The sequence below is a fragment of the Gorilla gorilla genome, chromosome X (assembly GCF_029281585.2).
Source record: "Gorilla gorilla gorilla isolate KB3781 chromosome X, NHGRI_mGorGor1-v2.1_pri, whole genome shotgun sequence".
Classification (NCBI taxonomy): domain Eukaryota; kingdom Metazoa; phylum Chordata; class Mammalia; order Primates; family Hominidae; genus Gorilla; species Gorilla gorilla.
Genome location: NC_073247.2, coordinates 146289300 through 146531225, shown reverse-complemented (window position 1 = coordinate 146531225; position 241926 = coordinate 146289300). Strand labels below are relative to the sequence as shown.

At 43.0% G+C, this 241926-nt stretch overlaps 1 protein-coding gene, 1 long non-coding RNA gene, 5 other non-coding genes and 1 pseudogene across 7 annotated transcripts; 6 read left to right on the top strand and 2 right to left on the bottom strand.

Annotated features, from left to right (window-relative positions):
• Nucleotides 1-36564: 36564 nt before the first annotated feature.
• PLAC1 (placenta enriched 1) lies at nt 36565-184830 on the top strand. The gene is made up of 3 exons (XM_055376027.1): nt 36565-36705; nt 148531-148602; nt 183931-184830. The coding sequence occupies exon 3, from the start codon at nt 183989-183991 to the stop codon at nt 184625-184627; it is 639 nt and encodes a 212-aa protein (XP_055232002.1). The 5' UTR covers nt 36565-36705; nt 148531-148602; nt 183931-183988; the 3' UTR covers nt 184628-184830.
• Nucleotides 97191-173944, bottom strand: LOC109024679 (small ribosomal subunit protein eS7-like; annotated as a pseudogene).
• Nucleotides 184831-190267: 5437 nt separating the features above from the next.
• LOC101131505 (uncharacterized) lies at nt 190268-200859 on the bottom strand. The gene is made up of 3 exons (XR_002004207.3): nt 200700-200859; nt 192168-192286; nt 190268-191275 (listed from the first exon to the last, which is right to left on the bottom strand). It is a non-coding gene; the product is annotated as an uncharacterized lncRNA (long non-coding RNA).
• Nucleotides 200860-203935: 3076 nt separating this feature from the next.
• On the top strand, nt 203936-204046 carry MIR424 (microRNA mir-424). Its single transcript, NR_106364.1, has one exon. It is a non-coding gene; the product is annotated as a microRNA mir-424 (primary transcript).
• A 197-nt stretch (nt 204047-204243) lies between these two features.
• MIR503 (microRNA mir-503) lies at nt 204244-204356 on the top strand. Its single transcript, NR_106416.1, has one exon. It is a non-coding gene; the product is annotated as a microRNA mir-503 (primary transcript).
• A 4838-nt stretch (nt 204357-209194) lies between these two features.
• On the top strand, nt 209195-209306 carry MIR542 (microRNA mir-542). The gene has a single exon (NR_106444.1). It is a non-coding gene; the product is annotated as a microRNA mir-542 (primary transcript).
• Nucleotides 209307-210040: 734 nt separating this feature from the next.
• On the top strand, nt 210041-210151 carry MIR450A (microRNA mir-450a). Its single transcript, NR_106450.1, has one exon. It is a non-coding gene; the product is annotated as a microRNA mir-450a (primary transcript).
• A 222-nt stretch (nt 210152-210373) lies between these two features.
• MIR450B (microRNA mir-450b) lies at nt 210374-210485 on the top strand. Its single transcript, NR_106509.1, has one exon. It is a non-coding gene; the product is annotated as a microRNA mir-450b (primary transcript).
• Nucleotides 210486-241926: the final 31441 nt, after the last annotated feature.

Here is a 241926-nt window from a genome sequence, read left to right as displayed (position 1 = left end):
CCAAATTTGTACTGAGCCAAATGTGTGCAATTCCATATAAGGTTCTTTCTGGAATAAGAAACAAACTAAAAGGATCTGGAAAAAGGATATTATGCAATTTAGGCTTAGAAAGTTATGTTTGAGTATATCCCAGCAGCTCTGTTACTCTCTCTTAAACATTTTCTGATAAATTCCATTGGTTTTTTTTTTCTGATGAATTTAAGCCTTGATAGTATAAAATGTATTTAGAGGAATCTCACTAGACAGGTTAGGGCCCTTCTGCCTGGGTGGTGTTTGGTTAGGGTTATCTGCAAGATTCCATTGCTTGTTCTCCAAGCAAAAGAGCTTTCGGGTAGCTCATCCACGCCTCTCTGGTGATAGAAGTGGAGATGGTGGGGGCTTCCTTATAGCTAGAAAAATTATAGCACTGTGTAAGCCCATTGCTATTTAACTAACACTCTTTCCAGATGTTCTTGGAATGGAGGCCAGGGGCAAGATATGCTTATTGCAATACAGCTTCTATTTGTAGGAAAGGAGAAAAATTAAAGGAATGAGCAGATAGAAATGGAAACTGATCAGCTAGTATTTTTCTATATGTTAATAAGACAAAAAGAATTAATTATGAACTGAACAGAGTTTTCTTTAAAATCCAGGTATTAGGCAGCAATTTAAAATCTTGATTTTTTGATAGAAATATCTCAACAAGCTCAAATTTTTAACTTCAGAAACAAGTGCACTCTTTGGCTACCTCGTCCGTCCTGTGGAGGCATTTGGTTCTTGTTTCCTTCTGTCGCTCAGGTTGGAGTGCGGTGGCCTGAACATGTCTCACTGCAGCCTCAACCTCCCAGGTTCAAGGGATCCTCCCACTTCAGCCTCCCGAGTAGCTGGGACTACAGGCAAACGTCACCGTGCCTGTTTGTTGTTGTTGTTTGTTTGTTTTGTTTTGTTTTGAGTCAGAGTCTCACACTGTTGCCCAGGCTGGAGTGCAGTGGCACGATCTTGGCTCACTGCAACCTCTATCTCCCATGCTCAACAATGCTCATGCTTCAGCCTCCCAAGTAGCTAGGACTACAGGCAGGCACCACCAAGCCCGCCTAATTTTTGTATTTTTTGTAGAGACAGGGTTTCATCATGTTGCCTAGGCTGGTCTCGAACTCCTGGGCTCAAGTGAGCCTCCTTCCTTGGCCTCCCAAAGCACTGGGATTACAGGTGCGAGCCACCATGCCCAGCCTGATTCTTGTTTTCATTGCAGCCTAACACTCTTAGAAAAGGCTGATTCGTGTCAAAAACCCATGACAGTGAGTAACCCTGATTAGAACTCTTCTTCTAACATTAAAATTTAAAGTAAGCAAAATGTGTCTTGTTCAATATGTTCCAGTGGCCAGTAAGGGACAATACGACTTCTCCAGTCTCTATAGTTCCAGCTAGGGATTTAAAGAGAAATAAAACAGATGTTAGAGCCTCAACCTGCCAATATCAGACCTAGGTAATTGCCTTGCCAGTCATTTCATCCATCTGCTGTAAAATATCAAGACGTTCCCCCCATTTAAATCCTGATACCAGAGTAATTCAAGCTGCCTGAGTAACCCCAGTAGCTACGACCAAATTAAGTTTTCAAAGATGAGGATAAAACTGCTGAAAGTAGAATTTGGCATGCCTCTAACAAATAAGGAGTCACTCAGAAATTTTAGAATTTCAATTTGTTCATCCAGGCATTTTTAAAATATCTTCCAAGATCCCTTACCATTGGTGATGTGGGGAGAAGACAGGAGATTCAGTAGCAGTATCAGATGTGAATCTGGCCCTCAAAGATTTGTACTCTAGTTGGGTTTACAGATCTGAAGCTTCTAAAGCAATTCGAGAACAATTAGATGTAAACTTACATGGTAAGGCCCAGAAGGTGACTAGAACCAGTACTTTTTTTTTTTTTTTTTTTTTTTTTTTTTGAGATGGAGTCTTTCTCTTGTCGCCCAGGCTGGAGTACAGTGGCGTGATCTTGACCCACTGCAACCTCCGCCTCCCGGGTTCAAGTGATTCTCCTGTCTCAGCCTCCTGAGTAGCCGAGATTACAGGCGCCTGCCACCATGCCTGGCTAATTTTTGTATTTTTAGTAGAGACAGGGTTTCACCATGTTGGCCGGGCTGGTCTCCAACTCCTGACCTCAAGTGATCCGCCCACCTTGGCCTCCCAAAATGCTGGGATTACAGGCATGAGCCACTGCATGCAGCTGAACCTGTATCTTTAAAAACAAAAGAGACATGTGATAGCACAGAGAGAACCTGGCATTAGCGTATCTAAGGCCAATTTTGTCACTAACTGACTGGATCACCTTGGCCTTAAACTCTAAATCCTGTTTGTTTTTCTATAAAATGGAGATTGTGCTACTTGCTAAACTGGCTTTCTCACAGGGCTTCTTGTCTAGGGTGGATAATTTCAAAGTCCTTTCCTGGCTCTTAATATTCTATGATTTTATGGTAGTGAATGCAAAAGTGCTTTGAAAAGTGTTAAGTGGTGTACATTGTAATGTTTGTGGCATTATCATCATTATGAATGCCTCTTTGGGGTTCCCAGAGGCTGATGTTCTCCCTGCATCTGCTCACAGGCCCACCACACAGCAAGTTTCCTGACTCTCAGGCCAGGGTTCTCTTTCTGATCCCATAATGTCTCTTTTAAAAATGAATAAGCTGAGTGACTAGCAGAGAATTTCCCAAGGAGGTCCCTACAATTTCCCCACTCCCACACACATTTATTTTCTCTTCCTTGGCAGAGTGCAAACTTCACTACAGGCCACTGAACAAAATAATGTCTTCTTTTAAAATCATTAAGCTGAGTGACCAGGCAACTCGAAATATAGCAGGGTGTTTCCCAGGGAGGTCAGGTCACCACTTTCCCCACCCCCTCCTCATTTATCTTCTCTTCTCCATCAGAATGCAAGCTGCCACACAAACTTTTGGGCATATGCTCTTTTGGCCTCCTGGATAGGCAGGTGTTAGCCACAGGAAACAAGCAACTAAACAGGCTGCTCTTGGTGCCGATTGGCCATGGGTTAATGAGAGGTTTCATTTAACTCTAGGTGGTCGGTGGTGTTCCACCCCACCTCTCCCAGAGTATGTCATTGTCCTGAATGAGAAGGCCTAAGGGCAATGCTTAGAAATGAGTTTAAGCTGTTACACATCAACTAAGGATAAAGTCCTCTGTGCTTCTGTCACCCTTATAGCCTGCTCTATACCATTCCTCTTAGCATATACTGCCTTGGGCTGTTTTTATTTTTTCTGAAGCATGTGGCCTGTATCCCTTACTGAAACCCTTGTAGCCCCTTGAATATTGAGCACAATGTTCTGTAAACAATATTCACATGATTTGAAAAACAAAATCCAAGCAATGTAGAAAATACGATCTTTTGAAGTATTTACAGTCCAAAAGAAATTATACTGATACTAATCCAAGAGACTTGGAAGTCTATTCACTTCCACCCTTTCACCTCAAATTGTGCAGATTGGTTTAACAGCCCACCATGTCTCACTAATGTTAATGTATGGTTACCTCTGGCAGTCTCGACGCTGAGATCTGTGACTGGAGCCTGGGCATCAGTTAACTTTGCCAATGACTGTGATATATCATCTATAATATATGATATGTGATATGGCCAGTGGAGCCAAACAAGTCATTGGAGAGTGAGTTATGGGCTTTCTGGACTGAAGAGGTATTGGGTCAAGTCCAAAAACAGCATTCAATTTTCCTACTCTGTAAGCAGCAAGAAAAATGAGGGCCAAGGTGACCACAATCCTATCTAGCCTCTACATCTGCCTTTACCAAGATGTTTCTAAAGTCCTTGATGTTAACTCCAGAAAGGCAGTAAAAATGGACCAAAAGCAGAGAGATGTAAAGGGTGCCTTCCTGTCTCTTGGGACAATGAGGCAGCCAGCCAGCCTGGCCAGCTGAAGGAGAACAAGGCAACCTGCCCAGCGAGACAAAGCAGAGGTCAGGCAAGGAAGTGAAACTATTCTGCAAGAGGGGTGGGAGTTTTGAAAAATTAAAAACAGGTCAAGGAGGAAGCTGATGATGGGAACTGAACCTCAGGCCACAGGCCTTTGATTGTATACCCTCCAGAACAGAGTGTCACACTGAGCACTGCAAGTAATCTGGCTTTGCCTATGTCAATGTGTGTTATCCTCAACCTTGGCTTGGGTGAATCTTCAATTCTCAAGCCGATTCATTTTAAATTCAACAAAAACAAGGGAGAGGTGGGGAGGGGAACAGATTTTAGGGGTTACTTACCACCCTCTGAAACTAACGCTGGTGTTTTCTAACCCAGCACCTTGCAACAAAGGGAGAGCATGTTAGCTTCCTTCTGGGAAAGGAAGGAACTGGACTCACTGTGGTTTGGGTAGTGCTTGCTACTGAGGCATTAATCAGGGTCCTGACATAGCTGGAAAGGGCTGGTTTCCTTTTCATGTATAGAATCATAAAGGGGGCACAATATTCAAACAAAAGGCCAAGGAAACCTCTCCCAAAGATCCTATCAACTGCAGTTCTAGACCAAGGAGTCTGGCCAGAAGGGAAAGCCCATTTTAGAAAAGGACCCTGTTTTTCCAGGCAGTGACATTCCTGTTACTGCGGATATGACTATAGTTCCAAAGAGGTCACTGAGATAGACCTTAACTTCAACTGGCTTTCAGGGACTGGCCAATTATTTATGGTAGGGTTATTTTTCATTATCTGTAACATTAAGAAGTACAGATCTCCTACGCTTAAGATGGTAGCCATTGTGGTTTGATATCCCACCATCCATTTTACCTCTTACATTGTTTAACGTAAGTATAGTTTTGGGGATTGCTTCCAGCTCCAGTGGGTGGAGCCTGATTAGTCTGAGCCAATCTTGGTAATGCCATGTCTCTGGATTTTTCAGCTATACCTCGCTACAAGGATTGGCTTGGGAATGGGCATATGACTAAATTCATATCAATGACAGATGAAGGAAAGTTTGCAGTGGGTTTCTGAGGAAAGTTTCCTCATTGTTAAGAAAGAGATCTCTCTCACTACATATGTTGTAATACATGGGTGTGAGGTCTGCAACTGCTGCAGACATCTCACTCAAGCTTGAGGGTAAAGTCAACTGGGGGAGGAGGCCAGGACAAACAGAAGAGTGGGGAAAAGGAACCAGGGCTACAGAATTATGTTGGCCCTGAAGCCATGTGCCTCTGGATTTCTAGTTTTATGAGCCAAAAGCTTTCTCATTTTGGAAGGTAGATGGTGACAAGAGAGTCTGGCTTGTCCTTGAGACGGGAACTCCCGGATCACCCAGTGGAGACTCTGGGAGACTGATACACACACACTGGACTCAGAAGAGACTGTAATCTGGAACACCGATTTATTCAATGACAAGGAGTATGTGTCTTTCCAGGACCTGAAATGCTTGTGTCCTCTAACTTCCAATCCCAGTATCAAGGTACCTAGGAACCCAGGCTGGTAGTACAAAAATAACAAACCGCAAAAATAATAATAACCAACAGCCTGGTTTGCCCAAAGTCACGTAGCTTGTAAATAGCAGAGCACAGAGAGTCAACAGGTAGACTCTGATCTGAGTCCAAAGCCAAAACTCATAAGTAGTTTATCTAGCCTTTAGTGACAATCAGGAGGTTATTCCGATGGACAAAAACAATATACTGAGCCCTTGCTATGTGGCTGGCCCTGTGCTAAGCACTCAACATTTATTACTTGATTGACTCCTCACTATAACCCAGCGGGGACAGGTATTATGATAATTCCCATTTTACAGCAGTGGCAACAGAGGCTTGGAGAAATGAAGTCAGTCCCCAAGGCTGTGTGGGTAATAAGTGGCGGGGTCACCTGATATGATTCTAGGGTATCCACTATTCTTTAAGGAATCATAACGAAGGGAGCGGGGAGAAGAGTAGCATCTAGGTTGTTTCCTCTGGTCCCATCCAAAATATGCCTTTCTTTTTCTTTTTCTTTTTTTTTTTGAGATGGAGTCTCTCTATGTTGCTCAGGCTGGAGTGCAGTGGCATGATCTCAGTTCAGTGAAACCTCTGCCCCCTTGGTTCAAGCAATTCTCCTGCCTCAGCCTCCTTAGTAGCTGGGATTACAGGCATGTGCCACACCCAGCTAATTTTTGTATTTTTAGTAGAGATGGGGCTTTCACCATGTTGGCCAGGCTGGTCTCGAACTCCTGTCCTTAGGTGATCCACCCGCCTCGGCCTCCCAAAGTGCTGGGATTACAGGCGTGAGCCACCGCGCCCGGCCCAAAATGTATCTTTCTGATGGCCTAAAGAACTTACGTCCTCTTCCTTAAACAATGCCACACACTTGCTGAGAACGTCTTACAATCCAGATGTCCTTATTCAGTATTCACGTTCGGTTACCAAAAACTTTCGTCACAACCACATCAAGATAACTTATTTTGTATTGGTTAGCCCTTTAAATTGATCCCTTATGGTTGAGATTTTAGAAACCACTCTCAGTCTCTTGCTGATTTTGAGATAGTACCCTAGTCTTAATAGCATCAATGGCTAGAGTTTTTCTTGTTTCAGAGAGTGACATTGGCTGGCCTTGTCCCTACATCCCAGGAGGCTACCTTATTTGTATCCTGCAGACCTCTTCTTACTGTTTTCAGAATTTTTATGGTGTTTAATTATTCATTCTTGCCTGAACCATACATCTTTGCTGTAACTTATGTTTCTTTTGGTTCTTTACTACGTCTTTATCTTCTAATTAAATTATTTTAATTGTTTTATGTTTGGAAGTCTTCTCTCCCCCACCCCCCAACAAAACGACAAGCTTCTTTCAGGCATTGACTGTATTTTCTGCTTTCTACACATTCCCCACAGCACCAAACAGAAAGTGGAGCACATAGTAAGCATTCAGTGAATGCTGATGGAATTGAATTATGAACTATTGTCTCATGTTCAGTTTTTCCCCAAGGGCTTTTGGTTAGAACATTTGGCCGGAATGTCATACAGACAAAACTGAATTAGGAAAAAAACATGCAATATATGTTAGAGTCAAGGTTTCAGGCTTAGAATTTTGCATTACCTAATGTTTTGACTTCTTTTCAAGTCAGTTAGTTATTATCTGGCCTCACAAACATTGCCTTTCTTGTTACATCTTCTAGGTGGGATTTTTTTTCTCTTTGTCCTGTAATTTCACATTTATCCCTCTCAAACAAATCCTTGAGCATGGTTTTTCTTCTTGCTGAAGAAGTCACTGTTGTGGCCATCCTAGAGTGGCCTGCTGTGAAACATGTGCTGTTTCACTTCTGTCTTCATTTTTATTTTCTTGTCTTCTGTTTCTGTTTTCTTTCCTTTCTCTCTTTCTTTCCTTCTTTCTTTTTACATTAACAACTTCCTGTAGATGACAACAGCTAGAAGGTGACAACAGAAACAGGAGGACCAGCCCTTGCTGTAGCTTACACCCTAAAAGGGGAAAGACAGGACATCCAAATGGAACAAAACACACACATTTGAGGATTCCAATGCAGGAGGGGACAGAGGAGTCATCAATTTGAACCTAATTTAGCCCCTTAAGGAAGTCAGCACCGAGACCATTGCCAAAACTTTATTGATTCCTACTTTGGACTTAAAAAAACCCTCTCAGAGTTGAAAGGAGAAGACCACTGTTGTCTTTTTTTCTTTTCTTTCTTTCTTTCTTTCTTTTTTTTTTTTTTGAAACAGAGTCTCGCTCTGTCGCCCAGGCTGGAGTGCAGTGGCGTGATCTCTGCTCACTGCAACCTCCGCCTCCTGGGTTCAAATGATTCGCCTGCCTCAGTTTCCCAGGTAGCTGGGACTACAGGCATGCGCCACCATGCCCAGCTCATTTTTGTATTTCTAGTAGAGACGGGGTTTCACCATGTTGGCCAGGCTGGTCTCAAACACCTGACCTCAGGTGATCCGCCCACCTCAGCCTCCCAAAGTGCTGGGATTACAGGCTTGAGCCACTGCGCCCGGCCCACTGTTGTCTTCGTTACTTCGCACTCCATGCTCCAGGCTGTGCAGCCACAGTCCTGTGCTCTCAGTGCCTGGGCAGGGATAATCAGGAAGTGTCAACTCTGTTATGGAGGGAACAGTAAGCCTGTCTGCCCATCTTCAGTGATGAGGTCTCTTTGAACTTACATATTCAATACCTGGATTTAGACAGCAGTGGCCTGCTTTAGACAGCCATACATGAGAACTGACTGCATGAGGGTGGAAAAAGGCTCTTCCCCACTGCCCATCCCCCACCCAGCCCCTGCACCTGTGACTGTTTGAAATCCCCACTCTGCCAGCTTTGTTCCTCAGTAATCCCTGCTGAGGGAATTTAGGCCTGCTCTCCACAGCCACTTCCATCTGCACTTGGCTTTCTTCTTGAGTCCACAGTTCTGGCAAGGGCTGACTTCTTCCAAGTCAGTGAGAGGAGAGTGCACGTTCAAAATCATCTGCCTGGGATTGGAGAGAGTGGAAAATGGGAAACATGCTCGGTTTGGAGGCATCTCATTCTTTTGGAAAAATCTGAAACCTCCGCTGGTTTACTGTTTATAGGCTGCCAAGTGTGTTCTTTTTTTTTTTTTTCCAAGACAGAGGACACCATCTCTGCATCTCATTCTAAATAACAGACAAACTATATACAGTGCTTCTCCCACCCATTACAAAATTGCCAAATAAGGTGGGGTTAGGATTTGGCTTATTATCATTGTTGTTTACCACAAAGGGGTCACAGTTGAACTGCTTTTAGCAAAAATAGGGTGTTGTTACTCTCTCCCTCCTCGGTGATTGGGTATGTCTATTCCTTATACAAAATTTCCAGACAGTTCCTGTCTCAGAGACTTGTTACCCCTAAACTACCTTGCTACTTAATTTAACAAAAAGGAAAGTATGAAAATTAGATGTTTGCTCATTGCTTCTGACATTTTTTCTTCCAAAGTTCTCCTCACCGTACTACAGTGGAGGGAAAGAGTATGAACATACATTCGTTACGGGTATACTTTTTTGATTTGGTAAAAAGGCTCTGCTATTGTGAAGCATGTCTTAAACATAAACAATAAAACCTCATAAAGCTAGCTTCTGTTTACCCAAAGTGGTGGGTAATTGGAAACCGGATTATAGAATCATAGATTTTTTAAAATAAAATTGTTATCAAAGCATAATATCCATGTCAAAAAGTACACAAATCATTAGTGTACAACTTGATGGATTTTTACAAAATGAACATACCCGTGTAACCAATACCCAGATCAAGAAACAGAACACTTTCCTTATATTAGTTTCTGTGGTTGCCATAACACATTACTACAAATTTCATGGCTTAAAACAACAGAAATGTATTCCTTCGCAGTTCTAGAGGCCAGAAGTCTGAAAGCAAGATGTCAGCAGGGCTGTGCTTCCTCCAGGGGCTGTAGGGGAGAATCCTTCCTTACCTCTTCCTTCCTGGAGCTAGTGGCTCCAGGCATTCCTTGGCTTGTGGCTGCATCACTTCAGAATTCTCTGCCTCTGTCTTCACATGGCCTTCTGCTTCTCCCTCTTCTGTGCCTTCTCCTTTGCCATCTCTTATAATGATACTTGTCATTGGCTTTAGGGCCCACTCAGATAATCCAGGATGAACTCATCTTGAGAGCCTTAACTTAGTTATATCTACAAAGGCCCTTTTCCCAAAGAAGGCCACATTCACAACTTCTAGGACATGGTCATATCTTTTCTGGGGCCGCCATTCAACCTAATACCCCTCTCAGCAACTTCCATGTCAAAGGTAACCACTGTCCTGACCTCTAAAAGCATAGATTAGCTTTGCATGCAATTCAGTTTTCTATAAATAGAATCATAGAGGACATACTCTTTTGTGTGTGGCTTCTTTTGCGTAACATCATGCTCATGAGATCTCCATGGTTGCTTACAGCTGTTGATCATTCACTCTCATTGCAGTATAGTATTCTATTGAATTAGTTTTTTTTTTTTTTTTTTTTTTTTTGAGACAGAATTTCGCTGTTGTTGCCCAGGCTGGAGTGCAATGGCGCGATCTTGGCTCACTGCAACCTCCGCCTCCCGGGTTCAAGCGATACACCTGCCTCAGCCTCCCGAGTAGCTGGGATTACAGACATGCGCCACCATGCCCGGCTAATTTTGTATTTTTAGTAGAGACGGGGTTTCTCCATGTTGGTCAGGCTGGTCTTGAATTTCCCACCTCAGGTGATCTGCCCGCCTCAGCCTCACAAAGTGCTGGGATTACAGGCATGAGCCACCACGCACAGCCTGAATGACTTTATCACAATGATCCATTCGACTTTTGAAGGGCCTTTGAATTACTTTCAGTGTTACCATTATGATAATGTGGTTATGAATATTCCTGTATTTGTGTCTTGGGGCAAATGTGCATATATTTCCATTGGGTATACCCAGGGGTGGAATTTTTAGGTCCTAGGATATGTGTATGTTCAGCTTCAGTAGACAGTGCCAAAGAATTATAGATTTTTTAAGTTACAATTAATCTTTGAAATCAAGACCAGATTTAAGTAATGCCTCACTTAAATAAAATGCACATAATAATCCCAAATCCACTAATCCAAAAAACAGTATTTCTCCTGGTGCCCAGACCTTTCGAATGGGGCAGATCTTATTGTACATTGCCATTCTGGCTCGGGCACCCCAAAAACATGCTGCATTGTCTTTGTCAGATCACACAAGTAAAAGAGAACTCGGTAGCATTGGCCATGGAGAGAGGCAAGAGGCAAGCCATGTGGCCAAGAGCATTAGCTGGAATTAACCAGCTTCCTCCCTGCACTGAGGCTTCCTGTTTGCTCTAGCAGTCAGCTGGCTTGGGATAGCGTTGAAGGCAGGCTCTCTTATCCTCACTAGTGTAGGCATAGGAGCGATGTTGCCTAGGAAAGGGCATTACACATGAAGCTTGCATTTCAAGAAGTGTCTGTTTCAAAAAAAAGTTCCCACTTTTGGACCCTGAGCTATGAAAAGCCAAAGTCACCTCGAAGTCGAATAAAAAAATCAATTTAACAAAACAGTCCCTTTCACACACACTCCCACCCTGCTGTGTTATTTTTTTAAAACCATTTAGTGTCATTAAGCCATTGCCTCATAAAGTTGTTTCACCAGGAACTTCAGTTTCCCCAGGAAGAGATGAAAATAAACTGAACATTTCATGTCACTGTTCCCACGAGTCTTAAAAAATCATGTTTGTCTTTAACAGCACGATATGAAACATCTCTTGTCGATAAGGAGTTATACTTCAGGATAACAAGGCAACAGAATCTACAATGATAAATTTTACCCACATTTTAAACCAGAATTCCTCATATAGATTACCAGGCATACTTGACTCCAACCATATTTTCCCACATAATTATTTCTTTTAAATCTCCTTTTAAATTATTCCATTCTGTTGAATACCATATGTCCTGCTGAGGGACAATTGTGTCTAAACAAATCAACAGGTTTTGCATCATTGTCTAAATATGAGGGAGAAACAACAGCCCCACAACTCTACTCTGGCATTCTGGTGGAAATGAAGAGTTCTAAATCCCACACTGGGAATGCCTCATCTCTGGCTCCCCTGGAAGATAACTTGTGGAGCCCAAAAACAAAGCCAAATGAATTTTGGAAAGGTCAGTGGGAAAGACATTGGGGTGGGACTTTCCCAGAAAATGTTTGAGCCTTTGCTCCATGAGCTGTCTGGTCACCCGGACAGTTTGTACTTCCCAGAGAGGGTGGGGAAGACAGCAGAAGCAATTCTTCTCTCTGGGTACCTGGGTCCAGGGGGGCTGGAAACCTGGGATTTGCTCAGTTGGCTTGGGTGCAGTTGTCTCACCCTGGGAACGAGCCCGTTTGAACCCTATGAACAGTGTAGTTATGTCAGGAACCTTGGAGATAGAACAGAACATCTGTGGGAATAAAATAGCTGAGGATTGTCTGCCTTGTGTCTTGTTTTCGAGAGAACTGCTGATGTGTTTCAAATAATTGAATACTGTGCGCTGGGAAAGTGCTTCTCCCTGAAGCCAGTTCCAGGCACCCCAGAGCTCCAGTGCTTCTGCTAAGGGCTTGCAGACATCGCTGTTAACACGCCACCTTCCAACAATAATTGACCTTTCTCCTTTTTATTTTCTTTTTTCTCACCCTCTCTGTCTTGCTCTCACTACTCTCCCCCTTTCTCTAGTCTTAGTTTTCTCTTTATATGTTTATGTCTTCCCTCAAAGATGTGGCCAAGAAGCCCCGATGGCTCTCAGAGTCACAAAGAAGGTTAAGTGCACTGGTGTGAGGATAACTGGCAGTTCTGAGAAATCCGCAAGTCGCTGAAGATTCTTTTCCTCCCTCTGTGATTGCATCAGCCTCGCCCTCCCCTACTTGTCTGTGTTATCCATTCTCCTTTTATCCATGCTCACTTCTAAATCAGTTCATTCAAACACCATAAGCATTTGCCTTCAGCGAATTAACTCTGATTTGGTTCAAAGTTCAATCAAAAGGAACCAGAATAAAGGAATAGAGTGGACTTTCCTTTCGGCGCCCCCACCTGACTTCCCATAAGCCAAACTAGCTTTTTCGTCGACCTCAGCATGGTTAGAGCTTCCACATCTCCTTTCCAACTGCCCATGCAATGTCAGAAGGAAGGGGAATGGAGCACACCTCTAGAATGTTGGGGATCAGTGGTGCTCCCAATCAGGGGCAGGTGCATTAGCACACACACACTTCCTGGCCTCTTCCCTGGCCCCTGTCCAGAACTCCAGCAAGCTAATCACAAGGAAAATGTGTGTGCCTGAATGTTAGGAGTGAACAGGCAGGTGACTTGCTTCAGAATTAGCCTGCAGCGTCTCTTTTTCTAGCTGCCATCCAGTGTTAGATGTGGTAACCACACCAGTTAACACCCCGGATTGGCTTGGGATTATGAATGGAAGGAAGGGAGATCCCCATGCAAGCAAGCAGCTGTCCCTTTGCTTAATTATTGGGATCCACAAGCCCATCCCTATTGCCAGGGCTTCAGTGTCGAGATGATGAAATAGGTGATTAAGGGACTTGGAGGCCAGTCCACATTGCAGCTTTGTCTGAGTGTTCCAACGACAAGTGTTATTAGTCCACTAATCATAACATTGCCTGCAGTGGAATTTCCTTGGGAAGGAATGGGGCAGCGCCTCCATGCCAGAGGGCTGCGCAGCATGAAAATACTAACACATCACAATTGGCTGTTCTGTGGGAAGACGATTCCAACATCCAATTCAGGAAATAGGTCACCGGGCTGCTAGATGCACTGCTATTTTGATTTACTTCCTTAGACTCTTGCAGTCTTCATAGACTTCTCTGGGTAGAATCAAACTCCTCCAACTTACTGGCTTCTGGAGTGCCACATAAGGAAAGATGCAAGCAAGTTCTGAAAACAGAGGCATGGATTTCTCGTGATCAATCTTGTGGTGTCCTGGTGTCCACTTGCTTCTAGAATCAAACACAATGCCCTTCGGGATACTCCTCACCTTGACCTCTTTCAGGGGAGCTTCGCAGAGGTCTGGGGCCATGGCTTTTAGGAGCCTGCAGCTGTGCCTGCCAGACAACAAATGTTTAGTGAGAGGTTGAAGAGATACAAATGGGTTGAAGGGCGCCAGAGCCTTCTCAGTAATGAGCATAGCAAAGCTTCGATTTCCAAGGATCTTGGGAGGACAAGATGTACTCATTTGGAGTATTGCACTGCCAGGGCTGTTTGTACCAGCTGTCGGGTTCAGAGACCACCCTGTTGGTGGGGTCAGGGGCCCAGGCAACCCTTTCTTTTATTCTGTACCTCTGGTCACTTGGGCCTTAAGAAGCAGGAGTCGGGGCCGGGGCGGGGGGAGCGGCAGTTTGGGGCTCTGTCACTAAGCAGCTGCCTCTTTCCTGGATCAGTCTAGAGTTCCCTCTGATTTTTCCTAAACCCAAGCAGTTGTCTACTGCCTTGGAGTGTCAGCAAAGGGTATTTGTGGGTCTTTGGTATTTGCAGATTTCATATCAGGCAAAAGCTTACATTCCCCTTTTCTTCTTCTTCTTTTTTTTTTTTTGAAATGGAGTCTCACTTTGTCACCAGGCTGGAGTGCAGTGGCACAATCATCTCAGCTCACTGCAACCTCTGCCTCCAAGGTTCAAGCGATTCTCCTGCCTCAGCCTCCTGAGTAGCTGGGACTACAGGCTCATGCCACCACACCCAGCTAAATTTTGTATTTTTAGTAGAGACAGGGTTTCACCATGTTGGCCAGGATGGTCTCGATCTCTCAATCTTATGATCCGCCTGCCTCGGCCTCCCAAAGTGCTGGAATTACAGGCGTGAGCCACCGCGCCCAGCCCCTTTACTTCTTCTTCTTCTTCTTCTTCTTCTTTTTTTTTTTTTTTTTTTTTTTAAGGTAGACAGATTATATGACATTGGGGGCTCTGAACTTACCCACTGCCCACTTTTTGTTTTTAGCCTTTCAACTACTGGGTAATTCTGGATTTATAACCTCTTTCTTGGTGCCCAGAGACATACTATATTATGTTGGGGCATAAATTTTGGGCTTCAGCTCACCTGTCCAGAGATGCCATCCCAAGGCAGTCTTTTAGGAGATGAGGAGTTGTACCAGTTGAGATACCATGGGAGGGTTTGAAGAGGTGTCTTGCTGAGTAAGACCAAAGGGTGTTTTCTCTCTCTCTCTCTCTCTCTCTTCCTCTCTCTTTCTTGCTTTCTCTCTCTCTTCCCTACTAGCTATGACCTATATCAGCAAATAGAAAAGGGGAATATTTGTGATAAACTCCTCCTGGCAAATCCGTTTCTTTGGGCTCTGGACTTGAGAAGAGCTTTACTGCCTTTTAAAATTCTAAGTAGTCTGTTAAACACTATTTCGACCCTCTAATTCTTTCTCCAGTTCTTTTTTCTTTTCTTTCTTTTTTTTTTTAACAAATCTTTAGAGCAGAGGTTGTCACACTTAAGTAAGTGGAGTAGAATTTATAGTCACTGCAGAACAACCACATGGTTATTGCATATACTGCAGAGACAAGCAAAAGATATGAGACAAAAATTGCAAGAGCAAGCACCTCCAAGTTATCAAGCAGCCAGTAAGGTTACAGAGGTTGCTACTGGTTACAGAGGCTGTGATGTGAGCTGGGCCTGAATTTGATCCCCAGCTGTGCTCCTTATAGCCGTGGCACTAGGCAGGTTCCTGAGCCCCTGCTTCCTACCCTCCAGATGAAAACAAAAGTTCTTAGTGCAAAAGGGTTGGGAAGGTTAAGCGAGAAAATATAGGTGATATGCTTTCTCAGCCCAGTCCTGGAAATTAGTAAAATGGTCACAAAATGGTGACTTTTCTCATTATGAAAATCACCTCCTTGGCTTTGTAGTCCCATTTCCTGTTTAATAGCAACTGAAATAGCCACAGGAGCCACCACCCCCCATCTGAGTCTGGCTATTTTCGAGGCTCCATTTGGAAGGGGATGGCCCCAGCAGTCCAGGGGGTGGGAGGTGGTGGGGAGGGAGGCATTATTCTCTGGGTTGCAGCTGTGGCAGTAAGTACAGTATCCCCCACATGCCAGATGAATCAAGCTGAGGGCCAGATCTGGGCTGTGGGCCAGAGGTTCCCCACCCTGATTTATAGCATGGACAGAGATGTGGGTGTTTTGTGAATATATTTTGATGATGATAAAAAAAAAGAGAGAGGGGAGGGAACACCATTCCTTAAAAATGTGCTGAGGGAGGGAGGTTCAGACCTATCTTCAAGATTAGAGCAGCCTGGCTGTTCGCGGTAGCAAGTCATTAGAAAGAGGCCCATGGAAGAGCAGCCTGTGAGAGGCCTTGAAACACAGTGAATTGTGAATAAGGCCCCTGTATGCCAGCCATTGGGGGCAGATTAGGCTTGCTGTCCTCTCTGCAGGTGTGGAGTGGGGGACTAAGCCTGCATTTTAACTCCTGCAGGTCCCAAGAGCAGAGAAAGGGAGCACTGAGTCTGCTGAGCTGTGGGGAGCCCTCCGGCCCCATGCGTTCCCAGTGCTAATAGTTCTCCCGAAACCAGCCAGGCTTTGCCTCTGAGATCAGGCCTAGGTCATTGCCAATGGACTGAGGACAACAGGCTAAGTGTGGAAGTTTGCTCTGGATGGAGTTTGGAGAAAACTCATGTGGAGGATTTATTCTGAACCTTCAACCTAACACATTTGAGAGGGCTGGCTGAGCAGCAGATGGGAGTTGTGGCTCCCTCCAGAATGTTCCCCTCCCAAACAAGGCACAGCTAGGCACAGACCTCCTTGTTTTACTCGTGGGATGTCAGGCACAGTTGTCCTGGTTTACTGTGTTTCATCCAGGAAAGAACTTCAATCAAGTTTCCTAGGACCCATACAGATCTTTGAAGACAAGAGATTTATTCCCCAGAGGTGAGGCCACTAAACAGACAGGGTCCTAAAGCTTGCAGTTCATAAAATCACATCGGTCTGCAAACATTTTTTTTTTTCCTAAGGGAAGGGCAGTGAACGCTCTCATGCCAACAGCCTGCAGTATCTGACAAGTACAATCTGGTTTTTTTCCCTCTCACCTCTCCCTGCTCCCAGCCTTGAGCCTTCTGTTCAAACCAGGCCTCATCCTCATCCCTAGCACCACTGCCAACCCACCCTGCTCAGATTTGCCTTTAAGCTTTTGCTCCATCTGGAATCCTCTTGCCCTTTGAGGATCCAAAGCCTTTGTCCTTTCACATGACCAGTTCTCTGAGGAAACAGCCCTAGCTATTCCTGAGGCCCCCATTACTGCCTGGTCAAGGGCTTTGGGGCACATACTGCCTGTGTGTCCATCCTCATGAACTCCAAATCTCCCCGCTACTCCACAGGACAAAGAAAACGAGACTGACAACGAAGTCTGAAGGAGAAAGGCAAGTATCTTTCTGCTGGACTGGCCCTCAAGACTTAGCACAAGTGAGTTTTTGGAGTTTTTTCCTGTGATTTCTGTGTGTACATATATACTCACCTCTTTTCTGTGTTCACTTCACTGAAACACAAATCCACCACACCCATAAGGGCAACCCTGGGTTACTTTTTGAGCCTGCAGAGATTTCCCCCAACAGACAAAACTTCTAAGCCCCGGAAGTTCTCTGTTTTATATCTAGGATGTGAACTAAGACTCTGTGAGAGGGGTTCTGGTCTATATCACTTGGGGCTGCCTCCTTCAAGGGATGGTGAGAAGCCCCCTGAAATGAAATAAAATGGTTTCTCAGGCTCTTCCTTTTGAATTTCCCATTTCCTGCCTCAGGGCTCAACAAAGGACTTGTGTATGAGGGGGTGTGTGAGTGTGTGTACCATGGCAGGAGAAGGCACACAGGATCCTTGTTGTTCATTCACTTTTCCTGGGAGGAAACAGCAGTGGGTGTCTATTCCCAGCAGTATTAGGAAGCAGTGGTGTGGGCCCCTCGCCGTCTCTCTTCCCAGCTTGCTGGGAACGTCTTTTACTCCAAGCTGGTTAAGTAACCACAAAGTTGCATCTCTGGCTTCTCTGACTACCTCCCACTCTCCACTTGATGCCCACAAAAACAATGTGTTCAGCTGATGTTTGGGTTACGTTGTACATATTCCTAGCAAGGACATTGGACATATTCCTTGCAGATAACGAAGGTAGGATCCGTTCCTGACTCAGGAGGCTGATGTTTCATTCTAATAAAGCTCAAGGTTTCTCCTTGCCCACAGTCGTGCTTTTTGATAATCTGGCAACAGCCAAACCTCAGTCATTGCTTTGAATGGCCCTGTCTCAGCATTTAAGAGCATTTTCCAGGGGCTGGGCTTCATAAAGATTGGGGTTTTTTTGAGATCCTGTTAAAAAATGGGGTAAGCATTGTGGGCACATGCTCATCACAACCCAGGGAACAAACTGTTGGCGAGGAGTGTAGTAGAGCCCACATACAGACCAAATGCATTAATTATGAATGGTTCTTATCTTGTGATTAAAACAGATCTGGCAGGCCTGGAACTTGGCAGCCCTTGGTTAGCTATTAGTTCTATGCTACTGTACCGGCTGGGCAGTCATAAAACTGTATCTCTTTGAAAAATGGTCCATCATGTAGAACAGCCTCCTCTGCACCCATTAGCTCAAATTGATATGACTTGATGGCCTAATCTTGGGCTTCTCAGATGCTGGATTTAATTTCTGTCTGGAGCTTTAGGAAATCTGGAGGAAGGGACACAAGGGCTGCATGCAGTGAGGTAGGGTCAGAGGATGTATACACCAGCCCCCACCTCCATCTGCACCACTCCCCTTACTGATGGAAGGCATCCCTCTAGTTCATGTTGCCATTGTGTGCCCCCATTCTGTCAAGCCCTGTTAAGGAATTAACTACAAGTTGGGAGTTCATTGGTAAGATCCTGGGGCATGACTTGCAGGTGCAATCACAGCTTACTGCAGCCTCGACGTCCTGGGCTGAAGTGATCCTCCCACCTCAGCCCTCCGTGTAGCTGGAACTACAGGTGTTTGCCATCAATCCCGGGTAATTTTTTATACTTGTATATTGACAGGCGTCTCAAGGAGGCAAAAGCTCCCAAGGATGGAGGCCATAGTGCTGGGATAAGAACTCATAGGGTAGATATTTTTGGACTGAGTCTTATCAGAAGACACTTCAGGAATTTCAGGAATCAGAAGGGTGTGATTGGGAAAACAGGGGCAGAGCTTCCCAATGCCCCAGAAATCCCACCAAATAGACCACACTGAGTCTCCAGTCAGATGGTGCCAATCTCTCTGCTCTACCCCGGCAGTAGTAGGCCTACGATATTGCTAGATAGCATTCATGAAGTTCCAGCTAGGCCAAGTACTTTTGCAAGTTCATGAGCAGGCCCCTAGGGTAGTCTAGCTTGTAGTCTAGATGAGAAGGCTGTTGCTAATGCTTGAATGGACTTTTATTTGATTATTTGATTTAAATGTCTCAAAAATGGAGCAAAGACCTAATCTATTGACAAAAACATGAATTTGGGAATCAAATCCAACCATTGCTCATTTATTCACCTTCAAAAGTTGAGCATTTTATATTGAGCATTAAATATGTGCCAGGCACAGTGAAAAGCATTCATGTGACAGGTAGGTACAATTATATCCCCATATTATAGAGATACAAACTGATGCTCGGGCATATTCATCTCGGTTGCACAGCTCTAAAGTAGTGGTGCTGGAATTAAAAACAATGTAGCACAGAGCATAGGTTGTGAAGTCAGGCTGCAGGAATATTCATATTCTTATAGATAGATGTGTAAAACTAAGGGATGTTTCTTTTCATAAGTGTTCTCTGGAGGAGCTCTCAGCCTCACGTGGGAAAATAGCTCTGTCACTCAGAGGAGAGTTTTAGGAGGATGATACAGGTATGGGCACCATCAGCATATAGAAGGCAAGTGAAGCTGAGGGAGATGAGAGGAAGGGCCAGAAAGACTTGCTCTAGGTCACACAGCCATCAAGGACAGAGCCAGGCCCAGGCAAGAGCACTTCCCCCATTGCCGTTTCCTTCAGCTGCAACTTCCATACCAAGAGGCGGCTCCATCCTTTCCTCGCCCCCTTTCTGTTACTTTACAGTCAGACAGGAGTTATTTCCCAGGAAGCAATAACAGTATTGACAATCAGAGGAGTTTTGGACAGGCACCGTGGCTTATGCTTATAATCCCAGCACTTTGGGAGGCTGAGACAGGAGGATTGCCTGAGCCCGGGAATTTGAGACCAGCCTGGGCAACATAATAAGACCCCATCTTTACAAAAAAATTTTTAAAAAATTAGCTGGGCATGGTGGCGCACAACTATAGTCCTAGCTACTTGGGAGGCTTAGGCGGGAGGATCACTTGAGCCCAGGATTTTGAGGCTGCTGTAAGCTATGATGGCATCACTGTGCTCCAGCCTGGGTGACAGAGCAAGACCCCTATCTCTTAAAAAAAAGAATTCATCTTGAATAATTATTCATAGCTATTGAATATGAATGAATTCTGTGGTAAATAGACAACTCTAGGGGTTTCAGCACCCACTCCCATTGGGAAACCTTGCTCTAAACTCTCACATAAAACACTTTCCTTCTCAGAAACTCAATGCTGGCTGTGAAGAAGAGCTTCCAGAGCAATGACTTTCTTCTGACAAAGGCTGGCCCTCTCAAAAATGGTAACATTTGTCTGTTGCAGTGTGCAAGCTCACACCTTTCTCTCATATGGAGCCTTCAGGTCCTCATGTGCTTGTGCTTTCACCCCTGGATCAGAGTGCATCTTCATGTGCTGTCCACATGTGTATGACAAAACGGTCTCTCTGGGGCCAGGCGTGATGGCTCACACCTGTAATCCCAGCACTTTGGGAGACTGAGGCAAGTGGATCACTTGAGGTCAGGAGTTCGAGACCAGCCTGGCCAACATGGTGAAACCCCGTCTCTACTAAAAATACAAAGTTAGCCAGGTGTGGTGGTGCACACCTGTAATCCCAGCTACTTGGGAGGCTAAGGCAGGAGAATCACTTGAACCTGGGAGGTGGAGGTTGCAGTGAGCCAAGATCAAGCCATTGCACACCAGCCTGGGGAACAAGAGCGAAACTCCGTCTCAAAAAACAAAACAAAACAAAAGATAGAAAGAAAGAAAAAGAAACAGAAAACACATTTCTCTATGGAAAGAATATCATAATGGCTCATATGCTCTTTTCTGGGCCTTTGTTTCAGGGGACAAGAACCCCAACAGTAGAATTTCAGGCATCAGCCAGCAGGTGGGTAGATTAATAAAGAGACATTGAGAGAAGGCACCTTTCTGCCACTCCTGAAATCATACTCCTGGCTCTGAGTGTCAGTCCCCTGTTTGGAAACTATAGCTGGAAAAGTCTCAGCTGCCCCTGACACGGTCAAATGGAAAGTGCATGGGCTCTGGAGTCAGACTGTCTGGGGTCGTGTTCTAGCTCTGCTACTTACTAGCTGTGGGACTTTTCATAAGTTACTCAATGCGTGGTGCCTCAGTTTTCTCGTTCTATAAAACAAGATAAGTATAGTACATAATTCACAGGGTTCTTAGGTGGGTAAATCTAGATAACTTGAATACATATAAACACTTAGCAGAGTGCCTGTGTGCCAGGTACAATGGGAAGCACTTAATGAATGGTATCTAGTCTTATCATTTCCTTGCTAAAGCTACCTCTTCTTTTAAGTCCCTTAACTAAGTAGGTCACTTTAGAGAAACTCAATTCAACTGGAATTATTGAGTGTCTGTTGTGTGCCTAGCATTGTGCTGGGGACACTGTGAGGAATACAGGAGAAATCTATGAAGGAAGAACTGTTCTCAAGGAGCTTTTTAGGCAGGATGTTTTGAGCTTCCTCCAACAGCCCAACTAGCAGCCACGTGGAGAGGCCCACGGCTCTTCCTTACATAGTAGCATAGCAAGGGGTTTAAACTTATGGGCTCTGCAATCAGACAGGCATATCACCTCTGCCTCCTGACTGAGGTGTGATGTTGGGAAAGGTACACTACCTCCCCATTTCTCGGTTTCCTCATCTATAAAAATGTGCATCATAATTACATCTTTATACATTGTGTGCCCATCAACGTAGATTTATAATTATTGATTTATGCAATTGTCTTTTCAATCAGATAGGAAAAAAGGGAGTTACAAAATACCTTAAAATCTTTAACATTTACCTTTAAATATTAAATCTACTGGTGTTCTTTTCTTTCTTCCTGTGGATTCAAACTACTATCTGGTGTCCCGTCATTTCAGCCTGAGAGATTCCCTTTATCATTTCTTGTAGTGAAGATATCCTAGCAACAAACTCTCACTTTTTGTCTAGCTGGGAATGCCTTCATTTCTCCTTTATTTTAAACAACAGTTTGGTTGGGGATAGAATTTTTGGTTGACAGTTGTTTGCCTTTCAGCACTTTGAATATGTCATCACACTGGCTTCTGGTCTTCATGGTTTCTGATGAGAAATCAACTGTTAATTTTACTGGGGGTCTTTTGTATGTGATGAGTCACTTCTCTCTTGCTGCTTATAAGATTCTCTTTGCCTTTGGCTTGTCACAGTTTGATTACGATGTATCTAGATATGGACATTTTTGAGTTTATCCTACTTGGAGTTGGTGGTGCTTTTTGGATGTGTAGCTTAATGTTTTTCATCAAATTTGGGGAGATTCTGCCTATTATTTCTTCAAACATTCTTTATACTCCTTTCTTCCTCTCCTCTCCTTCTGAAACTCCCATTAAGTGTACGTTGTTATGCTGGATGGTGTCCCACAGGTGTCTGAGGCTCTGACATTTTTCTTCATTCTTTTTTCTTTCTGTTTCTCACACTGGATAATATAAGTATCTTCAAATTTGCTGATTCTTTCTTCTGCCCATTCAAATCCGCCATTGAACATCTTTAGTGAATTTTTCATTTTAGTTATTATATTTTTAATTCAAAAATTTCTATTTGGTTGTTTTCAAATAATTTCTATTTATATTTTCTATTTATTGAGATATCACTCTCATATTTTAGTTCTTTAGACATGGTTTCCTTTCGCTCTTTGAACCTATTTGAAATAGCTGATTTAAATCTTTGTGTAAAAAGTCCAACGTCAGGCCTTCCTCAGGGACAGTTTCTATTGATTGCTTTCTTTTCCTTTGTATGGGCTATTTCTTTGCAGATCCCGTACATTTTTTGTTGAAAACTGGGCATTTTGAATATTATAAGGTGGCATCCTGGAAATCAGATTCTCTGTCCTCCTGAGGGTTTGTTGTTGTTGCTGCTTGTTGTAGTAGTAATTTGTTTAGTGACATATTCTGTTTGAACTTCTACCAGAGTTGGCCGGTCCTATCTCATAGCTGCAGTTTGCAAAGTATAACTCCCCCTACTGTTTGCTTTGGCTGCCCCACAACTCTTTTGATGAAACCTAAAGCCAGTCATTAAGAGAAGCAGGATATAAATATGAAGCTTGTCTTGATGCCTCTTAGATCTTCACGGAGCAACCTTTATTCAAATAACTCATAAATTACAAGGCAAATCAGCATTCATTATCTGCCTTTATGTCAGAATGAGAAAAAAATGAGAGATTTACATGGCATGAGAGAAGATCCCATTCCACTCTTCTAAGAGGAGTTAAAGGCTCCCTTTTAAGTGAAATAAGCCACAATCCAGAAGGAGAATGGAAATCCATGTCACTTGAGAGAGATGCCCCTAGCCCTTTCCTTCTATTTGCAAGCCTCCCTACTTTTGAGGGAGGGGGAGCACACCCCTGCTAACCGGAGTTGTCTAGGTCCTGTGGTGTTACCAGAGACAGGGGTGCCTATGTGAGGCTCTCTCTCCGCAGCAAAGGAGGAAGCCTTAGGAAATTGGGAGGTAATCAGAGACTGGGCCAGAAGGACTGGTAAGATAGCCTGAGGAGCATGGGCGGAGTGTCTCCAGCACTGGATGGGGGTAAAGAGGAGGGAGAGAAAGGGGGAAAGGGAGGTAGGTAATGGGATAAAATATGGTCAATAAATTCTGTGACACTGGGGCAGGCTTAGAGCAACGGGTAGTTTGCCTTTCCTGACTCCATATTTTCACCAGGAAGTTGTTTTTTTTTTTTTTTTTTTGAGACAGAGTCTTGCTCCGTCACAAGGCTGGAGTGCAGTGGTGTGATCTCGGCTCACTGCAACCTCCACCTTCTGGGTTCAAGTGATTCCCCTGCCTCAGCCTCCTGAGTAGCTGGGACTACAGGCGCATGCCACCACGCCCGGATAATTTTTTGTATTTTAGTAGAGACGGGATTTCACCATGTTGGCCAGGATGGTCTCGATCTCCTGACCTCATGATCCGGCCGCCTCGGCCTCCCAAAGTGCTGGGATTACAGGCGTGAGCCACAGCGCCCGGCCAGGAAGTTTTTAATATTGTTATTTTGTTCTTGAAATATTCCTTAAGCATCAACCTTATACATTCATTCAACAGTTATGTACCAAGTGTCAGGCATTAGAAATACTGAGATGAATAAAACAGGTCCCGATTATAAGGGAAAGTAATGTATAGAAAATTACAGTAGTGTGAGAGCAGAAGTGTGACTGAGGGAAGGCCAGGGAGCTGGATCTGCAAGGAGACCCCTCACTCCAGCTTCGAGTAGGGGTAGGAAATAGAATTTATAAGGCTTCTAGCAGGAGGTAATGCTTGAGATGAATCTCTAACCTTAAAGCACAATAAATTTGTCAAGCATCATTGGCCAAAGGAGTGTGTGAGGGTGCAAACATCCTAGTGAGAAGGAACAGAAGCCAGAAGGAGCTTCTAGTATATTCTGATACATTCTAAGATGGAAAAGTAGCTTTGGAGGATGGACATAGGGTGTATGGAGGGTTCCAAAGGAGATTAGATTAGAAATTTAAATAAAGCCAGATCATGAAATGCCCTGCATGTTTTTGTTTGCTTGTTTTTTGAGACAGTCTCACTCTGTCACCCAGGCTGGAGTGCAGTGGTATGATTTCAGCTCACTGCAACCTCTGCCTCCTGGGTTCAAGCTATTCTCCTGCCTCAACCTCCCAAGTAGTGGGGATTACAGGCACCCGCCACCACACCCGGCTAATTTTTGTATTTTTAGTAGAGATAGGGTTTCACCATGTTGGCCAGGATGGTCTCGAACTCCTGACCTCAGGTGATCGATCCGCCCACCTGAGCCTCCCAAAGTGTTGGGATTACAGGCGTAAGCCACTGTGCCTGGCATGCCCTGCATGTTTTAAGGAGGCATCTGTGCTTTATCTTGAAGGTTATGAGGGAGTCAACAAAGGATTTCACAGGGGAATGACCTAGATAGTATAGTAAGGCAGTTAAGAGTGCAGAATCTATATATCAGTGATGTTCAAAGTGTAGTTCAGGTACCAGCAGTCTCAGTGTCACTGGGAACTTGTTAAAAATGCAAATTCTTGGGCCCCATTCTAGACCTACTGAATCAGAAACTAGAGATAGGCCCCAGTCATCTGTGTTTTAACAAGCTCTCCAGGTGACTCCAATGCGTGCTCAAGCTGGAGAACTACTTCCCTACACAGACCACCTAGGTTGGAAGCCTAGCTCTCCCACTATATAACCTTGGGCAAGTTCTAAACTCCAGTGAAGAGAGGGGGTAAGGGGAGGGGACGGGAAGTGAGGGAACAGCCATGACACTAAACTAAGACCCACAGGCCATATAAAAATGGTTGGTCATCCAGAAGGAATCTGGGTGACAGTGACATTCATGATAATAGCTTACATTTATTAAGAGCTTACTGCGGACCAGGTATTATTCTAAGAACTTCACAAATATTAATCTACTTAATCCTCACAACAACTTTATAATCCTATTTTTCAGCTGAGGAAACTGGGGCTCAGAAAGGTAAAAATATGGTGTGATGTGGAGATATGTTTACAATTAAAGTGGGAATTTTTTTTTTTTTTTGAGACAGGGTCTCGCTCTGTCGCCCAGGCTGGAATGCAGTGGCACGATCACAGCTCACTGCAGCCTCGGCCTTCCAGGCTCCAGCGATCCTCCCACCTGTCTCCCAAGTAGCTGGGACTACAGGCACACTCCACCATGCCCAGCTAATTTTTGTATTTTTTTGTAGAGATGGGGTTTCGTCATCTTGCCCAGGCTGGTCTCAAATTCCTGGGCTCAAATGATCCCCCCACCTTGGCCTCCCAAAGTGCTGGGATTACAGGCATGAGCCACTGCACCCAGCTGAGTTTTGTTTTTATTAAAAGAAAAAACCCATAAATCATGTATATATGCATGGAAAAAGACTGGGAGGAAATAGCCTAACATACTCATTGTGGTGGTGCAATTGCAGGCATTTTTAATTTCTTTTTTGTAGTTATCTTTGTTTTCCAGAATTTCTATAAGAAGTTTATATTGCTTTTGTAATCAGGGAAAACACCCTTTTGAAAAAGAAAAGAAATTGAACATGTGCACTTGAGGAAGATGTGAGCATCCTCTCAGTGCACAATGCAGACCCACAGAAAGAAAAATGCACCTGGCTTGTCGCTATTTCATGCAAGAGGATTCTGAGGGCCTTATCATGTTGGCACGCAGTGAGGGAACTGGTGGAGGAGTTTCTCTCAGGTCTCAGAACTGGGAAGAGCTGTACCGATTTGCTTTTTATCTTATAGTCACTGTGACTCATGTAACTCAATGATCTTTCAGCTTTTTTTTTTTTTTTTGCCTGAGACTCCCTTGAGATTTTTTAACTTTTTGTTTCAAAGTAATTTTAGATTTAATGAAAGTTGGAAAAAAAATCAGTGCAGATAGATAGTTCCTAAACATCCTTCATCCAGCTTTCTCTAATGTTAACTGAGTTAACCATAGCACAGTTTCCAGATCAAAACTAGGAAATTAACAATGGCACAATAATATTGACTAAACCATAGTTTATTCACATTTTCCCAGTCTTTCCACTAATGTATTTTTTCTGTTCCAGAAGCCAGTCTAGGATCCTACCTGGCATTGCGTTGTCATGTCTCATTAGCCTCCTTCAATTTGACAGTTCTTCAGTCTTTGTCTTTTGTGGCTTTGACACTTTCTAAGATCCTGGTCAGCTACTTTGTAAAATGTCCCTCAATTTAGATTTGTCTTATGTTTTTTTTTTTCATGATTAGATTGAGGTTACACGTTTTTTGAGAGGAATATCAGAGAAGTGATATTATGCCATTCTTAGCACTCCCTGGTCTTTTAATAACTGTGTCCCCTTAAACGCTTTTATCATGCAATTTTAAAATTATAAGCATAAATGGTTGCAAAGATGTTTATTTCCAATCTGTTGTAAATATCAGCATTTGAAATGCAATTACTTCACTCTTTTAAAGGTATTCAATGGAATCTAAATACCAAAGTCATTTTTACCCACCATTATTTTATTTTAAAATACATGAAGATCTTTTTTAAACGTTTAACATTTTACTCCTTGAATCTGTATTTCTAGTCCACTTTCCTCAGATAATTTTATCTTAAGGTAATACATTCTTGGCTGGGAGCTGGGGCTCATGTCTGTAATCTCAGCACTTTGAAAGGCTAAGGCAGGAGGAGTGCTTGAGGCCAGGAGTCAAGACCACTCTGGGCAACCTAGAGAGAGCCCCGTATCTACAAAAGAAAAATTTTACAAAGTCAGCCAGGTGTGGTGGTGCGTGCCTACTGTCCCAGATACTCAGAGGCTGAGTTGGGAGGATCGCTTGAGCTTGGGAGGTTGAGGCTGCACTGAGCCATGATCCTGCCACTGCACTCCAGCCTGGGTGACAGAGTGAGACCTTGTCTCAAAAAAAAAAAAAAAAGTAATACATTTTTATACCTAAAAGGTAAGGCTTAAAATTCTCACCCTATGTGACTTCTATGTAACAAAAATATGCTTTATAAATTGAAATTGATTTATACTTGATTTTTACCATAAAGCACTATTAGAATTATTATGATTATTATACACAGTGATCAAAACAAGTATATTTAAAGTTTTTTAAAAATAATTATTACTTGTGAAAAGGAAATTTTTATTTAAATATATCTCTTAATGAAATGAATGGGACTTTCTTTTCAGGTATCCAGGATAAATAATACTTATTGCTAGAAAGAGACAGTATTCAGAATCACGTCTTTTTTTTTTTTTTTGAGACAAAGTCTCATTATGTTGCCCAGGCTGGACTCAAACTCCTGGACTCAAACAGTCCTCCTGCCTTAGCCTCCTGAGTAGCTTGGACTGTATGCTCTCACCTTTCAGCATCAATTCTATTTCTAATTTTTTAATATATTTAAGGGCTGAATAAACTTGCTTACATAAGTAAGAAGAAGAAAATTTAAAAGTTTTATAATAGCACTGTCATGTAATTCCATAAACATCTGGGCTATAAACCAAAAATCAGTTATCTCCCTAAAAAAATAACTTTTTCATTTTTTATTGAGATATAATTCACATACCATAGAATGCACACCTTTAAACTATATGATTAAGTGGTTTTAGTATATTTAGAAAGTTGTACAACCATCACTACTATTCAATTCCAGAATATTTTCATCGTCCCCAAAAAGAAACTCATTACATGTTAGCAGTCACTCCCCATTTCCCCCTCGCCCCAACTCCTGGCAAACATTAATCTTTCGGCCTCTGGATTTGCCCATTCTGGTCATTTCATGTAAGTGGAATCATGTAATATGTGGCCTTTTGTGTCTGGCTTATTTCACTTTGCTGAATGTTTTCAAGGTTTATCCACATTGTAGCATGAATCAGTGCTTCATTCCTTTTTATACCTGAATAATATTCCATTCTATGGATATACCAAATTTTCTTTATCCATTTGTCAGCTGATGGACATCTGAGTTGTTTCCATCTTTTGGCTATCTGTGAATAGCAATGCTATAGACATTCATTTATGCCGAGTGCAATAACATGTGCCTGTAGTCCCAGCTACTCAGGAGACTGAGGCAGGAGGGTCACTTGAGCCCAGGAGTTCAAGCCCAGCCTGGGTAACACAGAGAGATCTCATCTCTAAAATAATAAAAAGAACACATTGATTTACAAGGTTTTCGGTGGGCACATGTTTTCGTTTCTCTTACTGGGTCATATGGGAATTTTATGTTTATAAATTTTTGAGGAAATGCCAGACATTCTCAAAGTAGCTGCACCACTTTACATTCTCACCAGCAATGTATGAGCGTTCCAATTCTTCCACACCCTTGCCAACACTTCCTGTTATTATCTGCCTTTTTTTATTTTTATTTTTATTTTTTTTGAGACAGAGTCTTGCTGTGTCACCCAGGCTGGAGTGCAGTGGCATGATCTCGGCTCACTGCAACCTCTGCCTCCCAGGTTCAAGCAATTCTCCTGCCTCAGCCTCCCGAGTAGCTGGGATTACAGGCACATGCCACCATGCCTGGCTAATTTTTGTATTTTTAGTAGAGACGGGGTTTCATCATCTTGGCCAAGCTCATCTTGAACTTCTGACCTTGTGATCCAACTGCCTTGGCCTCCCAAAGTGCTGGGATTACAGGTGTGATCCACCATGCCCGGCCTGTCTTTTTTTTAAGAGACAAGTTCTCACTCTATTTCCAAGGCTGGAGTGCAGTGGCAGTGATCATAGCTCACTGTAGCCTCAAAATCCTAGGCTCAAGCAATCCTCAGCCTCCCGAGTAGCTGGGACTGCAAGGTGTGTGCCACCATACCTGGCTAATTTTTTAATTTTTTTTCAGAGATGGGGTCATGCTATGTTGCCCAAGCTGGCCTCAAACTCCTGGCCTCAAGTGATCCTCCTGCTGTAGCCTCCCAAAGTGCTGGGATTATAGGCGTGAGCCACCATGCCCGGCCTGTCTTTTTGATTATAGCCATCCTAATAGATGTCTTCACTAGGTATCTCTTTGTGGTTTTGATATGCCTTTCCTTAATGGCTAATGATGTTGAGCATCTTTTCGTGTACTTATTGGCCATTTGTATATCTTCTTTGGAGAAATGACTCTTCAGATTCTTTGCCCATTTTTAATTAGGTTATTTCTCTTTTTATCGTTTAGTTGTGAGAATTCTAGATACTCTAGATACAAGTTCATTATCAGATATATGACTTGCAAATATTTTCTCCCATTCTGCATGTTGCCTTTTCACTTTCTGGATGGTTTAATTTGCAGTACAAAAGTGTTTCATGCTAGGAAGGCACAGTGGCCTATGCCTGTAATCCTAACAGTTCGGGATGCTGAGGCAGGAGGATCACTTGAGCCCAGGAGTTTGAGAACAGCTTGGGCAACATAGTGAGAGCCCATCTCTACAAAAAATAAAAAAAAATTTAGCTGGGTGTGGTGGCATACTCCTGTGGTCCCAGCTACTAAAGTGGCTGAAGTGGAAGGATGGCTTGAGCCCGGGAGGTCAAGGCTGCATTAAGCTATGATTATGACACTGTGCTCTAGAAATAAAAGTGTTTCATTTTCATATAGTCCAATTTATCTCTCTTTTTTTTCCTTTGTCACTTGCGTGTTTGTTGTCCTATCATCTTAAGAATTTCTTACCTAATCCAAGGTCAGGGAAATTTACACTTATGTTTTCTTCTGAGTTTTAGTTTTAGTTGTTACACTTTTAGCTCTGGGTCTGTTGCATTACTGTGTACATTTTAAGATCAACATGTCAATTTCTGCCAAAAAAAAAAAAGCCAGCTGAGATTTTATTAGAGATTACACTGAATCCGTAGAACAATTGGGGGAGTACTGCCATCTTAGCAATATTAAGTCTTCTAATCCATGAACAAGAAATGTCATTCCATTTACTAAGGCCTTCTTTATTCTCTGTCAATGGTGTTTTATAGTTTTCAGTGTACAAGTTTTGCACTTCATTTGTTAAATTTATTTCTAATTAGTTTATTATTTTATTGCAAATAGAATTGTTTTCTTAATTTGATTTTCAAGTTGTCCATTGTTAGTGCTTAGTCATAGAATTGATTGTTGTGTTTTCTGGCATCCTGCAACCTTGCTGAACTTGATTATTAGCTCTAATAGTTTTTTGTGGATTCTTTAGGATTTTCTAACTAAGGTTGTGCCACCTGCAAATAGAGATATTTTTTACTTCTTCCTTTCCAATCTGGATGTCTTTAATTTTTTTCTCTTGCCTATTTAGCCCAGCTAGAACTTCCAGTATAATATTGAATAGAAGTGGTAAGAGTGGACATTCTTGTATTGTTTTTGATCTTAGGGGGAAATCTTACAGTTTTATACCATTAAATTTGATGTTAGTTGTGGGTTTTTCATAGATGTTCTTTACAAGATTAAAAGTTACTTTCTATTTCTTGTTTATTGAGTGTTTTTTGTTTGTTTGTTTGTTTTTCATTGAGACGGAGTCTTGCTCTGTCATGCAGGCTGGAGTGCAGTGGCATGATCTCAGCTCACCGCAACCTCCACCTCCCAGGTTCAAGCAATTCTCCCACCTCAGCCTCCCGAGTAGCTGGGATTACAGGCTCCCATCACCACGCCCAGCTAATTTTTTTATTTTTAGTAGAGATGGGGTTTCGCCATGTTGGCCAGGCTGGTCTCAAACTCCTGACCTCAAGTGATCCACCCGCCTCGGCCTCCCAAAGTGCTGGGATTACAGGCCTCCCAAAGTGCTGGGATTACACCTCGCCTGGCCTATTGAGTGCTTTTATCATGAAGGAATATTGAATTTTGTCAAACACTTGTTCTGCATCTATGGAGATTAACAGGTAGTTTTTGTTCCATTAATGCAGCATACTACATTGACTGATTTTCTTATGTTGAACCAACCTTGCATCCCTAGGAAAAATCTTATTTGGTCATTGTGCATAATTCATTTTATTTGTTGTTGGATTCAGTTTAGTAGTATTTTGTTGAGGATTTTTGTGTTTGTGTGATAAAATACAGATAACATAAAATTCGCCATTTCAACAATTTCAGAGTGTACAACTCAGTGACATTTGTTATGTTCACAATGTTGTGCAATACTTACCACTATGTAGTTTCAAGACATTTTCAGCATGACAAAAGGAAACCCCACACACACTAAGCCGTCATTCTCCCCTCCCCCTGGCAACCACTAATCTGCTTCCTGTCTCTATGTATTTGCCTATTCTGAATATTTTTTGCCCAGGTGTGAGGTGAAAAGGGTTTGGGTGAAATTTCCTCTATTTAGAAAATTACTATCACAAATTCTTTATCAGTCAGCAGCCAGTCAGCAGCCTGTCCAACACAATTATTCACAGGCCCCTTTTGAACCTCCTGCATTTGGCAAGAAAGGGAGGTGAGCATGGAAAAGGAAGAGGGCAATCTTTCAACTGTCTCCCCTCCTTCTGCTAGAGAAGGGAGACTATGAGAAGAGGACTGCCCAGGATGGCTCCAGGCAAAATATAAACATTTGTCTCCTTTGCCCTCAAATCTCCCCTTTCTGCTGCTATATCCAGGCCCTGGTGGCCTCAAGTAGCCGGGCCCTAGGATATCTCTCAGATCTCTTCCCTCCAGGCGGGGCTGCAGGCCCTGAGACTACTTTCATAATTGGTTTCCTGTTGGGTGTCCCTTGCCTGCAAGCCTCACTAACTGGCCAGATGGCATCCACTTGCTTGAGCCACGTGTTCTTGTTTGCTAGGGCCTCCCTAAGTTATCCTGTCCAAATTCCCTGAACGTGAAGAATGTCAAGCCCCAAAGCTGTAAAAACGGTGACTCACTGAAGTCCAAGAAGGAGGTACTTCTGGAGAGCAGGGTGATCTTTACGTACTTTTCAAGTAATGCCCATGGGCAAATTTGTTATTTAGTGAAGCAGGATCAGGCAGTGGGAAAAAAAAGGTGACACCCCACCCTCACAGTACGCCTTACAGCCCACTCCACAGCTTTATTAGGAGCTAAGTCTCTGGAGAGATTCTGGGGAATTTTTTTTTCTCCAGGGAGGCTTTCTGGCTTACACTTCTCCAGACCCCAAGGACACTCTCAGATGCAAGGTGATGTCATTGGAGTGTTTTCAGATAGAGAATTTGAGACTTGCTCTGACCTCATATGCTTTGTGTTTCCAGTTAAACTCAAACTTTCCAAGACTTGAGTTCATTTACCTTTAATCAAAATTCCCTTTCTGGGCTCCACTTCTAATTACACATGGGCCTCTAAGTCTTCTTGGCCATCAGGTACCAGTTGATCAAAAGTGTCACACATTTAGGTAGGGCCAGTGTGGCTGACATGCCCTTTGAAGTTCAAATAGGGTTGGAAATGAGTGCAATATTGCTCACATGATGTCAAATCTCACATGTTTGAAATAGAGTGTGTGACATTTGACAAATTCAAGCACATGGTGAGGCAGCTATTCTGCTTACAGAGCAAAGACTCCACTAAGGACTAGGTGAGTGACTGCTCATTGGGGCCTGCCTCTTTGTTGACAACAGACTCAGACTGGGGGCTCTTTGATGAAAAATCAGAATGCTATTTCCAACCCTTAGGCAAGTAATGGGCTAATGAATGGCTCTAGAATTTTAGGAGACAGGCCTCACTCTGGGGGACAGTCCCCACTGAAGGCAAAGTTCTTTCCTCACCCCCACATGTGTGGCTGATAAAAGCTACTTGTCTGGCTGGGTGCGGTGTCTCAAGCCTGTAATCCCAGCACTTTGGGAGGCTGAGGCAGGCGGATCGCTTGAGGTCAGGAGGTTGTCAACCACCCTGGCCAACATGGTGAAAACCTGTCTCTACTGAAGAGACAAAAATTAGCAGGGGTAATTTTTGGCACGCACCTATAATTCCAGCTACTCTGGAAGCAGAGGCAGGAGAATTCCTTGAACCCAGGCAGACATTGCAGTGAGCCGAGATTGCACCACTGCACTCCAGCCTGGGTGACAGAGCAAGACTCTGTCTTAAGAAAAAAGCTACTTGTCATATGTGTGCAATGTACTTCTCCTTGAAGACTACTCCAAATGGTTTCGGTTTGGCCATCTACCCAGAACGCACACGTACCCAGCACGCACATGTACCCAGCAAATGCCTTCCTATTTCTACCATCTTTACCCATAGCAGGCCTTAGAGTAAGTACTCTTTTTCACTGAGTCAGGTTTAGACCACAGAATCCTCAGATCAGCACTCCCAGCAGCCTGGGCCAGTTGCTTGGAGTTGGTATACAAGATAATGAAAATTGCTATCATTTTACTGAGGATTTATTATGGGTGAGGCACTGGGTAAGTGCATTACGTGCATTATCTCTTTTAATTCCCACAATAGTCTTGTTATGTACTGTTATTCTCATTTTACAGACACGGAACCAAGGCCAAGGGAAGGTAAGTAAGCTTTCTCAAGGTCAGATTGGCAGAACTGGGCTGGAATTCCCGTCTGTTTGACTCCAGAGACTAACCTCTTAACCGTTACGCTATGCCAGTTCATTCATTCACTCAACAAGTATTTAATCAGCACAAATTCTGTGTTAGCATGGTTCTAGGCCCTGGGGATACAGCAGTCAGAAGATCTTCGCCCAGTGGAACATGACACTGTGTGGGCCTCTGGAAGAAGGCCCTCTGGGAATCAGTGACTTGACACTGGATAATACATCCATTTGCTAGCAGGATGAGGGATCTCAAAAATGTGGGAGCTCCACGCCTAAACACAGGGAGTATATGGAAAACTCAAGCCACAAGGCAAACGGGCAATGGCAAAGTTTCAGCTCAACCCTGACAGGGCTCTGTATGCTTAGCATAGGCTATAGCCCATGCTCCAGTGCTTGAGAAGGATAACATGCCCTACTGATCTCTATAACCCTTGAAGGTCAACCACCCCAGGCCCTCCTACCATAAGCCAACATTAACTTTTTCAAGCATTCCAGGTCTGCCTGTCTTTTTTGCCATTAGCAGCTGAATGTGTGAAGCTCATGGCTCCCCGCAAGGAACCCTAGGGGTGGGTCACAGGTGGGGCTGAGCTCACTCTTCCTATAGATACATTTCCCCCTTGTAAAGAGCAAAGGAGACAGATCAAAGGCCACCTGGGCCCACTTGCTTGCTAGAGAGACCCGGGGGAGCTGGAAAGGAAAGGGGAGGAGGGGACTGGGGTAGGCTGGAGCTGTGCTGTGATTGATTGGCTTGTTTTGCTCCTGCACTTCTGTTTACCCAGCTGGGCCTGCTGCTGCCCAGAGGACCAGCATGTGCATGGCCACTCTGGCCGGCCTTTGGGGCAGTGTCAGAGTGAGCTGTGCACTCAGCCATCTCCTGGCAAAACTGAGGCAGGGAAGTTTGTGTTTTATGTCTGCAACTTTCCTGCCCCACTGGGCCTTCTCCCACCTCCAGGGACACCCCTCCGTAACACACACACCCCAGTCTCAGCCACAAAGTTCTTCAGGTCTTCTTCCTCTTAGTGGAACCTAGTGTCACTCAGGTATCTAAGACACTAACAGGTAAACATCTGCCAACAGCCTCTAGCTTAATTCTTCTAGCATTTCAAAATGCCGGGCTTCTCTGTAATTAATTAGTCCATTCAAGGCAGACAAGAGCAGAGGGCCCCAGGAGAGGGAAACAAATAGCTTATGAAAGAGCTACAGATCCAAGGACACAAATGAAGTCCCTGGTCTTCTAGGTCAGTCTTTCTGTTAATTGACAAACAAGGTTAAAACAAATCTCAGCATCTCAGTAATGCTCTCTGCTCGGTTTGAATAGCAGTAGCCCAAGGTAGAACGGTTTCAGAACTCAGTGTGTTGGGGGGGGTGGGGGGCTGTGGGCAGGATTTAAAGATTTGAAGGACCCTTCCAAGTGCACGTGTCCACTGGTTTGTCAGTGTTTAACGCCAGCTCTACTTTTCTTAAAAACCAACCCAACCCCAAACCAGAAGCAAGTAGATACTGGTGGCAAAGGGCCCCTGGGCTTTGGGTAGGCACTAGAGTGGTGGTTTAGAGTGGGCTTTGGAGTCAGACAAGCCTGAGTGGGAGTTTCAAATCTCAGCTCTGCTACTTATAACTGTTTGACTTTGGGCAAGTTGCTTAGCTTTTCTGAGTCTCAGTATAACCTTCTGTCAAATGAGGATAACACCTACGTCACTGCATTGTTGTGAGGATTAAATGCCATAAAGTGTGCCAAGTGCTTAGCAACTGATCTGTGTTATCAATATATACAGAGGGGTGTGATGATCAAAGATGAGGATTGTGGAGAGAGGAGGATGGGATACCTCATTCTCTTCCTGAAATGTTCAGCACTTTGGGTGTGCATTCCTAATGTTTACACAGTTCAAAGGCGAGTTCAAAATGTGGAAACAACCCAAATGTCTATCAACGGATGATTGGATAAACAAAATATGGTACACACATGCAATGGAATACTATTCAGCCTTTAAAAGGAAGGAAATTCTGATGCATACTACAATACAGATGAACTTTGAGGACATTATGCTAAGTGAAATAAGCCAGTCACACAAAGACAAACACTGCATGATTCCACTTACATGAAGTTTCTAGGATGGTTAAATTCATAGAAACAGACAGTAGAATGGGGGTTGCCAGGGGCTGGGAAAGAGGGGAATGGGGAGCTAATGTTTGATGGGTACAGAGTTTCTATCCGAGAAGATGAAAAAGTTCTGGAGATGGAGGGTGGCGCTGGTGGCACAACATTGTGAATGTACTGAATGCCACTGAATCGTACGCTTAAAATGGTTAAAATGGTAAACGTTAAATTTTATGTTGCGTGTGTTTACTGCAATTTTGGATGGATTGGGGGTATATGTGTGAGAAAAGCCATGACAGGTTAGTGCCCTGGTGAAACCAGGGATTCTATTTTCTACTCCGCTATGAGAAGGCAGCCAGTTTCCATACAGGTGAAGGGGAGAGAGAGAGGGAGAGGGATGGGGGGATAGAGAGAGAGAGAGAGAGAAGCAGGAGAGGAGGGAAAGGAGAATGGCCTGGGCTGTCAGTGTAAAACAAAAAATACAAAAGTTGGAGGTTTTTCAGCTCTGAAAATGCAACAAGCAAGGAGAGTAGGCTCCATCCCTAGGTGAGCCCCAAAGCCCACTTGGGCCACAGCTATAGCCTGGCTGGGAGACCACAAAAGGGAAGGAGGAGGTAATTTGGACTGGCCTGAGGTAAAAATTGCAGAGATTTGCAAGTGCAATCAGCTCTTCAACTCCCCACCACTTCCAAGGCAGAGTGGGTGGGACCAGACTCTTCTCTTCCTCCAATCCCACTCCTTCCAGGCTACAAGGGGCCCCTCAAGGCTGCCCTTCTCATTCGGTTCCAGCTGCCTGATTTCCCTGGAGAGAAGGTTGTGGAGGTGGGGCTGCCAGTCCCTACATCCCTAGCAGACCAACCTCTTCACGGGACCATCCGGACCCTGTACACGTGGACCCTGGCCGTGTAGACACACCTGAGTCCAGGAACGACACAAGCCGCAGGGATCCCAGCCTAGGCACGGAGGTAATTAGGCACGTCTTCTCTGCTCCTGAAGTAATGTTTATTTGTCTTTCAAATTCTGCCAACCAAAATGGCTTAGGCTGTGATTTACCATCACACCATTATGTCATACTTCCTTACTGCTTTTATGACCAAGAAAGACTCCAGGCACAGTAGCCATATTATGTCCCAGCGAACTCCTGCCCAAATTAAGTCACTGTTTCTGGTCCCTATCGCTGGTCAAATATGACTTCTAAGGGTAATTGCTGTTTTAGGGGCACATTTTAAAGCAAATGCAAAAAATAATGAATGTACCTATTTTGTGACTGAAATTTGCATCTGTCTTTTTACCCTCTCCCGGCAAATATGTTTTATGTTTATTTAAACAGCCTTTAATAAAAATCTACAGCTGCAAAGCATCTTACTACTCAATGCTTTCTGGTTAAGAAAATTGCCCATAATCACAGTGGACTTTACTATTCGTAACAGAATATTATTTTTCATCGGTGCATGGCTGCATCCCAATGTATGAGTGTTGCAAATGCAATGTGAGGCTTATCTGAGGTCGGAAGCTCTTCATTCATTCATTTATTCAATCCATCAACAAACTTTTTTGCGGACTTACCATATGGGGTTTGGGACCTTTGGGGAACAGGGGGAAAGCATGGGCAGAGGCGTGAGAGAGCAGGTCACTGACAGGACAAAGGTAGCCATTGTCAACCACAGTTGATGTATTGTGATTGGTTGGAAAGTGTGACACAAGTAATTTGTTACTGATAATAATTAATGTACCAGAGTTGCTGAATAATTTACTTTAGTTGTAAGTTAGAGTGGATTCAAGGTTATCTTTACAATAATAGCATCACTCTCACCTGCTTGCATTTCAGTTTGTTTTGATGAGAGTTAGAGAAAAGGGTCCAATTAATAGCTGCGGATTCCCCAAGGACACTCATGGGAGTGTGTCATGCATGTGCACATCATCTGTCAGTTATATCATAGTTGAGGATTATCAGAGTGGCCTACAAGGCGTGTGTTATGTGGGAGAGTGGAGAGAGATGAACCGGGAGAGGCAGGATGGGTAGATACGGCTTTTCAGAGCTTGTATAAACACAGTTTCAGCTGGATTGGCCCCCAAATTTTGCAGATCTAATTGTCAGTAATGTAGAGCTACTGCTTGTTTATCAGGTTCCAGTATTTCCCCAAGTACAGAGATGTGATCTTAGGTAAAGTAGTGACTGTCAACCCATACTTGTGAATTTGACCTGTCTTGGAGAACCTGTAATTATACTTCTCAGAATCAAGTACTTCTAGCACTGGCTGTGTTGCATGTTGAGCTTCTTAGAAATGAGAATGTGACCCAAGAGGTAGCTTCCAGGTTAGGTTTCGTGGAGTGATTGTGCCAGGACCACATATATCTGTCTTGAAAAACAGATAGAAATGCTCGGTCATGAGTCAAACTAGAAAAAGGAACTTACTAATAATGGATTTGATATGCTATTTCTACTGGGAAGTCAGATGGGGTATGGGGAGCTGTTGGGGTACAGAGAAGGAGTGTCTACTTTTCCTTACCTTTCCAATATAAAATGGATTTCTAGAATATTGGAAATGACACCTTTCATGAAAATAGAATAAATGATGAGCTTGGTGTTCTGATTTGAAGGGTACTAGAACTGTTTCCCTGCCCCTAAAAATACTCTCCCACTGCTGCTTGATTTTCTAATATTAGAAATTGTGGTAGAATCTCTTTTTATATGTTTACAAACTATGCTTTGCTCTGTTCAACTAGTTTTCATTTTCTTTTTCAAATGTATGCTGGAGGAAAAGAGGATAGTTCTTTTAAAAATAAGAAGCACATTCAAGAATTAGCTGGAAGCCTGCTGGAATTGTTAAGGAAACCAATTGTGTGTAGATGCGACCTCAGTAATTAATCAGCGAACATCTAGCAGCCAAATATCTGATGGGAGGGAGGAGGCCCTCTCCTTAGAGAGAGGGAAAATGACTACTCCCTTCTGATTGAAAAAGCACCATCCCAGACCTTCTTGCTGCTGACATGCAGATGTACATCTGGCTGTAATCTCTCACTCCCTGCTAGCCTTTGCCAAACTGTGTGGAACAGAAATCCAGTTTCTCCTCCATGTAAAGCGACAGAGAGAAATTGAATAGTTAGATAGTTAAAATTCTGAGCACTGGCTAGGAAAAGGAACATGCCCAAAGCAATAAAAAGACTCTCACTTAAAAAACTGTGGCTGAAGAAAGATTTGAGCAGTTTAAGCAACTGGTGGAGTTGATTGGGGTGAAGGGAGTAGAAGTCTCAAAGTCACAGACAAGCCTTGATACTCTGCAGACCAGCTAAGAAATATTTAAATTGTGTGAAATCTACTCAAGGCTGATGAATAAGATAGAATAAGAGCTTGATAACATTTGAAAGAATTTATTTGCACTTAAGTGTCTGTGTTTCTATAAATCTTGCTCTAAATTTTATTTTATGTGGTGTTGTTTTAAAAACAGAGTTATTTATAAAGAATGAAAGCATAATTGAGTGGGGAAGTGTGCTCTGTTCCCTCTCTCCGAGCTGTACAACCTAAGGGAAGACTATCATTCTGTCAAAGTGGTGGTAACTTAATCAAATTGCAGGACTAGTACATAGGAGGAAAATGATGCCCTTTGAAGCTTTGCCTTGGAAACCCACACTTCATAAGTGACAACAAATACAACAGTACCTCAACTTTTGGATTAAATATTGCAGCCTTCTTTAAAAATAAAAAATGCCTCTGGATAGGTTAACATATAGAGTTATTAGTATCTTAGTACAGTGGTTTCCCAAACTGGGTATTTAACACACGTTTCATTTATATTGAGAACTTTTAAAATTCAGAAAAGTGCAGAGAAGAATGTAGCAAACACTTGTGTTCTCACCATGCAGAGGAGAAATACACTACTGTATTTACTTTGTCTTCCATTCTTTTTAAATTAAAAAAAAAAGTGCTACATGAAAAGTTGAGGCCCCCTTTATCTCCTGCCTCCAGTCAACTCATTTTTATTAATTTGGTATGTTTTCTTCCAAACTATGATATACTTTTGTATTTTTTTAAACTTAGCATTACGTTCTTGAGATCACTCCATGTGGGTGCCTATTGGTCTAGTTCATTCTTACTGCTGAACAGTAACCTATAGTACAACCACAGCACATTTAATTTATTCATTCCTCCTTTGGTGGGTATTTATTTCCAAATTTTTAGTATTAGAAACAAACAACTTGCAATAAACACTGAGATATGTGTGTCTTTGCACACTGGATTGGAATTTCTCTAGAGTATGTACCTTCTAGAAAGTAAGATTTCTGGGTTAAAGAGTACATACACTTTTAGTTTTTCTGGGCACTGGCAGGTTGCTCTCCAATGTGGCTCTACCGAGTAACAGTCCCATCAGTCGTTTATGAGCTCCCATGACACCATACCATTGATAACTTTTGAGTTTTAATTTTTGCCTGTCTGATGAGTAAAGACAGTATCTTGTTTTGTTGTTGTTTTTATTTCCTTGAGTACTAGTGAGGTTAAGTATCTTTGCATATATTTCTAGACCATTCCAGTATCTTCTGCCAGTTGTCTGTTGGTATTCTTTGCTCCTTTTTCCATTGTGTTGATTGCCTTTTAAAATTGACTTATAGCATTTATTTTATGTCTTTTTTGACTCCGATTCTTTTTCAATTATATGTGTGGCAAGTGTCTTCTCCCACTATATGGCTTATCTTTAACTTTATACTGTCATTTTTTCTTATAGACATTATAATGTTTAATGTGGTCACATTTACCAGTCTTTTCTACTAAAATTTGTAAGTTTTGTGTGTGTGATTAATTAATTCTTCTATTCTGAGGTCATAAAGGTATTCTATATTTGCATCAAAGTGTTGTAAAATTTTGCTTTTAACAGTTAGATCTTTAATTCATTTTGAATTGATTTTTATGTAGGATTTGAATAAGTTATCTAATTGTATCTTTTATCATATGAATAATTTTAATGCCATTTATTAAATAATCTATATCTTATCCTCCATGATTTATAATCAATCTCTGTCCTTTACCTAGTTCTCATAGACTTACCTGAGTTGTTTGTAGGCCCTTTTTATATTCCACTGGTCTATTTGTTTATCCATCTGCCAATACTATATTGTTTTATTTTTTATTTTTTGAGATAGAGTCTCGCTCTGTCTCCCAGGCTGGAGTGCAGTGGCGCGATCCCGGGTTCAAGCGATTCTCCTGCCTCAGGCTCCCAAGTAGCTGGGACTACAGGTGCATGCCACCACACTCACCTAATTTTAGTATTTTTAGTAGAAACCGGGTTTCGCCATTTTGGCCAGGCTGGTCTCAAACTCTTGACCTCAAGTGATCCGCCCGCCTTGGCCTCCCACAGTTCTCAGATTATAGGCGTGAGCCACTGTGCCTGGCCTATGTTGTTTTAATGCCATGACATTATAATAAGCCTTAACAATGTGCCTTTCACTACTCTTCTTCACAATTGTCTTGTATATTCTTGATGCCTTACTATTCTGTTAACAATCTTACTCTCTGTGTAAATCTTCTATGTAAATTACCTTGTCAAAAATCCAGAAAAATCCTGTTGTGATTTTGGTTGAACTTGCATAGAATTTACAGACCAATTTAAAGAAAATTGCCATATTTGTGTTGAGCCTTCCCATACATGAACATGGCATATATCTCCTTTTTGAGGTTACTTTATTCTAAACTTTTTATTTCAATATAATTATAGATTCACGGGAAGATGCAAATATGGTACAGAGAGGCCCCCTGTACCATTCACTGACTTTCTCCCATGATTATATTTTACATAACTAGAGTACAGTATCAAAACTAAGAATTCGACATTGATACAATATGTGTGTATATAATTCTATGCCATTTTTATCACAGGTGTAGATTTGTGTAAGATACAGAAGGCCGGACGCAGTGGCTCACACCTGTAATCCCAGCACTTTGGGAGGCCAACGTGGGCAGATCACCTGAGGTTGGGAGTTCGAGACCAGCCTGACCAACATGGGGAAACCCTTTCTTTACTAAAAATGCAAAATTAGTCAGGCGTGGTGGCACATGCCTGTAATCCAAGCTACTTGGGAGGCTGAGGCAGGATAATTGCTTGAACCTGGGAGGCGGGGTTGCGGTGAGCCGAGATTGCACCATATTGCACTCCAGCCTGGGCAACAAGAGCAAAACTCCGTCTCAAAAAAAAAAAAAAAAAAAAAAAAAGATACAGAATGATTCCATCACCACAAAGATGTCCCTCATGCTACCTTTATGGTTACACCCACCCCACCCTATCTCTAACCCCCAGAAATCACTAATCTAGTCTTCATCTTTACAATTTTGTCATTTCAAGAATGTTATATAAGTGAAATAATACAGTATGTGACTTTTTGAGATTACCTTTCTTCATTCCAGTTCTTGCATGAACTGGAGATTCATGCAAGTTGCTGTGTGTGTCAATAGTTACTCCTTTTTATTGCCGAGTCTGCTAGTGACGAATTCTGTTAGTTTTCCTTCATCTGAGGATGTCTTGATTTCCCCTTCATTTTGAAGAATATTTTTGCTGGGTGTAGAATTCTGTGCTGGCAGTTCTCTTCTTTCCTGGTATGGATGTACCATAGTTGGTCGAACCCGTTCACTTGTTGAGGGACGTTTTGGTTGTTTCTGGTTTGAGTGTTTTCTGTTTGTTATCTCTGTTTTTTATTTCTCTGTTTTCATTTTCTTGCCTTCCTGTGTGTTACTTGAATATTTTTTAGAATTCTATTTTGATTCACCTACAGGATTTTTAGAGTAATCTCTTTGTGTAGCTTTTTTTGTGGTTGCTCTAGGTCTAACGTGACATACACATAACTTATTACAATCTACTGGTGTCATCATTTTACCAGTTAAAGTATAGCAACTTTATTCCTTTACTTTCTCCAGTTTATAATTATCTTAAGTATTTTGTTTACATACATTGAGAAAACTATCAAACAATGTTTTACTTTTTGCTTTAACCATCAAACATAATTTTAAAAAAATCAATAGAAGAGGACAGCCTATTGTGTTTATCCATATTTTTTGTTCTTTCTTTGTTCTTTCTCATTCCTGATGCTCAAAGATTCCTTCTATCACTTATTTCTGTTTGGAGAACTTCCTTCAGCCATTCTTTAAATGTTAGTTTGCTATCACAAGGACAGAAAACCAAACACCCCATGTTCTCACTCATAGGTGGGTATTGAACAATGAGAACACTTCGACACAGGGCGGGGAACATCACACCCCGTGAGCCACCGCGCCTGGCCTATTCTCTTGGCCTGTCAGAGGATGGAGGGCTGGGGGAGCAATAGCATTAGGAGAAATACCTAATGTAAATGACAGGTTGATGGGTGCAGCAAACCAACATGGCACATGTATACATATGTAACAAATCTGCACGTTGTGCACGTGTACCCTAGAACTTAAAGTATAATTTTAAAAAATGTTAGTTTGCAAGTGATAAATTCTGTTAGTGTTCCTGCATCTAAGGATGTCTTGATTTTCCCTTCATTAAGAAGGATATTTTTGTTGGTTGTGGAATTCTGTGCTGGCAGTTCTTTTCTTTCAGTACTTAAAAAATACCATGTCATTTCCTTGTAACCTCCACAGATTTTGATGAGAAATCTACAGTCACTGGGTTTTGGCCTGGATTTCTTTGGGTTTAACGTATTTGGGATTTACTCAGCTTTTTGAACCTGTAGGTTTGTCTTTTGCCAAATTTGAGTAAATTTCAGCCACTGTTTGTTTGAATACATCTTCAGCCTCACCTTTTATTCCCTCTCCTTCTGTGACTTTGATGACATAAATGCTTTGTTATAGTCCCACGGATCCCTGAGGCTCTGTTCATACATATTTTTCAGTCTACTTTCTCTTTGTTGTTTGTCCTTGGTAATTTCTATTTTTGTATCTTCGAGCTTACTGCTTCTTTTCTCTATCTCCTCCATTTTGCTATTGGGCCCATCCATTGAAGTTTTAAAATTTTGGTTGTTTTCTCATTCTAAAATTTCCATTTGGTTCTTCTTTATATCTCCTATTTTCTTTGTTGAGATTTTTTGCCCTTCGTTTCAAGTGCATTTATAATTACTTGTTCAAAGGTTCTTATGATGGCTGCTTTAAAATCGTTGGCAGGTAATTGTAATATCTGTGTCATTTCAGTCTTGGCATCTGTTGAATGTCTTTTCTCATTCAAATTGAGATTTTCCTGGCTTTTGGTATTATAAGTGATTTTTTATTCAACTTTGACATTTTGGGTATTACATTATGAGACTGGTTCTTATTGAAATCTTCTGTTTCAGCAGGCCTCCTCTGACACTGCTCCAGTGGTGGAAGAAGAGGCACCACCTCATTACTGCCAGCTGGAGATGGACGTACAGCTCCCTATGTGGTCGCTACTGTCACTGTGGAGAAAGGGGATTTATCACAGTCACAGCTTCCCACTTGGCCCTCTCCAACACCACACTGGCTAGGTGATTGGGATACTTCCTTACAGCTTAGGGAGGGGAAAAGTCAGCCTCCCTACTCAGCCTTTGCTGGCATGAATAGGAGTGTTTTTTTCTGTAGATATTTGCCGGGAGTAGAGAGCAGTTATTGTTAAAGGTGTTCTGTTCTACACGGTTGTTCTTTTTCTGATACACTGGCTAGCGAAAGCAGGCTTATGTTGGGGTTTTTTTTTTGTCTGTGCTTGTTGGTGTTACTGGGTTGCTAGCTTCTCTAGTACCCAGTCTGGGATATATGAGGCAAAAAGGGGACACAAGAAACTCACCAATACGTTGCCTCAGTTCCCAAGGTCCCTAGCCAGTCTGCCCTTTTTTCTCTACCTGTCAGAGTCATCTTATATCTGCCTTATACATAATGTTCAGGGTTTTTAGCCGTACTTGGCAGAAAGAGTAGGAAAAAGTACTTTTATTTCATCTTGTCTTGAAACTGAAGTATATGATCATCTTTTATGACGTTCAAAAATTTTAATAATTTTCTCCATAAAGGTCTTATACAACTGTTGTGTGTGTATATATACTATGTTGTTAACAGTGTTAATTCAGTGAATGGAAATGGTTACCACTCTGTAATGCATGTAATAAAGCACTTACATATACTTGTTTAAAAGCTGTTTCTTGGAATGCTACTCACACACTGCTCATGCTCCTAGCTCTTTGCTAATAATATGTATTTTGGATAATATCACTCCTCTTTAAGAATTACATATTCTAATTTATTGTTTCTGGTATATTTAAATGATACTGATTTTTTTCATATTAATATATCCAGCACTTTTGTTGAATGCTCTTATTAGTTCTAACAGTTTCTAGATACTCTTGCTTTTTTTTTTTTTTTTTTTTTGAGACGGAGTCTCACTCTGTCATCAGGCTGGAGTCCAGTGGTGCGATCTTGGCTCACTGCAACCTCCACCTCCTGGGTTCAAGCAATTCTCTGCCTCAGCCTCCCGAGTAGCTGGGATTATAGGCGCCTGCCACCACACCCGACTAACTTTTTGTATTTTTAGTAGAGACAGGGTTTCACCATCTTGGCCAGGCTGGTCTTGAACTCCTGACCTCATGATCCACCTGCCTCGGCCTCCCAAAGTGCTGGAATTACAGGCATGAGCCACCGTGCCTGGCTGATTCTCTTGCATTTTCTGTATAGGCAATCATATCATCTGCAATTATGATTTTTTCCTTTTTCTAATATATATATATAATATATTTATATATTTTATATATTTGTGTGTGTGTGTATGTATGTGTATGTATATGTATGTGTGTGTATATATATATGTGTGTGTGTGTGTATATATATATATATATATACATATATATAGATATATATATATAATTTTTTTGAGTTGGAGTCTTGCTTTGTTGCCCAGGCTGGAGTGCAGTGGCATGATCTCAGCTCACTGCAACCTCCGCCTCCTGGGTTCAAGCAATTCTCCTGCCTCAGCCTCCTGAGTAGCTGGGATTACGGACACGCGCCACCACGTCTGGCTAATTTTTGTATTTTTTTGGTAGAGATGGGGTTTCACCATGTTGGTCAGGCTGGTCTCTAACTCCTGACCTCGTGATCTGCCCACCTTGGCCTCCCAAAGTGCTGGGATTACAGGTGTGAGCCACTGCGCCCAGCCATATATATATATATTTTAATATGTTTAATACTTTATATTATATTTCATATAATATATAAATATTATATAATATATAAATATATATTAAAGTATAATACTTTAATATGTTTGTAATTATTGTGATTTCTGTTATGCTTAGATTTATTTTTTCATTTTATTTTATATTTCTATTACTATGTTTTATTTTTTGTTGTTGTTATTTTGTTTTTTTTTTTGAGATGGAGTCTTGCTCTGTTGCCCAGGCTGGAGTGCAATGTTGCAATCTCAGCTCACTGTAACCTCTGCCTCCCGGGTTCAAGTGATTCTCCTTCCTCAGCCTCCTGTGTAGCTGGGATTACAGGCAATCAACACCACGCCCAGCTAATTTTTGTATTTTTATAGAGACAGGGTTTCACCATGTTGGCCAGTCTGGTCTCGAATTCCTGACCTCAAGTGATCCGCCGACCTCAGCCTCCTGAAGTGCTGGGATTACAGGTGTGAGCCACCACACCCAGCCTATATTTATATTACTATGTTTTACGTTGCTTCTTTTTTATTTTTTTCTGCCTTGATTGAGTTGATTAATGTTTTTATTTCCCCTGCCTTCTTCTGAAATTTTGGAAGTTGTATTTCTGTTAATTTAGTGGTCACCTTTAAAATTTTACATACACCCACGGACTGCACACACACAAAAATTCAAGTTAATGTGTATATTAACTTGAATTTTTGTGCAGTCCGTGGGTGTATGTAAAAATTTTAAAGGTATTAACCAGAGAGAGAAAACAGATTGCATAGAGATATATCTCCATTTAGAGATAGAGATATATTTCGATTTATCCTTTGAGTAATAAAATAAGCTAAATATGTTTTAACTCTAATCTTCTACTCTCTATCTTAAGTGGGACTGTTGGGCCACATTTTGGTGGCATTTTCCTCTTCAATACCCCCCGGAATTGGTCATTGTAACCTTATTATTATTGGGATTCTTTTTTTAAGAAAAAACAGCTTTATTGAGATATCAATTATCACCATTTTAGAACATCATCATCTCAAAATAAACCCTATTTTTTACAGTTGAGGTTTATTTAAATTTATCTATATGTTTACCAAGTTTTTTGCTCCATTGTTTCTTGAACTCCAGTCCTTTATTTTAGGTTCAATTTTCTTCTTGATGTACATCATTTAATATTTTTTTAGTGAAGGCTTATCACTGACAAACTCTCATAGTCTTTGTTTAAAAGATCTCATTTTAATGACCCTCAGTTGTGAATGATAACTTCTGTATGTAAAATTTTAAGTTAATGGGTATTTTCCCTGAACTTTGTAAATATTATTCCATTGTTTTTTGAGTTCTATTGTTGCTGATGGGAAGTGTATTATTTATTATCTATTGTCAGTCTATTTTTTAATGTTAGTTTTTGAATGCCATCTGTCTTTTCTCTCTGGTTAAAAATTTTCTATTTGTTTTCACTATGATTTGTCTAGGTTTGTATTTATTTTTATTCATCTTAAGATCTGGGCTTCTTCAATCTGAGTTCCTATTGTTTTACATTAGACTACATTCATAATACATTGCTTTCAATTTACAGTTTCTGTTTTTAAATAGTGGATCAAGATCTAAAGACACTAACCATAGCAGCCTTCCCATCGTTGTTATTCCCTCAGTCTTTTATGGCCATCTTGCCTATACACAATTTAACACCTTTTTTGGTTGTGTTCTTTTCTATTATGCCTCTCTAAAGTATTCAACTTTCTTAGAAATAACTCTTCATTTTCATACCCATATATCATCTGTTTACAGAATATTTATTTAAATTACATAGCAAAGCTATCATAAACAAGATTAGGAACAAATAAAATTGGCTCTTAGTAAATATCCAACTTAACTGGTGTGAGCAAAAGTGCATGGATGTACTAGAGAATGGCCTACTAGCTTCGAGCATTCACAATGTTTTCTAAATAATTTCAGCTCTTGTTTTAGATTCAGGGGGTACATATGCAGGTCTGTTGCATGGGTATATTGCATGATGCTGAGGTTTGGGATACAAATGATCCCATCACCCAGGTAGTAAGCATAGTACCCAACAATTTTTCAACCCTTGCCCCCCTCTCTCACTGCCCCCTCTAGTAGTCTGCAGTGTCCATTGTTGCCATCTTTATGTCCATATGTACCCAATGTTTTAGCTCCTACTTATAAGTGAGAACATGCGGTTTTTGGTTTTCTGTCCCTGCATTCATTCACTTAGGATAATGGCCTTGAGCTGCATCCATGTTGCTGCAAAGGACATGATTTCTTTACTTTCTTATGGCTGCATAGTATTCCATGGTGTATATGCACCACATTTTCTTTATCCAGTCCACCACTGATGGGCACCTAGGTTGATTGCATGTATTTGCTATTGTGAATAGTGCTGCAATGAACATGCAAGTGTGTGTGTCATTTTGGTAGAACATTTAGTTTTCTTTTGGATATGTACTCATTAATGGGATTGCTGTACAAATAAATGGTAGTTCTGTTTTAAGTTCTCTGAGAAATCTCCAAACTGCTTTCCGCAGTGGCTGAACTAATTTGCATTCCCACCAACAGTGTATAAATGTTCCCTTTTCTCCACAGTCTCACCAGCATCTGTTACTTTTTTAGTTTTTAATTAATAGCTATTCTGACTGGTGTGAGATGGTATTTCATTGTGTTCGTTCGTTTTTGAGATAGAGTCTCACTCCATCACCCAGGCTGGAGTGCAGTGGCACAATCTTGGCTCAATGCAACCTCTGCCTCCCGGGCTCAAGCAATTCTCGTGACTTAGCCCCCCAAGTAGCTGGAATTACAGTTGTGTACTACCACGCCCAGCTAATTTTTGTATTTTCAGTAGAGACTGTGTTTCACTGTGTTGGCCAGGCTGGTCTCGAACTCCTGCCCTCAAGAGATCTGCCTTTCTTGGGCTCCCAAAGTTCTGGGATTACAGGCGTGAGCCACTGCGCCTGGTCTCATTGTGGTTTTGATTTGCATCTCTCCAGTGATTACTGACGTGGAGCATTTTTTCAAATATTTGTTGGCTGCTTGTATGTCTTCTTTTGAGATGTGCCTGCTCATGTTTTTGCCCACTTTTTAATGGCGTTATTTGTTTTTTGCTTGTTGAATTGTTTAAATTCCTTACAGATTTTGGATATTAGACCTTTGTTGGATGCATAGTGTGTGAATATTTTCTCCCATTCTCTATGTTGTCTGTTTACTCTGTTGATAGTTTCTTTTGCTGTGTAGAAGCTCTTTTGTTTAATTGGGTCCCACTTGTCAATTTCTGTTTTTGTTGCAATTGCTTTTGAGGACTTAGTCATAAATTCTTTCCCAAGGCAGATGTCCAGAATGATGTTTCCTAGATTTTCTTCTAGAATTTTTATAGTATGTGGTCTTGCATTTAAATTTTTGATCCATCTTGAGTTAATTTTTGTATATGGTAAAAGATAGGGGTCCAGTTTCATTCTTCTGCATATGGTTAGACAGTTATCCCAGCACCATTTATTGAATAGGGATTCCTTTCCCCATTGCTTATTTTTGTTAACTTTGTCGAAGATTAGATGGCTGTACCTGTGCGACTTTATTTCTAGGTTCTCTATTCTGTTCCATTGATCTATGTGTCTGTTTTTGTACCAGTACCATGCTGTTTTGATTACTGTAGCCTTATAGTATAGTTTGAAGTCATGTAATGTGATGCCTCTGGCTTTATCCTTTTTGTGTAGGATTGCTTTGGCTATTCGGGCTCTTTTTTGGTTCCATGTGAACTTTAGAAATTTTTTTCTAATTATGTGAAATATGACATTGCTAATTTGACAGGAATAGTACTCAATCTGTAGATTCCTTTGGGCAATATGGAAATTTTAAAGATATTGATTCTTCCAGTCCTGAGTATTATATGTTTTTCTATTAGTTTGAGTCATCTATAATTTCTTTTAGCAGTGGTTTGTAGTTCTCATTGTAGAGATCTTTCATGTCTTTGGTTAGATGTATTCCTAGGTATTTTATTTTTTGTGGCTATTGTAAATGAAATTGCATTATTGAATTGGCTCTTAGCTTGGACATTATTGGTGTATAGAAATGCTACTGATTTTTGTACACTGATTTTGGATCCTGAAACTTTACTGAAGTCTTTTGTCAGTTCCAGGAGACTTTTAGTGGAGTCTTTAGGGTTTTCTAGGTATAGACTCATATTGTCAGTGAAGAGAGATAGTTTGACTTCTTTTCCTATTTGGATGCCATTTATTTCTTTCTCTTGCCTGATTGCTCTGGCCAAGACTTCCTCAAGCATTCATAGTGTCATACAATGTATTTTACAGGAGGAATGGAAAGAGTTGATTAATCAGGAGAGTAATGAATGAAGAAGTTAGATAAAAGAACTTCTACTGTATTGAGCATCTTCTATGGGCCAATTACTGAAATGGTATATTTAAGTTATAATAGTAAATAAGATAGACAAGTCTTTTGCTCTCATGGAGTTAGGGGAGAAGAAACAAGTAAATATATAAATAAACCAGATAGTTAATTTCAGATAATCATAAGTATGATGAAGGCAATCAGACAGAGCTATAAAATAGAGGGTAACTGAGGGGTGGAGGCTAGTCTATATGAGGTAATCACTAAAGACCTTTCTAAGCAGTGATATATGAGGTACAATCTGAAAAATTAGGAGGCAGGAACCTGGAAATTCAGAAGGAGAGTGTTCTAGACAGAGGAAACATTTCTGGTCTGAGGTAGGAATGAGCTTACTGTGCTGAAGAAATAGAAAGGACTCTGTGACTGGTGTTTCATTAGCAGAAGAGAGTGTACATGAGATGGGGTAGATTAGTTATACCAGGGCTAGAAGAAACAGGGGTTTGTAGACTTGTAATGATTTTTTATTTGATCTTGAGTGTGATTTGAAATCAAGGGATTTCAGGATGGGGATAACAAGAACTGATTTATACTTTTTAAAAGATAACGTTGGCTAATGTGTAGGGTCAGGACTCTAGAAGGGCAACAGATGAAGCCAAAAGACCAGTTAAGAAGCTGTCTTAGTTAGTTTGCACTGCTATAACAATGTACTGCAGACTGGGTAATTAACCAACAACAGAAATTTTAAAAAATAAATTTTATTGTGTACATCTGAGGTTTACAGCATGATGTATGGGACACATATAGATAGTAAAATGGTTATTGTGATGAAGCAGATTAACATATCCATCATCTCACGTAGTTACTTTTTAACAATAGGCATTTATTCTCACAGTTCTGGAGACTGGGAAGTCCAAGATCAAGGCACTGGCAGGCTTGGTGTCTGTGAAGGCCTTTTTTCCACTTCCAAGATGGTGCCTTATTGCTGCATCCTCTTGAGGGGAGGAATGCTGTGTCCTCATTAGGCAGAAGGGCAGAGGAGGCAATAAGGGACAAATTCCCTCTATCAAGCCCTTTTTTGAAAGTATTTAATCCCATTCATGAAGGAAGACTCCTCATGACTCAATCACCTCCTAAAGGCCACACCTCTTAATACTGTTGGATTGGGGATTAAGTTCCTGCACGAATTTTGGAGGGGACAAAAACCATTCAAACCATATCAGAGGCCAATGTTGTAGCCTGGATGAGAGATTGAAGTGGCTTGGATTAAGATGACAGTAAGTGAATATCATAGTAAATGTAGACAGAAAGGTCAAGATTTGAAGTATATTTTGGAGGTAGACTTGAAAAGACTTGATAGATTCAATATATGGAGGCTGAGGGTAAGGAAAAGAGGAGAAACCGGGTTGGTGCCTTATTTTGGGCCTAAGTGGGTGGATGGTGATGCCATTTTCTGAATTATGGAAGACCAGCATGGGAATATATTTTAGGGGCAGAATTAAGGGTTCTCTTCTGGTCACATTATATTTGAAATTCCGTAGCAGCTATCCAAGCAGATATTTTAAGAAGACAGTTGGATATGTGAGTCCAGAGCTCAAGGGGATATGTCAAGATTGTAAATATCAATTTAGTAGTCATCAGCATATAGATAATGACTCAAGTCATAGAATTGTATGAGATCATCTAGGGTGTAATGACACTAGAAAAGAAGGCTAAGGACTTAGCCTTGGAATACTTTAACATAGAGAGATCAAGCACAGAAGGGGAAGATAGCAAAAGAGACTGAGAAGAAACAGCAAGCAAGATAGGATAGAACCAGCAATTTATCCTAATAAGATGACTGGACAAGCATGTAAAGATATAAATGCAGAAGTATATTCATCACAGTATTTTTTTTTTTGAGACGGAGTTTTTGGTCTTGTTGCCCATGCTGGAGTGCGGTGGCACTATCTCGGCTCACTGCAACCTCCCCATCCCAGGTTCAAGAGATTCTCCTGCCTCAGCCTCCTGAGTAGCTAGGATTACAGGTGTGTGCCACCACACCCGGCTAAGTTTTGGTATTTTTAGTAGAGACAAGGTTTCATCATTTTGGCTAAGCTGGTCTCAAACTCCTGACCTCAGGTGATCCACCCACCTCAGCTTCCCAAAGTGCAGGGATTACAGGTGTGAGCCACTGCACCTGGCCCACAGTATTTTTATAATAGTAAAAATTGGAAATAAATGTCTATAGAGAGTTAAATCATGGCATGCATATATATATATATATATATATATATATATATTACAGAATATGCTAGGCAAACATTAAAACGATGATACCAATCAATATTTATTGACATATAAATAAGTCCATAATACATTCTTACATGCAAGAGCAGATTACAAAGTAGCCTATATAGTATGAAGACATCAGTGTAAAATTATATGTGTGTATGTGTCAGAGCATGTATGTAAATAGGGTCATGATGGTAGTTTTTGTTTGTTTTTTTTTTCTTTTTTTAGATAGGGTCTCACTCTGTCACCCAGGCTGGAGTGCAGTGGTGCAATCTCTGCTCACTGCAACCTCTGCTGCCCCGGTTCAAGCAATTCTCCTGTCTCAGCCTCCCAAGTAGCTGGGACTACAGGCACGCGCCACTATGCCCAGCTAATTTTTGTATTTTTAGTGGAGATGGGGTTTCACCATGTTGGCCAGGCTGGTCTCGAACTCCTGACCTCAAGTCATCCTCCCTCCTTGGCCTCCTAAACTGCTGGGATTATAGGTGTGAGCCACTGTGCCCAGCTAGTGTTTTGTTTTTCCACTTTGTTTATAGATGTATCCCTTGAGCCTAAAACAGTGTTTAGTATCCAGTAGACACAGATGAATATTTGTTGAAGGAATGAATAAATGAATGAATGAACGAATGAATGAATATAAAACTTTAACCAAAATATTAAGAGTGGTTATCTCTAGGTCCTGTGATAAAATGTCTTTTATTTTCCTTTCTTTTGTATTGTGTTAGATTTTTTTTTTACAATGACCATACATTCTTTTTATCAGGAAGAACATTCTTTTAATTTTTGAAACCATCCTCACCTTTATCAGTTACCTATGACTTCCAAGTACCCCTATTTGGCTGAATTCAGAGCAAAGCAATTGCTTTGCTACTGAAAATCCATATTTAGGCAGGTATATCAGAATGATAACAGGGAGATATGTTGTCTCTTGGAGAGCTGGAGGCAGAAAAGGTGAACTAGGAGTGAAGGTCAACAGTAACTGTGAGAAAGAAAGACTTGTGCCTTGGAAGAAAGTTGAGCTGAGATTTTCTTTCTTTCTTTCTTTCTTTCTTTCTTTCTTTCTTTCTTTCTTTCTTTCTTTCTTTCTTTCCTTTTTTTTTTTTTTTTTTTTTTTTTTGAGATGGAGTCTCGCTCTGTCGCCCAGGCTGGAGTGCAGTGGCGCGATTTTGGCTCACTGCAAGCTCTGCCTCCCGGGTTCACGCCATTCTTCCTGAGTCAGCCTCCCGAGTGGTTGGGACTACAGGCACCCGCCACTCCGCCCGGCTAATTTTTTTTTTCTATTTTTAGTAGAGATGGGTTTTCACAGAGTTAGCCAGGATGGTCTCGATCTCCTGACCTCGTGATCCTCCCGCCTCGGCCTCCCAAAGTGCTGGGATTACAGGCGTGAGCCACCGCGCCCGGCCAAACAGAGATTTTCAAAGCAGAACAACATAGAACAAGAAACTGAGGGCCCCTTGCAAGCCCGACCTTGGGGAGAAGAGCCTGTGGAACACTTAGAGCACAGTAAATTTTGCAATCTAAATTCTTGATTCTCAGTTGTGTATTGATACAGGAGTTAATAAAGGAGCCAAGCTACGACTCCCAGATTGTGCTGTTTGGTATAGAAATGCCTCATTCCCTTTGGTGGTTGCAGTGGAAAATGAAGGCAGTCTTCTGTATGAAGAAGTCCCTGGTTCTCTATTTTTCTCTGAGGCTGTAAGAAAAACAAGTTGGATTATGTTTTTTGAATAACTGATTGGATATTCTTTGGGATTCCATGTATGTGTTTGCCTAATCTCTCTCTATCCTCCCCTCCATTCCCCCTCATTACCCACCCACTCCCCATCAACAGAAAAGACTTAGATTTCTCCAGTATGGGAGGTTAGTCTCCTGCTAGCATTTCTCCTGTACTGTACCATGCAAAATGAGTGCTCATTTCCTTCCTGGCCTTGAGTTACAAAAGTCCCTCTGCTATTGCCCAAGTCTTGGAAAGTGCAGGCTCCAGGAAAAGGGTGGTGGTAGATAGAGTTGCCAGATAAAATACAGGAAAGTCAGTTAAATCTGAATTTTGGATAACCAATGGATTTTTTTTGTATAAGTATATCCCAAATATTGCATGGGACATACTTATACCAAAAAAAGTCATTGTTTATCTGAAATTAAAATTTAACTGGATGTCTTTTTTTTTTCTAAATCTGGCAATCCTAGAGAAAAAAAAATCCCTCTTGTGATACAAGGGTTTTCTCAGTGCTTTTCATCTAAAACTTACCAGATGTTTCTTAGATGGCCTTTCAATTTACAAAAGGGGAAAATAACTAACTGATTAAGTCAAGGTTAGACTGCGAATCAGTGCTAGGGCTGAAAATTTAAGTTTTCAAGTTTTCCAGCACATGATCTAATTCAGCAAACTTTTATCAATAATTTATTGGCTGTAAGGAAACAGGATTAGAATGATCACAAAGGTACATATTCCCATGAAAAGTAAATTTTTAAAAGATTCTAAAGGTGACAAGCATTAAGGTTTTACTTTCCTCCATGGTCATGACTGGGCTTAGCCTCTAAAGAAGTGTTTTTCACAGTGTAGTCTTTATTCTACCTGCATCAGTATCATCTGGGAAGCAGTCTGTAGATACAGATAGAAAGTGAAGGTAATGGGTCCTTTGAAAGTTTGAGTTCCTGGTCTTTGTCTTGTAGGCACCGCAATCACTTCCTCGATTTCCACAGCCTTTAGTTCCACTAACAGCTTGTATCTGGAGGGTCTCAATGCTAGAGAGCTTTCTGGTTATTTTAGTTTTTGTTTCTGCCATTACATATTATAAAAGGTAATTTATTAAAAGGCAAAATTGAAGAGGGATTTGATATCCCCCCCAGCACAGCCAAATAAAGGCATCCAAAATAAGCATTAGATGTAAAAGAAAAAATGATTGACCTGGCCTCTATTAAATCACCAAATTTAACTGGATCTTGGAATCTGAAGAATTCTCTATCACCTATATCTCTTGCATTGGGGCCTTGCCATTCCATAAAATTTATTCTCTACTTTTCCTGGGCCTGACTCCAAGAGAACTAATCATATCTTAATAATTTGGTACAGAGTCACAGTGTAATTGCTCCAGGTCAGTATTGTATCCTATCAGACTGGAGTACAGAAATGATTATCAAACATTAAAAAGAATGAGGTCAAGAGGTACAACCTGACTTTCAAAACTTCCTTAGGATGTATGTATAGCCAGAATGACTTTTTTAGTTGAGGAATTATGATGATCTCTAATAGAACAAAGCAAATGTATTCAGTCAGTCTGTCATTTCAGATTTATAGCAAACAATCTCACATTTGGTCAATTCCTCAAACGTATGCTAATAAAAATGATATAAATAGTCTGGTAACTCACCCTGTGGTACTAAAATGCAAGTAACCCAAGATGGGTTGGCTATGTTGTTCTCATCTCCCTTTATCACCAGAGACTTGATTCTTCTTAGCTGGCATTATATGCTGCCAGTTGATACTTGCCTAAATATTTCCTTCGTACTCAGAACATTATAGTTACTTTTTCAAGCTTCAAATATTTCCAACTAATTCTAGAAATACGTGAGGTACGCCTGAAACGCTGACAGCTGTAGCTTACACCCAAAATAGTCAGGCCTGCTCAAGGAGATGCATTGAGCAAACAGAACCAGGAGTTTGAAGGTGACAGCTGAACAGGCATCAATAGGAAATTGCCAGGTGCTCAGCTGATCCAGCTAGGGATGGGAACAGACAGATTCCATTTCTAGAAATAGCACAGAGGATGCCAACAGGTCATAGGATATAAGCTATTGCACAAATCTTCCCTTCCATCTTCTAGGGAGCTTGGAGGGTATCTTAGGAACCTTAAACTTGCTGAAAAAAATTAACATGTCTAATAAATAATTTTTGATATTGATTTGTTGAGCCCCTATTAGTTTCAAGTTACTTTCCTAGGCACTGTTAGGGGCGGGGATATAAAGAAGTTTAGACACAGGCTCTACTCACACAGAGTTTTCACACCAGTTGAGGAAACAAGACCCATATGGCAAAGTCCTGTCTTATAAGGGGTTAGATTCTTGATGAGAAAAAAAATCATTTATAGACAAAACGCACCTCGAAAATTCCTTTGAGAGGTTCAATATTAGAGACAGACATACCATTTTTCAATAAGTCAAACACAGTTGTTTTTTTTCCCCTACAACCTTGTACCAGATCACTTTTTCTTTAATTGAGAACCAAGCCAATTGGCTTGCACTTAGAGGCTGTGTTGAATTTTTTAAAGCGCACATATTTAAGCATGAGAATCTCACCATGAGAAACCCACAGGAACTGACACCATCTGAAGGAACATCAGATTCACATCTCTCAACTCAATTTAACTCCAGGGCAAAACTTGTTGAGTAGCATAATAGTTAGGATTGCCCACATAATTTTCAATTGCTTACATGATCTTGCTCTCTGTCTCTGTCTCTCTCTCTCTCTCTCAATTTCTTCTGTATGTATATCAGCCAACTCATATAAGAATGGTGTACTTGTGATGTGCCTCTCCATACCCACGTAACAAGACAGGAGAGGCTATGCGAAGGCGAGCTTCACCACTTACTGACTGTATGACGTTGGCCCAGTGAACCCTCTGAGCCTTCATTTCCTCACTAATAAAATAAGGATAATAATTGCATCTTCCTTGCAGGATTGTTCTGTGGATTAAATGCAATGATATTCGCAAAATGCTTAGTCTAATGCCTGGTAGCATAAAAGCCTCAATATTAACTATTACAGCAAGTGGTTTATATGTGATGTGTCAAATGAAAGAGACATGCCTTATGTGTTATAACGTACATAACTGAGTAGTGTATTGGCAGGGAGGGGTTCATGGGTGAGATCACTTTTGAACTTGGTGAGATATGGGTAATACTGGAGAGCTGGAGGCAGGAAGGGAGTGATGGTGGAAGCAGGGAGAAAGCCAAGACATGGATGAGTCAGGATGTCTAGAGACCTGAAGTACATGGGGGTGGGCAGTAAAGCCTGTGGAAGGGAATAATAAAATATGCTGTTGGAGGAGGAAGGCAGGGCCATGTGATTGAAGGCCTTGAATGCCAGGATGTGGTGCTGGAAGCAGTGAAGAATTGTTTGAGATTTTTTACTCAAGGGTGATGGGATGATAAAACATTTAGTATACTTTCAAATTCAGCTCATCTGTCAAATCCAGCTTACAGCCACTTCCCCCTACTGCATCTCACTCTTCCTTTTCCAAACATTGTTGACACTGATTGCTCCCCTTCCCCCTAATAATTTTGCCCTTAATCTACCACCTTATCTCAAGGCTAAATGTTTTCTCTGAGTTGTGTGTGTTGGGGGAGAGAGAGAGAAATATTTTTCTCCAAAGATAGGGTCCTGCCTTTCACTTCCTCTGTCTGCCACACAGAGTTTAGCACATTGTGGACTCTGAAGGAATAATTTATGAGTTAACTCAATGATTGATTATGGGCATGCCTAATTGGAGCACCAAAAGCAACGTGTCCCTTAGACAGGATGAGTACTGGCTCTGTGAGGAATGTAGTAAAACGAAAGGTGGACAGGGTTATAGGTCATAGGCTCATTCCTGAAGCCCCAGAATCAAGTTTTTTGAACATTTTCCTAAATGTCTTTGCCTAAAGACATTTGTTAACCAGGAATCTGCCAAGCCAAACAAAGGCTGGCTGGCTGGCTGGCTGGGCTAACTAGTGTCCTTACCAGGAAATGCAGGAAATGGAGGACTGTCCAGAAAGAGATGCCCCAAATGCAGCCCTGTGGGGGAGACCAGCTTCCTCAGAGCCCAGAGAAGGAAGAGAAACAGCCTCTATCTTTAATCACAGCTATTCAAGAAACAGGCTCTGCTGAGAGCAGCAGTCTCTAGGGGGGAAAAGGACAGTCTTTGCAAGGGAAACTTTTTTCTAACCTGAGGTCAAGACCAAGGAGTCAAACTTTGAAGGGACTGGGAAGGATAGCCTGAGTATGTAATGAATGGAAAGAGCCTATTACACCCTGGTTCAGAAGAACCACAACTCCATGCCTGTCACCATCCGTCTTCCCAAACGCTCATCAAATGAAATAACCCATCTGTGACAAATCTTCATTTGTCCAATGTGGAAGTGCAAAGCTTTTCTAATATACATCTGCACGTTATCCTGGTTTGCAAAAGCCTCCAAGCACATCAACAAAAGAAGCTGCTTGAAATGGGTTCTGGTTAGGACTTGTCCCTTGCTCATGTTCAAAGTGATGTCATTGCTGACAATTCAGAACTCTCCCACTTGCCACCTTCTCCAGGCTCCCAGGCTGTTTTCTGAATTCCCAGAAGAAACTGTTTCCATGGCTCCAAAATGACCGCTTCTTAGGCCTCTACCAATCAGAGTGTCATCCCTCAGCGCCCCCCATCTCATCTAGCTGCTAGAGAGAACGCATTCTTATTTAACTAATGCACACTAAGGTGTAAGTGAGGTCATACACGAACTAGCCAGGTGTGTTTGCATTTCCAGAAGGGCCGTCCTAAGGAACAGAATTCTAAACAGTCAAATTTCCAGAGTTATTTCAGCGCGTTGTGTGATGAGACAAGTCTTATTGGGCCAACTCAAATATACCACGTGGGTAACCGCCTCAGCCACGTCTGATGCCGTTCCTTTCTCTTGGAATGTTCTGGCCTCTCCTGCTTCTCTCTCCAAATCTTATTTTTCCTTCAAGGCTCAGCTCAAGTCTTACCCATGAAGCTTGCCCAGAGCACACCTGGCTTGAATTCCTGCCCTGCTCGGAAGTCATTGCTCCTCATTTGTTCCATCTGGGTTAGTTTGGTTTCCTCGAACAGATCCTGAGCTCTGTGAGAGCAGGAATCATGTTTTAAACTTCTTGCCGCTCTTCCACAACTCCTGGCATGATGCTGGCCTCAGAGGATATGTACAAGAAATTTTTATAGTAACAGCCATAGCTTCTCCACATGTATCAGATTTGAGTCACAGCAGCCCTGTAAGGTAGGTGGTATTACCCCCATTTTACAGAGGAACTTGTGAAAAAAAAAAGAAAAAAGAAACACTGCTCAAAAGGAAGAAGTTAAAGTCTTGTCTCCTTTCTATTTCTGGAGATTCTCAATATATCAGTCAATATGATATATACATATATATATATATATATGGTTTTTTTTTTGTTTTTTTTTTTTTTGAGACGGAGTCTTGCTCTGTCGCCCAGGCTGGAGTGCAGTGGCACGATTTCGGCTCACTGCAACCTCCGCCTCCCGGATTCAAGCAAGTCTCCTCCCTCAGCCTCCTGAATAGCTGGGACTAAAGGCACGTGCCACCATTGCCACCACGCCCAGCTAATTTTTTTGTATTTTTAGTAGACACGGGGTTTCACCATGTTAGCCAGGATGGTTTCGATCTCCTGACCTTGTGATCCACCCGCCTCAGCCTCCCAAAGTGCTGGGATTACAGGTATGAGCCATCAATATGATATTCTTGAGTGTGACCTCTGTGCCCTGCACTATTGGAAATATAAAAAAGGTGTAGACCTGGAGCCCTGTCTTCAAGTCAGCCATGGAACAGTGACTTCCAAACCTGGTTGATCACCAAAAATACCTCAGGAGCTTGTTAACCCAGAGACTTCCAGGTCATCCCCAGAGATTCTGACTCAGCAGGTCTGGGATATTGTCTTGGTATTTTCTCAAAGCCACCTGAGGAATTCTAATAATCAGCCATGTTTGAAAACCACTGCCCCAGTGATCCATATCTTCTCATATATGTGAACAAGTCAGGTGTTTCTGGAAGAGTGGGAGGCACAGTACTCTTGGGACTGGGAACACACAAACTTCATATTTTAATTATATGTTTATTTTAGTGTGTATTAGAAAGACCATAACCATTCCACAAAACTATGATTTCCCAGATATGATGCTTTTCTTTCATTAAAAGTGTATTTAATTCTGACACATGCTACAACATGGATGAACCTTGAGGACATTATGCTAAGTGAAATATACCAGACATAAAATACTGAAGGATCTCACTCATAAGAGATACCTAGAGTAGTCAAATTTATAGAGACAGTAGAGTGATGGTTGTCAGGGGCTGCAGGGAGGGAGAAATGGGGAGTTAGTGTTTATGAAGACAGAGTTTCAGTTGGGGAAAATAAAAAGAGTTCTGGAGATAGATGGTGGTGATGGTTGCACAACATTGTGATGTACCAAATGCCACTGAATTGTACACTCAAAATGTTTAAAATGGTAAATTTTATGTTATGTATATTTTACCACAATAAAATGTACTTTAAAAAGCAAGATAGAGAAGTTTAAAGTTGGTAAAAGTAGAGACGGACTGCAGATATGGCAATCAGGAAAGTGCTGTGCAAGTGACTGGTGTTTGAGAAACGATTGTAGTTTGACTCCCTCATTTTACTTAGGAGGGCACCAAGGCTCAGAGAAGGGCAGGGACTTGCCCAACATCACACATTGAATCAGTGGCAGGGCCAGTACTGATATCCAGGTCTCCCAACTCTGTCAGTATTTTCAAATTTATATCATCTGATTCATTGCTCAAATATCACGGTGTCGGCAACAGACACAGGAGGCACCCGTGGGTGCTAGAGAAGTTGGGGAGGGCTTGATGGAGGAAGTAGGACTTGATGAAGGCCCTTAAAGATGGAAGGATTTGTAAGTCAGAGGAGATGAAAACGGGCATGAACACAAAACTCTTATCAGCAAAAATGAATTTGGTTTCTGGTTTGTGTGGAGATAGTGAAAATGGAACCCTAGCTGGAGCAGTTATGTTTTGAAGTAATAGAAGCCTCTCGAACAATACATTAATTTGGACTTGATATAGTAAACAATAGGCAGCCCTTGTAGAATTTTGAGCACAGGCATGAGATGGTGAAAGCAGGCTTGTAGAAAGGTTAATCTAGCAGCGACCAACAGGATGCATATAATGAAACCAGACCAGTGAGTGGGCTCTTCTAGGAATCCAGCCATGGTATGACAGGGACCAGAACTGGGATGGTGGGAATAAGAACAAAGAGGCAAAGGTAAATCAGTGACTCATTCAAAGGCAAGTCAAAGGCAGAACAGCCAGAACTTAGTCATTCATGAAAGGACAGATTCAAGATTCTTAAGCCTGGACGATAGAGTCGTAGTAGTGCCCTTAACTGAAATGAAAAACAAAGGAAGAAGAAATAATGTGGGGCAAAGGTGAAACATTTGGTTTTGCACATAAGGAGTTGGAGGTGGTAAAGAAACATCCAAGTAAAGGTAGTTTCCAAGCAGCTTGAAATATGAGATTGGCCCTTGGGTTACAGGAAAGAGGCTGTTAAACTCTCATTTTAAATATGGATACTTTACACAAGGATGGTGTTCTAGTGACATATTCATTTTTGTTTAGCATTAATTTGAAAGACATATTGTTTTCATAAAGAAATTGTGGTGTAAGACTTTGAACGCAAGAGAACAAGCATTTAAGTGCCTTCAAAGCCAGAAAACATCAAGGAAAGGGTGGGATTGGCCCAAGTGAGTAATTATAAATTTTCTCTTCTGGAAAGAAAAAAGAGAAAAACCATGGTGTAATTTCCAGTTGTCTTTTCTTGGAGCTTTAATGCATAGAAGGATTTAGTGTCCTTGTCACCCAATACAACCTTTCAAAGAACTGCTGGATGAGTATTTAGTAATGAACCTTTGGGAACACCTTGTATGGAATCCAGCTCTTCTGCAATTAATGCAGGATGGCAGCTGCCTGAATGATTCATATCAGGACATCATGTAATACCACATAATTTGACAAAGTGAGAACGGGAGAGTGGACAATATTTGCTCTGTTGTCTGTTACATACTTGCTTAGTGAATGAAAGGCTATACCTCCTTAAGCATAACTGACAAAACTCTTGGACTTGCTAACCCAAAAAATTCATCTCTGATTTCTACGAGTCAAACTACAATAAACTGTCCGAGTTGGCGAAAACAGCAGGTTTCACAGAGGTTCTGGACATTTTTACAGAGAGAAGGACTGTGGGAGCCTTTTCTTTTAATTCTCTTTCTTGGAGTCTGAGCCGGTCATCAGGAAAACTTGTGAAGTTTCTCTTTTAGCCCTTCCACCATTCTTCCTGTCTTCTCTCTTCTCACAGCACTTTTGATAGTCTACAGGCTCTAAGTTCCCAGAGCTAGCACAGCTCCAGGTCCCCACTGTGAGGCGTCACTAAGACTCATAATAACGATTGTGTATTGAGAATTGACAATGTGTCAGACGTTGTGCTAGGTGCTTTATATATATATATATATATATATATATATATATATATATATATATATATATATATATATATGTTATCTCAGTCCTAAAACAAACTTATGAGGTAAGTACTATTATTCCCTTCATTGTACAGATTAGAAAAGTGACGTTTAAAGAGGTTAAGTAGATTCCACTAAGGCACAAACCCGAGTCTGGCACTCTTTCCACCACATCAACCTTCATCATAAAGTGATAGGAAAGACAGGGGTATAACCTAGCTAGCCAAAAGCACCCAGATCAACCCTAGCAACCAGCAGACTCTCACATCATTTTTTTGAGCAGTGAAGTTCCTAGAGGCCCTTACATCTGCCCCCTAAGGCAGACTCTACTGATGGCCTAAAGCAGGGGTGTCCAGTCTTTTGGCTTCCCTGGGCCACATTGGAAGAGGAAGAATTGTCTTGAGCCACACATAAAATACACTAACACTAATGATAGCTGATGAGCTTAAAAAAATCACACACACAAAAACTCGTAAGGTTTTAAAAAAGTTTACGAATTGTGTTGGGCCCCATTCAAAGCCATCCTGGGCCACATGTGGCCCACGAACTGTGACTTGGACAAGCTTGGCCTAAAGGAAACTAGAAAGATGTTTTCTACCCTTAACATGGGCAAGGGGAGAGTTTTGTTTTGGCAGGAAATTTACAGTTACTCTTTAGATGCTTTTGAATTAAGAAATTGTAACACACATTTTTTTCTTGGGCATTTCCAATGATTTTGAATTTGCACTTTGATTCTATCTAGCCCTGCCATGACTGATCTGTGACAGAGCCATGATGCTAATATCCCTTTCATAATATCTTTCTACTAAAACATTGATCTTAAGAGTGGCACAGGATTTGAGGGGCAATGAGAAGCTTTATGATTTGCATTTACCCCTTGTTAGATTGCAAGTCTCTTGAAAGAGTAGACTATCATCTCTTCTTGCATTACCACCCAATTCTGTGTTGGGATTAATTCATCCCATTGGTTTCCAAGATGAAGGCTAAGAACCATGATTCTTTGTCATATTGGAAGAAGAAACAGGACAAGAGACAAGCAGAAATTGGGGCTCTAGAAGGGAGCAACCAAGAGAAGCCTGGGCTTCTTCCCAAATTTATCAAGCCTCAGCGCTGGCCCTGAGCACATGGCAGTCTGTACAGGTGGCCAATGCAGAGGCTTAAACTAAGACCCATTGCCTTCTGCTATGATTCACAAGAGGTTGAAGGAGGATCTTTAAAAAGTTACAATAACATAAGTGCTGTCCTGCCTTAACAAAGCTAATTACCGCTGACCTACCCTAAGCAGGACTGGGTTTCAAGGGGTTTTTCCATTAGTGGACAAGACTCAGACTGAGCACGTCACACTCTCTTACCTAGTATTGCCCGTACCAAACAAGATGGCTAGCTGAGATGAAGGAGGGTTTCTAGCCAGGGAAACATATTTTCTTTGTTTATTTACTTTTCATGAAACTATCCCACAGAAGAGTCAAACCAGCAATTCTGCCCTCTTTAGTATACCCTGGGTTTGTCATTATACCCTGCAAGAGATACTCTTGATCACCAACTTTCCCATCTTCAAACCATAGAATGACAGAACTGAAAGAGAATTCCAAACGCATCTCTTCTCACACTTAGTTGCATGGATGGGGAACAGAGAGGCCTAGAGAAGGAGATGGATTTTCTTAAAGTCATGCAGTGACTTAGTTATGGGCTAGAACCCAGATTTCCTGATTCCTGGATGAGTACTCTTCCACCCCACCACAAGGTGACTCCATCAATAGCCGACATCCGATTAAGGACTTCTTGGCTTACGTGTGTGTCAGGTTCTAAAGTATTCCTTCATTGGCTTTTCGGACTCACTTGATAATCCAAGGCTGTGTGGATAGTGCCTAAGTGTCATCCTGGATTGTTCTCCCCAGATCAGTTGCAATCCAGGCCAGGATGGAACAGTGCCACAAAATCAATCCTCCCTGGCCTCTGCACTGTGAGTAAACGAAAATGAATGTCTCTGTCTTCTGTCTGGGGCTTTCGGATTGCTGAGCAGATGTCTGTCTCAAAATGACTCCTTAGATACTGGACAAGAAAAAATATCAGTTACACAAGCCCCAATAAGGGAACATAAGCTTTTAGGGTGTGAAAAAGCTATTGTTGCCTAGTTCCCGCTCCCCGACAAGAGCAAATGCACAAAATATTGAATTTTCCTTTTTAAAGAAGATGTACATAGAGTCCCCTGACTTGAATAGCCTTTTAAGCCTTGTGTTTCTTAGAAAATTGGCTTTTAAACCCAAGCTTGAGCTTCTCTGAGGAGCTCTTAACCTGTTCTTCCATGAGGCATTAGATTCTGGATACCATTTTTTCCATTCACATGAAGTGAGCACTATTTCCTAAGTACTAACCAAAAAAAAAAAAAAAAAAAAAAAGGGACGCCATTTTGTCCAGCCTGCTGTATTCCATATATTTCCATGTTTTACCTCCCCTTATTCAACAGACTGTGACCCAGTGTGGGCACTATTTTTGGAGCTAACCTAAGCAGTAGAACTGCGGCATTGGGATGAGGAATTTGAGAAGGGATTCCTATGTATCTGGTGCTAGGCTCAGCTCTTGTTTCACTGCAAGCCTCAGCCCAGTAAAAGTTATGATCTTGTGTTGCTACCTAATGCTGCAGATGTCTAGTTCCTGTTTGATCCACTTTCAACAACTCAAATATAGCAGGGGACACAAGTTGGAGCATGTTCCTCAGGAAGGGAACATGACACACAGCCACTCACTCAGCAGGGCTAAAGCTACTCCTCTGTAGAGACTGACAGCTGCTCTGCTGAGGCCCTCTGGAGCAGCTAGTCAGTCTCCCAAGACGGGGAAAAGCCATTTATTCTCCTTCACCACCTTTTGCCATGAATAGAGAAAATCGGGATAAGACTGTCTTTCTTCTGCATAGTCCAAGTCAGGGATAACCTTGTGTACACTTTATGGGATTTGAGGGATATGCCTAGGGCCAGCTTTAGGCGTAGCTGAAATAGATGACCACGTCCACATTTTAATGCAAGGGCTGTCCAATAAGGCTCTAATTATCTCCCCCCTCCAGCCATTATGCTGGCAGAAATCCTAGACCAGTCATGTCAATCATGGAGACTACCATTTCTACCATTTCCTTCTAAGGGAAACTGCACAGTCCCTTGCTGAAGAAAATAGCCCTAAATTATTACTTGAGAATGAAGTGGTAACTTCTTAGATTATGGATGAATACCTGACCCAAGCTGATGGATGACCTTTGTATGAAGTGGCCTAGCAAGAAAAAAAACTGTACTTAGTAGGACAATGGGAAGTAGCTAGGACAGATGACCTGTCTTTCGAGGATGTAAGTATGAAAATACTGAGATTTTCAGTTTGTGGGCAGCAGAAATGTAAATGAAAAGACACTAAATAAAAACCTAGAGTGTTTTTTTAATTGTTGTTGTTGTTGGTTTTTTTTTTTTTTTTTTTTTTTAGTGGCAGAGCACTCAGTAACATTCAGGATATTGAGGAGATGGTAAGACTCAATCCCTAGAACTCTCTTCCTTCCTGAATGATGCCAATTCCTGAGTTTCTACTAGGAGTTTTAGAAGGACATTCATTTGCCTTCATATAGTTGGGGGAGAGGCTGAACTATGCAAAAGGTAGTTTTTCTATTGAGGGTTATATGGAGAAATTTTTAGCACCAGGTGGGCTCCCTTCCTTTGGAACTTGATTGAGACTTTGGTAAGCCTACCAATCTCTTACACATCCTGTAGAAGAGTCCCATTCTCAGTCTCCTTCTCCCATTTCACCCCTCCTCCCAAAATGTAGTCCCAGATTGATCATCACTTGATGTGGCCAGCTTCCCATTAGGACCACAAAAGATCACCCCCTCTCTTTCTGACTGGGCATTCCAAGCCAGACTAGTCTAGCTAGAGAGTGTGCAAGGGACTTCTGATACCTTGCCTGTAGTGGGCATGCCAACTTAACTTTTTCTTTTAGACCTAGTCTAACATGATTGCAGATGCCCAGCTCAATTTTCAGGCCTTATGCATGGTACCCACACAGACTGATGTTGGCACAAAGTGAGGTTGGGCACAGAGCCAGTATTGACTTTGTGGCAGCTCCGGAAGCAGACAGCCTTTCATGGAAGTGTACATCATTCCAAGTCTCTTGTCACAATAGCTAGTGTGGATAGTTTCACAGTATTTTTCAAGCCACATAGACGCTCCATGTTTGGGCTCAGTGTCAGGGACAACACTCTGGAAGAACCACATCCCTGACTTTACCAAAAGCCATCCCCATCATCTGTTTTCAATCTGGGCCGAATTAGCCTGTGATGGGAAGCAGAGAAAGATAAATGGTTCAAGGCCACTGTTTGCAAACCCCTGGCAATCTGTGATGGAAAAGATCTGTGACACTCAAATCTTTGTGCCATCACACAGTGAGAGCAGACCAGAGTCTCTTCTAGTCTTCACTGAGTAGGGCCATCTGAACCAGTTTGTGGAATTCACCTCTCTATTTTTGTTGTTTATGTTGGAGATGAGTAGGCCCACAATAACAGAGAAAAGATACCCTAACTGACATCTCTAGGATCTCTGTAGATGGAGGCAGAAATGGCCGTGGAAAGCCTGAGATGATTCCAAGGCCCACTAGATTAAGCCAAATCTCATTTTATTGCTCAACCCACACACCCCAAATCAATCAATTGCAGCTTCAATCACAGGAGAAAATGAAAACTTTAAAGCTATCTACTTCTTGATTTTTCTTTGTGTACTGAGACTTCACAGAAAATTCTGGAGATGGAGGGAAGGATGAAGAAAGTATTGAAATTGAACAAATAAATCACACACAAAATAATATTGCACATATTTCCTGGGCTTGTCTCTACCACTTATAAAATGAACAGGGATGAAATGACATCTTGGTTTCACAATTGAAGAGCCCATGTGCTCTTTTACTTTATCTCCACTTACTGAGTTTGGCTTTTAAGGGGCACCTCTCCTAGGCTATCTGATTAGCTGACATCCTCTAGTCAAGAGCAGATAGAGGCCGGGCATGGTGGCTCATGCCTGTAATCTCAGCACTTTGGGAGGCCGAGGGGGGCAGATCACCTGAAGTCAGGAGTTTGAGACCACTCTGGCCAAAATGGTGAAACCTCATCTCCACTAAAAATACAAAAATTAGCTGGGCATGGTGGTGGGCGCCTTTAATTACATCTACTAAGGAGGCTGAGACAGGAGAATCACTTGAACTCAGGAGGCGGAGGGAGGTTGCAGTGAGCCGAGATCGTGCCACTGCACTCCAGCCAGGGTGACAGAGCGAGACTCCATGTCAAAAAAGAAAAAAAAAAAAAAGCAGATAGAGAGGTACTTGAGTCACCCATGGCAAGACCAGGATCCAATAACTGTGAAGAAAAGAGGAGGAGTCATTTGGCCAAAGGGACCTTCCTTTCCCCTTGAGCCCCTCAGAACACACCTAAGCTTGCTTGTCTCCCTGGCTGGAGCAGAAGCCAGGGCTCCTTGCCCCATCCAGCTGCCCTGTGAAGAGCATAATTTGTCAAAGTTCCTATTCTTCAAAGTTCCTGCTACCAGACAAACTAAATCTGGTTTAATTATAGAAGCACAGAACATCTGAGTCAGAAAGGGCCTTAAAAATTACTTTTCCCAGAAGAATGCCAATGCATAAATACAGAAGGAATCATAGAATTAAAATATCACCATTTCGCAACCATCATCTTAATAATGGATTTAGACAATGATCATCAACGTATGCTGAAACTATAGGGTGCAAGTCTACATTAGTTTGATTTATTGGTTATGGTGGTATGGGCTCAATTTTTCCACTATAAAACTATCTTTTCCCCTTTGAAATTACAACCCTAACAACAATAATAAATAAGCCTACAATGGAGCAAAATTACATAATGTGTCTTCTGATGTGACTCAATATGAGGACACAACATCATTTTAAAACAAAAAGCTGGAGAAAAAGCATCTTGTCACACAAATTGGGAAACTGATACACAACAAGGAGAAGGAACTGAGTCTGAAACTGGGATTAGAATATTTTTCCCATGGTGTCTTGGTGCACCATCTAGTTCCAACCATAATGATGTTGGTGATGATGATACCTTCATGTTTTTTCAATCAATTTTTTTTTTCAGTTTCTACTACGTGCCAGATAGTGTGCTTGGCACTCAAGAGTCATCAGTGAATTAAGCAAAAGATCTCTGCCTTCATGGGGCTTATATTTATTTTCATGCTTTTTCATCTTTACCTTCTTCATCCTCATCCTCATCATTACCATTTCACCTTTTTTAAAAATTTGTGCTCCTTTGCACAAAGACTCCTAAATAGCTATATCTCTAGGACCTGGCACAGCATAGCTTTTTAATAAATAGTTGTTATCTTCAATTAAGGAATGTGTGTATGCACATGTATGTATCTGTGTGTGTGTGCATGTCGTGACTGTGTGTATAATGCCATTTCACTTCTACACCGTAGCTCAGTCTATCCCCCACTGCTTGAAATAGCATCTCCACTTCTCTCACATTATCCTTCAAGGCAGCCTCATTTCCTTAGTGATGACTTCCCAGGAGGACCCCCTCCTCTTAACGACCAAAGTGTTTACCACTCATTTAAATCTCATCATACACAGTATGTGACAGCTTGGGGACTGTAGTTTATTCATTTAACTCTGTTAAGGGCCACTAATGAATATGGGTAGGTAAAATGATTTCCAGTTTCCCAGGGGCCCTGTGAAAACCACGATGCCCTAACAAAAGAGCAGCTATTCCAATTTTAGGCCCTGAGAACACAGATGAGGCCCCTTCTCTGATGAGCACCTTGGGCATGCAGAATCTTCCTGGCCTGGTCACATGAGCCTGATTGCAATTCTGCCCCCAATCTGCCGGTATGATTCTGGTCAAGTCTTAGCCCCTTGAAATTCGTTGGACTCACCTGTACAATGAAGCAGTTGTTCTCTGGGCACTTGGGTCCTTTGCAATTTTCTATCTATTAGGCTTCATTCTTCCTGACTTCAGGAAGGGAGGATATGGCCAGGATGCTTGAGAAAGTACAGTGCCTTCTCAAATGGCCCCAGCACTACCATGTCTGCCCTGCTCTAATTAAAAGTGCAGTGCACAGACACTTGAATATTGGCCTTAATTAAGGCACCCAAATGAAAAGCCTAGAATTGCAGCGAATGCACCACATATAGAACTGATTTTCCAAACCCTTAGCTGGGTAATGTTCTCAAGAGGCTACACACAAGTGACGCAGGGATCAGGGAAGGAAGGTGTTTAGTTTAGTTTAGTTTAGTTTAGTTTAGTTTAGTTTAGTTTAGGAATACTTGCTCATACAGAAGCCCTTTCAAAGGCAAAGAAATGGCCAGTATTTCAGGCAGGACCCTCTTCTTTTCCCTCTATTCACTGCTTAACAGCTCCAGGGCACGCTGGCATGTGATGTGACAGCCAGTGTGATAGAGTAACTATGATGGTGTGCTCTGGCATCAGGGATACCTGGGTCTTAGTCTTAGCTCTGTCATGCGCTGGCTGCCTGACTTTAGCCAGGTCACTTAACCTCTGATCCTTAGTTTCCTCATCTGTAAAAGGGAATAATAATGGTACTACTTCTTAGGGTCGTTGTGACAATTAAACAAAGGGATGCTTAGAACAGTGCCTGGCTCTTAGTTGGTGCTCTGTCAGTGTTAGGAGAAAAATGTCCAAATTGCAATATTGGGACACAAGAGTACCCATGTCCTTCTGAAGATTCAGGGTGGTAGCATGTTTGAAACTGGAGCTGTCCTACAAAATTCAGTCTCTGCCTAGGAAGCAGTTTGCACTCTGCTCTTTGCCTGAAAACTCTGCTCAGTGGCTTGATCAAGTGGGAATATACCACTCCATGGCGGAAAGAACAGAGACATAAACTCTAAGCTCAGAGAGCAGCTAATTCAATCACCCTCTTGCTCACCTTCACCCGCCAACACCAAACGGACCCAGAAACTCCAAAAAAGGAAGTGAATCTCTGAAGGTCACACAATAAACTAGTGGTGGACAGTTCTACCTCTTGATCTTTTTACTGCCTCTTTTATGAATAAGAGTTGAGAAACAAAATGTGTGCAGTATAGAACAGATTCAAAAACAAACTCCACGAATCTAGGAGACTTAAGCTAGTCTCTGTACACCAGGGTTTCTCAACTTTAGCACTATTGACATTTTGAGCCAGATCATTACAAATTATTACCACACATTGCACTGTAGAATGTTTAGCAGCATCCCTGGCCTGCTTGCTCAGTTGTGTGACAACCAAAAATGTCTTCAGACATTGCCAAATGTCTGCTCTAGGGGTAAGGTGGGGTGGCAGAACTTCACGTTGAGAGCACAGCTGAATAGGAGCAGCACTGTAAACGTAGCTTGCTCCTCAGAGTTCTTTTCAGCACTCTTCTCCACTATATTGTCTCCAATGGTGATATCATCCAACCCCGTGGCTGATGGCTTCCAGATGTGGAGCTCTAGACTTGACCTCTCCAGCCCACTCCTGTCTTACATATCCACGGCCTACTCGACATCCCTCTTGCACATGTTATAGGCATCTCAGACAATACCGAACTCCTGATTCTTGAGCCTACCCTTTCTCCAACTCATTCTTGCCTTCATTCATTCATTCATTCTTGCATTAGACAATATTGCACACCTAGTGTATTCATTTCCTGTGGCTGCTGTTACAAACTACCACAAACTTGGTGTGGTCTAAACTACAGAAAATGTTTTCTTTCATAGTTCTGGAAGCCAGAAGTCCCAAATCAAGGTGTCAGCAAGGCCTTGCCTCCTCCAAAGATTCTAGGGGAGAATCTTTCCTTGCCTCTTCCAACTTCTGCTGGCTTCAGGTACTCCTTGGCTTGTGGCTGCATCACTCTGATCTCTGCGTTGGTCATCACATGGTCTTTTCCTCTTCTCTCCCTGTGGTTCTCCTCTATGTCTCTTATAAGGACACTTATCATTTGACTTAGAGGCCACCTATATAATCCACAATGACTTCATCTTGAGATCCTTAATTACATCTGCAAAGATCCTTCTTCCAAAAAAGTCATGTTCACAGGTTCCTGCGGTTAGGACACAGATGTATCTTTTTAGGGGCCATCATTCAACCCACCACTCCTACTATGCACCAGGAATGTTATAGATGCTGGGGATACAGTGGGGGAACAAAGCAAAGTCCTTGATCTCGTGGAAATTACATTATACTGTTAGAAGATAGATAGACAATAAATGGATAACTATATAATATAGAATGTCAGGTAGTGATAAGTGCTAGAGAGAAAAAGAAAACAGGGTAAGAAGATAGGAAATGATGGGGTATGCTACTTTTGATAGGGCGCTCAGGGAAATCCTCTTGGAAGAGGTGATGTTCAGGTAGAGAACCAAAGCACTGGAACCAGACATGGGAAGGTCAGGGAAAGGTGTTAGAGGCAGAGGGAACAGAAAGTGCAAAGGTCTTTAGAAAGGATCATTCTTGACATGTTTGAGAGAGAGCAAGGAGGCCAGAGTGGGTGTTGCACAGAGAGTGACCAGAAGAGTGGCAGGAAATGAGTTTGGAGAGGTTGGTAGGAACCAGAGCACGCAGGGTGTTGTGGGCCATGGAAAGAACTTTGGTTTTATTCCAAGTGTGATAAGAAACCATTAGACCGAGGCTACAGATGAGGGGAGTGACATGACCTGATTTGCATTTTCAAAATATCAGCCTGGCTGTGATGTGGAGAAGGAGGCATAGCAGCAGGGCAAGTGTATAGGCAGTGAGACAAGCTTGTGGAAAGGGAGAGGCACTGTCTCCATCCATCCCCTTGCTCAAGGAGTCATTCCCGATTTCTCTCTTTCCCTTATCCCCCACATCTAATCCACTGGAAAAATCCTCTCAGCTTCATATTCAAAATATATCCAGAATTTGACCATTTCTCATCACCTCCATCACTACCCCTCAGTCTTAGCCACTGTTATCTCTTGCCTGGTCCACTATGATAGCCTCCCAACTGGTCTCCCTGCTTCAACCCTTGCCTCCTCAGTCTATTTGCGACACAAGAGCCAAATCGAACTTTTTAAAGCATAAGTCAGAACATGTCACCCCCCGGGCTTAAAACCTGCGATGGTTTTCCAGTGCACTTAAAATAAAATCCAAACACTCTGCCATGGCCCCCATTATGTGACTCTCACCTATCCTGCAGCCCCATTCCCTACCACTCTCCTTACTCACTACGTTCCAGCCACTCTGGCCTTCTTTCCTTAAACCCTTCCAGTTTGTTCCTACCTCAAGGACTTTGCACTAGCTGTTCCTCTAGGTGGTAATATGGTTTTTTCCAGCGGCTGTCACCTCCTCCAGGAGGCCTCCCTGATTACCCTCATGAAAGTAGGATCCTGATTGTCACCCTGTTTTCTTTTATTTTCTTCAGAGCATGTATTACTCTCTGAAATTATATCAGGTATTTGTTTGATTTATTATGTGTTTATATGGTGGCTTATTTACTACTTGTCTTTTCTTACTAGAAGGTAAGCTTCCTGAATCAGGGCTCATGTCTGACTTGTTTGCTGCTATGACCTCAGCAGCTAGTACAGTGCCTGGCACACAGTAGCCCCTCAGTTAATATCTGTTGAGTGAATGAACCTCTCTCCCAGTGCACAACTGGACAGGAGCTTAAGGACTATCCAGCGAGTGGACGTCGGAATCACCCAGAGGGCTTTTAAAACAATCCATATTTCCAGGGCCCCTTCCAAGCCTACTGCATCAAAATCTCCTGGGGCGGGCCCACAAATCTACATTTTGAACAAGTTCAGTTTGTAACAAACACTTATGTAGCACTTACTGCTACTATTCTAAGTATTTTGCATATATTAATTCATTTTATCCTTTTAATAGTAATTTTAGTATTACAATTTTGCTGCCAAGGAAACGAAGGCACAGGGACATTTAGTAACTTTGCCCAAGGCCACCCAGGCAGGAAGTAGTAGAGTCAGAATTCGAACCCAGTCAGTCTGTCCTCTTAACCACTACTCTGTGCTGACTCTGCACAAGAAGTTCTGTGATCAGTGCTGTTTGGGACCCATACATAAAATTGGCTCCAATAAGGACACTGAGACCCAGACTAGACAATGGACCTGATTAAAGCCACAATCAGAAATGAGATAGGTTTTGCGTCTTTCCATCTGATGAGCATTCCATTCTGTCCAGTCATTCTGTGCTCTGTAAAGGGCAGGGCCGGGGAGCGTGCTGCCTACATAAAAGTTAAGTCACAAGAAGTTGTCTAGAAATGTTTTTGCTGTCAGCACTGCTTGTCAGGGAATGCAGGAACACATCCTGGTATTGGGATCTCTTATCATCTCTGGGACAATACAAGCTTGAAGTGGGAGACCCTCTTCCCTCAGGAGACAGTTAGCAAAGCCACGGGCGACGAAGCCTGCTGCTGCTGGCCTAGTTGAGGATGGAGGTGTAAGAGAAGCCCCCATAACGTCAGCGGAGGGAGCAATATGTGCGGCGGAGCTTATCTGCTCCGGTCACAAAAAGTGCACCAGGCCTCAGCAGGCAGCCTCCACTCCCCTATTCCCGCCAGCCCCCACTGAGAGAACCAGGGGATGGCCCAGCCAGATGACATGCCTCAGTTACTCTCCAATGAGGCCCCGGGCCAAACAGGCTTTTCAATTTCCAGATGCTTTTTAATTAAAATAAAGGCCACTCTGTAACCTAACTTTGAATAGACAAAGTTTCCTTAGTAGAATGACTGTACGAGTTCACCCTTTTTCCATTACTTTTCATTGAGCAACTGAACGTTTCTAACCAATAAATTATGACTTGAGTCACGTGACAGCAAGGGGCATGGAAGGGTTAAGTGACTTATGGAAGGTCACTCTGCTAAAGAAAGACTCCTTTGTTCTAGCCTCCCCTCTTGCTCCTGCCTCTGCGAGCCCGTATTCTACCTTTTGGGGAGACGGAAAGAGGGCTACTCTAGCCTCACTCAGAACAACAGAGGGTTGAGCAATGGTGTTGTGACCTGGTCCATCTGGGAATTCAGACTCTCCATCTCTGCTTCAAAACGGATCTCAAGAGCTCAGATTTTCTGTATTGGTTGCCCACACCATGAGTTCTAACTCTGCCTCCATCCTTTGGGGACATAAATGGCAGGAGGGAAAAAAGGCCACTTTCTTTTTTTTTTTTTTTTTTGAGATGGAGTTTTGCTCTTGTTGCCCAGGCTGGAGTGCAATGGCACAATCTTGGCTCACCACAAACTCTGCCTCCTGGGTTCAAGCGATTCTCCTGCCTTAGCCTCCCGAGTAGCTGGGATTACAGTCATGCACCACCAGGCCCGGCTAATTTTGTATTTTTAGCAGAGACGGGATTTCTCCATGTTGGTCAGGCTGGTCTTAAACTCCCGACCTCAGGTGATCCACCCACCTCGGCCTCCCAAAATGCTGGGATTACAGGCGTGAGCCACCACGCCCGGCCAGGCCACTTTATTTCTATCCAGGTCACGTGGTTAGAGATGTTTGGGGAGGCCTGTGGGGGGACAAAGCAATCTCACCAACTTCTGTCTTGGACTTACCTGGTCTAGAATACTAGCACGGAAAAGGAGCAAGAGGCCTGACGACAGGGTTAGGCTCTGCCCAGGTGTAATAGCTTACTTTTTCTTCTTAATTATGAGCCAACTCAGCCTTTAGCAGAGTTCAGAGACAATGAGGCTGTCTATGGGCTCAGAACAAAGCCCACTGATCCTAGACTCCAGAGTTCGATGCATTAAGTGACGACTGATTCAGCTCCCCTGCCTCACATGCATCACTGTTCTTGTTCACCACATACTATGATTAGGACAACTGAGGTCCCAAAGGTTACATTTGTCCAAAGAGCCTCAGCTAAGAATTGAAGAGAATAAAGAACGAGTGTTTTCTCAATGAGTTTTCTCTTCCCAAACTCCTGTCCTGTGTTCTTTTTGTGAAAGCAGAGCTTAGGCCGAGTTCTTTCTTCCCTGTTCTGCTGAAAGATTGGGTCTGATCTGTATTGCCAGCTGTAAAGACAGGAAGAGGAAGGAGTGAGAAACCAATGAGAACCCATTTCAAGTTTTCCTTGAATACTCCAAAATAGTTTCTTCCACATCCTGGAAGTACCAAAGCAGTTAGTGTGGTCTATCTTGGGCCACATCTACATGAAACCAACATAGCCCATAGGAAAGTGGAGGACCCAGCCAACCACTGTTTGAGAGGCTGTTGATGTTTGTTTTCTACAGTTCTAAATTACCTATGTCTGTGCACCACAGATGCTTGTGGGTCACAGTGCATGTGATTGAGGTTATGTATGGGTTGAATGCTGTAGGAACCAGGTTTATTTTGTCCTGGGTCCTTTCTCACTTTGGCCTTCTTTTATTGCCTGTGTGAACTTTTCTTATTTGGATCTACTGAAGACATAGAAACATCCCTGCCCTTACCCCAACCCTTCCATTTCATTCCTGAGTGGCCTTTTGGCTGGAGGCTCTCTTGGCATTGCAAAGATTAAAAGTGTCTCCACAGGTCTGTTTCAGGATTCCCAAGAGAATTTGAGGCATAAGGCTGAGAAAATGAGTTTTAAGATTCAGTGCTTGGAATATTTTTCCTCAACATGTCATCCTGAATCTAGAATTTCTGAAGAAGATCCATGATATCAGCTAATTTGGGCAACCTTGGTATCTTCCTTTACCATTCAACTTGTGAAGTGTCATAAAAGGGCCATATCCTAAATGGCTCCCAAGTGGGCTGTTGGGCCAAGATTTTGGTGTTCAAGTAGGCCGTCTTGTGTTTCACTCCGTAGGGAGTTGTGATCATACCCAACAGATGTGTAGCTTCAAAAAAGCAAAGGGTGGTAGGCTTTAGAAATATCCATCTGTTGAACATTTTTCCTTTCATCTGCAGGAAGATAAAGACCGTGTGAACGGTCCTACCCAGCCCCACACAAGATTATAGCCACATTTCTTCTCATGAACAGAAGAGTGAAGGCAAGTGAAGGACATTTGAAAAATGGCTGGCAGTACCTAGGTCAGGTTGTTGGAAGCTTTTTGGGCTCTCATTCTGGGATTAAGTTATGTTGGAAAGCAAGGCCAGCCCCTTTCCTCCCTCAACAGATGGAGATCAAAAGACAGTGTCAGCCTAACCATCCACAAATCTCTCCAGCGTTTGACACTCACTATCAACAAATTCCATCTCTCTGTGAGGGAGGCAGCAATCTGAAACAGCCTTATTAGGCCACAGGGCTTGGGGACCGGGGTGGTCTCTGCATCCTATGGCCACTTTTCATTTGGAATCATTTGGTCGACTAAACCTCTCCGTTTATTTAAAAAAAAAAAATTGAGACTATGATGAGACTTTCACATGACAGAGTTTCTAGGCTGAAAAGAAATGGCCACAGAATGATGGGCCATTTTCTTCCTCACATCCTGTCACACAAATACACTCAAATGTCCCTTTTCCCTGTCTCCCCTCTCTCTCCCTTCTGTCTCTTCCTTCCTTCCTCCCTCCCTCCTTCCCTTCCCCTTCCCTCCTTCCTTCCTTCTCTCCCTCCTTCCTTCCTTCCTTCTTCCCTTCCTCCATTCCTCCCTCCCTCCTTCCCTCCCTCTCTCCTTTCCTCCATTCTTTCCTTTCCTTCTCCTCCCTCCCTCTTTCCTCTTCTTCCTTCTCTCCTCCCCTGTCTTCCTTCTTTCCTTTCTCTCTCTTTTTCTTTCATTTTAAAAATACTTTAGCCTGCAGAGGCTCACCCAGTTTAATTTCAGCAAGTTCACAAGCCTGAGATGTTTCTCTCTTTCTCACCTTTTCCCCTGTTAGCACTTACTGGATTCTCCAAAATGGCTATTACAGTTTAAGCAGACACAGAGGGGGAAAATCCATATTTTTGTGACTTACATAAGGAGTTTGAGCCTTGACAAAGTACTCAGTAAGTCTTGAGTTTGCCTCTAATAGTATATAGCTGAAGGAGTCTCTGAAATGACAGGACTTATGGAGGTGCCTAGAAGTACATTCAATAAGGAGGAAAAACACCAGATCCATTCTGAAATCTTCTCACCCACCAGCCAGTTGCCTATTACAGGGCATTGTTAGTGCAGCAACTTATGTATAGTAAATAATCAGCCCCTAACTTGTTCATTAGTATATTGTGGATTTTTTTTTCAAATGGAGCCCCCTTTTGGGGTAACATTTATGACTTATGAAAGAATCCTTTGCTCTGTTTCATCAGAATCATCAGTTCTTATTGAGGTTCATATTGATCAAGGGTATTTTTCTTCAGAGAGTGGGGATGTACCTCCAAGCAGCTAATTAGATTAGTAGCACCAACATTACCATCAAAGAGGAAGATAACTGAGTATTGCCTGATTTTAGTACAGCTACCACAGGATGCTCCAGAGACACTACTTAATGTCAAAATAGAAGGGAAGAGAGAGCAAGAGAGAGTATACAAGGAAGTACACAAGAGAACTCAGGCTTCATGGGCTTCTGAGCACACAGCCAGCTAGGGTATTGGGACCACCCAGAGATACCTCGTCAGCCCCTGCATTCCCCACAAGGGATGTTATGATAAGCCCTTGGAATTTGTCAGGGGACCCTGCGAGGTTATCTAATGATCCTGGAATCCCCTGTACAGTTCCCACACCAAATAGCTATCCTTTCTCTCCTTGGACTATTCCAATAGTAGGGTCGTCACCACCAGAGATGGTTTCACACTCTTGAATGGCTCTGAAAAGGATTTTTTTTCATTTATTCAGGCTCTCAGTTTCATTTACTGAGCTTATACTATATGACAGGCAGTGTACTTTGTACTGGGGATACAGCAGTGGATGAAACAAATGGGTTCCCTGCCCTCCTGGGGTTTCCATTCTAGTGAGGAGATAGATAATAAAGGAACAGAACTTTCTCTACCCAGCTCTATCACTCTGTATGCCTTTGCCCATGGGTTTGTGGTGCCCAAAATGTAACCCAATGACTTGGGAGGGTTTTGCTTGATTTATGAGGTCAGGGCAGAACTCCTTTATTCCGAAGACTAAACTCTTATGAATGCAACTTACAACAATTTTTGCTTTTTGTTTCACTGGTGATATGGTTTGGCTTTGTGTCTCTGTCCAAATCTCATGTCAGATTGGAAAAGGGGCCTAGTTGGAGGTGATTGGATCATGAGGTGGATTTCTCCCTTGCTGTTGTCCTGATACTAAGTGAGTTCTCACGAGGTCTGATGGTTTAAAAGTGTGTGGCACTTTCCCTGTTGCTCTGTCTCTCTCTCTCTCCTGTTCTACCATGGTAAGACGTGCTTGCTTCCTCTTCACCTTCCGCCATGATCGTACGTTTCCTGAGGCCTCCCAGTCATGCTTCCTGTTAAGCCTGTGGAACTATGAGTCAATTAAACCCCTTTTCTTCATAAATTACCCAGTCTTAGGTAGTTGTTTATAGCAGTGTGAAAACGGACTAATACAACTGGTCGCATCATACATTGACTTACAGTGACCTGACTGTCAACAGACACTCCTAAGCCTTCCCTCCTGTTCCCCACTTTTAAACATGTTTTACCATTAGGTCAGTTTTCTCCTGTTTTATATTAGTGCAATTGATTTTTTTGGACCAAATTATAACATTTTACATTTATTTCTGTTAAATATTATTTTGCTAAAAATACTCTGTCATGCCAGTCTATTGATCTAGTTTGTGATTTAGGAGGACAGAAAGTCCTTTGCATTTACTCAGGGGTCTGTTTATAAAACTTATAACACTGGGCTATCACAGAGAGAAACTTGGTCTTAGCCAAAAGTTGAAGGCTTGACACCCAAGATGTCATAGGAGTTTCACCTCATGGGGTTAAAAATTTTTTTAACAAATGAAGAAGCAAGGCAATCACATTATGCTTTGGCTCAGTAAAATAATGCAAGGAACTCCCAAGCATGTTACAGATAACAGCCTTCTCAGAAAGATCCCCAACTGCTCACCATGTGGTTGAATTGGGGCTGGGAACTTGAAACCTGCAGGGTCTTTGTTAGGTTAGAATGGGGGAAGGGAGTTTGCAGAGACCAAATCCTCAAGGCAATGGGACATGATTGGCAAAGGTGCCCGTGACTGCTTGCTCTTGGTATGAGTTGCATGAGCTAAGGCATCTCCTTGTCTTATTTGCATGGCAGGGCTGGAGGCTACACTGTGACTTGGCATTCATGGGACAACAAAATGACCAGTCATTCTGTGTTCCATGGAGGCCAGTCAGAGCAGGTTCCTTGGTGGTGTGCTCAGGGACTGGGATCCAGTGGCTTGTGAACTCAGCCAGCTAGGCAGGCTGGCAAGATGGGCAAGCACCCCAAACCTCACCCACTCCCATTCCCACCCCCACCCAGCTCCACATTCTTGAGGTTTTAGTTCACCAGACCTGAATGAGAGACTGACTGCCTGACTGCTAATTATTCCTGGAAATGGCATGATATGAAGTCTGCAAACATTTTCTGCAAACATTGACCCACAACAGGCAAGCTGTTGAGTTCTGGAAGCTAGGAGGCAGGAGGTGGGAGGGGGCTTGGGAGGCATTCCTCAGGCATGAGGCAGTTGGGTCCCTTTGCCTGCTGGATTTCTGCTGTAAGGTCAGCAGGAAACAGATGCATGGAGGACAGTCCCCAGGGTGGCATGGGACCACCCAGGGGTGTTGGGCTTTTCAGGTGAACATAGAAGGCTGGGCTGGGAGCTCCCAGGTAGCAAGAGCCAGATTGTTGGTGCCTTTCTGTTGTCAAAAAAAAAAAAGTTTCAGCTGCCACCCAGCCAAACTTTGCTTGCACACATGTTTTCCAGAGACAGAGACAAAAATGTGTTTCTCAGGGTGGGGGTGGGGTGGGGAGACTGGAGTGACAGTTACATTAGCCGTATGCAGGGCCATCCTCATCACCTCGGCATTTCCTGAAGATGGTTGCAGCCTCCTGTGAACCCCAGCCAAGGTTCTTTCGAGATCCAGGGCAAGCCCCATGGCCAAGAGCAGGCTGGCCTGACTCAGAGGGAGAAACAGGAGACTTCGGGGAGAGTAGCCGGGCTGTGTAAGTCCCCTCCACCACCAAGCCCACCACCCGCTTCAGCCTTGTCTTCTGCTACTGCGGACCTCCAGCTCCAGAAACACCAAGCTGCCCCAGCATCCCGCTCACACCAGGCAGTTCTCAGCCACTCTACCACTGCTCATGCCCCTTTCACCATCCCAAGTGCTCTTTCCCCACTGCTTCCCTCTCCTAACTCCTACCCATTCTGCAAGGCTCCCCTCTGGGATCACCTCATTTGGAAAGCCTTCCTGTATTCCCTCTGTCTGAGTTTGGCCTTCTCCTCTGTGCTCCCCCACCAAGTGTTGTGTTTTCTCCAACCACAGCATTTCTCACTCTAGAGAATAAGAGCTCACACTCATCTCCAGCTTACAATGCGCAAGTCACTGTTCTACCTTCTTTACACATATTAACATCAGTATCTTGATTTTATTGATGAGGGCCCTGGGAAATTCAGAAGTTAAGTAACTTGCCCAACATCACACGGCTAGGGAATGATGAAATCAGGATTTGAACCCAAGCTGTCTGGCTCCAAAATATATCCCACTGGAAAGTGAACTCTTTGAGGGCAGGTGAGTCAAATCATCCCTGAATTCTCAGAGTGGGCACTCCAGAGATGTGGGTGGACTTAATTGAACCACATGAAACTAGGAAGACCATAGGGAAGATCCTGGAAAGATGGGATGGGCCAGAAAAAGAGGTAGCCCCTAATAACTCACACACCTCTCCCTCCTGCCCTTGTGGATGGGTATTCAGGCCTAACAGATCCTGCTGTGGGTGATTTCCGGGAACCACAAAGGCCAGAACAATGCCGAAGGCCCCACATTGGGAGGCAGCCTCTGGGAGGCCGTTTTCAAAGGCCAGACCCATTTTCGCTGGGCCTGCCTGCTCTGTTGCCACCCAGTGTAGCCACTGCTTCTCATTTGGTTTTGGTTAAAGACCACAATGTACTTGCTCACTGAGGGAGGTGGGTAGGGTGGGAGAGGGCTTGGCTCCTCTTTGTGTGGAGTGTTCACACTTAGCCCATCCTGCCCCAATCTCAGGGAAATTTGGGGAGGCCAGAAGGAAGTCTTTCCCGGTCCTAGAATTTTCTGTCTTCAGCCTTGAAACCTTTGTGTGAAAGCTTCACCTGTGTGGAATTCCTATAGACAAGTGTGAGCTGGCCATTATGGCCGGATTTAGACCCATCACTAGTCCTTCCCAGGGCCCTTAGAGGCCCTTTTGAGGAAATAAGCAGACATCCCTTAAAAAAATAAAACTAGAACATGATGCCCAGGATCCAGAATACTGAATTATAAGTCTGAGCATCCAACTCAGACAGAGTGACTCTGGGTGTGGGTGCTGGAGTAAGACTGAGTGGACTGACATCTTAGCCCTACCATTTCATAGATGTGTGACTTTAGGTTTAGAGTTGTGCAACCATCATCACTAGTTCCAGAATATTGTCATTACTCCAGAAAGAAACTGTACCCATTAAACAGTCCTTCCCATTCTCTCCCCACTCCATCCTCTGGCAGTTCCTAATCTCTTTCTGTCTGTATGGATTTGCCTATTCTGGATATCTCATATAAATAGAATCGTGTATATGTGATCTTTGTGTCTGGCTTCTTTCACTTAGCATCGTGTTTTCAAGGTTCATCCATGTTGTAGTATGCATTAGTCCTTCATTCCTGTTTATGGCTGAATAATATGACTATACCACATTTTGTTTATCCATTTGTCTGTTGATAGGCATTTGGGTTGTTTCCACTTTATGGCTATTGTGAATACTGCTGCTATGAACATTCGTGTACAAGTGTTTATGTGGATCTATGTTCAATTCTCCTGGATGTATATGTACCTAGGAGTGGAATTGCTGGATCATAGGGTAACTCCACAGTTAACTTTTTTTTTTTTTTTTTTTGAGACAAGGTCTTGTTCTGTCACTTAGGCTAGAGTGCAGTGGTGGGGCCTTGGCTCACTGCAGCCTCAAACTCCTAGTCTCCAGAGTCCTTCTGCCTCAGCCTCCTGAGTAGCTGGGACTACAGGCATGCACCACCACACCCAGCTATTTAAAAAAAATTTTTTTTTTATAGAGATGGGGTCTCCCTGCATAGCCCAGGCGGATCTCAAACTCCTGCCTTCAAGTAATCTTACTGTCTTGACTTCTCAAAGTGTTGGGATTACAGGTGTGAGCCACTGTGCCTGGTCCATGTTTAACTTTTTGAGGAACTGCCAAACTGTTTTTCAAAGCAGCTGCATATTACAACCCCATCAGCAATGCATAAGGGTTCTGATTTCTCCACATTGTCACCATCAGTTGTTATTTTCCATTGTATTTTTTATTACAGCCATCCTAATAGGTGTGAGGTAGTACCTCACTGTAGCTTGGAATTGCATTACCCTAATTATTGATGTCGAGCATATTTTTATGTGCTCCATTGGCCATTCATGTATCTTCTTTGGAAGACAGTCTGTTCAGATCCTTTGATCATTTTAATTGGGTTATTTGTCTTTTTGCTTTATGGAGTTTTAAGTGTTTTGCGTGTAATCTAGATACAAGTCTCTTATGAGATATATAATTTCCAAAATTTTTCTCTCATTCCATGGGTGGTCTCTTCACTTTTTTGGTTGTGTGCTTTGAAGCAGAAAGCCTTTTAATTTTCATGAAGTCTCCATTTCATCAAAGAAAGAATAGATGTGCTTTTTCCATGGTTGCCTGTGCTTTTGGTGTCAAATCTAAGATTTACACGTATGTTTATTTCTAAGAGTTTTATAGTTTGGGCTCTTGCATTTTGACCTTTGATATACTTTTATTTAATTTTTGCACATGGTGTAAGGTAAAGGTCCAGTTCCATTCTTTTGCGTGTGGATATCCAGTTGTCCCAGCACCATTTGTTTAAAAGACTATCCTTTCCCCTATTGAATTGTCTTGATGCCCTTGTTGAAAGTAAATTGACCATAAACGTGAGGGTTTATTTCTGGTCCACAACATTTTTAACTGACAGAAAAGAATGATCAGATATGGAGGGCCTACAGTAGTCCCAGCGTCTCAGCCTAGCACACCCAGAAGCCTCTCATCCCTCCATCCACTCAGTAGAGAAAGGATCGTTGCCCAGGGAAATGGTGGTCACCGACATTAGGTCTAATGACTCAACCTGGAAGGAGATCATGTGGAAAAGTTACACGTGTTTGCAGAACCAACCTTCCTTTCTCTGGAAAGTTAGGCTTCAGTGTAGACCTCCATTCCTCTTTCTGAGCATGCCGTCGTGAGTTTAAGAAAAGTCTTTTCTCCTTTCCCCTTAGCTGGGAAGTTCATCCCATGTTCACCCTCCTAAGACTGCCCACTCTCGGTTTAAGCTATAGTTAGAGCCCAGAATTTCAGAAATCAGAGAGGTTTGGTTTCATTTTTTTTTTCTCGAAGGAAAAATGCTCTTGCTTGCATCTTCTTTGCCGGTCACACAGCTTCACACTTTGGGCAGTCCCCCAGCAAGTGGCAATGGACTTATTCTGGACACGTCCTTCCTGCTTTTGCTGGGAAGTGAGCACCTCACAGTTGCAGCAGACTGCCCAGGACAGAAAGGGAACATGACCTCCCACTAGCTTTGTCCCTACCTAGCAACTGACGATCCTGACTCATGCCTTCAGGAGATTCTTGACCTCTTGACTATAAGGTTTCCTGAGTTAGGGAAGGCAGAATGGCAGAGTGCAAAGGAGACAAGCTTTGATACCAGACAGCCTGGGTTTGAGTCCCTGATTCTGCGTTTGCTTGCTATGGCAGACACAGAGATGCACTGCTTAGATCCCCTGTCAAGAAAGAACCCGCTGACCAGCTGAAAGGAGTGTGGTTACTTGACAGTCTCCAGTTGTTAGCTCCTTCAGTGTCTGCCTCAGCTTTTGAGCCAAGGTCATGCTGTTCTTGAGGTGGCCCCTAGCCAATGACTGATGAAGGAGGTGATACAGGGCCCATTTCCACCACCCAGAAGACTCCTCTAAAAGGCAGTATTTGCTCCAGAGCTTCCTGTTGGGCACAGACTTTGACAGGTCTGCATCATGCTCTGGGCTCCTCTTGCCTGGTCCTGCTTTCTCCCCTTTTCTTTCACAGGTATTTCCCGCTAAACCTCTTGCACTCCCACCTGTCAGAGCATCTGCTTCACAGAGAACTCAACCTGTCATCTCTCAGCTTGTGTCTTCTCCCCTGTGACAGGGGAATAATGGCATCATCCCACAGGGTTGGTAAAAAGATTAGAACTAAGTAAAATACCTGCCACAAAGGAGGCATTCCATCAAAGGGAGCTGTTACTACTAGGGAATCTATCGTTTCCATGGCTATATCGTAACTTTTAAATGAAATAGAGGTACCCATTATAATCCAAACCTAGAAATAGTCTCAATGCCCATCAACAGAAGAATGGATAAATACATTGTGCTGGGTCCATACAATGGAATTCTAATCAGCAATAAAATGGGTAAATCTCATCAGCATTAGATTGAGCTAAAGAAACCAGACACACAAAAAATACATGTTGTATGATGCCATTTCTCTGAAGTGCAAGAATAGACAGAACTAATGGGTGATGATAAAGGCCAGTGACTCAGTGGTGACCCTTAGGGGATAATGACCAGGGGCATGAGGGAACCTTCTAAGAAGCTGGAAATGTTCTCTATCTTGATCTAGATTCTGGTTATATCACTCACACACACACACACACACACAAACACACATACACAAACATACACACAGACACACATACACAAACATACACACAAACACACACACACACAAACACACACAGACATATACACACAAGCACACTCACATACACACACACACACACACACACTCCAAAATCACAAAGCTTGCAATTAAGGTTAATACACTTTATGCACCTACCTATGTATGTTATGGCTGCATTTTTACAAATGGAAATATAGCGGGGAGTTTTTTATTTTTAATTAGCATGTGTACAAGTTAAGTTTTTTAAATTTAGAAAATCCAGAAAAATAGAAAGAAAAAAATCTCCTATGGCCCCACCTCCCAAAGATACCCAGTAGAGACATTTTAGATATTGCGTTGCATTCTCTAGCCCTCTTGGCTCTACTTCTCTATGGTCCTGCTCTGGCTCATGGAGAAAGGAAGTTCCACCACCATTTCCACCTTCTTGGAAATAGTGCTTCTCACCTCTCTTTCACTCCTTCCCTCAGATAAAACCTGAAGCTTAATAGTGCCAAAATGTCAACGTCCTCATCTGCACATCACCTTGCACTGCATCTTCTGGGCCTCTGGCTCCCTTTCTGGACAGCCAGGTCAGGAAGCCAGGTTCACTGTGTCTTCTGCTTTTGCAGGAGTTGACATGCTAACTCAGGCCCCAAAGGACTTTCTGATGGGAATGTACCTGATGCTCCCCAAAGCTGAAGTGGTGCAGGCTCAGAGCAGTCAGAGCAGCTAAGCTTTTTGCCTGGCAGTTGTGTGAATTATGAGAGAAAGGCATCTTCCAGCTTGCTTAGATGACCACAAGCTGTCAAAGTGACCCTGTAGGAAATGTCTCGAGGCAGAATATAATCAAAACCAGGCATGTAAAAAACTGGGGCTTTCTTTCTAGACTGCTGGTTCTCAAAGTGTGGCTCCCAGACCAACAGCATCAGCATTAGCATCTCCGGGGAACTGATTAGAAATGCAAATTGGGGCCCCCACCAGGGACCTAGTGAAAGAAACTCTGGGAGTGGGACCCAGTCATCTGTGTTTTAACAGGCCCTCCAGGTGATTCTGAGGCACCCTTAAGTTTGAGAGCCTCTGTTCTAGAGGTTTCTAAATTCCACTGCCAGAGAAAGCAGGGATGCATTCACATGTGCTCTGCTCATGCGCATAACCAGTGTCCTGTGTCCTTGGTATGACTTAGAGGCACACGCCAGGTCCATATAACTTCAAAGTCTCTTGTTCTTTATATCCTGAACCCAAGGAAACACATTTCTTTTCTTTTTTTTTCTGTTAGCAGAACAAAGATGAAATATAGCCCAATGTTCCCTCAACAAAAAGATTTATTAATTTGTAATAATGACTGTTTAGAGAAAAACATAAAAACCAATGTCCTTGTTGAATGCTCCTTGATGGCAAAATGTGGATGTTATCTGTAAAATCAACAAATTTGTCACCAAAGTGAAATGTTATCTTTTCCTGAAGACTTTCCCAGGCAGCTGAAGGCCTCAGGGACTAGACAGCCTCCCCCATCACCATGATCAAATGAAGAGGGTTAGAACTTGCAGCCGTAACTCAAATGCCTTAAGATGGCTCAGATGTGTGTTTGTTTTCAGGTTAGGAACTTTGCTCAGAACCCTTGAAGAAAAGGAACCATGAACCTATTCAAAGACTCAAAGAATCCTCTCAGACCTATGCCCCTTCTTACCAGTGTGTTCTGGTAAATGCTTAACAATCTGCGCATGTGCACATGTGCACGCGCGCGCGCGCACACACACACATCTTTATTTTAAATGTGTGGCACGTGATCCAAAAATAATAAAATATACAATATTCATTCTTGTAAATTTCATACAGCTAATTAACATTCATACTCATGCCTTAGTTGATTTTTACCTAACTCTTGTATCCATATCCAACCTAAGGTGGCAATTAACAAACAAGCATGGTTCTGACATAAGTATTGGTTGATACATTGGTTTACATTTATGATTAAGACAAAAGCAAAACAACAAAATGCATGTCAAAATTTCTCTGATTCACATAGTGACATAAACTACTTCTTTACTAAATCAGATAATCATCTTTAAATACTGGAAGGATATTTCCTCAAATTTTTTGTGCTGTTTACAATGTAACAGCTACTGAGACAACACAATTTTTAAGTTTCAGCTGCACTATTAACATTTCCTCCATCTTTCTTAAGCCTAGATCAGGGGTCGTCAAACATATTTTGTTAAAGAGCCAGATAGTAAATATTTTAGGCTTTTTGTTTGTTTGTTTGAGACAGGGTCTCGCTCTGTCACCAAGGCTGGAGTGTAGTGGCATGATCTCGGCTCATTGCAAACTCTGCCTCTCAAGTTCAAGCAATTCTCCTGCCTCAGCCTCCCAAGTAGTTGGGACTACAGTCGTGCACCACTATGCCTGGATACTTTTTATGATTTTGTAGAGATGAGGTTTTATCATGTTGAGCAGGCTAGTCTCGAACTCCTGGGCTCGAGCAATCCACCTGCTTCAGCTTCCCAAAGTGTTGGGATTACAGGCATGAGCCACTGCGCCTGGCTAAGCATTTCAGGCTTTGTAGCCACATAGTCATTTTTTTTACAACCCTTTAAAAATGTAAAAATCATCCTTTGCTTGTGGGCTACACAAAAACAGACTGTGGGGAAAGTTCTCAACTCTTGGTCAAGACAATCAACACAACAATAGATTAAGCACTGCTTTGTAGCATTTGCCAGTTTCCCTGACATAAATAGTCCTACCATGGCCAACTTCAGGCTACACAACTTGATGTCACAAAATGTGGAGTTGGGAAGAGATGTCCAGTGGCAGAACATTATATAGTGTTTCCAGTATACTGATATAAAAGATATAAGTAACCTCAAGAGCATGGATAATAGCAAAGTGTAGTAAAATAATTAGAAAGGGATGAGTTTCGCATATGTATTAGCTTTGTGGGTTTTTTTGGTTTTGTTTTTTGAGACAGAGTCTCATTCTGTCACCCAGGCTGGAGTGCAGTGGCATGATCATAGCTCACTGCAGCCTTGACCTCCTGGACTCAAACGATCCTCCTGCCTCAGCTGGGACCACAGGTGTGTGGCACCACACCCAGCTAATTTTTTAAAAATTATGTTTTGTAGAGATAGGGTCTCCCTATGTTGCCCAGGCTGGTCTGGAACTCCTCAGCTTGAGTGATCCTCCCACCTCAGCCTCCTAAAGTGTTGGGATTACAGGTATGAGCCACCACACCTAGCCAAGCTTTGTTTTTCATATAATTTATTTTATTGCAAAGTTATATAATTTAATTTCTAATAATGGCTGAATTTAACAACTCAGCTCTCAAAATTAATTTGTCTCTTGTGAGTTGGTATGAGCACACCATTGTGACCGTAACAAATTTCAACCTGTCTTTTTTGTTGGGGAGTAGGTAAAAAGAGAATCTTCACTCAATTTGGTCCATTATTCCTTGTAACAAAAGAATTTACTACAGGGTTTCTTTGAAGCTGGGAGTTTCCCTGGCTCTTCTAAAATAGGAAATGATTTTAGATGTTATTTTTACGTATTTTCAAAAAGAGGTCTGTCTCTATTCTCAACTGCTTCCTGACCACCTTTTGCTTCCAAATAATGAAAACTATTTAAAGGAAAAAGGAACTACTGTAGTGTGGTTTTAAGAAAAGCACATACTTTGCTCTTTCAGAAGTAGTTACACAATACTTCTGCCCATAAACTGGGGAAGAGTTAAAATAGCTTTCCAAGGCTCCTCCCAGGGCTGTGATTTTCCTCTTATCTGCTCAGGTAATGCCACTCATGGTGCTCATTCATTTATTCAGCTATTTGAGCATCTACCAACTGCCTGCCAGTGTGCTGAGCCCCAGGGACACAGCAGAACGCAAGAGAGACATGGCCCCTGCTGAATAAGTAATTACGCAGATCATTATTTACTTATACTTTACATTAGTACCTTAAAGGAGAGCATATAACATAGCGTCCTGATCTATTCTGGGAGGTTCAGGATGTGGCATTTAACCTGACACCTGAAGAATGAGTAGAAAGCCATGCCAAGGAAGAGGCAAAAAGAAGTAGAACACCCTTCCTTCCAGGTGATGGGGACATCCTATAGGATGCTTGCCCAAAGCACAGGTACACATACAATACATACACAGATACACAGCATCTCTTTGGTATTAAAATTTAATGGGGGGAGAAATTAGAAGAAAAAAGACGTCTAAAAAGGCTCCTGGGATGAAGGGGATGATAATTTTTTTAAAACAACATTGAAAAACATTGGTTTATATAAACAACTTGGTGCTCTTGAGCTATTATCACAGCAGTGGCAGAGCTAAGAGGCTGACTCCTCTCATGAGGACTAGCTACAGACCTGCAGGCTCCAGAGGCTGATACTAAGACAGGAAGTTAGAGGACTCATGGTTTCCCACAACTCCAGAAAATATCCTCTGTTATCTTTCAAATACTGCCTCTTCTCATTCTCTCTCTTCCCTCCTTCTGGAACTCCAACTGGACACTTACTGGAACTTCTCATTCTGTCCTCCATGTAGCTTAGCTTTCCTTTCTTATTTTTCATCTCTTTATTCCTCTGCTCTGCATCTGGATAATTTCCTCAGCTCTGTCTTCTGGTTCACTCATTCTCTCATCAACTGTGTTTAGTTTGTTGTTTAATCCCTCTGTTGAGTGTTCTTTTTCCCATTGCAATGCCTATATTTCGGTTCTTTTTTGCATTCACCTGTATTTTTCAAACTATTCTATTCTTGCGTTCTAGTTTCTATTCCTTTTTAAAACCTCTTTTGGCCAGGCATGGTGGCTCACGCCTGTAATCCCAGCACTTTGGGAGGCTGAGGCGGGTGGATCACCTGAGGTCAGGAGTTCAAGACCAGCCTGGCCAACATGATGAAATCCTATCTCTACTAAAAAATACAAAAATTAGCCGGGCATGATGGCAGGCACCTGTAATCCCAGCTACTCAGGAGGCTGAGGCAGAAGAATTGCTTGAACCCAGGAGGCGGAGGTTGCAGTGAGCTGAGATCGCACCATTGCACTCCAGCCTGGGTGATAGAGCAATACTCTGTCTCAAAAAAAAAAAAAAAATCTTTGAACATTTTCAGCATACTTATTTTAAAATCCCTTTTAGATTTCCCTATTAACTGTGGTTCTTAAGGTATGAATTCTTCCATTGGTTGCACTGGTCTTATGGTGGTTTATTTCCTCATGGACTTAGTAAGTTCTAGCTATGCATTCATCCTGAGTCATAGATACAAACGCAGATTCATGTGCTATATACCACCTGGGTTTGAATTCTGGCTCTGCCACTTAGTACCTGTGTGACCTTAGGTAAGTTATTTAATCTCTCTGTTCTTCAGTTTCAGTATCTGGAAATCAGGGCTGTTCTACAAATGAGTTATTAGGTTGGTGGAAAATGATTGCAGTTTTTGCCACTAATTTCAACAGCAAAAACCGCAATTACTTTTGCATCAACCTAAATAATATAAGCCAGGCACTTAGGACAGCATCTGGCACATAATTAAGCACTTGGCTAGTGTTATTACTGTTATTTGGCAGGAATTGTTTTACCTTGGAGTCTTATGTACTTTGGGTTATGTGACTGCCTACTCTCAGCTCAAAGTGGCCAGTACACTTCTGAACTGTGTTTTTTCCCCCATCCCCACTTATGGGCCAGCACTTACCACTGCTGACTTTCCATAGGAGCTCAGATTCCACTCCCATTCCCACCCTGCCATTCAAACCCTTCGCCCAGGATGTGTGACCACCTTTGGTTCTTCTGTGGGCTGTGTAGTTGCTGCTGTGGCTTTGAGCTCCCTCTTCATTTCTGGCACTAGAATAAGTTTATTTTTGCTTTTGCTCTCTACAACATATTTAAATTTTTCAAAAAACAATGTGTTTGGAGCAGGGGAGGAGCTTCCTGCAACAGCTCAGGCAACCATACTGACCAGTAATCCCTAAAAATTCTTTCTTTTTTTTTTTAAATTTTAAGTTCCGGGGTACATGTGCAGGATGTGCAGATTTGTTATGTAAGTAAACATGTGCCATGGTGGTTTGCTGCATCGATCAACCCATCACCTACATATTAAGCCCAGCATGCATCAGCTGTTTTTCCTGATGCTTTCCACCCGCCACAGCCCCCGAAGAGGCCACAGTGTGTGTTTTCCCCTCCCTGTGTCCATGTGTTCTCATTCTCCCTGAGCATTCTTCCTGAAGAGGCTTACCTCTCATTTGGCAGTGGGCTCCTTGAGAGAACTGGGGACAAAGGCTGGATTCCTGGTGGGAAGGGACATATATTATTTGTTTTTGTATTCCCTATGCCTGATATGTGTTTACTGAATAAAGACATGAAAGACTGCCTTGGCAACAGCAAGCACTACAAGTGGCCAGCTCACTGCTTGATTTCTCTAAGAATTACCACCACCATGTTGTAACCCTTCTCCCCGCCCTTCTTCCTGTGAATGAGCTCTGTCAAGGTGACATGGCTTCTAACACATGACAGTAGGTATCATTCAATCACTGATGATCTCAAGGGTGAGTAGCTTTCTTTTACTCTGTAAACAAAATGCCAAACTGGGAAATGCTGCAGAGGCCACATATTATTCTGACTTTCAGAGTGTTGTTTCGAAAGCACCAGAGTAAAATGTTAAGCAGGTAGCTGATGCAATCTGGCAAAGTCAGTATATAGCTCTATTTATATAAAGACACACACATATATCAGGCCATCAGAAGGATTTGTATAAAGAGTGACTCTCCTATGAAGGTAAAGGCCACCCCTCTTCAGTTCCAGTGACTGAGATACATTTTTCCAATCCTGGGGGCAAATACAGACACAGCAAGTTCCTTCTTCCCTTTGGAAATTTGGCAGGTAAGTCAAGTCTGTCTCTGTTGCCACATTCTCTCGAGATTTTATAACTGTGCACATGGCCTGTGTGAAAGCTTCGCTTAGGTCACCTTATGCCTTGGCAGCCAGCATGGTGTATGACGATTCAGGAAGACCCTGGTGTTTCCCAGATGGGGCCAGATCTGGCCATGCAATTATTGCCCTCCAGCTGGGAAATGTGACATGGGGGTGATGAAGTGGCTGCTGAGAAGGAGGCAGTTAGACTCTGAATTTGGTCTGTTCTTTATTTAAATCTAAAGATTGAACACACACACATAGATCTAAAATCAATATCATACATTCACACACACACACACTCACACATGCACCACTCCCCAACTGCACAGGGTATTTTTTAGGGATTCATGTGGGATTCCCCTACACATATTTCCCAGTCTAACTGCCTATTCTTTCCCCTGTTTACTTGCCATCTCATCATTCTCTCTTCCTTTACTCTCTTACTTATCTTTATCATTGCTTTTAACTGTGTGTTCCCATTAACCCAGATGATCAGTTTCAGACTCTTTGAGAAAGAGACAGGGACCCTAAATCCATTGTGAGCTGCTTTGTCTCATTCTCTCCCATGACCACAGAGAGGCATGTCTCTGGACCTTGATTCTGAGAGGAAACAGATTCACAGAAACTACACCACCACTGGTAGCACAATGTTACTCTCAGGGTGGACATTCTCATTTATAAAAAGAGTACTAGAATAAATTACATTCTAATCCCAGCAGCTCTAATAACTTGTCCTTCTTTCTATCAATATACTGATCACTGTTACTACAGAGGCAGCAGGGAACAAATATGGGCTCTGTATTTAAACAAACTTGGGTTCAAGTTCCAGCTTCAGCAGTTAATAGCTGAGTGACCCTGGGCAAGTTGCTTATCCTCTCTGATCTTCTGTTTCTTTATCTGCTTAATTGGCATCAAATAGAATATACAGACAGTCCCCAACTTGCAATGGTTTGGCTTGCAATTTTTTTGACATTATGACGGGCTTATTAGGGTATTGAATGCATTTTTGATTTATGATATTTTTGATTTGTGACGGTTTTATCGGGACATAGCCCCATCATAAGTCAAGGAGCATCCGTATATTCAAGGTGCTGGATACATAATTGGTGCTCTATAAATAGGTGGAATTACTATGATTATTTGGATGATGGTCGCAACCCTTGGTCCTTCCTGTCTCACTGGAGTTAGAGACAATCAGAGTTAAAGGAGGACTCTAAAGATGAACAAAGCATCTTCTCACAGTCAAGTGACAGCTCTGAGCTGCTGGATGCTCAGCATAGCACTAGCTCTCTAAGAGGCTCTAGGAGAAACAATGGGTAGATCTACTCCTGCTCTCAAGGGGCCCTGGCCATCCAAATGAGAAGATAAGATGAAAATGTCTACAAATGTTAAAAAAAAAAAAAAAGGCTGGGCATGGTGGTTCATTTCTGTAATCCCAACACTTTGGGAAGCTGAGGCAGGTGGATTGCTTAAGCCCAGGAGTTCAAGACCAGCCTGAGCAATGTAGGGAGACACCGTCTCTACAAAAACTAAAAATAAAATATCCAGGCTTGGTGGGGCACACCTGTGGTCCTAGCTACTCAGGAGGCTGAGATGGGAGGATCACTTGAGCCCAGGAGATCGAAGCTGCAGTGAGCCATCATCACTCCACTGCACTCCAGCCTGGGGGACAGAGCACAACCGCATCTCAAAAAAGAAAAGAAAAAAAGAGGAAAATGTAAATATGAGTGGGCAATAAGACTAGTATCTGCTAAATTATTCCCTATAGACCACAAGTGCTATGGAAATTCAGAGAGGGGGTGCTGCTGTGAATAAGAAGTCCTCCTGGAGGAGGCAAGGCTTCAGCTGAGACTTAAAGAAAGGATGAGGCTTGGAGTGACCCCTAGAAAAGGTGGGAGCTCTGTGGGCAAATGCTGGTCAAACTTGAGAGGTAGGCACAACTGTTATTTCCAATTTACAGATAAGAAAATGGAAGGCCAGATAAGCCTAGTGACTTCTCTAAGGCCACTCAACAAGTAATGGCAGCACTAGGATTTAGGTAGAGATCAGTCTCTGTCTGGTGTTGAAGGCTACGTTCAAAGCTGGCTCTGACTGAAGAAAGATGAGAAATAGGAAATAGCCATTGATGGTTTTCCAGATAGGAGTGACGTAGAAAAGGCAGTGTGTTTTCTATATTCACAGTGCAGCAGGTGTTCAGGGGACGATTCTGGCACTAGAGGGGTCAATTAGGAGGCAGTTGCAATACTTTAGGGCTGAGGTATTGAAGGCCTGATCCAGGGTAGGGGCATGGTGGGACTAGAGAAGGCATTAAGCCATTAGGCATGTCAAAGGGCAAATTCACAGACTTGGGAACTGGCTGAATATGGAGAAAGAAGGACAGCGGGATGATTAAAGAATCTGATATGGGAACCAGAAGAATGGGCAATGCTGCTACTAGGCATATTGGGATAGCATACTCATTTTAAGGTTGCTGTTTATATAAAACAGAGCCTGGTTTCTTTTATTACTATTGCTATTAAATCTTTTTATTTTTTAAAAAACACACATACCATGAGAAAACAGACAAATTGAGAATATGAGATATTCTACAAGACAACTAGCCTGAACTCTTCAAAAATTCAGTGTCACACACAAAAATTAGGAGCATGCACTGTTCTATATTAAACGACACTAAAGGAACATAAGTAGATGCAATACACAAACCTTGGTTTTGGATTCTGGATTTTACAAAGCTATGAAAGACATTTGGGGAATATTGGGGCAATTTGAATATGGATTGGAAATTAGATTATATTAGGAAATTATTGTTTATTTTCTTAGCTGTGATAATATATTGTGGTTAGGAGGGAGAATCTTCTTATTCTTTAAAGAGTCATTCTGAAGAATTTAGTGGGAATGTGTTATGATGCCTGTGACCTTCAAATATATATATGTGTGTGTGTGTGTGTGTGTGTGTGTGTGTAAATAGATTGACTGATAGAAACAGAACTACACAGCAACTATGTTGAAATGTTAATTGTGGAATCTTGGTGGTTATATGTATGTTCATTGTCCTACTTCTTTGATCTATTTGTACGTTTGAATTTTTTCAAAATAAAAATTCAGGAAAAAATAATGCATGAACATTGTAAAAAACAACAACAACAACAGTAAAAAGGGGTATGGGGGGAACCTTTCTGCCCCAGACACCCAATACTCCCCAGAAGTAACCACTGGTCACATTTCTTGAAATTTTATCTGCATTTTACAAGCCTATGTATGTGTTTGTAAATTCTGTTAATAAATAGATAGGTTCATGCTATGCATCTTTTTGTTAGCTACGAGTAGACTCTTATCTATTCAACTGGGAGAGTAGTTAGTTAATTAAAAATCAGTAAAAGTGGAAGTGCTTGGACCCACTAGGGAGTGGTGACCAAGTGCATCCAGAATACTGTGGGTATCAATCAGTGCATTTTATACAGGAAATGGAAAGCATCCTTTAATTGTGAGAGTTGGCCCCACAGACGTCAGCTAAGCGAGCTTCCACTGTAATGGCAGCAGCCTGCTTTTTTTTTTTTTCACTTCAGGAGCCTTCTTGGAGGTGTTAAGAAGGCCTAGGTCTGCCAACATGGCCTCTGAGCCACTGGTAGAACCTTCAGGAATGAGAGAGGTGAGCCATTGGGCTTGGGGAGAGGTGAAGTCAGCAAGTGCATGAGGGGCCTGGGCTAGGACTCTTCTCATCTGAACCCTACAGGCACACCCTGACTGTTCCATATAACCACGTGTAGATCTGTCTCATTCTTTCAGTACAGTTATGTCTCATTCTTTCAGTACAGTTTTTAGGATGAATTGCTTTTAGGATGAGTATGGTTTTAATCATATTGTGCTTTGGGAGATGGTGGAACATCTGGGTAGAAAAAACATTGCCTAGGCTTCCTGAACTTGCCTGATTGTAAGAATCATTTGGGTATTTGTCTAACAAGCTTTCCAGCTAGGGCAGTGCTGCCATACGCAGTTGGAGAACCAGGACTAGGGCTCCAGCGACAGGACTGCACTGAGGGATGGAAGCTCCACTAATGGTGCTAGTTAAAGGCGTGAGAATAGACAGAGCAGGCAAGATGCCTGAGAAATGCTGAAGTCCAAGGATGGAGCCCACTAATTCCCATACAAGCTTCCTCCCCCAACCCCTCCCCTCCAGAGATGATTGCCTCCTCTTGCAATCATTGGGGTCACATTTCCAAAGCATGTGCAGCTTTGAATACGAAAACCCTCCGTAACTGGCAGCACCTGGGCAAATTCAAATCACATACTTGGACATAAGACTCCTCCTTGCAAATGGGAAGGATGATTGGAAAAATGTGACTCCAGAAACCAGATCTGGACTGAACTGAAATTGCCTGAAAAATGAAAGCACTGGCACAATTAACAAAAAGGGACTGGATTCCTTTATTTATTTTATTTATTTGCAGCTAAATCCTACACAGCTTGCAGACCTTGGGAGACAGCCATCCTTTTATCATTCCTGATATGGACTTGAATTTCTAAGAAATGACTTTTTTAATGGTCTGTGGAATTGAACTCCTACTAGAAGCGGTCCTAGGACTCCCAGTCACAATGTTTTAAGAACAATCCTGAGACAAGAGCAGGAGCTCTGAGGGGCCTTGTGTGCCCACAGACCCATGAAGCCATATGCTGACCTCATATTGGTCTCTTCAGGTGTCCTAGAAAACCCAGCTCTGCATCTAACTCACCCTCTGCATTGGGACAAGGTAGAGCAAGACCCAATGTCATTTTAGGGACCCACAATGGCAGAGGACTGCATTGGCTTGTCACACTGCCTGAAATGTTCGCATTTCAGTGTGAAGCACTGACGTCCTCTGTCTTCTCTAAATCAAAGTGTCTCAGAGGTAAAGACAGGATCTCTAATTTTTTTAAGACAAGCAGCTTTTCACTTAAGGTTAAAAACCAAATGGAGAAGGCTGGGTAGTGATGTGTCTGGTTTTTGTTGTAAGCCTGGAGGGTGAGCAGGTGGTTAGGAGAGGGAAGGGTGTCAAGAAGACCCAGGCCTGCCAACATGGCCCCTGAGCCACTGGTAGAACCTTCAGGAATGAGAGAGATGAGCCATCAGGCCTGAGGAGCGGGCCTGGGGAGTGTATGAGGGGCCTGGGCCAGGACTCTTCTCATATGTGGCCCCACAGGCACACCTGGACTGTAATGATTGTGGAATCGGGAAGCCATCACCACAGTTTCCAATTCCTTACCACTATTATTACCATGACTGTGCTGAGTGCATGTGCTTTGAATTTTCAGTGAGCCTGCTAGCCCAGGGACACTTCCACCTGCCCTGTTATGCAGTGACACAGACTGATGGACCACAGTAGCAGAGAGCAGCCACAGACCTCACATCTGGGGGATCAGGCCTCAAGGATTTTGCATGACAGCTTATTCCAGCTCTGCCATGTCTCTTAAGAAATCCACAGTTTCGATTTTCTGTAACTGCCCCCACCCCCGCCCATGCTTTTAAAAACACATATTATGTGCCAGATGCTAGAGTAAGCATATTGGATATATCATTTATTTAATCCTCACCACAGCACTGTGAGGTAGATGTTATTGTTAACCAATTTTACAGATGTGGAAACTGAGGCACAGAGAGATTAAGTAACTTGGCCAGCACTGCTCTGCTCCAGCAGAGTTTCTGGAAGTCAGCTGGCCAGCTAGACTCTTTCAGATTACTTTTCCTCACCCAAGCCCACTTCTGAATTTTCTCTCCCTATTGATTCAACCCCTGTGGTGATGGGTTTATCTTCAAATGAGGTTTCCTAGGATAGCCCTGCTATGGAGTCAACCTGACCAAGGGCCAGCCGCACCACTCACCTGGGAGCAGTTGCCTGTAGAACCAGAGAACAGAAATAACAAACTTCACTAGGGTTGGCCGCAAACCACAAGATCCTCTAGAAGGACCCCAAAATGTCCGTGAAGACCAATAGTCAGATTACTGACCATGCCGCCAGAGAAGAAAAGGGCAGCCTACCAACTATCCGTCCTATTTGAGCCATGTGACTTGCCAACGTGGGTGTTTTCTGAGGAAAACCTTCAGTTCACCCAGCAATTCCAGCCTAAGCTCTTTTCCGAGTCTGCCTGAACTAACTAGATATTTGCCTCTGGGTCACTGTAACCCAAAAAGGCTTAATTAAAATCAGGAAATAGGCTCAAGTTCCTCTGCTGCAATACTATAAACTTTAGATAGGCCAAAGTAGGCTGCAAGGACACACAGGGATAAAAGGTACTTTGGATACAGCACAGTCGTCTGGGATACTCATACACACACCCACACGATACCCTCCTCCCCCCGTAGAAATTAAGAAATGAGAAAAGGAAAGTATTTGGCTCTAGGTGAGCTTCCTTTGTAAAGGCTGGAGACAACTGCATTTGTCTACTGAACACATTTTGTCTGGGTATGGGGGAAGCAATCTCTCCAGCCTGAGGGTCTCAGGCAGGACTTGGCCTGGTGGGTGATTGGGGCCAAGTGGGGGATGACTGGCAGGCCGAGGGCATGAGGAGGACAGAGGAAGAAAGGGGGGGAAAAGGTGAGGGGGTGAGAGACTAGAAAGTGAAGGGAACAGGCACAGAAGGGAGAGAAGAGGGACGCCAGAGACGTTTGGAGTAGGCACAGTTGGGAGAACCCATGGCGCTGACAGTCAGCTCCGCATCTTGATAAAGTCATTTCCTGTTTATCAGACATCATTAGGGCATTAGAGTTCTCATACCAAAGATTTATCCAAGAGTAGACATTTGGCCCCTTTGGGTATCAATCCTTTTGGAACTCAGTTTCGTTTTTTGTTGTTTTTATTTGTTTATTTGTTTGTTTTTACTGTGAATATACCTTATTTAGTCATTTTTGTTTACAAGTGAAACTCTGGGAATTCAAAATTAACATCGTTACCTATGAGCTTCTTAAAGACACCAGAAAAGTTTCAACCTTGTGTGCCACATTGTTCTGCTGTGCTTTGTCCAAATGAACCTTTGCGAGGCAGCTGCCATCCAGTTTCAAGTGGATTCTCTTGCCCACAATTTCACTTGGAAAGACCAAGTCCTCAAGATCGCATGGTACGCAGCTATCAGAGTACAGCTCCTGTGATGCTTTTGCTTATTTTTTGTATGGCTTTTTCAAGTTGGCTTAGGCAGGATTCTCCTCTGAGCAATAAAGACAACATGCTTCTCACTGAACTTTTTCTCCAATTCACGTACTAGCCAGACTTGGATTTTCTGGGAAGATTTCAGTCGAGAAACAGGAACAAAGATTATGATAGCTTTCTGACTACCACCAACTTCAGTTTCCTTGGCTGCTGTGATATTCAGCTCCCTGAGCCGAGCCTTGAGGTCCACGTTCATCTTTGGCTCCAGAAGAGCCTGGGAGATGCCGAACTTGAACTTGTCTGGCTTCTTGCCGTTGGGCTTCGTGATCCTAGTGTTCAAACTGAACGTGGCCTTTTCCTTGCTGAGTGCTGGCTTAGGAAGAAGCCCAAGTCTCACAGTTTGGGATAGATAGCTTTTGAAATGTATTCACACTCCACTGCTTTCTGAAACTAAACATCCTGAGTCTTTTTTCTGGAAACAGTGGTAAAAGAGGCAAGGAGTTTGCTTGTGAATATTGGTTTCATTCTTTAAATAGATATTTGTTTATTCAGGGCCTTCTGTGCACTAAGCACTGTGTTGGGTGCTGTGGACACGACAGACCTGGAGCCTTCTTGTGGAACTTGTTCTGCCTATAATTTGGCCCATTTTGAGGGGGTCAGAGAATGAACGCTTCCACTTCCTAAACTGCGCTGGGCTGTGATGCAGTGAGGTCTTTGAGGGTCTCGGGAATAAGTCGGGTTGTTTACCCTTGTAATAAAAGGCTCCAGATTGTGGTGCCGAGACTTCCCAGTGTCAGCTGTCTCTCCGTGCTGCTGTCACCGTGTTGTTTCTGTAGGAGCAGAAAGATGTGATCTCTTTCCTAACCCATCATAAGGGTCATGGCCGACACTCCTATAACAAAAGACAGTTAACAAGAGAAAAGCATTTAACAAATTTATTTAATCAAAGTTTTACATGACATGGGAACTTTCAGAAATGAAGACCCAAAGACCCAGGGAAAATTGAGTATTTTTATGCTTAGGTTCTATAAAGAATGTTTAGAAATGTAATTGGATAAAGGGTATGATCTAATGGTAATAGACTGAAGGCAGAGGGTACCCAGTAAGGCCTGTCTGTTTAGATTCTTCTTGGCTTTTCTGTGTAGCATTCCTTCCTCCAGGGTATAGGGCAGGAACTCTCTGGCATGAGGGTCTACAAGGGAGAAGTGACCTTTCTAGATTGTATGGGTTGCCTTGGGGGAGAGAGGTTCTAGTTTCTGTGATTCCCCCCGGGGCAGGAGACAGGAGGGTAGGAGAAGGTCAGAGAGAGACTTTGCTTCTGAGGTGGCTTCTGAGACCTTCCAGTCTCCTTTAGTTCAAAGTACTCAGCATGCCAAAGCGCCATCGTTTGGGTTACCATTTTCTGAGGCCCAGCACTTCTTATCTGCCATGTTATTAAACACATGTTTGCCTAGGCTGGGGCCTTACAGTGGCTTTTCTCTCCCACGGAGTATAAAGTGGATGTGTTTTGTGATAATGGTTGGCCACTTGGATGTATTTCCTCTTCATTCCACATGGTTGAGGTTGCTGGAAGTACAGCTTCCAAGGAAGTGGTGACTTACATTATAGTATAGTCAGTGGCGTGCTGGCAGATGTCCAACAATTGCCTCCCTCAGTTGAGCAGGGAGGGGAATGCTGGTTTATAGTGTTTGCTGATTTCCATGGTGTAAATGCTCCCACCATGGCCAATTTCAAGCTCCCGACATGGCATCACTGAACAAGGAGTCCGGAATACATGTGCTACATCATGGTATCATAGCGTATTTCCACCATACAGATGCAATAGATGTAAATAACCTCAAAAGCATAGGTAACAGTAAGTGTAGTAAAATAATTAGGAAGTGATGAGTTTTGAGTATTCATTAGCTTTGTCTTTTTTTTTTTTTTTTTTTTTTTGAGATGGAGTCTCCCACTGTCACCTGGGCTGGAGTGCAGTGGTGCTATCTCTGCTCACTGCAACCTCCACCTCCCAGGTTCAAGTGATTCTCCTGCCTCAACCTCCTGAGTAGCTGGGATTACAGGCACCCGCCACCACGCCCTGCTAATTTTTTGTATTTTTAGTAGAGATGGGGTTTCACCATGTTGGCCAGGCTGGTCTCAAACTCCTGACCTCGTGATCCGCCTACCTTGGCCTCCCAAAGTTCTGGGATTACAGACGTGAGCCACTGCGCTCGGCCTGCTTTGTCTTTAATATAACCTAATTGTAAGTTTAGATCATTTCACTTTTAACAATGGCTATATTTAACAAACTGGCCCACAAAATTCATGTTGAACCATCGATTCTCACTATCTGGGTGAGTGTGGTACTGCCTCACTTTTCTCTTAGCTTAAGCAGTAGAGAGTCTGAGTAAACTGGGTCCCAAGGCTCTTGCCCCCACTTTAACCAGAGCAGCCCCACTTGTATTCATTTCGTACATAATGGGGTTCTGTGTTTGAGGAGAGGGTTCCAGTGTTTTTTATTTTTTAACCTTTTTTTTTTTTAGATGGAGTCTCGCTCTGTCACCTGGGCTGGAGTGCCATGGCACAATCTCGGCTCACTGCAACCTCTGCCTCCTGGGTTCAAGCGATTCTCATGCCTCAGCCTCCTGAGTAGCTGGGACTACAGACATGTGCCACCATGCTAGGCTGATTTTTGTATTTTTAGTAGAGATGGGGTTTCGCCATGTTGGCCAGGCTGGTCTTGAACTCCTGACCTCAAGTGATCCACCCACCTTGGCCTCCCCAAGTGCTGAGATTACAGGTGTGAGCACCCACCCTCCACGTTTTTTAAATTTTTTTAAAAAGGCATTGGTATAGATGGTCTATGAGGTTCCTTCCATTTATGGTATCTTAAGTTAGCCATGTCTTCCATTTTCCCTTTCATTCCCTTGTCCCCTCTTGTCACTCAGGCATCCTATTCCTGCTATTCCCAGAGATCATTTTGTCCCATCCCAGGCTCTCCATCTTCACTGAAGAGATAGCTGTTATCAGCTGATAGGGTTTTAGGTGATATTCCTCCCAGGCGTATTTTGCTCTTCAACACGTGACTCCAGAAGACACATAAGGTCTTTCAAATAAAAGGAATGAATTTCTAAAAGCTGAAATTCCAGGCAGGGTGCTTGGGGGTGAGGGGTGGGGTGCTATCTGTACTCAATGCCCTTAAAATCATAACACTGAACAGTCAGACCTGATTCTACTTTGCAGTATCCTTCAAAAATCTCTTGATTTCGATGGGTTGCTAGGTTACCCCCAAAGAACTGCCCAAGGGTGTATCTCTATTTTTCTTTACACAACACAGGTTTCTTGCAGTGAAAACTGAAACCTTATCCTAGCAGATGTTTGGTTCGTCTTCCCCTGAATGCAAAGTTTTCATCCATGGAAATGATAGAGAGGCTGCAAAGGTTATGGATATGACACAATCCTTTCTGAAGGCAAATTCACCCTCTTTAGCATGCCAGAAAAATTATTTTTCCAGGAAAACTAAACACTAAGCACATGCTTGGATGTTCTTTTCAAGCAAGAGAGGAGCCCTTTCTATCCCATTAAGGTCAGGCAATTGCCCAAATGATTTGCTTCACTGCCTATCATAACGGGGAGTGTGGGATGGAACCAGCAGGGGTTTACTCTCATCTCTCTCCATCCAGCAGGCTAGCCAAGCAAAGTTCATAGGCACAGGCACCCTCTGAAGCCTGGAGTCAGAGAGGCTGAGGCTGGGGGACACTCGGGACCCCTCCAACACACACACACACACACACACACACACTCACACACACACACACACACACATACACAGATGCATGCATGCACACACATAGAAGACCACAACATTCCCTCAGTTCAACACAGCAGCTCATGAGAGTCAGTATTATGGAAGCAAAAGTAGAGCAGAGCAGTGGAATAAGATGCATGGAACCTGGTGGCCCAGAAGGCCACGGGATGGGGCACAATAACGAGCTTCTCGGCCAGCTGCCCAGTCTGCTGGGTGCATACTGTTCAAATGTAGATAGGATAGCCAGTGGCCCAGGAGCTGTGGGGTACAAGAGGGCTGCTATTTCCTGCCTACATGGCTACCTTCGGAGGCCTGGGGTACTTTCCATAGCTTTGCTTCTCAGGTTCTGTCCCCACTTCTGACACCAGCAGCAACCTCCCTTTGGCCCCATTTTGCTGAGGACATGGCTCACTATCTGAAAGCTTCAACTGTAAGGAGGTACGTATGCATGCCCAACACACAAAACAGACCCAAAGCCAAACTCTGTCCAGTTGAGGCCAGCTTAGGCAATAAATCTTGCTCAATTCCCTGGTCAGAATACCTCTGGCTACCTCTGCAAGCCCGGTCTAGTCTTGATCCAGGGCCGTTTGGCCAAGGTCCCTGCACAGTCGGCACTCTTTCCTCTTCTCTGTCCAAGCTGAGCTCACTCTCCCCTGGCTTTCCCCAAAGTCCTTCACTTTCAGAATTGGAATCTTTTGAACCAAAACTTTCTTTCTTACAAAAATATCTTCTCTAACTCTCACCTCTAGCCTTCCATTCTAGATTTCTAGGTTCTTTTCTGTCTTCTAACACTTGAATTCTGAGGGAATTTGGTCTCTCCAGGGGAAGCAGAGAGGCACTCCTTATTTATCCAATAACATTCAGTGGCTAATTATCATTTATAGACCGTCGTGGAAGTCATCAATCCCAGAGTGTGCTTTTCCCGTATCACTTGTTCCTGACGTTGGAGAGAGATTCGAAATCTAAATGTAAGTCACCAGCAAAACACTGTCTTTTCAACGCACCAAAAAGAGGGAAAGTTAGCTTATCTTGTAGAATCCTTCAAAGTACTGTGAACTAGCTGAGTAAGGGTAATTAGAAAAAGGAAAAGGGAAGTCAAGGACAAACTCCCATGTAGTTGGAGAAGGCTCACAATAAAGTAAAATTTCCCAAGAATTGCCGGAAAGCAAGTCTTACAACCACTGGGAAATGATGAGTCCAAGAATTTCAGAAGAGCCTCCACCCTTCACCTGGCCTTGAAATCACCAAAGAGCTCCTACTGCTCCACTCCAGGCTCAAGAAGCAAGCTGCTTTTCATTGCTACTTTTCAAAATGTGCTCATATCCATTATCTCATTTGATTCTCACCATGACCCTGTGAGGTAGGTAGGACAGATATTAGTTTTCCCCGGCTCACTTCTGGAAGATTCCCAGGAGTCAGATTTTGCACAATTGTAAGTTGACAGGTTTGGCTCTATTTGCACATGCTAACAAAATCTGGCCTGGTCCAACCGTATGTAAAGGGAAGATTTGGCATGCAACATTGACCTAAGCTATGCAGAGAGAAGCCTGATCTTCGGGGAAGGGGACTAGGGGAAATTTCTTGGGAAATGTAATAATTCTACTCCTCCTTTCCCTTCCTGGGCCTAAAAACTCACGCTTGAATGGGAAGGGCTTGCATTATCCTCAAGCTACTCAAAAAGTTTCTTGAAGACTGGATACCAAGGCCAAATTCCTATATATTTAGCTATATTTGATCAACCTTACCAATTAATCAACTGTACATCGTGGGCCCAGCTTTTGCAGGGAGGAAGAGACAGAGAAGTAGGAGATCAGAGTCAATGGATCCTGACCTCCAAAAGCTTACAGTTTTGCTGGGAGCTAAACTTGTACACACTACACAACAATGCGTAGCAGCCAAACAAAAGGAAGAGAAGGTCAGAGAGGGTTGAGGCAGCCAGGGGAGACATCCCAGAAAATCAGAACAGAGGGGTGGTTAGGAGCATGACCTCTGAGGTTGGGCAGTAAACATGGCTTTGAATTCCAGATCTACCATTATCAGCAATGTGAACCTTGAGCAAATCACTATACGTGATCCATAAAATGGGGTGAAAATGAATAAGTACCTTAAAAGTTGCTGAGAAGATTAAATGAGCACAGTATGGTATCCATTATCTCATTTGAGAAAATAAAATTTGGTGCTATTTAAGCTAACCATTAAAAATGGGGAAGATTTGGAGACACTCAGGGGGAGAGACAGGACAATACGAGGCACTGAATTAAACAAAGATACTGAATTAAAAAGGAAAGGAGGTGGGTGAGGATATTGAGAATACTGGTATTGCTAAAGCAGAGAGTACATACATATAAAGGGAGTAGGAGACAATAAACTGTGTTAGATTGGGTGCAGCAAGATGGTAAAAGGCTACCAACTGAAGGAGTTTAGACTGGATATGATAGGAAGGGAGAAGCCACCAGAGATTTTTAAGCAAGAGAGTGACTTGACGATAGTAGTCTTCGAATAGGATTGGCCTATGGAGCACTTGATGACTTGGAGAGGGACTGGAGGATATCCATTGTTTGAGGCATGAGTTGACATGCACTGGACTAGAGACATGAGAGTGAGAATAGAAAACATTTGAAAAATATTTTGTAGGAAAAACTAACCAGATAGAGTAGGTAATTGGATATGGGAGATGAACAAGAAGGAAGAGTCCAAGAGTCTTCCAAAGTTTTTAGTCTAGGTGACTTCAAAAGTGGTGGTGCCATTGTTCTTGCTTATAAGTGGGACCTGAACAATGAAAACACATGGACACACGGAGAGGAACAACGTACACTGGGGCCTGTCTCGGGGGCAGGGGGAGGAGAGCATCAGGATAAACAGCTAATGCATGCAGGGCTTAAAACCTAGGTGATAGGTTAATAGGTGCAGCAAACCACCATGGCACACGTTTACCTATGTAACAAGCCTGCACATCCTGCACATGTATCCCAGAACTTTAAATTAAATTTTAAAAAGAAAGTGGTGGTGCCATTGACAGAAAAATGGGAGTCAAGAAGAGCAGTAGACATGGAAGGAAGATGATGGACTAAATGTTCAATTTATAGAAATGTCTAGAAAAAAAGTTGATACTGGAATACCCTAGAGAGAAGAATTTCCTTCTTTTACTTCCTTTCTGACAGACACAGACCTCATTTTTTGTTAGATGATTATATTATCTGCAAATATTGACAATTTTGTTTCTTCCTTTCTGATGCTATTAATTCTATTTTTTATTCTATGGCATTGGCTTGGAGCTCTAGTAAAATGTTGAATAGCAGAGTAGCAGTAGAAATAGACATTCCTGTCTTGTTCTTGACTTTAAGGGTGAAAACATCTAATATTTCAAAATTTGTTAACAAACACTTGTGTATTGCTTCTGTGTGTGAAACGTTATTATGAACAATTTACAAATATTAGGCTATTTAATCCTCATACAATGTTATGAAATAGATATTATTATTATTATTATTATTATTCCTCTTTTACAGATAAGAAAACTGAGGCATAGAAAAGCTAAGTAACTTGCCCAAGGTCACACAGCCAACAAGTGTTCAAAGCTCCACTGCTTAGCTTTGGAGGCTGTGTTCTTAACTACCCTGCTACACTTGCTGCCTCTTTTTAAGTATGAAGTTTTCTGTACCTTTCTGGAAAGTACTTTTTATCAAGTTAAAGTTTCCTTGTATTTCTAATTTTCTTAGAGCTTTCTAAGAGCAAATGAGTACTCAACTCAGTTTTATCAAACATTTTTGCTGCATCTATTGAAATGATCATATTATCTTTTCCTTTATTATGCAAATATAATGAATTACATTGGTATATTTTCTAATGGTGAACCAGCCTTGAATTTCTGAGATAAACCCTACTTGGTTATGGTATAGTCTTCTTTTTCCAAAGTGCGAGATTTGATTTGGTAATAATTTATTTAGGGGTTTTGTATAGAGTTAGTTTTCTGTCCTCATATAATTTGGCATTGGTGTTATGATAGCTTTGGAAAATAAGTTGGAAGTTTCTCATCTTTTTTAATGCTCTGAAATAGTTTGTTTGGTAAAGGGATTATCTGTTCCTTAAAGCTGTTGTACACTTTACCTTTAAAGACTACTTGTGTGTGTTAAGGGGGCTGAGGTGTACACATCTTTGATTCTATTTCCATTTCTTCTCTACTTTTGTTGATACAGTCAGATTTTCATCTTGCTCTCAAGCCAATTTTGGTAAAGTATCCTAGAAAATTGTCTATTTCATCTGCGTTCCAAATTTACTGGTATAAATATTAATACAAAATACCAATTATTTATAATTTTATACCTGTACCAGGACTTACACAATTACTAAGAATAATATTCTCTTATACTTTTTAATATAGTCTTTTTTATTTTTATTTTTTGTTTAGTCCCACCCTTCATATCTGATTTTTAATATATTCTAAATACAGTTCTGTCCTCTCTCTTTTTCTTCTTCTCCCTCTCCCTATCCTTCTTCCTCTCCCTTTCTCTGCCTCTTTTTACTCTTGAGTGGTTGTTGATGTGTTGTTTGTTTGTTTTGTTTTGTTTTTAGCAAACTTGCTAATCTTTGCCTATTTTCATGGTCTTCCCAAAGAGCTGGCTTTTGCTTGTAATGATCAACATTTCATTTTTGATGATTGTGTATTTTGTAAATTTTTGCTTTAATCTTTCTTAGCAAACCTTGCTCCTGCAAAGCTCATCTATCTAGAATATCCTTTCCCCCTTCCCTTTCACTTGGCTGACTCCTACTCATTCTTCAGTTTATGCATCATGTCTTTCAGGAAGCCTTCCCTGACACTTCAGAGTGATTTAAATGCTCATCCTCTGTCCTCCCCCAACAACTTCCAGACCTCATCATTCCATGTTATAATTAGCTGTCTGCTTTATCTCTCTTCCCTATTAGACTGCAAATTCCTTGAGGGCAGGGACCGTGTCTCGTTCATAATTGTACCCCCAAGCTCCTAAGATAGTATTAATATTTGCCATCCCCAATAGGAGTTCAAATGGAAATTTTATTGGAGGTAGCAACCCACCCATAAGCTGGTAGGTAGATCTCACAAAGGAGCTCCTAGTACAGTCTGTTGCCTGAAGTTTGGGGTCTTTTTTTAAAAAGGAAAAAAATACCCTTGGTAGCTTTAGTTTCTTGATTTTTAACATAATCAAATCCCTTCAAATGTGTCATTCCATGGTCTGTCTACCCTTTGGGGACGTGTTCTGCACATTCTACCTCTGCACTCCAGCATGAATCTAGAGGGTTCAACCCCAAAGGGCACAAGGCCAAGAGCTGGCCCTAAAGGAGCTGAGACTGACTAGAGTTAGAGTCTGCAGGCTGCCCCAGGGCTTCTTTATTTCAAAGCAGCTTCCTGCATGAAAGCCTTTTCCTTCTCTGTAGTGAAGGTTGGGGTACCTCACCCCCACTTGCACTCCTCTTGTTTCCAATCTCATCTGAAACACCTTTCCCTCTATATTCATCTTTCCTCTCAATTCCCTCCCCTTATTTGCCATTGACTCTGTAGTTTTTTATTACTTGTGTCCAGGAGGTGTTTCGAGAATGTGAACTGAAGTAGTAGTTTATGAAATTGGCAACATCTGTGCTCTGCTGCCCTCAGTTTTCTTCTGGAAACTTCTGTGGTTAGCACTCAGGTCCAAGGAAAGCAGAACACAGAACGAACTGAAAGAGAGGCATATCCAAATCATGGAACACCATCAGCATCAGGGCTGGCTCCTGCCCACGTCTCAGCTCCCACCTCCACCCTAAGCTACAGGCTGATAGAAGACTATTTCTAGAGACAAACATCAAGCTGGTGACTGAGGGTTTTCCTGCTCACTGTGAATTTACTTCCTGGGAAAGATGGTCTCACTTCCTCACATCATCTGGGTTCCTCTTTGAGGAAGGCATCATGAAACTGAAATATAAAAACACTTCTGAAAGAAAACTCATTCTGAAATTGTAGGGAGGTCAGAGAATACAGGACCCAAAGGATACCCACTCTGTGCTACCTGCCTAAGACAGAACTGAGGAAAGAGAGATGGCTACAGGGAACCATGCAGGCTCATGGTGGTGCTAGGAAAAGGTAATGGACTGATGCTGTCAGGCAGCCTATCTCAGTCTTTTCTTTCTTCTTTCTTCTTCTTCTTTTTTTTTTGTAGAGATGGGATCTCACTATGTTGCCCAGGCTGGAGTACAGTGGTGTGATCATAGCTCACTGGAGCCTCGAACTCCTGAGTTCAGTGATCTTCCCACCTCAACCTTCTGAGTATCTGGGATTACAGGCATGTGCCACCATGTCCAGCTAATTAGGTTTTTATTTTTTTATTTTGGAGAGATGGGGTCTCACTATGTTGCCCAGGCTAGGCAAACTCTTGGCCTCAATCAATCCTCTCGCCTCAGTTTCCAGAGTAGCTAGGACTACAGGCACATGCCACCATCGACAGCTAATTTTGTATTTCTTTGTAGAGACAGGGTCTCACTACGTTGCCCAAGCTGGTCTGAAACTCCTGGGCTCAAGTGATCCTCCCACCTCAGCGTCCCAAACCTTTGGGATTACAAGTGCCAGCCACTGCACCTGGCCCCGTACCTCAGACCTTTCTAAGGTTGCTTTGCTGACAGCAAATGTGCTCCAGGCACTGTGCTGGGCTCTAGGGATATAGCAAAGAACAGGACACAGTTACTGCCTTGAGGAGCTTATAGTCTGGTATCTGTGTGGGACACAGTGTCCACATTTGGAACTTTCCTGGCTACTATGCTATCTGGCACCTTGACTTGAATATGTACCATCTCTTCAGCATTTTCAGTGGCCCCAGAGACAGAAACTGCATCTCATTTATCTGTACCCCCAGCATCTAGCACACTACTTAAAATATGGTAGGTACCCAATAAACATTTGTTAGATGAATAAAGGAAGGAAAGAAAGGAGAAGGGAAGGACGGAAGGAAAAAGGGCTAGATGAGGTGTCCCAGAAATGTTTCATATTGACCGGAGATGATGTTGAGTAACTTTCATAGAAGCCAATCTCAGGGAAATGCTTGAGTCCCTGATGATCATTGATTGGACCCCCCAGAAACAACCCTCCCAGTCAAGATGTCTCTGAAGCAACTAGAATCCTGAAGCAGTTCCCAAAGTCATGGGACAAAAGCTCAGGCATACCTAGGTCAGCTTCACAGATGCTAGTGACTTTGAATTGGTCACTTTTATTGTAGTGTTTATTCATCCTTGAAGGTATTAAAATAATAGGGTAGAAAAATAGTTTGATCGTTCCTCAAAAAGTTAAACATGGAATTACCATATGACCCCACAATTCCACTTCTAGGTATATACTCCCCAAAAATCGAAAACAGGGACTCAAACGAGTACAAGCACATGTGTGTTCACAACAGCACTACTCAGAATAGCCAAAAGGTGAAAACAACCCAAGCATCCATCACATGGTGAATAGATAAACAAAAAATATTGTATATCTATACAGTGGAATATTATTCGGCTATAAAAAGGAATGAACTTACTGATATGGGTTACAATGTGGATGAACCTTGAAAACGTTGTGCTAAAGGACAGAAGCCAGACACTGAGGCCTCATATTGTGTGATTTTATTTACATGAAATATCCAGGATAGGTAAATTTGTAGAGTTGGGGCACTGATGATTTCCAGAGTCTGGGAGAAATGAGAAGAATCTGCTTAATGGGTAAGAGGTTTTACTTTGGAATGATGGAAATGTTTTGGAACTAGATAGAGGTGATGGTTATGCAACATGTGAATATACTAAATGCCACTTAATTATTCAGTTTAAAATGTTTAATTTTATGTGAATTTCACCTCAGTTAATTATTTTACTTTGGAAAAAGTCAAAGTAGAACAGCCTCAATTCTGTGGACAAACTGGGTAGTTGTGGGAAGGGTAGACTAGCTGGGTGTAGAGTGGGAACTATTTCCTTCCCTACCCACCACCCCACCACTCCCCAATGCTTGTTCCTTTCTTCAGCTAAGTCAAGTGTTTATTCCTGTCTCCATTCCTGTTCATATCCAAGAATCATCCGGAATTATTCTTAAGAATATTCTACTTCTCTAAGGACTGTTCATCAGAAAAAGGCAGTTGTAGTTTATTGGGAGCCCTTCTAAGAAACCCCAAATATCAAAGATTTTAGGAATATGGAAACCAGCATGTAGACATATGTCAGCTTAAGAAGATGGCCTTTTGAGGAGAGTCGTCAGAAAATGTTGATGTAGCCAAGGTGATGGGTGCATACAAAATGCTGGGTACCTGAGGGATGCTAGGAAATGCTTGTTGATTGACTGATTCCTTGATTGAGTAAAAAAAGACATTTGCATTATCCTAAGTGAACTAACACAGGCACAGGAAACCAAATACTGCATGTTCTCACTGATAAGTAGGAGCTAAACTTTGAGTACACATGGACACAAAGAAGGGAACAGCAGACACTGGGGCCTAACTGAGGGTGGAGGGTGGGAGGAGGGTGAGGATCAAAAAAGTACATATTGGGTACTGTGCTTATTACCTGCATGGTGAAATAATCTGTACACCAAACTCCCGTGACACAAAGTTTACTTATATAACAAACCTACACATGTACTCCTGAACCTAAAATAAAAGGTTTTGTTTGTTTGCTTTTTTTTTTTTTTAAAGAGCCAGCAATGGCAATAGCCAGGAAGGCACACCCAGCAGAGGGAATGGCAAGAGTAAGAGCAGGACCAAAGAATTATACCACCCGGAATTATGCTGCAGATGTTGACACAGCAGAGAGCTTCAGGAGAAATAGAGGATGGGAATCTTTCTTTACCTAACTCTGCTACTGAGATCCTTTGGAAAAGTAGTGATGAAATGAAAAATACAAATACCAAGGCAACAAAATCTGAAAAAAATAGAATTAGTGCTGAAATATAATTAACTGATTTTCTATTTGAATCATCGTATGACATTCATAGAATACTTGCATCATAGAACTATTTATAAGATTTTTCTGCTAATAGTCAAGACCTCAACAACTATCAGCTCACTTTTTGCTCATTCACAAAAAATTATCTTAGAAAACTTAAGGAGAACAACTCTTTAGTCCAAATGGCAAGCCTTGTTTTATAAAATAATATCTCAACATAGCTGCATGTGAAAAATGGTCATTTTTAAGCAGTCTTTGTAAAAGTAACAATGAATTTTGAAGTAGAAGCTGATGCTTTGTGTCTTCTGCTATTTGTGTGGTCAATGACACGGCTACTGCTCCCAGAGTAAACGATACGTGCCAGTGAATATTTTGTGCAAGTTAAATGTTCATCATCCTCTTTCTGAGAAATAAAAATGCATTACTTTAGAAACAACCAATAAAGGACATTTAACAAAGGATTCCCCTCCAGTAGAATCTCGTTTATGGGCTTCAGACCACATTTTGTGTAAGAGCTTTCAGTCATCCATTTTTTCTTTCATTCCACAAAAATTTATTGAGCACCTGCTGTGTTCCAGGAAATACAGTGATAGGGATGCGCCATCATAGGCATGGATAAAGGAAATTCACATACAATCCCCCCAATTTTTTTTTCTTTTGAGATGGAGTGTCACTCTGTTGCCCAGGCTGGAGTGCAGTGGTATGATCTCAGCTCACTGCAACCTCTGCCTCCCGGGTTCAAGCGATTCTCCTGCCTCAACCTCCCAAGTAGCTGGGATTACAGGCATGTGTCACCATGCCCGGCTAATTTTTGTATTTTTAGTAGAAACAGGGTTAGACCATGTTGGCCAGGCTGGTCTTGAACTCATGACTTCAAGTGATCCAGCTGCCTTGGCTTCCCAAAGTGCTGGGATGACAGGTATGAGCCACTGTGCCCAGCCTACAATCCCCCAAATTCTTTGTAAGCATAATTTCAACCCTTTACTATCTCTAAACTTTGAGCTTGAGTAAGCTGATGGGCAAGAACAGGGCAAGTTATGGTGACGATAGTGGTGTGTCCACAAACTGGAATATGTGATCCAATAAGTATGGTTAATGGACAACAGAGAAGAATACTTGAAAATAGGGCTATTGAAGGAAATGGCCCTTTGACAAGGGAGGTGGAACAGTTGGGGGAAAGCCTGGTCAATGTCTTCTTCCTTCTGTCCTGTCCCCTTCCCCATGCCTGGACCACCTGGAAACTATGGATTAAAGCAGTATTCTCTTGCATGCTATGGCTACACACACCCCTGGGTGCAGCGGCTGCTTTCCCCTATCTCCAGCATAGTTCATGAGGGACTCCATGTGAGCACTGGGTTGCCTGAAATTGAGGGAAAGCAATCTGGTCAGAACTAAGTAGGGCCTGCTTCTTGTTGCCTATGCTACAGTTAATCCATTGCCATCTGTCTTTATTTTGCTGACTCACTGCTTTCATTTGGGTTGGCAGTTCTTTTGCTGTTGGCTGCAGTCTTTAACTGTTTACAGAGGACTGAGATGGATGGAGAATTAGGGGCTTTGCATTCATTCGCTGAATGAAATCCTACCCAGGTACTGTGGGCCTCTTGTCGAGGGGCTGAGGCCAAGGCCCCTGGATTTTGATGGATGGTGGAGATTAAGTGTAGGGTAACACATCATTTAGTCTGATTGCAAGGCCAGATTTCTCCCAAGCATTGCCAAATGAGCTGGGAGGTCATGTGAATTGTCTGCCCAAGCACAAGGGAGCGTGATATCTTTTAATTAGAGTAAGGATGAAGGATATTAGGGACCTTGGTCTGTCAGAGAACTTGGAACACCCAAATGCTATACTTCATTCAAGTTTCTCTTTAAGTTTCACCTTATCCGTGGAAGCTTTTCTGCATAAACTTCCATCCCCACACTGCATCCCATCCCTCCTCCGAAATGCACTTCCCTGCACTTTGAATCTCATCAGCATTTGGTTTCAACTGTATACAATCTTGGCTCCCACAGCCATTTTGAAGCTGCCCTTCAGCAGATTTGAGACCCATTCTTTATCCTGTGAGATAGAACCTCATCAAGATGTGAAACTCTGTAGCCTTTATAGCTCATTTTGTTACATGGCAATTGGATCCTGGGAAAAGGTGACTTGGAGGAAGGCATCATTGGCCTTTGAGACCTGTAGGAATCAGTAGAAACACTTTCAGGATGCTTTGTCAAATGACTTGTGTTAAGATGCCAAGGGTTTGTCGTGGGCTCATGTAAGTTTTAACCCTTTTCAAGGCTACTTTCTGTAAGCATTGTATCATTTCTGGGGTAGAGGGAGTTGAGGGTTTTTTGGTATATCTGCCTACTCAGCCTTGGTGTCAACCAGTACTTCCTGGGATTTGGGGTAGGAACAATAGAAGTTAAAAAGGAACTTTGTGTTTTAGGTAGGGGGAATGTAGGTACTGGTTTGCTCAGGATAGTCCTGTTTTACACTTGCTGTCCTAGTGTCATTATTGAAGCATTGCCCTTCACCCACAAAAGTGTTCCAGTTTGTACAATAAACTTAGCTTTAGGCAGCACCTTAGCTTTAGGCAGCAAATATGTAATGTACAGAATCACACTCAGAGCTAGAAAGACTACAGAGTTTTGCAGCTGATGAGCTTCTATCTCACTGGGATAAAGAACGGCCTTTCAAATCTGCTGAAGGACAGCTTCAAAATGGCTGTGGGAGCCAGGATTGCACACAGTGGAAACAAAATCCTGATGAGATTCAAAGTGCAGGGAAGTGCATTTCGGAGGAGGGGTGAGGTGCAGTGAGGGGATGGAAGTTTTTGCAGAAAAGCTTCCACGGATAAGGTGAAGTTTGGAGAGAAACTTGGCTGGGTGAGGTGGCTCATGCCTGTAATCCCTACACTTTGGGAGGCCGAGGCAGGGGAATTGCTTGGGTCCAGGAGTTCGAGACCAGCCCGGGCAACATAGTGAGACCCTGTCTGTATGATTTTTTTAATTAGCTAGCCAGGTGTAGTGGATCACAACTGTGGTCCCAACTACTCAGGAGGCTGAGGTGGGAGGTTTGCTTGACCCCAGGAGACTGAGGCTGCAGTGAGTCATGATCATACCACTACACTCCAGTCTGGGCAACAGAGTGAGACCCTGTCTCCAGAGAGAGAGAGAGAGAGAGAGAGAGAGAGAGAGAGAGAGAAATGTGAATGAAATATAGCATTTGGGTGTTCCAAGTTCTCTGACAGACCAAGGTTCTGAATATCCTTCATCCTTATTCCAATTAAAAAACACCACACTCCCTTTTGCTTGGGCAGACAATTCACATGACCTCCCAGCTTGTTTGGCAGCAATATGTTTTATAATTATATATTTTATAAGCAAGTGTAAAAAATACTTGCTTATAAAAGTTGTTCCCTTAACAACTTAAGATTGCATGGTCAGACTATCCCAGGAAAGGGCTTCTCCAAGCCACCAACCCTAGAAAGTATCCTCTACCAATCGGACAGGATCAAAACATAGCCTCCAGGAATTGGAGCTCTCAGACACTGCTGGCAGGACTGTAAAATGGTGCAGACACTTTGCAAAACTGTTTGGAAATTCTCAAACAATTCAACATAGAGTTACCATATGACTCAGCAGTTCTACTCCTACACATATACCCAAGAGAAGTGAAAACATATGTCTGCACAATAGCTTGTACATGAATGTTCATGGCGGTATTATTCATAATAGCCAAGAAGAGGAAACAACTCAAACGTCTATCAACTGATGAATGGATAAACAAAACGTAGTATATCCATATAAGGGAATATTATTTAACCATGAAAAGGAGTAGAGAACTGATATATGCCACAACACGAATGAACTTTGCAAACATAATGCTAAGTGAAAGATGCCATCACAAAAGACTGCATCATATTATTCCATTTCTAGAAAATGTCAAAACAGGCAAATCCATACAAATAGAAATTAGATTACTGGTTCCCTAGGACTGAGCAGGGTGGGGATTCAGGGATGGAAGAGTGACAGCTTAATGGTACAGAGTTTCTTTTGGGGGTGATTAAAATGTTCTAAAATTGATTGTGGTGATGGTTGCAGAACTCCACGAACATACTAAAAACCACTGAATTGTGCCATTTAAATGGGTGAATTGTATGGAATGTAATTTAGATCTCAATAAAGCCATTAAACGTGTGGCCTCCAGGCATAACTCAGACTCAGTACCAGCTACCCAGTTAGGCTTGCACTCCTTTAGCAAGGACATGGACACTCTCTTCCAGAGAGCTCTTCTCAGGCTTCAAAATGGGCAAGCATGAACTTGGGCAAATGCCTCATAAGTGCAAACCAGTGGGAAGAAGCCTTGTTAACACCCATAAGCCTTTGGGGTTTTTTTCCCCCTTTATAGAAACATCCAACCCAAAGCCACAGAATCCAATAATAATTGACAGACAAGAGCCTTAGAGCTTGCCTACTCCAATCCCTCTGTGTAGATGCTCAGAAAGAGGAAGTGACTTGCTCAAGTCACACAGCTAGTCAGTGGCAGGACATGGACCAGAACCTGATCCTCCTAACTCCCACTCCAGTGCTCTTTCTCCTGTCCTGGCTTCTCCACTACTTCCCTTTCCCCTGCCTTGCCCAAATCAGCCCCTTTGGCCCTTCTTGCTAAAATCTAGGAGTCAGGTCTGAGAATCCAAGCACAAAATCAGGGTGAATTTACAATTTTGGAAATATGGTACAATTTTCCTAAGTAGTAGATCAGAAGATCTGTATTATAGGTCTTCCAACATCAGGATGTGGATGGAGTACAGGATTTGACCCCTGGTACAACTAAATTTGTGGAATAATCACATGCTTCTTTTTATACTGTATTTGGCAGTATTAGAAGAGAAAAATAATATTCATCTTAGGAAAACCTTGGTAACTGCAAATTTGCTGGCAACCTTATTTCCTCTTGCTTTCTTGGAAGAAATCAAACGAAAAAGCAGCTGTACAAATTAGCCCTGACCAACAGGCTCAGGACCAAAACAAAACAAAACGAAAAATAATAAAGCCAAAAACAAATTAAGCTTAATATTTAAATCAGAATGGAAAATATATCCAACTATACGCCTACTGGAACCCTTGAAACTGCTAATCTCTACTTGATTATTCACAACCTGACCTTTGCAGGAGGTCAGGACAAAGCTGGGGACAGTCTGACCGAAATGTATCAGCGATTTTCCAAACTCCTTCATCTGCATTCACAGATTTTCCTGATAACCCTAAGAGCAGCAAAACCATTGATCATGCTTGTTGGGGTCCTATTAGTACCACAGTGAAAAGAAAATGTGCTTAGTAGGCCATCAGTCAACCGACCCTGTGTGCCAGGTACAATGCCAGTGCTAGGGGGAGACAAGACAGGGGGAAGAAATGATGCCTACCAACAGGAGCCATACACCCCCAAAATAGGGTGAACCAGGCATGGTGTAGGGCAAGAGCATGGGGCAAGAGCAAAGCTGAAGGGGTAGGAGAGTAGATGTGTGTTGAATAACAGTGAGGGGACTAGTCTTTCTGGAATAGAGATTTCTTTTGAGGGAGTTAATGGGATGTTTGATTGAAAAAGAAGGTTGGAGACAGATTGTGGAGGCAAAATGGAGCATTTTGAAGAGGTGAGTGGCCAGATGAAAACCACATCAGGGGATCCTTCTCTTCAGCCTCCCCTCAACACTGGTTTTGGTATTCTCTGGGCTCCCACAACCCCCTGGGCCTTATCCTAGCACTTTACACATTTTCCTGTAATTCACTGCTTCCTTGTACTTATTCCCTCAAACTGATTTCCTTGTGGGAACAGCTTACATCTGGTTGATGCATATATCCCTAATGCCTAACAAAGGGTTTAACACGTGGTCAGCACTCAGGAAATGTGTGTTGATGGGATGGGACAGGATGGGATGGGACTTGATAGAAGGTTAGATCTGTGGAGGAGCCATCTGGAAGAGAAGGCAGGAAGAGGAGATCAGTTAGAAGGATGTTGCCCTGGGAGATATGAGGAAATATGGCCCTGACCCAAAGCAGTAGCGATGGTGACAGAGAAGAAGGGAGGATGTCTGATGTATTTTGAAAGAAGAATAGACAGGACTTGGGAACCTTAGTTAACACTGACCTGAGGAAACAATGCAAAAGGACTGTGGAACCAAAGTAGGTTTTCCATGAGGCAGTGTGGTAGGTCCTACAGACCCCAATAGGATTAACCAGCCTCCATTTGCACTTTGTGGACAATTGGTTATGAGCACAGCTGTACTTTTCATGTCTAGAGGTGAAAGGGACTAGACCATTGCTGAGGGGACTTTGCCCAGCTGTCTCTGTGCCAGCTGTGCTAAGTCCCCAGGGAGCTCATGCTGACCAATAAGGCAAAGCTCAGGAGTGATGAACCACCGTTTGGCTGTCTTAATCCTAAGGCCTCAACTCAGCTCTCACCACCTGGAGGTGTCACACAAAGAAGTCCAAAATAAAGAAGAGTGTCAGCCCAAGAAACAAGAGTCTCCTTTTCCTAGCCATGCCTATTTCGTTCCACCTTCAGTCTTTCTGCAGCTCAGGAAGGGAGGGGTGAGAGAAAACCACGGAACTTTTCAAAATCCCATTTTCCAAAAGCTAAATCAGATTCATTCTGTGTCTCCTGCGCAGACTGCATTAGTCTGGGTAATGTAAACACTGTGAGGCCACAGCTGTCTGCCAGCTGCAACGTTAAAGCCCGTTTTGGGGGGCATGAAAAAACCTGTCTGTAACTATCACAGATGAGAAGTGTTAGTTAATGAATGGTCCCTGCTGAGTCCAGAGCCCAGCTGAGTTATTTCAGTCTTGAGCCTTAGCAGAGATTTTTATTGGGTAACAAATTTCAAATGCTCCAGTTACCCCTAGACCCCAGATTGGAGCTCGTTGCTCAATCCAACCCCCACCCCCCAGCCAAAACTAATTCACTCCAGGGACATTCCTGATTGCAGCTCAAGAATCTTGGTGTTTGGAGTGTTGGGTGATTGCTCAAGGAGGATTCGGTAAGGGCTTAATAATAACATCAGCCTCCTTGTGCTCCCTGCAGAAGTGTGGAGAGTGACCTTTTTCAAGAGTAGGGCCATCCGTGGCTTCCACCAGGGCTGGTCAGCTTGGAGCAGCCTAAGGAATGGTGGCTTTGAGTTGGACACCACTGTTTCTGCTGGGCCTTGGCTTAAGCTCTGGGTTTTGCTGGCACCTTTCCACTCCTACTATTCTTTCTCCTCCTACATGGGCTCAGGTCAGGGGCAAGGCCAAGAGGGCCAACAAACCACCAGCTGCGTTGAGACAGGAGCTAGGGCCCACGCCTTTACGTGCATAATTCAGTGGCATTTCGTACGTTCACAATGTTATACCATCATGACCTTTGTTTAGTTCTGGAACATTTTTATCATCGCCAAAGAAGATCCCCATACCTGCTAAGCACTCATTTCCCATCCCCTCCCCTCCCTGCACCGGCTCCCGGAAACCACTAATTTGCTATCTGTCTCTGTGGATTTGCCTATTCTGGACGTTTCATACAAACGGAATCATACAGTATGTGGTCTTTGCTGTCAAGCCAGCATTCTTTGAGTACCCACTGTAATAGACATGAGGATTCCTCCTCAGGTGCAGCAGCTACTGCTTTTTAGAATACTTAGCTTAATCAAGGCACATGCTGGGTGATTGATTTGCACCATTCTGTTTAATCTTCACAACAATTCTCTAAAGTAGATAATAATAATGTTCCCATTTCAAAGATGAGTAGTCCAAGACTAAGAGAAATTGAGTAGCTTGGCCAAGATCGCACTAGTAGTTAAGATTCCAACTCAAGTCCTTCCATTATTTATCATGTATTCAGCCCTACTTAGAGCCAGTCTACTTACTTAGAAGCAACATACTCTCTTCGTGGTATGTGCTGCCTGCCCCATCTTGCCCGCCCTTAAATCCCCACTGTGACAGACCCCATAGGCAAGGGAATAATCTCATGAGCCCCTTGTGAAAATACCCATGTGTTGGCAGGGCTAGTAGCCTGGTATGAGTGCCCCTAGTATTCATATGCCCTTGGGCACACCCAGAGTTTTCTTTAGTTCCCAGAGAGCTGAATATAACCCCACCTCCTTCTCTCCCACTCATGAAAGCATATGGGTATGTTAGTGAGAGTTATTTATAGAGAAATCTTTGAATCTGCTCAAATTTATTTTTAAGTAAATCATACGCAAGCTTTGGTATTTGATTATTAGAAATAAATAATAAGTGAGGCCAGGCGTGGTGGCTCACGCCTGTAATCCCAGCACTTTGGGAGGCCGAGGGGGGCAGATCACCCGAGGTCGGGAGTTTGAGACCAGCCTGACCAACATGGAGAAACCGCGTCTCTACTAAAAATACAAAATTAGCCGGGTATGGTGGCTCATGCCCATAATCCCAGCTACTCAGGAGTCTGAGGCAGGAGAATGGCTTGAACCTGGGAGGCGGAGGTTGCAGTGAGCTTAGATCGCACCATTGCACTCCAGCCTGGGCAACAAGAGCAAAACCCTGTCTCAAAAAAAAAAAAAAAAAAAAAAAAGGGAAGAAGAAGAAGAAAGAAAGAAATAATAACTGATTATCAAACACCAACGTGTCCTGACATCAAAGGTGAGAATTTTTGGTCCAAACACATCTAGAGGCTGCAAAGAGCTACAACTCAGCTCAGTTACCTCCAGTTTGCAGGTGAATTCCCAGATCAGTGAAGTTCTCCCTGAAGACTGAAGATCAGATTGTGTCAAACAAAGGTCTGGGGTGGCCTTCATGAAGCAGCCTGAAAGGCTGTGCACCTCGTGTCTGGACTTTTGAGCAGTGACTCTGGCTGCATCTGACAGGGACTCTCATGTCCCAACCACATGTACAAGAAATCACAAGGGCTTGACCCAAGTTCTGCAACAAAACTCAAGAAAAAGGAAAAGGAAAATGTGAGTTGTTCCACTGTTTTAAAGACTTCAGGATATATGTTTTAAAAATTCACAAATGGGAGTGGCACTCAGGAAAGTTCAATGGAACGGAAAGAGACAAATATTGATACTCAACAGTCAACTTCAATAATAATAATAATAATAATAATGGGACCGCCTGAATTCAAATAAATGGAACAGATGTTCCTCATGTGTTCTGAGTTGAAAATCATTCCTTCATGTGGGATCAGTTAAAAATCAAGCTTGGGACTTACTGTATGTTTAATATAAAAACTCTCAATAAAAATACTTTGGAGGCAAAATCCAAGTGAGGGCATGCTGCAATCATCAGTGCAAATAATCAACCAGTCAGCATTTGCCTGTAAGAGACCAAGGGATGTACATGTGTGAGGATGAGAATTACTGAGGATAGAGGTGGTGATAGAAAGTTATTTGCCATCACATCTAACCGGAGCTCAGCATGCAGGGGTTTTCTCAATGTAAGTGGGACTTGGAAGTTGAAGCTGTGGTGAGCCCTGGAAAAATGGAAAAATCAATTATTTTGATATTTAGTGGACATTAGAGGAATTTTCAAAAGATGGGCTCTTAGAAATAAATGAAACTGTCCCACAGAATAGCTAATTTCAACTTGAACCAGCCCAGCCCCAGTATGGGGGTGGATATAATGAGAGGACTTTAGTACTTTAGTCTGCCATCAGTACTCCATCCACACCTAACATCAGAGCTGGAAGACATACTAGAAACTATGATCCAACATTCTCACTTCACTGATAAGGAAACAGGCACAGGAGTCTCTTACACATGCCCAGGGTCATAGAGGAAATTCATCTCCAGGCAGAATTCAGGGAACCCACTAAATGAAAGAGGCAGAATCAAAATGGAATACAGAAAACATTGTTGCCCTTTCACAATACAGGCATAACATTAGGATTCTACAAGAAACACCAAACTGGCCTGCCCTTTCATTCCACAGTACCAGCTAACAGCCCTGTTCATTTTAAAGAATTAGTGGAGTAAAACAGTCACCCAATCCAAAAAAGAGAAACACCAAACAGGCAGCCACAAAGAAGGTCTTGACGAAACCAGGAAAGGGTCAAGGGCATTGGGAAGCTGCCTTACAAGGCCAGGCAGGAAAGATTAAAGCAAAATAGTTGGGGAAGATGAAGGCATAGAAGGGATGTCATATAATCAAAGTATATAGAGAAACTCCTGAAGGTCGTGGATCCAGGGGAGTTAGACACATTCACCAGATTCTGGAGTAGAAGAGAGATGCACAGCCTTTGCAGTGATTATCAGGAAAAACAGACTGAAAAAAGCAGCTTTACTATACACAGTGGATATGGGATGCCCAGTAAATGTGAAGGAAGTGTGCAAACCTTATTCTGAAGGTGTTGTGAAGTTAAAAAGCATTTTAATGCTTCCAGTAAACCAATTCTTGGTTTAATAATAACATTAATAATAGCTACCATTTATTGAGCACTTACGATGTGCCAGGCACCATGCTGAGCTCTTTACATGGTTTTCTTATTTCCTCCTTTTACCTTTATTTCATCCTTTTTTATTTCATCCTACAGTTGTGATGTAGGCACTACCTCCATTTTTCAGATGAGGAAACCGAGGCTCAGAGAGGTTAACTCATCTTCCCTAAGTCAGACAGCTAGTCAGTAGTGGAACCTCCCCTCAAATCCAGGTCTCCTTTAATTCCAGAGCACAGAAACACTCCCCCATCCTGCCTCTGTAATTGGGACAGCTTGGTTGCTTGAGACTCTCTCTCTGACAAAAGTGGTATTTTAGAATGTTCATTCTGGCTGGTGGAAAAAGTGGACTGGAAAGATAGGCCCCGGGACCAAGGAACAAGTTAGGAGGCAGAACCAATGAAAGGGAATGAAAATAAAGAATTCTGTGAAATAGAACCGGAAGGAGAAACTGACAGACTCCAAAGACGAATAGGATCTTACTGTGCCAGGATCTGCTTTTGCCATTTAGGATATCGTGGAGATCTTCCTATGATAAGACATATAAATCTGCCTTGTACCTTTTGTGACTGCTTAGGCATTCAATCTGTGGGAGTACTACTACGACAAACACTGTTCTAGTGAGCATGCTGGATATACGTATATCTTTGTATACTGGTATGTATATAAGATCAATTCCAATCAGTGGAATTTCTGGCCTGAAAGAAACATATTTTAAATTTTGATAGACTTTTTCGGGAAGATTTTCATAGTTGAGTGATTATTATTTTAAATTAGGGGTGTGGGAGGGAACCTTCCTTGGTAGATATACTATAGCAGAAATAAATTAGTTGGTCATCATTCAAAAGTGTAATCAAAAAGCACAAGGCCTTTCATACCATTCCTACCAAACAACATCAATGTTGTCGAAGCTAATTACAGGAAGAAAGGGAACAGAAGACACAGTAACCCTTTTGGGAACCATTTTCAAATGGAGAACTGGGAACTCATCTCTCTTCATTACTTAATTTTGAGGGAAGGGGAACTATGCTGAAGTGTTGAGCAGCTGGATAGCTGTGGCTGTCATTTTTTTTTTTTAAGGGAAAGGGTCTCACTCTGTCACCCAGGCTGGAGTGCAGTGGTGTGATCATATCTCACTGTAGCCTCCAATTCCTGTGCTCAAGTGATCCTCCTATGTGGCTGTCATTTAATAGACAGCCTATTGAGAGGCTTCTAGGAGGAAGACTGGCAAACTGAATACAGGGCAATTTTCAGATATAATAATAACAACTTGATTTTGTTTGTAGTTGAGAAGGTTGGCTATTGTTTTTAGTTAGGGAATTTAAATAACTTCTTTAAAACAGCTCCCAAAGGGAAGGGAAGGTAAACTCAAGTGTTATTATGAAGTATAATGGTCTGTCCCTCCAAGTGATAAGTTTGATTCACTGCTAGCAGAGCCAGTTCTGCTTGGCACCTCCCCAGTACTAACTGCCTCTGGCCAAAAAGCTACCAGGCCCTGGTGCCAGATCCTGGGTGTCATGAGCCAAGTAAGAAGAAGGGAGTAGATGGGGAGAGAAGATAGCTGAGGCAAGCTGTCTCTCCCAGAGAGATGGGTTACAACAGAATCCAATGCAAGCTTTTATTGGAGAGACCTATGTGTGGAGACAATAGGCCTACTTTTTAAATTTCCACAAAATGAACTAGGTACAGAATACCACTATTTTATTCATTCACTTGACAAATATTTACTGAGCATCTACTATGTGCCAGGTACTTTGATAAACACTGGGAGTAAAGTGTTGAACAAAACAGAAGTGTCCCCTGCCCTCAGGGAGCTTACTGATTCATAGGCAAGGTGAGTGAAAAGCAAGTAAACACACAAATATAGAATTACAGATGGCAAAAGAAAAAATACAGGTGGGGCATGGACTAAGGGTCAGGATGGTGTCGCCATGGTGGCCTGGCATTTAGAGTGAGTTCTGAATAAAGAGAAGGGAGCCACCTTTCAGGCTGAAGGGAACGTGTGTGAAAGCACTTTTGGGATTCAGGCTCTTGAAGTCGCTGGTCAGGCAGGAGGCTCCCTGAAATCTGCTCCACTTTTTGCTCCTCACTGTGCAAACCAAAGTGCTCTAGGCTTTGTGGTTGCTCGGGCCACAGAGGACCAGATGGGTTCCAGAGACCAGCCTGAAAGTTCCCCAGTGAGGATGCATGGTGATAGCCTGTGAGTTTCAGCCAGTTGGATGAGGTGAGCTTCCAAAATATTCTTAAACCCTACAGCCTCCGAGACCCATTTCCCAGTGATTTCCATTCCTGGTCATCACTTTCTTTCTGCAGGGGACACTTGCCTGTGGAAAAGCAGTGCCTCGCCTTGGTTAGGGTTAAAGATTGAGGCAGTGCTGGCCTTCAGGAAAAGTGCAAGCAGCAATGGAGAGAGAGCAAAAACTGAAGCCAAGGAAGCAGCCCCTGCCAACAACTTCCGTTCTTTCCCTTTCCTTCGGCATGGCTGCCCAAGGAGCCCCCAGTGACTGTTCATGGTGATCTGTTTGTTTCACAATTGACAAAGAAGGAGGGAGCCCTTTCTGACATTTTTGCCCAGAGGCCCCAGATTTCTCAGTTTGAAACTGCCAAATACGCAACTTTGGGTGGATATTTGGCTGAATCACTTTGAAGGGCTTGTCAGTGCCTAAAATGGAAATTGTTAGAAAGCAGAGGAGGGTGGTTGCCAGCAACCATGAAATGGTAATGACCAAATCATTTATTTTTGCAATGAAATGTCATCCCCTAACACTACAAAGACAGGTTTTTTCTAGCTTAGAAGTACTGACTACCTATAAAAATCTTCAAAAGTGATTCTGTGTGCCATGCACATGTACACATATACCCCATTTCTCTCACCCTCTGCCTTCCCTCCTAAACCAAGCTTCTTCCATGTTCCTGGAGCCCAGCTGCAACCTGGGATGAATTAAGATATTGGCTGATTATGAAAGGTAATCAGGCTTCAGCTATCATATAAAATGAAGGGGAGTTCATTTGGTTATTTGTAAGATGGTATGCGGCTGACTTTCCATGTGGGAAAGTCAGTAGGCTGTAATAGATCATGCCCCAAAATACGATGCGGGTCTTTTAAAGATCTGTTTGAGTCTAGCTGTCGTTGCACCTAGGAGACATGATACTTAATAAGGTTTCTCCTATCATCTATCTATCTATCTATCTATCTATCTATCTATCTATCTATCATTTATCTATCATCTATCTATCTGCTTCATTAGCAGGCAAATTAGGCAAGATCTCCCGTTGTGTACTTTGTATTTTTAAACGCTGACACCTTTTTTCTGAGTTTAGGAGGAAAATACTGGAAAATACATTGTGGGTTGACACTGGGGAATGCAAGAGGATCTTTCTTTGAAAACAGCCATTAAGATACTGTTCCCCTGGGCCAATTCCTGGGCAGTTTTAACCACATACAAAGCCCCAGGTTCTTCTTCTAGCTTTTCTATATTGACTCCTGTGTTAAGATCAGTGAAAATTTATACTATCATATAATTTATTTTAAAGTAATACTTTACAAGCCTTTGGCTTGAAAATATTTCAGTAACATCTGCACATTCAATACTGAGAAGTAAGATGGCTCCATTCTGCTCTCATTATAGTAGGCTTTGAGAGGTATCTTTTCTTTGTATCACAGTCATTAGTCCAGTGGTTGATCAGCTTCTTTTTCAACAGAAGTGGCTTTTTCCAAAGTCCTTTGTGATTGTTGATGTGGGATCTATTCTGTAAGCAGGTTTGCTGTTCAGGAAGGTTATAGGAACATTACCGTTTAGCCATGGACCTTGATCATCTGAACGTGGTAGCCGGGTGGTATCTCAGTGCATTTGAAGCTCATGCTTATGGAATCCCTGTTATGCAAGGGGTTGGGGAAGCCCACTGGAAAAAGTGGCTCCAGTGTGGATGAATTCGTCCTTCAGATTCCTTTGTAGGGTTGGCTTAAAGGGCAATTATAAATTAGTCTGTGTCATTTCTGTCCATTTCCCAACCTTTTAAGAGCTCTCCTGGCCCTCGATCTGCATGTATCTAATACCACTTTCTCAGCCTCAGTTTCCTAATATGTAACACGAAGGACTTGGACTAGGCAAGCTACAAGTTCTCCCCAAACTCTGAAACTTGATAAATCTAATGCACTTATCAGCAGAGAGGAATGTGGCTATTTTCCAACACTTTCTTTAGTTTGGGGAAACTAATTTTATATAATGTTCTTTCCCTGTGTTTCCCTTTTAAAAGGAAAACATGACCCATTTCCGGTGTTGTAAAGTCAACACTTTGCAGCTCTGCACAAGGAAGCTTCTTTCTATGTAGAAGGGGCACAGAGTGCCATGGGAACCAGGGCAGGAACCGACACCTGACAAGAGATGCAGGCACATGCGGCATGTGGGGCGGGCTGTCCCTCACAGGAGCCGGAATCATCAGTACTAGCCTCAGTCCTCCCGTGCAGCTGGCCCCACTCAGAAGCATAATGGTGTGGAGCAGAGATCCCTGAGCTAGCATTCCTGGATTAGAGTGCTTACTAGCTGTTTACCTCCAGTGAGTTAATTAACCTTTCTGTGCCTCAGGTTCCTAATCTGTAAAATACGAATAATAATCACACTACTGCAGAGTACAGTTGCAAGAATTAGATAAGATCACGTGGGCATGTAAAGTGCTTAGAACAACGTGTAGCACACACATATTAAGTGCTCGGCAAATGTTAACTATTTGTCCATTGGGCTCAAATGTCCAAGTATGGATCCAGGAGTTGAAAGGTTGGATTCCACAGGGCCATCCTCCCTCTTGTGTCCAAGACTCTTTGTGGTCTAGGACAACTTTTGTGAGAACAACTTGTATCTGCTCTGGAATAGATGACTTTCCCTTTTCTATAGAGCTACTGTCCAACTAGCCCAGCCTTAGTGTCCCTGGGTTCACAAGTCAGTGATAATGACCAAAAATATGAAAAACTATCTGACGAGAGGGAAAGTGTGCTCATTGAGACCCCAGCAATAAGCAATTGTCTGCCATTGCAGAGGATTTAACAGAGCTCAGACGTGAAGGCTCTTGTAGTTGACAAAGGATCTTTAGAAAAGAATGTTCCCTGAGGGTGCTCCATGTCTACAGAGGCCCAAACAAGAGAAAACAGATTGTGGTTAGACCCAGGGAAGACATTTTTACCACACACAGATAAAATGCTGGGCCACACTCCCGAAACAGGTTATGTAGTGTCTTCCCCTGGTAAATTGGGAAAAAAGTGGCTGGCCATCTGTCCTAGATTATTTCATAGACCACCAGAGCAGGAAGAACCCTTAGAGGTCATCATATCCAAACCTCTGTTTTAAGGATTGAGAATGCTAATACACAGAGGGAGGAGATAATTGCCCTATAGTCATATAGCAAATTATTAGCAGGACCAGGATTTAAATCTTAGGCCAACACAGCTTGCCACTGCACCTTAGTTATCTCTTAGGGCACTCAAAGTGCTGTCCCTTCTAGTTCTGGAATGCTCCGTGGTATCAATGTACTAAAAAAGTAACTGAGGCCCACCCAGAAGGACTCGAAGGTGTTGAGCAGTATCCAAATTGCAATTCCTCTAGTTTACCCATCCGATTTTGGAGCTCCAGCTGTCAAAGTGTTTCAGCCAAGCCTCCTCATTCAACTAACTGGTCTTAACTTACCATTTGAAAGCAGCTGTGGTTAAAGCAGAGCTTGCTGACTCAGCCCATGTAGTAAGGATGACTAAACACAAGAATTTCCTGTGGAGGGGGGAGGAGGGGGATGGAAAATATCTTTCAAATGCATTTGTTTCAGGGAACCCTTCTGATCAGTCAGGAGGTAGCCCACCGTGGGCCCATGAGGAAAAGCAGCAGGCTGTCCCCGCTCAGCACCAAGGCAGGATTTGCAGATGTTTCCTTTCTTTTTTCTAAACAACATTGTGGCTGTCTCGGCACCATTTTGGTCTGGCCAGCATTTGCAGAGCTTCATCTGCCAACTGATACAGCCCAAAGCCAAGCGGAGCAGATGCCTTCCCTGACTGGAGGGGCCTTTCACATTCCTCTGCTCAGAGCCCTTCCCCCAGGGGTGAATTGGGGCTGATCTGCTTTATCTCAAGACAGTTTCAATTCTGAGCCCACCTTGAACTCAAAAGAGAGGATCATTTATGCTGACTGATCAGAAAATATTGTGGGCTGGCTTCCATCTCCAGGATGCACCCTGGGGAGTTTGCAGTCTGGAGTAACGTTATCATTTTCAGGTCTGAGTACCACACAGACATTGGACAACTTCAGGAAACAAACATTGACCTTCAGTTGGGTTGCTCACCAGCTTAAAGCAGTAATCCAGTGAACCCAAAATTTGGGTAAATATTTTAAGACTGTTGGCTGGAAAAGAGTCTGCCTTGCTCAATTAGAAAGTGGAAGACACCTGGTGCATTTGGGGGTGACAGATTTTATTTACAACTTGCAAAATAGAAAAGGGCAGCAGGGAAAAAGAGAGAGTGAACATACTCAGCCATATTCTGAAAGCCATATACAACTCAAACAGTTCAGTCATTGAGGATTCAAGTCCAAGGGGCCTGCCTCACCCTCATGCTCGCAAGGAGAAAACAGGACTAACTGCCTCCGAGGTCTCAAACAAGACCAAGGATTTTTTTTTCTTTTTTTTTGAGACAGAGCCTGCTCTGTTGCCCGGGCTGGAGTGCAGTGGCACGATCTCGGCTCGCGGCAACCTCCGCCTCCCGGGTTCAAGCAATTCTCCTGCCTCAGCCTCTCAAGTAGCTGGGATCACAGGTGCGCACCACCACACCTGGCTAATTTTTGTAGTTTTAGTAGAGATGGGATTTCACCATGTTGGCCAGGCTGGTCTTGAACTCCAGACCTTAAGTGATCCTCCAGACTCAGCCTCCCAAAGTGCTGGGATTACAGGCATGAGCCACTGCGCCTGGCCAAGGATCTATTTTTCATAAGCAAGTAAAAATTTCTTCATCTAATGGGGGAAATGTTCTGGAACAGGCAATGTGGAGTAATGGAAAACAAACTGGTCTGGCAAGAGGAGAGGGGAGAAGGAAGGAGGGAGTGTCCCAGTTCCCTTGGGTGTGAAGGGTGACCCAAGAAGTGTAAGCTTTGAAGTGTTATTTTACTTTTCTAAGCCTGTTTCTGATTCAGTAAATACTTTAGCTACACATAGTGCCTAGTAATAATGTTTTCTGAATAAGTGAGAGTGAGAGAGAAAAAGAAAGCAATGAATATATGAATGAATATGTCAAGAAAGTGAATTAATATATGACAGAATGGTAAGGATTTGTGTAGTTCATGGAGTTGGTTTGAAGCTTAAATGAAATAATGGTTATGAGTTCTCATTTTCTAACACTATGCTTAATACATTATCTGTATACTCACTATCTTATTTGAATCTTTTGAGGCTCCTATGAGATAGGCAGGGTAAGGACTGTTACCTGTCTGATAGAGGGAATTGAGTATCGGAGAGGTGGAGAGGCAATAGATGATGGAACTAGGGGCTCCGCATCCAGTGCTCCTTCTAACGTACCACACGACCTCTTACTTTCAGATGAAAAAGGTTTTTAAAGAAGAAAATTCTATAGGACCACCACATAGGATCTATGACTTAAAACTAAGCACCTTTTATATGAGGGCTTAAACACTGGAAGTGGGCTTAGAAGAAGAAATATCAGGCTAGGACTAACAATGCTATTGAAGATTATGGTAAGAACTTGTCAACTCAAAATACAAGAGGCCAGGGGGAAACGGTGTTGGAATGACTTGGGTTTGGATTATCTAATATTTTTGTAAAAGAACAATGGGACCTCTAGTTGGCAAGGAACTAACAGTTGCTATTTGAAATAACATGGGCCACTATAAGAAGGTTGACTGTAGACTCAAGTAAGTCAGCCAATATCTACTTAGTTTGTCCCATCAGGTGTCTGGCCTTTCATGAAGCCATAAGCTGTTTAGCAGGAACAGACTTGTGGTCTGAGTCTTCTCCAGGTTTACATGGGTCTTAGAACCTTTGACTCATGATACTGAATGGTGCTGTTTAATAAAGTCATATAGTCTAGTCCCCATCCAGTAAAGCTATTCCTATCTGATGAGTCACTGTCCACCCTCCAGTGACAAAACAAATGAACAAACAAACAAACAAAAAACTTACTGCCTCCTGTACCTGTAGTTTCCAGCTTTCTGTTCTGGACAGTTCTGATGATGGTCGTCTGTGCCATTATCATTTCTAATTGCATGGGACACTAGGGAAATAGAGATATGTTCATTGTAAGTGTACCTCATGCAGGCAATTAGACATTGAAAACAAAATTTTCATAAAGCAAATCCTTATTTTTGTGCCCTAGATAGGCTTGCTATTTAAAGAAATCATTGATCTCTAGTTTATCATTTTCTAAAACATAGAATTAGGTTTTCTTTTTCTTTTCTTTTCTTTCTTTCTTTTTTCTTTTTTTTTTTTTTTGAGATGGAGTCTTGCTTTGTCGCCCAGGCTCGAGTGCAGTGGCGCAATCTCAGCTCACTGCAACCTCCGCCTCCCAGGCTCAAACGATTCTCCTGCCTCAGCCTCCCGAGTAGCTGGGATTACAGGCGCATGCCACCATGCCTGGCTAATTTTTGTATTTTCAGTGGAGATGGGGTTTCACCATGTTGGCCAGGCTGGTCTTGAACTCCTGACCTCGTGATCTGCTCGCCTCGCCCTCCCAAAGTGCTGGGATTACAGGCATGAGCCACCTCGTCCAGCCAGAATTAGGTTTTCTTAATGCAGGAGTTTTAAACATGGGGTCTGTTGCTCTTGGACTAGCTACAGGAAGCTGGGTGAATTTTTCTGAAACTATGTGCAGAATTGTATTTTTGCTTTTACATACTTTTCTGAGAGGATCTACAGCTTTCCTCAAATTCTCAAAAGGGTTAACACCCAAAAAGGTGAAGAAAAACTGGGTGAAAAAAATGGTGGAACTATAATTGTGTTTGTGAGTCCTAAAGTATGCAGCTTCAACTGCAATTTTTTAAGAAGGTGGCTTTGTCTCTGTCAATTGCATGGTCTGGTTCTCTTCCTTCTGCTGCCTCTGAAGGATAGGTACCCATGGGACATAGTGCCAAGCTTTGACTTTTTCTCTGTCGTATTTGCAGGGTATTAACCATGCTAATAGGAGTTGAGTGGCAATTGTTGTAGACTAAAATAAGGTATTATTTGATAACATTTCTAATTCCTTGTCCTCAGTTGTCAACCCCAGAGTACAGCCTATAAGGCAGACATCTTTGTTTCATGACTTCAGCTTTAGAATCAGAGAGCTCTGTGACCTTGGGAAAGTCACTTAATCTCTCTGAGCCTCAGTTTTCATCTGGCAGATGGGAATAATAACAGGGTTGTCGTGAGGATTATAAGTGAGATGATGAGACTGGGCATGGTGGCTCACGCCTGTAATCACAGCCCTTTGGGAGGCTGAGGTGGGCAGATCGCTGGAGCCCAGGAATTCAAGACCAGCCTAGGCAACATAACGAAAACACGTCTCTACTAAAATAAAAATAAAAATAAAAATAAAAATAAAAGATTACCCAGGCATGGTGGTGCACACCTGTAGTCCCAGCAACTGAGGAAGCTAAAGTGGGAGGATTGCTTGAGCCTGGGAGGTTGAGGCTACAGTGAGCCATGATCGCACCACTGCACTCCATCCTGGGCAACAGAGTGAGAACCTGTCTCAAAAAAAAAAGTGAGACGATGTATATAATGTGCTGGAAACATAGTAAGTGCTTAATAAATAGCAATGCCAATGGTACCTGTGCTGATAAGCAAGTTCTTAAGAAGATCCAAAGCTCTTTCCTGAGGATGTGGATAGCTCTGTCTGGGAGCTAGCTTGCTGCCCGGGGCCATGCTCAGTGGTCCATCCATGGGCATGGGAACAAAACCAGTCGGACCTTTGTCACTTTATTCAAAACATAGGGTTTGGCCTGTTCAACACTTGTACTCTGCTAGAAACTGTTGAGGAGCCCTGAAACCATGTTTGACTATTAAACCCAGAAGTTCTATGTAGGGAAAAGGGAGGAACAATTGGTGCAGTCACATCAGCTCAAAAGCTCCAGTCGATGCTTTGACCCAGCAGCAATAATAGTGTCCAAAGGGCCTTCCCATCCCTGTTCTCATTTTATCCTCAAAACAGCCATATGAGGTAAGCAGAGCAGGTGCTGGAGAAGCCACTTATTGCAGCAATGATACAAGCAGGTCCAGAAGTTTTAAGGACTTTGTGAAAATGCAGTGGTTTGTAAATAAGTAAAATTCATGTGTTAGCAAGAAATGTTTATTGGGTATTCATTTTTGAATATTGAGTTTATTGAGTATAACTGAATATAGCACAGAGCTGGGCACATGGAAAGGCTTATATAGTCAGATTGGTGTGGCAAGAATTTCATGACAATGCATCAAAAAGATTATATATCATGACCAAGTGGGATTTATCCCTGGGATGCAAGATGAATTTAACATACACACATCAGTCAATGTGATACACCTCATTAACAAAATGAGGCTAAAAACCACCTGATCATCTTAATAGATGCAGACAAAGTATTTGACAAGGTTCAACATCCTTTGTTGATACAAACTCTCAACAAATTAAGTATAGAAGGAACTTACCTCAACACAGTAAAGACCGTTTGTGAAAAGCCTGCAGCTAACATCATAATCAATGGGGAAAAACTGGAAGCTTTTCCTCCTCTAAGATCCAGTACTAGGCAAGGATCCCAATCTCGCCACTTCTATTCAACATAGTATTGGAAGTACTAGCCAGAGCAACCACACACCTTTTTTGAAAGGCATCCAAATAAGAAAGGAAGAAGTAGGCCGGGCATGGTGGCTCATGCCTGTAATCCCAGCACTTTGGGAGGCCAAGGCAGGCAGATCACTTGAGTTCAGGAGTTCGAGACCAGCCCGGCCAACATGACGAAACCCTGCCTGTACTAAAAATACAAAAATAGGCTGGGCGTGGTGGCTTGCACCTGTAGTCTCAGCTGCTTGGGAGGCTGAGGCACGAGAATCGCTTGAACCCGGGAGGTGGAGGTTGCAGTGAGCCAAGAACGTGCCAGTGCACTCCTGACTGGGCAAAAGAGCCAGACCCAGTCTCCCCACCCCCCACCAAAAAAAAAGAAAGGAAGAAGTAAAATTATCCCTTTGTAGATGACGTGATGGCGGCTGCCTATAATCCCAGCTACTTGGGAGGCTGAGGCAGGAGAATAGCTTGAACTAAGGAGGCGAAGGCTGCAGTGAGTCGAGATTGCACCACTGCACTCCAGCCTGGGTGACAGAGCGAGACTCTGTCTAAAAAAAAAAAGTGATATTCAGATTTGATGTAATCCCCATCAAAATTCCAGCAGCATTTTTCACAGAAAGAGAAAAACAATTGTAAAATTTGTGTGGAGCCACAAAAGACCCCAGATAGCTGAAGCAATTTTTTTTGTTTTGGTTTTTTTTTGTTTTGAGATGGAGTCTTGCTCTGTCGCCCAGGCTGGAGTGCAGTGGCGCGATCTCGGCTCACTGCAAGCTCTGCCTCCCGGGTTCACGCCATTCTCCTGCCTCAGCCTCCTGAGTAGCTGGGACTACAGGCGCCTGCCACCATGCCCAGCTAATTTTTTGTACTTTTAGTAGAGACGGGGTTTCACCATGTTAGCCAGGATGGTCTCCATCTCCTGACCTCATGATCTGCCTGCCTCGGCCTCCCAAAGTGCTGGGATTACAGGCGTGAGCCACTGCGCCCAGCTAAGGTGAAGCAATCTTGAGAGGGAAAAAAAGAGAAAGTTGGGGGCACTTCCTGATTTCAAATTATATTACAGGCAGGTGGTCCAGTGGCTCATGCCTGTAACTCCAGCGCTTTGGGAAGCCAAGGTGGGAGGATAGCTTGAGTCCAGAAGTTTGAAACCAGCCTCAGAAACACAGCAAGATCCTGTCTCTACAAAATAATTTTTTTAATTAGCTGGGCATGGTGGTGCATGCCTGTAGTTCTAGCTACTAGGGAAGCTGAGGTAGGAGGATTACTTGAGCCCAGGAGTTCAAGGTTACAGTGCGCTATGATTTTGCCACTGCTCTCTAGCCTGAGCGATGAGCAAGACCCTGTCTCTTAAAAAAATTATATTAAAAATCTATAGTAGTCAAAACAGTATAACTCTGGCATTAAAAAAGACACATAGACCAATAGAATAGAATAGAGAGCCCATAAATAAACCCAAGCATACACAGTCAACTAATTTTTAACAAGGGTGCCAAGAAGACACCATGGGGAAAGGGCATCTCTTCAACAAATGGTGTTGGGAAAACTGGATATCCACATGCAAAAGAATGAGATTAGACTTTTATACCATACATAAAAATCAACTCAAAATTGATTAAAGGCCTACATATAAGACCTGAAACCATAAAGCTAGAAGAAAACCTAGCAGAAAAGCACCTTGACATTAGCTTTGGCAATGATATTTCAGATATCACACCAAAAGCTCAGATTACAAAAGCAAAAATAAAGAAGCGAGACTACATCAAGCTAAAAGCTTCTGTACAGCAAGGAAAATAATCAACAAAATGAAAAGGCAGCCTACAGATTGGGGGAAAATATTTGCAAATAATATATCTAATAAGGGGCTAATATCCAAAATATGTAAGGAACACACACAACTCAATGGCAAAATAAATCAATAAATAACCTGATTTAAAAATGGGCAAAGGATCTGAATAGACATTTATCTAAAGAAAACATACAAATAGCCAACAAGTATATGAAAAGGTGCACAATATCACTAATCATTAAGGAGATGCAAATCAAAATCACAATGAGATATCCCCTACATCTGTTAGGTTGGCTATTGTCAACAAGTCAAAAGATAACAAGTGTTGGCAAAGATGTGGAGAAAAAGGCACCCACCTGTACACTGCTGGTGGGAATGTAAACGAGTAAAGCCATTGTGGAAAACAGGATAGAGGTTCCTGAAAAAATTAAAAGTGGAATTACCATATGGCCTATCAATTCCCCTTCTGGATATATACCCAAAGGAAATGAAATCAACACCTCGTAGAGATATCTGTCCTCCCATGTTCATTGCAGCATTAATCACAATAGCCAAGATTCAGAAACAATTTGTGTCCATGGATAGATACATGGATAAAGAAATTGTGGTGGCCGGGCACAGTGGTACACGCCTGTAATCCCAACGCTTTGGGAGGCCGAGGCAGGAGGATAGTTTGAAGCCAGGAGTTCGAGACCAGCCTGTGCAATATAGTGACACCCTATCTTTACAAAAGTAAAAAAAAAGAAAAGAAAAAGAAAAAAATTAGCTGGGCATGATAATGCACATCTGTAGTGCCAGCTACTCAGGAGGTGGAGGTAGGAGGATAGCTTGAGCCCAAGAGTTTGAATCTACAATGAGCTATGATGGCACCACTGCACTCCAGCCTCTCACAAAGTGAGACTCTATCTCTATATAAAAAATGAAATTGTGGTATGTATGTATATTGTGTGTGTGTGTGTGTGTGTGTGTGTGTGTGTGTATCATATATACAGAATACTATTCAGCCTAGAAGAGAGGGTGATCCTGCCATTTGTGACAACATGGCTGAACCTGGAAGACATTAGGCTAAGTGAAATAAACCAGGCACAGAAAGAAAATACTGAATGATCTCACTTATATGTAGAATGTAGAATTTTTAAAAAGAGCTGATGATGTACAGCATAAGGACTATAGTTAATGACATTATATGTAATTTCCTAAGAGAGTGGAGTTTAGGTGCTCTTACCACACAAAAAAGTACTTATGTGAAGTGATGGATATATTAATTTGCTTGATTGTATTATTTTACTGTATATATATATATATACACACACATCATGTTATACACCTCAAATATATATGCAATAAACATTTTAAAAGAATATGTGAAAGTAAAATCGTAAGAAAGTATAACTAGACACTGGGTGGTCTGGTACAGCTAAGAGCTGTGAGACTGTAGCAAAGGGAAGATGTAGGTCGGTTGCAGGATCCAGGGAAGGCTTCCTGGAGGAGGTGGGCCCTGGGCTGCTAGGGAGGTGGAGGGAAGCAGTGTGGCAGGCAGATAAGCAGGAGCATAGAGGCTGGGATGAGCAGGCTGGGGGAATATAGGGGCTCACACAGTGGTCAGCCGGTGGGTCGCTTTGGGAAATAGTGGTAATTTTGATTAAAGAGGTTATGGAAGGCATCGATTGCTCAAACAAGGGAAGGGGACTGGACTTGATTTGGTAAGCGGTGAGGGGCTGTGAGATATGGCAACAGAGTGGCAAGAAAAGGCAGTGGAGTTGGAGAGTCCAGCTGGGAGCCAGGAGTAAGAATCTAGCCATCAATGATCAGAGTCTGGGCTAGGACGAAGCCATAGAAACAGAGAAAGGGGAAGGATGAAAGCGCTCACTGGTCTCTAGAGCCTTTGCTTGGAGTAACACAAAGACCTTTCTCTCTGTAAGGAGCAAGTCCATTTTTGGTCTTTATATTTCTACAGCGTGAGAAATGCCTCTTTCATCCAGGAGCACGTGCCCTGCTTGAAGAAAACCAGGCAAGGCAGCTTGCAAAGGAGAGAGCCTGGGAGATGACTTTTCATGTTGCACAATGGTTCTTCACCAAAGGAGTCACAGAGGGTCTTTTGACATAGACACTGCCCTAACTTATGTGCAAGTTACTGCCCTGCATCCTAGGGAGGCTTTGGGGTGTGGGATGACAAAGTACCTCCACAGTCCCCTTCCTCCGCCTCTGCCCATAGTTCTACTTGATGTAACAGGTCTTGTGAGTCTTTTCAGGTGGGAAAATGCTCTCTCAGCCTTCACAGGTCAGTCATGAATCTGGTCCCACATGGACACAATTCTGTTGACATTTTAGCGTGAAAGGTACAAAAGGGAAATCTGCAAAGGGGTCTCAGGATTCAGTTCCCTGGATTGTCCTGTGCATTTCTTTCTCAGATTTGAGGTTTTTCCTTTTATTTTGGAGATGGGGCCTCACTATGTTGTTCGGGCTGATCTGGAACTCCCAGGCTCCAGTGATCCTCCCAACTCAGCCTCCCGAGTTGCTGGGGTTACCAGTGTTAGCCACCCAACCCATCTCAGATTTGAGCATTTCTTTCAGAAATATGGGTGAGGTGGTTTCATGTGGAGACCCCTCTGAGACTCTGAAGCATCATTTCTACCTGCTATGTGTGCCTGAGAAACCCATGCCTGGCCCAATCCCCATATACCCTCAAGTATAAGTGGGATAATAGGACCCCCTGGGGGTCCATGCACTTGACCAAGGTTGCTCTTAGAGGCTGGATTCAGCACAGATTCAGCTACTCCGGCTCAGGGGCAGGGCAAAGCAAAGGTACCAATGCATTCATCTGGCTGGAAAAGGAGGATTTTGTTTTTACAAACTTTAAAGGAATATAAAAATGACTTTGTTGTGATTGAATTGCCTTGCTGGATGAAGTGCCCTGTGGCTCCAGGGCTTAGAGAGGCTTGTATGGAGACTGTGTATTTCCCTATGTATGTTTCTATATAGATATATTTCGTTATATACAAACATCTGCACAATTGTGTTTGGGAGCCCCAGGCTAAAACTAAGACCCTGACATGTTTGAAACTTTGTTGGATAGAAACTAGGGGTGGAGAAATCCTGTTTAATTGCTGCAAGTAGTTTTTAGCTTATAAGAGATGAAACATTTGATATTCATTTAGGACAAACTCTTCCTGTTTTAATGATAGCATCTCCTATGTATTGAGAGCTTCCTATGTGTCCGGCACTGTGCTAAACGCTTTACATACATAATCTCATTTAATCTTCACAGTGTCCTTCAAAGTGAGGTACTATTGTTGTCCTCCATTTTACAGAGAAGGAAAGTGATGGGAAGAGAGGTTGAGGGACTTGATTAAGGCAAGGTGGCTAAAGGTGGAAAGCTGGGGTTTGAGCTATAGTCTTAATGACTGTGCAAAACATCCTTGTGAGAACTACTTAAGTTTCTTCTCCCTGCAAATTTAAAGCAAATACTTTCTAATGAAATCAGGTGTGGTACAAGAAGCAAAAATGGCTTTGCAAGGAGGAAGATATACAAAGTCATCTACCAGGGAGGCAGAGTAGCATTTCTGCAAACTAGTTTGCTGTTGGAGCAATTACATCTCGGCTGAAGAGACAACAAGTACGGTGAGGTGATGGAGTGGAGTTTGACTTTGAGTCCCTCAAGTGCAAGAAGGCCAAGAGCTAGAGGCTGACAGTCCTGAGAAACCATAGCACCCATGGAGCTGCTTCTAAGCCCAGGGGTTCAAGTGTGACCTAGAGTTGGGCAGAGCAGACAACCAGCTCGTTGCACTAAACCTACACCTGCCTTGTGTCTCGTGCCTTTTTATCATGGTAGTTTTTAACTCGTTATTTCTGGCACACTGGAAAGTTTTCATTTTTGGGTTGTCCACTGTGCATCTAACTACCGCATTGAACCCTTATTCATTCTTTTGCGAAATTTTAATTCAGTTACACCTCTTGGGTTTCTAGATATGCAAGCATATCATTGCAAATATATACGCATATATATATACATATGTGTATATGCATATATACATATGTATATGTATATGTATGTGTGTGTATATATATCTATATATATAATCTATATATCTATATCCACTTTACAGATAAAGAAACTAAGGCACTTAGAGAGGTTTAGAAATTACTCTAGGTCAGACAGCTAATAAGTGATAGTGCACAGATTTAAAAATAGGCCTACCTTCAGATCCTGAGCTGTAAAGTACTATACAATATCTCTCATACATAAATTCCATTTTTATAAAAATGAGATGATACTGTATACATTCTTTGTAATGTCCTTTCACTTAATAACTTTCTTATATGCCTAGATGTATTCAATAACATAATTTTAAGGATGTATAAAATACCTTTATCATAAAAGTATAGGCCAAGTGTGGTGGCTGATGCCTGTAATCCCAGCACTTTGGGAGGTCAAGGTGGGCAGATCACTTGAGCCCAGGAGTTCGAGACCACCCTGGGCAACATGGCAAAACCCCATCTCTACAAAAAAACACAAAAATTAGCCAGCCATGGTGGTGCATACCTATAATCCTATAAGCTACTCAGAAGGCTGAGGTAGGAGGATGCACACCTATAAGCCTATAAGCTACTCAGAAGGCTGGGGTAGGAGGAACACTTGAGCCTTGGAGGTGGAGGTTTGCATGAGCCTTGATCATACCACTGCACTCTAGCCGGGGCAACAGAGTGAGACCCTGCCTCAACAAAAGTAAAATAATTAACATTTATTGAGTGCTTAAGATGGATGAGACACCTTAACATGGATTATTTCAAATAAATTTGTTTACATGAGGCAGGATTACTGGTTGTTGTAGTCACATCAGTTCAGAAACTCCAGCTTGTCACTCTCCTACTTGCTGGCACCCCAGCCTGTCACCCTCGACCAGCTTTGGAGCTGTGGGATCTGCATGGATTGTTATGCTATCCAATGCAAAATGCCCTTGTTTTATTCATATGGGTAAGGAGCAAGCAGCAAGTATCTGGACTGAGCACAGGGCATGGCAAAGGCAGCCAGAGTGACCCTCCACATTGACAAGAATTCCTGGGAGGATTTAACATTACTAGTCTAAATTAGGGACCAAGGAAAACTGTTCTCATCTAGTTTCCTGGAAGCTTTGCAATGATACTGGAACCCTAGGAAAACCATGGCCGAGAAGAGATTTTAGGAGGTACAGGAGCCAAAGGTGAACAGACACCATTGGTGGGTTGAGGGGGACCAGGTATAGTGAAAGCATCAACACTAACATCTTGCCCACAAATAAGATCCCTTCCAGCCAGGTGCGGTGGCTCACGCCTGTAATCCCAGCACTTTGGGAGGCCAAGGCAGGTGGATCACGAGGTCAGGAGTTCAAGACCAGCTTAGCCAACATGGTGAAACCCCGTCTCTACTAAAAATATAAAAATTATCCGGGTGTGGTGGCGCACGCCTGTAATCCCAGCTACTCAGGAGGCTGAGGCATGAGGATCGCTTGAACCTGGGAGGCAGAGGTTGCAGTGAGCTGAGATTACGCCATTGCACTCCAGCCTGGGTGACAGAGCGAGACTGTCTCAAAAAAAAAAAAAATTTCTTCCACTGATGCACAATGTCTATTTAATGCTGCTATGCTTATACTATGAACTGAACTGTGTCTCCTCAAAATTCACATACTGAAACTCTAACCCGCAATGTGATGACATTTGGAGGTGGGGCTTCAGGGAGGTACTTAGATTTAGATGAGGTCATGAAGGTGGGTTCCCCATGTTGGGATTTGTGCCCTTATAGAAGAGGAAAAGACCAGAGCTTGGAACTCCCTCACTTTCTCTTCACCCAGATGCACCAAGGAAAGGCCACGTGAGGCAGGAAGAGGGCCTTCACCAGGAACTGAATTGGACAACACCTTGATCTTGGACTTTCCAGCTCCCAAAACTGGGAGAAATCAATGTCTGTTGTATATATTTTTGCTATGGTGGCCTGAGCAGACTAAGACACTGGTCATTTACTTCAACTGATTGCCTACATTTTGAAAGTGTTAGAGAAGAATGGTTTATGCTTCTCAGATGGCTCTCAGAATTACGTTAGAAAATATATTTTATTCATTCTTTAAGAAAAACCCACAAACAATTACCGAGTACCTGCTATGTGCCAGGCACTCTTCTAAGCAGTGACCAAGGCAGACATGATCCCTGCCTTCATGTAGCTTACAATCTAATGGAAAAGGCAGACATTGAACAGATAATCTTATAAATAGTGATGTTATTTCCAGTTGTTATGTGGTGCTAATGAAGAAGTGAAGGAGCTATGAACAGATATAAGAGGGGACCATGACCTGAAGAGGGAGGATGAGATGGCTTCCCTGTATATGTGCATGCGCTTTCCAGGGCATGGTGGGAGATGACAATGACATTACTAGCAGAAAGAATGGCACCACAGGCCAGGTGTGGTGGCTCATGCCTATAATCCTAACACTTTGAGAGGCCGAGGAAGGAGGATCATTTGAGCCCAGGAGGTCAAGGCTACAGTGAGCTATGATTGCACCACTGCACTCCAGCCTGGGTGGGAGAGTGAGACCACTGTCTCTAAAAAAAGAAAAAGAGGCCGGGCACGGTGGCTCACTCTTGTAATCCCAGCATTTTAAGAGGCCAAGGTGGGCGAATCATGAGGTCAGGAGGTACAGACCATCCTGACCAACATGGTGAAACCCCGTCTCTACTAAAATATAAAAAATTAGCCGGACGTGGTGGCGGGTGCCTGTAGTCCCAGCTACTCGGGAGGCTGAGGCAGGGGAATCACTTGAACCTGGGAGGCGGAGATTGCAGTGAGCAGAGATGGCGCCACTGCACTCCAGCCTGGCGACAGAGCAAGACTCCATCTCAAAAAAAAAGAAAAAAAGATAAAGAAGAGTGATACAATTTGATGGAATAAAGCACATTTACAGTGTTGTCCAACCACCACCACTATCTATTTCCAGAACATTTTCATCATCCCAAAGGAAATCCTATGCCCCTTTAAGTACTCACTCCCTGTTGTTCCCTCCCCCTTGCCCTGCATAACCACTGATCTATTTTCTGTATCTGTGGATGTGAACATTCTGGATATTTCATGTAACTGGGATCATATAGCAGTCTTTTTGTGTCTGGCTGCTTTCACTTAGCATAATGTTCTCAAGGTTTATCCAAATTGTAGCATGTGTCAGCACTTCATTCCTTTTTGTGGCTGAATAATATTCCATTGTACTGATAGACTACATTTTGCTTGTCCATTCATTAGCTGATGAACATTTGGATTGTTTCAACCTCTTGGCTATTATCAATAGTGCTGCTAAACATTTGGGATACAAGTTTTTGTTTGAACACCTATTTCCAATTCTATTGGATATGTATCTAGGAATAGACTTGCTGGGTCATATGGTAATTCTGTGTTTAACTTACTGAGGAACAAGAAAATAGCGCTACTTTTATTGTTGTAAAGAAAAACTCAACAACCAAAACATAATCATATGGAGATATATATTTGTATTTTTCTTTTGCAGCTTGAAGGAATACACATTTGTTGTCTCCATTTTCATGGTTCAGTCCAGGCACAGCTTAGCTGGGTCTTCTGCTCAGTGTGTCATGAGCCTGCAGTCCAGGTGTTGTCTAGGATGCATTCTCATCTGGAGATCTGGAGCTTGGGGTCCGCATCCAAGGTTGTTCAGGTTGTTGACAGAATTGAGTTCCTTGCTGCTGTAGTGCCGAGGCTCTCACTTCCCGGAGGCTGCCCCTCTCTCCACAACCTTGTTTGCTTCTTCATGTCCAGCAGGAAATGCTGTCTCTCTTCAGGGAGGGCTAATAGCTTTCACTTGATTACATCAGCCCCACCCAAGATAATGTTTTTTGTTTTGTTTTGTTACAGTCCAGAGGCCTTTTTTTTACATATATACCTATTATGCCATGAATTCATGCAGAGTAGGTTCCAGCAGCTCCGGCTCCTTCCCACTGGTTCTTGCACAGTGTGCTTCTCTGGGTGGAGCAGGCTGGTGCTTCAGTTGAACCCAGGTACCTTTCTCTTTGGCTTCCTTTTTCTCTGAACAGTTTCCTTCATGCAATTCAGGATGCTATTTTTTGGCTCTTAATAAAGTGCTTAATATGCTCAATATGCACATTAATTCTCTTGGCAAGAATCTTACCCTTGTGTTTTTAAAATAATGCCAACAGCACACTGGGTAACAATGTAGGCTCTTCCAGTTTTGCCATGAAAACATTTGTGGGGTATTCCTTTCTGAACAGTGCCCATTCCCTTGATGTCTACGATATCACCTTTCTTGTAGATTCATAGGTATGTGTCCAAAGGAATGAACCCACGTTCTCTAAAAGGCCTAGAGAACACATATTGGGTGCCTCTTCTCTTTCCCTTTGTGTTCATTATTTTGGCAAAATACTAGAAGATGGTGGTTCTGGCCAAAAGTGATCATCTGTCTTTTTTATTAACTCAAAATCAGCTGATATGTGACTTTAATTACATCTTGAAGCTATATTTTAAAATATTTTGTACAGATGTAGAGGGTACAAATGCAGACTTCCTACATGCATATATTGTACCATGGTGGAGTTTGGGCTTTTGATGTACTCATCACTCGAATAGTGAACATTGTACACAATAGGCAATTTTCTGCAAAAGACATGATTTCATTCTTTTTTATGGTGGGTAGTGTTCCATGATGTATAGCTACCATATTTTCTTTATCCAATCCACCACTGATGGACACTTAGGTTGGTTCCATTATCTTTGCTATTGTGAATAGTGCAGTGATAAACATGAGTACAAGTATCTTTGTCATATAATGATTTATTTCCCTGTGGGTAGATACCCAGTAGTGGGACTCCTGGATCGAATGATATTTCTAATTTTAGTTCTCTGAGAATGGATCAAATGATATTTCTATTTTTTGTTCTTTCAGAACTATCCCTACTGTTTTCCTTAAGTTGTGCTAATTTACATTCTAACCAACAGTACGTAAGCATTCCCTTTTCTCCACATCCTCACCAACATCTATTTTTCTTTTTAGTTATAGCCATTCTGACTGGTGTAAGATGGTATCTCATTGTGGTTTTAATTTGTGTTTCTCTGATTAGTGATGTTGAGTGTTTTTTTCACATGTTTATTGGCCACTTGTATGTTTAAAGCTATATTTTTAAGCATTATGATAAGCAATCTAGCCAGATTAGTGACAAAATGAACCCTACTCTCAAGGAGGAGAATCCAAGTGAGTAATTCAGCACACGCACATCACTACAGTTAGAAAAACTACACAAATACAACTTTTTTTTTTTGAGATGGAGTCTCACTCTGTCACTCGGGCTAGAGTGCAGTGGTGCGATTTTGGCTCACTGCAGCCTCCGCCTCCCAGGTTCAAGCAATTCTCCTGCCTCAGCCTCCTGAGTAGCTGGGACTACAGGTGCATGCCACCACGCCCAGCTAATTTTTTTGTATCTCTAGTAGAGACAGGGTTTCACCATGTTGGCCAGGATGGTCTTGATCTCTTGACCTCGTGATCCACCCACCTCGGCTTCCCAAAGTGCTGGGATTACAAGCGTGAGCCACCATGCCCGGCCACAAATACCACTTTCTATTGGCCAACCCAGGAAGAAACATGAACTTCCTTCCTCAAGTTTGAGGCTGGAGTCATTGTCCTAGCCTTCAGTCACTAGTGAGACTGGTGTTCTCCTCATCCAACCATGAACACATTGAGGACAAGGGCACATCTGAGTCATCTCTGTCATCCCAGTGCATGGCACAGTCAACATTTGTTGGTGGAAGGAAGGCAGGAATGCCACCCATCCCCCCCAGGGAGATGGTCTTGGGCACAGTCTCTCTTTGCATTGCTCCTGCAGGGTACTGAGCCACCTCTACCCTCACAGCAACCTCCTCTCCATCATCCATCACTTCAGGTCACTCAATGATGAGCAAGCCAGCTGATAGCACTTTTTAGCTACACAAATGGATAAATCACAGAAACCAACATTTGTCAGACTCAGCTATCCTGATTCTTCTTGTGAACAAAATGATCATTAATTCCTTTGGACGAGTCCCCCAGTCTCCAGCCATTTGTCTCCTTTCCCCATGGGCAAATAAAAATGGGAATCTTATTAGTGGTCTCTAGTCATCTCATAGCATTGCCGGGAGAGCTGAAGCTGGATGAATGGACATCCCTGAGCTTGTGGAGTTCTCATCAAGTGGGCAGTGACTGGGTATGATCCCCTTTGGAGCCTGTCACTGCTGTTGACATTGAAAATACCGGTGTGGAAACAAATGCTGTCTTTGTCACAGGCTCAACTACAGGGGCCTCTCCTTCCCTAAGCTGGCAGCTGAGACTAAGTACTTGAGATCCCTGGGCCAGCTGTTGTGAAGTAAACGCCAGGCAGTAGGTAAGGCAAGATTCAGAACTGGGCAGAAAGCCAGGCTGGAGAAGGAGCACTGATAGGAGGGGAGCACAAAAGTTGGCAAACAAATGCTTTCCAAGTAGGTTTTAAAAAATACAATCTGGCCTCTAAAGTAGACAAAGCACCAATGGGGGGTGCAGGGGTGGGGGTGCTGCCTGAAAATGCCTGCTCTAACTGACTATCAGCTCAAGAAGATTCTAGAACTGGAAAGGCACTGTGAGCAATGTTTCCCGAGGAGGCTTCCCTTGGAGCACAGAAAGATAGCCACACCCTTTGAAGTTAGCTGGGAGCTTACAAAGGGCAGTGTTGTTTCCTCTAAGGAAGAATGATAGCCCTGCATAATGGTGTCCTTATTCTGTAAACCCCAGACCTTGTGCGATGAGGGGCAAGTGAGCCTGCAGGCCCCAGCAAAGGGGGAGGAAATGGTTGGCAAAACACATACTTTTAGCTTGCTTACTGGTCAACATGGAAGGTCTTCCCTAGGAAGATGGTGTGGTCAAAGTCAGGGGTCTGTTTCAACTCTCTTCCAAGGATGATTGCTAAATCATATCAAGATACCTTTTTAATTTGATGATGGCTGATGTAAGTTTCCAAATGCTCACATCTTCTGTCATGTTTGATGTATTTCAGTGAATCATGCCACAAGCTGAGAGGCCCTAGAGATGAAAGGCTGATGAGAAAAAACGGATGAGCCCATTGTTTTACATCAGAATGTGAATGGTGATATTTCTGAGTAGTGGGATTCCTGTCACACAAAAGGGGAAGTCAGTAGGCTAGCAGTAGCTGCCAAGGGCAGCTTATTGGACAATTATTAGGGAACGGAATCCTAAAATTGGAATTTTAACATAGCCTTGATCAACTTTGGAATGCCTATGGTATTGCATCATACATGCTTATGTCAGGGACCACTTCCAAAATTCTGACTCATCTCCCAGGCCAATGAAACCATTTCAGCATGTGAATTACACCCCTGGTGTTGTCCAAGGGAATTTTTGTCAGCCCTGGTGCCCAGGACTGATTCCATTAGGCCTAGGAGAAGCTGTGTGGTGCAACAGAAAGAGCCATGAGGAGCCCTGAGCTCTAGTCCTAGCCCTGTTGCCAATTAACTGTCATTCCAAGTGAATCTTTTAGTGAATCTGTGTCTTGGTTTGTTCAGCAGTTGAAAAGAGACAGTTGAATTTGATGAGTTAGTCTCTTACAGCTTTAAAAATAAAAATGCATGTTTCATAGCTTGGCATTTAACAAAGAATTGTGGATATGTAAGTAATCTAATTTTATAATTTTCTTCAGGTATGAAAGGGACCTTAAACATCGTATAGTCCAACCCCTTTATCATACAGATGTAGAAACCAAGGTCCAGAAAGGGGAAGGGATTTGATCAATTAGTGCAGAATTAGGGTTAGAGATCAGGTTTCTGGATTCCCAGTCCAGTGCATTTTCCACTACATTTATTTTTAAATCAAGTAATACATGAGCATGGTTTAAAAATATCAAATAGGCAGCTGGGTGCAGTTGCTCACACCTGTAATCCCAGCACTTTGGGAGGCTGAGGCAGGTGGATCACGAGGTCAGGGGATCGAGACCATCCTGGCTAACACGGTGAAACCCCATCTCTACTAAAAATACAAAAAAAATTACCCAGGCGTGGTGGCGGGCACCTGTAGTCCCAGCTACTCGGGAGGCTGAGGCAGGAGAATGGCGTGAACCTGGGAGGTGGAGCTTGCAGTGAGTGGAGATCATGCCACTGCACTCCAGCCTGGGTGACAGAGCAAGACTCTGTCTCAAAAAAGAAAAAAAAAAAAAATATATATATATATAAAATACAGAGAGCTGATAATAAAAAACAACAGTTCTCTGCCCCACTCCTCCCCATCCCCAGTCCCACTCCTCAGAGGCAACCATTTTTTAACAGATTCTGTTGGCAATTCATCTGATAGTTACTTCTGAATCTCTAAATATTACTCTGTTCCCATTCTTGATTTATCCATTTTGGACATTATCTATTAACTCCTGTTATAAAAATGGAAGATTTAGCTCATTTAACATTACTCCCAACTGCCTGTCTTTCTTCTGTCTCCCCACGGTTGATAGCAGTATTTTATGAGATTTTTAAAAATTCACTTTTTAAAATAGCATGCTATTTTAAAAATTTACTTTTTTGGTGTACAGCTCTATGAGTTTAGGCAAATAAATAAAGTCATGTAACTGCCACCACAATCATGATATAGAACAGTTCCATTACCCCCCAAATCCCCTCATGCTGCCCTTTGTAATTGGCTCCTCCCTTTACCCCCTACACTGATCTGTTTTGTTGCTACAATTTTGTCTTTTCCAGAATGCCCAGAAATTGAATCATATACTATATAACCCTTTGATACTGACTTCTTTCACTCAGTATAACTATTTTGAGATTCATGTATGTGTTGTTCATTCTTTTGTATTGCTGAATAGTACTCCACTGCATGGATGTACCACAGCTTATCCATTCACCAGTTGCAGACCATTTCAGTTGTTTCCAGTTTGATAGCATTATTTTTAGTTATTCTATTGGTTACTTTTTAACTGAAAATCATATACTGAAACCTCTACTTCTTGCACCATCATCCACTATATAGTAAGTAGGTCTTCTTTTTCAGAATAGTAAATGCTTTGGACTGATTGAAAAACATAATACTTTCATTTCTTTAGTCACAGTTTTAGACGGATTTAATTTGAGGGTGTGATTTTTCATGGGGGTGGGAAGGTTTGTTCAAATGCTGTCCAGCAGCCCTATTCAAGGCTACAGCCATTCTAAATGCCTCCTGTCACCTAGGGGGCCTTCTCTAGTACCAGATATGCTTGTTGCTGGGAAGATACGCATGTACTTTCTGTTCTGACCGTTGCTAACTCAGGCAGTAGTTTTTGGGAAAAAGACCTTTCTTCATGTGGATTTCAGCTTTTGTCTGTCATGCTTTTTCTGTTCCAGCTGCCTTCATCAGTGAGCACAAAGCCACATTTCAAAGGAAACTGACGAATTATCCCCAGCTGCCAGAAGGAGGTTAGTTTTCTGTGTGTTCAGTGTCCCCCTTCTCTGATAACCAACAGGTTAACTTTCTAAAGGGAACTGACAAAAGCAGAAATTGTCCTTTTACCCAAATGAGTTGTGATTGTTGATTTTTTTAAAGATGTGGATTTGTAATATTCCTCTCCATTCCTACTCTAATTTATACCAGGAAATAGAGTGTAAGTGATCACAATGGAACCTCTATTGTTTGCAAGATTCATATTAATGCATTCTGGTTTTTTAAGTGCTTACAAGATCTAAATTAATTTTTAAATTAGCTAGCATAGTGTCTTCACTCAATGAGTAGCCATTTAAAGGCTGAATGATGTCATCCCTGGCCATAGAGATTTATGTGTTGTTATATTTCGTTTGCATTTTTAACCATCTTTGTACATGTGTTATGCATCTAGCACTTATGCTGTATAACAGGAGAGAGTCTAATGCCTAGCACAGTACACTACATATAGTAGGTGCTCACTAAATGCCATTTGAATTGAAATGATCCAAAAGAGTGTCATGTATATGTGATGGTAAAATATTCTGTGTTAATGCAGTGAGTCAGGCATTCTCAAACACTAATAGGAATGCAAATTGGTACAACTCTGCCACAGGGCAACTTGGCAAAATGCTCGAAAGCCTTAACGATGTTCTTATCCTTTCACCCAGTAATTCTCCTTCTAAGGATTTATCCTAAAAGGAAATAGAGATGCACAAAAAAATACAAATACATGGAAATTCATTGTGGCAATATTTAAAATAGAGAAAAAGTGGAAAAAACTTAAGTTGTCCATACTATGAAATCCTATGCAGTAACATTTATACTATGAAATGCAATGTAATTATTTAAAATCATGTTTAGAAGAATATTTAATGACATGAGTAAATGCTCATGGTCTAACTTAAGTGGGGGAAAGGAGGATACACAAACATACAGTGAAATCCCAAGTGTGTGTGTGTGTGTGTGTGTGTGTGCAGAAAAAAAATGACTGGAAAGAAATAATAGAAATATTAACAATGATTAGCCAGCCATGGTGGCACATGCCTGTGGTCCTACCTACTCAGCAGGCTGAGATGTGAGGATCCCTTGAAGTTTGAGGCTGCAGTGAGCTGTGATTGCACCACCGTGCTCCAGCCTGGGTGACCATGTCCCTAAACAACAAACCACAAAACTATAATTATCCCTATGTTGTGGGATTATGAGTCATTTTCATTTTCTTATTTTTGTAATGAGCTTATCTTACTTTAAAATCCAAATTTTTTTAATTTGAAAGAAGTAACTACTACTTATGCTAGAGGGCTGACTTTCATAAAATCCTAGTAATGAGATGTAGAACCATTTCTCCAACTAGTGTCAAATCTTCATCCTTAAAAAAAAAAAAAATGAGATCGGGTCTCACTCTGTCGCCCATGCTAGAGTGCGGTGGGCTGATCATAGCTCACTGTAGCCTCAAACTCTTGAACTCAGTGTCAACTCTTCAGATGACATGTGGATGGTTACGGCAGTGGTCAGTTTTTAGAAAAATTAAATAAAGCCCAGAAGTCATTTCAGATTTAAATGCTCTGAGGGGTGGGGTACAGTGGCTCATGCCTGTAATCCTACCACTTTGGGAGGCCAAGGTGGGTGGCTCACTTAAGCCTAGGTGTTCAAGACCAGCCTGGGCAACATGGCAAAACCTCATTATACAAAAAAATTAAAAAAATTAGCCAGGTCTGGTGACATGCACATGTAGTCCCAGCTACTCTGGAGGCTGAGGTGGGAGGATTGCTTGAGGCCAGAAGTTCCAGACCAGCCTGGGCAACATAGGAAGACCCCATTTCAACAAAGAAAAAAATGTGAAAAATAAGTCAGACATGGTGGTATATGCCTGTAGTCCGAGCTACTCAGGAGGCTGAGGCAGGAGGATCGCTTGAGCCCAGGAGTTCAAGGCTGCAGTGAGCTGTGATCATGCCACTGCACTCCAGCCTATTATTATTTCAAAAATAATAATAATAATAATGCTCTGAGCCTTAGTTTGACATTGAAAGGAAAATATGTTTATCCTTTTCTCTAGGCCTAGTTAATTTTTCATCCTTCTCTCTCCATCCCCACCCCTTTTTAAACTTTCCAGATCTGTGGAACAAATGTTGAACAAACTGGAAATAAATAAAATCCAATGGCTTTAAGATACCACAAATCCCTCCCTTCCTGTGTACTAATGGCTACCTGCCCATTCTACTCCCCAGAGTGAAGGGCTAGAGTCAGCCAAAATGGAGGCTTTTCTGATTCAAGCATGAAAAATGCAAATGCTCAAAAGATAGAAAAACTTATGAAGTCTGAAAAGATTGAGACACAACATGTACAACTCTCCCTCCCCTAGATTCTTAGCTTCACGTGATATAAACTGTTGGGCTCTGCTGGGGGAAAAACCCAATCATAGAAGGCAGATATATTAGTCTGTTCTCATGCTGCTCTGAAGAAATACCCAAGCCTGGGTAATTTATAAAGGAAAAAGGTTTAATTGACTCACAGTTCCACATGGCTGGGGAGGCCTCAGGAAACTTACACTCATGGAAGAAGGGGAAGCAAACATGTCTTTCTTCATGTGGTGGCAGGAGAGAGAAGTGCTGAGTAAAAGAGAGAAAAGCCTCTTATAAAACCATCAGATCCTGTAAGAACTCACTCACTATCACGAGAACAGCATGAGTGTAGGCACCCCCATGATTCAATTACCTCCCACCAGGTCCCTCCCACGACACTTGGAGATTATGAGAACTACAATTCAAGATGAGATTTGGGTGGTGACACAGCCAAACCATATCAGCAGATGTATTAAGGACAGTTCATATTTCAAAGAAATCACACAATCCTAGACCTTTAGACCTGGAAGGAAAATATTCCAGCAAGTATAGGGCTCCTTCCAAATACCAGATACTATGCTAATCCAAATGTTATCTCATAAAAAACCACCTACCATCGCACCTCATTTTATACATGAGGAAACTAAAGCCCAGAGAGGGGTTATTAACTATCTTAGCTCACATCATTTGTTGGCTGCTAAGTTGTGATAGTTCCCATATCTTCTGGAAACTCTCAAGTGAAAAGATGGGTTTTTCTAGTATAATCTTTCCTTCAGCTCCAAATATTCCAAATACTTACTGTGTACTTGTGCTTGGATGTTTTGCTAACAGCTCAAGCTAATCAGGTACAAAGTCAAACTCATGGTGTTTCCCTCATCTCCCTGTCACCCAGGATCTGAACCAAAGTCTGTTTTGCTTTTTACTGAATTTCATCCCCAACAAACAGTCTGTTAACAAGTCCTGTCAATTTCTTCCTTCAAAAACTACCTCCAGGTCCTAACATATGGTCAAGGCAACTCAACCTCTACCTCCTTAAAAAAACAACCCTTCTCGACAACTTCAGCCATACTGCTGCCTCTCTTCTGGCTTTATACAGCACTTTTAATCTGCATCACACAGTTTAGTTTAGCACTTGTCATTCAGGGGCAATTAGCATGTGCCCAGCAGCATTCACTCATGCAACAAGCATGTATTGAGTGTCTACTATATTCTACACCCTGAAATGGAGAATTCACTTTTCTTGTTTTCCCAAATAGACATCAAATACCCTGAGAGTCGAGGCCACATCTTTCTTCATAGTTTCTTAAACACCCAGTGCAGTTCTGGGCACATACTGAAGATCTGTTAGTTAAAGAGCAGTACAGACTCAAGGAATCTGTCACCAGTTCAGCAGCTGACGAGCTCAGCTCAGGGGACACTTTAGTCTATAGTTCTGCTTCAACATCTCACAAGCTACACGAGTATGATCCACTCATTCAACAAAGACAGCGTATTAAAATGTGAGTTTTTAACACCATACCTTCAGAGATAAGTAATGAGATTTAATAACTAATCAGAGACGTGGGATCCTAAAAGTCAACTTCTGCTTTTAGAAAGATGGAGTAGATGTACTTTTCCCTATTCCTTTCACTAAGTACAACTATAAACCCTAGTTATTATATATACAACAAACATAAGACAACCAAGAAAGGTGGAGAGAAGATAGACTGACTAAGGACCTTGAGACTCAAAGAGTAACATGAGTTCGTGAGTTCCCTGAGCTTTCTTTTTGCCTCAAATATCCCAGACTGGCTGCTAGAGAAGCTAGCAATTCAGAAACACCAGTGGGAACAGAGTTTTCTAAAGTCCCAACAAAAGCCTACTCTCTCTAGCCAAAGGACCAGAAAAGGGGCATCCTAGAAAGACAGAAAACTTTTAGACCATTACTGCTCTACTGTAGCCAAACACCACAGGAAAAACTGTAACCCTCACCTCCAACTGTCCAAGCAAAGGCTGAGTGGCGAGCCTGAACTTCTACCCCAATTTGGCAGTAACAAGGCAACCCTTCCAGTTTTTTCTACTAGAGCAATGTCAGAAAAAAACCACTAAAACATAAGGTTTAAATAAGATCCAGAGTCTCATGACATAATATCCAAAATGAACAGTATTCAATTGAAAATCATTCATCATACCAAGAACCAGGAAGATTTCAAACTGAGTGAAAAAGACAGTCAATTCATGCCAACACTAAGATGATGAGATAGAATTATCCGACAAAGATTTTGAAACAGCTATCATAAAAATGCTTCAATGAGCAATTACAAACATGCTTGGAGCAAATAAAAAGAACAGAAAGTCTCAGTAAGCAAATAAGAATACATAAAGAACCAAATGTAGACTTTAGAACTGAAAAACACGATAACCAAAATGAAAATCTCAGTGAATAGGGTGAACAACAGAATGGAGGGGACAAAGGAAAAAAATCAGTGAACTTGAGTATATAACAACAGAAATTATGCAGAGAGCAAATAGACTGGAAAAAAATAACAGTCTCAGGGACCTGTAGAATTATTACAAAAGATATAACATTCATGTCATTGGAGTCCTGGGATGAGAGGAGGAGACTAGGACTGAAAAGTATTTCAAGGAATAATGGCTGAAAATTTTCCGAATTTGGCAAAAGACATACAGATTCAAAAAGCTTAGAGAATCTCAAACATGCTAAACCCAAAGAAATCCACACTAAGACATATCACAGTCAAACTTCTGAAAACTAAAGACAAAGAAAACAATCTTGAAAGCAGACAGAGGAAAAACAATGATTTGGCCAAGCGGAGTGGCTTGTGCCTATAATCCCAGCAGTTTTGGAGGCCAAGGCGGGTGGATTGCTTGAGCCCAGGAGTTTGAGACCAGCCTGGACAACATGGTGAAACCCCATCTCTGCAAAAAGTACAAAAATTAGCCAGGTGTGGTGGTGCACACCTGTAGTCCCAGCTACTCGAGAGGCTCAAGTAGGAGGATCACTGAGCCCAGGGAGGTAGAGGCTGCAGTGAGCCATGATCATGCCACACTGAACTTCAACCTGAGTCACAGAGTGAGGCTCTGTCTCAAAAAAGAAAAGAAAAACAATAATTTGACAGAGAAACTGATAAACAATTATTTAAATGGCAGTTGATTTCTCATCAGAAACCATGTGACCAGAAGGAATTGGCACATTTTTCAAATGCTGAAAGAAAAGAACTAAATCCTATATCCCACAAAAATATCCTTCAGGAATGAAGTGGGAATCAAGACATTCTCAGATGAAGGAAAATTAAGAGAACCTGTCTCCATCAGAGCTACTCTAAAATAATAGCTAAAGGAAGTTATCTAAACAGAACAGAAATGATAAAATAAATCTTGGAACATCAAGAAGCAAGAAATAATACAATAAGCAAAAATATGATGAACACAATAGACTTTCCTTCCTCTTTGAGTCTTCAAAATTTTGTCTGATGGTTGAAGCAAAAATAATAATACTGTCTGATATAGTTCTAATTGCATGTAGAGGAAATATTTAAGTTGATTATATCATAAACTAGGGAGATAAAGAGACATTAACAGAAGTAAGGTTTTTATACTTCACTCATACTGGCAAAATAACATTACCAGCAGACTGTGATAAGTTATGTATATACAATGTAATACCTAGAGCCACTCAGAATCTATACAAAGATATACACTCAAAACCACTACAGATAAATCAAAATGTTACAATATTCCCAAAAATATTCAAATACTCATAGGAAGGCAGGAAAAAGAAAACAAAATTAAAAATAAAATGGCAGACTTAGATCCTAACATATCAACAATTACATTTAATGTATATAAGGTCTAAATACACCAACTAGAAGACAGAGACTGGCAGAGTCGATAAGAAAAAATGACCCGACAGTATGTACTCTACAAGAAACTCACCTTAAATATAATGATATAAGACGACTGAAAGTAAAAGGAAGGAAACATATTTATCATGCAAGCATTAGTCAAAACAAAGCATGAGTGTCTATATTAATATCAGATAGACTTCAGAGAAAGAAATTATCAGAGACAGAGAGGGACATTATATATATATATATAAATTTTATATATATATATACATTATATATATATTATATATATAAATGGCTCAACCCACCAAAAAGATGTAGCCATCCTAAATGTTCATGCACCAAACAACAGAGCTGTTTGTGAAGCAAAATATGTGAAGCAAAAACTGATAGAACTGAAAGAAGAAAATCCACAAAGCCACAATAGTTGGAAATTTCAACACTCCTCTCTTAACAATTGATAGAACAACTAGACAGAAAATTAGCAAAGATATAGAACTCAACAATACCATCAATAACAGGATCTAATCAACATGTATAGAATACTCCATCCAACACAAGCAGAATACACATTCTGTAGAACATAGAACAAGATAGACCATATTCTGAGCCATAAAAGAAACCACAACAAATTTAGAAGAATTGCAATTGTACATAGTGTGTTCTCTGACGATAATGGAATCAAATTAGAAATTAATAACAGACAGATAACAGGAAAACATCCAAACACTTGGAAAATAAACAACATTCTTCTAAATAATCTATGGGTCAAAGAGGAAGTCTCAGGAGAAATGTTTAAAATACATTGAACTGAATTGAAAATAAAACTATAATATTTCAAAATTTGTGGGACACAGTAAAAGCCACGTTGAAAGGGAAATTTGTATCACTAAATTATACATTAGAAAAGAGGAAAGGTCTCAAGTCAGTAATCTAAGCTTCTACCTCAAGAACCTAGAAAAAGAACAAATAAACACAAGGCAAGCAGAAGGAAGGAAATAATAAAGATAAGAGTTGAAATTGAAAAAAAGGAAAACAATAGAGAAAATTAATGAAACAAAAACCTGTTCCTTTGTAAAAAATAAAAAATTTAATGAAATTGACAGACCTCTAGCAAGACTGATCAAAAAGAGAGAGAGAGAAGAAACAAATTACCAGCATCAGAAACAGAACAGGGGATACTACTACAAACCCTGCAGACATCAAAAGGTTAACAACTTTATACACACAAATATAACAATGAACCAATTCTTTGAAAAACACAAACTACCACAATTCACCCAATATAAATACAGGTAGTAGCTCCATAACTATTAAGGAAATTAAATTCATAATTTAAAAACTCCCCAAACAGAGATCTCTAGGCTCAGATGGTTTCACTGGAGAATAAACATTTAAAGAAAAAGTAATGCCAATTGTACATAATGTCTTCCAGAAAATAGAAGTAGAGGAAATATTTCCCAATTCATTTTATTAAGCTAATATTACCCTGATACTAAAATCAGACAAAAACAGTAAAAGAAAACTGCAGACCAATATCACTCATGAATGTAAATGCAAAAATTAATAACAAAATATTAGCAAACAGACTTCAGCAATATGAAGGAATTATACACCATGACCAAGAGAGGCTCATTCCGTGTATGCAAGTCTGGTTCAATATTTAAAAATCAATCAGTGTGAACCACCATATTAACAGCTAAAGAAGAAAAATCACATGATTATATCATTTGATGCCAAAAAAATGACAAAATTCAGCATCCATTCATGATAAAATCTCTCAGCAAACAGGGAATAGAGAGGAATTTCCTCAACTTGATAAACAGCATCTGCAAAAAAAACCCTACAACTAACATTTTACTTAATGGTGAAAAACTGATTGTTTTCACCCTTAGATCAGGAAAAAGGCAAGGATGTGCACTTTCACTACTCTTATTCATCATAGTGCTGGACATTCTAGCTAGTACAGAAAGTCCAGAAAAGGAAATAAAAGGCATACAGATTAGAAAGGAAGAAAGAACATTTTCTTATTTTCAGATGACATGATGGTCTGTATAGAGAATACCAAGAAAACTATTTTTTTTAAAACTCCTAAAACAAATAAATGAGTTCAGCAAGGTCAGGAGATACATGCATAAACAAAAGATAAGCATACACAAATCAATTGTATTTCTATATATTAATAATGAATACATAAACACCAAAGTTAAAAATACAACACCATTTATAATTGCTCAAAAAAGACTTAGGTGTATATCTAACAAAACATGAATAAGACTTGTATGTTGAAAACTACAAAATGCTGAGGAAAGAAATCAAATATCTAACTCAATGGAGAAGCATACCATGTACTTTAAATGCTTTAAATCCATTTTAAAGATTAAGCATAAAGGGGTCAATTATTTCCAAATTGATATACATGTTTGACATAATTCCCATCAAAACAGCAACAAGATTTTTGTATAATTTTATGTCAAATTTATACAGAAAAGTCAAAGGAACACAAATAGCTAAAGCAAGTTTGAAAAAGAAGAATAAAGTGGGAGGAATCAGTTGACCCTATCATATATCTACAGTAATCAAGACTGTGTGGTGTTGGTAGAAGGACAGACACATAAATCAACAGAACAGAACAGAACCCAGAAACAGTCCCATATAAATATGGCCAACTGACTTTTTAAAAGATACACACACAATTCAATGGAGGAAAGATAGCCTTTTAAACAAATGATGATGGAGAAATTGCACATCCATGGTAGAGAAAAAAGAACCTTGTAGTAGTCACGGTTCTCCAGAGAAACAGAACCAATAGGATGTGTGTGTGTTGGGGTGCCTGTTTAGAGAGAGAAAAAGAGACACAGCGCTGGGCGCGGTGGCTCACGCCTGTAATCCCTGCATTTTGGGAGGCTGAGGCGGGCGGATCACAAGGTCAGGAGATCGAGACCATCCTGGCTAACACAGTGAAACCCCCGTCTCTACTAAAAAATACAAAAAATTAGCCGGGCGTGGTGGCGGGCACCTGTAGTCCCAGCTACTCTGGAGGCTGAGACAGGAGAATGGCATGAACCTGGGAGGCGGAGCTTGCAGTGAGCCGAGATCGCGTCACTGCACTCCAGCCTGGGCGACAGAGCGAGACTCTGTCTCAAAAAAAAAAAAAAAAAAAAAAGAGACAGAGAGAGAGAGATTGATTGATTGATTGATTGATTAAGGAATTGGCTCATGGAATTGTGGATGCTGGCAAGTCCAAAATTTGCAGGGCAGGCCAGCAGGCTGGAGACTCAGGGAAGAGTTAATGTTGCAACTTGAGTTCAAAGGCAGTCAGCTGACAGAATTCCCTCTTCCTCAGGGGAGGTCAGTCTTTTCCTTAAGACCTTCAACTGATTGGATAAGGCCCACCCCCATTATGGAAGGTAATCTACTTTACTCAAAGTCTACTGATTTACATGTTAATCTCCTCTAAAAAACAAAATACCCTCACAGCAACATTCAGAGGTGTTTCACCAAATATCTGGGTACTGTGGCCTAGCCAAGTTGACACATAAAATTAACCATCACAAAGCTCAATCTAAGACTCATACTTTATACAAAAAGTATCTGAAAATGGATGATGGAGTTAAACATAAAAACTATTTTAAAATGTTTAACTAAACAGTAGAAAATGTTTGGGATCTAGAGCTTAGGCAAAAAGGTCTTAGACTTGATCAAAAGCACAATCCATGAAAGGAAAAATCAATAAATTGGACCTGACCAAAATATAAAACATTTGCTCTGTGAAAGAAGATGAAAAGACAAGTTATATAACATAAGGGGAGAAAATATTTGCAAACCACACATCTGACAACTGACACGTATCTAGAATACGTTAAGAACTTTAAAAAACTCAACAGTAAAACAAAATCCAATTAGAAAATGGGCAAAGGACATAAAGATACATTTAACCAAAGAGGAAACATGGATTGTAAAGACATGACAAGATGTTCACCATCATTAATCATTAGGGAAATGCAAATTAATACTTCAATGAGATGTCACTACATACCTATTAGAACAGCTGAAATAAAAAAACAGTGACAATACCAAATGTTGGTGAGAATGTAGAGAAACTGGATCTCTCAGACATTGCTAGTGGGAATGTGAAATGCTACAGCCACTCTGGAAAACTCTTTGGCAGTTTCATATAAAACTAAACATGCAATTACCATAGGACCCAGCAATCACACTCCTGGGCATTTATCCCAGAGAAATGAAAACTTATGTCCACACAAATTCTCATACATGAATGTTTATAACAGCGTTATTTGTTAACAGCAAAAAACTAGAAACAACCAAAATGTCCTTCAATAAGTGAATAGTTAAACAAACCGTGCTACAATAAAAAAGAATGGACAATAACTTGGACGGACCTTAAGGGTATTACCTTGAGTGCCAAAATTGTTTGCACAAAGATCTCCACTCCTCACTCCTCTGCCATTGCAAACATGCTAGCTTCGATTCATTGGGATTCAAAAGACAAATTGGCAAAAGAAGCACCCAGGTGATTTCAATTTTGTAGCAGTGTATGAGAAGTGGCAATCTCTGAGGCAATGTTTCTTAAATATTATTATCCCATACCTGCAAGACACATGTATTCACACATGTGTATGTGTACACACACACACACACACACATTTCCAAGATGACAGATTTTCATGCAATGAGATTTTTGCCTGTATTGATTCATTTTCAAAGATGAAAGATAGAGACCTACCTGAGCTGTGCTCAAATGAGGGGAAAGGGTGATGGTTGGTAGTGGCATAGGGAAAATAGCAGGGAAGAAGGGAAGATAACACAGAGTTGCATGAAGAGGATTGTGCTGACCTGGGCTCCAGCTCTGTAGTGCTGGTCTTGGCCATTCTCTCGACATGTGCTGTCTTCCCCATCTGCAGCCCCAACTCTATATCTGACAACTGATGTTAAAATGTCTCTTCTGGCCAGGTGTGGTGGCTCATACCTGTAATCCCAGCACTGTGAAAAGCTAAGGGGTGGGGTGGGGTGGGGTGGGGGGGTGTGTGGATCACTTGAGGTCAGGAGTTCGAGACCAGCCTGGCCAACATGGTGAAACCCGGTCTCTACTAAAAATACAAAAAATTAGCTGGGCGTCCTGGCTTGCGCCTGTAGTCCCAGCTACCCGGGAGGCTGGTGGGAAAATCGCTTCAACCTGGGAGGCAGAGGTTGCTGTGAGCCAAGATCACACTCCAGCCTGGGCGACAGAGTGGGACTCTGTCTCAAAAAAACAAAAAAGTCTCTTCTTCAGGGAGGCCTTGCCAGATCCCAAGAATAGGTTAGATCCCTCTGTTATGCATTCTTTATTATAACACTTGCATATAACCCTTGTATCATTTATCGCAAATGTAATTACACATTTTTGAGATCAACTATCTAATACTAAGTAATGATGTGTGAGTTTATCTATTTACTTCGTGTCTCCCATTTGGGACTGTAAACTCCATTAATGTAGAAACCCTGTGTTAGTTCCCTTTTTGATATTCCCAGCACCTAACACAATACTGGTCCAAAGAAGGTGCTCAATACGTATATGTTGGATGAATGAAGCCAGGTAATAAGACCCTGATTGACTTAAACACAGTTACTCAAAATCATGTTAAGGAAAAATAAACTTTCATTTTTAATTTGTTTATTTATTATTTATTTATTTATTTATTTTTGAGATGGAGTCTCACTCTGTTGCCCAGGCTGGAGTGCAGTGGCGTGATCTTGGCTCATTGCAACTTCTGCCTCCCAGGTTGAAGCAATTCTCCTGCCTCAGCCTCCCAAGTAGCTGGGACTACAGGCACGTACCACCACGCCCGGCTAATTTTTTGTATTTTTTAGTACAGATGGGGTTTCACCATGTTAGCCAGGATGGTCTCGATCTCCTGACCTTGTGATCCGCCCACCTTGGCCTCCCAAAGTGCTGGGATTACAGGCGTGAGCCACCGCGCCCGCCCCATTTGTATTTATTTTCTCTCTTACAAAAGAGGAAAAACATCCCTATCCCACATTGGATAAGACTGAATAGCTACAGGGATGCCCTGGAATAAAAAGTACTGTTTGACTACATGGACTAATGATAGGAAAGCAATGGTTTCCTACCTTTTGAGTCTGGGGGTCCACTGTACTTTTTTTTTTTTTTTTTTTTTTTTGAGACAGAGTCTTGCTCTGTCACCCAGGCTGGAGTGCAGTGGTGTGATATCTCGGCTCACTGAAACCTCTGCCTCCCCGGTTCAAGCAATTCTCCTGCCTCAGCCTCCCAAGTATCTGGGAGTAGAGGCATGCCCCACCACGCCCGGCTAATTTTTGTATTTTTAGTAAAGATGGGGTTTCACCATGTTGGCCAGGCTGGTCTCGAACTCGTGACCTCAAGTGATCCACTCCCAAAGTGCTGGGATTACAGGCATGAGCCACTGCTCCTGGCCCCATTGTATGTTCTTTGAGGTACAGAATCCCAAGCCCTGAATCTTCTGCACATGAAAATGCAGACATCAGTACTCATGTATCCATCATTGGAGGGGTTTCTTTCCACCCACAAAATATCCCTTGAAATCATCCAGTAGAGCCCAGGGGTTGATGGAACCATTTGCTACTCAAGCTAAAAATTACGATTTCCATCCCCCATACTTATTTTCCCCAAGGGAACAAGCGAATTAGGCAAGCACAAAGGATTTGAGAGGAGGCTGCACTTTAGACTTTGACTTTAGGACCCCAATATTCTTCCTCAGGCTTCTCCAGGTTTCCAATTCCCTGTCACTCACATTGGAGCCCTCCCTGCCAGCCAGTTAGGAAATAGAAATTCCACCAGTGGGAGAAACTGGAGGGGTGGGAGGAACATGCTCAAAGTCGGAACACTTCAGGGACAAGTCCAACCTGCTTAGCCTCTCACACATAAGCTTGCCTTTTCTTCTCAACATACCATGATTTAGTGCCAGGCCACGTAGGTTGCCCGCATCTCCTCCACCCAGTCCCATCAGGGAAACAGGGTCCTTTCTGGCTGAGTTCCATGTTCAGTATCCAGTGCTCTCCTCATAGCCACCTGACACCGGAGCTGTTGCTCAACCCCTCCCTTGATCGGATGCCCTGTATTGCTTGAACTCATTTTTCTCCCTGGGCCCCTAAATCAGTCAAATTTTTCCCCAGCTGCTCTTCTGCTCTCTGCTACTCTTGATTGAATTCATCCCTTCTCTCAAATGTCTCCTTCTCACTTCCTCCAGCTTGTGTTTTCTCCATCCTTCAGTATTCTCCAGGCTCCTCTCTCTCCTGGCCAATGGTGCTCTGGTGAGATCATTTTCTTCCCAGCACCCTCACCCCACATCCATCCTGGGCCTGCTCCCCAGCTGTAGATGCGGTCATTTATTCACCAGCATTTTGCAATCACCAAACAACCACAGGTTCCTATGGGTTCCCCACACAAGGAGGGTCTAACTCCAGCACACACAGAACAGAAAAGAGGGTTCTACGGGAGGCAGAGGTTGCAGTGAGCCAAGATCGTGCCACTGCACTCCAGCCTGGGCAACAGAGCAAGACTCCGTCTCACAATAAATAAATAAATAAATAAATAAATAAATAAATAAATAAATAAAATAAAGGGTTCTAGAAAAAAAGGGTGCAAGATTCAGATATTACTGAGTTTGAAGATGAGAGTATTTTTCAGCAAAACAGCTAGAAAATCTCTAGTTTTCCCCCTAAAGAGGGGGTAAGCTAATCAAATCATAGTTAAAATCTATTCAAGGGTGTTTTTATATCACTTTCCTATATGCATCCTCTTTGTATATAAACCTTCTTCAAAATGCTCTGAGAAAGAATACAACAAGTACCAGAACCTTATAAATTGGGCTTTTCTAGGGTCAATCACATTTTTTAAGTGGGGGTAAAACTGTACCAGCTCATATAAATAAGAAATATCTTGACAGTTGTTTTATTCTGCATGAAACGTGCCCTTTTTCTTACAGTTTGGAGGTTATGAAGGGAGGCAACAGAACAACATCGATTTTAATCCCTGTCCCCTTCCCGCACTGCCTGCCTCATTGAAAGCTAGTGGGTCTTATGAACAACCTTAAGATGCCTGCGAGCCACGGCAGAGGCCACCATGAATAGCACTTGAATGAAGTGAGAGAAAAAGGAAAATTGGGAAGCATCTTACTGGTGCCATCTCCCCTGCTTACCATTTTCTGTGATGTACCTGGGCCCTCTCTTCATGAAATTGTTCTGGAGAACTGAGGGATTTAAAGGGCTACGCCTCCCTAGAGCAGTCTGCATCTTAACAGGATCCACAAGTGGAGGCTTTTTTTTTTGAAACAGGGTCTCGCTCTGTCACCCAGGCTGGAGTGCAGTGGCACAATCATAGCTCACTGCAGCCTCGAAATCCCAGGCTCAAGCGATCCTCCCAGCTCAACCTCCCAAGTAGCTGGGATTATAGGTGCCAACAACCATGACTGGCTATTTTTTAAATTTATTTATTTATTTATTTTTTGTAAAGACAGGGTTCTCATTTTGTTGCCCAAGCTGGTCTCAAACTCCTGGCCTCTAGTGATCCATCCTTCTTCCTCGGCTTCACAAAGTGCTGGCATTATAGGCCCCAGCCACCGCACCCAGCCCATAAAGGGAGGCTTAAGGAAATGTCTGACTTCTGTGGGGAGAGAACCAGCTGTGGAGTGAGCTCAGCTTGGCCTTGACTCCTGGTCACTTACTAGGATGTGACCTGCATGAGCAAGTCATCCAAAGTCTCTAGGCCTCAGTTTCCTCCTCTCTCACATGGGAATAATAACAGTCCCTACCTCAGAACACTGTGAAGCCTACATGAAGCAAGGCTCACAAAGCCCTAAGTGCAGTGCCTGGCATGTTGTTAGTACTCCATAAACGTTAATGAGGGCTGGGCGCGGTGTCTCATGCCTGTAATCCCAGCACTTTGGGAGGCTTAAGGCGGGCAGGTCACTTGAGGTCAGGAGTTCGAGGCCAGCCTGGCTAACATGGTGAAACCCCATCTCTACCAAAACACACACACACACACACACACACACACACACACACACAAATTAGCTGGGCGTGGTAGTGCACACCTGTAGTCCCAGCTACTCGGGAGGCTGAGGCAGGAGAATCACCTGAACCTGGGAAGCAGAGGCTGCAGTGAGCCAAGATCATGCCATTGCACTCCAGCCTGGGCGACAGAGTGAGGCTCCATCTCAAAAAAAAAAAAAAAAAAAAAGAAAAAGAAAAGAAAAAGAAAAAAGAAATGTTAGTGAGGAGAAGGAAGAGGAGGAGAGGGAGAAGGCAGCAAGATGACCTTGGAGTCCCCTGGAAAGAAGGGGCCTAGCTGCCCTCTGCGTCCTTCCCCTACCACTCTTCCTTTCACAGCCTAATCCAAAGGTGGCTTCACGGCCCCTCAGGTTTAACAGCTGAGACTTTGTTTCCAAACTCACAGGTGTGCTGTAGTGAGCACCTGGGTGGAATGTTGCTCTCTGTTTCCTGCAATTACTAAATCGCTTTAAGGGGAATGCTGTACATTTTTTTTTCAAATGAAGTCTGTGCTTGTATTTGCTCACAGGGAATTTTAAAATTGAGGAGATGATGAGCTTGTTTACTAAATAAATATGTGTGTTTGGACCATTTGCCGTCTCCTCCCTCCAGATGCCCTCTCCTCCTCCCCTCGCTGTGGGCTTCAAAAGCAGGGCAGGCGGTGGGGCAGGAAAATGCAAGTTGTTGGTCTTCTTGGACCCAACAATTATTTACAGAGCACAGGATTTACAGTCAGGAAGAATTTTTTTTTCACAGAAATGGGCAAATCCTAGATGTTCTCTATGTATACAAACCTCCTTTCCAACAGTTATGAAAGGACATTTTACATTTTAAATGAGAGCCCTGTTGGCGGTACATTCTCAAATGCTAAGTTCCATCAAAACAGCATGTTGAGGGGAAGGAGGGCACATGGCAATGGGCACCTTTGGGTCCCAACTTCTCCCCAGCAATGCTGTGACTCAGGAAGTCAGCAGGGGTCCTTCTTTTCACCCCTAGTTCCCTCCCCCAACTCCTTGTACATCTGATGTCAAAGCATAAGCTGGTAACCTATACCGAGAGGGAGAATTCAACCCAGGGGCAGCTCAACTTGAACAGTTCTATCCAGAAGTCCAACTTTAAATTCTACCCCCCATAGAAATAGTCCCATTCCTGCAGCTGCTCTCTACCAGCTGCCTAACCAGCTGCCATTGGGCCAAAATTACCCCCACCTCAGGACATCATAAACACACTCCCTGGGGCTCATTCATTAACCCATGAGCTGGAGTTGCCCACTTTGGAAGTCAGCTGTGGTCTTCACTATTTTTTTTAACTTAAACAATAAAGAGCAACTCACAGATATCCCTCACTCTCAGCACATGTGGAATGAGATAAAAACAAAAGCTTGCTAAGTCAGACCCCAGAACCAACTCAAGGCAGAGATGATGTGAACGTGGAACTAATCAAGAAGTTACATGTGTTAGCAAGATCTGGCTTAATGGTTCTCTTTTTAAAAAAATTTTTTTTTTGAGACAGAGTCTCACTCTGTCACCCAGGCTGGAGTGCAGTGGCGCAATCTCAGCTCACTGCAACCTCCACCTCCTGGGGTTCAAGCGATTCTCCTGCCTCAGCCTCCCGAGTAGCTGGGGCTACAGGCGCGTGCCACCATGCCCGGCTTTTTTTTTTTTTTGTACTTTTAGTGGAGACAGGGTTTCACCATGTTAGCCAGGATGGTCTCGATCTCCTGACCTCGTGATCTGCCCGCCTCAGCCTCCCAAAGTGCTGGGATTACAGGCGTGAGCCACCACGCCCGGCCTAAAATACTTTTTAAATTTTAAGTGGCATCATGAAAGATGGAATCCTTGCCCCGTTTTTTCTGATTCCTTGTTGTTTTTATTTATTTAGGGAGAAAGACGTTCTGCCTGTGTTTATGTGTCAGTTGCAGAATTTGTGGGTAACAGGAGATCGGGTGTGAAATTGAGGCTAGGAGCTCACAGGGAGCAAGAGATAAATAATCCAGGATTCAAGATTCAAATCGCTGTTGCTTCTGTGGTGAGAGCTTGTCACACAGGCAATTCATTGTGGATTAATTTTCCAGTGATGTAGTAACAAAATCAGCACATCAAATAAAATATTTAACACCCAGGAAAAGCCAAATGCATATTCTGCATGTGTGTCCTTAAGTGGTATTTTTATGGAAGGAAATCTTATCTGAAACAAATGTTGGAACAGAAGTTGAGCTTATGAAGGGCACCGAGAAACCCTCACACATAAGGTTTTAAAATGTTGCCCAGAAAAAGCATAATCTTCAGTGTCAGTCCCTTGGATGGTCAGTGTGCACGTTCAATGCTCGTGTTTATCCACCTGTGTGCACAGGTGTCTTCACTCACTTGCAAATCCTTCACGTCAAAACCTGGTAGTCATATTGCTTACCTGTGTTAAATGGAAAATGGAAGTCGACTGGTGGGTCCTGTTGTCTAGCACCCTACTACTTGGTCTCAGGACAAGAAGGGAATCTCAGAATGATGAATGGGGTTATATCTGGATACCCCTTGCTGGGCTGCCTGCGATCAGCATTTCTGCCCACAGCTAAGCAATTCAAGTACTCTGACCCCAAAGTGGTGAGCCCCCAAGCTTCTATCTGGATCTCTTGAAGGAAGTGTGTAGGGTGTTGCATGTGATCTGTGCAAAAGGAAGGAGCGAACTGGAGTTATTGAGTGAACCGATAGCCAGGGGAGGCCCCTGTATAGACAGATGTCATGGAGGCATAGTCAGGAAAAGTTTGCCATGACTTGGATTTCTTTCTCTGCCTGCCCGGATGCCTGCCTGCAGCCTCTTTTTTTTTTTTTTTTTTAATTCACTTGTACATACATTCCTCAAGTATTTACCGAACACCTATTTCAGGCATGGGCCTGGGCTAGCCAGGGCAGTAGTATACAGAAGTCGTTTGTTTTCTCCTCTCCCTCTCAATGGGTCTTCTCTCCTTCTCTCTCTCCCCATAATTCAGTGGTAACAGGGGTGGATGAAGGAATATCCAAAACTCGTCTCTGTAGGAGACATCTGCGCCAGGAATTTCCAGCAACCCCTGAGGAGAGTGGCAGATTGATGGGACTCTAGTTGAGACTAACCAGGGGGTGGAGGGAGGTGGGGGCGGAAAGAGCCCTGCAGCCAGGCTGTCTGCCTGAGCCTATTCTATAGATCCCATTGATTGGACACTTGCTCTGTGCCAGGCCCTGTACGTGCAGTTTTTCAGACCTCATTCACTCCTCCAATCCCATTGAGGTTGCTATTATAACTGTCCCTATTTTATATGAGGAAACTGAGGCCAGGAGAGGGAAGGGACTTACCCAAGGTCACACAGCTAGGAAGTGACAGAGCCTCAATTCAAACTTAGGTCTGTATATCTCCAATTCCCTGGGCATTCAAAAAAAAAAAAAAACAACTCAGATGTGGTTTAGATGTAAGCCAAAAAAAAAAAAAAAAAAAAAAAACCCAGGCATAGTGGCTCACGCCTGTGATCCTATCCTTTGGGAGGCGGAGGAGAAGCATTGCTTGAGGCCAGGAGTTTGAGTCTGGCATGGGCAACATATCAAGACCCTGTCTCTACAAAAAAATTAAAACAAAACAAAACAAGAAAACCCTCCTTATCATTATATCAAAAGTCCAGACATTTTAAAAAGAGAGAGCTTAGGAGCTTCTAAAAGGTGCTATGAACTCTGTTGCCATGTGTGGTTTAGTCTAATTTCTATATTCAACAATAATAATTTTAATAATAACTAACACTTATTGAGCACTTGCATGACAGGAGCTACACTAAACAGTTTTACACTCATGGTGTCATTTAATAATCATAACGACCCGATGCAGTGTTGTCGTTATTATTATTATCCTCATTTACAAATGATGAAAACAATGCTTAGAAAGTAATTCCCAAAGTTAGTTAGCACCGTCTTATTCCAAGTCTCTCTCGAAGTTAGTTAGCACCGTCTTATTCCAAGTCTCTCTTGGTACATCAAAGCCACTCAACTACTAGACTATCCTGCCTCAAACCCTCCAGGACCTCATTGCTTCCAAACTTCTTTCCCTAGACTTTCTTCTCACCTTTTTTTCTGTCCTTATAAGTCTGTCCAAATACATTGCACTCATTTCTGTCCCATGAGTGAGCTAAGTCATTGTCTTCTCCATAACCTTGCCTTTTCTCCTCACCCAAATCACTTCTTATCTCCAATATCCAATTAGACAGATCTAGAAGTTCCAAGGATGTGTCCATATAGGGAAATCAGAACAAGAATACTACTAACACCAAGTTTTCAGTCACCCTTCTAGGTTCACAGAATCTTAAGAAGTCAGCAAAACCATAAGCCCTTGTACTTAAAAATAATCGATACTACTTAAAACTTGGTATTTATTTTATTTTATCTTATTTTATTTACAAACACTATGGTGACTTTAAAACTTAGTTAAAAAAAATACTCCCCGAGGTCTGTAATCTCCCACATACAAAATCTCTAAAGGAGAGGCTTAAAAGAGAAGTACTCCTCCCTGAAAATCAGACTATTTTATAAATAATGATAAGGTGGCCCTTTTGAAAGTATTGCTTATTTAGAGGCTGGGGATTTAAGCTTAGATCACTAGGGAGGGTGTGTTCCAATTACCATATCCCTAGATAAACATGACCTTCTTTAATCAGCTCTTTGCTCCCTAGTTTCTTAGCAGAACTGCCAATGAGCCAGGGCAGCTGTCATTTTGTGCCAGAGTTTCTTTTTCCATTTTCCAAGGAAGCAAAGAATAAGGAATGCCTCACTTCCCTCCCCATTCCCTGTTTGGAGTCATGCCCTCTGAGAACTTATTCTATTTCAGCTTCTACCTCTATGCAGTCAGAAAAATGATTCCGAACAACCCATAGAATGAGCACCTGCTTCAGTTATTGTCCCAATGTGAAAATGCTAATCCCTGGGTTTAGGCGAGGTTTGCTTTCCACACAAAATGGTCAGGCCCCTCTAATAGGCCAGCACTTCTGGTTTTAATACCCCAGTCTTGATTTCTAACAGGTGGATGCCACAGTTGTTCAGCTCTTATTATGAGCTGGTTCATAGCTCGAACAATATAGGATTCTTCATAAAGAGTCCGAGAAACTGGGCCGGGCTCGGTGGCTCACGCCTGTAATCCCAGCACTTTGGGAGGCCGAGGCGGGTGGATCACTTGAGGTCAGGAGTTTGAGACCAGCCTGGCCAACATGGTGAAACTCCGTCTTTAGTAAAAATACAAAAATTAGCCAGGCATGGTGGCGGGTGCCTGTAATCCCAGCTACTCGGGGGGGCTGAGGCAGGAGAATCGCTTGAACCCAGGAGGTGGAGGTTGCAGTGAGCCAAGATCCCACTACTGTACTCCAGCCTGGGTGACAGAGTGAGACTCCAACTCAAAAAAAAAAAAAAAGAGTCTGAGAAACCACCAGATGGTATTATTGGGGGGAAATAAACTCAGTTCCTTTCTTCAGCAGCCCCAGCTAGTGGTTTTAATCAGGAATGAAGGGTGCTTTCACCCTGCTGCTTTCTTCAAACTCAGTAAGTGCCCCCCACCCTTTTTCCAGTTTTTACAAATTAAAATGTTTGTAAAAACCCAACTTATGCCAGGGAACTAGGGCTGCCTAGCTCTGGTTGTTTCCAACATGGCACTAATGAGACATTGCCCATTGATTCAGTCATTTGACTGTCTGTACTCTTTCCCTCCCTCCCATCCAAGCCCTGACATCCAGGTCTGGAGTGTCACAAACATTCAGGCTTGGCAAGAGAAGCCCATTCTTTTTAAAGACATGATGAAATCAGAAAGACACACAATCCCTGTCCTCAGAGTAGAATCAGGAATATGTGATTCTCCACTTCCATAACAAATGCAAGAGTTGGAGAATGTGTGGTACCCTTTTTCCATTCAGGAAGATTTATTGGGTGAGTCTACAGGCCATTCTTCTTAGTTTGGGGTTGCCATATCTGGTGGCTTTGTACAGAAGCCATACACATTTCCCTCGTCAAAACAGATTGAGAAGGCCTGAATATACAGTGTGTCTGGAGGTTCATTGTGTTCTGGGTATGCATGCAACCCACAGAATAAATGTGTTACATTGAAATAAGGAATGGCTGTGTGCTGTCAAGAAGTCTAAAATATAGAGAGTAATAAAATAGAAACAGTGGTCCAGAATTATCTACTCTAAATGCCCTTGAATTTCTGTCTCCCATTTATTGCCTCTATTTTTCTCAATTTCCTCTGCTTGAAAAGCTATTAACTTCCCCACCTCACCACCACCCTAGACTCTGATACCCATAAACAACCGTTGCCACTCTTTTATGTCCTCTGTTTTGAACAGCTTCACTGTGTTTACTTTCTTGGCACTGGCATAGACTAGACAGAGAACTATAGAAGCTTCTCGTTCTGGCTTTGCCACTTATGACCTTTGTGTCTTTAATGAATTTCCTAACCTTTCTGATCCTCAATTCTTCTTCCATAAAAGGAAGCTAATAATAATACCACACAGAGTTGCTATGAGGGTTAAGTGAGATACTGCACGTACAGCCCTAAACACAGTAATACAGTGTCTCAATAAATATCCATTTCCCTCCTTCCTGTTTTCCTTCCTTTCTTCCTTCTGCGGGAATCTCAGTCGCTACATTTAAGCAACTGCCTATGATGACAGGTTTTGTCTAGTGGGTGGACTCAGTTTCTGTCTTTGTTCTCATCACTTAGGTGTAAAAAGAAAGCTTTAAAAAGTAGGATTATTTTTGAGGGCGTATAGAAAAGTTGTTGCTCTTTGTATAAGACAAAATATCCAAGTTTCAAAAATCCTAGTGGCCTGCCTACCTTGAACCTCTTTCTGTTCTTCTACTCCCAAGGGTGCTCCAATTGGCGGAAGGTAGCCACGTGGGAAATTAAACGGCCCATCTATATCTATTTATACCCAGCGTAAATGCAGAGCGATCAATTTTAGAACTGGTGGCTTGGCCTGAGAAATAGCTATGTTTGGTGGAAGCAGGGCAGGTTCATAAAGAAGTGCACAGAGCTCTTGGAATACAGGAATTATCTGCTCTTCTTGGATGTGGGTGTCCTCCTAGGGATGAGCATCTGCCCTCACTGCCCTAAGTTCTAGAGGCCTCAGCTTTCCGGGAAAGCACAAACCACCGCTCAGCTGGAGTCTATCTGGGTCTCCCCTCTCCAACTTGTGACACAAGTCTTGTGTGAAAGCCTGAGAACACTCCATTCTTCCTCTTGTTGTTTTCAGGAAAGATTTGTCCCTGTCTCTCACTGCCACCTACCATCTTAGAGCTTCTCTCAGCTTCCCCGAGTCATGCATGGGAAATTGCTCCCACAGCCCTTCTATGCTTTGGTTTGCTCAGTTTTAAAGTTGATTCTGTCCCCTCTCCTAAAAACTCAGCCATCAGACACTGAAGCAGAATCACCCGAGTGTTTTAGAGCCATAGTCCAGAAGCCAAGCCACCTCAGGACTTTCCTTTTCTTTCATGGTGATTAAATTCATTGTAATGTCTGGCCATTTTTCTCTGAGTTGTAAGGCAGAGAAGCCAGGCAGGCTGATGGAAAGTCCTGAGGCCCCAATTGACTTATCTAACCTTGATCTTGGCCAAGGCTCTCTGCCCTTCTGGGACCCCCGTTTCCACAGTTTTAACATGTGATGCCTGTCTTTGGGGCCCTTACAGGAGAGCTGCAAGGATCAAGAGGGATAACAGGAGGGAGTGCATTCTATTGGGGTAGGGCTGGGGAATCTCTAGACAAAAGATATCCAAATTAAAGCAAAAGTGCCATATTTTGAGATTTGTTGCCATATGTAATCCATACACGTTTAAACAAGCTTTTTAGAACCCCTGGTTTCTGTAATCACTTAAGACATTGCAAAGAAGCATAAATATATATTTTTAAAGTCATCACTACTACTACTTTCTAGGTGAAATAGAAACTATTTCTACTTTGAACATTTGCCCTATAACTGTGACAGGGCCTCCATAGACTGCAGTTCCAAGGATCAGAGCCCCAACCTTTTAAATTCGGTGCAAGAAATTTGCTTTAATTTGGATATCTTTTGTCTAGAGATTTCCCCAGCCCCACCCCAGTAGATAACTCCCTCCTGTTATCTCTCTTGATCAGCTCTCCTGTAAATTCCCCAAAGACAGGCATCACATGAACCCCCAGTTCAGGCTTTCAGAGACCATGCTGCTTAGAAAGACCATTTCCTCAAAAAAAAAGTAGCCAGGCGATCCCAGCTACTCAGGAGGCTGAGGCAGGAGGATCGCTTGAGCCCAGGAGATGAGGCTGCAGTAAACTGTGATTGAACGACTACACCTCCAGCCTGGGCAAAGAGAAAACCCCTATGTCAAAAAAAAAAAAAAAAAAAAAAAGAAAGAAAGAAAGACCATTTCCACTGCCCCATCCCCAGGCTTTAGGGCTGGGCAGTAAGCTCCATTCTGAGGTTTTTTTTTCTTTTCTTTTTTTTTTTTTTTTTGAGACAAAGTCTTGCTCTGTCGCTCAGGCTGGAGTGCAGTGATGCGATCTCGGCTCACTGCAAGTTCCGCCTCCCGGGTTCACGCCATTCTCCTGCCTCAGCCTCCCAAGTAGCTGGGACTACAGGCGCCCGCCACCACGCCTGGCTAATTTTTTGTATTTTTAGTAGAGACGGGGTTTCACCGTGTTAGCCAGGATGGTTTCCATCTCCTGACCTTGTGATCCGCCCACCTGGGCCTCCCAAAGTGCTGGGATTACAGGCGTGAGCCACTGCGCCCAGCTGGTTTGTTTTCTTAATGGCTAATACTTAGAATCATTCTGAGTATTTTCCTCTATATCATGACCTGCCCTCCCTTCTCCCCTGCCACCTTCCCCTTGTAATTGCCACCAATACACAGTCACATCCAGTCACAACAAAAACCTGGCTGAGAGGTCAAGTCCCTGTTAGAAAATGTTATATAATCTTCCGTATCTCAGGATTAGAGGCTTCAGGCATCAATGACATTGTAAGACTTTCAAGAGAAGACCTACATAAATAACCTCTGTATGTGTGCATGATGTATGTATGTGTGTGTGTTCCCATGCATGCATGTGTTCATAATACATGTGCTAATCTATCCCTCCACTACACACACACACACACACGCGCGCGCATGCATGCACACACGAGGCATTCTGTGATAGAACCTTAAACACCATCTTTTTTTTTCTTTGGTGGAGTCTCTCTCTCTGTTGCCCAGGCTGGAGTGCAGTGGCGCGACCTCAGCTCACTGCAACCTCTGCCCCCCAGTTCAAGCGATTCTCCTGCCTCAGCCTCCAGAGTAGCTGGGACTACAGGCATGCGCCACCACGCCCAGCTAATTTTTGCATTTTTAGTGGAGACGGGGCTTCACCATGTTGGCCAGGCTGGTCTTGAGCTCCTGACCTCAAGTGATCCGCCCGCCTTGGCCTCCCAAAGTGCTGAGATTACAGGCGTGAGCCACTGCACCTGGCCAAAGATCATCTACTCTAGCCTCTGATATAGGACAGGATCTCCCTCTCCAGTGACCCCAACAAGTGGACAGCCAGCCTCTAACTGAATGCCTACAGGGAACAAAGAGATCTTAGTTTCACTCTAGGTTTCTCCGTCCATTTTTGGACAACTTTTATAGTTGGGAATGTCTCCCTGATATTACACTGCAATTCTAGATCAGTTTCTCCTGTAGGCATCAAATATCAGCACCAATACCACTTTTAACTGGCCCCTTTCTTTCTAAGTTTTTGTCTCTATTCCTTGTTGCTTCATCATATTTCTAATTCTAAATGGAATTTAAGATTGTAACAAAACACAGAGTCAGAACATTAATAATTGCAGGCTCCTATCTCAGAAAGGAGGCATGTGTGTCTGTTCCATTTGTTGGGAAGATATAATTGTTAGTTTGCTAGGGCTGCTGTACACAAACTGGGTGGCTTAAAACAACAAAAAATGTATTGTCTTACAGCTCTGGGGGCCGGAAGTTCAAAATCAAGGTGTCAGCAGGGCCATATTGTGTGACGGCTCTAGAGAAGCCTCTTCTAGTTCTGGTATTTGCTGACAATTCTTGACGTTCCTGGGGTTGTAGGCACATCACTGGAGTGATGCACATGGCCGCCTTCTTCCTACATGTCTCACATTGTCTTACCTCTGTGTGTGTCTGTCTCTGTGTCCACATTTTCCCCTTTTGTAAAGACATAAGTCATTGGATTGGAGCCCACCATAATGATTTCATTTTATCTTGATTACCTCTGTAAAGAGCACATTTCCAAATAAAGTCACATTCTGAACACCAGGGGTTAAGACTTCAATATATCTTTTTGGGAGGACACAATTTTTTTTTTTTTTTGAGACAGAGTCTCACTCTGTCGCCCAGGCTGGAGTGCAGTGGCACGATCTTGGCTCACTGCAACCTCCGCCTCCTGGGTTCAAGCGATTCTTCTGCCTCAGCCTCCTGAGTAGCTGGGACTACAGGCGTGTGCCACCATGTCTGGCTAATTTTTGTATTTTTAGTAGAGACAGGGTTTTACCATATTGGCCAGGCTGGTCTCGAACTCCTGACCTTGTGATCCACCCACCTCAGCTTCCCAAAATGCTGGGATTACAGGCGTGAGCCACCGCACCCAGCTGGGAGGACACAATTTTATACATATATATGTATATATAATTATCTAGCTATATAGAATATATAGATATAGAATAGATATAGATATATAATGTATATATAGAATATTAGATATATAGATATAGAATACATAGATAGGTATTCCTAAACATTTGTAGTCCAGTGATGTAAGTTCAAGTCTCAGTCCTGGAGAAAAATTTCAGAAAGAAAGTCCTTCATTCTTTGTTAAGGGAAGATAGATTACCAGTGGGGGGAAACTTCCTTTTTGTTGTTAATAATTATATTAATATCATATAAGTATATATTATTAGATATAATAAGACTTTTATATTTATTTTTAACATTATATATGGTGTATTTTAAAATATTATATATTATAATATGCAAATGATGAACACAAGTTTAACCAATTGCTTTTTTTAAAACAAGTAATTAATTTCAGGAAAAAGGCACCAAACCAACACCCTGTTCTACTTTTTTTTTTTTTTTTTTTTTTTGAGACGGATTCTTATTCTGTCACCCACGCTGGAGTGCAGTGGCGCCATCTCAGCTCACTGCAACCTCTGCCTCCTGGGTTCAAGCGATTCTTCTGCCTCAGCTTCCCAAGTAGCTGGGACTACAGGCACGTGCCACCACGCCTGGCTAATTTTTTGTATTTTTAGTAGGGACGGGGTTTCACTGTGTTAGCCAGGATGGTCTCAATCTCCTGACCTCATGATCTACCCGCCTTGGCCTCCTAAAGTGCTGGGATTACAGGTGTGAGCCACCGCGCCCGGCTCAACACCCTGTTCTTGCTCTTTTTTTTTTTTTTTTTTTTTTGGAGACAGGGTCTCACTCTGGGCTCAAGCAATCCTCCTGCCAAGTAGCTGGGACAACAGGTGCGCACCACCACATCCAGCTAATTTTTAAAAAATTGTTATGTTTTTTGATATTGCTAGTATAAGGAGCTATCACACCCAAAGTCAAATCTTTGTTATATAGAAAGTCCAGATCAGAGAAGTGTATAGTGATATTTACCAGTACAATACTCTATCATATGTGGATATGGGGTCAACTGCAAAGCACTTTTGGGAACATTCAGGCTCGGGGACACTCAAAGAGACCTGAAGTTAGCCTGGATCTCTCTTTTAGTCCAGAGTTGGCAGAGTGAAAAGCCCAGCCTAGAGGGAGCCAAGGGTCAAGTTGGGGTAGGGGAGAATTCACCCAACTTGCCTCTGATTTCCCAAGAACCTCTAGCATTTTCTGATTTCTGTATCTGTGCGTGGAACTGGGAGTGGATGTGTAGGTCTGCTCTCAGGAGGAACAGATATCCAGCCTGTGGTTTAGGTTCCTTTTTCTAGCTAAGGGAATCCTTGGACAACCTCAGGGCTAAGTCCATTTGCCTGGGTAAACTTGGGGACTCTAGCAAGCCCCTTCAAGGCACCCCACCATTCTTCAGTACCTCGTGAACCTGAGGCTTCTGCTTCTGATTATGCTGTCTCTCAATTGCCTGGACTTGGTCTAGATACGGCTTGATAATTTCTTCTTTCCTCCCATGTAAAGGCCAGACTAGGGGAGAGTTCCACTTTGTCTTCTTTCCAGAGGACGACTTATCACAGGGATGGAGGAAAAGGGGTATAAAGAGTGCTGGCTCCACTTGGGGTCACTGACTAAGAGCTACTTGACAGGACATTGGGTACCGTTGGGTGGGACAGACATAGAGCCCTTGGCATCAATGATCCTAGAAGATAAGCAGGTGTGCAAGTGGACAGGCCAGGACGCTTGTTAGGACTCTGTACTCTCTAACTATTATAGAAAGGCTCTACTGCTACCCCAGGCCTTCAACTGGGAGACTGGAGAAGGAGTGGGGGAAGGGGTTAGCCAATAACCAGATTCAGGCCCTTAGGGGCTGGACAAGGAGGCACAGGGGCAGGTGATGATTTCTGGTGGTCATTCATTAATTTCTTCCTTCTTTCATTTAAAAAATATTTACTAAGTACTTACTGTGTACCAGATACTATAGTAGATCAAGACTCCATTTTTAAAGGAATTTATGGTACAATAATTAAGGAATGGGGAGAAATAGTAGGGATCAGGGCAATAGTAAGAAACAGATTTGGGGATTTTCTTCTCCTCAGTATGTGTGTGTGTGTCTGTCTCTCCATCACTGTGTGTGTGTGAGAGAGAGAGAGACAGAGAGAGAGAGAAAATTTATCTTCCTACAATGTCCTCATCACAGAGCAATGCATCTTTACCTACTCTGATATGCACGCATGCCTCCCAAATTGTAGGCTCGCTAACAATGACCAACAGCCTTCCTATCAAAGAAACCTTTTCTAAAACCTTCTCTACCTCTCAGGAGCCAAATGATGGTGAATGGCCTCAGTCAGGGTGTTATACACATGCACCAAGTGACCACATTCTGGGAGGGGCATGCACAAGGTAGCTTTGGGTTTTGGAAAGATGCATTCTGGTCAAGTCAGTGAAAAATCAGCCAAGTAGCCTATAAAGTCAACTGTGGTTTATTTTGGACTTAGGCAACACCTAAGGGGCCATATGCGTGCACCTCACTTTAAGAAAACCTGTACTCAAAAATCCCAATTTTGAAAGGGAGACGGGAATGTGCCTGACCATTTTTGGAAGCCATCTAGAGCCCTCATTTATTGACACAGGTGTATCAAAGAGATGGTGAAGCCCTTGAAGGAACATGTGATTCAATCCTCTGCCTTCTGATGATTTCAGATCACCTCAGGCAAATGGGCCTTTATCTGGTTTTGGCAGACTCCCAGAGACTACTAGTGGGTTAAAAATGTGGCCGTGGCTGCCGTGGAGTTGAGAGGTCTGCACAGACACAAACCTACCTTGTCTTTTAAAATGAGAAGGGACTCTGGGGCTTTGTGGAAAAGGGTGTAGTTTTCTGAAAAAAATCAAACTCAAATAAATTGTTAAGTTAAAACATAAACTGAATTAGGGGCATACATTTGGGATGTCCCTCACACTTCATGGAAATTATGAAATACATCTCTTTGTTCAAGTTTAAAATTCAACCAACTCAGCTTCTCTGCACAAAAGGGGAGGAGTTCCCATGACCTGATCTTTGCAATTTCCTCTAAAGTATGGCTTTCTGTATTTATTTAGGAATATTTATGTTCAGTCAGGGCATGGTTTACCCTTGTTGTGTAGCCTTATTATGGTTTGATTTCACATTGGACTACTCACCTTTTAGTAACCAAATTTGCGACCCAGCGGAAATTTCTCTCTTACAAGGAGCTTGGATTCTTATTTATTTCGCAACCTTTATTTGTGTATGAGATGAACCATGACATTTAAACTATGCTTGATAGCTTAACAGATTATAAGAACAAAACCAGATGGCCTAAACAAAAATAATGCTTTGATTGCTTTAAAATTCAATGTCAAAAATTAAAAACAGCTTTCAAAAAGCCTTGACTTTTTTTCCCCCGAGATAACTTTGAATCATATATGTGGACATATACTTTCCCCCCAAATTAGAAATATATAAAAAATTTAACAATGGTTATTTGGGGGTTGAGAAGGGTGTTTCCTTCTTTTTTCTTTTCGACAGCACCCAATTTTTCTGCAGTTAGTTTTAGAATCAGAAATCAATTTTTAATGGCTGCTTTTTAGTTTAATTTTAATGAAGCCTTTTTAAGGGTTCGGTCAAGGTGTTTTTCTCTGCTGAGAAAATGGACATTGTTAAGCATTAGCAGTTCATAATTCTTCTTCCACACAAAATGATGAATAATGTGCGGTTACTTTTACACTGTGCTTCATGAGGTTGGAAAACTGAACTGGTCTCAGCGTCTTTAAAATTAATGTAAATTCTACAAAAGCAGTTATTTAATTTTCTAACTCACTTTAATGTACTTTCAACATCATTAGTATTAATCACAATTGTCACTTTCTTTGAGAGCAGTGAACCAACTAATTCCTTAAAACTGGGCTTTAAAAAGAACCTCCATTTTAAAAGGCTCTCAAACCTTGAGATAGTTTGCAGGGCACAGTCAGAATGTGACTGCTTGAATGTTTAAACCAAAGCGCCCACAAAGTGTTAGGATTCCTTTTTTTCCGTTCTTGTCTTGTAAAAGAATCTTTATTCTGACTCAGATTCATTTTTCTTTAAATCAGCTGCAAGAGAGTGAGCAAACTTTGCTGCAAATCAAAGCCCTGACAGTTACATTTCCCTGAGATAATTGCATGCTGCTTTGGAGTTTCCTTTTCCCTGCTGTTTCCTTTTGTTTTGACAACAAGTTTCTGGGAAAACAATATACAAATGATAACTATGCTGTCACGAGTATACTGAATTTTAAAAATAAATAACTGTCGACCCAAAAAGCTTCCAGGAGCCTATGGAGTGAATTCTTTTTCCAAACCGTTCCAAAACCAGATGTGGAAATGTTTAGCTAATTCCCCTTCCCATTCTTCATGCAAAGAGTTCATACGTGTCTCTAACGACATCAGAGGAGATGGGGAGGCAAAAAATCCTGTCTGCTTTCAGAGCGATTTCTCTTACACTTCTCAATTCACTCTCTAACGTCACAAAACTAATTTGGACTTCAGCTTTTGTCTCTTTTTAAAAGGATTTTTTTGGGGTCCTGAGATTAAAAATGCTCTGTGCTTAGACCAACATTCAATCTCTTCATTATAAAACATTAAGAAATAGAGCTCATGGTAAGAACATTTAAAATCTACCCTCTTAGCCATTTTGAAATATACAATACATTATTATTAGCTGAACTCACCATGCTGTGCAATAGATCACTAGAACTTATTCCTCCTAACTGCAACTTTTTACTTTTTGACCAGTATCTCCCCTTACCCCTTCCACTCCACCCCAACAACCACCATTCTACTCGCTACTTCTTAAAGTAAGGCAATGGTCATGTTAACCAGCTTGATCTAAAATAATCATTCCACAATGTAAACACAGATCATTGTTACATGTATACATAGAACACTGTATCCCATAAATATATACAATTTTTATTTGTCAATTTAAAAACAAAACAACTGCTGAACTTTATAAGCAGCATTTTCAGCATAAAAAATTTAACGATGGGGGAGTTAAGTGGCAGCTCTTCTTCCTCTTTCCTTTTTTTGTTTTGGCCAATCCATTCTCTTCCTGTCTATAAGAAGAAAAGGGCTGTCTTGGTTTCACAAGTACTACGAGATCTCAGTCTGGCTTTGCTAATCAGATTGTATCACTGTCAGTGACTGATATAGATAGCTCTTAAACATAAACACTGGCATTTTTCTGAACTTAATTAAAAGATCATATGTGTTTACGAGGGAAGAAAGGAAATACAGTTTATATTCCCAAAATGAAACATTTTATGATTTTTTAATGTAGAGAATTTATTAAGGCTTATTAGGGAGTTCTTGAAAAAAAGGGAAAGAGGAAAACTCTGTTAAAGGAGCCAGTGGGAAATGTATATGCATAAACTCCATTTACAAAAAAACAGAAAGCTACTTGTACTCTGTAGCTTCAAGGAAAGCAAACATTTTGCATCCAGGTGTTATTAGAAGCTCTGGGTTTGCCTGATCTCTCTATAGCTCAGTTCAGGACGCTGTGTACCAACAGCTGAGCCCTACTTGGCTATACAAATGCATCTAGGCTCATTGCTTCAGGCATGTTGCAAGGCTAATTTGCAATCGAGTCAAAATGGGGCTACGGTAATACAGACCCTGAGACTGCTTTTTTTCTCAGCACAGAGGCCTCCCCAAGAAGCTGGACAGTAGTCCCAAAATGAGTGCTCCCTTCTTTGCATTTATTTCTTCCCCAGTCCCCAACTCCACGTCAGCTCTAAAGAGTTCTAAAGACTTTAAATAGAATTCTGCCCACAGCTCCTGGGATACTGTGCATGGCCCGCATGATGGCTAAAAATACTTTCAGCTGGGTACCCCCACACAGCCCTCTCTTCTGGCATCTCCTTCCCATCTCTAACCCCTCAGCCTTCTTTTCCCTCTGCCCCCAATAACTAGAGCACACTTTCTCCCTCCCTTGTTCGGGATCCCATTCTTCCAGCACATCTCAGCAAGGTGTTAGAAAAGTCAGCTGATGAATTCACACTGTGTTGTGAATGACTTATAACCACCCCCCCCTGCCGGATGTGGTGGCTCATGCCTGTAATCCTGTAATCCGAGCACTTTGGGAGGCCAAGGCAGGCGGATCACCTGAGGTCAGGAGTTCGAGAGCAGCCTGGCCAACATGGTGAAACCCTATCTCTACTAAAAATACAAAAATTAGCAGGGCATGGTGGCGGGTGCCTGCCTGTAGTCCCAGCTACTCGGGAGGCTGAGGCAGAAGAATTGCTTGAACCCAGGAGGCGGAGGTTGCAGTGAGCCGAGGTCGTGCCACTGCACTCCAGCCTGGACAACAGAGCAAGACTCCGTCTCAAATAATAACAATAATAATAATAACCGTCCCCCAACACACACACACACACACACACACACACACACACACACACACACACACTACTCTACCCTTCCCTAGGAATTGCAGGTAGTGGGAGAAGGGAGGCTGCCCTGCTTTGAGGATCTGTTCTCAGCAAGAAGGAGTAAGTCTCAAAGTGTGCCAATGAGCTGGGCATTCGCAAGCTCATTAGAAAGTACATTCTGCTTTCCCCCTAATCTCCTTTCTCTCCCCTTAGAGATGAGCAACCTTAAACCTGGGTCTCAGTGACCTCCTCTTTAAGCTTTATCTGAGCTCAAGGGTATGCTGTCACAGGCCTAGTCATCTTCGTTTATTTCTCCTATCACATGGTGAGCTGTTCTTGGCTTTACGAAAGTCAGAGGAAAGAGATTCTGCCGTGTTCACATTTGGAGAGTTGTACTAAATGAACCCCTAAACTCAATGACGTTATTGAGCCCCTTCCTTTGAGACTGACTCAGTGCAACATAATACAAGAAGTGAACGTGTGGGGGTGGGAAGTGAGGTAGTCTAAAATGATTGCTTGAGGGACAACAGTCTCATTTCTCAGAAATTCTAGACATTTTATAATTATATTTGGATTATCTTTGGGGAAGGAGGAGAAGGAGTACAGGAAAGATGCTTGGGGTGGGGGAGGAAATGGATGGCTTAGCTCTCTGGAAAAGAGTAGCCTTAAACTTGGGTGTTAATTTTGGGGTTTGAACAAAAACAGTTGTTTCCTTGGCCTAGTCCAGAACTACTTAAGGAGGAGGTTTTCATTCAGGGCAATTAGGCCCAGGTTGTGCGATGATGTTAAAGAAAGACGGAAAGAAGGAGAGAGAGAAAAAGAGAGAGACAGGAAGGGAAAGAAAACCCACCTAAAGCACATTTAGGACAAGGTGGTCTTCTATAGATCAAGACAATAGTGCAGTAGTGATGGGGTGATTATCTCAGCTTCCAAAAGGCACCTCAGCAAATGTTATGTAGTATTCCAGAGCAGGTGGTTTCTTTACTTAACTGTTGAGTCATCCAGGACCAGCTCACATCAGAATTTACTTATTTGTGTTGTTATTATTGTTTCCTTTTTGTTTGTTTTGGGGATTTTTGGTGCGGGGGAGAGAAAGGGAGTAGGTTTTTGTTTGTTGCTGCTGCTTCTACTTTTGCTTTGTGAAAAAAAACCCAAAAAAGTTGTCCCAGAAGAGACATTTCAGAAGGAACAAAGAGGAAGGAGGCTGGCAGACCTGTGGGGCTTCTCTTTTACACCCACAACACCCCTGAGAGAATGAGGAATCATTAACGGCAGAGTGAAAGACAGTGAGACCAATCTGTACCAATCAGAAACAAAACATTTCATCCAGGCCAGTGCGTTTTTCTAGCGGGCTCCTGTGCCATGGTTTCCATTAAACAATGCAGCAAATTCGTCACTATCAAGGGAAGAGAAAGAGCTGTATTTTTGCAACTGGGGAAAAAGAGAGGAGAGAAATGTCTTGGGACGTTTTTTGGCCCATTGCTATGCACATAGTAGGCATTCAACAAATATTAGTCAAAGAATGAATTTGTGCAGGGGTTACTTATCTCAGCAGGGAACAAAAGTGAATCCCTATATGCATGTACATTTCCTTCCAAACTTTAGGTACTTTACTATGTGATTTATGTCATTTTCACTTGTAAAATGAAAGTTGAGTTGGAAAACATTGGATGATGCTGCTCTTGCTTTCTTCTTTCTTCATCTGTTACCTCCTTCTGATAGCATGTTTTAGATACTTATTCCTAGCACTGCTTTTTCTCCTCACTGGTCTGCCTGTCACTCTTTGAGAGCTAGAAGCAATAGGACTAGGAAGTGGCCACAGAGCTTCCTATGGAAAAAGAAAACAATAAAAAGCTAGAGAAAATAAAAGATGTAATGCAAAGATTTTAGGAGATATCTTGTCAATCAATGTGTAAAGTACAAACTCAATCCTCCCTCTCTCCCTCCCTCCTGCCCTCCCTCCCTCTCTCTCTCTCTTTCTTTCCTTTATTTTCTTTCTTCCTTTTTTTCTTTTTTGAGACAGAGTCTCTCTCTGTTGCCCAGGCTGGAGTGCAGTGGCACACTCTTGGCTCACTATAGCCTCAACCTCCAAGGCTCAAACGATCCTCCCACCTCAGCCTCCCGAGTAGCTCATACTACAGGCGTGCACCACCACACTCAGCTAGTTTTTTGTATTGTTTTATAGAGACAGGCTCTCACTATATTGCCTGGGCTGCTCTTGAACTTCTGGGCTCAAGCAGTCCTCCCACCCTGGCTTCCTAGAATGCTGGGATTATGGGCATAAGCCGCCCCTTTCTTTAATATAAGACTTTTACGGTACTTTTCATGTGTAATATGCATTGAAAAATGTAAAATTAAAAACCAGCATGTTTTTATGTTTCCACAATTTTAGTATTTTACAAGGTGTCCCAAAGAATTTATCAGGGACTCTATTGGTCATAATGACTTATGATGCTGCTGCCAGAGTTTATGAAGCATTCGTTTGATCATTTTAAGTAAGCCACTCGGCAAAATTTCAATATCTGGTTGTTAAGAATAAACCACAGTTCCTTCATAGGTTTTTATTTGATCAAATCTGTTGTAACAACAACAAAAAAGCAATAGGGAAGGGTTCATTAGTATGGCCTATGAGAGGACATGGAGGCCCCTAAAGAGGCAAGTATTGCCATCTTGAATTAAACTCTATCTCCTATCTCTTTATTCAACTTTTGACACAAAAACTGTTCTGTTTTGGGTTCATCTTGAGGTTAAACACAAAAGGATGCCACTCCTGATCAGTGTAAACTGTTGTTCTACATATTAGGGATATGTGTTTTATGCTAGAACAGCATGGGAAAGTCACTTTAAAAAGCCATTGTAATCGTCCATAAACACGTGAGTTCCAACAATGAAATTAAAGTTCAGTTCTCTCTCAAATGAGTGTTTTCCTCTTCTTAATGCTTTAGGAACAGCCTTTTGCTTAAAAAATATATCATGTTTGAACTTTCATTAGAAAATAAGATGACTTGCCTCTTGTGTTTTTTTGTGCTCTAGAAATCCTCACTGGACGGCTTCCTGTTTCCTGTGGTTCATTATCTGATTGGCTGCAGGGATGAAAGTTTTTAAGTTCATAGGAGTGATGATCCTCCTCACCTCTGCGTTTTCAGCCGGTTCAGGACAAAGTCCAATGACTGTGCTGTGCTCCATAGACTGGTTCATGGTCACAGTGCACCCCTTCATGCTAAACAACGATGTGTGTGTACACTTTCATGAGCTACACTTGGGCCTGGGTTGCCCCCCAAACCATGTTCAGCCACACGCCTACCAGTTCACCTACCGTGTTACTGAATGTGGCATCAGGGCCAAAGCTGTCTCTCAGGACATGGTTATCTACAGCACTGAGATACACTACTCTTCTAAGGGCACGCCATCTAAGTTTGTGATCCCAGTGTCATGTGCTGCCCCCCAAAAGTCCCCATGGCTCACCAAGCCCTGCTCCATGAGAGTAGCCAGCAAGAGCAGGGCCACAGCCCAGAAGGATGAGAAATGCTACGAGGTGTTCAGCTTGTCACAGTCCAGTCAAAGGCCCAACTGCGATTGTCCACCTTGTGTCTTCAGTGAAGAAGAGCATACCCAGATCCCTTGTCACCAAGCAGGGGCTCAGGAGGCTCAACCTCTGCAGCCATCTCACTTTCTTGATATTTCTGAGGATTGGTCTCTTCACGCAGATGATATGATTGGGTCCATGTGATCCTCAGGTTTGGGGTCTCCTGAAGATGCTATTTCTAGAATTAGTATATAGTGTACAAATGTCTGACAAATAAGTGCTCTTGTGACCCTCATGTGAGCACTTTTGAGAAAGAGCAACCTATAGCAACTTCATGAATTAAGCCTTTTTCTATATTTTTATATTCATGTGTAAAAAAATAAAATAAAATTCTGATCGCATAAAAATATGTTGGGCATTTTTATTTAATAGACACATACCTCATTTTTAGTATGGGCCAGGCATTGTTCTAAGTGGTTTGCAAACATTGGTGCCTGGTCCCTTCTCTCTAGGATGACTTCCCTCTCTGTCAAGTTCCTCTAAGAAAGCCTTCTGCAATTGACCCTCTGTCTATATCCCCATTTCCCTTACACTCTGCACCACTAACTTAGTACTCAGCCACATCGTTTCTTAGTTCAATCTACAACTGTGTCACTTTTTATCCACAAAAAGCATAGGTTGCACTGGTGATTTATAAACTATCAATGGTTCTAAGAAGCACTCACGTCACTACCCACCAGCTAGACGGCAAATTCCTGATGCCGAAAGCCAGAGCTTATGCTTTAGCCACAGACTGATAGTGCTTTGAAAGGAGTTTTTCTCCCCCAACATCTATGATCAGAAAATTTTTGCTAAAGTTTGGCTGTCTATTAGCTTTCTCAAAGGGGTAAGAGAGAAAGTGGAGGAGTAAGAGAGAAAGGGAGGAGTAAGAGTAAGTGAATTGTTCAACAGAAATTTATTATTGAGGCCAGGAGTGGTGGCTCATGCCTGTAATCCTAGCACTTTGGGAGGCCGAGGCAGGTGGATCACCTGAGGTCAGGAGTTCATGACAAGCCTGGCTAACATGGTGAAACCCTGTCTCTACTAAAAATATGAAAATTAGCTGGGTGTGGTGGCGGTTGCCTGTAATCCCAGCTACTTGGGAGGCTGAGGCAGGAAAATTGCTTGAACCCGGGAGACGGAGGCTGCCGTGAGACAAGATCATGCCATTGCACTCCAGCCTGGGCGACAGAACAAAACTCCGTCTAAAAAAAAAAAAATGTCCGGGCATGGTGGCTCACGTCTGTAATCCCAGCACTTTGGGAGGCCGAGGTGGACAGATCACCTGAGGTCAGGAGTTCGAGACCAGCCTGGCCAATATGGTAAAACCCCCATCTCTACTAAAAATACAAAAATTAGCTGGGCATGGTGGTGGGCGCCTGTAGCCCCAGCCACTCGGGAGGCTGAGGCAGAAGAATCGCTTGCACCCAGGAGGTGGAGGTTGCAGTGAGCCAAGACCACGCCATTGCATGGCAGCCTGGGTGACAGAGTGAGACTCCATCTCAAGAAAAAAAAAAAGGGACTCAGAAAAATTGAGGTCACACAGAAAATAAATAAATATTCAGACTGCAACAAATGCTATGGAGAACAAAAAAAGTGATATGAGATAAACTGGAGAAGGGACCAGAGTATTTAGGAAAGGCCTCTGAAGACTTGTCATTTCAACTAAGTCTTGAATGTGAAGAAGGAGCCAGTCCTGGGATGATCTGGAGAGAACACATTCCAGATAGTAAAAACATCTCATTTAATCTTCACTACAACCTGTGAGAGAACTACTCTTCTCATGTCTATTTTATAAATAAGGAAACTGAAGCACAGAGTGATTAAGATACTTGCCCAAGGCCACATACCTATTAAGAAGTAGACTATTTCAAAACATCATATTGTACACCATATATACATATATATATAATTTTTATTCGTCATTAAAAATAAATTAATTTGGCCAGGCACAGTGGTTCACACCTGTAATCTCAACATATTGTGAGACCAAAGCAGGAGGATTGGTTGAGCCAAGGAGTTTGAGCCCAGCCTGAGGAACATAGTGAGACCTCATCTCTACAAAAAATTTTTAAAATTAGCCGGGCATGGTGATGTGTGCCTGAAGTCCCAGCTACTCGGGAGGCTGAGGCAGGAGGATCACTTAAGCTTGGGAGGTCAAGGCTGCAGTGAGCCATGATCGTGCCATTGCACTCCAGCCTGGATGACAGAAACCCTGTCTGGAAGATAAATTAATTAAAATTACACAATGTTGACACAATGTTTGCACATTTAATATAGGCAAAGTGCTTCAGTAGGTGAGTAGATTTAGAAATTCAGTCATGGTAGTTGAAGAAACAGAGCGGTTAGATTTAAAAATCCCTTGCCTCTTCTTGAGGAAAACTAAGTAATAATCCCTGAAAACAGTGTATTCATGCAACAAATGTTTATTGGGCCTGTCTTATGTGCCAAGCACTATGTTAGATGCTGGGGATGCAATGGGGAACAAGACTGACACAGTCTAATTTGGGTGAGGGAGACAAGTAAAGAGGCCTACAGAGATAGAGGCTATAGAGGCTACTCCAGTCCAGAGAATGTGCCTGTGCATAGACGTGAGGACCTGGGCTGAGGTCATCAGAGAAAGTGCAAGTGGTCTGGTCCAATACAATGGAGGCAGTGTAGCGGGGCAGTGATGGTGGTGAGTGATGGGGCTAGAGCATGAGTGGTATATGAGACTGTGTACAAGAAAGCTAGCACATCCCTCCCCCATCCTCTCTTCAGAAGCTAACAAATTGTTTAATACCAAAACACAGGCAAGCAACTTTGCAAACAACTAATACTAGATACATTAGACTTGGGCTACGAGGTGCAAGTTGAGCATTTCACAACTGCAAGGGTGATATTCACAGAGCCTTGCCCTGAAGTTGCATAATGTATCAGCCTTAGAAAAGACTCAAGACCTCCATGGTAATAACAGGAGTTACTATGTTTCAGACACATTATATATGATCTCATTTAATCCTCACAACAGCTCTACAAAATGAAAATTATTTTCTCTGTTTTATAGATGAGGAAACTGAGGCTCAGCGAAGTGGAGATTGTACCATTAGGGAATGACATCACTGGAACTCAAACCCAGGTTTGTCTAGCGCCAAAGTCCACTTTCCCCTCTATGCTCAACACTCACTCCCAGAGAAGAGAGACTTCCATGTGGACTAGAAGATCCAGGAAGGTTTCTTGGTAGAGGTAGGCAATGACCCCATTGTTAGAAGATGAGGAGGACCTGGCTAAGCAGAGAAGAGGATGAAGAGTATTCTTTGTGGGCATAACCCCTGGAACAGGGTGGACAAGGGCACTGTGTTGGAGGGAGGCCGCTTAGGGGGCTATTGCTCTAACCTAGGTGAGAGGAGATAAGGACAGCAGATGGGAGGAGTTGAAGGATAGGAAGAGAAGAAAATGAGACCCATTTCAAGTGAAGAACAACAGGGCTTCATTCATTCTAGCCTACAGGAAACAGTTAAATGTCTATATAAGCCTCATTCACGATTAAGAGAGAAATTGAATTTGGAGCGTAGAAAGCTCCTGGCCTTAGAGCAGAGAGACAGATTTCATGGAGGACAAGACTTAAGCTATGCTCTGATTTGTCTGACTGGATATATGTGAAAAAGAAGATGTTGACTCAAAGAAGATGTCACCATCAAGAGCCCTAGAAGCTCAGAAGACATGGTAAGCCCTGGATTTAAGTAAGGAAATTGGGGTGATGGTAGAGGATGGCGGGAAGATGAATCTAGGTTGGACATGTTGAGTTTGAGATGACAGTGACATCCAAGTAGATATATCCAGGAATCAGCTCGAGAAATGTAATTACTGGGAGATAAAGCCTTGGGGGAAATTACATGAGTGCAGGAAAGAGAATTTTTTCATAGTCAATCCTCATGGCATTGTTAGGAAAAGGACAGGAGAAGAACAGTCATCAAAATAGACAGAAGAGAAGTGATCAGAGATACGGAAGAAATATGACTCATGAAATTCTAGGGAGGAGAGTTGGGTAGACTATAGCCTCTAGTACAACAGATAAGCCAAGAGGGAGTAAGCACAGGCTTCACAGAATTGGGAGCCTTTGAATTGGACCTGAAGTGAGAGGTAGAATTGAATCAGGTGAAGATGTAGGGGGAGGGCATCCTAGGCAAAGGAAGCAGTAAGAACAAAGATGCAGGCCAGGCATGGTGGCTCATGCCTATAATCCCAGCACTTTGGGAGGCCGAGGCGGGAAGATCACTTGAGCTCAGGAGTTCAAGACCAGCCTGTATGTTTACATTTTTGTACCAAAAATATGGAAAAAAAAAATCAGCTGAGCGTGGTGGTGCATTGCATGCCTGTAGTCCCAGCTATTTGGGAGGCTGAGGTGGGAGGATTGCTTGAGCCCAGGAGGTGGAGGTTGCAGTGAGCCAAGATTTGCCACTGCACTTCAACCTGGGTGACACAGAGAGACCCCGTCTCAAGAAAAAAAAAAAAAGAGCAAAGAAACATTGTGGTCAAGGATCATATTTTGCATGGGTTAATGTCTCAGGATAATTAGGCATAATTTTTCAAAATTCAGTAGTAATCTGCACTTGTTGGCTTGGCATATCATTACTCAGAAAAAAGTGTTCTTCAAACATTTCAGGTGCATGTTTGATCTTCTCAATTCGATTGTGTATGTCTTGAGTGGGGCAGGGTGGGGGCTGTTTCCTGTTTGTTTTGCCTTGCTTTTTTTTTTTTTTTTTTTTTGTCTGTCACCCAGGCTAGAGTGCAGTGGCACGATCTCGGCTCACTGCAGCCTCCGCCTCGTGGGTTCAAGTGATTCTCCTGCCTTAGCCTCCCGAGTAGCTGGAACTACAAGCGCATGCCACCATGCCCAGCTAATTTTTTGTATTTTTAGTAGAGACGGGGTTTCACTGTGTTAGCCAGGATGGTCTCAATCTCCTGACTTCGTGATCCACCTGCCTTGGCCTCCCAAAGTGCTGGGATTACAGGCGTGAGCCACCACACCCAGCCTGTTTGTTTGTTTTGCCTTGCTTTTCCATTACTTGGTGAAGGTACCCAATAGATGGTCAATCCAGGTGACTGACTGACTGACTGGTAATGAGAAAGGGCGTGGGAGTCCATAAGCTAAAGGAACCATTCTAAAGATGGGAAGATAACACCTTATGAAAAAACTGCATTTCAAATTGACTAATTCATTTGCCTTTTGAAATGCCACTTCAAAAGAGTGTTTTTCTCCTTTATTGTGGTAATGTTCTTTAATTTTTAAGATGACATGATTTATAAAAATCCATAACAGTGTTAATCATATTTGTGATAATAAGATGAAATACTTCATTGCGAACAAAAGAAATGAACATTTTCACCTTTCAATCTCTGGGAAAGCCAAAAATGTCTGAAACCGTTTGTTATGATAATTGCTTGTCAAATATTTAAAACTTAGGGCCATAGCGAGATTTTTGACCCATAAAAGGAAACTCAAAGTAACGTTTAAATTTTTATTATTGTAGCCTGAAAGTAGCCAACCAGGTTTTTTAGAAAACTGTGTAAAGTATACGTAAATGTTAAGGGCAAAAAGTCTTTTCTCACTACTTTGAACCTATAGCCCACTTTGGAGATGCACAGAAAGACACCCGTCCCTCCTTCACCAGTAACGAAGGCTTAGTCAAGCATTAAATTAAGCACACACACACATATACACACGTTTATAAGAAATACATTATCAGATCCTGTCATTTGCAACAACATAGAGGGAACTAGAGGTCATTAGGTTAAGTGAAATAAGTCAGGCACAGAAAGGCAAACATTACATGTTCTCATTTATTTGTGGGAGCTAAAAATCAAAACAATTGAGCTCATGGAGCTAGAGAGTAGAAGGATGGTTACCAGAGGCCGGGAAGGGTAGTGGGGTGGGTGGTGGGAGGGAACCGGGGATGGGGATGATAAATAGGTACAAAAAAATAGTTAAATGAATGAATAAGACCTAATATTTGATAGCACAACAGGGTGACTATAGCCAATAATAATTTAATTGTACATTTTTAAATAACAAAAAGAGTGTAACTGGATTGTTTGTAACACAAAGGATAAATGCTTGAGGGGATGGATACGCCATCTTCCATGATGTGATTATTACACGCCATGCCTGTATCAAAACATCTCATGTACCACATAAATATATACACCTACTACAACCCACAATTTTTTTTTAATTTTATGAAAAAAATACATTATCAAGGGACGAGTGTTTATTTAAAAAAAAAAAGCTGACTTTCACAAAAACGTTCTTTAATTCTAATTAGTGTTAATCCCTATGATGGAGCTCTACAATATCCTGTTTAAATTGTAATTATATTTGAGAATAAAACAATAGGTTTAGAAATTGTAATTATACTTGTTTATTCCCCACAAAAGAAAGAGAGAGAGTGACTTGCAGTCTTGTGATTTTTCTATAACTTTTTCAGGAGAAAACAAATGAGGTCAGATATCCGCTTATAAACTCACGTTGGTTATACAATTACAAGCCGTCTGTATTCGTTATCTATTGCTGAATAACGGATTACCCCCAAAACAACAAACCTTCATTGTGTCACAGGTTTTACGGGTCAGGAAACTGTGTATGACTTAGCTGAGTGCCTCTGGCTCAGTGTCTCTCGTAAGTTGCAGTCAAGCTAGTGGCTGCCACTGTGGACATTTCAAGTCTTAACTGGAGTTTGGAGAATCCACTCCCATGCTCACTCAAGTGGCTGATGGCAGGAGACCTCAGTTCCTCTCCTGTAGCTTTCTCCAAGTGTCCTCATAACATGGCAGCTGATAGAGAGAAGGGGAAGGGGATGACAAAAGGCCCAAGTTAGAAGCCACAGAAGTGACATCCCATGGCTTCTGCCATATTCTACTTGTTAGAAGAGTCTCTAGGTCCAGCGCATGTACTAGGAGGGATTACAGAATAGTGGGAACACCAGGAGGCAGGGATCAGTGGGGACCAGCGTAGAGGCTGCCTACCACCCCTTCAATCTTACCACACTGGCAAACTCCACAAATGCAACGTTCTTCAGTTTATGTGTGTAAATACAACTGATGTCAAAACACAGACTGGGTGGAAAAGGACATGCTATGCCACTGCTGTTTCCTTGTGTCCATCAGTTATATTTTCCCTCTTCAAGGAAAACAAGTTACAGGACTTGACTGGTGAAAATAATTCCATAGGAAGCTTTTATTTATTTTTATAACAGGAGATTGATGAAGACAGTTAAAGCCAAAGGAAAAAAGCATAAGATGTAAATAAAATAATAGCAATGATGATATTGAGTAGAGGCGCTAACGTTGGTTCTAATTATGTTCCCCACATTAGCAGTAATATGAAATCTTTCAACAATCCTCTAATGTAATGTAATTCTGATCAGGCCAACGATACTCTAAAGTTTTTCAAAGTGGGGTGAGGAGGTGGGGGATTCAGGTAATGTGTGTCTGTGTGTGTGTGCACGCGTGTATATATGTATGCATATATATTATGTATATTTAGATTTATTATTATCCAGCATCCAAGGACAAGAGGCAGGAAGGGGACTTTGCTTATTGACTTGCATATGAGTAAGTCATATAGTACACTAAACTCCCCACCACTTGCTACTTCCGTTTTTCTTTGTTCTTGTCCAATTCACAACCATCCGGCATGGCCAGTGGTGAGGTTCCTGTGGCTTACCTGAAGGGCAATGCATGAAATCAAAGTAGCTCCCCAGCATTATGAAACACCAGTAGCGGAGAGGGGCTCACTTGGCCTGGGCAGGTGGTGGGATTGCAGGAGGGTGCATAAACAGGTTTCTGAAAGGGAAGTGACAGGTTTGCCCTTTGCTATGTAGCTTTGTCAGCATTTATTGCTAGATGTTCTCTGACAGGTAAGGGGGAATTGGTCTGAGTCCGAGAAGTAAATGCTAATACCAGTTTTCAAATATAAGGGAACATGAAAGAATCCTTGCCACCTGGGAACATGAAAAAAATTTCCTGCCAGCGAATGTACCATTCGAAGGCACTTTTATTTTACAGTTACTAGGAAGAATATTTAAATTGCTCAGGTTATTTTCAATGTTGTTTTGGCTTTGTCATACACACCCTATTATGTAAACACTATACGAATGTAAATTATTCACCTTTTAAAGTTACTTTAAAATTTTTGACTCTTCACCAAATATATTTCTTTCTATCAAGAGCTCTTTAAAGCTCTGTCTGCGACTTAAATAAGCACACATCTTTAAAATAAAAGCTCGTTTTCCAAGTAATGCCTACAGAATATTCTATTTTTGAAGCTGTATTTACATAACAAAGCACTAAAGGAAGCCCAGTGTAGGGAGAGAATCAAGTCCTAAAGCAACAGTGAGACTGGTTTCTATGGAGTTAGAGAAATTCTAGCTGTCTCCACTGCCAAGGGTGGGTCAGGACAGGAACAAATTGACCCAAAAGTAAGCCTCAATGTCATTCCTACAGCAACTCCCTGTGATAATTTACAGTCTGCAATCAAAATAAAATAATCTCTTCAAAAATCTCGTTCTTTTATGGTTCATTCTACAGATTGATTCTCATTTTCATTTCATATTTCATTGATTTAACTTTCTTTCGCTTCACCCAGGTAAAGAAATCACATGCCTCGAATGATAGATGCACCTAAACTCTAAATATGTTTTGGTATTTGAGTTACAGCAAGTACAGGGAATATCTAAGTTGCCCAAGTTACTTTCAATGTTGTTTTAACTTTGTGAAAATATTTAATGACAATTTTTAAAAACTGCGCATGAAAAAGAACATTCTCCAGTTTGAAGCTCTGCCACTACCAAAAAACAAAAACAAAAACGAAAACCACAGTCTCAATCCAGAAGGTGCGTACTATATTTTCACTCCTCTGTTCCATCAAATCAGCGCACAATAGTAAGTTTCTGTCTTTCAGTTAATTTTTAACCCGATATTTACTGGTATTTCATAGCATGCTTTGTATGAGTAATTTAACAAAAAATTGATTAACTTTAAAGGTCAATTAAAATCAAGTCCTAGTTGGGATTTCTGGTGTGTGCAAGTGCAGGTGTGTGAGAGAGGGAGGGAGGGAAGGGGGAGAGAGGGAGGGAATACCTGGGGTGGGGGAAGAATCCAGTACATCTCCTGATACATAATAGGCATATGATAAATAGTATTTTTCCACTCTTTATCTTCTCAAATAAGAAAGTTCACTCCAGTGTGGCATGGAGAATGGGATATTCTAATTATTCAAATAGTCCTAGGTTTACCATAGTTTGTAGTTCATAGGGTTATACCATATAAACCAGGTGAATCTGTTAAAAAACACGGCTTTCATTACATCACGCCCCTGCCCCTTTAAAAGCATCACACCAAAAAAAAAAAAAAAAAAAGCTCTATACCATCCTGCAACTAAAGTCACAACTCCTCTGCCTACTTCCAGACCCCCAATAATTTTTTTTTTTTTTTTTTTTTTTTTTTTTTTTTTGAGACAGAGTCTCAGTCTGTCGCCCAGGCTAGAGTGCAGTGGTGCAATCTCGGCTCACTGCAACCTCTGCTGCCCGGGTTCAAACAGTTCTCCTGTCTCAGCCTCCTGAGTAGCTGGGATTACAGGCGCCAGCCACCACACCCGGCTAATTTTTGTATTTTTAGTACAGATGGGGTTTCATCATCTTGGTCAGGATGGTCTTGAACTCCTGACCTCGTGATCCACCTGCCTTGGCCTCCCAAAGTGCTGGGATTACAGGCGTGAGCCACCATGCCCAGCCTCTTTTTTTTTTTTTTTGAGACAGAGTCTCAGTCACCCAGGCTGGAGTGCAGTGGCACGATTGCCACTCACTGCAACCTCTGCCCCCTGGGTTTAAGCTACTCTCCATTCTCCTGCCTCAGCCTCCCGAGTAGCTGGGATTATAGGCACACGCCACCATGCCCGGCTAGTTTTTGTATTTTTTAGTAGAGATGGGTTTTCACCATGTTGGCCAGGCTGGTCTTGAACTCTTGGCCTCAAGCAATCCACCCGCCTCGGCCTCCCAAAGTGCTGGGAGTATAGGCGTGAGCCACCGTGCCTGCCTCCCCACCCCCCAATAATCTGACATCACCCTACTTGTCCAGTCAAGTCTCTAATTCCCCAGTAGAAAGGCTCTGTCCAACTAGGTCCATCTCCTTTCAGTTCTTCTCTGCCTCCTGGCCTCTGAAAATGCTGTTTTGCCCATTCCATCCAAATTCCACCTTCCCTTCAAGGATCAGCTTGAAGCTTAAAAGTATAAAATGATGGTGATAGATTTTCAGGAGAGAGTTTATAGTACTGAGCAGCTAATTTAAAAGCAAATTAATTCTATATTATTCCAGAGGATGTGTTCCAAGTGTCAGTCCCAGATGGATGTTTGTGAAGCCAACATGTTAGATATGAGCTCAACAACCCTTGGTCAGCACCAAGAACACCAAATGGTGCCTAAGCCGACTCTTGAGGATGTTAGCCATCATCTTTACCACCAACACAGCACCTTGTTCTCACTTCTTCCGGTTCCTTTTTTCCCTTCTCAGGTATACGTTCACTTAACAAATATGTATTGGATTTCTTTCTAACTTGGCTGGGCACAGTGGCTCATGCCTGTAATCCCGGCACTTTGGGAGGCCAAGGCAGGCGAATCACTTGAGGTCAGGAGTTTGAGACCAGCCTGGTCAACATGGTGAAACCCCGTTTCTACTAAAAATACAAAAATTAGCCGAGCGTGGTGGTGCGTGCCTGTAATCACAGCTATTTGGGAGGCATGATAATTGCTTGAACCTGGGAGGCGGAGTTTGTAGTGAGCCGAGATGGCACCACTGTACTCCAGGCTGAGCGACAGAGTGAGATTCTATCTCAAAAAACAAACAAACCAAAAAAAAAAAAAACAAAAAAAAACAAATATGTATTGGACATCAACGGATGCAAATTATTGTGCAAAGCGCTGAGAAGATACCTATAGACAGACATGTCCCTACCCTCTAGGAGCTTACTGTCTGCTAGGAAGAGAATTTCAGAACAACTAAGTTAATTAAAGTGCCATGACAGGACAGGACAGAGGCAGTTAACTCCAACTCTGAGGCCATCTGAGAAGGCTTCAAGGAAGAGGTGGCATTTGAGCTGGGCCTAAGAAGGATGCGGAAATGGGAGGAACAGGGGTATCCAGCATAAACACATAAAGAAGGTGTGGCTGGAGGGTAGGAGATGCAAGCAGAAGCGCAGATTGGAGCCAGATTGTAGAATGCCCTGAATGCCACATTAAGGAGTTAAGCTTTTTAGTCATCTGCCTTTTGTGCCGAGGATTAATATGACCAGAATTGTGTTTTCCCAGCAGAACTCCGTGGACCACTGGGAGAGGAGCAGAACTCAACTGAGAGATCAGTGGGGGGCCTGAGAAGGTCACCTTGATGACATCATGGTGGCAAGTGGAGACTCTGAACTTGAGGACAGATAGTAGGGACAGAGGAGAAGGACTTGTTTGTTTTTTTTTCTCTTCTTTCATCTTCTTTCTTTCTCTCTTCTGCCCTGGCCCTTGCTCTCCACCCTACTCTCATTTTCACTCTTCCCTGCCTATGGCGTAGGCATTCCTGGGGACTCTGGACTAAACAAGCTGTTGAGCCCTGGGTTTAGGACAAATGCTAAAATTAAAAACAGGATCTGGATTTCTATTTCCTCTTCTACACGGAGGGCTGGGACTTACTCTGGTCATGAACTGCAAAATCCCACCCGATCGTAAGCCCAAGAATAATTTTAAGAAACAGGAAGCAAAAGAAATGACATTATCCATCAGTCCTAGACACTCTATCGCTGTTTTTTTGTTTGTTTGTTTGACAGAGTCGTGTCCAAGCTGGAGTGCAGTGGTGTGATCTCGGTTCACTACAACCTCCACCTCCCGGGTTCAAGCGATTCTCCTGCCTCAGCCTCCCGAGTAGCTGGGATTACAGGCATCCACCACCATGCCCGGCGAATTGACACTCTATCTCTTAAGTTTTATTTTTAAAAATGCAAAGGAGCTTCAGGGGAAAGAATGGCAACCACGAGTGAGTTCAGTTCTGGATGATGCCGTGTTACCATCTCTCATGTAAACATTTCAGATATGCACATTCACTTTCTCTCTGCTATTTCAACAATGTATTTAATGCTTTGGAAAACACTCCAGCTGCATCTTGGTTTTGAACAAGGATAGCATCCCTTAGCACTCTTCAATTTGTTGTTCCCTCCTATTCTTTCTACCCAGCAAGATATTATTTGCCCCGAGGAGTGTTTTCTTTTCACATAACAAGATCCCAAAAGCGATGCCATTCAGACATCACAAAGCAGAGCTCTGTGCTTTTTACAGGATATCCTTGGTGCTGATCACTTTTGGTTGGTGTTTTTGTTTGTTTGTTTCAATTTTTTTTGATATCAATGAAGTGCCTTCCAAAGGCACTTCAGTTTCCCTCAACAAGATTGCATTTGACAGGTTGACACTGATATATTGGGGTTTTTCTTTTCTCTTTTTTGTAATTAGCTGAAGTTCGAGGAAAGTGCTAGAAGTATGAGGTGAAACTGATTACCATAATTTTATGGTGAAAGCAAGTGACTAAATCTAGCCTAGTACTACACTTGAACCGCCATTATGACCACCACACCTACAAGAGATGGGTTTTTGGTCTCCATGCTCCTGTCATTACATTTTGCTCTGTCAGTTCACGCTCTGTGCAAAGGACAGCAAGTCCTGCCCACTTACAGGCTGCACTATAGGGCCAGCACGATGTAAAGAGACGCTGAGACTGTCCTACATCCCTTCATTCTCGCCCTCCTTAGCAAAAAGTTCCAATCATTGCCGTCATCTGAGACAACCTTTGATTTAATGGGCAAAAATCCAGGAATAATTAAGACAATAATAGTACACACCCAGAAAAAAAAAAAAAAAAGCCTGGTTTAAAGAAGAAATCCAGGCAGCACTGAAGGCAGTGATTCTGCGTCTTTGAGGAGGGAAAAGAGATCTAGAAATCAAAAGCAACAGCTACTAATGACTTACTAAGCTTCTCTTTGGCAGAAAGGAAAAATTTACTAATTCATTCTACTTTTTCCTGATGGGATCACGGGGGTAGGAGAAGTTAAGATTAGAGTTTTTCTCCCAAAGTTCTGAGTTTTGCAAATAACTATTTTTATAACTAATTTCATAAAATAAAATAAAAATTACCAAAGGACACTGTCTTTTTTGTTTAATCTGAGAGTAGGACAAGCATTCTTACATTATATATTATAGTATACAGTTACTACTCACTGCTAGCCACTGCTTGAACCATGAAAAAAAGCCTTTACAAAAAAACACAATAGAAGCTTCATAACACAATTCCAGTTGTTTTCTTTCTGTTAAATTTGTAACTCTATCCTGATTTTATCTCTCTAAAGACTTCTGGATATTTACAACATAAGGAAAATCTTGTTTCCCTAACTCAAGGCCTTCATTAAAAACACAATCTTAAACAGCATTTCTAGTTAAAATAAAAATGGAAAGTTCTAGAAATCTTCTTTGTAATTTACAAAAAATAAGTTTTAATGCAACTTGATTCTCCAGTATCTATTTCCCAAGATTCATTCACAGTTGCTTTCCAGAAAACATTTTCCAAAATTTATGCCAAATACCATGTTATGCATAACTTCCTTGCTGAATATCTCTAGTCTAGAGCTAATTTATTTTTCTCAGCTGTGCCTTCAGAGCCTTCAAAGCTATTGCTCCCTCGGCTGACTATGATTATTCCTTATCAATATAATTTCCGAACGTTTCACGGAACAAAAAGAGAAAGGAAAATATGTGCTATTTTCCTGAAAACAGCTGCCTTGAAACAATATTTCAGAAGGGACCAAAAAAAACAATAGATGGTGTGCAATTTTCATTTCAGGTTCCTAGTTGCTCCGTGAGAAGTTGCCTGACTACCAGTTGGAGGCCCCCCTAACACCCCAGGTGGTGGGCTGTGCCTGTTTCCAATGCTAGGGTAAGTTTCTCACCACTTCTTAGGGCAATTTATATCCTGTGAGTTTTGTCAGGTTGGGAAGGGCCTACCAAATAAGAAGCCATTTGCAGAATCAGGGTTTGCTTCAACGGTCCTAAGAAAATCCTTGAGACATCATAGTTGAAAAACATTTGAAGGTTGTTCACTTGAGTAAATGCTTAAGCTTGTCCTCCCTTACTTTCTCCGGCCTGTAGCAATATTACTCACCCTCAAAGAATTCATCAATATTCAACTGGCTCTCCAATTTGCTGAGGAAGCAAAAGGAGTTTAATAAAGAAAGCTGTTGCAATTTGTCTTTAGAGAACATGCCATAAACTCAACTTTTATCTTAAGTCGTTGGAATCTTCTGCCCTTTTACTAATTTAGGTGGGGAAATGAATGCTTACGTGTAGCAACCCAAGCAAATTTACCCACGAAGGCAAGTCTTAAAAACCCAGCGAAGCCTTTCATCCCAAGGGCACCAGAGCTTTATAAATGATCTATCTGAGGATTTAGAAGCGTGTTCAGTCACGTCTCACAGCCCGGCAAACTTTCAGCCCCGTCCACGAGGGGTTTTGAAAATCTTAACAGGGAAACTTGTAGCTTAGTAATAAGACTTTTTAACGCCCACCAAAACTGGACGAGTATCAGCCGTTTTAAAAACCTTTTCTGAAAAGAAAATCTTGCTCTTTAAAATCTTTTTGGTTAACTTTTCAAAACAGCTTTGCAGACCCTGAAGGACACTACTCTTTTCCCTCCTCGCGCCCTGGAAAAGAGCCGCAGACGCCAGCGAAAGGCTGCGCAACGCTTGCAACGCCTTGGGTCTGCGAGATCGCCCTTGCAAAAACATTTCAGATTTTCCATCAGCTCTACAGAAATATCACAGTAAAATGCATGCGAGAGTTAAGTAGCTCAAACTCGGGCGCCGAGCACGGCAGATTCCGCGGTTTTATTTTTGTAAACTGATTTCGTGTGTGTGTGCGCGCGCGTGTGTTGCTGCTTTCTTTCGGCACCTAATTTTTTTTCCCCCAGCGCCCGCACGCGGTTCTGGGCTACCCCGTGCGCTGTCTGCAGGCCGCGACAACTACGGCCTCCCTCGGGGAATGCGGGGGAAGGCCGCGGGCCGCCGTGGCGACGGCTGCAGGCGCGCGGCTCAGTTCCCGCGCCCCGCCGGTTTCTTTGCTCATCCGTGGTGCAGCCGAGCCCACCGAGTCTGGTCGGACCAGGGGTTGCTGAGAGCCGCCAGGAAGTCCCCACCCCGCACCGCCCCCGGGGCCAACGCGCTCGGCTGCTCCTCCGCATAGTTTTGCGCCCGGCAGCCTATCTGCCCCGAGGCTCCGATGGCCCCTCCTGGCCTGCCCAGGGCTATGGCAGCTGCAGGCCGGCTCTACCCATTGCTCTTCCCGTCCAGACCCCGCTGGCCTTGAGCCCTGCTTGCTCGCAGATTTGTCCCACCCGGGACAGGGAAAGGAAAAGAAGCCGCGTTCATTTTCTTAGCATTCAGGCACTATTTTATAAGGGAACTCTTCCAAAATTTTCATTATGGCATTTTGCAAATATTTAGGAAAGTTGAAAGAACGGTACAACGAACGTCTGTTTACCCCCCACCCCCAACAGGATGCAACAACTGTTAACATATTGCAATACTTGCTTCCTTTCTGTTCTGTCTCTCATAATGTGTGCGTATGTTAGCTGCATCATTTGAAAACTGCAGACATCGTGACATTTCACTTCTGTACACTTCAGCATGCATCTTCAAGGATAAGGACCTCCTTACCTTCAATATCATTCTCACAAATACAAAATAGCATGGTCCTTAATAGCGTCTAACATCCAGGATAAGGGCTCCTTTCCCTCCCGTTTCCCCACTTCAGTCTTAAATATCAGTTTCCCTTCTTGTACTGGGCACATGTGTAAACAACTGCTCCTCCCTCTGTGTTATGCCCACCAAAGGACTATGGGGCTCACCCTGTCCCGGGGCCTCTCTACCAGCTTGGTGGGGTGGCGAGGGCTGGGGCGTCTCGACAGATCTGCACTCAAACGCATGGGGAGAGCGCTGCACCCAAGCGGTCTGAGACCCCCTGTTTCCTTTCCCAAACCATCTCAGGTACTCCCTGTAAGCACCGAGCAAAAAGCCTCGCTCAGCCACCTTGCGCCGTCCCGGCAGCTCAAAGGACACCGCCAGAGGACCCGTGAGCGTGGGGTGGTGTCCGTCCCAGGAGCCTCTGGGTGCGCGCTGCGCTACCTCGTGCCCTTGGCTTTGCCGTTTGCCATCCTCCGTTTTTTCTCCCCGAGCCCTCGCTATTCGTCTCGGTGTTGGTTACTCTGGGCGCCCAGTGCCCTTCTCGGCCCTCCCCCGCAGCGGGCCAAGGCTGCGGCGTCGAGCGCCTGCACAACCCCCTTCCCTACAGCTCCTCTCCTCCCCTCCCCCCTTCCGCCCCCGGGCCCCGGAGCCGAGCGGGGCCACCGGGGGGCGGGGAGCGCCAGCAGCGCGTGGCCACGCCCCCCGAGCCGGCTTTTTCTAGGGCGGCTCCGGGAGCCTCTCCGCCGGCTGCGCCGCTCGCCTCCAAGGGAGCGTTCCGTGCTGGCCCCTCGCTCGGCTCCGCTCCGCTCCGCTCCGCCTCCGCCACGCCGCTCTCCGAGCTTCGGCAGCAGCCAGCGCCCCCTCCGCGCTGCGACCCCGGCTCTCGGCTCTCCGTCCCTGTAGCTCCGTGCCCAGCACCTCGCGCCCCGCAACCTCGCCGTCTCCCAAGTCCCAGGCCCCGCTTCTGTCGCTGTCCGTCGCTGTCCGTGTGTCGCTCGCTCGGTCTGTCTCTCCGCCTCCCCAGCCCTTCCTTCCTCCCTGTCTCCCTCGCTGGCTTGCACGTTCGCTCGCTCTCGGACGCGGCGAAACAGCTTCGCAGGCAAATCCCAGAAACCTTTGCAAAAAGCTTGCAATGAAATTTAAGAAGTTCTTCGATTTCGGCGCCATTTTCGAGTGGAGCCAGAGGTGACATGCGATTTTTTAAAAAGGGACTTGGTGGCTGGCGTCTTTCCCGACTGTAACGTGGGTTACGGCAGGCAGAAAAACATCTGGTGATAATTCTGAAAAAAGTGCTGTGGCGTTTGGGGGTTGTAAAGCACGTTTTGCGGGCGGGATGGGGGCAAATCTGACATTTAAAGTGTTCAACAAATGAGTGCGGCCGGGAAATTCTCAGGAAACGGACTGGGAAAAAAAAAAAAAAAACAACAACTAACATGGAGGGGCGGGGAGAGAAAACTGAGTAAGGGGCAGTGACCGACTGTCAGCCTCGCTAGGGTCGGGAGCGACTGTTTTTGACAGAATGTAAATGAACTTTTCCTCTTATTTGCAAGAAGTTAGTTATGTCTTGGAAAGAAATGTGTGAGTAATTTCACATTGTCTCTCCCGAATTAAAACTTTAAAGGTTGTTTAGTTTTCCCCGTAGGGACTTGACATTGTGAAAGTTTGGCTAGAATGCGCCGAGAGAAGGTACATCGTGTGTTTGGGGTGTGGGGGACGAAGGCATATGCAAAATTAAAAGACAAAACGTTGTAGAGTATGAACAGAGGAAGAGGCGTATTCTTTGGCTCTTAAATCATTTAGCCAAACACATTGCAGTTCAGAAGGGGGTGGGGCTATGGCAACTCGAAAGTATCGATTCTTTGTCTATTGTATCAGCGAATGACCCTCTCCTGAAGTGACAAGACGCCCCTTTGTAATCTCTTTTCGTAAGTAAATTTCAGTCTAAGGGGAAATATGTAAACTAGGGGATCGAGGTGGCTTTTTAGGGGTGTAACTCGTTGTACTATCACTGGGAGAGATGAAAGGGGTTAGGGTGAAAGGTATAAATGAATTTGATTCCAAGAGCAATCTGGAAGGGACCTTCGCCTTTGACACCGATGCTGTTTCGAATGAACTTTTGTTTTTCTAAGTAGTCAACTAAGGAAATGTTAAATTAGGCATGACTTTAACTTCTGACATGATGGCTCGTATATTTGTGTGGAACAAAATGTTGGGAGAAAGTTGTGGAGTTTTAAATGATAATTGTACATTTGCTAAACATGTTTTTTTTTTCTTTTTAAGGGCAGTCAACGACATTTTTCTCCATTAATCCCAAAGTCAGTGTAAACGTTGTTTGTAAATATCATTGCCAAAACAAGATGGAATGTAGAGATACTTGATTGTCGCAATTTAGGGAATGGGGTTATTGTTACTAATGACTTTTTTTTACCATGACATAGTGTATTTGTTACCACTGGATCTCAGTCTGGATGTTATAAATTCGATACTTAATCTTATTAAGTACTCTGCACATTTTATTAACTAATAAATAGGACACTTAACATTCATTGTACTGGTTTTGAAAAACCGGCTTAATTTGTAAGTGTAACAAGATACTTACAGTTGGATAATTTAAATGTCTATTACTTGTGCTGAAATGTATTTAACTTTCAAAACCATTACAGTTAGTGCTGATTTTGTTGTTTTAACTTTTAGGTTTGTGATTGAGGATTTCAGAGTGGGTTTTTTTTTAATGCTTAATTGAATATTGTATTCAAACAAAAAGAGGGCATGCATGTGACTTGTTGCTAATATGTGTCCATTTTAAAAAGGAAAAAGTGGTATCTAATGAGTTAATCATTAAGGAGTATGCGCAGTGCCGGCCATTTCAGGACATGAAAGTTTCTGTGGAGCTGCTTGAAACAGGAAGGAGCGACTTGACATCAAGTATTTAAACTTTTTGATTTATGTTTTGATAGATGACATTGATAGGTATAAATTATAAATAAGTTTGAGTAACCAGTTTAATATGTAAACTGGTATTTCATCTACAGAAAGTTCTCTGTCATTGTTTGGAGCTCTTAAAAATAACTCAGCTGGGGTGTTTAAGAATAAAAACACTAGCAGTGAGTTAGGACATCTAATGCTTTTAAAGATAGATGTATATGTCGCAACGATAGTGTAAGAATCAGCTGAAGCTACCGGTGAGGTTTTGGTTATTTTCTTTCAGTCATCTGAGTCCATTTCCAATAAAGGTTGTTTTTTTTGTTTCGTTTTTTGTTTTTTTTTAATGGGGACAATGAATGAGACTTGTAATATGCAGCAGGAAGAAGTTTCACCAAGACTTTGAAACTGGCAAGAATGATCCAGATGTCCAATTGCCTCTACTTAACCTTATTCGTCTACCTTCAGAAGTAATTAGATTCTCTTCCACACTAATTCGTATCTCCCATCGCTCTGCTTTTCACCACTACATTGTTCCAAGATTCATCCTCAGGGTAAAAAATTGAGAGCCACACCTTCGGCTCCACCTGCAGCTCCTGGAAATCAAATGGTGAAGTTATAAGAAGTACCTTAACTTGGAGTGAAGTGGCCTAGTCAAATAAGTTTTGCCCTATTCCTTGCCATGGGGTGGGGCGGGGCTTCCTCCAGTCATCCAGTCTTTATTCACCCGCAGGTACCCCCAGATCGATCCCCCTTCATTGACTCCGAGGGGATACAGCAGCAATTCATGTTTTGAAGTGTTCTAAATGGTTCAAAACGTGAGGCGCTGCTATACCCCCTCGTGGGGAAGGTAGAAGGTGGGGTCTGCCGGACGCGTGTTCCTGCCACCAGGTGCCCGCTCCCCGCGAGGCCGGCTCAGGAGCAGGTAGGTGAGCGGGGGCTCGCGTCTCTGTTTCCGGTGGGTCCTCGCCCTTGTCCACGCAGCAGGGCTGTAGTCCGGGGAGGGCAGTATTCCTGGCTAGGCTGGGGCGCATAGGCGGTGCGAGTCGAGGAGGGACGCGGTGCCCGCGCTCAGCCGTGCCCTAGCAGCGGGAACAGTTCTGCAGTGAGCGATCGGTGCTCTGGAGTATTGTTTCCGCTGCCAGGGTAAGTCTGGGACTGCCGTTCGGGCCTACCCAGCAGGTAAGTCTTAGGCCATCGCCTGTGGTGTCGGCCCGGGAGCAGCGAGACCCAAGATTGCATCAAACGTTTGCCCCGTCTCTGCATATGTGACTGGACATGAATGATGCTTCATTTTGGCATCCCCTTTCCCTGCTCAGGTAGAATGTAAACAATTGAAAAAAATCCCTTCCCAATCAGTATACCACCCACAGGACAACGAAGAAAACCTATCTTCAGTCCCCACCCACGAAATGCTGGGGGGTGGGGAGGACTGGAAAAGGAGTAAGGGGAGAGGAAGGGTGAGCAGCTGCAAGAAGTCTTCACACCTCTCTGCGGTTCCTGGTAAACGCGCTCATGTCCTGGGTATGGAAGGGACTTAAGAATTCAGGAAAGATCAAAATAACGGGCCTCTTCCCCACTCCCTCGCCCTCCCTTCCCCGCTGCTGGGGGGTTAGGGAGGCTCCGTGGAGCTCCAGCACCCTAGAAGGATCGGGTGAGGTGCGAGGCCTTGCGGGCGGGTGAACCCAAGGTGGGGTGGAAGGCTCCAACCCGCCCAATCTGAGCCCGAGGCCTGCTGAGAAGCGTGGGGGCCTTGGGATAGTTCCAGAATGAGGATGTGCGTTTCTAGCTGCTTTGCGCCCTCCTCCCCCAAAAATCTGCTACCGCAATTCCACCCTGGCGGCACGCCCCCAAGACTCCTTTGTCGCCCCTGGGGCGGGACCTGAGCTGTCGATTTCAGGAGCCCTTCGTGACTTCAAAAGTCCTGGGCACTGTTGCTCATGAGTGCTGCACAACTGTCGCCCTCTAAAGCCACCTCCATCCCTCACTGGGCTGGCCTCCTGAGCCTTCGGTGAGGAAACGGGGTTCCGAGTTGCCCGCCTGAGAGCTTAACAGTCTGACTAGAAAAGGGCTAATTCGCTTTCTGTGCAAATCTCTTGAGCTAATTATTTAATCTGAAACATGGGCAGGTAAAGGACCATTGGCGGGCGTGAGGAGGGAGGTGTGGAATCTTTCCCACACTTTTTGTCACCTTAAAGAAAAAAAAAAGACACACAAACTCCTCTGGTCTGAATGGGCTGGCTGGAACTGGGCTTCCCGGGGCCAGGAGTGGGCCCCTAGAAGTTTCCCAGTTTGGGGTGGGGCCGGGGTTCCGAAGTCTAGAGCTGGGAGTCGGGTTCAGCGGCCCGAGACACTGGCTCTCCCAGACTCCCTTGCGCCGGGGCAGTGCGCGGGGGCGGCTCGGGTCCCTCCCGGGCCGGCGGGGACCCTCAGGCTCCCGGGGCGCCGCCCACCAGCCCGACCCGGCGGCCTAGAAGTCCCCATTCTGCTCCCGCCTCGTCCCGGCCGGCCAGCGCAGGGCCCCTCAGGCCCGCAATCTCCAGGCTCAAACGGCGAACAGGTCCCCGCATCCGCCTGCCTTTGCACTTGGGGGTGGGGGAGCCACCTTGTGACGCCCCTTCTGCCTCTCACCAGCTCCCCCCTTTCTCCCCGTTCTGTACGGTTCCCCCTGGAGCCAGAAGGAAGCCCGGTGCCAGCCAGCCTTCCTGAAAGACCAAGCCCGCGCCATCCGGCTTCCTCCAGTGGACGCCTGCAGGACCCAGGTGAGACACGGAACCGGTTGGGGACGCGAGCCAGGGATCCTGACCGGTTGGGGGCGGCGAGCAAGGGATCCTGACTTGGGGGCGTTGCCTCCCGGAATCCAAGCGGCCTTTTGCCCGGGTCTCCCGAGATGCATCGAAATTGAGCTCGTCCACACAGCCCCCTGACTGCGTGGTGCCCTTTTCTGACTTAAAACATTCCTTGTACCTTTATTTACACGATCCAAGTTGCAGTGTGCCTAGATTTTCCTCCAAGGACAAAAATGTGAATAAAGCAATATTTTAGCCAAACATTTCCGTGTCAATTAAGAAGATTGCAATTCGTTCCAGACTATAAATTCTCTTTAACAACTCCCTAAGGTATTCTTTTAAATTGTTTTTCAACGTTGCTAAATGTGCATCATAATGTGTGGGAGACTTGTATAAAGTGAATCAATTTATACTCAGCTGATTAATTGACCTGATGTTACCACCTCCAAGGAGGCACCTTTCCACTATTTTCTCATTTTTTCCCCAACACATGTTATTTGTTAGTGAGGAAGCTGCGTGCACGTGGCATTGTATAAAGTTTATTAGACAGACGTGGCCCTTAAACTAGGAAGAGCTTAGTCTAACTCTAAATCTAAAATTCGACATTTCGGTAAGTTGTGAGACAAGATACCCACGTTGTTTGATAAACCAGAATTGAACATAATTTTTTAAAAATTTAAATCACAGGAATGTTTTTCTTGAAGGCATCCAGCATCTCCAGTTAGCAGTACTGATTTTTTTCCCCCCAACAAAGGAACACTACATCAACACTCTTGGCGGGGACCTGGACACAGAAGACTCCTGTTTCAAGAAAATACAATCATCTCTCAAAGGCTGTAATTTATATGCATTTTAAAACTCTAGGCATTGAAAACCACCCAAGTGTCCCAAATAGAAGGGTAATATATAATCAATCACTCAGTGTAATATTATACATCCTTTAAAAATGTTATTGGGAAATGTTTTATGATCTGTAAGTCCAAGGAATCCTCTCCCACCATTTCTTTCTCCCCGCTGTTCCCCATACCCACACTTCTTTGTTCCAATTGGCATGGAAATTTGGTTTTCCCGCCAAATGAGTCAGTCATGATGGGAACCTCAACTGATTTGAACAGATGTGTGTCAATGTTACTTGGAAAACTAGATGTCAATAACCAGGGTCACAGAAAAAGGCAGTGGTCACAACTCTGTAAAAATGTATGCATGCACACAGACAAGGACTAAAGTGGAACCCCACACAGGAAAACAGTGGGCTGTACTCCAGTGCTGGGACATTGAATGACTGTATGCTGCTTTTGATTTCCGTTAATATGGGCAACTGTCCAATTAAAAAAAAAAACTCCTAAGGACTCTGCAGTGCAAATTGTTTTGCTGATTGTTTTAAAACACCATACCTATCAACTCATCAAGGCAAATGGGGCAGCGGGGGACTGGGTTCGTTCCCTGAATCCTGGACTGCTATAGAGCTCAGGGCAACATTTGCAGAAAACCTGAGCCTGTGAGATGGGAGTTATAGGCAGCTTTCCTGAGGCTGTGTAAAATGAAAATAAAACTAGGTTCAAAAAATATGTTTGGGGAAGATCAATGAGTTTATCGATAGAAATTAAAAGACTTGAGTTGGGCTATATGCAAGTTGGCATATGTTTTTAGAGATCTTTTTTCCCATTGGCCTGCAGTATGACTTAATCTCATAACCCTAGAATTTTATATATGCATTTGTATTTAGAGTTTAGAGTTATTACATGACTCTTAAGCAAAAAAGAGTATATATACATCAAATGTAGCAAACGTGTTTCTCCCTGCCCCCCTACATCCCACTCAGGCCCACCCATTAGTTACTCCTCAGTGAATAAACAAGGATCGGCTAGCTCTTTCATAATATTTCACCTATCTGCCACCTTTTCCCCCCTCCCCAGCTCCACAGCTGATCTCTTTGGCAAGTTCAGCCAGGCTTAAAACCCCTGTGGGGATAGTAAATTGAGCCAAGAGGGAGGAGCCCCGAAAGACTTCCACTTCCTGTGGTTGCTTGGGCCTTTGAGCACTCCCCCTTCCACTACTGAGCTCTATAATCTGAGCAGTTGGTGGGTGTTTGGAAACATGGCCTTGGATCCACTGCTGGAGTCAGGGAGCTCAGAACACTGCAGCAACCTGCCAGTGAGAGTCTGGGTTGCTTTGAAGCCTGAGTCTCCCAAGGCAGCTCCCTCACCTGTTCCCCCATGTCCACCCCCACCTGCCATCCAGACAAGACTATTACCCTAAGACCAGACCTTCTAAAGGCGTGGCCACAGAATCATCAGTATCCCAACATCTTGCCTTCGTATCGTGTGTTTACATACTTTTCCAAATACTTTGTTTTTTCTTTTTTTTCTTTTTTTAATTTGTGACAACCTTGAAAGACAAACAGAGTTAAGGCAGTCCAAAAAATAATTACAGACAAGAAAACTGGGGCCTCTGGAGGTTAAGGATTTGTCTGAGGCTACTCTCTGGGGGCTCTTCCTCCAGGCCTCATACTGTGTTCCTTATATCATTACCTGTTCATCAGAACCGACTATGCAGTAGTGACCAGAGCAGGAAATGGAGGTGAATGTGTTTTGTTACAAAAATTCCCGGTGAAACTGGCTAGTCTTATGATGAGCTTTGGCCTATACATTGGACACTTCCTGGGTGAGGCCCAAGATTGGCCCCAGGATTACTAAATAGTGACTATAAGTTACCCAGCCGTGTACAAGTCAATCTGCACAAACCAAAAAAGCATGATTTAAATTCTTTTTAAACCTCTGTTCCATGTTTGTTATTTTCTGTAGATTCAATCAAATTACCTTAAGGAAACAAATGAAGTGTCAAGCTATAGGGGTTGACTTAATCTAGTCACTCACTCAATGGAACCTTTTTCAGCCATTGCAAATAATAATGATAGAGAATATACAGAAACCTGGAAAATGCTTATGATATCAACTTAAAAAAAATCAGGGCCACAAAATCACATGGACACCATGATTGAAAAATAGGAGCAGAACCTGGAGGAAACCTGCAAAACAGACATACTTGTTACTTAAGGGTGGTGGGATTAGAGCTGAAGTTTCTTCTTTCTCTACTTTTTCATGGTTTTGTGTGTGTGTGTGTGTGTGTGTGTGTGTGTGTGTGTGATGCCACGTTTTCTTGTTATGTTGTCAAAATATAATTCTCTAAAAAGTCTTTAGGGGTCATGGGTGATACAGAAATTTGGGATCGGTCAAGGATGCACAGATCTCAGACATCTCGGGGATCATCATGTCACGAGATACCAGTGTGCACTTGTGACAGATTGATAACTGAAAGGTCTGGGAGCCACTCATCTTCATAGCAAAACATGTGGTAAGTATTACAAGACGAATCAATGAAAAGATCAGGAGGAAAGTGGGCCCTAAGCAAAGAAGAAAGGGGTTGCTATGGGATGGGGTTGGGGGATGAGTTGTGTTTTCATAGGAGTGTAATGGGAGTGTCTTTATTTGTGTCTTTATTGCTTTAAATGTTTGTTGAATGAATTGAAACTTACATAAGGTATATGATTTTATACTTGTGCTAGAATGCTAAAATAAAGAATTTATGCTCAAGGAAACAACTGGAAAACACTTTGCTATAAGCATTACAGACACAGGGTCATTTTTAATATGTTGAGTCCACACAAGTGGTCAAGAAAAACCATAAAAACTACATGAACAGAAAGCCCCAGTTAAAAAAATGCATAAAGATGCTCATTTCAATATTTTAAGGATGGAAGTTAGGAACATCCTGAATGACCAACAACAAAGGATTAGACAAATAAAATACAGCGTAGCTAGCTAGTACAATAGAATAGGATGCTTTCATGTAAAATGTTTCTGAAAGTAATTTTCATGTCATGAGAATGTGCTCCTGATAAAACATTTAGCGATTGAAAAAAGGTGCAAAATATTTTCCCATCTCTGCAATATAGGTATATAGGGAGCATTCTGTATGAATAGTTTTGTATCAACATACAGATAAAAGGCTAGGAGGAAACATATAAAAACTTTATTGTGATTATCTCTGAGTTGTGGTATAAAGGTGACCAAAGAAAGATGCTAAACTATTTTTGCGATGTGTTCCTAATATGTAATATAAATGTATTGGGGACATTTTGCATTCATAGTTTTGTATCAATAATATGGGGAAAAGAGGCTATCAGGAAGTATACCAAAAGTCTAGAGGTGGTTATCGCTGACTTGTGTCACTATAGGCAATCAAAAATGATACCAAACTGTTTTTGCGATGTGTTCCTAATATGCACTATAAATATATTGGGAACATTTTGCATGTATAGTTTTGTATCAATATACAGATGAAAAGATGGAGGGAATAAGTAAAAAATCTAACAGCGGCTATCTGTGGTTTACTTCTGTGATAAATGTAAGATGCAGAATTATTTTTGCAATATGTTCCTGAATATGTAATATAAGTGTATTGGGATCATTTTGCATCCATAGTTTTGTATCAACATATGGAGAAAAGTCTAGGAAGAAATATACCAAAACTTGTAACAGTATTATAGTATAAAATTATAGGTAATGTTTGTTTTTCTCTTTATACTTTTATGTATTTTCCAAGTAATATTTGTATAAACAACAAAATGCATTGCTTTTATAGCAATAATAAAACATTTTATTTTTAAAAAGAGTTTGTATTTTTTTTAAAGCATGAACCCCTGACATAAGGGTGGGGGAAGACTTCCTATTTGGCCAGCAGTGGGCCTAGAATACTTTTTCAAATATATCTGGGAAACCTTTGTACAACTTCAGTTGGATCTGCAGTGCAAATGTGTTTTCATTTGCTCTTGGCAAAGAAAAGAGAAAGTATAACTAAAAAATATAACCACGACAGAGTTATAATAGTAATATTAGTAAACAAACTGCCATCTATGTCTAATCAAAGTAACATTTAAAGAAGTATAGAAAGCTGAAACAGGCTCCTTTTCCTCTAGTAGCAATTCAGGAAGGTGGTACTTGGATGCTCACCCAGGGCCTCAAGATGCATTGGCCAGTTTGAGACATGCCCAAGTCAGGAAAACACCTTATTTAGGTTATTTCCACTCAGCCAACTTCTTGCAGATGCGGGAAAAGCCCCCCTGCATTTTCCCGCAAATTCAGCTGAGCTCCATAATAACTCTGGTGTTGCAGAACACATGTGACACCCCAATTTAGGCGATCCCTGTTCTGGTAAGAGATGGAACCATTTGGTCACATACCCGGCCCGTGGTCTGAAGGGCACCTACCAAGGTTTTAGCGTTCCTCAGTGGCACTGATTTGGACAGAGACACATTACAGGAGGATCTAAGGTCCTTCCTATCCTTTTAGTAGCATTTTGGGAAACTGTTCCCCCACCAAGGACATATTTGGCACTCTAGCAAGTCCATATGACTAGACATTACTTTCTTTTTTTTTCTTTTCTTTTTTTTTTTTTGAGACGGAGTCTGGCTGGCTCTGTCACCCTGGCTGGAGTGCAATGGTGCGATCTCAGCTCACTGCAAGCTCTGCCTCCCAGGTTCAAGTGATTCTCCTGCCTCAGCCTCACAAGTAGCTGGGACTACAGGCACCCGCCACCTCGCATGGCTAATTTTTTTGTATTTTTAGTAGAGACGGGGTTTCACTATGTTAGCCAGGATGGTCTCGATCTCCTGATCTCGTGATCCGCCCACCTTGGCCTCCCAAAGTGCTGGGATTACAGGCGTGAGCCACTGTGCCCGGCCGACATTACTTTCAAAATAGATCCATCATATTCCTTAAAGGAGAAGCTGAGTTGTGAGGCAAATATATATACACATATCCATTTACAAAGATACAGGAGACCATTCCTCCAATTTTCTGATGCCCTGCCCTTGTTCTGCTTAAGAACATACAATCATACAACCAAACTGGTCCCCATGCTTAAATGTGTGTACTCCTCTTTAAGGAGCATAAGCATTTTTATCTGCCACCCTGTGTCAATCAGAGCATATTTACTGGGTGCCTACCTCTGTGCTAGTTACTTGTGGATAGAGGAGAGGGTAGGGGAGAAGCAGAGGTTAAGGTGATACTGAGCCAGAGAGGCCTTGAACACACGAATACTTTGTCTGCCACTGGGTACAGAGCAGGGATCAGCTGAGGCTTTGACCTTCGTCTGAGCCAGGTCAGACCACACAGAGAATCTGCTTTGCTAAGCAACCATCTAAGTGGCCTCCTTTCCCCTGGGCTCACTCTAGTCCCTGCTGGACAAAATGTATGGAATAGGGGCAGAGTGTGGGAGGGACCCCTTTCTAAATGGGAGGTCTCGCCTCTAGGGCTGAGAAAGAGAGAGAGAGAGAAATCATTCCAAATTGAGCATTGATCTTAAGCCCCTTTCGTTGACCAGTGGGAAAAAAAAAATCTTCAGCCGCTGAATTTCTTTCTATATACGTATATATAGAGAGAAAGACAGAGAGACAGGGTCTCACTATATCGCCCAGGCTAGTCTTGAAGTCCTGGGCTCAAGCGATACTCCCACCTCAGCCTCCCAAAGTATTGGGATTACAGGCGTGAGCCCCTGCACCTGGCTGAATTTCTGAACCAGTGAAATGTCCTAGAATTTGGCCAGTACAGAGAGTGTTTCTCAGAGTTGGAAGTATGCCAAGAGGGGCTGAGGAGGGGCAGGTGCAGAAGGTGCCGAGGGCTTCCCTTTGTTAACAGGGTACAAACCCTCATTTTACACAAGTCCAGCCCCTCATTTTACAGAAGAGAAAACCAAGTTGCAGAGAGAGAAAATAAGTCGCAGAGAGGTCGTGCAGAGAATTGGGCAATGTTACAACTTGAATCTTGAGCTTCAGGGCTTTTTCCATTGTAATATACTGGGTCTAAAGGACACAGGCAGTGACTTGGGAAGACTCTATGAAGGATATGGGACTTGATGAGCACCTGCAAAAGTGGGTGGGGCTGGGCATGGTAGTGTTCACCTGTAGGCCCAGCTACGCCAGAGGCTGAGGGAGGAGGATCACTTGGGCCCAGGAGTTCCAGGCTGCAGTGCGCCATGATTATGCCTATGAATGGCCACTGCACTCCAGCCTGGTCAACAAAGCAAGGCCCTATCTCTTTAAAAAAAAAAAAAAAAAGATAGGTGGGGCCAGAAGAGGCAGAGAGGACAGGGGTGGACATTCCAGGCAGGGGGTAATGACATAAGCACTGGAGGAATGGATGTGGTGTCACCACAGGGCAATCTGGAGGAAATTAAGGTCAAGTCTTCCTTCTCAACGTGGGCTATGCAAGCCCTTGAGGGTATAAGACAGTGTCCCATGGGTTGCCAAAAGCCACAGAATATAGATGGCACAATTTCCTAGAGCACAGCTTGGTATCCATAATAAATAATTTATAGCATTGTTTTTCTGTAAAAACAAGGACAAATTTAAAAAGATAAAACTGAGACCTCACAAAATCATTTCCAGTTTGTTGCAGGCCCCTCCAGGCCGTCCTAGGACTCCCACTCCAGTCTCATTCCAAGGGAGTATTTGTGCACTGGTCTCTAGGCATTTGGCTGTTTGTTTTTCCTGCCAGCACTCCTTGTCTTCTGATAACAGTTCCCTGGCTCTTTCCTTTGCTGAACTGCCCCTCCTCCACTGCAATCATGGGATTCTGGAAGGGCTGCCCATCTCTGTAAACTGCTGAGCCTTTCACCAGGCACGTGACCCAGGTCAGGCAAACCACAGTATCCCATCCTCTCTTCCACAATGATTGTGGTAAAGAAAGTTCACGTGACCCCAGCCTAACCACTCAAAAGTACTTGCCTGGGATTTTTTTTTTTTTTTTTTGAGACAGGGTTTCAGTTTGTCACTCAGGCTGGAGTGTGACGGTGTGAATGTGGGTCGCTTCAGCCTCGAACTCCTGGGCTTGAGCAATCCTCCCACCTAAGCCTCCTGAGTAGCTGGGACGACAGGCGCACCAACACACCTGGCTAAGTTTTTAATTTTTTTTTAGAGATGGGATCTCACTATGTTGCCCAGGCTAGTCTTGAACTCCTGGGCTCAAGTGATCCTCCAGCCTCAGCCTCCCAAAGTGTTGGGATTACAGTGGTGAGCCACCATACTCAGCCTTGCCTGTTTTTTTGTTTTTGTTTTTTATGTTCAATGCTGAAATGGAGAGAGCCTCCCTTTCTTCTGTGGCTTCTAAACCTAAAGCTGTATATGGCTATGCCCTCCCCGACCCTGCTCTGCCATGTCTCTCACCTGAGGAATATTAGCAGGAGAGAATGAGAACAGCATGCCCATAAAAAAGTAAAACATGCACATAAAAGAGAGAGACGACAGACAGAGAGACAGAGACAGAGAGAGAGCTAATGACATTGCTTGAGTCCTTGAACCCAGGTGGTTCTCGCGTCAGCTCCACTCCTGTCCCTCAGTGACCAGAGCACATATTGTCCCTTTTGTTTAAGCTAGTCTCATTTATTCATTCAGCAAAACTTATCAAGTACTTTCTAAGTGCTGGGCACTATTCTAGGAATGGAAAAAGAGCGGTGAACAAAAGAGACAAAGACCCTGCTCTTGTGGCGTTTCCCTACCACATTGAGTTGTGCCTCTGTCTCTGTCACTTGCAACTGGAACAATGCTGCCCACCAGACCATGGGAGGCTTGACATGTTGGCCTAAGGACTATGCTATAAACAAGAGGGAGACTTTGCATGTTAGCCCGAGGACTACTATAAACAAGGGCTGGGGGGTGAGCTTTGAATATTTTCAGGAGAGGAATCACATGATCTTTCACAAATGTCTAGATTTGAGGCTGGGCTAAGTTGGAAGCAGTGACTACAAAAAGGCCAGAGTGGCTGGCACTCTGATTTGTTCAATTTTTGAAATACCCTCATGAAGAAGGTGGCCTACTGAATCAGGGTCTCTGGAAGGAAACCCAATTTGGGAGGAAAATAAAGTGCTTCCAGGAAGTGTTCCAGGCCCAGCTCTTCCTGCCCTCCCATCCTTCCCTGGCTGGGTCCTTTGGTTCAGCCTTCCCAGCTTGCTCCACTCTCTCGCCTTCTGCCCGTGTGCTGCACTGCTGCTTGGCTTTGAGGCCGACCTAGCACTGGATTCCTCTCCCCTCAAACCCACACATGTCTGCACATGGAGTCCACATGCCACTGATAGGAACAATGTGAGCTGCAGAGAAGGCTTCCCTCTCCCTGCCCCAATCCACCTACCTTCTTTTTTTTTTTTTTTTTTTTTTTTTAGATGGAGTTTCACCCTTGTTGCCCAGGCTGGAGTGAAGTGGCGCGATCTCAGCTCACTGCAACCTCCGCCTCCCAGGTTCAAGTGATTCTCCTGCCTCAGCCCCTCGAGTAGCTGGGGTTACATGTGCCCGCCATCACGCCCAGCTAATTTTTTGTATTTTTAGTAGAGACAGGGTTTCATCATGTTGGCCAGGTTGGTCTCAAACTCCGGACTTCAGGTGATCCACCCACCTCGGCCTCCCAAAGTGCAAGGATGAGCCACCATGCCTGGCCTCCACTTATCTTTCAAGACCCATTCCACGTGCCTCCTTCTTTTGAGGACTGCCTTGACCACCCCACTCATACTGAACCTCGTCTGACCTCCTGCCATACCCAGTGTCCACTGGCTCATGTCCATTTTTACAGGTGTGCCTCCTGCAAATCTGCAGGAAGCACCAAGAACCAAGTCCTTCTTCACCCCCAAATCTGTCATGGAGCCCAGCGCTGTTCCCGGCACAGCAGAGCGGGTGCTCCATCCAGGTTGACTGATGACATTGAGCACATAGATGGCCTGGGGATAAGGCCATCTTAATCCTTTTCCTGAGACAGTCCTGGCTTAGGCCTACTTTATTGTCATAATTATTAGTAGCATCTCATTTCACTCTAAAAAGTGTCCCATGATAAAATATATTGTAACCATATTTGTTTAGAGGATATTAAAGGGGCTGTTGCCACAGCCCAGTTGAAGAGATTCCTGATATAGGACAAAGTATTTATACAATCAAAACCGCATTATGGCCCAGGATGATGGCTCATGCTTGTAATCCCAGCACTTTGGGAGGCTGCAATGGGCAGATCACTTGAGGTCAGGAGTTCAAGACCTGCCTGGCCAAAATGGTGGAACCCTGTCTCTACTAAAAATACAAAGATTAGCTTGGCATGGTGGCTCATGCCCATAGTCTCAGCTACTCAGGAGGCTGAGGCAGGAGAATCACCTGAACCCAGGAAGTGGAGGTTGCAGTGAGCCGACATCGTGCCCGTGCACTCCAGCCTGGGCAACAGAGTGAAATTCTGTTTCAAAAAAAAAAAAAAAATCAGCATTGTGGCAGGGTGCGATGGCTCACACTTTATAATTCCAGCACTTTGGGAGGTCACAGTGAGAGGACAACTTGAGGCCAGAAGCTTGAGACCAGTCTGGCCAAAAAGTAAGATTTCATCTGTATTAAAAAAAACAGACAAAACAAACAACAACAAAAAAAAAACCCATTTTTTAAAAAACCAGTATTATGTTGCAATTCCATGCTTTGTCACTTGGAACTGAACATATTCCTTAGAGAACTCCGGAAAGTCTTGTCTACTCAACTGCAACAGGCTCCCACACACTCTCTGGAACATGAAGCATTAAAGCCACAGTCCAGCCTGTCACAAGACACAGGTATTATCTCCATTTATTTCACACCATAGGTATGCAAAATAGCACCGTTATGTGCCTCCAGGACTGGGAAGGCACACGGGCCTGGTCCAGGACCAGAAAGAATTCAAAGGCAAACATGAACAAACCTCAGGTCTAGCAGATGAAGCAAAGGGTTGCTTCATGGTTCTTTTCAGAGTGGCTTTAGTTTGTGAAAGTCTACCTCACAGGGGAAACCAAAAGAAAAAACACCCTCATCCTATCACCTTCCATCTTCCTCTTCTACCTCTGTCTCCCCAGAGTTGTGGCTTCATCCTACTCCTGCTCCTAGTGTAACCACCCAATGGGTTCACCATGCCTGTTGCCTAGACAGAGCCGATTTATCAAGACAGAGGAATTGCAATGAAGAAAAAGCAATTCACGCAGAGCCTGCTGTGCGGGAGACGGAGTTTTATTATTACCCAAATCAGTCTCCCCAAGCACTCGGGGATCAGAGTTTTTGTTTATTTGTTTGTTTGTTTTTTGAGATGGAGTCTCATTCTGTCACCCAGGCACTGCAACCTCCGTCTCCCAGTTCAAGCAGTTCTCCTGCCTTAACCTTCTGAGTAGCTGGGATTACAGGCGCCTGCCACCATGCCCAGCTAATTTTTGCATTTTTGGTAGAGATGAGGTTTCACCATGTTGACCAGGCTGGTCTCAAACTCCTAACCTCAGGTGATCTGCCTGCCTCGGCTTCCCAAATTGCTGGGATTACGCATGAGCCACCATGCCCAGCCAAGGATCAGAGTTTTTAAAGATAATTCGGCAGGTAGGGTCTTGGGAAGTGGGGAGTGCTGATTGGTCAGGTTGAAGATAGAATCATAGGGGGTCGAGGTGTGTTTTTCTTGCTGTCTTCTGTTCCTGGGTGTGATGGCAGAACTGGTTGAGCCAGATTACTGGTCTGGGTGGTGCCAGCTGATCCATTGAGTGCAGGGTCTGCAAAATAGCTCAAGCGCTGATCTTAGGTTTTACAATAGTGACGTTATCCCCAGGACCAGTTTGGGGAGGTTCACACTCTTGAAGCCAGAGGCTGCATGACCCCCAAATGTAATTTCTAATCTTGTAGCTAATTTGTTAGTCTTGCAAAGGCAGACTGGTCTCCAGGTAAGAAGGGGTCTTTTCGGGAAAGGGATATTATCAATTTTGTTTCAGAGTCAAACCATGAACTGAATTCCTTCCCAAAGTTAGTTTGGCCTATGCCTAGGAATGAACAAGGACAGCTTAAAGGTTAGAAGCAAGATGCAGTTGGTTAGGTCTGATTTCTTTCACTGTCATAATTTCCTCAGTTATAATTTTGCAAAGCCAGTTTTACTGGCACTCAACCTGGGCAGCTCTGTTTGCCTGAGATACTCATATTCTTTAGAGTGGAGCACCTACCTGCAAGACAAACAGACCTCCCTCCGGTGGATTAAAGATGGCCACAAATTCTTTGACATTCCTCCCATAGAGACATGGGGTCTACATCCCCTCCTCTTAAATTTAGGCTGGCTTCAGTGACTCGCCGCCCAATGTGGCCAAAGTGGCCTTGTAGCTTCCACTGGCTTCTTGGAGCCTTGAGCTTCCACGTGGGCATCCACCTACTCAACGGGCATCATGCTGGAGAAACCACATGAAGCAATGGCATGGAGAGGTCCTGAGACTACGATTTGGAGAGAAGGAGCTGCTGGGCAGCCCCTAACTGTTTCAGCCCTCAGTGGTGAAGGTCATTCCAGTTAAGATCCCGGATATCGCAAGTCACCCCTCCCAAACTGCTGATTTGTGAGCAAAAGAAATGATCATTGTTGTTTTAACAAACTAAGTTTGGGTGTGGTTTGTTATGTCACAATTGATAAGCAGAACACTCCCTCTTGCCCGTATTAATTTTTTCAGCTTTATTGAGGTATAATTGATATACAAAATTGCACATATTTAATGTATACATTTTGATGACATTTTGCCAATGTGGATTTATCATTTGTTGTAGATAAATCTGATGCGATATTAAGCTCTATAACAGACGTTTGTATGCCGGTGTTCATAGCAGCACGATTCCCATTAGCCAAAAGGTGGAAGCAACCCAAATGTCCATTGATGGGTGAATGGATGAACCAAATATCCATACAATGGAATATTATTCAGCCTTGGAAAGGAAGGAAACTGAGACATGCTACAAGGTGGATGAACCTTGAGGACATTATGCTAAGTAAAATAATCCAGAACCAAAAGGACAAATATTGTATGATTCAACTTATAAGAGTTATGTCCCCATATGAGTAGCACAACTCATAGAGACAGAAAGTAGAGTGGTTCTTGCCAGGGGCTGGGGTAGGAGGGAGAATAGAGTTAGTGTTTAATATGTATAGAATTTTAATTTGGGATGATGAGAAGGTTCTGGAGATGGATGGTGGTGCTGGTTGCACAACAATGTTAATGCGCTTAATGTCAGCGAACTGTATACTTAAAAATGGTTAAAATGGTCAATTGTATGCCATATAAATATAACCACAGTAAGAAGAAATGGGGAAAAATAAATGTATGTTGGAAGGGTCAATTAATTTAAATAATTAATTTAAGAAAGTAAATATTTAAATTAAAATATTAAATATTTTTAAAATACTTATATAAAAATAATAAATGGCTGGACATAGTGGCTCACGCCTGTAATCCCAGCACTTTGAGAGGCCAAGGTGGCAGATTGCTTAGGTCAGGCGTTCAAGACCAGCCTGGGCAACATGGGGAAACCCCATCTCTACTAAAAATATAAAAATTAGCTGAGTGTGGTGGCAGGCGCCTGTAATCCCAGCTACTCAGGAGGCTGAGGCAAGGGAATTGCTTGAACCTGGGAGGCAGAGGTTGCAGTGAGCTGAGATTGCGCCACTGCACTCCTGCCTGGGCAACAGAGTGAGACTCCATCTAAAAAACAAACAAACAAACAAACAAACAAACAAAACCAAGAGGAGGGAGTCGAAGTGCATGGGGGTCGGGAGAGTCTGCTCATCACGGGAGTCTGTGCTTGAGTGGGTTGAAGATGATGGCCTTACGGGGGATGACCTGGAGCAGGGAGTAAGAGCCCAGGAAGGGTGAAAAGATCATCCGTGTGGAGGGGCCACCCAGTGTGGCATACAGAGCCTGAGGAGGGCGTCCACGCATGGGGCCAGCCTGGCACAGGTGTTAGAACCTAGAAGGTCAGCCTGGGCAACATGAGACCTCATCTCTGCAAACAAATATAAATAAATTAAACAAAATTAAATAAATAAGCCGGGCATGGTGGCTTGCACCTGTGGTCCCAGCTACTTGGGAGGCTGACGTAGGAGGATCGCTTGAGCCAGGGAGGTCGTTGCAGTAAGCCTTGATGGCACCACTCCACTCCAGCCTGGGCGACAGAGCGAGATCCTATCTCAAAAAAACAGGACCCTAGAAGGTCGAGAATGGTGTCTGCAAGCAGGGTGTATAGGGCATCCACACAGGATGGTCTGCTGGGGACTATCTGAGTCTGAGCAGGGAGGAGAGGGCATCCGTGTGGAGGGGCAGCCTGATGTGAGGTCTAGAACCCAAGCAGAGTGAGGAAGACATCCATGCCGGAGGCAGCCAGGCAGAGGGACTCAGAGTCCAAGTGCAGCCAGTAGGATGTCCACGTGGGGACCAGCTTGTCCTGGAGAGTCAGAGGCGGAGCTAGGGAGTCAGCATCTCCCTGGAGAGGCAGCCTGGCAAGACGGTGTCAGACATGAGCCGGGTCATGAGGGCATCTACACAGGGGCCGCTCAGCATGCAAAGCCAGAGCCCAAGTGGAGTAAGGAGGGTGTTTGCCAGGGGTGTGGGGTGGCCTCCTGCAGGTTTCCAAACCTGAGATAAAAGGAGAAGGCGGCCGGGAGCAATGGCTCATGCCTGTAATCCCAGCACTCCGAGGCAGGTGGATCACCTGATGAGGTCAGGAGTTTGAGACCAGCCTGGCCAACATAGCAAAACCCCGTCTCTACTAAAAATACAAAAATTAGCTGGGCGTTGTGCTGCACGCCTGTAATCCCAGTACTCTGGAGGCTAAGGCAGGAGAATCGCTTGAATCTGAGAGATTGCGCCACTGCACTCCAGCCTGGGTGACAAGAGTGAAACTCCGTCTCAAAAAAAAAAAAAAAAAAAGGGTGTGTGTGTGGGGGAAAGGCACGCACTGGGGGTTGGCATGGTGAGCGAGGTGAGGTCAGCCATGTCAGGGGTGGGGCCCAGTGTGGCTGTCAAAGGCCTAGCCAGCTGAGGACACTACTGCCAATGGGTAGCCTGGCCTGGGGTGTCAGAGCTCAAACTGGGGAAGGAGAGTGGGCTGGTGTTTGATGTCAGATCCTGAGGTGTCAGTAGCTCACCCATGTGGTCGGGGGCAGCCTGGCATAGGGTGTCAGAGTGTGGGTGAGGCATATAGGGTATCCATGCCATGGGGTGGCCTGGAGCATTGTTTCAGAGCCCAAGCAGGGTTCAGAGGGCGGGCGTACATGTGGAGGGCAGCCTGGCATGGCCAAATCTTGGCCCAAGTGGGCTGAGAAGGCCATCAATATGCAGAGTGGGTGGGACTAGTATGAATTCTAGAACACCCGATTCTAGTCACAGTTAACACAGCTGAGGATGGGAATGACGTGTCAAATGAAAACCGGGACAATTAGTAAAAGTCTAAACGCATGACAACCCCACCATCCCCACCCCTGCTGCCCTTCCCCATTGAGCTCCCTGGAAACCACCTTATTGCCCTGAGGAGTAGGCTGGCTTTTACTCTCCGTAGCAGATGTCTCTAGTACTTCTTGTCCCCTCCCCTTGAGCCCCACCGATTTCAGCTGCTGAAGTGCACTGTCTTCTACAAGATCAGCCTGACCTCATGCAGGCAGCACAGCGTTTGCCCTTGAGGGAGCATTGTCTCTTTCTTCTTTCAGTTTCAAGGCCTTCTCTTAACTGGCTGACTTTTAACAGCAGGCTAAACCATTCTCCCTTCATCCCAGGGAGAAGCCTCCATGATGGGGGTGGGGGCTTTGGTTTAAAGGCTCTGGCTTCCTGTTCTTCAGTGGACAATTCTGAAAGCCTTGTGGATGTTTCCAAGGAAGCCTCCTGTTTCCTACAGGGATGACCTCATTCATAATGCACCTTTTTACTGGCTTTTCCTCTTTCCCCGTCTCACTCTCTTGGCTCCCTCTCCCCAATTTCCCAGGACCAACTCCCAGATAAACCACCTGTTCTCAAATCCTCTTCTCAGCCTCTGCTTTGAAAGGAACCCAAACTAAGATAGTCTACATTTGGAGATGCCATAATTAAATGTCTGTGTTCTGGTCCAATTATTTTATTTTATTTTTATTTTATTTTATTTTTGAGACAGGGTACCCTTCTGTCACCCAGGCTGGAGTGCAGTGGTGCAATCTGGGGTCACTGCAGCCTCGAACTCCTGGGCTCAGGCGATCCTCCCCTCTCAGCTTCCTGAGTAGCTGGGATTACAGGCACGCGCCACCATGCAAGGCTAATTTTTGTGTTTTTTGTAGAGATGAGGTCTCATTACGTTGCCCAGGCTGGTATGGAACTCCTGAGCTCAAGCAATCCACTCACTTCGGTCTCCCAAAGTGCTGGGATTACAGGCGTGAGCCACCGCGCCCAGCATGGTCCAATCATTTTAGAATGAAGCCGGCGGACAGGCCCCATTCATGCTACAGAACTTCCAGTCATCTTAAGGATATCTCAACCCTAACTATGGACAGCCAAGATCAGGGCCCAGGGCTAGGACATCAGTGAGGTAAGCAATGCACTCTGGGTGCAAAACGTAAGGAGGCTTTCACTCTCAATTGCCAACGCTGCACTTGCAGGACCCGAGCCTGAGGGACCCCTGACATTTTGCACCCTGGGCTCTCTGCTTGCCTCACCCTACTCCTGGCTCTGGCCAAGACACTAATAAAAAGCCTGTAAGGTTGAAACAAACAAATAGAAAAAAAGAAACTCAAATAATGAAAAAGAAACAACGCAAACAACAAAAAGCAATTCTTAGAAATCCACAATATTCTCAGAGGCATAAGATAATTTATTTATTCACCAAGAAGAAAAAAAAGGGGCATTTAAAGAACAAGAAAGAGCTCTAGGAAATTAAAGGTTCAAGATACCACTCAGAGAGCAGAACAAAAAAGGCAAAGAACAGTAAAACAGACGACCGGAAAAGGAAAAGGACATTAGAGGATTGTTCCAGATGTGATGTAAGAGTGCCAGAAAGGGGGTAAGAAAAAAGTGAGAGAATATTATCAAAGAAATGATACATTAAAATATCCAAAGCTGAAAGACATAAAGTTCCAGTTTTCAAATAATAAAAACACTGCGTGCCCAACAGAGTGAATGAAGAAAGCCCACATCAAGTCACCTTTTTGTGTACATTTCAAAAACAAGAATTTAAATAAGATTCCAAAACCCCGTCTCAACCAAAACTACAAATATTAGCTGGGCGTAGTGGCGTGCACCTGTAGTCCCAGCTACTCGGGAGGCTGAGGCAGGAGAATCACCTGAACCTGGGAAGCAGAGGCTGCAGTGAGCCAAGATCATGCCACTGCACTCCAGCTTGGGCAACAGAGCAAGACTCCATCTCAAAAAAAAAAAAAAAAAAAAAAGAAAAGAAAAAAAAAGAAAGAAAGAAGAAAAGAAAAGAAAAAGAAAATATTCTAAGAGATTCCGGAAGGAAAAATAGGTTATATACAAGGGATCAGGAATCAGAATAGCTTTGGATTTTTCCAGAGAAATACTGTGTTGGCAGACAGAAGATAAGGAAGCAATGCCTTCAATATTCTGAAGGAAAATTAACATCCAACAGAGAATTCTATACCTGGCCAAACCATCAATTAAGTGAGAAGCTTGAATATAAACACTTTCAAACATGCACAGTCTCAGAAATTCCTTTTACTGTACCCTTTCTCAGGAAGCTACTGGAGGGTGAATGCAAAATGAGGGAGAGACACCAGCTTTTGTAAATCACAGGCTAGGTAATTTGGACTAACACTACTGCTAAAAATATCAGAGAAGGTGGACAAAATCATTTACAAATATCCTCAAAAGTATAAAATACTTAACAAGACAGTGAGAAGGTAGTGCATCGAGCTCCAAAGAGGGCAAAAACCCAGAGAGATGAATCCAAATCTTGGGCATCACTTTTGCTCAGAGATAGGGAACAAAAGCCAGGGTCCAGGGTCAGTCAAAAATGGAGACTCTGGCTGAGTGAGGTGGCTCATGCCCATAGTCCAGATATTTGGGGAGGCCGAGGCAGGAGGACTGCTTGAGCTCAGGAGTTCGAAACCAGCCTGGGCAATATACAGAGACCCCCGTCTCTAAAAAAATAAATAAATAATGGAGACTCTGGGAAACCATCCCTGCTTGGGGTGGTATCCTGAAACACTCTACCCTAGGAGTAAGGATGACTTGGAAGTAAACTAGCTCTCACATGCATTGTAGCCTGCATTCCGTTCATCCGAGTAACCCAGAAAAATCTCATACCCTGAAATTAAATTCAGTTGATTTCAGATAGCTAGTAGCCCCAGACACCTGAGGATAAAAGTACAAGTATTCTTTGGAGGAATACAACAATATCCTGGGCTTCAAACTATTTATTTAAATTAAAATCTAATGTCTCCCTCTCCCTCTCCCTCTCCCTCTCCCTCTCCCTCTCCCTCTCCCTCTCCCCACGGTCTCCCTCTCCCGCTCTTTCCACGGTCTCCCTGTGATGCCGAGCCGAAGCTGCTGCTGCCATCTCAGCTCACTGCAACCTCCCTGCCTGATTCTCCTGCCTCAGCCTGCCGAGTGCCTGCGATTGCAGGCGCGCGCCGCCACGCCTGACTGGTTTTCGTACTTTTTTGGTGGAGACGGGGTTTCGCTGTGTTGGCCGGGCTGGTCTCCAGCTCCTAACCGCGAGTGATCGGCCAGCCTTGGCCTCCCGAGGTGCCGGGATTGCGGACGGAGTCTCGTTCACTCGGTGCTCAGTGGTGCCCAGGCTGGAGTGCAGTGGCGTGATCTCGGCTTGCTACAACCTCCACCTCCCAGCCGCCTGCCTTGGCCTCCCAAAGTGCCGAGATTGCAGCCTCTGCCCGGTCGCCGCCCCGTCTGGGAAGTGAGGAGCGTCTCCGCCTGGCCGCCCATCGTCTGGGATGTGAGGAGCCCCTCTGCCTGGCTGCCCAGTCTGGAAAGTGAGGAGCGTCTCTGCCCAGCCGCCATCCCATCTAGGAAGCGAGGAGTGCCTCTTCCCGGGCGCCATCACATCTGGGAAGTGAGGAGCGTCTCTGCCCGGCCGCCCATCGTCTGAGATGTGGGGAGCACCTCTGCCCTGCCGCCCCGTCCGGGATGTGAGGAGCGTCTCTGCCCGGCCGCCCCGTCTGAGAAGTGAGGAGACCCTCTGCCTGGCAACCGCCCCATCTGAGAAGTGAGGAGCCCCTCCGCCCGGCAGCCGCCCCGTCCGAGAAGTGAGGAGCCCCTCCGCCCAGCAGCCACCCCATCTGGGAAGTGAGGAGCGTCTCCGCCCGGCAGCCACCTCGTCCGGGAGGGAGGTGGGAGGGCCAGCCCCCCGCCCGGCCAGCCGCCCCGTCCGGGAGGGAGGTGGGGAGGTCAGCCCCCCGCCCGGCCAGCCGCCCCGTCCGGGAGGGAGGTGGGGGGGTCGGCCCCCCGCCCGGCCAGCCGCCCCGTCCGGGAGGGAGGTGGGGGGGTCGGCCCCCCGCCCGGCCAGCCGCCCCGTCCGGGAGGGAGGTGGGGGGGTTAGCCCCCCGCCCGGCCAGCCGCCCCATCCGGGAGGGAGGTGGGGGGGTTAGCCCCCCACCTGGCCAGCCGCCCCGTCCGGGAGGTGAGGGGTGCCTCTGCCCGGCCGCCCCTACTGGGAAGTGAGGAGCCCCTCTGCCCGGCCAGCCGCTCCGTCCGGGAGGGAGGTGGGGGGGTCAGCCCCCCGCCCGGCCAGCCGCCCCGTCCGGGAGGTGAGGGGTGCCTCTGCCTGGCCGCCCCTACTGGGAAGTGAGGAGCCCCTCAGCCCGGCCAGCCGCCCCGTCCGGGAGGGAGGTGGGGGGGTCAGCCCACAGCCCAGCCAGCCGCCCTGTCCGGGAGAGAGGTGGGGGGGGTCAGCCCCCCGCCCGGCCAGCCGCCCCGTCGGGGAGGGAGGTGGGGGTGTCAGCCCCCCGCCGGCCAGCCGCCCCGTCCGGGAGGGAGGTGGGGGGGTCAGCCCCTCGCCTGGGCAGCTGCCCCATCCTGGAGGTGAGGGGCGCCTCTGCCCGGCCGCCCCTACTGGGAAGTGAGGAGCCCCTCTGCCCGGCCAGCCGCCCCGTCCAGGAGGGAGGTGGGGGGGGTCAGCCCCCTGCCCGGCCAGCCGCCCCGTCCGGGAGGTGGGGGGCGCCTCTGCCCGGCCGCCCCTGCTGGGAGGTGGGGAGCCCCTCTGCCCGGCCACCGCCCCGTCTGGGAGGTGTGCCCAGCAGCTCATTGAGAGCGGGCCATGATGACAATGGCGGTTTTGTGGAGTGGAAGGGGGGGAAAGGTGGGGAAAGGATTGAGAGGTCGGATGGTTGCCGCGTCTGTGTGGAGGGAGGTAGACATGGGAGACTTTTCTCTGTACTAAGAAAAAATTCTTCTGCCTTGGGATCCTGTTGATCTGTGACCCTACCCCCAACCCTGTGCTCTCTGAAACATGTGCTGTATCCACTCAGGGTTGAATGGATTAAGGGCGGTGCAAGATGTGCTTTGTTAAACAGATGCTTGAAGGCAGCATGCTCGTTAAGAGCCATCACCACTCCCTAATCTCAGGTACCCAGGGACACAAACACTGCGGAAGGCCGCAGGGTCCTCCGCCTAGGAAAACCAGAGAACTTTGTTCACTTGTTTATCTGCTGACCTTCCCTCCACTATTGTCCTGTAACCCTGCCAAATCCCCCTCTCCGAGAAACACCCAAGAATGATCAATAAAAAATAAAAAAAAAAAAAAAAAAAAAAAAATCTAATGTCTACGTCATGCAATGCATGTTTGTGCAAAACCTGGCGCTAAAGCATTTGTAGATGACCTGCTTCTGTGTGAGGGTTTCATCCACAGCAGGGCAGTTCTCTCACTGTGATCTACGGAGAGTCAGCCTTTGACACAAGGGTTTGTAAGAAAAAAAAATTATTAAAAGAAAAATAAGAAACAAGAATATTTATTTATTTATTTATTTATTTATTTATTTGAGACAGAGGCTCACTCTGTCACCCAGGCTGGAGTGCAGTGAAGCGATCTCGGCTCACTGCAACCTCTGCCTCCCAGGTTCAAGCAATTCTCCTGCCTCAGCCTCCCGAGTAGCTGGGACTACAGGTGCCCACTACCACGCCCAGCTAAGTTTTATATTTTTAGTAGCACACCTGGTTAATTTTTGTATTTTTAGTAGAGACGGGGTTTCGCCATGTTGGCCAGGCTGGTCTCAAACTCCTGACCTCAGGTGATCCACCCACCTCGGCCTCCCAAAGTGCCGGGGCGTGAGCCACTGCACCCTGCTGGAAACAAGAAATTTTTAAAAATAAGAAAATTTTAAAGAAAAAATTTAATATCCAACACATAATCAAAGATAATCAAATACATCACATCATAAAGTGTTTTTTTTTTTTTTTTTTGAGACACGGTCTGTCGCCCAGGCTGGAGTGCAGTGGCACAATCTCGGTTCACTGCAACCTCTGCCTCCAGGTAGCTGGGACTACAGGCGCCTGCCACCACACCCAGCTAATTTTTGTGGTTTTGGTAGAAACGGGGTTTCACTGTGTTGGTCAGGCTGGTCTTGAACTCCTGACCTCAAATGATCCTCCGTCTCAGCCTCCGAAAGTGCTGGGATTACAGGCATGAGCCACCGCGCCCGGCCTCAAACACATAAAGATTTAAGACACCGTGTCAGTGGTTTGGGGCTGGTATAATAGAATGCCGTAGACATAATGGCTTAAACAACTTATTTTTCACAGTTCTGGATGCTAGAGGGCCAAGATCAGAGCAAAGCATGGTTCGTGGTGAAGGCCCTCTTCATGGTTACATCCTTACATTGCCTTCATTGGTATTTGGAAAGAGAGTGAGACAGAGAGAGGGAAACGGTGGGCGGAGACAAGAAAAGCAAAACATTGTACAACAAAGGATATGTAATCATAGTACAGTACCTCACTCAGCAGAGAACAATGTTTATTTAGTCATTTTAATGAAAACACCAAATGTAAATTAAGCAAAACTTGCTAAAACTTTGTTGGGAGGATGGAACTGCCTATATGACAGTTAAATCCTCATCTTCAATATTTGCCAGTCAATTGGTAATATTTAAAATGTAACATCAGGCCAGGTGTGGTGGCTCACACTTGTAATCCCAGCACTTTGGGAGGCCAAGGCAGGCAGATCACCTGAGGTCAGGAGTTTGAGACCAGCCTGGCCAACATGGTGAAACCCTATCTCTACTAAAAATACAAAGATGAGCCAGGCATGGTGATGCCCACCTGTAATCCCAGCCACTCAGGAGACTGAGGTAGGAGAATTGCTTGAACCCGGGAGACAGAGGTTCAGAGGTTCCACTGAGGCAAGATCATGCCACTGTACTCCAGCCTAGGTGACAGAGTGAGACACTGTCTCAAAAAAAAAATTAAAAATTAAAAATAAATAAAAAAATGTAAAATCAGGAAATAGCAACATAAGTACAGCATTTTATTTATTTGTAAATCTAATTTATCATTTAATTTCTTCTTTGATCCATGAGTTGCATGGAAGTATTAGTTGACTTACTACAATGTGGGAATTTTTTTCTATTTTGTTGATTTATGATTTAATTTCACCGTGATCAGAGAGCATACTTTAGAAGATTTCAAAGCCGTTATCCTCAGCAAACTAATGCAGGAACAAAAATCCAAACATGGCATGTTTTCACTTATGAGTGGGAGTTGAACAATGAGAACACATTGACCCAGGGAGGGGAACAACACACACTGGGGCCTGTCGGGGGGGCTGGGAAGGGCGCGCATCAGGAAGAAAAGCTAATGCCGGGCTTAATACCTAGGTGATGGGAAGATCTGTGCAGCAAATCACCATGGCACATGTTGACCTCTGTAACCAGCCTGCACATCCTGCATATGTACCCTGGAACTTAAAATAAAAGTTGATGAAAAAAAATTTTTAAGACTTACCGTATCTCCCTGAATATGCTCTATCTTGGTGACCATTCTATGTGCCCTTGAAAGGAATGTGTCTATTCTGCTGTTGTTAGGTATACTGCTCTGTAATTAGATGCAGTTGGTTGACAGTAAATTTCAGATCTCCATTATATCCTTATAGATTTATTATTTTTTTTTTTTTGAGACAGAGTCTCACTCTGTTGCCTGGGCTGGAGTGCAGTGGGTTGATCTTGGCTCACTGCAACCTCCACCTCCCGGGTTCAAGCGATTCTCCTGCCTCAGCCTCCTGAGTAGGTGGGATTACAGGCGCCGGCCACTATGCCCAGCTATTTTTTTTGTATTTTTAGTACAGGCAGGGTTTCACCATGTTGGCCAGGCTGGTCTTGAACTCCTGACCTCATGATTCGCCCGCCTTGGTCTCCCAAAGTGCTGGGATTACAGGCGTGAGCCAGCCGATATTTTTTGTCTATTTGTTCTATCAGTTGCTGAGAGACTGGTGTTAAAATATCTGACTACGATTGTGGATATGTCTATTTCTCTATATAATGCTGTCAGTTTTTACTCATGAACTGTTTTGCTCTGTTGTTAGGTGTATACATATTTAGGATTGTCATGTCCCTAGTGAATCGTTTATTTTATTATTATCTAATGGCCGTCTTTCTTTGGGTAATTCTCTTTGTCTTGAAGTTACTTTGTCTTATATTAATATAACCATGCAGCTTTCTTACACTTTTTGCACATTTTTTCCATCCTTTTACTTTCTTTTTTTCACGAAGCATAAATTTCTCCACAAGGGGAATTTTAATGATGGCTCTAGCTTATTCCCTCCCCAAAGGCCAACTGTAGGCTGGGCATGGTGGCTCAAATTTGTAATCCTTGCACTTTGGGAGGCCGAGGGCGGATCACTTGAGGCCAGGAGTTTGAGACCATTCTGGGCAACATGGAGAAACCCCATCTCTACAAAAAATACAAAAATTAGCTAGGTGTGGTAGCACACGCCTGTAATCCCAGCTACTCAGGAGGCTGAGGCAGGAGAATCACTTGAACCCAGAAGGTGGAGGTTGCAGTGAACCAAGATTGCACCCCTGCACTCCAGCCTGGGCGACAGAGTGAGACTCTGTATATATATATGTTTTTTAAATGGCAACTGTAACCAAATGAAGTGAACATAACCTCAAGATTATATTTTCTTCACAATAAAAAAGATCACGATAGAACTGGATCACTTTGCCCTTTCTCTTCTTATCTCCTTCCAGTTCAAAATGTTTGCATTCTCTGAGAAAAGCAATTGGGCTCAATGCTCTCATGTCTCGGCATAATCTTAGTAGTTTCAGCCTTTTTCCGGAAAATCAACTTAGTCTGCCCACCATAGCCACTCTACTTCCTGTCATAACGCCACTTTCCCCAGGCATAAAGAGAATGCTTGCCCTTCTTGTACTGTGTCACTTTGTGGTGTTGGTGATTGCTAAACTTCTTACAGAAAGTCTGGTGACTTTTAGGAATGTTCACCAGGTTTGCGAGAGCGCTATCAGCATAAAAAGCTCATCCTTTTAATCTTTCTGCGTCTTTATATTTAAAATTAGTCTCTTGTAGATGGAAGAAATAGGCCAGTCAATTACTGGCTAATGACCTTTATACTTGTGTAGGCTTGATTACAACCGTGTTGGGCAAGATGGTAAAACAGCAATTTATCTGTATCTCTGCCCTGCCCATTTCCTTTCTAATTACAACATTGCTGAATAGCACTTCACTGCCTGCTCTCCTTGTTACAGAAGTAGAAATTTCGGCCAAGCCTGGTGGCTCATGAGTGTAGTCCCAGCTGCAAGGGAGGCTGAGGCTAGAGGATCACTTGAGCCCAGGAGTTGGAGGCTACAGTGAATTGTGATTGTGCCACTGCACTCCAGCCTGGGTGACAGAGTGAGACCCTGTCTCTAAAAATGAAAATAAAAAAAATAAAAACCAGCTGGGTGTGGTAGTTCATGCCTGTAATTTCAGCACTTTGGGAGGCCAAGGCAGGAGGATCACTTGAGCCTAGGAGTTGAAGACCAGCCTGGGCAGTATAGCAAAACCCCGTCTCTACAAAAGAATACAAAAAGAAAAAAATTAGCCAGGCATGATGGTGCCTGCCTGTGGTCCCAGCCACTCAGGAGGCTGAGATGGGAGGATTGCTTGAGTCTGGGAGGTCAAGGCTGCAGTGAGCTGTGATTGTCCCACTGCACTCCAGCCTAGGCAACAGTGAGAAAAAAAATCTAACACAACACCCAACCTCCAAAGTAGGCTCTTAGGAAATACCTTTAGTTCAACCTGTGTTCTTCCACATCTCATTGCCCCTGCCTCTACCACCTGCACCTACCTCCCCCAAGAAACACTATCCTGGCTTTTGTGTTTATTATTCCTTTGCTTACAAAACATAGTTTGTCACATATTATAAACCTATGTTCTGGCCACCTATTGCTGCCTTAAAAACTACCTCAAAACCAGCCTGGCGCAGTGGCTCATGCCTATAATCTCAGCACTTTGGGAGGCTGAGGCGGGTGGATCATGAGGTCAGGAGTTCGAGACCAGCCTGGCCAACATGGTGAAACCCCATCTCTACTAAAAATACAAAAGTTAGCCGGGCGTCGTGGCGCACACCTGTAATCCCAGCTACTCAGGAGGCTGAGGCAGGAGAATTGCTTGAACCTAGGAGGTGGAGGTTGCAGTGAGCCCAGATCACGCCACTGCACTCCAGCATGGGTGACAAGATCGAGACTCTGAAAAACAAAACAAAACAAAAAAAAACAATCTACCTCAAAACCTAGTAGCTTAGAGCATCCACCATTGAATTGTATCTCCTGATGTTATGGGTTAGGAATTCAGGCAGGGTTCAGCTGGGTGACTGTTCTTTTCACACAGTGGATGGACCAGTCTGGGAAGTGCTAGTGAAGTCCTCTCATCCCAAGTCTGGAGACTTGGTGGGGTTGAGTTGAAGACTGAGTCAGCTGGAACTGTTTACTGGAGAATGGCCTCCAGAATGACTGACTCGGGGTAAGCCGACTTCTCATATGGTAGCCCAGGACATCCAGAGATGTTCCAAGAGAGCCAAACAGAAGCTAGAAGGCTTCTTATGACTTAGTCTCAGAAGCCCTGGAACTTCACTTCTGCTGCCATCTATTGGTCAAGCCAGTCTCTAAGGCCAGGCCAAATTCAAAGGGAGGGGAATTAGCTTCAGGTCTTAAGGGGAGAATTAGAAAAGCATTTGTGGCAGAGGCTAGTCACAGTGGTGGGCACCTGTAGTTACAGCTACTCAGAAGGCTGAGGCAGGATCACTTGAGCCCAGTAGTTCAAGGCCAGTCTGGGCAACATAGCGAGACCCTGTCTCTAAAACTAAATACATAAATAAATTAATTAATAAAAATGCATAAATTTTAAAATAAATGGCATGGGAGAATTGGGTTAAAAAAAGAATTTGTGGCCGTCTTTATTCTCTCACAGCCCCTACACAAGATTTATTTTTTAGTATTTTTAAAGCCAGATGGTGACAGGGGCCCTGTACATGCTGAACGATCCACAGCAAATGTCACCTTCTTATTTAGGCTTATCCTGATACCGTATTTTCTTTCTTTCTTTCTTTCTTTCTTTCTTTCTTTCTTTCTTTCTTTCTTTCCTTTCTTTCTTTTTTCTAAAAAAAAATTTATTATGGAAAGATTGAAACACATAAAAATATAGTATCATGAACTCCCACATGTACCCATCACCCAGCTTCAACAATTATCAGCCCATGAACCATTTTGTCACAGCCATATCTGCACCCACATCCCCCAACTCACATATTATTTTGAAACAAATCCCCAACATCAAGTCATTTTTATCTGCAAATTTAGTATATGTTTCTAAAAGATAAGGACTCTCTAGAAAAAACATAGCCTTAATATTATTCCACATTTTCAAAAATAATAATTCCTTAATATCAATGGATATTCAAGTCAGTGTTCAAATCTCCAATTGTCTCATAAGTGTCATAAATGGGTGTGTATTTTAAAGTTTGTTTGAATTGGGATCCAAATGAGGTCCAAACATAGCTACTGGTTCATCTTTAAGTCTCTTTTAGTCTAGGTTCCTCCATCATGTCTTTATTCCCCGCAATTTATTTGTTGAAGGTACCGGGTAGTTTGTCCTGTAGAGTTTCTCATAGTCTGGAGTTGGCTAATTGCATCCCTGTGATGTCATTTAACACGTTACTCAGTCTCCTGTATTTTCTGTAAATTTTTAGTTGACTCTAGAGGCTTGAATAGATTCAGGTTGATTTTTTCTTTTTGTCAAGAATACTTCAGAATACTATGCAGCCATAAAAAAGAAGAAGAAGATCATGTCCTTTGCAGGGACATGGATGGAGCTGGAAGCTGTTATCCTCAGCAAACAAATGCAGGAACAGAAAACCAAACACTGCATGTTCTCACTTATAGGTGGGAGCTGAACAATGAGAACACATGGACACAGGGAGGGGAACAACACACACTGGGGCCTGTCGGGGGCGGGGCGGGTGGTGGGAGAGCATCAGAAAAAAATAGCTAAAGGATGCTGGGCTTAATACCTAGGTGATGGGTTGATCTGTGCAGCAAACCACCATGGCACGTTTACTTATGTAACAAACTGCACGTCCTAAACATGTACCCCAGAACTTAAAATAAAAGCTGAGGAGAAAAATAAAAAGAATACTTCATAGGTGGTATACTGGGTTAAATAGTGTTACCCAAATTTCATGTCTACCTGGAATCTGTGAATGTGACCTTATTTGGAAATAGGGCCTTTGTAGATGTAATCAAGTTAAGATGAGGTCATACTGGATTAGGGGAAGCCTAATCCAATATGACTGGTGTCGATAAGAGGGAAATTTGGACACAGACACCCATAGAGGGAAGATGGCCACATGAATATGGAGGTAGAGGTTGTAATTATGCAGTCATAAGCCAAAGAATATCAAAGCTTGCCAGAAACCACCAGAATCTAGGAGGAAGCAAGGAAGGATCCTCCCCTAAAGCCTTTGGAGGGAGCACAGCTCTATTGACACCTTGATTTCAGAGTTTTAGCCTCCAGAACTTTGAGAGAATAAACGTGAGTGTTTTGTTGTTGTTGTTGTTTGTTTGTTTGTTTTTGAGATGGAGTCTCGCTCTGTTGCCAAGGCTGGAGTGCAATGGCGAGATCTCACCTCACTGCAACCTCAGCCTCCCAGGTTCAAGCGATTCTCCTGCCTCAGCCTCCTGAGTAGCTGGGATTACAGGTGCCCGCCACCACGTCCGGCTAATTTTTGTATTTTTAGTAGAGACGGGGTTTCACCTTGTTGGCCAGGCTGGTCTCAAACTCCTAACCTCAAGTGATCTGCCCGCCTCGGCCTCCCAAAGTGCTGGGATTATAGGCATGAGCCACTGCGCCCGGCCATGTGTTGTTTTAAGACACTCATTTTATGGTACTTTGTTATGGAAGCCCTAGGAGATGAATCCAGGTGGTGGGCTGTTTCTCCAAAAGAGACATATAAGAGACCAGCCCCCCAAATATAAAAAAATTGTAAAACACATAAGATCTAGTTGTATCTCTTTTTGTGGTGCTAGCAGCCACTGGTGATTAATTCTATTCTTCTTATTAGCCAGAATATTTCCATAAAAAGAAATATCCCCTCATGTATTATTTGAGTAGTCAGTGGTAGTTTGTGTCAAAAACAGTATAAATGCTTGTTTATTAAAAAGTTTCCTTATAATTATCTGTCTTTTAAAAATCACTAAAGAACTGGCTTGCTAGCATCTTCCAACAGTAACTAATTAACTGAGTTTTGTTTTGTTCTGTTTTATCTTTTTGGTGCAACAAAATGTTCCAGGCTCTTCCTGTACACTTCTTGACCCAGACCTTGAATTAGCCATCTCTCCAAGGAGACCTGTTCATTTCTGTGGGAAATCGTGTTTCAGTGTTCCAATCTGAACCTTGCCTACAACCTTGCCTTTCAAATTACAAACTGGCCCATCCTTCTGCCTCTCAGTCTCCTTTATCCTCCTCTATTTTTCCATAGTAATGTTCTCCTCCTAACATACTATATATCACTTATTCATTATTATTTGTTGTATATTAAGTGCCACAAAATTAGAGACATTTTTCTTTTGTTGTTGTTGTTGTTCACTTATGTATCCCCGGTAGCCAGAAGAGTGCCTGGCCCATACGTAGTATTCAATAGATATTTGCTGAATGACTGAATGAATTGCACAGGCTTAGAGGCTGGACTGGACCATACATTTTATCTCATGTATGCCAAAGATACTGACCACAGTAGAGGAAGGAGGTCTTTTGTGAGGACAGACTTTCAAATGACAATTCAATCTCATTAATGATTATTGCATTTTTTTCAGATTTTCCATTTTTTCCTTAGTTCGTTTCTAGTAATTTACTCTATTTAGGTTCTCAAATGTATTTCTATAAAGTCTTCACAATATTCTCTTATTATAGAACATTTCAAAAATATTATAGAACATTTCAAAAGTACAAAAATACATAAAAGAGTGCAGTTTTTTTTTTTTTGAGACAGGGTCTCACTCTGTCGTCCAGGATGGAGTGCAGTCACACGATCTCGGTTCACTGAAACCTCTACCTCCTGGGCTCAAGTAATCCTCCCACCTCAGCCTCCCAAGTAGCTAGGACTATAGGTGTGCACCACCAAGTCCAGCTAATTTTTGTATATTTTGTAGAGATGGGGTTTTGCCATGTTGCTGAAGCTGATCTCTACCTCCTAGGCTTAAGTGATCCTCCCAACTCAGCCTCCCAAGTAGCTGGAACTACAGGCATGTGCTACCACCGCACCTAGCTACTTTTTGTATTTTTAATAGAGACAGGGTTTCCCCATGTTGCCCAGGCTGATCTTGAACTCCTGAGCTGAAGTGATCCTCCGGCCTTGGCCTCCCAAAGTGCTGGGATTACAGGTGTGAGCCACCATGCCTGGCGCCCTGGATTATCTTCAAGGAAATCCCAGATATCCCACCATTTTATGATAAGTATCTCAGTATATATATCTAAAAGATAAAGGGCCGGGCACGGTGGCTTACGCCTGTAATCCCAGCACCTTGGGAGGCCAAGGCAGGTGGATCACCTGAAGTCAGGAGTTCAAGATGAGCCTGGCCAACATGGTGAAACCCCATCTCTACTAAAAATACAAAAATTAGTCGGGTGTGGTGGCGCATTTCTGTAATCCCAGCTACTTGGGAGGCTGAGGCAGGAGAATAGCTTGAGCCTGGGAGGTGGAGGTTGTAGTGAGCAGAGATTGCGCCATTGCACTCCATCCTGGGCTACAGAATGGGACTCCATCTCAAAAAATAATAATAATAAATAAAATAAAACATAAAGACTTATTTCTAGTATTTTCTTCATGATCTTTAAAATCTCTACTACGTCTATAGTAATGTTCTGTTTTATTTTTAATATTGTTTATGCCTTCTCTCTCCTTCTTCTTTTTTTTTTTTTTTTTTTTTTTTTGAGATGGAGTCTCGCTCTGTCGCCCAGGCTGGAGTGCAGTGACACGATCTCGGCTCACTGTAAGCTCCGCCTCCCGGGTTCACACCATTCTCCTGTCTCAGCCTCCCGAGTAGCTGGGACTACAGGCGCCCGCCACCACGCCTGGCTAATTTTTTGTATTTTTAGTAGAGACGGGGTTTCACCATGTTAGCCAGGATGGTCTCAATCTCCTGACCTCGTGATCCGCCCGCCTCGGCCTCCCAAAGTGCTGGGATTACAGGCGTGAGCCACTGCGCCTGACCTCTCTTTCTTTTTAAACTTTAAATTTTGATATAAGTTCAAACTTACAGAAATGTTGCAACAATAGTACAAAGAATTCCTGAATATCCTTTACCCAGATTCACCAGTTTAAAAAAACTTGCCCCACTTGCTTTATCACTTGCCTTCTCACTCTGTATGTGTGTGTATATATATTTTTTTTCAGAAGCATTTGTAAATTGGAGCTATTGTTCTCCTTCACCTGTGGATATTTCAGTGTGTATTTTCTAACAAAGACATTCTTTTACACACGACAGTACAATAAGAAAATTTAGCCTTGATTTGTTACTACTGTACTCCAGTCTTGACAACTGTTTCAATACCATCCTTTATAGTTACTTTTTTCACAGTCCAGGATCACACATTACATTTAATTGTCTCCTGAACTGGGGAGAGTTCCCCAGACTTTGTGACATTGGCATTTTTGATGCATATAGGCCAGTTGTTTTGTAGAATGTCCCTCAATTTGGGTTTGTCTGATGCCTCCCCACGAACAGACTCAGGTTATGCATTTTTGGAGGACTACCACAGAAATTATGCTTGTTCTCAGAGCAGCATAGCAGGAGGTAAATTGCATCATTTTTTTTCCCATTATTGTTGATGTTCTTTCATTATCCGTTTACAGTGTGGTGTCTTGCCATTGTAAAATTACTACTTTCCCCTTTGTTATTAATAATTTGTGGCTTTGTTTGGGGGCATATAAGTATCCTATTCCTCATCAAGCTTTCACCCATTGATGACTCTTGCCCAAATCAGTTATTACTACTATGGTTACTAAATGGTGAGTTAGTTTCTTTCTTTTCTTTCTTTTTCTTTCTTTCTTTCCTTTCTTTCCTCCCTTTTTCTTTCTTTCTTTTTCTTTTTTGTTTCCCTCCCTCCCTCCCTCCTTCCTTCTTTCCTTCCTTCCTTCCTTCCCTCCTTCCCTCCCTCCCTCCCTCCTTCCTTCCTTCCTTCCTTCTCTTTCTTTTCTTTCTTTCTTTGTCGGTGTTTCACTCTTGTTGCCCAGGCTGGAGTGCAGTGGTGTGATCTTGGCTCACTGCAACCTCCGCCTCCCAGCTTCAAGTGATTCTCATGCCTCAGCCTCCTGAGTAGCTGGGATTACAGGCGCCCACCACCACGCCCGGCTAATTTTTTGTATTTTTAGTAGAGACGGGGTTCTGCCATGTTGCCCAGGCTGGTCTTGAACTCCTGACTTCATCCATCTTTCTTGGCCTCCCAAAGTGCTGAGATTACAGGCGTGAGCCACCGTGCCTGGCCATCAGTTCATAGTACTTTCAAATATCCCTTTTGATTTCTTCTTGATGCATAAATTTTTTAGAAGGCATATTAATTTCCAAATATTTGTGTATTTTCCAGAGATATATTATTGGTTCCTAATTCAATTCCATCATGGTCATGGAGCATACTTTATATGATCTGAATCCTTTCAATGTGTTGAGACTTGCGGTGACCCAAAATATTGTCTATCTTGGTAAATGTTCCATGTGCACTTGAAAAGAGTATGTTTTCTGACGTTCTTAGTTGGAACATTCCACAAATGTAAATGAGGTCAATTTGGTTGATAATGTTGTTCAAGTCATATATCTTTACCAATTTTCTGTGTACTTGTACTACCCTGTTTTTCATAGAGGGATACTGAAATCTTCAACTACAGTCATTAATTTGTCTACTTTCTCCCACGGTTCTTTCATTTATGCTTCATGTATTTTGATGCTCTGTTAAGTACATAAGTGTTTAGGATTATTATGTCTTCCTGATGAGTTGACCTCTTTGATCAATGTAAAATGACCCTTTTTTCCTAGCAGTAATCATTGCTCTGAAATCTACATCATCAGTTCTTATAATGTCACTCTAGTTTTCTTTTGATTTTTGTTAGCGTACATCTTTTTCACTCTTTTAATATTCTTAGCTTAAAAAAAGGAAGAAGCAGAGCAGTTGTATAGTATGCTACTATTTGTGTTACAAGGCAGAAATATGTATGTACATATCTACTTGCATATACATAAAATAGCTCAGGGAGTGAGGAAACTAAAATTATCTGTTGGCTGTTGGGAAGTGCACTGGTTAAATGGAAAAAAGGGATGAGAGGAAAATTTCACTGTATATGCTATCATAGTTTTTAAATTTAAGGTTATACAAATATATTTCAATTATTCAAATATAATTTTTCAATTATGCAAATTATACTAATTTTTTAAATTCAAACATTAAAAAATAAAAACATAACTCTAATAAAAAGCATTATATCAGAAACAAAAATAATCATCAAGCAAATAGCACATGAAGAAGTTACCATATCCAGGCACAGTGGCTCACGCCTGTAATCCCAACACTTTGGGAGGCCAAGGAGGGCAGATTGCTTGAGCTCAGGGGTTTGAGACCAGCCTAGGCAACACGGTGAACCCCGTCTCTACAAAAAAAAAAAAAAATACAAAAATTAGCTGGGCGTGGTGGTGCATGCCTGTAGTCCCAGCTACTTGAGAAGCTGAGGCGGGAGGATGGCTTGAGCCTGGAAGGCAGGGGCTGCAGTGAGCTGTGATCGCTCCACTGCACTCTGGCCTTGGAGACAAAGTGAGACTCTGTCTCAAAAAATAAAAGAAACAGCTACCTGCCTCATTCAGTGAGTGTATTAGTTTTCTAGGGATGCCTTAACAAGTACCACGTGCTAGGTTCTGGCTTAAACATGAGATTTGTTTTCTCACAGTTCTGGCGACTAGAAGTCCAAGATCAAGGTGCAGGCAGGGTTGGTTTCTTCTGAGGTCTGTCTCCTCGGCTTGTAGATGACTGGCTGGGCTGTCTTCTCCCTCTGATTGTGTGTCTGTGTGCTAATTTCCTTTTCTTATAAGGATACCAGTCATATCGGATTAGAGTCCACCCTAATGACCTTATTAATTAATTTACAATGACTTCTTTAAAGACCTATCTTCAAATACAGTCACTTTCTGAGGTACCATGGGTCAGGACTCCAACATAGGAATTTTGAGAGGACACAATCATCCCATCACAGTGAATCACCAGAAAGATTTACACAACTCAAGATCAGTTTATACTAATAGCTAAGAGGTAGTAATAGCAAATGATACAGAAAAGAAGGGAGCTGGAAAAATATATACATCAGGCATGGTGACTCATGCCTGTAATCCCAGCACTTTGGGAGGCCAAAGCGGGAGGATTTCTTGAGGCTAGCAGTTCAAGACCAGCCTGGTCAACAGAGTGAGACCCTAGTCTCTCTTTAATATACATACATATACATCGGGGGGTCCAGAGAAGCCCAGCACAGGCTTCCAATGTCCTTCTTCATTTGAGAAGAAGCCACACAGGATGTGATCTATCCCTCTCGAGCAGCAAGCCACAGAGCATGGACAGAATGTCTCTGCCCAGGGAAGCCTGTTTGGAGTTTCAGGGTCTGAGAGACTCACATAGGGGCTGGTCACACACACACAACCTGCTAGCAACTGGCCATGGCACCTGAAACTCAGGACCCCAAGCATGGATCCGGGTTCACACACGTCATCGATCTTTGCACAAAGCAACCCTGACAAGCTGGTATGGTATGTTCCATCACTCCAGGTGTACATAACAAAATCACGAATCAGTAAAAGAACACTCTGAGGGTCACATTCCCGGGGGATAGCTAAGGGTGAGTCATGGCTCCCTTGGAGACGTGAAAGAAATAACAGAGCTGCTATGTTACCTCTTTGCTCAGAAAACCCAACCGGGAGATTTCTCTATTCCTAACTCCCATCACTTACAAACGGGAGTTGAGGTACAGGTTTTAGGGATAGGGAAGTGAAGGGGTGAGGGAGGTAGGGATTGGGCACCATTTGGCCTACAAATTACATATACCCAGGAATCGTGTTTTAATTGAAATTATCATCTTTACCATGAAAAATGGATACCTCTGCTTTTCTGGGCTTTTTTCCTAATTATGTCAACCTTCCCAGCTCTTGGAACAGAATGCAAAGTCCTTTGCATGATACACAGAGCCCCATCTGATCTCCCCACTCCGGGATCTCCCTGCCCTCATCTCCATGGCCTTCTTGCTTCATGTCTCTGCTCCAGCCATGATGGCAATCCTGAGGTTCCTCACACACACCAGGCCCCTGCCCACTTCAGGGCCTTGGCTGTCGCTGTTCTGTCTGCCTGGAGTGTTCTTAGAAATCCTCTTCACTGTCCCCTCATCTCCTGCATGTCTCTCCTCAAAGGTCACCTCTTCGGAGGCCTCCTGGCCACTGTATCTAAAACAGCAGCCCCTGCCACTCTCTGCGCCCTTTCCTCAATCCTCAAACCTGACAATATATCGTTAACCTGAATATTTAATTATTTTTTACCTGTTCCTCCTCCAACTCCCAAGCAGAATGCCTGCACCATGGGGGTAGGGACAGTTTCTGGTTCACAGCGAGGTCCTGAGGCCTAGCACCATGCCTGGCTGAGTGAGTGCCTATTGAGTGAATGAATGAATTCGATCCAGACAGACACTGGGTGGAAGAAGGAAAAGATTTAGGACAGAATAAGATTCCCTATTTTTAGCTCCAGACTACAGAGGAAATAACTCAACTAAACTGTTAATGTTAATGTTAATGTTAATGTTAATCTCAGGATTCACATATGCAAATATTATATTTAACATAAACTTTCTTTTAGAAAGGTGATTCTTGCTCCCCTTTAAGGGGCTAACACTCTAACAGTTTATTTATTTCTTTATTTTTTCTGATGACAAGTAACATATTTGTAAAAGAAAATTAAACAATGCAGAAAGGAGTAAAGTAGAAAGTGCAAGTCCTTTGGACTGGAGGTTAGGTGGAGAGGAAGAGCTGGGGCTAACGCATTTTGAAGGGGACAGCTGTCACATTGTTGGCATCATGGCAGCTGTGTCCATAGGGCTCACCAAAATGTCCCCCTGGATAAAATGGCCACATCAAGCTGTCTTCTTGCTTTGCTGTTTATGTCCTTTGCCTGTGTTTTTAGGAAAATGTCCTCGAATGTGTATTTTTTTAATTTTTAAAGTTTTTGTTATATTAAAAAAGTCTTTTGTCTGTCCAACAAATTACTAATTCTTTTCTCCAAATTATTGCTTGACTTCTAACTTTGTGGTGCTTTCCACCATTCAGAAGTGATTTTATTTTAATTATTATTATTTTTTTTGAGACAGAGTCTCGCTTTGTCACCCAGGTTGGAGTGCAGTGGCATGATCTTGGCTCACTGCAACCTCCACCTCCCAGGTTCAAGTGATTCTCATGCCTCAGCTTCCTGAGTAGCTGGGACTACAGGCATGCCACCATGCCTAGCTAATTTTTTGTATTTTTAGTAGAGACAAGAGGTTTGCCATGTTGGCCAGGCTGGTCTTGAACTCCTGGCCTCAAGCGATCCACCCACCTCGGCTTCCCAGTGCTGGGATTACAGGTGTGAGCCACCGCGCC

What these genes read in the sequence shown, in the direction of transcription:
- PLAC1 (XM_055376027.1), top strand. Translation starts at nt 183,989, where the DNA reads ATGAAAGTTTTTAAGTTCATAGGAGTGATGATCCTCCTCACCTCTGCG.